The 243,793-nt window shown below is 42.3% G+C and overlaps 2 protein-coding genes across 3 annotated transcripts; one reads left to right on the top strand and one right to left on the bottom strand.

Annotated features, from left to right (window-relative positions):
• Positions 1 to 7,336: 7,336 nt before the first annotated feature.
• On the top strand, positions 7,337 to 73,469 carry LOC124709018 (CD82 antigen-like). Its single transcript, XM_047240665.1, has 4 exons — positions 7,337 to 7,639; positions 17,928 to 18,110; positions 49,899 to 50,111; positions 72,574 to 73,469. The coding sequence occupies exons 1-4, from the start codon at positions 7,337 to 7,339 to the stop codon at positions 72,733 to 72,735; spliced, it is 861 nt and encodes a 286-aa protein (XP_047096621.1). The 3' UTR covers positions 72,736 to 73,469.
• A 9,041-nt stretch (positions 73,470 to 82,510) lies between these two features.
• Positions 82,511 to 184,250, bottom strand: LOC124709139 (heat shock protein Hsp-12.2). Of its 2 annotated transcripts, XM_047240808.1 has the most exons (4): positions 183,925 to 184,250; positions 128,081 to 128,167; positions 118,215 to 118,383; positions 82,511 to 82,954 (listed from the first exon to the last, which is right to left on the bottom strand). In XM_047240808.1, exons 1-4 carry the CDS (start codon positions 184,107 to 184,109, stop codon positions 82,760 to 82,762), a joined length of 636 nt encoding a protein of 211 aa, XP_047096764.1. In that variant the 5' UTR covers positions 184,110 to 184,250; the 3' UTR covers positions 82,511 to 82,759. The 2 variants fall into 2 exon arrangements, with proteins under 2 accessions (XP_047096764.1, XP_047096766.1); XM_047240810.1 differs by lacking the exon at positions 128,081 to 128,167 and having other exon boundaries at positions 183,925 to 184,249.
• Positions 184,251 to 243,793: the final 59,543 nt, after the last annotated feature.

Raw genomic sequence — 243,793 nt, 5'->3', positions numbered from 1 at the left:
GCCGCCCCGCGCCGAAACCGGGGTTATTGTGCGGTTTGGTCCCTAGTGGAGCCCCCCCGGGAACGTCCCATACCAGACGAGTATAGCCCCAAATGTTTGTGTGATAGAATAATAATGATGTACGCGTATGTGGAAATGCTGTTTGTGCAGCAACCGCCGACACAGTATAGCTGAGGCGGAATAAGGGGAACCAGCCCGCATTCACCGAGGTAGATGGAAAACCGCCTTAAAAACAATCCACAGGCTGGTTGGCGCCCTGGACCTTGGCGTTATAATCCGTTCATCGTAAGAATAAACCTGATGTAAACAAACACAAACGCAATGATTGATTAAAAGCCGTAGCACATGTACACTGGTGTAGTTACGCTCTTGGAAGTAGGTCCTACTTATGTATGTTGTTGTCGTTGTTTTGGTCTTCAGTCCTGAGACTGGTTTGATGCAGCTCTCCATGCTACTCTATTCTGTGCGAGCTTCTTCATCTCCCAGTACTTACTGCAACCTACATACTTCTGAATCTGTTTAGTGTACTCATCCCTTGGTCTCCCTCTACGATTTTTACCCTCCACACTGCTCTACAATGCTAAATTTCTGATCCCTTGATGCCTCAGAACATGTCCTACCAACCAGTCCCTTCTTCTTGTCAAGTTGTGCCACAAACTCCTCTTCTCCCCAATTCTATTCAATACCTCCTCATTAGTTATGTGATCTACCCATCTAACATTCAGCATTCTTCTGTAGCCCCACATTTTGAAAGCTTCTATTCTCTTCTTGTCTAAACTATTTATCGTCCATGTTTCACTTCCATACAAATACTTTCAGAAACGACTTCCTAACACTTAATTCTATACTCGATGTTAACAAATTTCTCTTCTTCAGAAACGCTTTCCTTGCCATTGCCAGTCTACATTTTATATCCTCTCTATTTCGACCATCATCAGTTATTTTGCTCCCCAAATAGCAAAATTCCTTTACTACTTTAAGTGTCTCATTTCCTAATATAATTCCCTCAGCATCACCCGACTTAATTCGACTACATTCCATATCCTCATTTTGCTTTTGTTGATGTTCATCTTATATCCTCCTTTCAAAACACTGTCCATTCCGTTCAACTGTTCTTCCAAGTCCCTTGCTGTCCCTGACAGAATTACAACGTCATGGGCGAACCTCAAAGTATTTATTTCTTCTCCATGGATTTTGATACCTACTCCGATTTTTTCTTTTGTTTCCTTTACTACTTGCTCAATATACAGATTGAATAACATCGGGGAGAGGCTACAACCCTGTCTTACTCCCTTCCCAACCACTGCTTCCCTTTCATGCCCCTCGACCCTTATAACTGCCATCTGGTTTCTGTACAAATTGTAAATAGCCTTTCGCTCCCTGTATTTTACCCCTGCCACGTTTAGAATTTGAAAGAGAGTATTCCAGTCAACATTGTCAAAAGCTTTCTCTAAGTCTACAAATGCTAGAAACGTAGGTTTCCCTTTCCTTAATCTTTCTTCTAAGATAAGTCGTAGGGTCAGTATTGCCTCACGTGTTCCAGTATTGCTACGCAATCCAAACTGATCTTCCCTGAGGTCGGCTTCTACCAGTTTTTCCATTCGTCTGTAAAGAATTCGCGTTAGTTGTTAAACTGATAGTTCAATAATTTTCACATCTGTCAACACCTGCTTTCTTTGGGATTGGATTTATTATGTTCTTCTTGAAGTCTGAGGGTATTTCGCCTGTCTCATACATCTTGCTCACCAGATGGTAGAGTTTTGTCACGACTGGCTCTCCGAAGACCGTCAGTAGTTCTAATGGAATGTTGTCTACTCCTGGGGCCTTGTTTCGACTCAGGTCTTTCAGTGCTCTGTCAAACTCTTCACGCAGTATCGTATCTTCCAGTTCATTTTCATCAACATCCTCTTCCATTTCCATAATATTGTCCTCAAGTACATCGCCCTTGTATAGACCCTCTATATACTCCTTCCACCTTTCTGCTTTCCCTTCTTTGCTTAGAACTGGGTTTCCATCTGAGCTCTTGATATTCATGCAAGTGGTTCTCTTTTCTCCAAAGGTCTGTTTAATTTTCCTGTAGGCAGTATCTATCTTACCCCTAGTGATATTCGCCTCTACATCCGTACATTTGTCCTCCAGCCATCCCTGCTTAGCCATTTTGCACTTCCTGTCGATCTCATTTTTGAGACGTTTGTATTCCTTTTTGCCTGCATCATTTACTGCATTTTTATATTTTCTCCTTTCATCAATTAAATTCAATATTTCTTCTGTTACCCAATGATTTCTACTAGCCCTCGTCTTTTCACCTACTTGATCCTCTGCTGCCTTCACTACTTCATCCCTCAGAGCTACCCAATCTTCTTCTACCGTATTTATTTCCCCCATTCCTGTCATTTGTTCCCTTATGCTCTCCCTGAAACTCTGTACAACCTCTGGTTTAGTCAGTTTATCCAGGTCCCATCTCCTCAAATTCCCACCTTTTTGCAGTGTCTTCAGTTTTAATCTACAGTTCATAACCAATATATTGTGGTCAGAGCACATCTGCCCCTGGAAATGGCCTACAATTTAAAACCTGCTTCCTAAATCTCTGTCTTACCATTATATAATTTATCTGATACCTTCTAGTATCTCCAGGATGCTTCCATGTATACAACCTTCTTTTATGATTCTTGAACCAAGTGTTAACTATGATTAAGTTATGCTCTGTGCAAAATTCTACCAGACCGGTTCCTCTTTTATTTCTTACCCCCAATCCATATTCACCAACTATGTTTCCTTCTCTCCCTTTTCCTACTCTCGATTTCCAGTCACCCATGACTATTAAATTTTGCGTCTCCCTTCACTACCTGAATAATTTCTTTTATCTCATCATACATTTCATCAGTTTCTTCATCATCTGCAGAGCCAGTTGGCATATAAACTTGTACTACTGTAGTAATCATGGGCTTTGTGTCTATCTTGGCCACAATAATGCGTTCGCTATGCTGTTTGTAGTAGCTTACCCGCACTCCTATTTTTTTTATTCATTATTAAACGTAGTCCTGCATTACCCCTGTTTCATTTTGCATTTATAACACCTTATTCACCTGACGAAAAGTCTTGTTCCTCCTGCCACCGAACTTCACTAATTCCCACTATATCTAATTTTAACCTATCCATTTCCCTATTTAAATTTTCCAACCTACCTGCCCGATTAAGAGATCTGACATTCCACGCTCCGATCCGTAGAACGCCAGTTTTCTTTCTCCTGATAACGACGTCCTCTTGAGTAGGCCCCACCCGGAGATCCGAATGGAGGACTATTTTACCTCCGGGATATTTTACCCAAGAGGACGCCATCATCATTTAACCATACGGTAAAGATGTATGCCCTCGGGAAATATTACGGCTGTAGTTTCCCCTTGCTTTCAGCCGTTCGCAGTACTAGCACAGCAAGGCAGTTTTGGTTAGTGTTACAAGGCCAGATCAGTCAATCATCCAGACTGTTGCCCCTGCAACTACTGAAAAGGCTGCTGCCCTTCTTCAGGAACCACACGTTTGTCTGGCCTCTCAATAGGTACCCCTCTGTTGTGGTTGCACCTACGGTACGGTCATCTGTATCGCTGAGGCACGCAAGCCTCCCCACTAAAGGCAAGGTCCATTGTTCATGGGGGGAGGGGGGGGGACTTATGTATTAGATATCTTATTGCTAAGTTACATTAAATGAAACTTGAAGATATTCAAATGTATTAACAGCCATCAACGTTTTTCTTAGTCACGCTTTAGCCACGCAGTTTTTATTTCAAAAATCGTGTACAGTGATAGCCTCTGCGGCGTTGCGCTCTGGTTGTCGCGCTGTTAATGCGCAGTATGAAAATAGGTGAGGCTGCTTTCTGTCCCGTAGTAAAACACACGCTGAAGTTTTCCCAGCGCTGTATGTACATGCAGTTGATACTGCAACCCACTTCTAACGTGTAGTACAGACAGTAGCGTAATGGAATGTGAATGATATTCAGGTAAAGGTTCGTTGATTCAAATCACCACAGTCTCATTTTTTTCTCGTACAATTTGAAATACTTACATCTCATAATTATAAAACTCGTCATATTTTTTTATGAATAATGCACATCTTCTTGTTTCTAATCACATATTGGACGCGAAATTCCTGTTTTCATTTCAAATACAAATTCTTAATTATCGATGTTTTATGAAAGACTGTTCATAAAAGTTGCTTAAATTAAGAAAACATAACAATTTAATTTTGTAAGGTAAAAACGAAAACCCAAATCCTCTTTATTTGGACTATGTCCATCGTTTTATACCACAGAGGTAGATAAGTATCACAGGCATATGAAGAACAATCTTTTTCACAGCACCTAGCACATCATACAAATGCTACATTTTTACATTTGCTACTGTAGCATTGTACGAGGTGCATTCAAGTTCTAAGGCCTCTGATTTTTTTTCTCTGGGCTGGAAAGAGATAGAAACATGCGCATTGTTTTAAAATGAGGCCGCGTACATTGTCAATACCTCCCAGAGATGGCAGCACCGTATGGCAGATGGAATTTTACCGCCAGCGGCAAGAATGAGAACTGTTTTAAATACTTAAAATGGCGACGTTTTCCTTACTTGAACAGCGTGCAATCATTCGTTTTCTGAATTTGCGTGGTGTGAAACCAATTGAAATTCATCGACAGTTGAAGGAGACATGTGGTGATGGAGTTATGGATGTGTCAAAAGTGCGTTCGTGGGTGCGACAGTTTAATGAAGGCAGAACATCGTGTGACAACAAACCGAAACAACCTCGGGCTCGCACAAGCCGGTCTGACGACATGATCATGAAAGTGGAGAGAATTGTTTTGGGGGATCGCCGAATGACTGTTGAACAGATCGCCTCCAGAGTTGACATTTCTGTGGGTTCTGTGCACACAATCCTGCATGACGACCTGAAAATGTGAAGTGTGTCATCCAGGTGGGTGCCACAAATGCTGACGGACGAGCACATGGCTGCCCGTGTGGCATGTTGCCAAGCAATGTTGACACGCAACGACAGCATGAATGGGACTTTCTTTTCGTCGGTTGTGACAGTGGATGAGACGTGGATGCCATTTTTGAATCCAGAAACAATACGCCAGTCAGCTCAATGGAAGCACACAGATTCACCGCCACCAAAAAAATTTCGGGTGACCGCCAGTGCTGAAAAAATGATGGTGTCCATGTTCTGGGTAATCCTTACCCATTGCGTTCCAAAGGGCACTACGGTAACAGGTGCATCCTACGAAAATGTTTTGAAGAACAAATTCCTTCCTGCACTGCAACAAAAACGTCCGGGAAGGGCTGCGCGTGTGCTGTTTCACCAAGACAACGCACCCGCACATTGAGCCAACGTTACGCAACAGTTTCTTCGTGATAACAACTTTGAAGTGATTCCTCATGCTCCCTACTCATCTGACATGGCTCCTAGTGACTTTTGGCTTTTTCCAACAATGAAAGACACTCTCCGTGGCCGCACATTCACCAGCCGTGCTGCTATTGCCTCAGCGATTTTCCAGTGGTCAAAACAGACTCCTAAAGAAGCCTTCCCCACTGCCATGGAATCATGGCGTCAGCGTTGTGAAAAATGTGTACCGGGTATGTCTGCAGGGCGATTACGTCGAGAAGTAACGCCAGTTTCATCGATTTCGGGTGAGTAGTTAATTAGAAAAAAAATCGGAGGCCTTAGAACTTGAATGCACCTCGTAATACGAACCCAACAGAACTGATCTGGACCCATGTTGCGGGATTGGACCCGAGCAGTAACAAGACTGTTAAGCTGCCAGACGTACTGGACCTAACTCATGCACCTTCTTCACATGTCACTGACCGACGCCGGCGGGATACAGGATGGCACCTCATGAAAGAAGAAGAGAAAATGCTGCGCCTTCGTGGATTCTGTTGTTGATAGGCTCGTTATCAACGTAGCAGGTGACACTTCCAGAACTGAAATGTATTTCTCGGATTTGGATAAGGGAGCTAAGAGATTACCAGACAACTAACTGTAAGTAATAGGTTCAGTGGCTTCGATATTTAAGCATACGGTGAAATCCTTCAATACTCTCTTATGTTACACAGAGCTTATGCAGACAAACTACCTTGTGGTTAACTCAGGAATTTTCATTCTGGTTTTTAATTACAATAGTACATTACCTAAAAACGATAACGTGTTGCTGGTTTCATCTAGTTGTCTACGGAGCGTATTGTGGGAGATTTTCAGAGTATTATTTCATTTTGCTTAAAAATTAAATGACATTCAAAGCTGTATTGCTGCCGGCCGCGGTGGCCAAGCGGTTCTAGGTGCTACAGTTACAGTTGCGGGTTCGAATCCTGCCTCGGGCATGGATGTGTGTGGTGACCTTAGGTTAGTTAAGTTTAAGTAGTTCTAAGTTCTAGGGTACTGATGACGGTAGAAGTTAAGTCCGATAGTGCTCAGAGCCATTTGAACCGGTTTTTGAAGCTGTATTGCTCCTCTGCTCGTCTCCTTTTACGTGTGAACTGCAGCTGGCAACGTCACTGCAGTCTAACTGTACCAGCTGGCCGGCCAGTGCTGTCCAATTTAAATGCGCTGGTAAATCTGTTGTCCCGTATTATCGGTAAGTATCTGTGCGATTAACGCATAGCACAAAACATACCCTGCGCGACCGCTACAGTCGCAGGTTCGAATCCTGCCTCGGGCATGGATGTGTGTGATGTCCTTAGGTTAGTTAGGTTTAAGTAGTTCTAAGTTCTAGGAGACTGATGACCTCAGAAGTTAAGTCCCATAGTGCTCAGAGCCATTTGAACCAAAACTTACTGTTATTATCATACTTGACAGTACTCGAGACAGCTTGGCTGCAGTCCCACGTGAAACAGAAATCCAGTGAGGTTCCAGCAAATGTGGAAGAATACATAGTGTAATGTTTACATAAGGTTTATTCTTATGATGAGTTGATTATAATCCGCTGGGTGTATTCGTGCCGGGGACCAGCACACCTTCCCGGTCGTGAAGCGGCTCACTAGACGGCGCGGCTAGCCGGGCGCTCTCTGTTCAGTAGGTTCAGATCAGTTCTGAGCTTCTCATGGCTTGGACGTTCCAGCTGCGAGGCGGATCATTGCAGAAGTAGTGCTGATAATGTGGTAGTTGGTAGTCCAACACCATGATTATTTCACCCACGACGCCATTGCTGTTTCAGTCTGCTCTTTCTTGCACTTGGACCGTTCACTGTTTCTATTTTGTTTCTTTTTCATAGTTCAGTACATCTTCCTGTTTTCATGCTTGATCTGATTCAGTTTTTGACGGACTATCCAGTGGGTCATCTTACCATTAAATCTGGGGGGTATGCGATGGGGAGTTTCCCTTGTCAGTGTACAGTGTGCCTCCCAGGCGGCTGGGGCTTACGCGACTGACGAGCGCCGCCTGCTGCAGGTGGTGGGCCTGAGCGTGGTGGCGGCGGGCGGCGTGCTGCTGACCGACTCTGGCCGCGTGCTACTGTCGCGCCTGCTGACGTCACACGACGCGCCGCGCCAGCCGCTCTTCTACTACGTGGGGCTGGCCGCCGTCTGCGCAGGCGTCGTCGTGGCGGCCGGAGGCGTGCTGGGCTGCTGGGCCGCCAGCCTGCACAGCCGCTGCTTCCTCGCCGTGGTGGGTGCGGCATGCGCGTAGCGTTTAGAGGGGAGAGGCGGCGCCTATAGTAGTAGCCAGAGATGGGAAAAACCTCTCTGCTAAAACCGATACCGTTATTTTAGTTGCCGTATTTTACGGACTACAAGACACACTTTTTTCTTCGAAATATTACCCTCCAAAATTAAGATGCATCTTATACTCGAAATTATTACAAAAATGCCCAGTATTTGAATTAAAATTTCCACTAGTCTTAAGAATGGCGTATATTCGATGTCGCGGGCCATGAATATACGTTCTGGGTGCTCACAAATTTTTACATTCAGATAAATTTGAGTGTGTGAAATTAATAGCATCTGCTGTATAACACTTATTCTTATCAACAGGTTTATACAACTACAGTCACAGCCAATAATAAGAATAATAATAATAAAATGCGTAACTTATCTGACAAAGCCGGCCGCGGTGGCCGAGCGGTTCTAGGCGCTTCAGTTCGGAAACGCGCTGCTGCTACAGTCGCAGGTTCGAATCCTACCTCAGGCACGGATATGTGTGATGTCCTTAGGTTAGTAAGGTTTAAGTAGTTCTAAGTTCTAGGGGACATATGACCTCAGATGTTAAGTTCCATAGTGCTCAAAGCAATTTGAACCATTTTTTTATCTGTCGTTGTGGAATTTTGTTTTTTGGGGAGTCAGGGATTTTCCCTGCCTCGAGACGACTGGGTGTTTTGTGTCATCTTCATTATCATCATGATCATTCATCCCCATTACGGTTGGAATAAGGCAATGGCAATGGCAATGGCAAACCACCTCCACTGAGCGAGGTGGCGCAGTCGTTAGCACACTGGACTCGCATTCGGGAGGATGGAAGTTCAATCCCGCAACCGGCCATCCTGATTTAGGTTTTCCATGATTTCCCTAAATCGCTCCAGGCAAATGTCAGGATGGCTCCTTTGAAAGGGCATGGCCAACTTCCTTCCCCGTCCTTCCCTAATCCGATGAGACCGATGACCTCGCTGTTTGGTCTCTTCCCCCAAACAACCCAACCCTCTTCCTCCCCTCCAGTATCGCTCAGCAAACCACCTCCACTAGGACCTTGCCTAGTAGGCGGTGCGGGTCTCCCACATCGTCACCTACGCTCCTCGGAGTATGGGACCTCATCGTCATCCTCACATAATTAAGTAAAGTTTAGGGCAATAACTAAATAACGTGTAAACTTTCGAGCTCTCCACTTCGCATTTTTGTGTAAGAGAGAGTTGTCTGTCTTTTCCATTTTTCGGACAAATGTTCAAGCTCCCTATCAGACGTATTAGTTCACAAATTTAATTCCGGGCTGAAAATCAGATATTCTTACGCTGCACTCGCACACCACTTCTCTGTTAAAAGTTCGTTTGTAGTCACTCTCAGTTGATTTCGTCACTCTCTCAATCAAAGGATCTGTTCTCGGAGGCCCTAGTTCCTTTGCGGCTAACTTTTCCTGGTAACTTACTTTTATGTTCCCAGAATGAGATTTTCACTCTGCAGTGGAGCGCGCGCTGATACGAAGCGCTGGTGGATTAAAGCTATGTGCCGGACCGAGATTCGAACTCAGGGCCTTTTCGCGGGAAAGCACTCTATGGACTGAGCTACCCAACCACGACTCACGATCCCTCCTCGCAGCTTTACTTTTCTGCTAGCTGCCGGCATTTAAAATGTTTACACTGCACACGAAAGCCGATTCCCACACAGTAAACAAACAACTCCAAACACAAAGTGGAAATGCTTAAACCAAATATTAAATATCTACCAACATGGGCATACCCAGCGAGGGACAGGGGGGGGGGGGGGGGGGTAGCTGCCCCACCCCCCAGAAGATATTCGAACTCGTTCGTGCAGATCCGGTAGTAATTTTTTCGTCTTCAGCGCGATACTGTCAACAAATCCTAGAAGATCGTTAATGAATTAAAAATTTGTATTTTTAAACAAGTGCATTCTTATATTTATAATGTTTATTGAAAGCAGTTTTTCACTAGTCTACTGTTTTATTTAATAAGAAATGCTGTATGTTGTCTCGAGTCCTTGTTTCCTGAGACTAGTATGACCTGCCCCCCCCCCCCCCCCCCCCCATAGTTCAGATCCTGGGTACGCCCTTGTCTACCAACATGGGCACTTGACTAGAATACAAATGAGGCGCTGAGATCCACAAGGACCTAAAGCACACCACTGTTGATTCCACTTTTAAGTGAGTATCAGAGAAAACAGCGATACAGCTTTTCGTGAATTTTAATATACGCAATGTGGCCCTACAACACAGATAAATCTCAACAGATTTCAGAAGCATGAATAAATGGTACAATCTGACAATCGATAGTGATGTGCTTTAGGCCCTTGTCATTCTCAGTGCCTCAAATGGATTACTGTATGATAAAATTCATAACTTAATATACTACGACTCATTGAAACCAACAAAACAGGTTTACTCTCAGTACCACTTTAAAGCCATATACTGAAGTCTGATGTAATTTTACTACAGTGTATGTGAGTGAATTAGGATATCTGAGGCGTGTGCTATCATCTAGCAGTGTTTATACCGAGTGAACGGGGATAAAAATGTGCTGTAATGTGCTACTGCATGGGGGCACTGACGTAAATTTCTGGTTGCATAGCAAGGGCTAGCTGTTCATGTCGTGAACCGCGCACGTTGTCTGTGAAATTTGCATGTTTTTGGCCCAGAAGCCAATTACGTCACGCGAATTGCGCATGCGCAAAAGCTCCTTAAACCTTGCACGACTGAAGATGTGCTCGCGCCCCTGATGCCAAGTTTCACGAGTTTAGAGGGGCAGTAGCCGTATATTTCAGAGTACAGTATCTATGTTAAGTTTACAGCATTCAAGGAAAAATAATCAACAAATTCGCAACATATCGAGAGTTAGGGTGTCTGCGTGTTCTTGTGCCCTTACACAACACCCGCCACTGCCATCTGGCAACATTGGATTCAACTGCCAGCAGCAGTGCACCTATACAAAAAACATGAATTGCGGGGATTCACAAGTTTGCTATCATCTCAACTCGCAAACACAAACCCAGAAACACTATCTAGCCTGTGATGCGTCATTGCAGTCTATGGTGCGAGTCAATTTGAATTGAAAGTGAGGTATGTCATCGCTAACAGTACAATATTTTTGTTAGTACCTAGTTTCGTAATGGTAAAAAATAAAAGGTACTGACATGATGCAGGCTATAAATTCAAAGAAACAGCATATGCAGAAGAACACAGAAAGAAAGCAGTTGAACGGAACTTGGTCCCTCCATCGACATAAAAAATCAGTTGTGATTGGCAGGTTAATAAAGGAGGAGTGAAAATATAAGGAAGACTAAATGTGTAAATAAAGGACTGAATGCAAAATGGCCAAACGTAGAAGGTGACATTTTAAAATAGATTCAAGGACACTGTCAAGATGGTATTGGATTTAACACAAAATGATTCACATACACGTTCGTGAGCTAGCACTACTTTGGAAAGGTTGGAGTTGGTTGGCGCCACAGGTTCATGAAGCGTCATTGTCTTAGCATGCGAACCATAACCTAAATATCGGAGAAGATGTCACAAGAGTATGAAAAGAAACTACCATCTTTCCATCGCATCGATGGGGAACTAAGCCAAATAGAGAAAATTTATGAAACTCCTCTGATAATTGACTTGCCGAGCAACAGAACTGCTGCCATGAAAGGTGTTAAAACTATAAAAAGAAATGGACATGAAAAATGCACTACAGTGCTGTTCTTTCATGTTGTGCTGACGGTACTAAACTTAATCCAATTACCATTTTCCAGCGCAAAACAATGCCAGAACCTTTTGAAATACCGCCAGGTGTTATTGTTCACGTACATGACAAGGGTTGAATGGACGAGGCTGGTATGAAATTATGGATTTATAGAGTGTGGGAAAGAAGGGAAGATGCTTTATTGAAGAAGAGTTCCCTTCTTGTGCTAGATCAGTTTAGCAGTCGATTGAAAAACTCTGTGAATGAGAAATTGAGACAGGAAAATATAGAGCTTGCTGTTATTCCGAGAGGACTTAATTCACATTTGTGGCCTCTTGATATCTCGATAAATAAACCACTTAAAGGGTATAAGAGAGAGGAATGGAACAAATGGATGATGGATGAAACCCACCATGAATTCACTCCGAAGGGAGCTTTAAAACGACCTACAAGTGCGTCACTGGATAAAACAGTCGTGATCTAGAGTGAGAGAAGACATTATTGTAAAATCCCTCAAGAAATGTGGCATAAGTAATGCCCTTGATGCCAGTGAAGATCATCTTATATCTGAAAAGGACAAATTACGACGACCAAGGGGAAGAAGAAGCAAGTTCAGATGACGATTTTCAGGTGTTTTAAAGGCCAGTTCGATTTTATAAACTAAGAATTTTTTTGGCTGGCAGAAATGTAATTTTATAGTCCATAAAGTGTGGTATGAATAGCCGGTATTTTCGATATATGTTTACTCTCGGTTATAACTTGTTTTTTTGTGTTTTATCAATAACGGACTAAAAAACGAAATATCGATTGCCCGTAGCAGCAGCTCTAAAATTCTTCGTTTCTAATAACACGTGGCATAAGAATTGGTACAGCATTACAGAGACAACAATGCCCCCGTTGCTGTCGTCGCCAGACATCCTTTGTATTGTAGAATGGCATCGTCCGTAATCTGGAAATACTTTTACAAAGTAATTTAGCAATGAAATACAATCCTTCATTTGTTTTAAAATTGGTTTGCCACTTCTATGGGATAATAAAACAGGAAGGAAATTATGGTAACAGTAGTAAATAAAAAGTTAACGACAATTCATATTATACAATAAAAATAAAAAGTATCTGATCCACTGGCTATGTCTTCGCAATAAACCTTTATCTGTTTGTAGCCACTGAAAACGAACAGAGTAACACGAAAAAGAGTTCTTCAACCTTAGTTTGTACCATTTAGCATTGACTATTCTAATCCCCAAACAGTGGTATGATCCCCAATCAAAATATGATATTTGAGCAGTTAAAGAAATTAGACTCAATAAGAGAAAACTGGTGACTTTTTGTAGTATTCAACCACTTATCACTTCTGGAGAAAAGCAGCGAACGTTGATAGACTCAGTTTCCTATTAGTTGCGTATTTAATTTAATTTCAACATATCTTGAAACTGAGATACTCAAAATTTTTCAATCTTTATTGGACGCCTACTATTATAGGAAATAATAGGAATCGGTTATTTTGAGCGGTTTTAACAGTCAGGTTAAAATGATGAGGGGAGAAAAAAAGACGATATAATGCAAAACTTATTTTTTCAGCTATAACCGCCTTCCCCTTTAGTAGCCCAGTCTAAAAAGGGAAAACAATCGTGGAATCGCGAGTTGTTTGCACAGTGGTAGAAGGGATTGTCATGAACAACATAGGGCTACTAAAATTGCCACCGGTGGGGTGTGAGAGTGGTGTTGAGAGGAGGTGATGGGTATGTTTAAAGGTCACTTTTTTATGTTTTTCTTGAGTAACTCGAAAACTGTGACATCTACCGAAAATGTTTGTTGTTGTGGTCTTCAGTCCAGAGACTCGTTTGATGCAGCTCTCCATGCTACTCTATCCTGTGCAAGCCTCTTCCTACCTGAATAACTACTGCAATCTACATCCTTCTGAATCTGCTTACCGTACTTATCTCTTGGTCTAACTCTACAATCCTAACCTCCACGTTTCCCTCCGGTACTAAATTGGTGATCCCTTGATGCCTCAGAATGTGTCCTACCAACCGATCCCTCCTTCTAGTCAAGTTGTGCCACAAATTTCTCTTCACCCCAATTCTATTCAGTACCTCCTCATTAGTTACGTGATCTACCCATCTAATCTTCAGAATTCTTCTGTAGCTCCACACTTCGAAAGTTTCTCTTCTCTTCTTGTGTAAACTGTTTATCGCCCACGTTTCACTTCCATACATGGCTACACTCCATACAAATACTGTCAGAAACGTCTTCCTGACACTTAAATCTACACTCGATGTTAACAAATTTCTCTTCTTCAGAAGCACTTTCCTTGATATAACCAGTCTACATTTTATATCCTCTCTACTTCGACCATCATCAGTTATTTTACTCCCTAAATAGCAAAACTCATTTACTACTTTAAGTGTCTCATTCCCTAATCTAATACCCAGAGCATGACTTGATTTAATTCGACAAAATTCCATTATCCTCGTTTTGCTTTTGTTGATGTTCATCTTATATCCTCCTTTCAATGCGGTGTCCATTCCGTTCAACTGCTTTCCAGGTCCTTTGCTGTCTCTGACAGAATTACAATGTCGTTGGTAAACCTCTATGTGTTTATTCCTTCTCCATGGATTTTAATTCCTACTCCAATTTATTTCTTTTGTTTCCTTTACTGCTTGCTCAATATACAAATTGAATAACATCGGAGACAGGCTACAACCCTGTCTCACTCCCTTCTCACTTGCTAGCTCAAATCCGACATAAGAACAGAGTGGCAAAAGAGTGGAAGATCACCAGAAATCAGGCCAACAAGGGGGCTGCTCATTCGTCTACAGAGAGAACTGAAGGTAGCGCTCAATGAGCATAGAAACCAGCAATGGCAAAACCGCCTCACAGCTCTCAAAGTAGACGATCATACACTATTGCAAGCAACCAAACAATTCACAGGATGCCGCCACTGCACGGCGACCGGAGACTGGTCTACAGCCATGCTGGGAAGGCCAACGCCCTCGCCGACTCCTTCGAGAAGCAGTTTCAAGCGGCGGAACCCCAGGGTGAAGAGCATGAAGAGGTAGTCAGTCGTCAACTGGCTGTCTTCCTCAATGCTGAGGAGGACCCAGAGGACGAACCCATACTTTTTGCCCCCGAGGACGTGGCAAGAGTAATCAGGTCCCTCCCTACAAAAAAGGCGCCAGGACACGATAGTGTCACAAACCAGTTAGTCAAAAAACTCCCACCCACAGCGATCACACACCTCGCGAACGTCCTCAACGAGATTACTCGTTCCTGCGAGTTCCCAGCTTGCTGGAAACATGCGGAAGTGGTCGCGATACACAAACCAGGGAAAGACCATCTATTGCCGCAGCACTACAGGCCGATTAGCCTCTTGCCAACTCTCAGCAAGATCTATGAGCGCCTCCTGCTAAGACCCATACAAGAACATATTACCAGAGAGCAAATTCTGCCGGATTTCCAATTCGGGTTCCGGCAGAACCACTCTGCCCCACAACAGGTCATGAGAATGGTTGAAGCAGCCACAGAGGGCTTCAACCACAGAGGCTACTGCGGGATAGTGCTACTAGACGTAGCCAAAGACTTTGATTCAGTATGGCATAGGGGGCTACTCTACAAGTTGTACACACAAGGGTTTCCCGAGAACATAGTTCAGCTGATCAAAAGCTATTTCACGAATAGTACTTTCTCCGTCAAAGTAGAAACTGCCACCTCCACCAAAAGGCGTATTCGTGCTGGGGTGCCACAGGGATCGGTCCTGGGGCCCGTTTTGTACAGTTTGTACTCTGCAGACACTCGAACGGCCCCCCTTGTGCACATTGCGCAGTACGCGGACGACACAGCCTTCTACACGAGAAATGTGAACAAGGGCCTGGTCATTCGTAGGCTACAAAGGGTTTTAGACGACACAGAAACCTGGGCCCGTCGCTGGCGCATCACCATCAACTCTGAAAAGACGCAGGCAATGTTGATTACCTGCAGGCTCAGAAGGCGCGAACCTCCTCAACGTCCCCCCCTCCACCTTCACGTAAATGGAGCCCAACTCCCCTGGCGCAGAACCGCCAAGTACCTTGGCATAACCTTGGACTCTCGTCTTACGTGGAAACCCCACATAGGCAAGGTCCACAGGAAGGTCTGCGCCAGAATGTCCATCCTATACCCTATCCTGAACACAACCAGCTCCCTTCCCTACCCAGTAGCAGTAAATGTGTACCAGGCCCTGATCCGGCCAGTAATGGAGTATGCATGCCCTGTCTGGGGATACGCGGCAAAGCAGCACCTGGACAAACTCCAGAGGCTGCAGAACCGCGCCCTCAGGAGGGCACTGCATTTACCTCTTGGATTCCCCACAGACGATCTGCACGCCGCAGCCGAAATCCCACTCCTGAGACAGCGTTTCCAAGATCTGGCAAGGGCCTTCTATGAGGGTTCTTCCAGATCGGGAAACGCCCTTATCCACTCCCTAGGTCGGTATGACATGTCCCGCGACAAGCACAAGCGCCCTATGACGATCTTCGACGATTAAGTCGAAGAGAAAATCCCAATACCAAATCCCAAATCCTGCTCCTTGCCCATGTAACACCACATATCTCGCCAACCCCAGGCAAAGACCAGACACATACAGAACAGCCATCACATATCACAGACACCAAAAATGTACAGAAAAATCATACACAGACGTACACGGGGGAGTAAAAGCCGAAAGGCTACAAACTCCCCCTCACACTTCCCCAAAGAGGGGAAAGGGAAAGATGAGAGTAGCAACCCTGTCTCATTCCCTTCTCAACCGCTACTTCCCTTTCATGCCCATCGACTCTTTATAACTGCTATCTGGTTTCTGTACAAATTGTAAATAGCCTTTCGCTCCCTGTATTTTACCCCTGCCTCCTTTAGAATTTTGACGAGAGTATTGCAGTCAGCATTATCAAAAGCTTTCTCTAAGTCTACAAATGCTAGAAACGTAGATTTGTCTTTCCTTAATTTGTTTTCTAAGGTAAGTCGTAGGGTCTGTATTGCCTCGTGTGTTCCAACATTTCTGTGGAATACAAACTGAACTTCCCCGAGGTCGGCTTCTACCAGTTCAATTCTTCTGTAAAGAAGAATTCGAAAATGTTTACCAGCACAAAATAAAACTACATTAAATTTCGTACAAAAAAGGTCTGATTCAGTTTTTTCTCTAGGACTAAGTTTCCGCATTGCAAGTGAAAGATCAGTCGCAGATTATTAAAAATAGTATTTTGATGGTATAAAATTACGGTTTGCTGTTAAATTAAGTGGATTAAGAGCTAATATTAAATATTTGTACCATGTCTCAGTGCAGTAGAATCGAATAAAGGCTAAATAGCGTTCTGGGAGTGTAAAGGTGTAAGAGGGTAGAGGTGGAGCGGAGGAGAGCAAGGTACAGTGCAGGATTGTACTTATGCGCTCCCTTCCTTCATAGGTCCGCAAACTGGGGAGGGAGCACGTGGTTCCCCACTCTGTCTACCCCACTATGTTACAAGTAACAACTTGCTTTTCAGCTTGCAGACAGAACGTACATCCCCACCATATTCTGTACAGTTCTCTTATGTGAGCAGACAAACTAACTTCGGTCAGCTTGTGTTTTTACAGCGGAGCTCTTTTCAGTTTATTAAATGAGTATTTATTTGGAATTGTTAAGTGAGATTTTATACAAAAAAAAAGTACAACATCTGGAGCTGTCAACTGTCTACTGCACTGAGAAGCCTGTCCCAAGTTAACATGCTGTCAATACGTATTTGTCAGTGTCGGTTTCGTTGTTCCCATTACCACTGGCTGGAATATTTTTCACACCATAAGGAATATGAAATGCATATCCCCAACCTCAGCTCTCCCAACATTTGAAGAATCCACGAGGCTTAAATTGTCTCCCCGAGGACCAGAAGTTGGTCATATAGGTGATCTGGAGCTTCAGATATTTCAGCATAAGTCAAGCAGTTCATTACAGCAGATTACTGCCGATTATTCGTATGAGTTTGAAACGCATCCCAGTTGGTTTTTGAGCATTTTAATACATTCTAATGTGATTTCTGAACGAACTGTAATTTGGTTTTTGAATGCTTGCATAGTGTACGTGATGTCTCTGCCAGAGAAATCCCGCTCGCAATTAGAAATAAAAAACTTGCCCACAGACAAAAATTGACGAGGCCGTAGAGCTGAGCCGAATAAACCCGAACGGGCAAATGCCAGTCGCTGTTTTGGTTGTATGTTTGATTAGGTGTGTGATAATCGTTGTTATAATTATTAGCGAAATTCATAGATTCAGTCTACTAGAGTGGAAATAAACGGCTATCAGGAATAACAGGTAAGTAAGATCACATATTATCTTTTCGGTGTATCCAAGAAAATGCAATTTTGACAGAAAATCTTTTCCAGATTGCTGCCATACCAGTTGTATATTCCCCAGTTAGCAGCCGCTATTCCAAATGGAATATGCTATCTTGCCCACCATATCAATGTTAATTTAGCAATTTTATTTGCAGCAGTATCCTTTTTCTCCAATTAAAAGTCGTTTATTTATTGGTTTTGTCATCTCTTTTTTTGTTTCAGTATCTGTTTGTGCTGGTGCTGTTACTGCTTGCAGAATGTTCTGTGGGAGTGTTGGTAACAGTGTGCCCTCGATACCTGGGGGTTGGACTGTCTGCTGAGGATCTTATGGATAACCTACAACGCTATTATGCCACTCCAGGAGCAGACCAGTTTACAGCAGCCATTGATCTGGCACAGGCGCAGGTATACGTAACTCCAGTTGTTGTGCTCCTGTGTTTTATTCAGTCACTGTAACTATGCAAGGGTCATCCAGCCCTGTCTCTTTACAATTAACATTCTGGCTTTTGGTGTGGAAGAATGAAATTCTTATGTTGCATGCAAAAAAATATAATATAGAAAACAAAATGAAGTTAGTCAAGAAAACTTATAAAAATAGAGTCAAAATTGTTGGCCAGAAGATAATATGTGTAATTCTGTCAATATACGAGGGTAAGTCAATTATTATCCACAAAGTAGCCTCCTCAAAAGCAAAATGTATGCATCTCTCTCAATGACAGTTACCAAGCTGAAAACAAGGTTTTGATGTGAAATTGCTGCAAAGTGTCTGAAACTATTTAAAAGTGCCATGCAGTATCTCAGCTTTAACTTCTTTGAATGCATACATCTGAATAGCCGTCATCTTATGGACTTTTTTTTCCCAAAACTAATGCTTCTGTTGCTCCACTTAATGGCTTGGAATTTAATGTAAATTCATTTTATTTGCTTTTTATATATGAAGATGGTATCTGTTCATTCGGACATGTCTGAAAGAACAGATGGGCACGGGCACTATGAGCACAGTGTGGGACAATAAGTTACGAATGTGGTTCTCACAGAAAGTATGCCAGAGATAAGTCCCTGCAGTCGCACTATCCTCTGTGTCCTCGATGGCTCAGATGAATAGTGTGTCTGCCATGTAAGCAGGAGATCCCGGGTTTTAGTCCCAGTCGGGGCACACATTTTCATCTGTCCCCGTTGACTTATATCAATGCCTGTATGCAGCTAAGGGTATTAATTTCGTTGTGCCACCCTGTATAAAGATTACCGCAGAACTTACACAGTTTGCATAATATGTGGTACTCACTGGTGGTACACTGATGCTTTTCTGATTGGATCCTACTGTGGAGACCTTTACAATATTTGAACACTGGGTATTAAATCTATTCAGCAGAACTGAGGAGGGTGCTTCATGGTATACAGTCACTGTAAAGAAACTTCTAAAGAAACAGAGATTACTGCATAATTATGAGTAAAACAAAGTGTAGGGCTGCAGAAAGAGACATTGAGCATCAAGAGAGCAATGTCTGATGCCTCCATTGACCAACATAGCAAATATTGCCAAATGATATTTCACAAGTCCCAAAGAAATTTTGGTCATATGTGAAGGCTGTTGGTGGCAACAAAGTTAGTGTCCAGTCCCTAGCGAATGAGATAGGAAATGAAATTGAGGGTAGCAAAGCAAAAGCTGAAATGATTAACTCCATCTTCAAATGTTCCTTTACAAAGGAAAACAGAGGAGAATTGCCCCAATTTAATCCTTGTAACACTGAAAAGATGAATGAAATATGTGTTAGTGTTAGTGGTGTTGAGAAACAGCTAAAATCATTAAAACCGAACAAACCTCCAGGGCACAACGGAATGTCTGCCAGATTGTATTCTGAATTTGTGACTGAGTTAACCCCTCTTCTAACTATTGTCTATAATAGATCCCTTGAACAAAAAACCATACCCAGTTGTTGGAAAAAACCACGCGTTGCACCCGCCTACAAGAATGGTAATAGAAGTGATCCACAAAACTACCATCCAATATCCTTTATATCAATTTGTTGCAGACTCTTAGAACATGTTTTGAACTCAAACATAATGAGGAATCTTGAACAGAATAACCTCTTGCAAATCAACCAACATAAGATTCCGAAAACATCAGTCATGTGGAACCCAACTTGTGCTTTTCTCACATGACATACTGAATGCTTTGGATCAATTCAGTCAAGTAGATGCAGTATTCCTTGATTTCTGAAAAGCATTTGATTCATTACCACACCTACACTTATTGTTAAAAGTATGATCATATGGGGTATCAATTGAAATCTGTGACTGGATTGAGGACTTTTCGGTACGGAGAATGCAGCTTGTTATCTCGGGTGGAGAGTCGTTGTCAGATGTAGAATTAACTTCAGGTGTGCCCCAGGGAAATATGTTGGGACACTTGCTGTGTATGTTTTATATCAGTAAATAAATAAATAAATAAATTGTTTATTTGTCCATTATAACTTAACAGTTGTGGACTTTTAGAACTAAAGGTGAATCATACACAATAACATTAAAAATCCTTGATGGAGTATGAACATTTATCAGTTTACAGTTGCTTTAATTTTGCCTTAAGTATGTTTTCTTTTAACAATTTTATATTATTTGGCAATCTGTTATAAAAATTTCTTCCAGCAGAAAATGGACTATGATCTGTTGCTCTTTTATTGCTAAATTTTATGTGGTAATCCTCTCTTTTTCTTGCATTACAGTTATGGATTTCACTATTGATTACAGTATGCTCCATATTTTCTTTTACAGACAATATAGTTCTGAGAACATAGTGCCTTAATTCTAATATTTGTTTTTCTTATTTCCTTGTTTACACACGAGTTGTTGATCAGATCGTACCGATGAGGGACAGTAGCAACAGTTGTGTTTTTCTGCTTATTTTCTTCAAGGAAATTCTTCAGAGCTTCAATGCAGACACCAGTTTCATTGCTTCCCTGGCAGATTAAAACTGTGTGCCGGGAAGTTTCATATCAGTGCACACTCCGCTGCAGAGTGAAAATCTCATTCTGGAAACATCCCCCAGGCTGTGGCTAAGCCATGTCTCTGCAATATCCTTTCTTTCAGGAGTGCTAGTTCTGCAAGGTTCGCAGGAGAGCTTCTGTAAAGTTTGGAAGGTAGAAGACGAGGTACTGGCAGAAGTAAAGCTGTGAGGACGGGGCGTGAGTGGTGCTTGGGTAGCTCAGTTGGTAGAGCATTTGCCCACGAAAGGCAAAGGTCACGAGTTCGAGTTTCGGCCCAGCACACAGTTTTAATCTGCCAGGAAGTTTCGATAGTTTGAGTTGTTTAGGATTCCAGCTAGATTTCTTCTATGGTTATCTGTGAGTAAAATCACATTGCACTTTGGTGTGTGTTTCATTGAAGAATGACAGAGTTCATTGAAGGAGTCAATAACTGCATTGCCATGATTATATTTGCACTGTGAACTGCACCCATTTTCCTTACTAACAGTCTTTTTTTTGTTAGTTTTTGGAAGTTCATTACACTTCATTAGGATTGTTTTCAGGGGTTCACTACACTTTTTTATTGAGAATCTGGTGTTGTATCTTACTTTCATACTTTTCAGTCTGTTTCTTCCAACATCACATGTACGATGTTTGTTATTGGGTTCTGCATATTTACTGCAATCACTATGACCACTTAATGAGAGTACACTATAGCTGTTTTTATCAACAAACTTTTGTTCATTTGCTATGATTGATACCTTTTTTGCTTTCACAGCACTTACTTGTTTCCAGTCTTGCAATTTAGGCCTACGTATTTGAAAATCAGAAACTTGTGCTGTCTGTAGCTTTCACAGCACAGAATTTTCAGTACCGTAGCTAGGCAGTAAATTCATTTAGCTTCACAATTTCCCCATTACAATCACTACAAAATCGCGTATTCACCACCTCACTCTAAATTTTGTTCACTTTATCGACACATACAACTTCAAATGGTGCCATCTTGGCCAAAGACAATATGACCTCACAGACAATATTGATTAATAAATTCTTTTGTAGAGTCTTGCCTTTGTTCTCATTCTGTTATAATCTGTTTCTACGTAACTTGACCGATAAGTTGATAATGCTATCTTTAATGTTTTATGCATACAGGCCTGAAGATGACGCAATGAAGTGTTGAAACTGGTAGTGACAAAATAAAATAAAATCATAAGGATGGCTGTAGGTGTTCTTATTTTTTGTCACAAATATTAACAGTAATCTCAGACATTTTGCAGATGATGCAGTTATCTATAATGAAGTACTGTCTGAAAGAAGCAGCATAAATATTCAGTCAGATCTTGACAAGATTTCAAAATGGTGCAAAGATTGGCAACTTTCTTTAAATGTTCAGAAATATTGGCCAACTCCTACAAATACTTGGGTGTAACACTGTGTAGTGATATGAAATGGAATGATCACATAGGCTCAATTGTGTGTAAAGCAGGTGGCAGATTTCGGTTTATTGGTGGAATACTAGGAAAGTGCAATCAGTCTACAAAGGAGGTTGCTTAAAAATCACTTGTGCGACTCATCCTAGAAAAATCACTTGTGCGACTCATCCTAGAGTGTTGCTCAAGTGTGTGAGACCTGTACCAAATAGGACTAACAGAGAATATTGAATGTATGCAGAGAACAGCAGCACAAATGGTCACAGATTTGTTTGATCCATGGCATCGTGTCACAGAGATACTGAAGAAACTGAACTGGCAGAATCTTGCAGATAGATGTAAACTATCCTGAGAAAGTATATTAACCAAGTTTCAAGAACTGACTTTAATTAATGAGTCTAGGAATATATTATTACTCCCTACGTGTTGCTCACACAGGGATTGTGAGGCCAGGCAAGTTTCTCTTACTTTAACCTAGTCCCCAAAATCAGTCTTGTTTCAGTCCACATAAGTTGTGCTGCTCCATACAAAATTCTTTAATATGACATACGACATTTTTATTGTTTGGAGACAGTCATAATTACTGCATGCACAGAGGCATTCAAACAGTCATTCTTCCCACACTCAAAACGTGAATGGTATGGAAGAAACCCTAATAACTAGTACAATGGGCTGTACCATCTGTCGTGCAGCTCATGGTAGTTTGCATTGTACAGCTGTAGATGTAAACTGTGCTTGTCCTTCTTCCGGGCTTAGCGCACATCTAAAGACTATTTTGGTTACATTTCAAACAGTGACAGTAATGTGTTGTACCATTTCAGTCTTGTAATTTCATCTCTGTGACTTGTAATTCTGTACTTGCTGTGTATTTGCAGTTCTTTCTTGTTTTCAATAAATGTCTGTCTATAACAGAACAACTATTGTGCATTTGTGCCTCATGAGATGAGGGTAATTTTGATGAAAAGCCAATGGTATAGTTACAAAGTGCTTCATGTGGAGTATTGACCCTATACACATGAATGTTTATTGCCTTTTTTATGATAACAAACATCAAACTCTTTTGTGGATGAATAAGACAGTCTTCAGAGAAGAGTGTTAAAGTACAATCAGTCTCCCTAATAATGGAATACATTTGAATAAGTTTATGACTTACTAATGCAGCTGAAAAGAATTTAAGGCCAGGCAAGTTTCTCTTACTTTAACTTAGTCCCCAAAATCAGTCTTGTTTCAGTCCACGTAAGTTGTGCTGCTCCATACAAAATTCTTTAATATGACATACAACATTTTTATTGTTTGGAGACAATCATAATTATTTTGTTTATTAGAATAATTTTTTCCCAAACAAAAACAAATTTAGGCTTTCAGATTACCAGTTTTAATCATCTCAAGCAGTTGTCCATAGTAATGTGACAGGATGGCATATTACTTTTCTTGTTCAACCATCAAACACAGTCCCAGATTGTAAGCCACCCCCTCCTTGGCACTACATATGATGGCAGATAACATTCTCCAGGCATTCACCAAACCCAAACCTTTGCATTGGATTAGCACAGGTGATTCATTACTCACTGCCAGTGATCCACTGTCCTGTGACATCACTCTTTACATCAAATCAAGCATCACTTAGCACTGACTAGAGAATGTGTGGCTTATGAGGAGCCCCTTGACCATTGTTCCCCATTCACTATGGACAGCCTACGGCAAGAAAAAAGGAATAAAAGTGAGATAGTGTTAATACTTTCATCCTTCTTTACCTCTGCATTACTGCAGATGACGTATCACTGAGCACATTTGTACTGTGCATGTAGTACACGTGAGGTGCCTAGTTGTTTCCACTGCCCTGTGTGGAATACATAAGTTCTTGTACACTTCACTAACCTCCTGTCTTCATGATGATGATGTCCCCAGCACAGAAAATGGCACGCAGGTCATGGATTCTTTTTCTTGAGGCTGAAATTAACTTTGCGAGGAACTGCTGTAATGAATAAACTATAACTCATTTGGGATGCCACTCGTGTTTTTATTGATATAGACATCAGAAACTGTTCTTGATCACAACGTATTGAACATATCTTTCCACAGTCATTATATCTGGCTAAAATAACATGAAATACATCCTGCCACAGACAATATGTCTGTCTACTGGAACCGTCAGAACTGGAGAATAAAATTACATGAATCAAATACTACAATTACAGACAACATGTTTGTACCTAGCGACGGTCGGAACTGTAGTAAATAAAATTGCGTGAAACAAATACTGCTATAACAGACAACATGTCTGTCTACTGGAACGGTCAGAACTGGAGAGCCGGACTGCCTGAGACACTTCGCGCGCCAAGCCAGCAAGGCCTAACTCGAACGCCACCAAAGTGCATCGGCAGTAATATCATCAGTCCTTTGTTTTAGTAATACTTTGATTTTAATAATTTTGAAATGACTGATTGATAGCTGGCTGTTGAGAGATGTTTATTTAAAAAAATGAGGTAATTTGGATGACAGGTTTAATTAATAATAGCAACTAAAGTTTAATGTTTTGCCGCCTTACCGCCGAACACAGCAGCCAATCACAGAGCAGCAGCATCATGCAGGCGGTCTTTAAACGGGTATGGTACCGAATCTAACATCTGTCACCAGTACCTCATCCCACATTGCGACATCTCTATGCTTCTTGCATCTCCACTGCCCTGGGAATAGCTTCCTGGAGCCTAATATGATGGCTGAATAAGCCAGAAATATTACAAGCCTCATGCATTTTTGTTTTACGTTCACCCTCTACTATGCTGAGTGGTTCCTGGCTGTCAGTAAATGAGGTGTCTCTGGTTTAGCTGTGGTTGTTTCTTCATGTTTCCATTTCACTGTCACATCAACAACAGTCAACTTGGGCAGCCTTAGAATTGTTATATGCCAGTGAGGGATTTTTTTTTCCTCTGGTGATATCCAATGATTAATCTATTTTTAAAGTCACTGAACTACCCTGACTGACTCATTCTGTTGTTACTGCTTCTTTACTGACAACACAATACTGGTGGCTTTACCTCTCATGACATCTGCTGATCAATTCTGATTTACATAGGGGTGTCCATATGCTTTTGATCAGATAGTGTACTACTGCTGATAGACGCGCAAAAGTAAAAGTTACAACTTCCTACCTTTCAGAACTAATAGTTCCTTCCTCAGGGAGGAGAGAGGGACAGGTTGGTAGAGGCTGTAGAGGAAGGGCAAGTAACTCAGACCCCATGATGAAATACACACATCAAAAAAAGTTTTGCATGGACCCGGTTCCCAGAACTCCTGAAGATAGACATTGACTGTGGATATCGTATCACAGACACAGTCCCTTTGACTGTTCAGAGATGTCACTAAACCCACCCAAAGATGTAAACAACCATGCATGAGCAGTGCCTATTAGACATATGGGGTCCAATAGCCCATCAGTTCCAGTCATTCCACCAGGGAGGAGGTACACGGCTCTTGTTGTTTGTAGTTCAACAATGCCTAGACTTTCAGTACTGTGGTTTGGTCACGTCTGCATTGTTACTTTGTGCCAGGAATGCCTCTCAACAAGGGAGGTGTCCAGGTGTCTCGATGTGAACCAAAGCGATGTTGTTCGGACATGGAGGAGATACAGAGAGACAGGAACTGTCAGTGACATGCCTTGCTCAAGCCGCCCAAGGGCTACTACTGCAGTGGATGACTGCTACCTGTGGATTATGACTCAGAGGAACCCTGACAGCAATGCCACCATGTTGAATAACTCTTTTTGTGCAGCCACAGGATGTCATGTTACAACTCAAACTGCACAAATGCTGCATGATGAGCAACTTCACTCTCTGCCTCCATGGCGAGATCCATCTCTGCAACCATGACACCATGCAGTGCAGTTCAGATGGGCCCAACAACATGCTGAATGGACTGCTCAGGATTGGCATCACGTTCTCTTCACTGATGAGTGTCTCATATGCTTTCGACCAGACAGTCGTTGGATACATGTTTGGAAGCAACCCGGTCAGGCTGAACACCTTAGACACACTGTCCATTGAGTGCAGCAAGGTGGAGGTTCCCTGCTGTTTTGGTGTGGCATTATGTGGGGCCAACGTGTGCCGCTGGTGGTCATGGAAGGCACCTTAACAGCTGTACGATATGTGAATGTCATCCTCCAACTGATAATGCAACCATGTCGGCAGCCAATTGGCGAGGTAGTCTTCATGGATGACAATTTTTGACCCATTGTGCACCTCTTGTGAATGACTTCTTTCAGGACAATGACATTGCCTGACTAGAGTGGCCAGTATGTTCTCCAGACAAGAATCCTGTTGAATATGCCTGGGATGGATTGAAAAGGGCTGTTTACATATAACATGATGCACCAACCACTCTGAGGGATCCACGCCGAATCGCTGTTGAGGAGTGGGACAATCTGGACCAACAGTGCCTTGATGAACTTGTGGATAGTATGCCACGACGAATACACACGTGTACAGTGATCTGGACTACCACCACTGAAGGTCTCACTGTATGGTGGTACAACATGCAATATGTGGTTTTCATGAGTGATAAAAAGGGTGCAAATGATGTTTATGTTGATCTCTATTCCAATTTTCTGTACAGGTTCTAGAACTCTCAGAACTGGGGTTATGCAAAACTTTTTTTGATATGTGTAGATCCACCTGTGTCAAGTACAAGAGAAGACAAAGATGACTTAATTTGGCCCCTCTCTTTGGATATGTATTTCTATAGATTTCATGATAATACTGTTCCAGTGGTCATTGGTTTGGCATAACAAATTTGTATTCTCAATTTTGTATTCTCAGAGTCAAAAGTGTGTGATTCTTCCTGCACTCCATATGTGAATGGAATGGGAAAAAGCCCTGATAATTGATTCAGTGGGACTGAGGCTCTGCTTTGCACTTTACAGTGGTTTGCAGAGTACAGATGTAAATACAGATGTAAAACTGTCAAATAGCTACCACTGATGCTCAGACATTATGGGCCATGATGTGATTCTTCAATTTCTCCAAGCATATTTTATGGCGAAATTAATCTCAGGTGAACAGCCTGGTATGAGTGTGCATAGGACATAATATTTCGGCAATCGACCACGTTTCCATCATCAGGTGTGCGGGAGCATGGACGCTGTACCTGGACCGCGCACAGGGCATGGACCTCACCGTCTCATAGGAAGCGCCTGAGGGAGGAGCGGGAGGGGGATTGTCCTATAGATACATTGTGCCGGCCCACCGCCGGTCAGTACATCAGTGCACCTGATGATGGCAACATGGTCGATTGCTGAAATATTGTGTCCTATGCACACTCATACCAGGCTGTTCACCCGAGATTTATTTCATCATTATGGGCCATGGTTCTATCTTGTTGAAAATAAGGAATATGAAGTCTGGGAAAGTTCTTAAGTTTTTCTGCTACAGAACGCTCAGAGTATCATTCCATTCCCTTTATCGCCCTCAAAGAAGTAAGACCCTAAGACTCCATCATACATCACACTGACATGGCACACTGTAAACTGTAACATTTACACTGAGTAATGTTCATTCTTGCAGTGAGCAACAGTTTTCAGATTATCGGTCTTAGATTCTGTTTGTTTACATAGCTATTGATACGGGAATGGGCCTAATCCTGCATGAAAACACTGACAACAAAATGACATATCATGATGGATTGCAGACCTAAATGAATGTTGGAATTCTTGTTAAGTAACAATCAGAGTGTCAACATTCTTGTAAAATGTCTTCATGTGAACAGCATGTTTGAACCAAATCACTCCTCCATGATCAGTAAATGGCAAGGAGTTCCACTTACAGATGCCACACTCATTTTTCTACGAACTTCTCAGGGCTGCCACTACTCCTCTCAAAATTTCCAGTTTCCCTGTGCCGTCCTGTATTATGACCACAAATAGATGGGCAGCTTGTAAGACTTATCATGAAAATGATTAACTTCACACAGTAATACAGGCATTTGTAGAATAAGTAATTTTTGACCTTGCTATGTCCCTAGAAGATTGTGCTACAGAATTGGGTTGAGTGAAATGAAAATTATGCTAACAATAATGTCTACAGATCAACAAATTACAGATTTCTAAGTGCACAGCATGCAGAACTGAATGTTTTTATTAACTTATTCATATGCTGGTGATGCAAACTTGGTTTATTATCCATCTGATGCCCACTAACTTCTCTCATGGAATGTCATCAGTGTTAGCCCATTGATCTCTACTTACAATAACTGTTAGACATTTTTATTTGTGAATGTAGACTTTCCAATCATATATTATTGACAAAAAGCTCTCTGTTTTCAAGCCAAATGTTAGCATTAAGACACCACAAAGTTTTGATGAGTGCCATACTCATTGTCTTCTGGTGTAGCATCAAGATTTGTTGTTGTCTCAATATTTATATCAGTGATGCACCCCCTGCACCCACCTGGCTATGTGTAGCTGGATTCTATGTGGCTAATGTGTATGGAGGGTAGGGAGGGGGGGGGGGGAGGGAGGGTTGGGTAAGTGCAAGGTGGGGAAGGTAGACAAGTTGGAGGCTGTGATCAAAATCTCTGCATGGGCATTCTGGTTGTATCTTGTGTGCTGGACAGTGCTGAGCAAACACTTATTGTATTGGAGCTAACTTGAGATTCCATGCCAAACTTAGTTGATAACCCTAATCCCTTTGGATCTGATTTTTGTGAATCCATATTTCTATGGATTTCTTAACAGCACTGCACAAATAGCCAGTTGTTGGCATAGCAACTTAGTTCTCAGAGTCAAACGTTTGATGTTTGTTTATGCTATGCTCTACCACTGCTAATTTTTCTGTGTGTCTCAGCTGGAAACACTTGATGTGTTCCTCACAGTGTTTTGAGATACAGTGCTATGTGTGTCCAGTTTGCCACATTCACATGGGATGCTATATACCCCTGGGAGATCAGTTTTGGTGATTCTTTAGCAGAACCAAGAAATTTTTTCATCTTAGGCAGTGCTCAGAATATGGTTTCGATGTTGCGTTTTCCAAGGAACCTTACAATTTTGGCTGAGAGCATAAAGGAGGAAAGACCATCTCTGGTTCCAGACCAGTGCATCTTCCTGGTTTACTACAACTTTTTGAGACGCTTCTTTAATTTGAATTTCACTGGACCCATTTTTGTGGAATATTTTCCTCTGATGTTGTAGCTCAGCTGGGAGGCTTTCTTTGTTGCAGAGGATGTGTGTACTAACCAGGGTGGTTAGCACTGTCTGCCTTTGTTCTGGGTGATGGCAGTTCAGTGCATGCAGGTACAAGTCCTTCCTGCAGACAAAGCTAATTCAATGGTGACAGTATGAGTTCTTCAGAATACTGAATTATGTTAATGTTGCCAGAAAATACAGACACACACCTTACTAATTATGGGAAGTTTATTCCCACAAAAGAAACCTCGAGGTATGATTAATGAATAACTGCTTTTAATACACATACAATGGTAAGTGTTCAGTACTCAGTTACATACACATACAATGAAAATAGTTCAGCACTTGGTGCTTACTCACCATTGTCTTGACATTAACACAATCTTTAATTACTTCTGTAGTATCCCTACATGATACCCTTGACAATATTGAAATAAGCTTTCACCATTGCAAATAACATAGTCCTTGCTCTGATGAATATACTGCCCAGATGCCTCATTCAGTCTTGATTCTGTCTATTTAAAGTTTCTCTTTTTGGCAGCATCTTGCAATTTCACAGTTTCTCATCAGTTACTAAAAAATGATGAATTGAATAATAATACTAAAGACAGAATGTTACTGAGTTAGCCACAATGAGTTTTTGTGACTATGTATTTCATGTACTAAATGATTTGTGAGCTTGTGTATTGCAAATACACAAGGCCATAACTTTTGATATTGTAATTTTGTGTGCAATAAATTTTCTCCAGCTTCTAGTACAGCTGCCATTTATAATCTGTTCAACAAAAGTTTAAATTTCGAATATTTCCCTCAAAATCAGAAACATGGAATGTCCAACAACATCACTGTGTTCAGGAAATTTTGTGTTACTACATTATCAAAACAGAATTTGAAAATATGATGGAGGTATCTTGAAACTGGATCTAAATTTGCACATATAAAAATGTATGTATGTACGTGTGTTCCACATCTCCTCCTAAGCTACTGGACCATTTTCAACCAAACTTGATATACATGTCACTTCCTCTCTGGAAAGAATCACTTTTGTAGTAAGAACAACCTACCTTGTCAAAGTGGTGGGGGTGGGAGTGAGAAAGAAGTATACCCATGATGTGCAAATATCCAGAATTTATTCATCCAATATTTGAGAATGAGAGCACTTAGTATCTTGCAATAAACTATAAACAGAATTTCACACGTCTAAAAATCTTTTGTCCCTTACAACCCACAGAATGATGAAAGGAAGAAAATTTATCACTTACTACATTTTCATTGTCCATGCAATAAAATGGCCACATGGAGCATGGCATTTTAATTATTATTTCTTTACTACTAACTGTATTCATGACACATTTTCAGAAAATACTCATATATACCACTGAATGTACCAGCAAAGAAGTATGAAAAAGTGCCGCATCATGCATGGCAATTTAATATATTACTTCTTCACTAGGGAGGAGGAGATTAAGGAACACCTGGATGCTTGGGAAGAAACTATGAGAAGTAGGGGATGAAACTTAATGTAAACAAATGAGAGAGCCTGATACTAATTAGAAAGAAAAATAGATCAACTAGCAGAATAAGGATTGGAGATGAACATCTGAAGAAGATGGGAAATATCAAGTATTAGGGGAGTGTGACAGAGGAAATTGGAACAAATGAGAAAGAGATCAGTGAACATGGCAGCCAGACAGAAGAATTCCTGTGAAGCATTAGGAGCCTGATTTGTAACAGTGATGTCCCACAAACAGCAACTTACTACAGCCCATTATTGACCTATGCATCTGAAACTTGGGTATTGAAGAAAAAATGTGTAAGCAGATTACAGGTATGTGAAACAAAGTTCCTCAGAAGTATTATATATAGAAGCAACAAGTAGAGATAGGATGCAGAATGAGAAGGTAAGGGAAATAGTGAAATAGGAACTCTTGCAGAACAGGATTGAAACATCAAGGCTAAGATGATACAGGCACTTAAAGAGAATGGAAAACAAGAGGATTCACTAAATGGAGATGCAAAGGAAACAAGCAAGAGGAAGACCAAGAGATAGTTGGGGAAAGGTGTAGAGGAGTGTGCTAGAAAAAGATAAAAAAGAAAGCCTGGGACTAGACTAGAGTGACGCAGAAAGCTGGTGGGAGAACAGGACTAGATGGAGAGGCTTGTGTTCCAAGCAGACTCAGTGTGGGGCTGGAAACTGTTCAAGATAATGATGATGACTTCTTCACTACTAACTCTATTCACAACACATTTTGGATGCACCTGCAAAATTATATCATTGTAAGACACATAGTTCCATATGATGTCATAAACACCTGAGCTGCATGAAAACGAAACTGTGGGATGAAATTTACTAGACATCTAGGTGTACGTGTGAAACATATTAAATATATGTGATGTGTGTGTACGGGTGCAAAGGCAACATGGAAAGAGAATGGAGGATGGAAGAGATGGAGGACAGAGAGGGGCAATGTGGAGGGGAACAGACAGAGAGAGAGAGAGGGTATAGGAGGAGATAGAGGGCTTGAGGAGGAGACAAAGGGGCAGGAGGAAATGGACTTACTTGGGGGAGGAGGAAGTGGCCATAGAGAGTGGAGATAATCAGATGGACCAAGGGAGAGGTAGGAGGAGATGAACAGAGAAAGAGGTTGGAGGATGCAGACAGAAAGTGGCAGAAGGAGGAGGTAGACCAATAGAACTGGAATAAATACATACCAGGGCAAATTCAAGTACTTAGATAATTAATTAATAACTTTTGAATCATTAAGATAGATTAATTACTTTATATGAGTCAGGAACAATGGGTCTACAAAACTGACTAGGTTGTTGGTTCTTAAGTTTCAATTTTGACACATGTATTTGCTACTCACCATAAACAGGATACAACAAAAAGACTGCTACAAATTTTAGCTTTTGCTGAAAGACCTTCTTCTGAAGTAGAAAACACACACAATTACACAATCCTTGTAATGACCTAGTTGCAAGACGTGCCCCACACAGCCTCTCATCACCACCTACTCCAGTCCACTTCCTATCCCATCGAAGGCAGGGCTATGTAAGAAAGCAGTCAGGTGAGCAAATGTCTAAGCTGCAACCAGTGTGCTGCTTTCTACATGGGCATGATGACTAACAAGCTGTCTGTCTGCTTGAATGGCCACTGACAAATTGTGGCCAAGAGACAGCTGGACCATTCAGTTGCTGAACATGCTACCCAATACAATGTGCTTCACTTCAATGACTGCTTCACAGCCTGTGCAGCCTGGGAGCTTTGTACCAACACCAGCTTTTCAGAACTATGCAGGCTGGAACTCTTCCTACAATATATCCTATATTCCCATAAGCCCCCAGGCCTGAACCTTCACAAGTCCCTGTCCTCCATTTACCAATCCCCTTCCCTGCTCCCACTCCAGCACAACATAGCATTTCATTCCACCAACACACCCAGTAGTCCTTTTACACTTTTCTACTTCTTTCCTCCCTCCCCCCCCCCCCCCCAACCTCCAACTGCAGCCCTACCTCATCCCAACCAAGTCCCAGCAGCTCCCAGCCTACCCTGCTGTTTCCAATCCGTCTCCACCTCATGCCTCCTCCATAGCCCCCCCTCCCACTCCACTGGCTTACTGCTCCCATCAGGCTCAGTTACAACTAAGTCCGTACCCAACAGTCAAAAATACTGGTTATGTGTGAGTGAATTGTGCTTGTGTGAATATATGTACGTTTTCTACTTCAGAAGAAGGCATTTCGGCTGAAAGCTAAAATGTATAGCAGTCTTATCATTGTGCCTGTCTGAAACTCGATGTGTCCTCTATATAGTGAGTAGAAACCTGTCCTTTTCATAATATTGTTGGTATTCCATCCTGGAGTTTCCACTGTTTGATTTTTCATTATAATGTTGTTGTTGTGGTCTTCAGTTCTGAGACTGGTTTGATGCAGCTCTCCATGCTACTCTATCCTGTGCAAGCTTTTTCATCTCCCAGTACCTACTGCAACCTACATCCTTCTGAATCTGCTTAGTGTATTCATCTCTTGGTCTCCCTCTACGATTTTTACCCTCCACGCTGCCCTCCAATACTAAATTGGTGATCCCTTGATGCCTCAGAACATGTCCTACCAACCGATCCCTTCTACTGGTCAAGTTGTGCCACAAACTTCTCTTCTCCCCAATCCTATTCAATACTTCCTCATTAGTTATGTGATCTACCCATCTAATCTTCAGCATTCTTCTGTAGCACCACATTTCGAAAGCTTCTATTCTCTTCTTGTCCAAACTATTTATCGTCCATGTTTCACTTCCATACATGGCTACACTCCATACGAATACTTTCAGAAATGACTTCCTGACACTTAAATCAATACTGGATGTTAACAAATTTCTCTTCTTCAGAAACGCTTTCCTTGCCATTGCCAGCCTACATTTTATATCCTCTCTACTTCGACCATCATCAGTTATTTTGCTCCCCAAATAGCAAAACTCCTTTACTACTTTAAGTGCCTCATTTCCTAATCTAATTCCCTCAGCATCACCCGACTTAATTCGACTACATTCCATTATCCTTGTTTTGCTTTTGTTGATGTTCATCTTATATCCTCCTTTCAAGACACTGTCCATTCCATTCAACTGCTCTTCCAAGTCCTTTGCTGTCTCTGACAGAATTACAATGTCATCGGCGAACCTCAAAGTTTTTATTTCTTCTCCATGAATTTTAATACCTACTCCGAATTTTTCTTTTGTTTCCTTTACTGCTTGCTCAATATACAGATTGAACAACATCGGGGAGAGGCTACAACCCTGTCTTACTCCCTTCCCAACCACTGCTTCCCTTTCATGTCCCTCGACTCTTATAACTGCCATCTGGTTTCTGTACAAATTGTAAATAGCCTTTCGCTCCCTGTATTTTACCCCCTGCCACCTTTAGAATTTGAAAGAGAGTATTCCAGTCAACATTGTCAAAAGCTTTCTCTAAGTCTACAAATGCTAGAAACGTAGGTTTGCCTTTCCTTAATCTTTCTTCTAAGATAAGTCGTAAGGTCAGTATTGCCTCACGTGTTCCAGTGTTTCTACGGAATCCAAACTGATCTTCCCCGAGGTTGGCTTCTACTAGTTTTTCCATTCGTCTGTAAAGAATTCGTGTTAGTATTTTGCAGCTGTGACTTATTAAGCTGATAGTTCGGTAATTTTCACATCTGTCAACACCTGCTTTCTTTGGGATTGGAATTATTATATTCTTCTTGAAGTCTGAGGGTATTTCGCCTGTTTCATACATCTTGCTCACCAGATGGTAGAGTTTTGTCAGGACTGGCTCTCCCACGGCCGTCAGTAGTTCCAATGGAATATTGTCTACTCCGGGAGCCTTGTTTCGACTCAGGTCTTTCAGTGCTCTGTCAAACTCTTCACGCAGTATCATATCTCCCATTTCATCTTCATCTACATCCTCTTCCATTTCCATAATATTTTCCTCAAGTACATCGCCCTTGTATAGACCCTCTATATACTCCTTCCACCTTTCTGCTTTCCCTTCTTTGCTTAGAACTGGGTTTCCATCTGAGCTCTTGATATTCATACAAGTCGTTCTCTTATCTCCAAAGGTCTCTTTAATTTTCCTGTAGGCGGTATCTATCTTACCCCTAGTGAGATAGGCCTCTACATCCTTACATTTGTCCTCTAGCCATCCCTGCTTAGCCATTTTGCACTTCCTGTCGATCTCATTTTTGAGACGTTTGTATTCCTTTTTGCCTGTTTCACTTACTGCATTTTTATATTTTCTCCTTTCATCAATTAAATTCAATATTTCTTCTGTTACCCAAGGATTTCTACTAGCCCTCGTCTTTTTACCTACTTGATCCTCTGCTGCCTTCACTACTTCATCCCTCAAAGCTACCCATTCTTCTTCTACTGTATTTATTTCCCCCATTCCTGTCAGTTGCTCCCTTATGCTCTCCCTGAATCTCTGTACAACCTCTGGTTCTTTTAGTTTATCCAGGTCCCATCTCCTTAAATTCTCACCTTTTTGCAGTTTCTTCAGTTTTAATCTACAGGTCATAACCAATAGATTGTGGTCAGAGTCCACATCTGCCCCTGGAAATGTCTTACAATTTAAAACCTGGTTCCTAAATCTCTGTCTTACCATTATATAATCTATCTGATACCTTTTAGTATCGCCAGGGTTCTTCCATGTATACAACCTTCTTTCATGATTCTTAAACCAAGTGTTAGTTATGATTATGTTGTGCTCTGTGCAAAATTCGACCAGGCGGCTTCCTCTTTCATTTCTGTCCCCCAATCCATATTCACCTACTATGTTTCCTTCTCTCCCTTTTCCTACACTCGAATTCCAGTCACCCATGACTATTAAATTTTCGTCCTCCCTTCACAATCTGAATAATTTCTTTTATTTCATCATACATTTCTTCAATTTCTTCGTCATCTGCAGAGCTAGTTGGCATATAAACTTGTACTACTGTAGTAGGCGTGGGCTTCATATCTATCTTGGCCACAATAATGCGTTCACTATGCTGTTTGTAGTAGCTTACCCGCATTCCTATTTTCCTATTCATTATTAAACCTACTCCTGCATTACCCCTATTTGATTTTGTGTTTATAACCCTGTAGTCACCTGACCAGAAGTCTTGTTCCTCCTGCCACCGAACTTCACTAATTCCCACTATGTCTAACTTCAACCTATCCATTTCCCTTTTTAAATTTTCTAACCTACCTGCCCGATTAAGGGATCTGACATTCCACGCTCCGATCCGTAGAACGCCAGTTTTCTTTCTCCTGATAATGAATTTACAATATCATCACATCCTGGTATCATGTTAACTAATTAACCCTAAGTAAAAACCAATTACATTAAAACATTCAGGATTGAATAAATTACAACTGTAATAATAAGAATATGAAATCATTGAAAAGGTTGACAATTATCTAAGCATTTATGGTGCAATTATGCTTCTATATTTATGATAAAGGGATAAAGAGGGATGTCTATAGCATGTTAATGGTTGGATTAAACATGCTGCATTTCAGGTGCTAATTCATACTAATGATTACAAGCACAAAATTATCTCTCTAATACAGGACTTGGTCTACAAGAAGTATCCAATCATTACAGTAATTAGGAAAATCATTTCTATGTTAAGGAGCTCGGGTTCATTATAGGAAGTGAAGAAGCAATTGTATCCCAGACCACCAACAATACCACAAGTGTATGGACTTCTGAAAATCTGCAAGGAAGGGGCACCTCTTCAGCCAATACTTGACACCATTAATGTACATAATCATGGACCAGCCAAATACACTCCTGGAAATTGAAATAAGAACACCGTGAATTCATTGTCCCAGGAAGGGGAAACTTTATTGACACATTCCTGGGGTCAGATACATCACATGATCACACTGACAGAACCACAAGCACATAGACACAGGCAACAGAGCATGCACAATGTCGGCACTAGTACAGTGTATATCCACCTTTCTCAGAAATGCAGGCTGCTATTCTCCCATGGAGACGATCGTAGAGATGCTGGATGTAGTCCTGTGGAACGGCTTGCCATGCCATTTCCACCTGGCGCCTCAGTTGGACCAGCGTTCGTGCTGGACGTGCAGACCGCATGAGACGACGCTTCATCCAGTCCCAAACATGCTCAATGGGGGACAGATCCGGAGATCTTGCTGGCCAGGGTAGTTGACTTACACCTTCTAGAGCACATTGGGTGGCACGGGATACATGCGGACGTGCATTGTCCTGTTGGAACAGCAAGTTCCCTTGCCGGTCTAGGAATGGTAGAACGATGGGTTCGATGACGGTTTGGATGTACCGTGCACTATTCAGTGTCCCCTCGACGATCACCAGAGGTGTACGGCCAGTGTAGGAGATCGCTCCCCACACCATGATTGCCGGGTGTTGGCCCTGTGTGCCTCGGTCGTATGCAGTCCTGATTGTGGCGCTCACCTGCACGGCGCCAAACACGCATACGACCATCATTGGCACCAAGGCAGAAGCGACTCTCATCGCTGAAGACGACACGTCTCCATTCGTCCCCTCCATTCACGCCTGTCGCGACACCACTGGAGCCGGGCTGCACGATGTTGGGGCGTGAGCGGGAAGACCGGCCTAACGGTGTGCGGGACCGTAGCCCAGCTTCATGGAGACGGTTGCGAATGGTCCTCGCCGATACCCCAGGAGCAACAGTGTCCCTAATTTGCTGGGAAGTGGCGGTGCGGTCCCCTACGGCACTGCGTAGGATCCTACGGTCTTGGCGTGCATCCGTGCATCGCTGCGGTCCGGTCCCCAGGTCGACGGGCACGTGCACCTTCCGCCGACCACTGGCGACAACATCGATGTACTGTGGAGACCTCACGCCCCACGTGTTGAGCAATTCGGCGGTACGTCCACCCCGGCCCTCCCGCATGCCCACTATACGCCCTCGCTCAAAGTCCGTCAACTGCACATACGGTTCACGTCCACGCTGTCGCGACATGCTACCAGTGTTAAAGACTGCGATGGAGCTCCGTATGCCACGGCAAACTGGCTGACACTGATGGCGGCGGTGCACAAATGCTGCGCAGCTAGCGCCATTCGACGGCCAACACCGCGGTTCCTGGTGTGTCCGCTGTGCCGTGCGTGTGATCATTGCTTGTACAGCCCCTCTCGCAGTGTCCGGAGCAAGTATGGTGGGTCTGAGACACCGGTGTCAATGTGTTCTTTTTTCCATTTCCAGGAGTATATATAGCTAAATTTCTAAAACCTCTTGTGGGACACAGTACTCATTGTGTAAAGAATTTGGCCAATTTTGTGAAAGTTCTTTAGGGCACACCATTCCAGAGGGTTGGCCTGCTTATGAGATTTGATGTTACATCACTCTTCATGAAAGTACCTCTTCAAGACTCTTGGATCAACATTTTGAGCTTCAAATGGATAAACTTTCAAAGCATCACTGACTGTCTCCTACTTCAAGTGGAATGGGGAGTTTTTGGGACAAATTGATGAGTTTACAAATCTCCACATGGAATGCTTTGAGGAGATGGTACTTCATACTGCCTGTAAATAAACCCGAGCACTTATTCCACTATGTCGATGAACTCTTTAAGCTGTGATAACATGGCAGACAAATATTTAATGAGTTTTGCGACCATCTTAATAGCATCCATCCAAATGTTGCATCCACTGTGGAAGTAGAGGAGAAAGGATGTCTGGCTTTCTTGAATACCCCTAAAAAAGAAGAAGTCAGATGGTGCACTAGCCTTCAGTGTCTAGGAAGAAGACCCACACAGACATGTACCTATAGTGCCAACCATGCTAATACCTAGTGCACACATCATCTGTAAAAAAGAAAACCTCCCAGCAAAGCTACAACACATGATGGAAGTGTTCTGTAAAAATAGGTACAGTGGAGCATAGATTAGAAGGGTGTCCAACAAAAAGATAATGTGCTGCAAACTCAGAAGAGAGGAAGGAAACAAGAGGATCATTCCCTTCTTATTTGGGACTGCTCTCAGCCAAAATTGTGAGGCTGCTTAGAAAATACATCAAAACTGTCCAGCCACTGCCTAAGATTACAGAGTTCCTTGACTCTGCAAGAGACCCACAAAAACTGAGCATACCAAGCATGTATAACATTTCATGTGAATTTGGTCACGAATGCATTGGGCAAATGCAGTGCTGTATCTCAAAATGTACAACTGGGAGACAGAGAGAAATCAGCAGCAGCAGAGCATAATGAAACAAAAATCTCACTTCTGACTTTGAGAACACGAAGTTGCTATGCCAAGGAACCAGCTTCAGGACAGGAATGTTAAGGAATACATAGAAACATGAATGTACAAGAGCCTGGTCAACAGGAATGAAGGTTATCAACTTAGTTCAGCATGGAATCCCATGTTACTGATAATATGATAAATGTTCCCAGCACTGCCCAGAACACAACATACATCTGGAGTGCCCATGCAGAGATTCAAGCATGGCCTTTGACCCATCCTTCACCCATACAACTGCACCTCCACTGCCCCTCCACACTCGCCACCCAAACATGACTAGCCTCACGCAGCCGGGTGGTGGGGCACACTTATAGTATAAATATTGTGGCATCCACAAATCTTGACAACTTTGCAAGAAGATTATGAATATGACTCTTGTTGAAATGTCATGACATCTTAATATTGTCACCCAGCTAGAAACCAAACAGCTTATCACCCCAAAATGTTTAAGAATACAGGAATGAGGAAGACCCATCTATTATTAGAAATTGGTTGCTTATCTCCACTTTCATAAATGGGTTTTTACTAACACATAATTCAGTCTTTCAGGAAAGACATCTTGACTTATCAACTGGTTACAAAGATACCTCATGTAGAATGCTGCCAGGACAGCAAAAGATCTTAGTGTATTGACTGAGATATAAGAATTAATGCTTTCAGTGACCTAATAATTTTTTGAGCTGTCTTAAACAGCTGATTTGCCAAAACTGGTGTCTAGCTGTAAAGTATGCAATATCTGTCTGAGTAAGTCTAATGGCCCTGCTTTTGAATGTCTAATTTTTTGTCCCCATGTTTTCAACTATTGTTAGTTAGAGTAAACTGAATTTAGTGAACAATAATTTGAATTTAACTTCAGTTGTCTCATTGCTGCTGTCATCAGGGAATTGAATATCATTTTCTTTACTTACTTTATTCATTTAATGCTTATTATAGCTTCAGATTGCCTTTACTTTGTTCCGGGAATTTGGGATGTTTTGGGTAAATTGCATGGTTTTGCCATTTTGATGACACAGTCAAGAGATTTGCAATACTACTTGCAATGTAGCTTCATAACTTGATTAGAGCTAGTCCTCTGAATTAAATAAAGTTCTCTCATCCATGCACAAAATACTATGATCCTGTATGTTAGCTGCCATTTCTCTCAGTTTCCATTATAACTGTCATCTACCTGTTGTGAAGGGGAACTACATTCACAGTGTTGTACAAATATTTGTAAGAAAGAATACCGTCCTTCAGTTACTATAGGCCATGGTTAACTTCTTCTCATTGTTCATTCAGTATATTCCCTCTCAACAGTTTAACTACATTTATGATTTGGCTGAAACTGTACTTTTTCTTCCTTAGCAAAACCTGGTTGATAGAGACAATTGATTGCTGCCATTTGACCATCATTGTCAGGTAAACCATTTGTTACATGGCCCACATCTATGTAATGAAATGTAATTAGATTAAGAAATTGCCAACCATTATTGTGCCATATCAAACACTCACAGGGAACATTACTAAGGGGAACAAACCAAAGCTTGACATCAGTAACTGAAATGATTACTGACGTCTCCACAAACAGTGATTTCCCCCTTTATTTCTGTTGGGTCTTATTAATATTCTCTCTGAATGATTAATGAAATTTAAAACATTTCTTGTTAGAGGCTTGTATATTTTCAGAACCACTATCTTGTATGTTTCCATATGCACTAAAGTACAAAGAGCACTTCAGTACCCATTTGTATTGGTGCCCTGGGATTGGGAGTAAACAGTAATAAATGTCAGAAACAAAGCAGAATTTGATAAGTGTAAAAGTTAATCTGACACATAGTCTGACAATCTGTGTGCAGTGGGAACATGAAAAGCAAAGTGATTCCACTCATTATTGAAACCCAGGCAACAGGTTCAGGGTAGGAAAGGATCAAACATCAACATGACCTTTGTCACCTTCTTTAGTGGCTGCCTGAGAAGTTTCTTGGCAATCCGGCTGGGGTACATGCTTTGTCAAACCCAAATTGGCCCAGCTAAACCCCGCTGCCAGGCACTGCTGCTCAGCCCTCCTCCTTCTGTCACATACCATTCACAACACACCCGTTGCTATAGTGAGCCCCCACCTCAACCAGGAAAACCAAAGATAAGTCACAAGGGAGGTGACTATCAATACCGGTGCCAAAGGTAGTTAGGCCAGCAAACCGAGCCGCCATGGCTCAACCTCCACCTCCTAAACCTAAAGACGTCCCCCCCACCCCTTTTTTCTGTTTTCTCTGAGGGAGGTTCTAGGGCAGTACTTAATTCACAAGTTTCACCTGACTCAAATGGACCCTGAAGGTCTTACCAGTAGTCAACTCCATGGCCCTAAGATTGAACAGGTTGAAGAGTTTAACCATGACACACGGGCCCCCAAAATGCGGGAGACTCTCATCCTTCCCCGCCCGGCCTACAAAATTCTTAATGAAATCTTTATTGCCAACCCTGCCCTGGAAAGTCTTCTACCCTGATTACATTGACAGGCTTGCCACTGGTGAGCCAATCCGATGTTCCTCTTGGCATGCTCCCAGTTCTTCCTAAGTACACCAGGAGTAATCAAGGTTGGCAACAGATTGTTCGTATTCCATAAATTAGAAAGGGGCAAGTTAAGGGGGTTGGAGAACATAAAGGTGGCAGGGACTGATCCCGTGGCCTCATGCTTGGCAGAATTAAATGCAAGTTTAAGCCAGGGGAGGGAAGTGTACCACTTATTAGGAGCCCTAGCATGGTAAATGCTCAAGGCTGCCTTGAGATTTCTGTTTACCCTTTCAACGAAGGATGCCTGTGGATAACATGGGGTAGTGGTGACATGCTTGATTGCCTGATTAAAGCAAAAACCTTTAAATTGCTTAGAAGTGAAAGCTGGGGCATTGTCACTCACCAAGGACTCTCAGAGGACTGAGCCAAGATCTAATGTTAACCAATTGCTAGATTGTAATGGATGCAGTAACTCTGCAGGTAGGGAAGAGCCAAATGAACTGGGAAAAGTCATCCACAATGACAAGTGTGTACCTATTGCCTCTCGTAGTCTGAGGCAGAGGGCCTATAAAATCTATGAAAATTTTGTCCAGAGGATGCTGCTCCTGTTCGGATTGCAAAAAACCACGAGGTGAACCAGAATTTGGTTTGCCCCTCCTGCGCATCTCACATTGCTTGACCAAGCATCGTATGTCTCAATACAAGGATGGCCAGATAAAGTTAGCCTGCACCTTGGTGAGGGTTTTATATAGTCCAAGGTGAGAGTCGTGGAAGTAGCAAAATAGTGAGGGAACTAATTCAGCCAGTAGGCATATCTTGAATTCTGGGAGTTCTCCTACTTCCTTGCAAAAATGCCCTCCCTCAGGAAGTACTTGGGCAGAGACTCCCCCACTACCAACTTCCTTCTGATAGGACCCCATATTGGATCGGCATCCTGCTTATCCTTCAAATTGAAGAATAGCTGGGGTGCCTCTGCCAAAATAGTATTTACGACGTTCTGGAGTTCCTGGTGTTGGGCTCCTAATTCACTATCTTCTCAAATAAATGTGTGGCTAAGGGCACCAGCTACCTGGTTGAATCCCCAAATGTATTTTACTTGGAAGCAGATAGCCGATATCTGAACAGCCCAGTGCACAATTCTACCAGTCTTGTGTGGCCTGGCCAAAACCCAGCTAAGGGCTTGATTATCCATTTCCAAAACAAATTGCTTATGTTCCAGGTAAAAGCTGAACTTTTCCAGGGCAAGCAACACCGCTAATGTCTCACATTCATAGACAGAGTAGTTGAGTTCCAGACCTGACAGCTTCCTCGGGGGCATAAGATAATGGACATCTTTCCCTGTTACATTCTTGAAGCAGGACCTTGGCAATCCCGGCATGGGAAGCATCAGTTTGTAGAACAAAGGCTTTTGCAAAATTTGGAACAGCCAAAATGAGAGGGCTGGTAATCGCAGTCTTAACTGCTTCAAATGCCCCTTACTGACTCTCTCCACACGTAAATTCAACCCGCATCTTACGCAAAGCATTAAAGGGAGGGGGGTGGGGTGGGGTGGGGGTGGGGGGGGGGGTGGGGGGGTGGAGGGGTGGCCAGCTGTGCAAAGTTGAGGGAAATACTTCCAGAAATAATTTACTATTTTGACATACCTAGTGATTTCCCTCTTATTCTTGGGTTTTTAATATTTATTTCTCTCCTGATCAATCCTTATTTCCATCAAGAGAAACCAAGTGTCCCAAGATTGATATTTGTGGTGTGCACAAGGCTCCTTTGGAAGACTTACACCATCAAATCTGCCACCCAAAATTTAGATAAAAGGTGGGAGAGGTGTTCAGTAAATGAACAACTATAAAACTACAATGTCATCCAAATAATTATACACAAACACACAAACTTCAAATCTCCCAAAACCACTTCTTGTAAATGAGATAAAACAGCAGTGCCAGTAGCTAACCCAAGGGGGATCTCGGTTATACTCAAAGAGATTCCAGTTGGTGCAAAAGGCTGTCATGGGCTTGGATTGTTCTGCCTAGGGAATCTGATAGTAGCCCTGACTGAGATTCAGAATTGTAAAATACGTTGCACACAAAAACCAAATGAAGCAGTTATGAACATCAGGTAATGGGATTGATTCCATAATACCTTTCTTATTGAGAAGCTGATAGCCAATGATGGTTCAAAAATCCTGCCCCTTATCCTTGGCAAAAAGAGAAATATGGAAGAAGTGTAGGGGAAGTAGACAGCGTGATCACCCCATCCTGTAACATGCCTTCATCCTTTTCCGTCAAGATCCTCATCTTAGGAGGCAACAGTCTGTAAGGAGAGACTGACAGACCAGTACATTGTTGACTAAGTGGATTGTGTACCGTATTTACTCGAATCTAAGCCTCACTTTTTTTCTGGATTTTATAATCCAAAAAAACCACCTGCAGCTTAGAATCGAGTGCAAAGTAAGCGGAAGTTCTGAAAAATGTTGGTAGGTGCTACCACAACTAACTTCTGCCATTGAATATATGTAGCACTACACAGGCATTCTTTGCAGGCACAAAGATAAATTTTGGTGCCAAAACCACTGTGTCAGTAAATAAATTTAAAAAAAAGGTGGAAGACGAGCTTTTTTTCCTCCGTCCCAAGTTTCGACCACTGCATTTTCATACATTATCCATCAAAGTAAATACAAATTCCGTATTGTTCATCTTTGAATGTTGCAGCGTTTCAATGTACTACAAAAATCTGACTGGCAAGACTGTGAGGTATGTTTGTCAATATAGCCAACTCTACGTTCTGAATTTTTTTTTTCCTACCTGTGAGAAGAGATGGTTGCTAATAGGAACTTTTATGAATTGTGAATCACATGCAGTATTCTCTTCACCATAAGAATAATATGAATATAAACATTTTACCACGTATTCTTTCGTGTTTGCTGCTATCTCATTTAAATTCTGTCTGCCTAATAAACTACGAAGCTAGAGTGAGACAACAGCAATCATGTCATGTTTAAATTCGTATTATTCTTATGCTGAATAGTGATACAGTCAGAAATGAAGTACGGCAACTGACTAGGTTTTTAAATCTAAGATGACTCTCATTTCTGTGCAGAATGTAATGTACTAAAGAGGCGTCTGCAAAGATTTTCAAACAGAGAAAAATTTTCGCTAAACTCTCCTTCAGAACATCTTCTATCATACGCAGTCTATTATTTGGTTCTTGTTGATCATTATCAAAGAAAGCAGCAGTGTAAGTAACAACAAATAGCAGTCTCTTGCCATTGTTTCACTAATGAGACGATTCCTCTCTCTCTCTCTCTCTCTTTCTCTCTCTCTTTTTTTTTTTCTTTTGGTAAACGGCGGTAGCACACACAAAAGCAAGCCATGCTGCGAGCGGTGACAGGCCATAAACACTCATTATCAGAATGTGACAAACAATGCATGACACAGTACAGCAATGCATCTTCAGCTTAGAGTGACGTAAACACCTATAACAAAGAGGACGGCACCTATCAGATCAAAGAAAAATAAGCAATCAATTCAAATCAGATGAAGCACGTGAAAAAGGAAGGGTACCCGTATAAATACGGATGGAGCTCCTGACACACAGCAATGGCTACCTGGTAAAGCTTCACTGCTAAGCTTACGTCTCGAACCAAACTACTGTAGCTGTATCGTCATTCATTTGACCGAAATTGTGTCTCATATTACAATGGACCAACTTTGTTTCGATTTGGGGGTGCGGCCTAAAACTTTTCTCTCCCCTTGAATTTTGAGTCTCAAATTTCAGGTGCGGCTCAGGTTTGGGAATTTTTTTTTTTCCTTGATTTCGAGTCTCATTTTTTAGGTGCGGCTTAGATTCGAGTGCAGCTTAGATTCGAGTAAATACGGTATTCGACCATATTGGTAACACCCAATTTATTGGACAACATCTCAGAATATTGTCCCAACAGCTCAACTACCTGCCTTGCCTGATCAAGCGGTAGGTGACTCAACTCAAACCCAGTGCCGTCACTACTGACTAAATTAACCCACGAAGGGTGATGGCAAGAACAAAGGGAAATCTTTTGAGCTGGTGAAAATTTAAAGAAAATAGCACCACTCACACAGTCAGAGACCAGACCAGAGCGCTGTATGAAATCACAACCCAATAGTAAACGTAATTTAAGATTCTTTACCAAAACCAGATCAACCAGCCAAGAAAAATTCCCAACAGACAAGCTGCCAGCTGCCCCGCACCTTACCCACTGGAGGTAACTCCCCCCCCCCCCCCCCCCCCATCGGCTGCATGACATCTCTGAGTGACAGGACACGGGGAAGAGAATTTACACAAATGGTGGAAACCCAAATACTCCCAAGGCCAGGCACCTGGGCACTTGCAACTCCACCTTTTATGGCACCATCTGGTAGATTTAGGATGTCTCTTAACAGGATGCTCACGCACTAAATGATCTGGCGCTCCACAACGATAACACCGTGTGTAATCAGAAACCTGATTTACTGCTTGTGCACTTGGGTTTCATTACTAAAGGGCAACATCCGCATTCCACCCTCCCTCTCACATTGTTCATCTAAAAACGAAACTGCCTCTATAGAGTTAATCAGGTCTCAAAACTGATCAAAAGTACTAGGCCAGTGGGAAAAGTTCAAGCAAGAGTGATCCTGAGGAGCTGACACTGCCATATGCATACATTCAAAGTACTGACTTAACATTTCTGAGTCCCTTGCACCCTCCAATAAAACTCATGCTCCAGCTCAATGTGCTTATATACAGGTAATTTACTATTTAGAATCTGCATCCTTAATTGCTGTAAGGTTCCCTGTTGCTGCAAGACTTCAGAGACTACAATACTCAAAAAACTCCTTATTAACAGATATAACAAGGACAAAATCACAGAGTGAGGCATGCATAATGCATCAGCATGAGCCTGAAAATGTACCAACAACCAAAGGACTTGCTGGACGTGAAGTAAGCTCTTGACTGCCAATTCTGAAATCTCACTAAGAAAACCCAAGATAGTGTTTGGTAGTTTACCAAAACGACCCAAGAAACTACTGATTCCTTGAGCTTCAGTTTCTCTACCAGTGACTGGCTGACCATTCAGTGAAAGTTCCTGCTCAAGACCTGAACTGCCCCCCTCTAAGCTCGAGGACACTACCCAGAATTGTAGCTCACTGAGTCTATCAGCTAACTGCTGCTGGAGCTGTCTATTGGAATCTTTAAGATCTATAAATCCAAGATTGGCTAGATGGTTCCCCAGGTGAGCTAAATGTGCCTGCAGCTGACATATTTGTTTTGAGGTGGGCTGACTCGCCTCAAGAAATGAAATATTACAGCACATTCCCTCCAATGCAGCGGAAATATTGGAGAGAAGGTCACCTAACTCACCAAAGGTGTCTGCGGAGGGTAAAAGGGGGCAACCAACCGCTGCATGCGGCTGGGTCGCTAACTTGGGTATGCTTCCATCTACAGGAAGTCCACAAATTCACAGTTCAGAGAGAAGATGTTCGCGTTTACGGTGGGAAATCCCAGGACATGCTCTGGAGCTCATAGCAGAGGAGAACCCCCTGAAAACAAATAAAAGTTAAGTGCACTGGTACGAGTACCGTATTCTGAACTACGTAAGGTGAAAATGACAATCGAGCCAGGAGTGAAAATACGAAAAATCCCCCCCCCCCCCCCCCCAACCTCCTTTAAGCTAGCAGATCATTCAGTTACCAATTGAAACCCAGGCAACAGGTTCAGGGTAGGAAAGGATCAAACATCAACACGTGGAAGGGAGACCCATCAGATAGTTTGTCGTTTGCATCAAATTAACATTTGTTTAAGAAAAACATACTGATCAGTTAAATTCCAGATTAATAACAAACTGAAAACCATCTGAATTATAGCGACCTGTAAAGTGACAAACTACTGAAATTTACCAATATAAGCAAAATAAAACAATTTTCAATTAACACAAAGCATCTGAATTTATAACAGTAAGAATGAAATTTGAATCTTAATTTACAAAAGTTCATGAGCTAACTCCACCAAACTCCACAGCCTAAAACCCTGGCAGCAGTCACTCAACCTAGGTATAGCTCCAAGGAACAAGGCAACTGCTCACATTTTGCTAGGTATGGCAGACGACGTGGCAAAGCACTCCCACAGCAATAACTTAGACCTCGGGCTTTGGGCAGGATGACACCAAGGTAGTGACCCAGAAGTCATGGCTACAGTCACCCAGGTAGACTTGTGTGTTTTGCAGTCAACTGTGAACATGAATCACATGTGAGGCAGCAAACTGTAACAGAATATACACTCACAAATGATGAGACTCGCTTTAATGAGATAAATACAACTCGTATCCACACACACACACACACACACACACACACACACACACACACACACACATATGCCTTTACAAGGCTTTTAATAAGATCAGGGCAAACTCACTAAGATTGACAAAGATAATTAGAATGGATTTGGTCGTATACAATAAATACATGCGCCTCTGTCTAGGTAAGATGATAAGCGAGTACATATAACTGACAAGGTGCAGGTACAAACAGAGCAGTTGCAGTTAAACCCTTAAGCAAGGCAGAAAATTACACTCAGTAGTATCCCTACATAATTCAATTATGACTAAAACCCATCAACGTAGGTTAGAGTGAATACACTTTACTAAATTCCAATTAGATTTCAAATTCATACGCTGTACCTGATACAGTACCATGATATTGCCACCGGGTACAGTGCCACTCTTTGGTGTTACCACTTCAATTCATAACATCGTACCCCAATTGGGTGCACACAAGCTGTTTACCAATTAACAGAAACAGGTGGCTTCAAAGAAGATGCACTAACAACAATTGGCCACTCTCAAGCCAAGGCACACTGTGGAACAAACAAATACATATTATTCACTGAACACAACACAATAATATTGCACCAATTTTCCTTTAAACAATAATGTCCATAGGCAGTATGTTATGGTGCAGCCTCTACACCATGAATTATCCTTTTAACTCCTCTTCAAATAACAGAAGGAGGCCCCTATTACCAGAGCTCCAAAGCACGACCTTCATCATCTTCTTTAGTGGCTGCCCAACGTTCAACAAGTCGCTCGGCGATCCAGCTGGGCACATGCATTGTCAAATACAAATCGACCCACCCAAAACTTGCCACCAGGCACTGCTTCTCCAGTCTCCTTCCACCATGTGCCTCCACCTCAACCAGGAAAACCATAGATAAGTCACAAGGGAGGTGACGATCGACTATTGATATCAGTGCCAGAGGTAGTCAGGCCAGCAAACCGAGCTGGCATGGCTCAATTACCATTCATGTTAAAGTGTGGAAATTACTTCGATCTTGATTAGACTCTTACAAGCACTCCTGGCTAAATGTTAGTGTGTGAGATTTACAATTACCTTACTGACAGATCTGAAATTCTTTAGGAGAAGGATGTTGATCTGTGCAGGAGTTTATAGTCTGTAATTATTTTTCATCACTGGATCCATAGAAAGCTTTCTATATGAATGACCATTTCCAGAGAATAAGTACATGAAATTGATAGGTCTGTATTGCTGTCATCAGTGGTTTCCCTTGATCTATTGCTGGTAAATGTATTTGTTCCCTGGTCTTTGCATTTGACAGACTAACTTATCCCAGCCAATATGACAGAAAGCAAGAGCTTTCAGTGTAATAAACAACACAGCAATCAGTTAGTCCATTTGCGAAAGAGAAACTTTTTCAGTTTTTGTATCTTTGTTGGGATATTTGCATTGACTTTCCATTTCTTTCAGAGCCTCATATGTAGCATAGTTTCTTGAACTATAATTTTGACAAATTTAAAATGGGAACCTAGTTCAGTGAACTATAGGACATAATTGGTTAACATTCATGTAGCATTGCAATCTAATCCCATCTTCCCCCAATTATCAATGGGATAAATTGTTTCAACATTTCGTTGTTGGTTACTTGTATATGACTAATGTTAGAATTTTACTGTAGCAACACACCAACAGCTTACAAATGCTACAGTCTTCTGTCCTTTTTTCAACTTAGATAAATTGTGTTGTTAATTCAGGATAGCCATTGTTTTTTTTTTTACATGCAGTTATTCAGAGAGCTTCTGTGCCCATATGGCATCTCATCATGGCTGTGTAGCTTACAGACATATGCTAATGATGTAAAATATTAGTAACAATAATAATAGTAATAACAATATGTGATTTAATTCTGTAGTAACTGTGTATCAGGGATAATGCAAAAGTATTCTCCATGCTAATTATTTTGTTTCTGTTTTGTTGAAAATGATTTTTCCTTTGAAACAGCTACATTGTTATTACTATTAAGGACTATTTGCATTTTTTTCCTTACATTCACAATAATTTGCAATTGTTACCTCTTTAGCTCAAATGCTGTGGAATGACACAACCATCAGATTATGAAATGTCATGGTGGAAACTGAGAGATATTGGTCAGAATGAGCTTATAGTTCCCCTGTCTTGTTGTATACTGAAAAACAAAGATGATCCTGGGGCATTTCTTGATCCTATACCACAGAACAACTCGCTCTGCCAGTCAGTAGATGAGACCATCAACAATAAAGCACGACATACTGAGGTAAGACAAATACTATCAATTTTTAAGTGCACTGAAAAGTGTCAATACCACTAAGTTTTAGGAGCATACATATATTTTAATGCAGTTTGTGTCAGTATATTTTCTTCTTACTAAAATAAAGTAGACTATTTTGGCATTGTGTATTCAGCTGGCACAACATAGTAGCTGTACAGGTGTGTGTGTGTGTGTGTGTGTGTGTGTGTGTGTGTGTGTGTGTGTGTGTGTGTTTCTAACCTATTTACACTATGCCAAGATCCAGAACTTTCCACACAATATTTAAAAGATCAAATTGGTGTAAAAATGAATACTGTGATATTGAGTGGAATAATGACAATGTTATGAAAAGGATATATTGCTTCCCACTATAGATGCTGAATTGCAGGCAGGCACAACAAAAAGATATACATTATTTGAACATTTGGCCAAAAGGCCCTCTTCTAAAGTAGAAAACATACACACAATCACACAAATGCAACTCACGCACACATGACCACTGTTTCTGGGTGTTAAGGCCGGGCTTGTACACCAACTGCACTTGATGAGAAAAACAACAGAAGGATGCTGTATGGAATTAGGAAAAATAAGGGAAAGGAAAGCACTTACACAATGCTGGTGAAATGGTGAAGTGGATAAATAATAAAGCATCTAGAGAAGATAGGGAAAAGATGGAAAAGTACTTTGACAAACAACCAAATCTGTGGAAAAAAAACAATGAAAAAGCGAATACTAGTAAATTTGTTAGACTTGGATATGGAAGAAGAGAAACATATTATTATGTTGGGAGTGGAACTAGCAGTTACAAGAATGAAAACAGGAAAGACAGCTAGGATAGACAAAATAAGTGTGGAGATGGTGAGGGCAGCCGGACCTACTGGGTTACAGTGATTATATAGGTGGTTAAGATGCATATGGACTCAGAAACGTATTCCTGAAGAAGGGGCAAAGGGGATAATAATTTCAGTGTCCAAGGAAAAAGACAGAAAAGTAAATAGCTATTGAGGGATCACAATCATATCAAAAGTAGCAAAAATAATGGAGAGGATACTGAACAGAAGATTGAGGGAAAAAGTGGATCAGGTAGTAGAGGAGTAGTATGGCTTTTGGCATGGTAGATCAACAGTGGACCAAATCTTTAGTATGAAACAGGTCATGGAAAAGCATCGGAAGTATAGAAAAGATCTGGGCTTAATTATGACATATAATGGTGTCCCCAGAGAAAAGGTGTGAGAAACCTTGAAGAGAAAGGGAGTTGGGGAACAAACAAGTGAAATTGCTCAAGTAGTGCATGAGAAAAGCTTCAGCTGTGTCCAGACCCAAGTTGGAGTAACTCATTGGTGTAGGAATGTTATGGGGTTGAGGCTAGGAAATGAAATGAGATGTCGTGTGGCTAGGGCTTCTCGTCGGGTAGACCATTCGCCTGGTGCAAGTCTTTCGATTTGACGCCACTTCGGCAACTTGCGCGTCAATGGGGATGAAATGATGATGATTAGGACAACACAACACCCAGTCCCTGAGCAGAGAAAATCCCTGACCCAGCCGGGAATTGAACCCGGGCCCTTAGGACTGACATTCTGTCGCGCTGACCACTCAGCTACCGGGGGCGGACAGGCTAGGAAATATAATGTCAGCACTATTATTTACGGTTCTGAAGGATGAACCTGTGTAAAAGACAAAAGAAGACCATAGAGGAAAGGAGTTAAAGTTATTGCTATTTCCTGAGGATATGTTGTGGAGAACCAACAGTATGGATGTACCAGAACAACTAGACAAACAACTAAACAAAAAAAAAAAAAAAAAAAAACTGAGAAATACAGCATGAAATTCAGTGTGAAGAAAAGCAAGACCATGATGGTAAACAGAAGTGACAGAGAAGGGAAAATACTAATTAATGTCAGTGGACAGCAAATTGAAATGACTAACAACTTTCAATATCTGAGAAGTGAGGTAATCCAAAATGCAAGGATGGAGGTGGAAAAGTGGTAGTGGATACAATAACACACTTTATCATTGTGTAAGGATTTTAGTCTGTGGAAGGGAGATGCCAGTGAAGTGTAAGGAACTGCTGTACAAGATGTATGTTATGCCTATATTGACATATGTATTGGAGGCCTTGACAATGAGAAGAAGAGATGAGAGTAGAAGTCAAGTCAATGAAATGCAATTCCCAAGAAGTATGTTAGGAAAAATGAAGAGACAGAGTGAGAAATGAAGTTTCTGAGAAAGAAATTGGAGTAGAAAAATTCAGTTATGGAATTGAGAGGAGTAGGTTAAAACAGTTTGGACATATAAAGAAAATAGAAGGTAGAAGAATACAAAAACAAATCAGGGAAGGCAAATCTGAGGGCAAGAGGTAGATCCAGAGAAAACGGATTGACTGGACTGGAAAAAACAGGTGCAGAAGAAGAATTGCGGAAAAACAGGAAAACGGAGAAGCAACCCAGCCTGATACTGGATAATGGAGATGTAATTATAGCTAACATAATATAAATATAAAATAAAAATGAATAACTGAAGAAAGTGATTCGAACACTACAGTTAAGGTGCAGCAGTGGCAGTATGATTAGAATGTCATGCATAAGTTGGCTGCTTTCCATTCTTTCTCATATGATTTTGAGGAAAATATTTGGTAAATGAAAAAAAAAAAAAAAAAAATAGAATAAATAAATAAATAAATAAAAAGCTTATGACCTCTTTTGTCTCTTTCATGATGAACTGCCTGTCTTTTTGTAATGTTCTTAGTTATTGTGATTTTCCAAAATTGAGTAACCCACTGCACAAAATTTGAATTGTTTGCAATAATAAATTGGACTCATTATGTTTTATGCTTGGTGCATGTTAGGTCATGCATTTGCTACATATGCAGTTTAGATAAGACACTGAAACAATTCAGCCGGCCAGAGCGGCCGAGCGATTCTAGGTGCTACAGCCTGGAACCGCACGATCACTACGGTCACAGGTTTGAAACCTGCCTCGGGCATGGATGTGTGTGATGTCCTTAGGTTAGCTCTGTTTAAGTAGTTCTAAGTTCTAGGGGCCTGATGACCTCAGAAGTTAAGTCCCATAGTGCTCAGAGCCATTTGAACCATTTTTCTGAAACAATTAATTGCACCTACCTCCAGACTCAAGAATGCAAAACTTCTGTATGAAACCTCAGACAATACAGTGAGAGTGAACTATTCTTAACATCTATTGTATTTTATAAATGGTGAAATATATCAAAACAAGTTTAATAGCCAGCAGAGATGAGAGAATTTTGAAATTTGCTGGACAAGTGAAACCATCTTATCTGCTAAGATATACTAGTAATTGCAGAAATTTTTTAATGTAATAATATAATTTTTAATAGTTATCAATAGCTGGTGAAGTGAGAATTGGTGTGGGTTTCCTACAGTGTATGTGAAGAAATTACTAGTTTATTTTTATACTGACAAGTTATTGACCTGTCTCAATCTCCATTGCTTGCTTGCTGATTCAGGATTCCATGTCTTGCTGAGGGATTCCACCAAAACTGCAACAGAAAGAATAATTTATTCTTGCCTGACATGTTACTCTTTTTTTTCTTCAGAGACCCATTATCAGTGGCAAGTTTTGAGTAACACTTTCACTTCTCTTTCTGTCATTTTAGAAATTAACTTCTTTTACCAAAATGGACATGGAGTTTACAAATTTTTGCCTAACTAGCATGTTAATGCAGTAGCAGTTGTGATAGCACCCTGAAACAATGTTTTGTTAAAGAAGCATATGGAGAAAAAGCATGTCAAAAGCTTATGAAAAAAGCTTTGATTTTTATTTGGTCCTGCAGAATACATGTTGTGCAAGTAGTTTACTGTTAATATAGGGCCAATCAAGTCAAATAGTATGATATTACATGAACATTTTGTACACAAAAGTTTTAAATATCACATAGGTACTATTTTAGCTATTTTCTTCATTGTTACTATAAAAATAAACTTGTGTGTTATTCACTTTTCTTCCTTCAAACCCATTCCAGTTCTCATGTTACATGAAAATCATGGTAGACAGGAGAGTTTTACGTATCAATCATATGGCAAAATACTCTCCTCTTTGTGTGCTGTTGTTTGCTAAAAATCTTTTCCTGTACCTTGAACTGTTTATGAAATGCAATGGATATTATGAGTGGATCACTCTTGCTGTGTAGTTTTATCACAGGCAAAAGTTAGAATGCCAGATATGAGCCATTTTCTCAAAACTGATGATAAATAAAGACCTCCTCCAATGTTAACACAAAACTTTAATCTCTTTATATGCAAAGGATTATGATTTAACATGCAACTCCTATTTTTCACTGAAAATTTTGTGCGGTGAGTTACTTAATCCTTTAATATCTTAATAATTGCAACTAAATAATACATATTGTAGGCTTTTGTACTCAGAAAACTTCACCTTGGCTTGATTAGTTACCCCAAAAACATTATTGTGTATGACATTATGGAACAAAAGTGAATAAAGTGTGCTAGCATTTTTACTCTTATACCACCTATGTTTGATTGCATCTGTAATACAAATAATAATTTATTTGAGTGTTTTGGCAGTTCTGTGCTGTGGTGTGCCACTTCCAGTTGAATTTATTATTGAGTCATAATTCTAAGAATTTTACACTGTCAGTTTTTTCTATGTGCCTGTCATCATATTTTAGACATGTACTCAGGAGGAGGGGGGGGGGGGGTGAGAACCCCTTAAAAATTCTGAATTGCATGTAGTTTTCTTTTCAAAGCTTTGTGGTGATGAATTGACTAGGAACCATTTATTAACATTCATGAACATTTCATTAATAGATCTTTATCATGTACAAACCAAATGGATTGCATTTGGTAATGTTAATGATGAAAAGTGTATGTAAGGAGAAGTAGAGGCCCTAACATGGAATCTTGTGGAACACTCAACACATTAGTTACCACTTGGATGGTGACTGATAGTTTAACACAGTACTATTTTCTTTCAGTGCCCTTTACTTGCAGTCAGAGAAATTAGATTTGAAACATTTTGTGGTGTTTTCTGTTACAGTGTAGTATCCTAATTTATTTGAAAGTGTTTGTGATTCATGGAGTCAAATTCCTTTGAAATAACAGAATATAGCAGTGGTCCGTAATTTATTGCCAAATGAATTAAGTAATTCTAATTGTATGTGTAACAACTTCTCATTATTAGAACCTTTTCAGAAACAATGATAATATATTATTTGCAGTCGGGATGTTGAGAAGCCACTTGTGTATTACCTTTTCTAAAATTTTTGATATTGCTGGCAAAAGTGAAACTGGATGGAACTTTGACAGCATCTCTTTACCTCTTTTCTTATATGGGTGCTTAACTGCAATATGTCTCAGCTAATTGAGGAAATGTTCTAGTGAGAAATGACTGGCTACACAAATAACTTAATATGTTACAAAATTCAGAAGAACACTCTTTCATTAATTTTATTGATATTTTGCCATAAGCACTAGAATTTTTGATTTTCTATATCTACATCTACAAAAACACTCCACAAGCCTCTACACAGTACATAGTGGTGGGTACCTTTTAAAGATTATAAGGTGGAGATTATTTTACTGGCATAGTGAGTTACATTCATATTACTGAAGTTATCTGTAATGGTTAGTCTGTGATATTCCATGGCAGCATCTACAGTAACGGTTATGAAACTGAAGTTATCTCTAATGGTTAGTCTGTGGTATTCCATGGCAGCATCTACAGTAACAGTTATGAAATAGTTGTTACAAAGCTTTGCAACGCTATGCTCATATGTTATCAATGTATCATTTACTCCTAATACTACCTGCTAGTTTTCATCTCTGATTCTACCTGTCTCCTCCTTCACTACATTCCATAATGTCTTTATTTTGTTACCTAATGTGCCTATCTTTTTCTCATGTTGCATTTACTCTGATGCCTGTTTTACTAAATTCAGTATTCTGTTGCAGGTTTTGAAATGAGCTATAGCATTAACATAAGACATGTTTCTAACTGACAGACACAGTTTCCTTTTTTTCTTCTTGATCATCAATCCAGATGGTGGTTTTATCTAGGGTGATCCAATTCATTGACTGAAGAGATTCCAATAATGGTTCATTGATTTACAGCAGATGTCAAAAACCTTCAGGATTTTGTGGATTGTGCAAGTTATTTATTTGGTTGGAACTTCAGTTATACTTGCACTTTCTTTTTTAATGCGCAGAATACTCTTGAGAAAATAGTTAACTAGTCTGAAGGGAGATGAAGGAGAGCACAGTTTAAAAAAATGCTTCTGGTGAGGGGGCACTTGTCAAGGTACAGGAAGGAAAAACATAAATGACTCCGTTAGTGGCTGATAGAGTCATTTTATTAGGACCTAAAAGATTGTTGTAGTCTGCTTCAGTGAACTCACAGAGTGATTTCAGTTTTTCAACATGTGGAGTGTAAGTACTAAAATGTTGGAAAATGTTACCAACTAGGAGCTGTAGATCAGTGAGTAAGCAGTCTATGTCAGTTTGGACACCTTTATGATTTACACATTGTGAGAAGGAGCCCTAGATGTATTATGTTATTTGCACTGTTTGGTCCAACTTATAATAATGTTTTTACACTTCCTGTTCTTCTTTCCAGAATTAGTATTTGTGTTGTCAGCCAAAATTGGCCGCCTTTTTCTTTTTAAGACTGGATATTTCTAAACACCTCTGAGGCATGAAAGCCAAAGAGGCTGCACTTTTATCACTGCATTTCAACTCTGGCACTCACACTATGCTGCCTTTATTTGGTATGTAACCCTAACCACTGAAAGAATCAAATTGAAATCTTTGTGGCTGGAAGAATCATCCTTCAAATAAGCTGTATGTCTTGCAGTTCCATCTATTTTTCTTCCATATCACACTATGCAATCACATTCATGATGATTGATTTGGTTTTGTATTCGTAGTGTCCTGCAGCCTGTACAAAGTTGATGAATTGCATTATTTGTGTGTAAATAGACAAGACTCCTTGTTTTTTATTGTTTATTTGCATTTTGGCTGGATTGACAAAGGGCTACATCCTCATCTTCAGTGCTCATGTAATTTATTATTGTGGCTCCATAGAATTTTAATAGATTTTCATTAGGTTTCAGATGAGGCAGTGTGCTTTACAAACTGAAGTAAAACTTCCAAAAGAATCTACAGATATTTTAAGAGGGTCTAACAATAGATTATACAATGGCTGAAGATGGTCATCTACTAAATTAAATATTTAACCAAAGCCTTAACTAATACACACAAAACTATTGTGGGGTCATTCTTCTAATCAGCCATGTCCTCAACTGTATCATAATGCGAGCATGTTATTATTATGGCCTTGTTGTTTTGTGGTCTTCAGTCCAGACACTGGTTTATGCAGCTCTCAATGCTACTCTACCCTGTGCAAGCTTCTTCATCTCCCGGTACTTACTCCAACCTACATCCTTCTGAATCTGTTTAGTGTATTCATCTCTTGGTCTCCCTCTACAATTTTTGCCCTCCACGCTGACCTCCAATACTGAATTGGTGATCCCTTTATGCCTCAGAACATATCCTGCCAACCGATCCCTTCTTCTAGTCAAGTTGTGCCACAAATTTCTCTTCTCTCCAATTCTATTCAATACCTCCTCATTAGTTACATGATCTACCCATCTAATCTTCAGCATTCTTCTGTAGCACCACATTTCAAAAGCTTCTACTCTCTTTTTCTCCAACCTATTTATTGTCCACATTTCACTTCCAGACATGGTTACAATCCATACAAATACTTTCAGAAACGACTTCCTGACACTTAAATCAATACTCGATGTTAACAAATTTCTCTTCCTCAGAAACCCTTTCCTTGCCATTGCCAGTCTACATTTTATATCCTCACTACTTCGACCATCATTAGTTATTTTGCTCCCCAAATAGCAAAACTCATTTACTACTTTAAGCAATTCATTTCCTAATCTAATTCTGGCAGCATCGCCCAATTTAATTTGACTACATTCCATTATTCTCATTTTGCTTTTGTTTATGTTCATCTACATCCTCCTTTCAAGACAGTGTCCATTCCATTCAGCTGCTCTTCTAGGTCCTTTGCTGTCTCTGACAGAATCAAAATGTCATAGGCAAACCTGAAAGTTTTTATTTCTTCTCCATGGATTATAATTCCTACTCTGAATTTTTCTTTTGTTTCCTTTACAGCTTGCTCAATATACATATTGAATAACATGACGGATAGGCTACAACCCTGTCTCACTCCCTTCCCAACCACTGCTTCCCTTTCATGCCCCTCGACTCTTATAACTGCCATCTGGTTTCTCTACAAATTGTAAATAGCCTTTCGCTCCTTTTATTTTACCGCTGCCACCTTCAGAATCTGAAAGAGAGTATTCCAGTCAACATTTTCAAATGCTTTCTCTAGGTCTACAAATGCTGGAAACGTAGGTTTGCCTTTCCTTAATCTATTTTCTAGATAAGTCGTACAGCCAGTATTGCCTCACGTGTTCCAACATTTCTACAGAATCCAAACTGGTCTTCCCCGAGGTCGGCTTCTACCAGTTTTTCCATTCGTCTCTAAAGAATTCGTGTTGGTTTTTTGCAGCCATGGCTTATTAAACTGGTAGTTCAGTAGTTTTCATGTCTGTCAACACCTGCTTTCTTTGGGATTGGAATTATTATATTCTTCTTGAAGTCTGAGAGTATTTTGCCTGTCTCATACATCTTGCTCACTAGATAGTAGAGTTTTGTTTGGCCTGGCTCTCCCAAGGCTGCCAGTAGTTCTAATGGAATGTTGTCTACTCCGGGGGCCTTGTTTTGACTTCGGTCTTTCAGTGCTCTGTCAAACTCTTCACGCACTATCATATCATCTTCATCTACATCCTCTTCCATTTCCATAATATTGTCCTCAAGAACATCGCCCCTGTATAGACCCTCTATATATCTTCCACTTTTCTGCTTTCCCTTCTTTGCTTAGAACTGGGTTTCCATCTGAGCTCTTGATATTCATACAAGTGGTTCTCTTTTCCCCAAAGGTCTCCTTAATTTTCCTGTAGGCAGTATCTATCTTACCCCTAGTGATATGTGCCTATACATCCTTACATTTGTCCTCTAGCCATCCCTGCTTAGCCATTTTGCACTTCCTATCGATCTCATTTTTGAGATGTTTGTATTCCTTTTAGCCTGCTTCAATTACTGCATTTTTATATTTTCTCCTTTCATCAATTAAATTAAATATTTCTTCTGTTACCCAAGGGTTTCTACTAGTCCTTGTCTTTTTACCTATTTGATCCTCTGCTGCCTTCACTATTTCATCCCTCAAAGCTACCCATTCTTCTTCTAATGTATTTCTTTCCCCCATTCTTGCCAATCGTTCCCTAACGCTCTCCCTGAAGCTCTCTACAACCTCTAGTTCTTTCAGTTTATCCAGATCCCATCTTCTCAAATCCCCACCGTTTTGCAGTTTCTTCAGTTTTAATCTACAGTTCATAACCAATAGATTGTGGTCAGAGTGCCTTTAAACATTCTTTGTTTAAAGGGTGAGTATTTCTTTGTTTAAATTGCTTAAGTATTTTAATATAAAATATTGTTTTGTAGCATCAGTTATCAAGTTTACTGACATTAATTTTGTAACTCCACAATAAATCTTCTTACATAGTAAATTATAATGTGGAAGTGAGACTACGATTTACATACTATATTCAGATCACTTACTGTTGCTCCATGTCACCATGGCTAATATTGCGATTATCAAGAACATGGTTTCACTGTACTGTTATGAGAATTTCATATCTGTTTCCAAGCCATCATTGAATGCCACACTCTTTTAAATATATGCCGACAATGAAGGACACAGGTTAAGTGATTCAAACATGTCATATTCCTGCTCATGCCTTTCTGTTCGCAGCACATTATCTTAATGTAATGCCTACTAACTGCTGAGAAAAGTTATACCTAACAGGTCATAGAAAAATCCAACACATTAACTACAAAACTCTGGCAAATGGGTATTCATATATCCAATAACAGGTCATAGCTAGTGAGGTAGCATGAGACAGTAAGTTTATAAAATTCACTCACAGCGTTATTGCACTTTATGACCAGCATGCTACCTGGAATTCAGTTAGATCCATGCATGACGACAGTTTTATGAGATATTGATTAAATGAGAGACTGCACACAGAAGATTTAAGCAAATTCCAACTATAGAATATTCAAGCAAGTTCCAACACTTGAACTTTATGAGGACTACATGAAAATGTAGAACAGAATTTTAAAAAAATACCATTTCCAAAAATTAGGTATATCTTTTCTCTTATATATTAGCAAGTCAAATCCGGCAGGGCTTGCAGAATAAGCAGTGCAGTCTGTGCCCAGAAAGCCAGAGTCTGACGTTTTTATCAGAAAATCTCCAAACAAACAGCTCTTAAGCTGCAATAAATGGAGTTTTCACAACCACAGGCAACATTTCTGCAATAGGCATGTTTTCTTGAACCTGGAACAGTGGAAACTCCAGGTGAGAATATAAAAAATGTAAGAAAAAGATAGATTGCTACTTACTGTAGAGATGACACATTATGTTCCAGACAGGCACAACTAAAAGACACTTACACATTGGCTTTTGGCCACAACGTTCATCAGAAAAGAAAAGATTCACAAATTCATTCACACAAGCAAGCACTTCATGCATGCATGATCGCCATCTCTGGCAGCTGGGACCAGATTGCTGTGACCAAAAGCTAATGCATAACCATCTTTTAGCTGTGCCTGTCTGCAACTTAATGTGTCACCTTTATGGTAAGAGGGAATCTATATTTTCCTTAGTTTGTTAAAACTTGTTTATAGAAACATATTATGGAAACTCCACATTAGAAGCTCTGCCAAAATCACGTATTATTCCAGTTCTTAAGGATATCGTCAGTCTTTCTCTTGTGTTAGTAAGTAACCGACTGAGTGAAAACAAAGCTAAATTCATTTATAAGAATACCTAAGTATTTTAATGAAATATAATCAGCCAAATAAAAGTGAATCTTCGTATTACCAATAGTATCAAAATTTTTGGAGTACAATGGTCATCATCAGATCCAGAATTACCATAACCTGACAATAGCGTTAATCAAACTGAGCAACAATCTCAGGTAATAGCTACACATGAAGCAAACATTTTAACACTGAAAAATTTCAGTGAAGTATTTATTTTGGTATCTTACTTTTGAAATCAAAATGGTTGTATTTATCAAACATTGTATGTCAGCTGCCTAATAAAGATACAACAATTCATCCTTGAAAAAAATAAAAAATAAAAATAAAAATAAAAAACCCATTAAGTCAGCCTTTGGTCCTCCTTATGCTCAAAGTGTTTGTAACTAGTTAAGTGACGTAATTTTCACGTTCTCTGTCTTCTTCATTGATTTGTTAGCCACTAGAGTTCTCAACACCTTACATAGTATCTTAAGTAGTTATCATCATTCCAAAACTACAGTACATGGTTTGACTCCTGTAGCATCTCGGCATTACATTTTCTGTGTCATCTTCTGCGCCACAGCCACAAACTAAACCACTAACCACTAACCTGTGACTTATCCACAACTGTGCTGTATTGGCAAGTAGATTGACACCTTTTATCATTGGAATAGTTTTTCCTTGCAATATCCTGACTATCTTCCTCCTGTTTCACAGTGAGCAACTATATACAGCTCATTTTTTAACATTTTCTGTTTCGTTCATGTAAAAAATGGAGCTTCTATAGCATTATTTCAGCAACCTGGACGACTGAATGGCAGACCTGACACAACAAGAGCATGTCAATAGCAACCTATGCAACGGCGCAGTGTAACGGACCTTCAACACAATTCTTTCAGCAGGTCAAGTAGTGCCACAATCCAAATCAATACCAAAGAGGAGAACCAATACCAAAGCAAAGTTGTTGATGAGTAGACAGTAGTATGGAAGAGACCGAATGAATGCTATCAGCCAAAGTCCACAACTAACTGACTGGTTGAGATGAGGTGGTATTTATGCCTGCCAGCTGTGAGGGACACTATTAGCCAGTGTATTCACATGGTGCACTGCAGGGACACTGCCCTCTATCAGCCATCAAAATCCATTTGTTCCAGTGGGAATTCAACTTCTGCACAGCCTGATACCAGATCCCTCCCACCCCAAAACTGGTGCATATGGGCGGAAGTGCCTCAGATGGTGCCATGAAAAGTGAAACAAAGGTGTGGGCAAAGGTGCAGTCTCATCAACTGTAGGCTGTGAGGAGGAAATGTGGTTGCCAAATGTGGTTGCCAGTGTCCATTGGGACATTGCTGGAGATGGGCATGCCATGGAGAACCACTGATCCACAGAGAGAGCCTGCGTGAAAAAGAGACATTTGCAGCCACTCGGGGTTCTGGCCATTGTGGCACATTGGTGCCAGAAGGCAGTGGAAGAGGGGCTGGGGATGGGATGCTTGTGTCTGAGGTCAAAGCTGGATGTGGTGATGGTGCTCAAGCCCCTTCTGTCTTTGGACCAACATAACTTGTCACCCATGGATGGACATTACCATTGCTGATGTCCAAGCCTCTGTGCTCCTGCAGGAGCATGCCTACACAACAGTTCCCAGGGTGTAATACCCAGACAGACATGAGCAAGGTTCCAGCATCAATGGTGTCAGCAGATGAAGCAAAGGCCGATGCTGGTGACCATGGTGGTACTCCGCAGGCTATGATTGTTAATTAGTATGGTGTGATAAATCCTCTAAATCAAAGTAAGTGCCACCATAGCAGAGGATGATTCACTAGCCATCTTCATCAGCTGCTTAAAAGTCCAGACCAGACATTCAGCTTCATCATTGGAGGAAGGCTGGAATGGGGGCTACAGATGTGTTTTATGCTATTGTTGGCAAAGAAGTCCTCAAAGGCAGAGACTGTGAATTGTGGGCCATTGTCAGAGACCTATGTGCTAGGCAACCTTCAATGGCCTAAATTTGGCCTAAGACAGTAAGCGTGCCCCGGTTGTGGTGGATACCATGCGTATGACTTAGGGGTACTTTGAATAATCATCTAAAATGAGCAACCACAGAGAATCCAAGAAAAGGCATGTGAAATCGAGATAGACATGGTTCCAAGAGAGGTGAGGATCAGGCCAGGGGGCAAAAGATTGAGGAGGTACTGCCTAGTACTAGGCGTATGCTGCACAACTACAGACCACTTTTCCAATATCGCCATTGTTCCCAGGCCAGTACACATCATGGTGTGCCAGCATCTTCATGCGGGACATGTCCCAATGACTCCAGTGGAGCAAACTCAACACTGAAGATGCAGTTCCACCAGAACAACCACTTGAAATGCATACGTATTAATATCCAAAAGAATGATACCATCAACAACTGAGAGGCGGTGAGAAAGCTGTGTCCAAGGATGGAACACTGTTGTCAATTGATGAGAGAGATAATGGGGCATGCCATGGATTACATAGTGAAGGACCTGTCGCCTGGTGGGGGCCCGGCACATTGCAGCAGCAACACTCTTGGCCGTAAAGAGAAAACTGCCCAACGTGTGTTGACATTTGGCATTGATGTGGAAGAAGGGGACCTCCTCCTTGTCAAAATCTGGGTCCCGGCCAGCCGGTAGACAGAACTGTGCATCGGCATTATAATGCTGTGCTGTCGGCTTGTACTAGACAGTATAATTGTAGGCACTGGGGAACAGCACCCAGTGCGGGAGGCATTACGCTTTTTATTCTGGAAGATTGGAAAACTGCCCAAATAATGCCACCAACAGCTTGTGATCTGTAATTAGAGAGAACTGTGTTCCAAAATATAGACATGAAATTTCTCAATTGCAAACACTATTGCGAAGGCCTCCTTTTCAATTTGTGTATAGTTGCGCTGTGTTGGGGTCAGGGTTTTGGATGCATATGTTATTGGCTGCCCAGAACCATCCCTATATCCCTATTCCTGTGTGCCAAGACTGCGGTAATACTGTAGGCAGACACATCGGCTGCCACAACAAATAGTTGATCGGGGAGAATAGGGCTTGAGACAGGATGTGGATGTCAGCATGGTTTTCAGAATGACAAAAGCCTGATCACAAGCAGGGGTCCTGTTCTACAGGACCCCCATTTTATGCAACTGATTTATGGGTTGCACAGTGTGGTCTATCTGGCGGAGAACTTAGCATAATAGTTGAACTTGCCCTAAAACCATGTAATCTGGATGATGACCGAGTGTTTGACCCATGCACTAGATTTGACAGGTTCGACAACCCCAACAGCCTGGAAATAATTGAATTCCTGCTTCACAGCAGCCACCAGAATTAGTGTGGCATGGTAAAAAGGAGGCGTGGCACCCGGCCAAAGGGTTATGTGTGCCTGAAAGTATGAAGCACACCCCAAACTTGTTGAAAGGAGATGGAAACTCCATTTCCTGGAAAACACCTTCACTTAATCTGAGATAGAAAATCCAAATGCCATGAAGGCATTAATACAAAAAATGTTGTTAGCTGATGGATGGTCGATGGCAAAGAGTGTCAAAAGCTGGGTAATATATTTTTACACTGCTGCAATCAAAAACTGCCCACAAAGAGGAATCACACTGTCTCCATAGGCCAACAAATTGCACGAGGGTGGAGACAAGTCAGGTGAACCCCATCAGACATAAGTCGCCTGATTGATCAAAATGATGATGGCCCCAATGTCTACATGAAACCGGATGTCCAGGCGAGACATATGAAGCATGAAAAACAATTTTTGTGTGAAGAGGTTGCCCTGGGGCACCACTGTCTGCAGCACCTGTACCTTGTCCTGGTGTGGTCACGGTGCTGGGTGGGGCCAGGTCATGTGACTGCAACATACTGAGCAGAAGTGCCACTCCTTGCCACAGTGTGTACAGTAACACCAGCAATCTGGACAGTCTGCTCGGGAGTGAGAGGAAAACCACTGCGAGCACAAAGGGCGCGGCCCCCATAGCTGCCGTTGAGCGGCAACTGGAGGCTCAGAAGTCACAGAGACATTGGACAACCATGACATTGCTCAACCTGATGTCATCCTTTGTTTATGATGCTGAGGTGGGGCATGTGGTAACATGTGAAACGCAGCCACTTGCAGCCTTACCATGAAATATTCATTAGCCACCTGTGCAATTTCAAATGAATGAGTGATGTATAAGATGTCTTCCAATGAGAGGTTATCCAGTTTCAATGCCTCCTTGTGAACCTCTGGGTCAGCTGCATTGAATCATCACATCAAAAATCAATGGTCGTCAGCATAGGAAGCCTTACAGCCTTGATTGGGGCAAATAAAATCACATTTTTGGCTGAGTCCTTGTAAATCTGTGACCTGTGAGTGATATGACTGTTCCAATTGTTTATGGTATTGACGAAATTCTAGTCTGGAGGCAAGCACATGGTACCGCTGGGAATAATAATTAGTCAACAGAGTGCATATCTGCTGGTAGAAGAGGGCAACGGGGTCAGACAGACGCACCAATTCTTGGAGGAGATAAAACTTGTCCGGTGACTCCCAAGACAGAAAGAACAATTACTGCAATGAATCATCCATGACTTGAAATGCCATGAAATGCTGCTTCAGTTGATGCAAATATGTGCCCCAGTCCTCTGTAGTGTCAGTGAAAGGAGGAAGCGACAGAGGACGGAATGTGGTGTCGAGTGCAGGGGGCGCTGGTCCCTGGGGTGCAGTGACCTCCTGCACACAAAGTTTGTCCAACAACAGCTGAAGCAACTTTTGTAACAAGTCCATCTGTATCTGCTGCATCAGCAGCTACTGTTGCTTGAGCAGGCTAACCAATTTAGCTTCCTTGCTACAGAACAACTTCCTTTTTCCTCATTGCCAATCGCTGGGTCCATAAGCGGCTGGATACTGGTGAACACATCAGAAAACATAGAGAAACTGTGGTGATGCAAGGTAGGAAGACAACCTACAGATGGGACTCAAAACTCACACCCAAGTCGAGCAACCGGGCTGACTGAACAGTGGACCCGGCACCACAAGAGCAAGTCAATAGCAACCTATGCAAGAATGAAGAGCAAGAAACCTTCAGCACAGTGCTGCTGACAGGTCAATTAGAGCCACAATCTCAATTGAGACCAAAGAGGAGAACCAATGCCAAAGTGAAGTCGCTGACCAGTGGACAGTAGTACAGTGGAGACTAATGAACCTTACCAGCTGAAGTACATAAATGACCAATGGGCCGAGGTGCAGCAGTATTTATTCCAGCTGCAAGTGACACTATTAGCCAGTCTATTCACATGACGAGGTGGTGGTATGCTCACTAGGCAAGTGCAGCATTGCCATCTATCGTCCATTGAGATCCATTTGTTCTGGTGGGCATTCAACTTCTGTGTGGCCCAATACCAGTGTTTTCGTAGATGATTTGATAAAAAGTTATTCTAAAAAAATGTTTAACAATTAATGCACTTTTAAACTCGGCTTTTTGAAATCCATAGAGCCCCCATCCGACAAACCTTCTGTTGTCCAAAATAATTCAAGAAGTACATTAGTAAAGGAAGTTTTAGTATAACCTGCATGCTACACTTAAATAACATACAGTGTTAATGGCAGGTCCACCAATATAATATCATTCCTTGGATTTGTGGTGACATAACGACTGTTTATCATCTCTGACTGTAAACATTGATACTGCTGTCCTTAGCAACAGGCAGTAGTAATGTCCTGGACTATACGCCCGCATCTCGTGGTTGTGCGGTAGCGTTCTCGCTTCTCACGCCTGGGTTCCCGGGTTCGATTCCCGGCGGGGTCAGGGATTTTCTCTGCCTCGTGATGGCTGGGTGTTGTGTGCTGTCCTTAGGTTAGTTAGGTTTAAGTAGTTCTAAGTTCTAGGGGACTTATGACCACAGCAGTTGAGTCCCATAGTGCTCGGAGCCACTTGAACTTGAACTTGTCCTGGACTCTGATTTCAGTTTGCTCCGTGCCTCTGTCTTGAGTGTCACAGTGTATTGTGTACTTTGCTAATAAAGTATGGAATTGTCTACTAGTTTTGATGCATATTATTTTGTATATGCACCTACTAGTACCACTCTTCCTACATATTTGTTTCACATTTTTCCTGCTTAAAATGCCTGTAATGTGCAGCTGCCCCCCCCCCCCCCCCCCTCCACACACACACACACAAACAGCTACTTTGACTAATATTACTGGTTTTTGTTTTACTAGAAACATTACTCTGTAAAGCACTAACAGTGTCTCCACTATTAAAATTTAGATAATTTATAGAAGTTGCCAGTACTTGACATGTTCTTAAATTCCTGCAGCCTATAGTTTCTTGCCTAATATGTGTGGGTTCCTTTAAAATTTTACATTAGAGTAAAGACTCCCTCAAGACAACTCTATTGGCAAATGTTTTCCCAAGCTTTATTTCCTAAAGGTTTCAGTCTAATGTTAACCAAGCAAACTAGAATCATTTAATGAAGTGTGAGATACAAATGAAAAACTATACATATATTGAAGGGGGATGACTGCTATCAGCTGCAGCAGGACATTAAGTGGAATTAGCAGCGATGAGCGAAAATGTGCACTGGACCAGTATTCAAACCCGGAATCTCCTGTTTACTAGGCAGGTGTGGTAACCACTGCACCATCCAGGACACAGCATTATTGCAACAGCACGGACCATCTCAGTACACCTCATGGCTGATCCACACTCCCACTGAGCGCCACCTCTCCACAGTCCCTGTCACTTAGTGTCCCACTGCAGCTGATAGCAGTCATCTTTGTTCGGTTTACATATAGTGTTTCACAGCTGCAGGATCTGCATGTGTCTATTCTTTTGAAGGGACAGAAACCATGCATTTGAATAACAAATGAAAGACTGTGGTAAGTTGACATTGCTAAAGCCTTCAATGAGGCTTCCTTTAAGCAGCTGGAAATGTGGTTAACATATTGCACCCAGTTACTCAGGACAGTTATCTTTCAAGCTTGTATTTCTATACTGATTACAAATGCTAGTAATTTTACAAGTGGCAAATGAATATCATTAGTCTCCTATCACCTAGCATCAACTGAAGCTATGTCCTCAACATGCTGAATATTCACTGCAGTCCTGAAGCATTTTAGTAAGCTTCTAATGTAAGATAACAAAGAAATAATTGTTGCTGGTTTATAAAAGAGAAGAAAGTAATTTCTGTATGAATGTCTAAAATTTTTAAAATGTGCATGGATTTTTCACATAACTGTCATGTTAACTCATTTTCATGAGGTAGGATCATACTTTTCTCTCTTGAAATATACAGGGTGCATCAAAAACAATCTTACAGTTTAAAACATCGTAACTATTATGTTCTTTGAGATATATGCTTGAACAACATACTGTTGGAAAGAGCAAACTCTTTAGTTTTACATGGCTCGCACTAGATAGCAGCAGTGTGCGCCCAGTTCAGTTCTAGTAAAAATGGTGTTGGGACAACAGAAAGCGTTTTTTGTTCTATGTTTTGCACAGTGCGGGTCAGTAATAACTGTTCAGCATGACTTTTGTACTCCTACTGCGGCACAGAGCATTAGATGATTGTTGTTGTTGTGGTCTTCAGTCCTGAGACTGGTTTGATGCAGCTCTCCATGCTACTCTATCCTGTGCAACCTTCTTCATCTCCCAGTCCCTACTGCAACCTACATCCTTTTGAATCTGCTTAGTGTATTCATCTCTTGGTCTCCCTCTACAATTTTTACCTTCCACGCTGCCTTCCAATACTAAATTGGTGATCCCTTGATGCCTCAGAACATGTCCTACCAACCGATCCCTTCTTCTAGTCAAGTTGTGCCACAAACTTCTCTTCTCCCCAATCCTATTCAATACCTCCTCATTAGTTATGTGATCTACCCACCTAATCTTCAGCATTCTTCTGTAGCACCACATTTCGAAAGCTTCTATTCTCTTCTTGTCCAGACTATTTATCGTCCATGTTTCACTTCCATACATGGCCACACTCCATACAAATACTTTCAGAAATGACTTCCTGACACTTAAATCTATATTCCATGTTAACAAATTTCTCTTCTTCAGAAACGCTTTCCTTGCCATTGCCAGTCTACATTTTATATCCTCTCTACTTCGACCATCATCAGTTATTTTACTCCCCAAATAACAAAACTCCTTTACTACTTTAAGTGTCTCATTTCCTGATCTAATTCCATCAGCATCACCCAACTTAATTCGACTACATTCCATTATCCTCGTTTTGCTTCAGTTGATGTTCATCTTATATCCTCCTTTCAAAACACTGTCCATTCCATTCAACTGCTCTACCAAGTCCTTTGCTGTCTCTGACAGAATTACAATGTCATCGGCGAACCTCAAAGTTTTTGTTACTTCTCCATGGATTTTAACACCTACTCCGAATTTTTCTTTTGTTTCCTTCGCTGCTTGCTCAATATACAGATTGAATAACATCGGGGATAGGCTACAACCCTGTCTGGCTCCCTTTCCAACCACTGCTTCCCTTTCATGTCCCTCGACTCTTGTAACTGCCATCTGGTTTCTGTACAAATTGTAAATAGCCTTTCGCTCCCTGTATTTTACCCCTGCCACCTTCAGAATTTGAAAGAGAGTATTCCAGTCAACATTGTCAAATGCTTTCTCTACGTCTACAAATGCTAGAAATGTAGGTTTGCCTTTCCTTAATCTAGCTTCTAAGATAAGTCGTAGGGTCAGTATTGCCTCACGTGTTCCAATATTTCTACAGAATCCAAACTGATCTTCCCAGAGTTCAGCTTCTACCAGTTTTTCCATTCGTCTGTAAAGAATTCGTGTTAGTATTTTGCAGCTGTGGCTTATTAAACTGATTGTTCAGTAATTTTCACATCTGTCAACTCCTACTCTCTTTGGGATTGGAATTATTATATTCTTCTTGAAGTCTGAGGGTATTTCGCCTGTCTTATACATCTTGCTCACCACATGGTAGAGTTTTGTCAGGACTGGCTCTCCCAAGGCCGTCAGTAGTTCTAATGGAATGTTGTCTACTCCCGGGGACTTGTTTCGACTCAGGTCTTTCAGTGCTCTGTCAAACTCTTCACGCACTATCATATCTCCCATTTCATCTTCATCTACATCCTCTTCCATTTCCGTAATATTGTCCTCAAGTACATCGCCCTTGTATAGACCCTCTATATACTCCTTCCACCTTTTTGCTTTCCCTTCTATGCTTAGAACTGGGTTTCCATCTGAGCTCTTGATATTCATATATGTGGTTCTCTTTTCTCCAAAGGTCTCTTTAATTTTCCTGTAGGCAGTATCTATCTTACCCCTAGTGAGATAAGCCTCTACATCCTTACATTTGTCCTCTAGCCATCCCTGCTTAGCCATTTTGCACTTCCTGTCAATCTCATTTTTGAGACGTTTGTATTCCTCTTTGCCTGCTTCATTTACTGCATTTTTATATTTTCTCCTTTCATCAATTAAATTAAATATTTCTTCTGTTACCCAAGGAGTTCTACTACCCCTTGTCTTTTTACCTACTTTATTCTCTGCTGCCTTCACTACTTCATCCCTCAAAGCTACCCATTCTTCTTCTACTGTATTTCTTTCCCCCATTCCTGCCAACTGTTCCGTTATGCTCTCCCTGAAACTCTGTATAACCTCTGGTTTAGTCAGTTTATCCAGGTCCCATCTCCTTAAATTCCCACCTTTTTGCAGTTTCTTCATTTTTAATCTACAGTTTATAACTAATAGATTGTGGTCAGAGTCCACATCTGCCCCTGGAAATGTCTTACAATTTAAAACCTGGTTCCTAAATCTCTGTCTTACCATTATATAATCTAGCTGAAACCTGTCAGTATCTCCAGGGTTCTTCCATGTATACAACCTTCTTTCATGATTCTTGAACCAAGTGTTAGCTATGATTAAGTTGTGCTCTGTGCAAAATTCTACCAGGCGGCTTCCTCTTTCATTTCTTAGCCCCAATCCATATTCACCCACTATGTTTCCTTCTCTCCCTTTTCCTACTACCGAATTCCAGTCACCCATGACTATTAAATTTTTGTCTCCCTTCACTATCTGAATAATCTTTGACTTCATCATACATTTCTTCAATTTCTTTGTCATCTGCAGAGCTAGTTGGCATATAAACTTGTACTACTGTAGTAGGCATGGGCTTCATGTCTATCTTGGCCACAATAATGCGTTCACTATGGTGTCTAACCTACCTGCCCGATTAAGGGATCTGACATTCCATGCTCCGATCCGTAGAACGCCAGTTTTCTTTCTCCTGATAATGACATCCTCTTGAGTAGTCCCCGCCTGGAGATCCGAATGGGGGACTATTTTACCTCCAGAATATTTTACGCAAGAGGACGCCATCATCATTTAACCATACAGTAAAGCAGCATGCCCTCGGGAAAAATTAGATGATGGCATGAACAATTCCGAGAAACAGGTTGTCTATGTAAAGGCAAATTGCCGGGCTGTCCCCGAGCATCTGATACAGATGTAGAACGCATCAGCCATAGTTTAACAAGGAGTCTGCAGAAATCCATTCACCATGCAGCTCAACAGGTCAACATGCCTCCGATGCCTGTCTGATGTGTGTTGCATTGACGTTTACACATGAAACCATACAAAATCCAACTACTGCAAGCTCTTCGTGAAGATGACAAACAAACACATGTGGAGTTCTGTAATTTTGTTCTTAGCAAGATGGAAGATACAGTTTTATTCCATGCTTAGTATTTAATGATGAGGTATTATTCCATTTAAATGGAACAGAGAACCATCATAATGTGAGAATATGCGATATGGAACAACCACATGAAGTTGTACACCATGAGAGGGACTCTCCAAAATTTAATGTGTTTTGCGCAGTTTCACAGGAAAAGATGTATGGTCCAGTTTTCTTTGCCGAGAACACTATTACAGGAAACACATATCTCAAAATGTTTGAGAACTTTCTTTTCCCGCAGATAGATGACTTCATTTACCAGCAGGGTGGGGCACCACCACACTGGCATCTGGAAGTGTGGGGATTTTTAAATCAAAGGATTACTGAATGATGGATCAGTTGCACTGGACCAAATGATTCAGTCTTACATTACCCAAGGTCACTGGACCTGACTGTATGTGACTATTTCTTGTGGGGGTTTGATAAAAGACCCTGTTTATGTGCCTCCATTACCAACAACAATGAATGAACTGAGACATCACATAATGGCAGCTGTGGAAGCTGTAACTCAAGACATGCTCATTGCAGTGTGGGAGCAATTTGAATATCTCATTGACATATGCCATGCATCTCGATGGGGACATATTGAACACCTATGAAAAGACATGAAAAAAAATGCTTTTAAAGTTTTCCATTCTGCAAAAAACAAAATTCATTGTATATGTTTATTAATTTTTGAAATATAGACATGCCAAATTAGATGATTCTTTTTGATATGCCCTGTATTTTGTTGTGTTATTTGCCTATAAATTTTCAAATTATTTCATCCTTTCAGTAACCCTTTCAATGTCCCTTAGTAACAATACTAAGTTGCATTGTTTGTTGCAGGGGTGTTCAAAGAGGCTAGAGGCTTGGCTAAAGCAGCACAGTGCTATGTTTCTAGCTGGGAGTTTGACACTAGTACTGGTAGAGTTGTCTGTGGTCCTGAGCACTCTGCTTGTATGTGTGAAACTGCCGCGCGATCCATCTCATCTGGATCGACCTGCGTGAAGGCGGCTAGACCTCCCAGGATGTGACTTTACAAATGCGGAAACAGCATATCCTTGGGAGGATCGTCACTGGAGTAGAGGAAGATGTGGGACGTTCTGCTATGCTCCCAGTGCTGAAATAATAGCTCGTGTAACTGCAAAGCAGAACCCTCCCAATGTTGCAGGTACCGACAGAAGAAGGTGGTGCATTTATGAGAGTGACATTTCCTCATATACTGCTAGTCTGAGATTCTTGAATCCACAAAGTAGGCTAAATGTAACTGATGTAACAGAAACTGGCAGTATGATTTGGTAACTCATTTTCAGAATTACCTTATACTGCTAAAATAATATACAGAGGTTGAAAGCTACTTGTGGTACACAGTGAAAGTAGAATAACTAGTTCAACATATGTTTTTAAAATAAATGCCACACCAATGTCGCAGTTCTTGTGTTTAACATGGGCACATGATGAATGAAGACTTTCAAAGCAATATAATGTTATGTAAATATTGTAGATACTGGTATAATTTAATTAAAACACCATTTAATATAGACTGCTGTAGCTGTTAGCCCTGTGTCATCTCTGTGGTTTATGTTCCTCTGATGTAAGAGTCAATGTAATGTTATGTAAATATTAAGGTAGTGGCATATTTTAATTAAAAACAAATCTGATTACCCACTACTGCAGATTTTGGTGCTTTATTTTCATCTGACGTCTTCAAATTTATTATTTGCAATCCTGTGAAATACAAATATCCATAGCCATTGTTTTTGCAATCCTGTGAAATACAAATATCCATAGCCATTGTTTTGGTTTTGGTAACATTTTCTTTTGTTTTATTATAATAAATAAATTTTAATGTAGAATGCGTTTCATGTCGAATATCTATTTATGTAGTAGATGGAAATTATGGCAAAAGTTATCTATTTAATGGATATAACATATTTTTTCAAAATTAACACAGTGTCCATAAAATATTATTTTCAGAATGGTATTGCTGAACCTGGATTATAGTAGTCAATCATTAATGAGATGATAGTTTGAGTTATACATTGAAATGTTTATGTAAAATAGCGACTGTTTCTTATAATTTTTTAGTGGAGTGAGACAAATTTTAATTTCTGAGATGCTATACCATTAACTTGGAAACACACACTAATGTATATATTCAGTATCTTTCAAAGTATGTAATTTTAAACATGAATAATTATAGTGGGAAAGATCTGGTAGAATGTAAATATTGTGGGAATAAAGGAGACCCCTCACTGAAAAGCATTGTATGTCGAGCCAGCAACATGTAGGGGCACAGGTGTGTGTGTGTTTGTGTTTGTAGTCTAGCCTAAGAAAGAGAGAATTCATTCAAAAAGCTTGCAATTTTTTTCTTTCTTTTTTTGTGTAAGCATATTGACAGTTCAATGTTTTTGCATTTTCGTGATTGGTCTCCTTTACTTGTAAGGCATTTTCACATGAATACTTTTATTAAAAAAATATTCATAAATGCATGTAACATGTCATTAACAGTGATTTACATGTATCTGAGTTTCATTTGAACTGAAACTGAAAACAGTTTTTATTGTTGTCATTTTATTTACAAGCAGAAAGATGTTTCATATCAAAAGGAAGACCATGTAATATATAAGAAACTGATAAAATAATCACATCATAAATAGTTTTCATATTTGTGTCTCTGTACCATGAGTTATTTACTTGATTTATTCTGATTCTTATTTAGCTGAACTACCTGAAGTTTGCTATTAATATCAGAAACATTGAGACAGAAGTTCTCACAATCTGTGCAATATAATGTATAGTCCAAAATACAGTATTTTTGACAGTGTAAAAATTTTAATTTTCATATGTACATAAATTATGACTGCCACATACAATAAACAGATATTTGACTTTTTTTTTTTTTTTTTTTTTTTTTAATTGTCCTGCAGGTCCTGTACTGGTCAGCACACTCGACACTTTAATCGTGGCAGTTTTTCTCATTGCCTACTCAGTAATTTACAAGTTGCTGGAATGATTTTAGGTTAAGATGTGGTTGTTCCCTTTGAACTATGCCAAAATGTAAATAAAAAAAATTACAAAGATGAGATCAGCCTGGCAATTAATGTTCAGCATTAGAGTTCAGTACCTGCTTTTGTGAGGTGACTATATTAATATCATGCCCTGAAAGTATGTGGTTCAGTGGGTACATCTACAGCTGCATCTGCATACACTGATCAGCCAGAACATTATGACCACAGACGTATTATCAACATATACCCATTCAGGTCTCCGTTCAGGAACTGGGTGTTGTGCTGTCCTAATCATCATCATTTCATCCACATCGATGCCCAAGTCACCCAAGTGGCATCAGATCAAAAGACTTGCACCCAGCAAACAGTCTACCCGATGGGAGGCCCTAGTCACATGACATTTACATTTATTTTACCCATTCAGGTGACAGTAGCATCACCTAGTGAGGAATAACTGCTAGTCAGATACAAACACAGTGCATGTAGCACCAGTGAGTGTGCTGTCCATGTGTAGAATGGGGAAGGTGTGTGATCTATTTAAGTTTGACCAGAGACAGATTGTGACGGCCCGCAGACTTGGTACCAGAATTTCAGAAATAGCACGACTTGTCAGGTGTTCGAAGAGTACTGTGGTGAGTGTCTTCAATACGTGGTGAAACCAAGGTGAAAGCACATCCAGATATCATAGGGTTGGGTGGCCACCCCTCATTAAAGATGTCAGATGTCATAGGCTGGCAAACTAGTAAAACAGGACAGGTGGCGAATTGTGGCGGAACTAACATCAGACTTTAATGTTAGGCAGAGTACAAGTATGTGTGAACACATAGAGCACTGAACACTCCTAATGATGGGCCTCCGCAGCCTGTGACCCATGCAAGTGTCAATGTTAACACCACAACATTGGAACTATGACTGAAATGGGCACTTGACAGCCAGTATTGGATGTTGGAACAGTGACAGAGTGTTGCTTGATCTGATGAATCCTGATACGTTCTTCACCATGTCGATGGGAGGGCACAAATCTTTCATCTTCCAGGGGAACAGTTCCTTGACACATGTACTGCAGGACAGAGATAAGCTGTTGATAGCTCCATTATGCTCTGGGAATCATTCACTGGGCATCCATGGGTCCAGTGGACCTCGAACAAGGCACTACCATCCCCAATGAGTATTATACACTGGCTGCAGACCACATACATCCCTTCATAACGATCATTTTTCCCAATGGCAGTGGCATTTTTCAACAAGATAATGCACCAGGAGTGTGATGAAGTGGTCTGAGGAACACAGTGGTGAGTTCCAATTGACATGCTGGGCCCTGAAATCACCAGATCTGAACCTGATTGAGCAAGTCCCAAAAATGGACATACCAGCTATTAGGTAGGTTGTCATAGTGTTCTGGCTGATCAGTGTACATTCCAAGCCACCACAGGATGAACAGCAGAGGGTATCTTGTTCCACTGCTAGCCATTGCCTTTCACATCCATCTCACAAATGGAGAGAGGGAAAAACAACTGTCTATATGTTTCCATATGAGCTATAATCTCTCTTTTCTTGTTTTTACAGTTCTTACGGAGATGTACATTGGTGGCACTAGAATAGTTCTGTAATCAGTTGCAAATATCAGTTCTTTAATTTTTCTCAATAATGTTTCATGAAAAGAATGTTGTCTTACCTCCAGCAATTCCCATTTGAGTACATGGAGCATTTCTGTAATAATCACATGTTGGTTGAACCTACCAGTAACAAATCTAACAACATGCCTCTGAACTGCTTTGCTGTCTACCTTTAATCTGGCCTGGTGGGGATTCAAGTCATTCTGTATCTTCCTACAGTCACTCAATGATGACACGACACTTTTCTGTACATACAGTGTACCGCAGACAGTCACAGATTGCTGCTTACCCTATCCATCAAATTGTTTATGTATGTAGAGAACAAGAGTGATCCTCCTAACAATACCCTTGTCTGTGATCAACAGTTATCACTGAGAACAATGTACTGGGTTCCATACTTAAAAAGTCTTTGAGTCACTCACATATCTCAGAACCTACTCTGTGTGTTCAGACCTTTGTTAACACTTTTCAGGGGGCCACTGTGTTAAATGCTTTCTGGAAATATAGGGATATGTAATCTACCTCTTTCCCTTCACCCATGATTTACAGGATTTTGTGCAAGTAAAGGAGAAGCTGAGTTTTGTACAAACAATGCTTTCTAAATCCGTGCTGTATTGTGGACAGAAGTTTTTCTCTTGAAGAAATTTATTATGCTTAAACTTAGAATGTGCCTAAGACAATCTGATTTTAAGTGTATTGGTCTGTAATTTTGTGGATCTGTTATTTTATCCTTATATATGAGAGTCACCTGCGCATTTTTCCAGTCACTTCGGACTTTGGACTGGGTTAGAGATTTTTTGATAAGTGCAAGCTAAGTAAGGGGCCAATGCCTAAGATACTCCCTGTAAAATCAAAATAAAATTCCATCTGGACCTTGTGACTTGTATGATTTCAACTCTTTTGATTGTTTCTCAGTCCTAGAAATGCCTATTTCTATGTCCTCTATAGAAGAATCTGCATGATGGTATAACAGTGATAGGTCTGTATGATCTTCCAACATAAACAATTTTTTTAAAGGTGAGCTTTAAAACTTCAACTTCCCTTTTGGTGTCCTCTGTTATATACTAGATTGGTTGACTGGTGATTGCATAGATTCCTTTGACTCACTTAGTAATTTTATGTAGGAGCAGAATTTTCTTGGGTTCTGTACAGTTTTTGCATCATTCTTTTTGTACACACATTAAGTTCTCCTAACTTTTGACTGGCTACATTTCTGTAATTTTTTTAACAAAGAGTGCAACAATCTCTTGTTTGCACAGTATTTCTTGAATTTTGATATTAAACTGTGGTGGGCATTTTTCACCCTTAATCCACTTACTCAGTACATACTTCTTCAGAGAGAAATTTATGATCAATTTTAACTTTGCATGTAATTCTTGTACATTCATCATACTGGAACTAAATGATGTGCATTCATTGTGAAATAGGATGCCCACAACTTCTCATCTGCTCTTTCCAGGATAAAACCTCTCCTAGCTTCCTTGATGGGATTTATTAATTTTAGTAATCATCATTGCTATGATATCATGATCATTAATCCCTGTCTCTGTATTGACACTATCAATAAGGTCAGACTCATCTGTAGTTACAAGTTCTAAAACATTTCCACTGTGTGTGTAAATTGTCAAACTAGTTGCTGAAGGAGGTTTACGGAGAACATGTTCAGAACTCTTTTTTAGTCCACGGGCGTCCCAGTGTATACTTGGTAGATTTAAGTTACCTCCAACTAACTTTGCATGATAAAGATATTTCCAGACTACTGATAACAGACTTTCTTTGAATGATTCCACTGCTATTACAGCATAATTGGGTGGCCAGTGAAAATATTTGACGATTAACTTGTGATCACCTAGGCAAGTTACTTGCGTCCAGATAACTTTGCATGTAGATGGTATCTACGTCCTCGGTGGCTCAGACGGATAGTGTGTCTGCCATGTAAGCAGAAGATCCTGGATTCAAGTCCCAAGTGGGGCACACATTTTCAACTGGCCCCATTGATATTTACCAATCCCTGTAAGCAGCTAAAGGTCTGGATTTCGCTGTAACTTCAAATTCAATTTTATATAACTTTGCAATCAGTCTTACTTTTGACCTTGATAGACATAAGACTTTTTCTGTTTTGGTTGAAGTAAAGCTGTGAGGGCACATTGTGGTTCATGCTTGGATAGATCAGTCATTAGAGCACTTGCCTGTGAAAGGGAAAGGTCCCAGGTTCAAGTTCTGGTTGAGCAAACAGTCTTCATCTGCCAGGAAGTTTCAAATCGGTGCATGCTTTGGTGCGGAGTGAAAATTCATTCTTTAATATTTTTGCTAATTCAACAAATACTCTTTCTCCTTTACAATAAATGTTCCATGCCTCTTTAAATATTTAAAAATCTTTTATCTCAGTTTTGAGTATAATTTGAGCATGACAGCTTTCCTGGAGCATTTGGGGACCTTGTTACAGATGTTTTGGAAATTTACTGTTAAAATCTTGACATTCAATGTGTCTTTACTGTGTATGCAGTATGACTTCTGATGAGTGTTCCTCAGAGAACCTCACAGTATTGACAAGTGCAAAAAAGTGCCTAAACAATAAATTCAAAGGCCTGGGATTAAAACGTCAGTTAGTCCCAGGGTTTTTCTGACTCTTCTTACTTCTTTTACCTCTGGCAATGGTTTGTTGATATAAAAAATTCCAAATTGCACCATGGACTACACTGAACTTTAGGTCATTATATACTGTCTGAGTAGAAAATGTTGTAGGAAGATGATGTTATATCCTCTCCAATAAGACCACACATATGTACTGTGGTGTTCAAATAAACTTTTATTTTGAGCACAACCTCTTTATTAAATTTTTTGTGTTGCAGGCAAACAGTTTACAGTCTTTGGTTTAAAAAAATGATGCACCATGAAGGAATCTCATTGAGTTGAGTAGAATTTTCTTCAGTGACGGGTCCCACTTTGAACTAAGCCCCAGGGACCAATGAAGACATGCCTGGAGATGCTGCTGACAGTGGTAGGATACCAACCTCACTGTTGCCTGCAGTAAGGCCCAACAACCAGGGCTGGTTGTCTCGAGTGCCATTTCTTTTCACAGCAGGACCCTTTTGGTTGTCATGCATGTCACCCTTACAGCACAGTGGTACATTGATGACATTCTATGCCCTGCTCTGTTGTCTTTCATGGCAAGCCATCCTGGCTTACATTTCAGTAAGACGATGCCCACCTGCATACAACAACATTTTCTAGAGCTGTCTTTGAGCTTACCAAAACCCATCTTGGCCAGCAAGGTTGCTGGATTTCTCCTCAACTGAGAACGTTAAGAACATTGTGGGCAGGGCACCCCAAGACGGCTTGGGATATCAAAGATCTAACATGCCAAGTAGACAGAATATGAATTTGGCACAATATCCCTCAGGAGGACATCTAACAGCTATCAGTCAATGCCAGACCAAATAATTGCTTGCATAAGGGCCAGAGGTGGACCAACACGCAATTGACTTGCTCAGATTGTGAAGCTTTTTCTCTTGAATAAATCATCCAATTTTTCTGAAATTTTAATAATTTGTTTGACTATATATGTACATCACACCTAGTGATATCTGTCCCATTTGGATAATTCCATCATGGTGTATCTTTTTTTGCCTTAGAGTGAATACACTTCTCTCTCTCTCTCTCTCTCATCTCGCTCCCCAACCCTTCTCTCTTTTTAATTCAAACTTAAGTGTGCTAATACAGTCAGCTGAAACTTAATAAAACTCATTAAATGGGTTTGAAGAGAAATCAGTTTCAAAGTATAGCAAAGCTACAGCAGCACGTAATGACTATTTCACAGCAAAGTTTGCACTGTCATGAAACTATCTCAGCAATTAGAATTTTGTGCAGAACCAGTACTTAACACATCGACTGTTGTGGGGCCATCAGTGGACACAGTAGAGGTTCATGTCTGACACCTTGTTCTTGCCATCTGCCACATGCATCACTAAGTTTAGTAAAGTGCTGGAGTATTGTGCATTAGTTTGCTTCTCTGGATTGAGTTGATATTGGTGTACAGAAAATCAGCTACAGGGTTTTGTTCAATGTTTTGCACTTTGTATTTTGCAACTCTGCACTCCATCCAAAGATATATTGTACTGGACAGAGTGGAGCATCTGGCTGCCAGCAGGCACATGGCTTCAGACGTGAACCTCTGCTGTGTCTGCTGGGGGCTTTGTGGCAGTCGACATGATAAACCAAGACCTTTGCCTTTATAGACAATATTCTTACTAACTGAGCTATCTAGACATGACTTGTGACCTACTTTCACAGCTTCAATTTTACTGGTACATCTCTCCCACTTTCTAAATTATGAATTCTTTTGCATACCTTGCTGGATATAGTCTGTAGATTTTCAAACATAGGAGACAGATACTAATAAAACTGAAGCTGTGAAAGATGGTCATCAGTCTAGTCTAGATAGCTCAGAAAGAACACTGCCCTTAAAAGACAAGGTTCTGGATTTATGTTCCCCTCACAAACACAATTTTGATCTATTTGATGCTGTTTATAACCTGAAGAAAATATTTATATTATACATTATAAAAGACAAGGCTGTCTTGGCAGAGCAACCATTTTAGTAGAACAGGTGATACATTAACGTAGTTATGCTCTGACTGAAGAACTAAATCCAGTTGCACCATACATTCAGTAAAACTTCACCTCCATTTTGTACCAATCGCTAACAACCATCAGTGATAGTTCTGTTCTTCTAAGAATAAGCAGAATTAATCTGGTAAGTATAACTGTCAATGTTACAATGTAGATGTAATTGCCTATGGATTGTTTGCTAATGTATTTTGTTACTTGTCCATCATATTTTGAGTTGATGCTAGTTGGGTGTGAAAAAGTGATTAAGGTAAAGAAACCATTTTAAGAAGCTGGCTTCAAATGCTCATCCAGCCTTCCTGGTTTACATTTTATATGGTTTCACTACTCAGCAAATCCAATCTCAGAGCGGGTCATTCAACATGTCATGTCAAATTCCTTCTCCAGCTGATTCACCACCCCATTTTCCAGTGATTATAGTGTCAAAATGGCACTCTCCTATAATATATTTATCTCACTGAGTTCTAAGCTTCAATAAGTAATGATAATTAGATTTTTATTTCAGTATTATTAAAGCCACATACTATTACAATATCCATTAGAAGTCTCTTCGTGATAAAGTGGTAGATAAAATTTGAGCAACATTGTTGTTTTTGTTGTAATTTATTGCATTTTTAACACTTAAAGTGCTAACACTTCATAAAAATATTAGTCAGTGCTACACTTTAAATAAATGTGTACAAAACAAAGATGACTGGTGAGTATTTCAGTACATCTGTATTTCTAAAGTATGTAGCAAATACAAATCTGAAAACTTTTTTTCTTGACTTTTTAGTGTCTTCAGGATAAAAAAAGAAATAATTATGACAGGACCATTTTCATACAGACTCAGATAAGATTCACTTTAAAAACATTTTTTCTTTATTGTTAAAATATTTTATCAAATGCAAAAATATACTTCTTCTGTGTTTAATTTTTAGTGTTTATTTTTATGAAGAATAAATATAAATTTTGTAAATTATATGAAACTTCCATTAAACTAACTAGGTATTTAATTACATTTCAGTGTTGACAATATACTTACAAAACTCCTGAACTAAAAATGGTGATGTTTATAAATAATAACTTCGTCAATGGCCCTAACTCATTGTAAGAGCATGTAACACTTGTGACAGTGTAGTAGCAAATATGATCAAGCATGCACTAGACAGATAAAAAAAAATGGAAAAACAATAACTGGAAAAGGCACAGTCATGTGTTTAACTTCACAATTATAATGAACATGTGAAGGTGAACACTATATCTGAATTATTTCTCATGATCTGAGTTGGTCTAGCTGCTTCATCCTGCCTCCCCTTTCCTCGTACAGATTATACTCAACTGACTGCAGATACTGTGACACGTAAACATGGACAAAAATGGCGAAAAAGAATCAGTGTATTTTAAAAATCTGACATCAAGTCTCAATATTCCTATAGATTTTAAGCATATTAATATAATGCAAATAATCATATATATTTTCAACTTCCACTTATTAATAAATTCGTGAGAGAAAATGACAATCTGTAGGATGCAGTCAACCCACCATTTATGAAGTGTCAGAAATAATTGACTTTTATTTGAACAAAGTACATCAATCAGTAGATAACATCTACATTGTAAAAATGAGACAAGCTGTTTTATTGTATAACCAGTAGCTATGGAAGATATAAAAGACACTTGTAGAATGAACTCAAATTGCAAAGTAATCTTGACACAAGACTTGAAAGTGTCAGATGTGCTGCCCACTTAAATTTGCTGCCACTTAAAAACTGCTGCCCAGTGCCACATAGGACCTTATTGTTGAGCAATAGGGATCAGCTTTTCACCTTCTGCAAGTGCAGGAAGGGGTGCTTCAACAGTAAGCACACCATCCTTGCTGAGTGATGACTTTATGCTCTCTGGGTTTGTGCCTTTTGGAAGCATAAATTCCCTGTTGTATTCCCTGTACACTGACTTGCTTTCAGTCTTCTCCTCATGCTTGGCGTGAACCTGGAATAACAAAAAATAATGTTAATGTATTCCATTATATAATAATAGTAACACAAAGTTTGATTTGAGCTTCATAATTTATAATTAACATAAAAAACTTTCTGTGTGTAAAAGGGGGAAGGAGGAGGAGGGAGAGGTTGAATGCAACCCAAATGTTAAGCTCTTGAGGGGAGGGGTGAGGTGGCTGTGGTTGGTAGGGCATTCCCTTCTCTGTTGAAGTATGACATCAACTGTATGTGTGTGTAGTTTATAGGGCAATGGACAGATAAATACCTCTTACTTTTGAAGCTGTAATGATGTGTAGAACAGAGCACAGGGTTCACATTATGTGGTATGGACTGATGAATGTTTTTTGCAGGTTATAGGCCTCAGCACAGACCAGGTACTATGCTATGGATCCTCTGCCTAAAAAGCCAGTTATCTTTGTGGCACAAAACACTAAAATGCTTGCCCAAATATTTGTGTAGTCTTAAAACAAAGATACTCACATTGTCAAGTGCTACAGAAGGTTGACGAAATGTGAAAATTTGTAAGTATTACTTATTAGATAGTTTTATCATTAACCAACTTTCATTCCACAAAGAACCATTTTGCACAGTGACTGTAGACTATTATAAGGAATTGACCACAGTCTGGCAGCTGGCTTCAGCTGTCAGAGCCTGTGGTTAAGTGTATATGAGTTGCATTTATGTGAGTGTGTGTGTGTATGTTGTCTATTTTCGACAAAGGTCCTTTTGGCCGAAAGCCCACTCTCCGAGAGTCTTTTTGTTGTGCCTCTCTGCAACTCGAGCATCTCTGCTATATGGTGAGTGGCAACTATCCTTTTCAATATTGTTAGTTATGTATATAGAAACTTCATCTATTTCAGGAATTATGAATCTCTAGTATTTTTGCCTGTTTTTGACACTGGTACTGGCAAGATATAGGTCTAAGGATTCCAAGATTTTCAAGAATGTTTTAACTAATTATATAAATGTGACAAAATCATGCAGGAGGCAGGCAACCGTTATTATAATAATCAGTAGTACTCCATTCAGGCTGACTGGGTCACAGTGGTAAAAGTCAATCATCAGACTAGAAATGACTTTATTGCTCATATGATGCATTTCAAAATCCAAAATTTATGCATGATGGATACATTTTGAAATGGATCATATGAGCAATAACGTCATTTCTTGCCTTATGTTTGACTTTTACCATTGCAATCCAGTCATCCTGAATGTAGAACTATTGACTGTTTTAATTTCAAGTTTGACATCACATAACAAATGAAAAAAGAAACTTTTTTCATGTGATACAACTTCATATTAACAATTTTCAGATTTTTTCAGTTACTTGTACCATGAAAGCTTACTTGTTACCAAATTTTATGATTCTTGGTCAACGTGAAGTACCCTATAGGTTTTGATGAGGGATATTGTGAGTATTAAAATATGTGACATAAATGGCCATGTCTTTTGATCGCATTGCCTTAGAAGTTTCATTATTTTACACTGCCAAGGGAGTGTAGACCTCAGTATGTGACAAACTTCAACTTGATACATCTACATCTTCTTGAGAAAAAGGGTTTTTAACAGTCAGACGGATAGACAGAGTGACAACAATCAGTTGCAATCCCATTGATTTTTTTTCCTTTTATGTATGTATTATTCTTGTCTGTACATCAGTAAAGTCGTATGGCATGTACTGGTGTGAGTTTGTTGGACTTTAACTCATTCAAATGCATAAAGATGGCTACTTATAGCTGATATCTGGATAGGCAGATGCAATAAAAGACCAGTGGGTTTGTGACTGATTGCTGAGTTCATAACCTTCCTTGTTATACTTTTATCACTGGATGTACTGCTATGTTCGGTAGGTATGGTGAAAAATGCATTGCAGACAGAGAAACTGACAGGAATGACAATATTTGTGGACTATGGCCACATAATGGACATGGCTGCAGGCTATATCTGTGCTAACTGAGCCAGTACCAAGACAAAAGATATGAGGAGACTTCAGATTTGCCTTCCACTGAAAATTGACAAGCAGTAGAAGGAAATTACAATGACTAATGAAGTACTGTGGTTATCATAAACTTCACCATTGTCGTCATCCATTTGATATCCACTGCTGAATAGAATCCTCATGCAGGCTTCTCCATGCCTTTTAGTCATCACTGACATGCATCCATGCTGCTTCTACATGTTTTTAAATGTCAGCTCAACTACTTTTATTCAGCTTGTGGTCACAGTCTTTTCTTATCCCTTTGACTCCAGCAAAGAACTAACTTGGTCCGTTGACCATCCATGCACATACCCGTAAAATATGTATCCCATCCGCCGCCACTCCAATTTTATTATGGTCACAGTTACATTTTCATCTGTAGTCTCTTTCACAATCTGATTGTTTTCCTGTTTCTGCTAGTAGTTCCAAACATGCCTTGGTCATTTGGTTCCATTATTTTATTAAAAAAGCTTGTAAATAGTCCATTGTGATGCACCCATGTCTATACACTGCTTATTCATATTAAAATCCAACATTTTGTGGCAATACATTTAATGAGTAATGTTATTTTATCCACACTGGATCTAGTGAATCCTGTAGTCATTCAGGATTGACATTTAAAAATGCATCCTGTCACAAATACTTTTAAAAGGATTTATTTTAATCACATTACTGCTTTCAGGGTTTCATACTTACAGCTGACTGGCTTTTCCGATTACATTACTGTATTTCCCACCACGACATCATCTGCTCCTACAATATGTTCCAGTAGATAGCATTTTGTCTCCTATAGATCCTTGGGATTTTTCAGGATGATGCACAAACAATTGCAGTGCAAACAGCACACACATTCTAAACAAATCACACACATGCAAAATCTGTAGAAATTTTTGAGAAATGCTTCAACCTTAAATGATTGTCATTAATACTAGTACTTTCACATAATGTGTTCTTTCTAAAATTCAGTGTTCAGTGTTCAGATAGTCTTAGGATCATTTCTTGTTATTTATTGTTTTTTCCACTTCTACTAATGATTTGTAAATTGGGGAAAATTCCAAACTGTACCATGGTTTGGAGCACACATTAAATTGTAGATCCCTCTGTGACTGGCTACGTAGGCCTGCTCAAGTGTCTGAGGAGGAAATGGCAGACTACTTGCCACAGCATCACCAGTAAAGTTCAGCAACGTTCAAAACAATATTCAATTGAGGACAGCTTTACATTAACTTTGCTATTTGCAAAGTCATAATTGCTTTCGTTGTACCAGGAAAGGCATCCCATTATGCAGTAATGTCTTGCAACTGCAACATCTTACAACACCCCAACGATTTTTATTAATGTTGCCTGTGAATTGTAGTGGGGTAACAAAATAACTCCCTACTACTTACTGTCCTTGATAATACTGCGTGGTTATCTTACACTTAAACAAGAAGCATTAACTTTTTTACATCTTCTTGACATGGTTATCATTTGAGATCGAACACAATTTCGATATGGGCAAGCACTGGGGAAGGAGCAGTGGTCATTTCAAAGGAATGCAGCCAGTGTCAGCTTGATGCGATTTGGGTAAACCACAAGAAAATAACTTGGGAATTTGAACACTTTCCTTCAAAACACAAGTCTGGTGTCGATTAATATGTCGTCCTCCAATGATATTTCTATTAAAAATTTCAGCGGAAAAGACTTTTTGTTCAGGATGTTGCGTAAAACTGATTCCTGACTTAGTTTAATTCTTTGGATTTACCGTGGAATCTGTGCATTCCCTTGCACGATTGCCGCACGGAATAAACTTGTAAGCTGGGAGGAGTTAGAGGAGCGGCAACGGCGCCCTGCTGGGAATAGAACGAGGCAAAAATAGCGGCCAGCAACAAGAATGCCAAAGAGGCAGGCGGCGTGCTACCGCAGGCTGCAGAACCTACTGCCTCCTATACCACCGTTGTAGGCCATACTCGACACCCAACGTCTGCGACATTTGGGCCGGTCGCACTGGCTAGATTGTTCCGTCGACCAAATTATCGAGTCAAAAATCGATGAGCTTCGTGATTTCAGGTCGATTAAACTGTTTCTTTGCAAGGGGGCGTAACAATGCACAGTATTCGTGAAAAACAAGCTGACACGGCGCGGTGGCTGACGGGAGCGGCCGTAAATATTCCGCTTTTACGATCGCTCCCATCAGCGACTGCGCCGAGTGTCAACTTGGTTTGCGCGAGTACTGCAGCAAGTCTGTTGCCTGCTTGCAGCCGAGATTTCCAAACAGGCGTTCATGTGCATCCTGTTATAATACTCACGCAATAGCTACGTTCCGCCAAATGATTAACAGGAAAGCTCTCAGAGGAGCTTTACAAAATATGGAACATAAAACAAAGAAAAGGAATAGGAGATAGTGCGTAGGTCCAGTTTTCAGTTGAGAGATTATAAAATAGAACATTCCACACGTTAGATTTCGATCTGAAAATACGCCGAGAAAAGTTTTGCAAGTTTTATACTCGTAAAATGAGTGAAGAGAATTATGACAAATCATCAATAAATGGTCTACACATTCAGTGTCGTGGCACACCGTGGAAACGCTCTGCATTACCTGTAGAGAGATTGTTCATTCAAGGGAAATGAAACATATTTGCTATAATTTTATTAATATAATTAATTAATGACACTGCAAATCGTGACTAAACAAACACAACACTTTCTGGTGAAGGACTGACATTAGTCTCGTAGATTGTTTTCTACACTTTCAACAAAAATCTACATGTCATTACCGATGATTTGCATCGTTCTGGGAGGATTAACAAAGACTCATATTCCGATTGTTACAACGCGTCTGAACCAGGGTCGCATTTGACGTAGGCTAAGCATAGGGATCCGCACTGCACAAGAGTCACAACCACAAAAATTAAAAAACATATAATCGTAAAAAACGTAGACGTCATTATTGTGTACGGGCTCATTCAACTGAATTTTTCTGTAGACCGTTGATATGAATTCCATCATTCACCTCGCTTCAGGTTCCCAGTGGCGGCCGTTCAAGAGCGTGGCACCTCAGGTGGCAAAAAGAATAAGTAAAGGAATTTTGGCAGTTTGAAGTTAGTTCGATTTGGCAGAAAGCCTTTTTTTTTTACTTCGTGCCACCAGACAGTGATTCTGGAGTTCCTGAAGGTGGGGAAAACCATTTTCAGTTTCTTCGATATGAGATATTTTGGGAAACGTAGAAAATCTCGTAATTATTCCTGACGGCATACTAAGGTCACGCGGCTATGATGAACGCTTCAGCGGAAAATTAGAAAGACAAACAAATGTATTTACAAATACAAATATTTTTTATAAAATATATTTTTGTTGTATTACTAGGTTCATTCAGTAAATAATGACCCACAGTTTTTTTCTCAGAACATATTTACTCTTAAGAGTTAGAGTATTGTGATAATATCAGTCGATATTTCATTTGCGTGTATTTTTTCCTACATAGTGTACATTACGTTCTATGGCCTTACACTGGCGTTGTGTATAAACCTGTAGGTAAAAGCTATTGTCCTCTGCTGTTCACTGCATCCCTGACGGAAAGGCCTCTCCATTGTCTTCAAACTGCTCAAACAGTCCACATGAAAATGGCTTTACTTTGAATAATCTGCCGTCTGTTGTCAGCAGTCATGGAACTCGCCTTGAGGACGCCGTTGAATATCCTATCATCGCACACTGCTGCTTCTCATGATTCAACATGTCGGAAGGAGCACTTGCTGTGATAGGACATCCCGAACGTGGCCGATCAGGCAGCTACATTTCTGTATTTCCTCGCACTTTAACTCTCTTTATCCATGGCACAACAGTACTGCTACCAACTGCATCATTACCATACAGTGCGCACAAACGTTTATGGATGTTCACTCGGTTTCTTTTTCCGCAGCCAAGAATTCGATTACAGACAGGGTTGCCAACTATCCTGTCTTTCCCTGGAATCTCCGTATTTTGGCCGTATTTTTTGTCAGAACTCGTGTCCTGTATTATTTCGAATTGATCCCGTATTTTTTTAAGTTTTGCAATGGTAATTAAAATAATTTATTTCCCTTGACAAACCACGACTTTCTTTACAATCTCTGGTCCATAGATGAACATGTAAAGTTTTCCCTTATTGGTGCAGTTGTTTAAGATTGTCCTAAGTTTTTAGAACGCTCCGGCGTTGGTATCACGGAAACTTTTGATGCAGCCAAGACCCTGATTAATAAAACTGAGCAAAGAATGATTGACAGACATTTTGCTAGCGCCAAAAATAGTTTCTAATAATTTAGTTTGTTCCAGAATCAGAAAACGCATTGAAAACATATTTAGTCAAGAATTTCAAATTTGGGGATCAGTTTCCAATGACAATAGAGGTTTGGATGCCTCTTTGCCTAAGTCCCTAGCTAAAATTTAAGCATCTTCAGAAAAAAATTGACTCGGATCAGATACGTAGATGAACATTGTTTGTATGATGAATTTTGTTATGTAAAGGATATTTTTAAGCAAGGCGTATCCCTGGGAGGCAATGCAAACAGAAGGTTGATTAACGATTTTTGTACCTTGAGAGCCAAATATGTTCAGGTTCCCAATGTTTTAAAAGTAGTTTTAATTTCGAGATACGATCAGAGGTTGCGGAAAAAAAATAGCCATTATACTATCATTACTGCATCAAGTGCCCACATCGCCGATGGGTCGCGTTCAATCTCGCGGTGGGCAATGGATTAATGTTTTGGCTCATTAGTGATCGTTGTCACGGTTGATCAAAACAGTATTTCAGCGACAGAAGGCATTACGAAACGAAAGCTGCTAGAATTGTTAAGACGAATGAAACCAACTATGTGCATTTCTTTGGCAGCATTTTTAAATAAAATGTTTCTCTGTTCCTTGATTACATCCCTAGCATTGCGACCTAAGCGCAATCAGTCTGAACTGTAACATAATTAAACAAAAATATAAGTAGTATGTTTATCGAAAACTTGGAAGGTTACAATGCTGCCTAAGAGTAGCAAATGTAAAGCTTCACAGACACACTATTCAATTACGTTCATTTCAGGAAGAGCACCCATCCGAAGAATTACATGTTACACTCCCTAATTGCAGGAGAGCTATTCTACCGACTAAAAAGAACACGAACGATTCTTCCGCGCTGGGCTCCCATTTCCAAAGAACGTGTTGAGGTCGGATCATTTTGAGGTTACTGTTTAATAAGTAATTTTGTGCGTAAGGTGAACTGTTATAGGATGAGTCATGCCGTCACATGTAAGCGGATCTGTGTGGAAAATGAGCTTCATTCAGCCAAGAACGTCTGGAATTTCTGCTGAACGCCTCGTATTTCACGAATTATGATGCCCTTACAGTGTTAAACGAATTTTTACTGCTCCGCGATAAGTATCTTTCGTCGGGGCAGGATTATTCTGAAATGGTGACGCTTATCCCAATTATTTGGCAGAAATAATTATGTACAAGTCAACATTAAAGGTCTGTATAAAGAATACGCAATGCGTTCATGTTTCTCTAAAACGTTGCTACTCGTCGCTATAGCGCTGCGGTCGGCGATCTGTGTATGTGCTCTGAGAACCTGTATCTACTGGGTCATAACGTTAAGTATTCATTCCTGTTTACGTTTATTACTAATTATTTAAATGTCTCAGTTAATTGAAACACCTGCAGTGATTCGTTTTCTGTGCACAAAAGCCGTGTAAACGCTGGCAGGTTAGAGAATTGTATGAAAAAAAAAAAAAAAAAAAATCAGCTTAGGGGGTCATCGCACGACGACAATGTCTTAAAAACGATTGTTCAGAAAGAGTTGGGCAAATCAGGCAACAGATTTTTATGGAATGGAATAAAGAAAAGTTGATTGTTCGCTGTGACAAGTGCCTCAATATTGGGAGAAATTATGTTGAAAAGAAGATTAAGGTACAGACGACCATGTAGCGATGAAGTCGCTTTCAGCAGTTGTGGTAGTCTAACATACAAGCAGACTCACTTGAATGTACGCCCCGTACATTTTGCAGTATTCGCTAATAATATAAGCATCATACTCTTGATTCGTTCAGCGGTCGAATGATTGCAATAGTAGATCGACCTCCCCCCCCTCTCTCTCTCTCTTTCTCTTTTCCTTTCTTTCTGATAGGAGAAATGCTAGCCGCATGTGCAAGTTTCTTTTCCACGACTCTTATCCGCATCTGCACGTATTTGTGAACTACTTTTACCCATTCAGTACCCTGAAGCTATAATGGTATGCTTCGATTAGCTACAATTCACTTCTACTGAAGTCAGACATCGTTCTTTTTAGTCCATACACTAAAAGTGTAAATGACTATCGTAACCACATTTTAATACAACATAATTCGTCATATTCTTGATACGTTCCTTAAGATACAACTTTTTGTCTTATTTAGTGAAAGGGATTCTGTGATATTTTCTCCAGAATATTTACTCAAGATTGGGAATGCAAACAAAGCAGTGTTATAAGTTGTCGTTACATCTTGTGTATTGTTAGTTGTCTTCTAAGTCGTGTATCGAGTGCACATTACGAGAGATAGTCGAATTTTTAAATATCACCCAGAAAAATTAAGTTACGCAATTAATTTGTTTTGCTTATTTGCAAATATGTCTGGAGTCCTGATAACCAATGAAATGCCCACGCCATACTACCGTACCAGGCGATAGAGACGCCAGAACAAAATGGTGTAGGCCATAGATAATTGTGAGTACCGTGTGGCGATTCGTTTCTGTCAGCAACAAATGTGTTGCAGCTGTCAGACCAATCCATACGGCTAAAGAAATGGTCTGGGTAAGTCTGACACAGCTGCAACAACAAATCTACCTTCTCCAGGACACTGGGCATTCAAGCCAAAATTGTGAGTGTCCGTCCCGAATGGGTAATAATAATGACCTAAACAACAATAAAGATGTGTTAGGTCTTACAACGCTTGGGGTTTGTAAAATACCGCGCGAATGCGGCCAGCCTTAAGTCGAACAAAAATGCGCGCCGGAGCGAAACGCAGGACGGGGCATGAGAGGTTTTATCGCCTAAGCTACCCTGAAAAATCTGCTCTGGCTGAGCATGCTCTTGGAAACGGTCACCGGATCAAATTTTTCGACACCACTGTCGTGGTTCGCATTAACGGCTTCTGTGTCCGTGTAATTACAGAAGCCACTGAGACAAAAATCTCGAAACAGTCATCGGCCTACAGGAGACGTCGACCTATAGATCAGCGCGGCGTGGGATCCAGCGATCGGCGAACTTGAAGCTGCCACACCAAACGCCGAGTCAACGCAGGTCTTTACATGGCGATACCGTGAGCACCACTGACGTCACAGCCAGCAGCTAGAGTACACCGTCCGTCCAAAAAGTTCCGAAACTGATTTTATTCCTTCCGTATAAGCGACATTAGCACAATATCTACGATGACAGTTTGAACTAACAACCATAAACTACAGATGTATATTCGACTAATCAGTATGAGAAGCCTGCCCGGCTAGTCGCGCGATCTAACGCGCTGCTAGAACTTAGAACTACTTAAACCTAACTAACCTAAGGACATCACACACGTCCATGCTCGAGGCAGGATTCGAACCTGCGACCGTAGCAGTCACACGGTTCCGGACTGCGCGCCTAGAACCGCGAGACCACCGCGGCCGGCGCAAACACTGTCTCCACGGGCTGAACCGCGCATTAACCCTGGGTTCGGTGCGGGGCGGCGGTGAGGTGGGTGGACTGCTGTGGCCTGTTGTGGGCTTGTGAACCACCGAGAGCTACAGCGGAACGAAGCCTCTCCGTCGTTTCTAGGTTCCCAGTTCAATACACAAAGCTGTTGTGACACAAACTTGGAGGTATAAATAAAAGGAGTCGTCATGACGTCACAAACTTGAAGCCGACGACCGCCATGTTAGTAGCCCCAAATATTAGCTTCTGGTGGAAGTGTTCTGATAAAACCTGCCAATTTGCATCATTTATAGGTGCAGTATTCGTTCTGACTTCAGTCTAAAGTTAAAGGAATCACATTTAATTCGTAAGTGGAGTCGTTCAAGAGATTTTCTATTACATACATGAATTTTAGTTGCGCTGTTTATTCATGCTGCAATCATTTAATTACTGTAATGTGACTTTAGATTTCCTAAGAGCGCTGTGGTTGAACGATATGAGAAGGAAATATTGAAAACCATCTTAGCATTTTTAGGAAGAGAACATCAGTTTCGTCATTCCGTATTAAGGAAAATGCTGGACTGCGAAAGCAGCCTTTACTTCGCTTCCTGGTTATTCAAAACGCGTAACAAAGAGACAGTTACGTTAACGAGGTCAAAAGCATCTTATTACTAGATCAAATATACCTTTATGACCAGAAAAAGTTCTGAAAATGCTTTCCTAACACTGTTATTCACGAAAGCACTGTAATATTTTCTGTTTAAGACAACAGCTGCTTGGACACGGCAGAAGTTAAGAACAAGAAGCAATTGTAAACAGTAGTCTGCTAATGTTTAGGAGTTACCAACATGGCGGCTCCGGCATCAAAGCAACATACAGGTTAAGTCTAAGCGCAATCTCCTCTCATTATATCTACTTGGCCACAAATCGCAAAGAGCATCTCTTAATCAGGGGTTCAAGACATACTCCTGAATATGTTCAGGAAGGAGAAATTCCGATCTCTGCCGCATTCTGTCAACAAAAGAATTCAGTGGCGACATATTAAAACTTGTACCAAGGCCGGGATTCGAGCCTTGGTCTCCTTCTTCCTGGGCGAGGCGTTATGCGTCTGCCTTATCTTTGCACAGTGGTTGGACACAACTGCACGGACTACCTAAGCACGCCTTCCCCCTCAGTCCAATTTCGTATTTGCCGCCTACTACCAAAGTAGCGTCCCCTAGACTTTTGCTTCTTATTGCTCGTGCATCATGGGAAGTTCCGCGAGGAGGTCGGGCGAAGAGAGCTCTGCACTGAATGATCATCTTAGCCTTCGCGGCGCATATGTATCTATACGAAAGGTGTCTGTTCTTTCGGTCATATCCGAAAGAACAGACACCATTCATGCAGATATATTCTCCTGGATGTTTCGAAGACCGAAAGTGTGGGGCCAGAGTTTGTCCCGCACGTCTTGACCTCCGAACAAAAACAACGACGTGTGGACGCATGCCATGACTTGATTGAAATGCAAAACGACAGTTCTTTCTGGAAAAAGTAATCGCGGGTAACAAGATATTTGTTATCAATATGAGCTTACTACAAAAAAAACGACAAAGTGCCGAAATTCACATGAAGGTTCAAGTCTTTAACTACATAACCGACATTCAACGAAGAAGGACTTCTCCGATAGTTTCACATGGTTGTGTGAACAAGCCGTGCGTTGTACTCAAGTGAGGGGAGACTATATAGAAACCATGAAGCATTAAGACTGTCATCTTAACTTTTCTCTATTTTTTATTAACGGAGTCTCGAAACTTTTTGGTCTGATAGTGGTACATAGGGGCGTACCAGCAGCCCATCTGCAGTCATTCCACTTAATAACTAAGGAGTGCTTGATCGAAAGCTTGAGGCATTTTAAGCACTTGATGTGGCTGTAATACTGAAAACATTTATTCAATAACAATCACTATTATCGATCGCCTCTAACGTACAAATAGAGGAGAATCGTTATAGTGACATCGACTTTAAGTCACAAAGTAATTTTTAGTGTGGACATTCGTAGATTCCTCACATCGAAAGAGGCTTTTATACACAAAGTGTTTGACACTGCGGATGTCCATAGATCTTCCTACGGGTATTGGCAGTCCGCACAGACGCCTAACCCTCCCTTCTACGCTGGAGTTGCTTCTGCCGCAGTTCGTCGTCCTTCAGCGTCCGCGGAAAGTGGGTCAGCGGCAGCAGGCTACCCCGCTGTGAGTAAGCCTTCCCCTGGGAAATTGCCCGGCAGTAGGCGGCCGGTAATCTCCCTTAATGGGTCACTTGTTGCCACAGGGCGGTGACCCGGAGCGGCTGTTCTCGTCTGCAGGGCCGCCGCGTTGCAGGTAAGGCACGCGGCACAACCGGTTCCAACTCGTCCACACGCCCTATTCAGAAGTGCGCTCAACGAGAAGATCGGGTTTCTCAGTCTGTAAGCGGAAGGTGCCGCAGGCGCGTCGTCATTCATATGTAACTGTCTGTTACGGCATCACACGTTGGTTTCCACATAATGTTTCGTCGGGTTTCTGAGAGGTAGGTATCCACACAAGTGACATGACAGTGATATGATGTGACAGTGCTGTGATGTGACAGTGATGTGATCCGTCCCGTCTTGGCCGATCTTGATGTCATTGGGAACGATTCAAACAAAACCATTATGTGACTCGACCACGACCGCCTTCACTGCTGTTGATGTCGGGGCACAAGCCAAAAATAGTGATGGAGGAGTTTTTGGCAATTCAGGGAATGTTTCTGCAAACTCTACGGTATGAAATACAGATACTAATGCCGGCCGGAGTGGCCGAGCGGTTCTAGGCGCTACAGTCCGGAACCGGGTGACCGCTACGGTCGCAGGTTCGAATCCTTCCCTGGGCATGGATGTGTGTGATGTCCTTAGGTTAGTTAGATCTAAGTAATTCTAAGTTCTAGGGGACTGATGACCTCAGAAGTTAAGTCCCATAGTGCTCAGAGCCATCTGAACCATTTGAACAGATACTAATCTTCCATGAGTTGTTGAAGTTTTAGAATGCGTGACGCAAAAAGTGAAGTACACAGAAGACGTGGTCGAATGTCAATGTAAAATCATACACATACACACTCTCGGAGGGTACGTAAATTATTGCAATTTCCTGTGACAAGTAGAACGGCCACCTGAGTCCATGGGTGTTGTTCGTGTTTCATGCTGTTACCAGGCCTGCTAGGGTATGTGAGGCGTCAGTTGCTATCACTGTGAAGGACACGGAGATGCCGCGTACTCGTGTGAGGCAGGGTTATCAGCACGTGGCAGAATTTGAAAGGGGACTTATTGTAGGTCTCCGTTTGGTCGGTTGGTCGAATCGTGCAATATCCAGATCTGTGGGCACACAGATACGAGAATGGCTCGACGCTGGACTACATGGAAGTATGACGGACGGCATGATCGTAGTCAAACCATTCGCATTTGCGCCTGCCGTCCCAAGTCAAGGAAACCCTTCAACACTGTGTCACTCCGCATCGTTGGGCGGAGAATAACATCCGCCTGACTACGCAATTACCATCCTGTGCATATCGTGACGTTAACAACACAACACACGCGGCCTCAGCGGTATTACCCCTGGCGTCATAGACACATAGGAGAGACACTAGCGGCACAACGGTAAGTCACAGACATCCTGCATCCTCAAGTGTTACCTGTCATAGAACAATATCATGGTGTCATTTTCCAACAGCACAATACTAATTCGTACATGGAACTTGACTGTATGAACTGTCTGCGTGATGTTGGGTTACTCCTGTGCCCAGCAAGACACCCACATCTGTCCCCGATAAAAAGAGTGTGGGACCAGCTAGGACGGCAACTCCGTCCCACTGTCTCAGGAAAAAATACAGCGTCTTTACCATACCTTTTCCAACCGAATCAGAGCATGTATTCAGGTCAGAGGGGGTGCAACGTCACTCTGATAAGAGGGCCCGTATTTCCAAGTGCTTTGTAACTTTTACTCGATTTCATAATCACTGGAGTGACACCACATACCCCATCAACCCGTGAAGTTCGGTTTCGTTTCCACCTCCTCCTCTGGGTGCTTCATCTTTTTCGCCATGGAGTGTATTTTCCTGTTAAAGCGTACATTACGAGACTACATGCAGGGGTAATTGAGGTGTAAGAGCCTCCTCACCTATCGTTTTCAGGCTTTCAGAAAACATTCGAATAACATAATTTTAGCTTTTTGCTTACTGCACAAAAATACAATACAAATATGAACAATTACGTTACACAGGAAGTGGACTTTTGGAGTGGGGATTCACAAAATTTACGTCTTCAAGGCAGACCTCCATGACAGATGAATACTTCAGTTGTGATACTGTGTCTCTACCTTGGTAATGAAAATTGGGAAGGAAAAGTAATTTAGAAATGCACTGAATGAAGAGGATGAGGAAACATTAAAAATGTTGATTTTATTGAACATACGATGTTAACAGACGCAGGTTCAATACGTTTTTTGTCAGTCATGTTTGACACGGTACATCGAGCAACAGACAACAAAACGGAAACGCTTCGCGAGTTGGACGGCTGTATAAAAAAATCACGGTAACGGCGATAACATCATCCGCAAGAAATCCACTAATCACGTTAGGGTGACGGCTACAACACAGTTCGCACGTGCTCGGTCACGCCCCGGCTGACTGCAAATACAGCCAGTCAGGTTCTCGGAAGAATATTTCTAAGCTATCCGGAGAAGCACGAACCGGTCACGGCAGTGTACGTCAGTGGTGTGTGTCTGAATCGACCCTAAGCGTTAACAAGTACGTGGGGAGGAATGGTCCATGACCTTACTGAAGAAGCTATCCCGCGAAGTGCCTTAAATGATGTACGGAGTTCACAGAAACGAAACATAGATCTACCTCTACACCACTACTCCGAATATCATCTTACGGTTTGTCGGAAGTTACTTCGGGTATCACTATCAGCCCCGCCCCCTTCCCTTTTGTCATTCCACCTGCGAACGGGACGCGCTAAGAGAAACTAGTAGTAAGCCTTTGTATAAACTCTAATTTGAACCTTGCTTTTTTAGGATACAGCAAATCATTACGTCATCTCGGCCAATAAAAAAAGAAAAAGAAAAAAACTTATCGAGAGCGCAACCAGCAATCTAAAACGATGTTCTTCTCGTAACAGCTTAGATGGTATCTTCTCTCCTGGGTACTGCTTGTTAATCTATGGCTTAAAGGTAAGGCGTAAGACAAGGCGAATGAAAACACCCATCTTACTGAGGGATTGCAGACTTGGTCAATAAAACAACACTTCTCACGATTCAGGAACGGAGATGACATAATCCTCATTAATATTTATGGCGTGCGTCAGTTATTCGCTATGTCCCGCAAACAGGAAGAAACAAAGAGGCAGAAACACAATAGGATCTCCGCCACTTCGCACAATAAGTGAAAATATGTTTTCCTTGTTTTATCACTGTCATCAGTATCAAAACAAAAAGCAATATCGAAACAACTACGCGATCGGTAAAGTGCTGGATTTGGACTTGGAAGGAATGATGCCAGAACAATCCGCATTTCACCTTACCAGAAGATGAACATTTAAGCAAGCGAAAGGCCTAAATAATCTCTCCTCCTTTTTCTTAAAAAAAACGAAAAAACTGTCCCCAATGCATTATATATTTCCACCTTTTGCTGAAAGCGATGCACATGAAAAAGTTTCTGCGATTTCTGTAAGTCACATCGACAGAGTGACGGGATGGCTCATTCAGCAAGGTCTCGGCCGATTTCTTCTGACGTTGCTAAAACTAAATAAGCATATACTCCGCCTTTAATACCCTCGTTATAGACAGAAGATTAATAAAAAAGTAATAAGGTCGGAAATTCGCTCACAGTGATAATGATCGACAGTTAAAGATTCGTTTGCAGAGAGGATTCACGAACTGCTTTACACGGTGTTATGCTTCGCTGTTTGCTAGTTCAATGCTGTGAAAAACTTTGCAGCTCCTTTTATATTTCACAATAGTATTATATTGCCAAAGGTGGCTCATGAATGCAATTCATCGCTGGCTGCGGCCGACGCGATGATGGCGCGAATTACGTAAAACTGATAGAAAATTCAAAGTTTTTCATGAAAAATCATAATTTCCAATAGGTCTCAACCTAAATGGATGAAACTTAGAAAAAGTCGTGCAGTTCTGAAAACAGATGCAGAGGTACCCATTTTTCTCTTAGTTAACATGACAGGAGAATGTACATCTAAACCATACTCCGCAAGTCACCCAACGGTGTATGGCAGAGGCTACTACCACCAACTGATCTCCTTCCCCAACTCCCCCCCCCCCCCCCTTTCCCTCTTCCACTCGCGAATGCCGCGTGGGAATAATGATTGTCGTAAGCCTCTGTATTAGCTCTAATTTCTCGAATTTTCTCGTCATGGTCTTCCTGACTATTCCCGGAAATTGCTTTCTCGAAATTTCAATAGTAAGCCCCTCCGTGATGCGCAACGTATCTCTTGTAACATCTGCGACTGTAATTTGTTGAGCATCCCTGTATGGTTCTCGCGCCGACAAAACGATCCCGTGACGAAACGCGCCACCCTTCCCTGAGTGTCTTCCATCAGTCCTAACCGGTAAGCATCTCAGATTGATGAAAAATACTCAAGAATCCGTCGATAATGCGATTTGTAATGTACTTCCTAGGTGGAAGAATCACATTTCCATAAGATCCTTCCTGCGGACAGTCTGACATCTCCCTACTATTTGTTTCAGATGGTCATTCCTCTTACGGTCACTCTGGATAGATACCCCTAGATATTACCCGCAATTTCTTATCAATAGTGTAGTTGTGCAATAGTGTATTTCTGTTCCTATGAATGCGAAATATGTTACATTTATTTACGTTCAGGGTCAGTTGCCACAGTGTCCATCGGCCATCAATTCTCTGCAGATCATTCTGGACGTCTTCTGTCATTGCTACCTACTCTTCGCGAAAAGTTGCTTTCTACCACAAATTTGTCTATTGTCCCCTTTTAGCTTCCTAATAGCCTTTTTAAGTTTACATTTGGGTAGCGATTTTGAGTCCTGGCAACACCATTTCACACATTTTTATGGTTTTTTCCTATTAATGAATTTTTCAAGTATTGCACAGTTGCGTCGTCCCAGTTACAGTCCTGGCAGAGGTAGTTTCAGAGTATAAAAAAAGTTCATTCGAGATGAATGATATGACGTTTTCTTAATGTTTGAACACGCCGATTGATCCACTCCGCATCGTCATTTCTACCCTTCACGTTCGGGCACGCTATTTTTGAATGACAGCAAACGCATCGCCATGGTTATATCCTCAATCTGCCGCTGTTGCTGTGAGGGAGATAATGTGTGACGAAGAGAGGAAATGTTAACTACGCTTTTATTTTCACTGTTATGCGCCAGGAACCGGCACAATCGCGCAACGGAGAATAGATAGAAGCATATAAGCAATCACATTAATGTCAGTTACCTCGGAAATTAGCACCTCCGAAAACATAGCATATCTCATCCTGTAATTATCATTCTGTCCTTGAAATGTTCACTCTTTTCTAGTATTTTCGTGATGAACTACAATTAACTGCGTATGAATAAATTGATATCGGACGTAAAATCTTGTTTTCAAATAATCGCAATTGTTTGTGCAATGAATTTTCACTGTGCAGGTGAGTATGCACTGATTTAAAATTTCATGGCAGATTAAAAATGTATACCCGACCGACGAGCGAACCTGGAATCTTTGCCTTTCGCCGGTGACTGCCCTATCGGCTGAGCTATCCAAGCACGTTTCACCATCCGTCCTCGAAGGTTTTTTCCGCGAGTACCTCATCTCCTACCTTCCAAAGTTCACAGAAGTGTCCCGAATACCTTGTAGGTATATTACTTCCTGAAGAAAGGAATTCCGTAATTGTACACTAGGTCACAGAACTCGGCGATGTCTGTTATCGATGAAATAACAAAAAAGAAAAAAAAAAAAAGAAGCAATAAATGCGAAACCAAAAACCACATAAGCAGCACATCGTTGCTGATTTTATTGCCAGTTTCTTTTTTTATTTTTGAAATTTAATTTTGTATTTGTGTCTTAAATGGCTCGGAAGCAACGAGAGAGATTTGAGCTGAATAAGAAATTGAGTATAGGAAGAAATGATGAGTGATGAGATGTGTATTAATTGTTTTCTTGCTTTTGTGAAACGCCAGTTAAATTAGTTGTTGACAGGTCTAGAATTTTTCAGTGGCGACCCACACGCTATATGCTGGCCTTCTGTGACAACGCCACCGGTTCGCCACGCTTCAGCAGTTGTGTCCATCCGGCTAGTCAGCTGATTCACTGAGCGCGCTGACCCCAGGGCGACCCTGTCTGCAGGAGAGGTCGTGAGAACCACGGCCTTCCTAAGTGATACCTCACTATACGAACAGCTGAAAGACTTTCCGAACTCACCGCTTCTCAAGTAGAGCCATCACTGAATGGAATCGCTTTAAGTAGTCGTTTTTGTATACTCACATGTTACTGACTTTTTTGTTCGCGCATTGTCATGTTGTGGAAAAAGTAACGAGGTCCCTTTTCTCAGTTCTACAAAACCAACAAACTATCAGCACCCAAAATACACCATAGAGGAGCGAGTGACGGCCTGACGTTGTTGTTGCGTTATGGTTTTAAAACTGAGCATTAGGCACGCGGGCTGCTGCTTCTACGTGCTTAATAACACGTTTACGCTCAACATATCGGACGCAGAAATAATGTGTAGTCGCTTCTTGCCTCGTCAATATGTTGCGTCTCTTCCGTCCACGACTGCCACACAGTAGCCAGCGAACCTTCACCTGAACATTTTTCGAACCACAACACAGGCAGCTACAGTTCTGGCAACTAATTCCATCTCCGTATCCACTGGGGTCTCATACACAAGTGACTAGATATCCACATAGGAAATCATTAACGGGATTCAAGTCAGGTGACCTTGCAGGCCGTGAAATAGGACCTCCCCTTCCAATCCAGCGACCACGGAATACTTCCTAGTTATTAGTCTTGTCCATCTCGTTTTCTTGCAGGAAATAAAGAATGAAAATGAAAATAAACAGCATAGTACGCGTCAACTTGTACGCATGTCAGCTGTAAATAAGCTGGAAACTAGTAATGCTAGACAAAGCGGTAGACAAGTTTACTCCAGTATCTCCCACCCCAGGTTCCGTATCTAATACTGTTCAGTGGAGCATTCTCTATATCCTGTTGCATTTTTGCCGGCCGGAGTGGCCGAGCGGTTCTAGGATCTTCAGTCTGGAACCGCGCGACCGCTACGGTCGCAGGTTCGAATCCTGCCTCGGCATGGATGTGTGTGATGTCCTTAGGTTAGTTAGGTTTAAGTAGTTCTAAGTTCTAGGGGACTGATGACCTCAGAAGTTAAGTCCCATAGTGCTCAGAGCCGTTTGAACCATATTCAGCTTGCGACGTCGGCATGTACACCTGAACTATCGCTGTCGGTTTTGGCTTGCTGATGAATCTGATAAGAACAACTCTACCACTGGAGCGTTCACAGTAACACACTCTCTGCCGTACCTTCCTATTCATAACAAGCCTACTCCCCCTATAAAATTTTCTGCTGCTGTTGATATTACCCTATACTCGTCTGAGCAGAACCGAGCGAGGTGGCGCAGTGGTTAGCACACTGGACTCGCATTCGGGAGGACGACGGTTCAATCCCGTCTCCGGCCATCCTGATTTAGGTTTTCCGTGATTTCCCTAAATCGTTTCAGGCAAATGCCGGGATGGTTCCTTTGAAAGGGCACGGCCGATTTCCTACCCAATCCTTCCCTAACCCGAGCTTGCGCTCCGTCTCTAATGACCTCGTTGTCGACGGGACGTTAAACACTAACCACCACCACCATCGTCTGACCAGAAATCCTTGTCTTTTTTTCCATTTCAGTTATCTGACGCTCAGTATATCTAGAGTGAGCCTAAGATGTTAAGTCCCATAGTGGTCAGAGCCATTTGTTGCATTTTTGCACGCTCTTACGGAAACACGCAGTATGTTAACTATCGGCCGTTAAATACGCTGTATGTTAACTATCGGCCGTTGTGTGATGGCACTAGTTTTTTGTGTGTGTGTGTGTGTGTGTGTGTGTGTGTGTGTGTGTGTGTGTGTGTTACCGTATTGTGGCCGCGCCTACCAAGGGTTTAAATTTCCTTGAACAGCGCTTTCTCGTAGCATTTGTGCCTTAAAAATTACAGAATGTTCTCGTGTGGAAATATCGGTGGTTGTCGGGGATGTCACCCGGTTGCATTCCCGTAAGATGTCTGAAATACACTGAAGCACGAAAAAAACTGGTATAGGCATGCCTTTTAAAATACAGAAAAAATAGTTCAAATGGCTCTGAGCACTATGGGACTCAACTGCTGAAGTCATTAGTCCCCTAGAACTTAGAACTAGTTAAACCTAACTAACCTAAGGACATCACACACATCCATGCCCAATGTAGGATTTGAACCTGCGACCATAGCAGTCACGCGGTTCCGTACTGAAGCGCCTACAACCGCTCGGCCACCGCGGCCGGCTTCCGAAAACTGCTGCAGATGTGAATGTTGGACCATGAACACCGCCAGCGTGCGAAACATTCAATGAAAACTCATCGATATGGGCTTTCGGAGTCGAAGGCCCATTCGTGTACCCTTAATGATTGCACAACACAAAGCTTTACACTTCACATGGGCCCCTCAACACCGACATTGAAGTGCTAATGACCGGAAACATGTTGCTTGGTCGGACGAGTCTCGTTTCAAATTGTATCGAGCGGATGGACGTGTACGGGTATGGGGACAACCTCATAAATCCATGGACCCTGCATGTCAGCAGGGGACTTTTCAAGCTGTTTGAGGCTCTGGTGTGGGGCGAGTGCAGTTGGAGTGATATGGAAATCCCAGTATGTCTAGATACGACTCTGACAGATGACATATACGTAAGCATCCTGTCTGATCATCTGCACCTATCCATGTCTATTGTGCATTCCTATGGACATGGGCAATTCCAGCAGGACAGTGTGACACCCTACACGTTCAGAATTGCTACAGAGTGGCTCGAGGAACACTCTTCTGAGTTTAAAAACTTCCGCTGGGCACCAAACTCCCTAGACACGAAGACATGAACATTGTCGAGCATATCTGGGATACCTTGCAACGTGCTGTTCAGAAGAGATCTCCACCCCCTCGTACTCTTACGGATTTATGGAGAGCCCTGCAGGATTGAAGGAGTGAATTCCCTCCAGCGCTGCTTCAGACATTAGTTCGAATCCATGCCGCGTCGTGTTGCGGCACTTCTGCGTGGTGGCGGGGGCCCTACACGTTATTACGCAGATGTACCAATTTTTTCGCTCTTCAGTGTGTTATACGCTGGAGAGACTCATGCTTGACAGATTAAAACGTTTCGAACCATTTTCCCACGGTATCATTTCTTCCAGGAGCCCCACTTACTTCATGTATCTGAATTGTGTGTTTTCATTTTCAGCAGGAAACCCAGTGCACAGTATTCACTAGAAATTTTTTGAAATTTGTGGTAAGGTCTATGGGACCAAACTGCTGAGATCATGGGTCCCTAGGCTTTCGCACTTTTTTTTTCACTAGCTGCTTATTTTTTATGACCCACCGTCTAATTTCTTATGGTGGGTCGTATGTTGCCACTTAGCCGCTGTGACTGGGTCCGGGGTCCGGTGTGACTGAAAGTAACACCACCCCGGCTCCCGTCCCCACTCACACCGTTGCCCATCTCCCGCCACGTGGAGGCGGGCTCTATTTGTTTACATCCATTTGATATATTTTTTGTGCAGCATTAGAAAAACTTATAATACAAAATCAAGTGAGATATTAATAAACAAAACGAAATTAAGTGTTTAGAAAGAAGGAAGGAAGAGAATTGAATAGAGAAGAGATAAGTATAATATTGCCCGTCACCTGGTTGTGGGCGGCGGCCCGGGTCTTGGAATGACCTTCAAGACGCTGGCCATCGCTCACCGTGCTTTTAACATCTACCATCCTAAAAACTAGCTTAACTAGAAGAGACTGGGGTACATTAAAGCTAGAAACTAAGACTAAGACCTCCATGTCCAGCCTGCTAAACTTTTTACGATATACAATAGCCGGACGGAGTGGCCGTGCGGTTCTAGGCGCTACAGTCTGGAACCGAGCGACCGCTACGGTCGCAGATTCGAATCTTGCCTCGGGCATGGATGTGTGTGACGTCCTTAGGTTTAATTAGTTCTAAGTTCTAGGCGACTGATGACCTCAGGAGTTAAGTCGCATAGTGCTCAGAGCCATTTGAACAATTTTTGATATACAAGAGAGAGGTAACTGATTTTGTGCTTGGCTCAAAGTTGATAATGAAAGGGTACTTGTGGTAAAAGTAATGACGCTAACGGTTTGTGTTGAGCCTACCAGGCTCCTAGTAAGAGTACATCAAGCGCGAGAACCTCACGGCCCCACCGACAACACGACCTGAACGGCGGTTTTCCCCCATCTACCATAGGTATCCGTCGAGTTGGGCTCAAAAGAGAGGAACCACAATTAAGATCCTTCCATCCAGGCCGTGCGCCGCCTCTTACCAGGAGGCGTAGGTCCCTTGAAGAGGTGCCTAATTTTAAGCTTCAGATCAGAAGTTATTAGTGTAGTGGAGGTTGAGGTATAGGCTGTGTAGGTTGGTTGTACAAACAATTCATGCTGACCCAATGAGGCTTATAATGATACGTGGTGTGGCAGTTAGCACCTTCCGGCCCCGCCAGCAACACAGCCCGAACGGTGGTTTTCCCCGATCTACCATAGGTATCCGTCGGGTTGGCCTCAAATGAGAAGGATCACAATTAAGATCCTTCCATCCAGACTGTGCGCTGCCTCTTAACGGATTACATATTTACATAATCTAATGTAAACTAACTTACGCTAAGGGCAACACACAGAGCCATGCCCGAGGGAGGACTCGAACCTCCGACGGGGGGCAGCCACAGTATCCTCTAGTCCAGGGCTTCCCAACCTGTGGTCCGCGGACCCGTTAGGGGTCCGCCGGCTTTTTCTAGGGGGTCTGCGGCCATCTTTCACCAAATCGTGTAAAATAATGAGTAAAATTATTGAATAAAAATGTGAAAATCAAATTCATCACTATTTTTTTTTTCGTGTGAAACACGTGTGTACTTTTACTTCAGGTCGTATCCCCAAGCAGCCTTTGAGGTTCCTAAGTGAGAACGTATACACAGTTTAGTGCCGGAGAATGCGGCTTCTCTGATCGATTGCTTAGCAACAATACGGGGGTCGTTTGTGCGCTGGCTCACGGCGCTAGATGCGCTAAAGCCTTTTACGCATGCGCGGAGCGAGCTTTGTCGACCAATCACAGCTCTCGCTGGCACGTATGCGGCCCCAGGCATCATTAAATGTTAAACTTGCCTTTGTCAGTGCACTACCTATTTCATAAGTCGATTTTTGACCAGTTTATTACTTCTAACATGGATCGGTGGCTAAAGTCAGGATCATTGAAGAATACTGCAGTTTTTCCATCGCCTTCACAATGGGAAGTTTCCAGTTGAAATGAATGAGGAGGAAGGACGACCAAAGGAAGAATTTACATACATTTGAACATTTTTCTTCGGATTTCACGAAAAACCACACACAAACACAGACACACAAACACACACACACACACACACACACACACACACACACACACACACACACACGAGTGTTAGGAAATATGCATGCTCCTTACACAACCGTAGCCAAATAGTGGAAATGAACAGACCATAAGCGACAGCTTGTCAACAGCGAACAGTTTGAACGTGACGTTAATTGTTCTTGGAGGAAGAAAGCTCCATCGTGTGAAATGTCAATTACCAAGTAATTTTAATCAGCCTATAGTCTGACAAACTGCCTATTGGCTTCTGTCTCGGGTTCTTCGGCCGACGTTCATCTAACGATTTTTCTGACGTTCCGCCAGCACGAGTGGCTGGCATTGTCAAAGCTTCACCCTCCGGCAATGGAGAGCGCACGATGTCGAAAACGAGCTGGGCCCGCGTGTAGATCGGTGGGGAGCGCTGACCCCAGCCGGCAGTCGGCGGCCGGTGTCTCGCCTTTTATGGGCAGACAGGCAGGCAGGACCGAGTCTAGCTAGGCGCGCCCACTCCCGCTCCTCACCCCGCAGGGCCCCAGCCGCGCCACGGCACAAGTGCCGAAGGCCGCGCCGTCCACACGCCAGGTGAGGCGACAACGCCTGATGTACGGCCGGAGGTGCAAATAAGGGCCCCGCGGCCGCGTGCTGCATGCGCGCATAACTACACTACTGGCCATTATAATTGCTACACCACGAAGACGACGTGCTACAGACGCGAAATTTAACCGACAGCAAGAAGATGCTGTGATATGCAAATGATTAGCTTTTCAGAGCATTCACAAAAGGTTGGCGACACATACAACGTGCTGGCATGAGGAAAGTCTCCAAACGATTTCTCATACGCAAACAGCAGTTGAACGTCGTTGACTAGTGTGATGCCTCGAGTAAGGAGGAGAAATGCGTACCATCACATATCCGACTTTGATAAAGGTCGGATTGTAGCCTATCGCGATTTCGGTTTATCGTATCGCGACATTGCTGCTGGCGTTGGCCGAGATCCAATGACTGTTAGCAGGATATGGAATCAGTGGGTTCAGTAGGGTAATACGGAACGCCGTGCTGGATCCCAGCGGCCTCGTATCACTAGCAGTCGAGATGACAGGTATCTTATCCGCACGGCTGTAACGGATCGTGCAGCCACGTCTCGATCCCTGAGTCAACAGATGGGGACGTTTGCAAGACAACAACCATCTGCACGAACAGTTCTACGACGTTTGCAGCAGCAAGGACTATCAGCTCGGAGACCGTGGCTGCGGTTACCCTTGACGCTGTATCACAGACAGGAGCGCCTGCGATGGTGTACTCAACGACGAACCTGGGTGCACGAATGGCAAAACGTCATTTTTTTCGGATGAATCCAGGTTCTGTTTACAGCATCATGAAGGTCGCATCCGTGTTTGGCGACGTCGCGGTGAAAGCACATTGGAGCCGTTTATTCGTCATCGCCATACTGGCGTATTACCCGGCGTGATGGTATGGAGTGCCATTGGTTACACGTCTCGGTCACCTCTTGTTCGCACTGACGGCACTTTGAACAGTGGACGTTGCATTTCAGATGTGTTACGACCCGTGGCTCTACCCTTCATTCGATCCCTGCAAAACCCTACATTTCAGCAGGATAATGCACGACCGCATGTTGCGGGTCCTGTACGGGTCTTTCTGGACACAGAAAATGTTCGACTGCTGCCCAGGACAGCACAATCTTCAGATCTCTCACCAACTGAAAACGTCAGGTCAATGGTGGCCGAACAACTGGCTCGTCACAATACGCCAGTCACTACTCTTGATGAACTGTGGTATCGTGTTGAAGCTGCGTGGGCAGCTGTACCTGTAAACGCCATCCAAGCTCTGTTTGCCTCAATGCCCAGGCGTATCAAGGCCGTTATTACAGCCAGAGGTGGTTGTTCTGGGTACTGATTTCTCAGGATCTATGCACCCAAATTGCGTGAACATGTAATCACATGTCAGTTCTAGTATAATATATTTGTCCAATGAATACCCGTTTATCATCTGCATTTCTTCTTGATGTAGCAATTTTAATGGCCAGTAGTGCACTTTTCTCCTCTGGCGAAGAGGCGTGCTGCAGGCTCAGATCTGCAGAGAGGAATTCCACCGAACCGAGAGAATGCCCTCTCCACTAGCAAAATTCACAATCAATCAATTTGTTCCGGGATGGTCGGCTTTCAGTTACTTACCCATCTTGCCTTTCCGATTTAATTCGCGTGAGATTCTCGATTCGTTCACCACGAACACTGAAATACGCTTCTCATCAAAACGTTATGACGAGACAGATAAGATACCATAACATATTAACAGCTCTGTGGAAATGAATGAAAGTAGGCGAGCATGTTGCTACAGGTCTCCTAGTCGTGCAGAGCAAGTCTGACGCCATGGGGGGTGTGATGGAGGCCCACGAGAAAGACAGGCCGCGGCGTGTACGTCGTGAAGGTAGCCGTGAGGTCTCTCGCTGGCTCAGCTCAGCAGACTGCGTTTCTAGACCTGTTAACTCGTAACTAGCTGTTTACGTACAGAGAACTGCACCTTCCACTGGAATCCGCTATTATGGAGTCTTCTTGTTTATTAGACTTCCAACGATCGGAAGTCTACAGGCCTACTAATAATCTGACGGTTGCACTGCGGTATAACAAAATTAAAATTGTGCCTTAATGATTATCGGTTGCATGAGGCATCTTGTATGAAATGAAGACTGTTACATGTTTCGTTACACGTTCATTTACAAGGCGCAAAATCGTTGTGGAGATGCTCAGTCACCTACAATGGCAGACGCTGAAAGGGAGGCATTCTGAATCACGGTGCCGTTCGCTGTTAAACTTCCGAGAGTGTACATTACAGAGGAGTCAAGCAATATAATACAAATATTTGTAAACATATTGGGCATAACAGCGATCATAATGAACAGCATAGATCCCAAATTAAAGCATACTATTAAGTTGTGTATTTTATTGTATTACTGGTAATCAGAAAGATCTGCAAATAGTAGCCGGCCGGTGTGGCCTAGCGGTGCTAGGCGCTACAGTCTGGAACCGCGCGACCGCGACGGTCGCAGGTTCGAATCCTGCCTCGGACATGGATGTGTGTGATGACTTTAAGTTAGTCAGGTTTAAGTAGTGCTAAGTTCTAGGGGACTGATCTCAGAAGTTAAGTCCCATAGTGCTCAGAGCCATTTGAACCATTTTGAAAATAGCAGATTTCAGCAGAAAATGTAGTTCTCGTCAGTACGTAAACACCTAGCCGCGAATTAACAGGTTTAGAAAAGCATTTAGTCTGCTGAGCTATGAAGCGAGTGAGCTCGGGGCTATCCTCGTGACGTACGGGCCTCAGCCTGTCTTTCTCCTGGGCCTCGGCGTGTGATCAGCGGTGCCTATAGCGGCAAATGAGACTGGCCCTGCAACACGAGGCAGTTGCAGGAACGGGTAAAAAACGGTGTTTATCAATCAGCGAGTAGTTACGGTGCACTGTGGTGTCGTTCTTCGATTGCTACATGGCCCGGAGATAACGTCTGGTTGACTTCACACACGGAAGAATCTTAGAAAAACTGGAAGGACGAAGTGTGACGAATGTAGCTCAGGGGTTTGGTATTTCTCACAGTGTTGTTGCACGTGCATGGGGAGCGTTCCGAACCAGTGGCCCTACTAACCGAAAGAGAGGGGGTTGTCGACTGCGGTCACCTAGAGCAGCAGATATCCGCTACATTGTGCAACAGATTGGAAAGGACCCACTTCAAACAGTGGGTGCAATTGCAACCACATTTAACAGGGCTGCAAGGCACGCAATGTCACGTTCCACATTGGCACAGCCGGCCGGTGTGGCCGAGCGGTTCTAGGCGCTTCAGTCTGTCCTCAGGTTAGGTAGGTTTAAGTAGTTCTAAATTCTAGGGGACTGATGACATCAGCTGGTAAGTCCCATAGTGCTCAGAGCCATTTGAACAGTGGCACAACGACTGCGTGGGGGTGGTCTCTCTGTCCGCGTTCTGTTGACGCCCGTCTGCGATAGTCCGAAGAGCATTGGTTGAGGACCAACGAGGAGTGGAGTCGCATGCTCTTCTCGGATGATTCTTGACGTACCATCACATGGCGAGAGGTGGGAACGCGCAATGCTCACCGGAACATTGCCAAACATAAGCGCTCTGGTGATCAAAGTGTTACACTTCTTTAGAGGAGAGCAGTTGTCTTTACGCGGTAAGCAATGTGTAATATGGCTGTGCCTCTCACTTTAGTTTGTTAACGTATGTTTTGCGGCTATCGGACTCGAGTTCGGTGGCGTAATTTCTGTTCGTATCATTGGATATTTCTTTCACTTACCGCCTGTATTGCTTTTACACATACCGGGTGTCTCTCCTAGGATATGTTAGGCGCGTAGTTTTTCTTTCTTTTTGTTTTGTTTCAGCAGATATTTGCAATTTCGTCTGTCCAGTCTAGCTGGAGTCAGCCCACAAACACAGCTCATCTTTCATGCGACACCCAGCATCGGTTTGTTTCCGCTAACAAACAAAATGATTTTTAAATCGGATTTTAGGAGTCCACTCGATAGAGCGGTCGCAAATTATTCTAGTGAGATATTTGTTTTATCGATATGTATTAACAGGGACAGTAAAATGCAAAGAATAAACAGTACTCCAGCAGCCATTCACGTGGCGCCCTGATTTGCAGTGAGCGCTGCCTCTATGCAACAGCGCTACTCGGTCGCTTCTGGAGTGCTGGTTAGTCTTCCTGTTTCACTTTCGCTATTAATGCGCACCAGGTAGGACTGACAGTGGAAACAGAGAAGATCCAAAGAAGAGCGGCACGTTTCGTTACACGTTCACTTAATAGGCGCAAAATCGTTGTGGAGATGCTCAGCCACCTACAGTGGCAGACGCTGAAAGGGAGGCATTCTGAATCATGGTGTCGTTCGCTGTTAAACTTCCGAGAGCGTACATTACAGAGGAGTCAAGCAATATAATACAAATATTTGTAAACGTATTGGGCATAACAGCGATCATAATGAACAGTAAATGTAAATGTCGTGGCTAGGGTCTCCCGTCGGGTAGACGGCTCCGCGAGTGCAAGTCTTTCGATTTGACGCCAGTTCGGCGACTTGCGCGTCGATGGGGATGAAACGATGATGATTATTTCAACACAACACCCAATCCCGGAGCGGAGAAAATCTCCGACCCAGCCAGGAATCGAACCCGGGCCCTTAGGATTGACATTCTGTCGCGCCGACCACTCAGCTACCGGGAGCGGACGTAATGAACAGTAATAAATATTAAATAGAACACACTTGCTCGCAAAAAAACACTTTTATTCATAAGTTGTGACCGATTTCGACCCGATGTGGATCATCTTCGCCCCATACTCTAAAATTAAGCTACTTTCCATATACAATATTTTAGTTCCAATGCAGAAAAATTTTTCAATCAACTATTTGTAATTAAATTAAAAACAGTGATTACACAGTATTCTGGACGTATTATTAAAGGGTCTATATCACTGGCAATGCTGGACAATGGTTGCATATGTTTTCTACTGTGTATAACACGGCATGCAAGGTTAACGCTCGACGCTGAACGCCTACTTGCAACCAACGCAAATATGGACATCATTCGAGGCCGAATCGAATGCAGTACGACAGTGGCATAGCATCTTTGATCACTATCGGCAAATTGTCCGTGTCGTTAGGTAACCAGCGGCGTCCTGCAGCCCATATTTGGTGTACGCAAAGTCCTACAGAGTACAGCCACTAACGTAACTGATGCCACTGGCTGGTCAATTGTACTTCTTTTACGTAAAATTATAACTGTATAACGTATAAATTGTTATCTAGATATAACTTACGATAATAGACAGCATAGTAGTAACGTTAATATTTATGCTATGCGACATATTTCACATACGTTGTATCCTGTTGGCTAAAGATGACGTAAGGCGACAGGCAATGGGCGGGGCACCTGCTATTTAACTCTATGATGCCGTCACATAGTCAGCAGCTGACATCAGAGGATGGTATACACCGTACCTGTTCCGTGCCGTAGTCTCCACACGTCATCACTGGGTACAGCATCGCCTAATTTATTTTTAACGTACTGTTTATCATGTTTAATGTTTCCCTCTGTTTTGCTGTAGTCTGAATTACAGAGTAGTGTCCGAAGATGACCCACATCGGGTCTAAACCGGTCGCCTCTTACGAATAAAAATGCTTTTTTGCGATCAAGACAGCTCTGAATAATATTTTATTACGACATACTACTACCTCCTACGTAAACTTGTCTCGCCAAAGACCATAAAGGTAAAATGGAAGAGATTCGAGCTCACACGGAGGCTCATAGATAACCGTTCTTCTCACGGTCCATTCGCAACTGGAACAGGAAAGAAGGGAAGTAAGAGCGATACACGAAGTACCCTTCGCCATGCATAATAAAGTTACTTGCGGGGTACAGATGTCGACTTAGGTTACAATTATGTGCTGAACCCCAATTCGAAACTGAAGCTTTTCCGTTCTCGGGCAATATTCATACCGCGTGAGCTATTCAGGAACGAGTCAAGATTCGCATTTACAGCTTCAGTTTTGGAAGTATCTCCCACTACGGAACTGGAATGACGTTCGGGACAACAGAGCGTAAAACCCTCGTCCAGCCATCCCAGCTGCGACTCCACGACCACTGACGGAACCAGTTGAAGCCTCCATTTCTTTCTGAATTTTCAGAGCACCAATAGCACTCGTGTCTGGTTGCCCACTAAGGGGCCGATCGTCCAAACAACCCACAGGTGCTATCTTCGTGATTATTTTCTGTTGTGGCGTAGCAAGACAGCCACGCCACGGAAGTAGCCGTAAGGCACGCGTTTGGCAGGCAAGATATAGGTCTGTAACAGGATACGTAATGAATGCTATAAAGAAAAGTACATAGCTTCTAGACTACTTAACTTTAATCCATCCTTTTGGTACATCTGGAGATTGTGGCGATACAAGTGAGATTCTTTAGATACATGCAATGTTACTAATGGCGCCTTGCTAGGTCGTAGCCATTGACTTAGCTGAAGGCTATTCTAACTATTGGCTCGGCTAATGAGCAATGCTTCGTCCGTGTAGTCGCTAGCAAAGTCGTCCGTACAACTGGGGCGAGTGCTAGTCCGTATCTCGAGACCTGCCTTGTGGTGGCGCTCGGTCTGCGATCACACAGTGGCGACACGCGGGTCCGACATGTACTAATGGACCGCGGCCGATTTAAAGCTACCACCTAGCAAGTGTCGTGTCTGGCGGTGACACCACATTTTCTTCACAACGGCGCTTGTCACAGGACCTTAACCCGTTCGGATACCCTTCTGTATCACGACTGGTCGCTGAGCTAAACGGGCTGTATCCTCAGATGGGAAACGAGCACGGTTTGGTGTTTTTCGCCTACACGTTTCTCCATGCTTGGCACGCTCCGGTTGCCCCACATTTCCCATCCACGAGAGCGCACACGCACTCTCTCTCTCTCTCTCTCTCTCTCTCTCTCTCACACACACACACACACACACACACACACACTGACAATGCGCCGATAGAAATCTGCGCACGCGCGTGCTAAGGGGCGCTTCGCCGTGCATATTCATGAGGCGTGAGTGAATGTGCCTTCGCGAACACTCCGCTTCCCTCAGCGCAGCTGCCGCCGACCGGCGGCAAGCAGATACTACATGCGGTAACGGGCTCCTCCTTTTTAACAGCGTGTCGCCTCTACGAAAGACGCGGAACGGCAACTGCAACGTGTTGCACGCCGAAGCTGCAACAGCACTGTTCTTGTTGTGTTCTTCATTCCGGAGACTGGTTTCATGAAGCTCTCCGTGCAAATCTATCCTGTACAGGCCCCTCCACTTCCGAATAACTATTTCAGTCTACACCTACTAATGGAAAAATACTCCTACTGGAACACAAAAAAGCGAATATGCTCCTGTTTACTAAAAGACTGCCTGAAAAGTGGGGTACCAGCTGCCTCATTCACACCTTAAAATTTTTTCCAAATATTTTGGCATGTGAACTTATTCGCGTTTTTTTAACATCCAACTCACCTCTCACTCTCACAAGCTCCCATAACTGTAACTCTCTCACACCCACTAGTCCATCGCTGTAAGTCGTTCTCATCCATCCAGTCCCACTTGCCCATTCTAACTCACTCATTCAGCCCAACTTAATGTCAGTATCACTTTGTGTCTCTTTCTGTCTCCTGTCTCAAAGCCACAGTCTACTTCATTCCGTCATACTACTACAGTCTCCTCTCACTGTAAATGTCTCCCTTTTGCTCTCTCTTACTGCTACTATCTCATCCCTTGCTTCTCATTGCTGCTGTCTCTTCTTACTGTCACTATTGTCTTTTCCTCGTTGTGATTGTCATACACTGTGTCTCATTATCACTGGCTCTCACTCTACAATTGTCTCCTCCTCTCTTTCTATAGCACAACCACTGTCTACTATCTTCCGACATTTCTTACTTTACAGTCTCTTCCCAAATGCCGTGGTCTCTTTCTCTCTCAGTATAAAAAAGTGACGGTATGTCTGCGTGCTAAAATTTTTAAAAGTACTGAGGACGGTAGAATGAGGCATCTGGTAACCCGTACCCCCCCCCCCCCCCCCCCCACTTTTCACCCGGAGTCTTTTAAAACAGGGTCATATTCGTCTTTTTTGTTCTCCGACAGGAGAATTTTTCCGATGTTCTCTTCTTTTCCCTGCTACAGCAGGCCACGTTACTCATATGAAAACAATTTTATAGGTCACTAAAATTTTGATGTTTTACTTATGTGATGATGATGATGATGTTTGGTTTCTGGGGCGCTCAACTGCGCGGTCATTAGCGCCCGTACAAAGTCCTAATTGTCACATAATTCAATTTTTACGCAGTCCAATCTAGCCACTGTGACAAAGGAGGAGGATGATGACAACACAAACAGCCCGTCCCCAAGCAGAGAAAATCCCCAACCGGGCCGGGAATCGAATCTGGGACCCCGTGATCCAAAGGCAGCAACGCTATCCGCTAGACTACGAGCTGCGGACTTTTACTTATGTGAAACTGGAATAACATAAGACTATGATATTTTATACCTCAGACCGGGTTTTACGTGCACAAAAAATTTTGCATGTTCTGAAGAACAGTACTACATACTGTTTGATGATAACGGGACACTTAACAGTATATTCCTCCGTTCAAAATGGCTCTGAGCACTATGGGACTTAACATCTATGGTCATCAGTCCCCTAGAACTTAGAACTACTTAAACCTAACTAGACTAAGGACATCACACAACACCCAGTCATCACGAGGAAGAGAAAATCCTATTCCTCCGTGCTACGTCACTTTATAAACTACGTTTTCGCCCCACACCGGATTTATCATGTACAAATAAGGTAAATTTAAACCACCTTACCTCCGAAACTGGTACAGATATCAAGAAAATTTTCTAGGCTCTTCGAGATCGGGATCTTAGGAATATATCGAGAAAATTACAGTCATTTACTGCGCATGGCCGTCTTGGAATCTGTGGCTTGGTTTTCTCAGGAGCTACCCATCAACTAAAAGGTGCCTCCATAAGTTCGCTAAGATGCACCGTAGACCGCATCTGATGCAAAAAGAGCGGCTCGATTTGCTGCATTTTCCTAAACTGGAGGAATATCGTATTATTCACACTTCGGCCCCATACTGTAGGACAGTTACGTTAAGACGATCTGTACAAATGGTCCCTAGCCAAAGGGATATCCAAAACACTTGGGCTTACCTTTCAACACCAACAGAAGATGAGACATTAGCCCCGGGAATTTACCGTTTTTATGCGCTGCGTTTTGGAATGTATTAGGTAGCACATGCTGGCGCATGCGTACATATATCATCAAAGCTTATATTAGTCGGTAGCATTACAGTCGAAAGGACAATGGGAATGACACATTTGACAGTGGCCAGATCTTGGCTGCCCTGCATGGGACACACTGTCTCCAAGTTCGTACAGGAAACTGGGCTTAATGCATCCAACTGTGTCACGGGTGCACAGTGAGTACGATTTTTGTAAAAGCTACGAGCCAAACCGTGAATCGGACGTTTACAAAAGCTACAACCCTCTTGGAAGATGTCCTGCGCAGATGTGGACGAAATGTTCGGTTTCTCCAAGAAATTCTTTCGACTATGGCATAATAGTGCAGAGTATTTTAATAGAAAGTCCTAACTGTGGATGTCAAACGATTTATGTAACGCACTCCTGAACCTTTGCATTCAACTTACTCGCTAAGATCGGCTCTCTTGTAAGTATATTTAGGTATGCCCAGGGCCGGTTCGAAAACATTTTTCCGCACAAGCGATTTATTATTTGCCACTTGCCTCCCCACTTTCCCCTCGTACACTTTCACCAGTGTTACATTTCGCTACTAATTGTGGTATGCACAGTATACAAATCTTGCACTTGGTCACCACACTCAGCTTGACGCCCAAAGCAGTCGCTACTAATTGTGATACGTCCTGTACAGAAATATTATAGCTGCCACACCTCTGAAGGCGTTCCAAGCGGCGTCTTGTGTCGTTTGAGCATAAGGCCGGTCCTCGCTATGCCCTACCTAGCAATTTCGTATAAAACTGCGATGAACTAGGAGAACGACAACCGAACGACGGCAATGAGAATTTTAATTAAACATGATTCTGCAAAAACTGACATAACCTCCTTGGAGATAAAATCCACGATCTCTAGTTTTAAAACAGATTTGTTGACCGACCTGACTCCATTAATTTTTTAAAATTACCGATTTCGGTCAACATGAATCACCCTCAGATATGATTGTGTTGGTTACAAGAGTATATCACCCAACCATTAGCAAAATTTACATGGTACGTCACACAATAAAATGATTTAATGAATGCAATAAAAGTTTTATTTTATGACATCGCACGTTTATTCTGCTGATAGTTGGATGAGTTACTCTTGTAACCGATACTATCAGACCTGAGGATTGTTCAAGTTGAACCGAAACCGGTCATTTAAAAAAAAAAAAAACCGGTATAATCTGTTTTAAATATGAATTTTTTTCGAAGGTTGTATATAGCCTTGCACGGATCTAAAAATAATCAAAACAGGAAAGTTGCACATAATTCCACACTGACCATTTGGCAGTCACTGATAGTTTATTTCATTTCGAGCACTTACAATGTGTATTCGTAACGAAAGGTATTTATCAAAGGTTCTTTTTTTTCTAATGCTGTAAAGAATATAAACAAAGAGATCCGCTACTAATATTTTGTAAAAAGGTGAAAATTGTAATCTGGCTGAATACTGGCAAACGTGTGTGCTCCCATTTCGTCAGAAAAACACTCGCATCCTCCCACCACTACCTTCCCGATCTTCCTCTACTTGGTCTCCTTAAGACACCTTCTCCTAGTAAGAGTTGGCGGTTTGGTCTTAACAGTGCACCGTGGAAAGCTTCTTCTGATATACAGCTGTACCATCTTCCAATGTCTTTCGGCCACGAGTTTCTCCGTCTTTCAATAGACCATTCACTTTCTATCTTTCCTTTAAGTTATAATAACTGGTATCTCTGAAGCCCTCTTAACATGTCCTACGCATTACATCTTGCTTAGTTTCACAATATTATGTAGCAGTTCTTGTTTCTTTTTCCTCCGATGAAGGTGTTTTACGTTTGACATTTTTAATATCCAAGATATACGCAACAGACGACGATACAAATACATTCAAAGGGCTCAATTCGTTTTCCAGCGGTTGGGCCAAGGTATGTGAAGGAGAACAGATAATGTGTAGCATCGAATCATTCTGGTTCTCAATAGGAAACTGAGGTTTGACCTCATGAAGAATTGTCTTACGTCGAGAATTGTTTTCTGGCGTGTTCAATTATGGATTTTATATCTCGCTTGAAGTCGCATTTTTGTTCGAATATTGGTTTCTCAGATCGTTGAAGAATGTGTGTGTGTGTGTGGATGGATAGGATGGGGATCTTTACTTTAGACGTCACCGTTAGGTACTTACCAGCAGTTTGTTGTCTACCGTCTTGACAACGATCTCCTCCGGCTGGTATTGGCTAACGTCGAAGCGCAGCTTGAGAACTTTGCTCTGGCCTTCATCCTGGATGAGGGGCGAGTTGAAGCCGTCCAGCCACGTGCGCGGGGAAGATGCGACGTCGGTCGAGGAGGTCGTGCTGCAAAATGGAACTACTATGAGCCACATGCACCACATTAAACTGATCTGAAATGTAAATTTTATGCTGCTAACATACTTTACGATTATTGCAATGTATGATATTATTCATCACAGGATTAATCACAGTTTGGAAAAAAAACGACGGCAGTACTTAGTCATGATGATGCTGACAGGTTTGGTGCCCGTTCTGTGTTCAGATTTTCAAAGACTAGCCATTCGCAGATCTCAGGTGTTATACGAAAGCATCTGTTTTTTGTATTTTCAACTAACATTACGATGTCGAGTAACGCTGGATGACATGGAAATATAGGCATATTGGGCAATCTCTGCGCTACAATACGTACGTTTCAGAGCAGGATTCTGTCGGATACTTGCCAATATCTGCAGAGAAAGAGAAAAAAGGAATTGCGTCCCTATTTCATAAATGACTGTCAATAATCATCTTGCGAAAGCCGCAGTTCTTCTCATTTCCGTGGTTGCTGAGAAAAATTGGAGAAGAATTCCGCTTTATGTATGGCAATGTTCAATAATTTTGTTTTCACCCAGACATTCTTCAGCACTTTTTGTACTGTCTTCTGTGGGTTTATCTATTTTTTCCTCACGTGAAGCTATTGGTTGTTTATTCTGATAACTTTAAATGTACTACCCATTCTACAGATTGTTTGTCGTTACACATGCATTTTGTAAGATTTGTTTCCCAAGCACAAAAAGTGTTGTAACATGCCCGCATCTCGTGGTCGTGCGGTAGCGTTCTCGCTTCCCACGCCCGGGTTCCCGGGTTCGATTCCCGGCGGGGTCAGGGATTTTCTCTGCCTCGTGATGGCTGGGTGTTGTGTGATGTCCTTAGGTTAGTTAGGTTTAAGTAGTTCTAAGTTCTAGGGGACTGATGACCATAGATGTTAAGTCCCATAGTGCTCAGAGCCATTTGAACCATTTTTTGTTGTTGTAACATGTTTGGTTAAAAACAAACTACGGTGCCTTGCATAAGGCTATGGGCTGACCAGACTGCAGAGAGAAAAACCCGGGACACTTGTGTTTGTACTTTATGCCTAACTTCATTACTATATTAACTCTTAGCTTCTTGTCAGTTATCGTGATGTTTTCAAATCGATAATAGGCCTATGACGATGTACCAGCTGAAAACCCATAGCAAGAATGTATCTTCATTTTGTGAATTGGAAAGGAAAATGTATGCACATTACACATAAATAAAATTATTTTCTTCAGAAATAAAAAAGGCTGATACATACTTTTTTATTGTAATAGCCTGGATATATTTTCTGCGATGTTCAGTCACTGACCAGACACTGAGGTACAATTTTTTAATCCTAAAAACTGTGTAATATTACTGACCAGTAACAAGATGCAAATTACACATTTCGTACTAAAATTTAAGATTTCAGACTTTAAGGACAAGCATGCATGCATGACAAAAAATTTTCAATAAACGCTACTAACACACGCCGCATCGCTCACGTTCTTCACAAAATGAGCTTGCATATGGGTGCATTACCGTTAGAAGAAATGGTATAAGTTAACTGGTGCTCATTTATACTTCCTTTGGCTTTGGTTTTACATGTCGTGAGGGCCATAAAGTGGAAGGTCAGCAAGTTAGGGGTAGGTAATACCTGCTTTTCTTTTCAACGTATTTCTTACTCTTTCTTTAGACATAAGACGAGTTAAGGCAAATGCGGTGAAAATATATATGTTTCTATAACGTTTTGCTTCTAGGAAACTTGTTCTTAAAAAATATTTGTTTAAATGAAAAGTATTATTGAACGCATTTTGTTTCTCGATTAAAAACCAGGACAATTATGTGTCCCGAATGATTTTCTCAGGACACCAGGATATTTATATGAAAACCCGAACGTCTGGTCAGAATTCCTCCCCAGTAGCTATGAGTATTAACACACGTATCACGTAACTTTGTTCTGTTTAGAAACTTTGTATTTTTTTAACAATCACTGGGTACTACAAGTTAAGGAATTTTACAGAACTAAATAAAAAGCCGACACTAAAAAGTTATTATGATAACGCACTCCAAATCAAAGATTCTCATTCAAAATAATGTCTTTGGATTCTTCGTAACAGTGAAATCTCAAAAAGGAATAAAGTAATGTTCTTTGTTAGATGTGTACCGTAATCAATGAGCATGCAGTGCACAAAGCAAACTGCGTTATTTGTAATATTATCAAGTATTAAAAAACGTAAGTGTAGGAGCCTTCTCACCTGAGTTCTGCAGCGAAGTAATAAACAATTTAGCATGTGAGATCGACTTGTTTCAGCTTTCAGTTTTGTTCTATAACAGTTTCGTACTCTAATATATACAGTTTCTTTATCAGTTTTCTAAATATAGGCCTAATTTTTTTTGTCTTACATTTCTTCCCAACGTTTTCTTTGTAGCAGTTATTTCAAGTCTGATCAGATATTTCCAGTTAACGATTCATGAAAGTTACGTACATTGGGTACACTCATGTGAGGTATATTTATACGAAATGCTACACATTTGACGTTTTGAGCTACAATACTCTTAAGACAGTGAACAGAACAATAGAAGAGCCATAAAGAATCGGAGTATCACAATGGGTGATTCGTGGAGAAAGGGGATCGAAAAAGTCATTGTATTTAGGTGCAAAACCACTAAAACACTCCGACGCATGAAAAATGTATTGCCGCGTGACCTAGTAAACTTCCGTATCGACTCATTGCGTTCAACGACCCGTCCGGTACAGGCGAACTAAACAGGTCGCACAACTCTATGCGTCATTCATCGTTCATGTAACGAAAGCTTGTGCGATGGCTCCCGGCTCTTGTCCGAGTTCATGGCCGGCCGCGGTGGTCTAGCGGTTCTAGGCGCTCAGTCCGGAACCGCGCGACTGCTAAGGTCGCAGGTTCAAATCCTGCCTTGGGCATGGATGTGTGTGATGTCCTTAGGTTAGTTAGGTTTAAGTAGTTCTAAGTTCTAGGGGACTGATGACCACAATTGTTAAGTCCCATAGTGCTCAGAGCAGAGTTCATGAGTTGGAAAACATTTTCTCCACCAAATTTTGGCCAGCATGGGGAGTCAAGGTGGTGGCGTGTTGTTCCCGACCTCCGGAATCACGTCAAAATTATGGATTACATACACAACCGATCCGCAGTGTATCAGACTGCGGCGTTTTTTATTATGATCCGTCTGTCCGATTGGAATGGTGTAGTCGGGGGCTACCTTGTCAGGATTCATTCATAACCATCGTCGGCAACAGCAGAAAACTTACACACACATGCTCGTCACAGTCACAGTTACCTTAAAAAAGAATAAAAAAGAAAAAAAAAGAAAAAAGAAAAAGGGAGACGAATCTGAAATTATCCTACCGTTAAGTTATTTTTATCTGTAAAGCGACAGGAGGGGCGCTTTAGACTACGAGCTTGGAACACACAGCGAAATGCGAAGGTTCGGACAGCAGAAAGATTTTCGGCAACACAGCGGCAGATGGCAGAAAAACAGCGCGCGCAACAGAAGGCAGACGACGCAAGCGAGCCCGCATCTGCTTGGCCATTAATCACACGATTCGCGCGAGGGGGATAAAAGAAAAGGGAGAAAAAAGCAAGCAAGCATGGCAGCTCGAGAAGAAAGCGCGACTACCGCAACCATACAAGGACGAATCTGTGTTTCCAAAATGTCCAAATGAAGAGTAACGCTCGGTGGACGTCGGCGTTGAGTCTAGACAATACTCAAAGCTCAGATAGCTTTCACAAAAAGGGAGTGACCGATCTAACTAACATTAATAGTCTACTAAAAGAACCAATCTCTGTCACGAAATAACAAAGAACTTTAAATTTATGTAACATCTGACACAGATACTTCAGTGTCTAATGCGTCAGACCAATACATTTTCGTTAATATATAGAATTGTGACATCTCTGTTGTTGTGGTCTTCAATCCGAAGACGGATTTGAGGAATCTCTCCACGCTGGTCTATCCTGCGAAAGCCTTTTGTCTCTGCTTAAATACTGTGCGGTACATCAATTTGGATCTGCAAGATTTGGTCTGATAGTACAGTTTTTACCTCTTTACATTCCCCTCAAATACCAGATTGACGACTCCTTGATGGCTCAGGATGTTCCTATAAACGTAACCCTTCTCTTAGTCAAGTTGTGCCATAATTTTTTTTCTCCCCATTTCGAGTCAGTACCTTCTCCCTCAGTCACCCGGTCTACCCACCCGATATTTATCACTGTCTTGTAATAACACATTTCTGAAGCTTCTGTTTTCTTCCGTAGGTTCCAGACAAATGCCCCCAGAAAATGACTTCCTAATACGCCTTTCAGTCACATCAATGTGACCACCGTCTATGTTCGACGTCGATGTCCGATTATCACTCACAGAGGGCAGGTGATAGCACTAGCAGTGGAAAGCATGCAGTGCGTGTTGGGCGACGCGGAAAACAGTGCAATCGCTGTCGTAATGTGGAAACGGAATGATTTATCTACCGTAGAAAAGGGCATGACTATTGGCTTTCGGATCGGCACATTGTGTACCGTGATTCATCACTCCACACAACGTTTTTCCACTGTGCAATCGTCCAATGGTTACGCTCCTTACACCAAGCAAGGCGTCGTTTGGTACTCACTGGCGTGATGTGTGGTTTATGAGCAGCCGCTCGACCATGAAATCCAAGTTTTCTCGCCTCCCGTCTAACTGTCATAGTATTTGCAGTGGATACTGATGCAGTTTGGAATTCCTGTGTGATTGTCTGGACAGATGTCTGCCTATTGTACGTTGCGACCCTCTTCAATTTTCGACGGTCTCTGTCAGTCAACAGACGAAGCCGGCCTGTACGCTTTTTGATGTACGCTTGAATAAGCATATTTGAAACTGCGGGCTCGCGTCAGAAGCATCTCTGCCCTCTTCAGAATGTGGAATTAAGTAAAACGTGTTAAACGAAATACTTAATGATGACCTACGTCAATTTTCTCCGCGCTATGTTACAGTAATATGTTTAATTAATAGCAGACGGCTCCCTTAGAAATTAGCGCATGTCAGTTGTCTCAACCAAAAACTGCGTGAATTTATCTACGCGCCATACATAGTGAAGAATTTCCCCTACGAGTAGCGCAAAATAACTTTTTATTAAGAATAGCTAAATTCAGCATTTATGAATATCTTCGAATGACAGTGCTTGAAACGTGTATATTTATTGTATGTCAGAAGGGAACTACTTTCCTTATTGAAAGTGTGGCGGAAGTAGGGCGGCTCTGCAGATGACCAGCTTCATGCTGCTGGTGTCTTTCCGCCGAGGGAAGTCCTGGAGTGCAGCCATGAAAGTAGTAAAGTGGATTATTTTTTTATACTGTGATTTTCTTTTCCCCCAACTATTTGTATAGGTCTAAGCAAGCACCGAACATTAGATCATCCTGTAGTCGACATGAGTTTGTTCCAGTGAATCTTTTTATTATTATTTACGTGAATACTGCGTAGGCAGCAAGTGTCAAGTGACGTTATAGGGATATGTAGGAGGATTTGAGAGGAAAAAAAAAATGCGTAATTGACTGTAGCGATCAGCGACGAAAATCTGCAACGGGCGGCCCACTTTCAGTTTCTGGGAAGAACGCCCACTCTCCAAGTGGATGCAGACTTCAGGCCTTGACGCACGTTGTCCGCAAGCTGTACGTAATCGTGGTGAGCGCAAGATTGGAAGCGGTGAGCGTATTTGCTTTGCTTGGCTGAAGTCAGCGGGCATCGTGTCACAACATCCCGTTAGGTGTCTGACGTGATCATATGATCCAGAAGGGGAAACAAAGGCCAGCAAACAGTTTAGATAACGTCCAAGACAAACCCTGTGAACTCAGGCGTGAGTCATTCCTGTTCTGCTCACGGAATCACAATATGCCACTCTACAGAAACGAAATTTATCGCTTGTATGCAAGTCTATCGTTAATACTCGTTCTTCTTCCAAAGGACAAGGACAGAAAATCTCCTCTCAACGCTTTGCGCTCTATTGCAATCTCCTGGTTTTATTACAATGCGTTACTCAAGTTCTTTAATGTTAATTGTGTGTACCACGCCAAAATTTGCGTTCGCAAACAAAATTAACGGTCATAATGTAAAGATATATATGTTCAGGATGCGAGTAAAGAAAGCAGAGACTTAAGGAAAAACAATGTTGTTTTAAAAATATGGAAACCAAGGTATTCCCGGGTTCGATTCCCGGCGGGGTCAGGGATTTTCTCTGCCTCGTGATGACTGGGTGTTGTGTGATGTCCTTAGGTTGGTTAGGTTTAAGTAGTTCTAAGTTCTAGGGGACTGATGACCATAGATGTTAAGTCCCATAGTGCTCAGAGCCATTTGAAACCATGGTAGCAGTGATAAACCCCTCTTAATTCTAGTATGTAGATGAAGGAAAAAGAGAGTGTAGAGCGATTCAGAATGGAAACAATAATGCAAAGATACAGATAAAGCCAAAACTAGTAGACAAACTAGCCCTTTTGGCCGAAAGTAAGGATAACTTACAACTTTTGAATGAGATACGGAAGATATTTAGCATAGAATGTAGACAAGGTTAACGAATTAAAGATACTGCAGCAAAAATTTTTGATCATTTATCCGGTGATATAAAATGTCTGACAGACAGCAAAGTGAAGTAAAATTTAGAAACAAACTGAAAAAATTTCTCCTTGACAATCCTTCTGTTCCGTAGTAGAATTTCTATTATTGTAATGAGTAAAAGTTGGTGGGTAGGAATTACTAACTCACATCTACATATTAAAAAAAAGTTATAAATGTGCAGCATGTAGCCATATTCACAAATTAATTTGTGATGGAACGTAAAATGACTCGTTCCACATCATTACGATTTATCGTGCAAAATGATCCATGGAACACGAAAGTAGCTAAGTAACTAAGATGAAAAATAAACAGTAGCAATAGGCAGGAGAATAATGGTTCGCTAAGCATAAAATATGATGAAGAAACATCTACATCTAACAGTGATTTGAACTGTTATCGTTATACCATTTTGATACAGTTTCAGAGCTAGAAACTTTTACCAATTTCATAAAGTTTCCACATCCGTTGTCAAAGAACAAAGCGATTTTCGGAACAACACCTTTTCTGGAGTGTATTCTGATGTTATACTGTCTCTTCTCCCAATTTTTTTGCCCTTTTCCCATGTTGGGTGGCCCTTTTTCCACCGGCTCACAGTTGCCTAATATCAGCTTGTTATAATAATGCTTTCGTATCGGCTGCTTAGAGTGGACATGTGGATACTACTGACTAGCTGGGCACTCGCGGATCAACAGTAGTTACATTTTTTTATTAGAGTTTATCTTGCCAAGAGTAAATCTCACAATCAGTTTTAAACTGTGAATGTATTAACCTTTTTTCGATTTAAAAATCATCACCTTTATATTATTACATAATTAGCAGCTGCTTCAAGTTCAGCCAATCAGAACGCATATATGTTTACACTGTCCTTCTCTCCTGACCTCCGCAATTGTACTTTGAACAGTTACTATTTAACGCATTCAAGCACGTGTATTTGTTTGTAGAAGTTAGATTCTGTAATTTAGTTTCCTCGTATTTTACTATCGACTGTTATCTTTGTTTTTAAACACATGATCTGCTGACAGCTTGCTAAAAAGTTGAAACCTGTAATGATACCGCGTAACCTTTCCTCATCCTACTCTAATCCCAGAGTGTGTTTCGTTCCTAGTTACCTCGCCGACGGTTGGTGAAACCCTATCATTCCGTACATCCTTCGACTACTCTGTAAACAATCAGTATAAAATTTAAGCCAAGGAACTTATGACTGGAAATATGTCATACCGAAAAACACCATATCCCCGAACTCAAAGCGAGAGCATATAGCTCATGGGACGGAGAGCAGGAAACAACTCTATGGCAGAGTGGCCGCCATTGCTATAAGCTGCTATCTCCACCCAAAAGACCGTGCTTCACGGATTATCCTCGTAGCACCTGATGTGATTGGGCTGAGTTTTAGTCACGTTAACTTCCCCAGTCACCTTCACAGGACAATCTACAGGGATTCCCCCACTTTTTTATGCAACTCGACATTATATGGTGGTTTAAATGCCATACACTTCAGTGTGAGTGGTGTGGTGACCATCAGGTAACTTAGTGCAAGAAACTAAGGAAAATGAAACGTCGGTGTCCTAGTAATATCACCACAATCATCCTCGCATCAAAAAATGCAAAAAAATAACAAATTAATTATGAACTTTTTACAAGATTCAAACCATTATATAAAAACACAAACTTTCTTCCGCTCCATACGTATAAAAAAATGAAATGACCGTGTGGCATTGATGGCACGGAGACCCCATCCGGGGAAGTTCGGCCGCCGGGTAGCAAGTCTTATTTCAGGTGAAGCCACATTGGGCGACTTGCGCGTAGGTGATGATGAAATGATGAGGAGGACAACACAACACCCAGTCCACGAGTGGGGAAAATCTCCAGTACGGCCGGTAATTGAACCCGAGCCCGCTGAATGGTAGGCAAGCACGTTACCACTCTCCTAAGATGGAGGACCTCCATATGTATAAGGGGCGGTCAAAAGAAAACGAGACACATGGAAAGAAGTAAGTGAACTGGTTTTAATTTCGAAAAATTGCAGTACGTTTATCCCAGGGTGAAAAAATGTTCAACTGTGTGTGAAATCTTATGGGACTTAACTGCTAAGGTCATCAGTCCGTAAGCTTACACACTACTTAACCTAAATTATCCTAAGGCCAAACACTCACACACCCATGCCCGAGGCAGGACTCGAACCTCCGCCAGGACTAGCCGCACAGTCCATGACTGCAGCGTCTTAGACCGCTCGGCTAATCCCGCGCGGCATACCAGGATATACAAGATATGCCGTGTTAGGGATATTGGCCAGTAATCTGCGGATTTTACGGTTACACTGATGTTAATAACTTCTCGGCTAGATATTTTGTAACGATTTTTAATTTTGAAGAATATGTAGTTGCGTGTTAATTTACTGAAAAAATGTTAAATAAAATGTATGCTACGAATGAATATCGGATACCTTTGGTGGCACTCCTATCGTAAGGTCCCTGTCAGTGACGGCAATTTGGGTAGGGTACTTAAATTAACTTACAGCACATTTGTAACTCGAAAACGAAGGATTTTTATGTTTATATGAACTGTTTTTCTTATTTTGGTGCAAGGAAGGTTCCTTGCGCAAAAGTTTGTAAAAGCATTTTTGAAACAGACTGTACACTGACTGCCTATTTTGAGCTACTGTGCAGAAATGGTGCCGGCCGCGGTGGTCTCGCGGTTCTAGGCGCGCAGTCCGGAACCGTGAGACTGCTACGGTCGCAGGTTCGAATCCTGCTTCGGGCATGGATGTGTGTGATGTCCTTAGGTTAGTTAGGTTTAAGTAGTTCTAAGTTCTAGGGGACTGATAACCACAGCAGTTGAGTCCCATAGTGCTCAGAGCCATTTGAACCATTTTTTTTTTTTTTTGCAGAAATGGTAAACATTTGCACATCCAAGCATGCAGTACACTTCATCACACTGTGTCGTAGGTTGCATTCCGTCTTCAAGGTGTTGCAGTTTTAGTGGCCAGCAGTGTGACCAGAAGTACAGCCGTGTGCACCAATACGCCGAATCACAGTGCGCACTGTGCCACAGTTGGAAAAAGCAGAGGAGAGTTAGGTAAGAGAGGTGAAGCGAGAAGCGGGCGTACCTCTTGAAGTTGGAGGAGGAGAAGAAGTCGGCCGGTGGCTCCCCCCAGGCGGTGCTGCTGCTGGTCGTCTTGGTCTCCGAGTGCTGGCTGCAAGGTTAGTCGGGTTAGTGTGTGAGAGAGAGACTGTGTGCTGTGGAGGCGCCCCAACACCGGGCAGCAGCATGCTACGAGGGCGAAACACACCGATGACCAGGCGTACGGTGACCGGCTGTCGTTACACGAATGGAGAAGCTCCAAGTGAGCTATTGACAGAAAGGTTTACCGAATAAACTGATGTAATATTCTCTTATGCAAGCCAACGATACAAGATCGAAACGTGTCGCGCATAGAGAACCTAAGCCAAACACTACGTTAGGTACAATCCCAGCTGACAATATCGACCACTTGCACACTAGTTCAAATGTAGCCTACCATAATTCTCTTAAATGTCCAGGCATGAAGTTCCTTTTGTGGTTATCCGTGTCCCCTTCCTTTCCGTTTTCAATCACCAATCTCCTCTTCTCAACCAGCCTCCCTCCAAAATAAATATTAAGAAACAGGTGGAGAGGCGTTTTTCTGTACGCACTCGCTAACAAGGCACTCGGCGACTTCGTTTAAGGGAGTCAGAGTGTCGAAAGAAGTGGAGTGACATCGACCAACTACTTTCTGATCGTAGTCAACTGCTAACTAGCGGATCACACTGTGTTTAATGCCTATATCAAAGACATAAGAAGTGACACATGGAATTGGCGATCGCTCAAATGTTGTGTGTTTGATACGGTCTTATTAATGAGCGATTAGAAGCGTTGAAGACATTGTTGTCCGCTAGCTAAGGTTGGCAGGCAATGGTAAGTTCTCAGTAGTGGTCAGTGCCAACGGATTTCTACCCATTCAACTACTGCAATGAGTCATCTGCCAGTGTCTCTACTTAGAGCACGCATATAGTATGTCTTACATTCTTAATCGTCTCTTGTGCGTAGAATAGTGTTGCGTTAGTCTATTTGCACAAAATAATAATTTGAAAAGGTTAGCCTAAGAGGCTTAGCTACTTATTTTATTTTATTTTTGTTACAGTGATTCTTTCGGAATCACTTTTACATTAAGCCACTAAATTATTTGTACGTTTACTTTCAAGACAGGTATGTCCGCGATGCTGAACAACTTCAATCAAGCAAACGTGTTACGAAGCATCTGTATACGTTACTGAGGCAGAACGTGCGAATCTCTTAGATGAAACACAGCAACACTGCGCCCTTTTCTCCTGAAATGGAGCTTACTTTTACGGTCAGATACTATTCAAAATTGCAGCAGATTTTGTACTCATGGCTGCCACACTTTGAAAAGCTAGGTATTCCATTCAGCCCAGTTTCACTTCATGTAAATGAGGGACCATGAGCCGCTTAAATTTTACGTAATGCCATAGATGAGCATATGCGCTCTGGGCTTTGATCACTATTTCGGTATATGGGGACCCCGTTAGCTCACCAGATACTGTTACTCATGGTATCGCTTGAGCGTTGAATGTTATTTTATGTTTGACGTCCACTACTTTGCGAAAAATCCCATTCTCTTTTCTCAATCAGAACATGACTTGATTTTATTGCACCTGATGACGCTATTAAAATGCCGCGAGTGCAGTCGCGCCTGTAAATAAAGGACGGCCTTATCTTATCAAAATGCAACTATTTAAAATCTCAATGTTGCGTGATTAGATATGAAATGCAATTTTTTCCACCTTATATGGTTCAGACACACCTCCATATTTTTCCTGAAATCTAGCGTCTTAGAACATTCTAAAAATAACTCGTCAGAACATGCTTGCGTGACCCAGAAACATATTAAAATTGGAGATCAGTTGAAACAAATACTAGGAAGAAGCTCAGATAACACAAAAGGACTCAGATATGCATCAACAGTAGTAAGAAGCTAGCGGTAAATAGCATTCCGCTTTCAAAGTAAGACAAATAAAAGCCTTCTGATTACAGAGTCGGTGTGTTTCGCCCATAGGATACAAGATGCTGAAAATTTGAAAACACATTAGTTCACAGCAAACCATCGTGCATCAAAGCATTAGAAGTGTAGTAAGATAATATAAGTGCTAACTACAACATCCAGAAATCAGTGGAATTTGTGTTGAGTATTCAATGAGCCATCAGAGACATTCTCTTTTCTGTTACATCACATTCACGTTTGCCACGTCAAACATCTACGCCATAGATCACAAAGATTGATAACAACTTCTTTTTCCTATACCTGTAAACGTTGGTGATTTTACAGACAAATGGGTGAAAAATTGGCACTTAAAATGAAGATTGCATATTTCGAATTTCAACGTGGAAGAAGGAGTTGCTCAGTTTCATTCTCAGGAATACACTTAGTTATCGTAGTAATTTCTAAAGTTACAATCTAATTTTACCCGCACTTGAGGTTTTTACAAATCTCATGACTTAAGCAAATTAATAAAATGATTCATGAGCAAGAACTGAAATCAGTCAGCTACAAAACATGTATTTCTTCTTTGGATGACGTGCATTCTTCGCTGTACCACTGCAGTTGCATGTTTCATGTCCTTTGAACGAAAACTGGGCGCATGGAGGAGACGATTCTTTTCGAGATATTAATGTTAAAATGCAAAGCTGCACCGTTATTTGGAGTCCTTTTGAAACTGTAGGCTTCCCTATAATTACCTGGATAATTCGATTCAAAGACCGGAGGAATGTAATGACGTACTGACTCCAGTACTGGCACGCTTAGCAATACATTGTGTTCAAACCAACCTTTGGGCTGCTGACGGTTTTACTTATTGGCGCACCTTTATATGAAGACAAAGTATCCATTATCAAAATATTTCTACACCCACATCTACACAGATACTCCGCAAGCACTGTACGGCGCGTGGCGGAGGGTTTCCTGTACCACTACTAGCCATTTCCTTTCCAGTTGAACTAGCAGAGAGAGAGAGAGAGAGAGAGAGAGAGAGGGCAAAACGACTGTCCATATGCCCCCGTGTGAGCCCTTATTCCTCGTATCTTATCTTCGTGGCCCCTACGCGAAATGTATGTTGGCGACATTAGGATCGTTCTGCAGTCAGTTTCAAATGCCGATTTCTTTAATCTGACCTGGTACGGATACCAAACACTTGAAACAGTACTCAAGAATAGGTCGCCAAATTATTTATGTACAGCAGCGGTCCTATCACACTTCCCTGGAGCATTCCTGATGATATCCTTTTCCATTGTTGGGGTTGAATCAAATGTATTCGAATATTTTAACTAGGCGCTGCCCCAAACCTCCTAAATATTGGAAGAAAATCATAATTTACCGTCAAGAACTGCTGACAAAATTTCTTTATTTAACAACCAGTTTCGGTCTATAGACTAACATGTTCATAAAAACACTCCCAACACCATATTATGCGGTAAAATCAATAGCATCAAATAATAAAATGCATGAACTGGTCACTGTTAAACAAAAATAAAAATTACATTTTCAGTCATAAAAATATGCCGAAGTGCGCACTCATTCGTATTATATTAACAGTCAGCGTTAACATTACGAAGTGAGGTATTCTAATATTAATCCTGACTGCTAATACAACATGAATGAGAGCAACCTTTGACAAATTTTTATGATTTGCGTTGTAATTTTTTTAGTTTGACGCCATTGGTTTTATCTCCCAGTATGAGAGCTCGCTCTAAGGTTGGGGAAAGGCGAAGATGTAGCATTTCTAAGAGGACTCTGCTCACTATAGTACTGCGTAATATAACTTTCACGTTAACGATACTAGGTATACGGGATGGTTATGTTGTAATCCGCAGCATGCGATGCCAAGCCCTTTCCGAAGCATTGGGGACCTCAGTGTTGACAGCATGAATGGGATTCGGGTGTTCTATCACAGTGGTAGCCAACCTACACGGTGGGCGGTAGGCGGCAAGGGTTTTAAAAGTATTTTCATCTGGCTTTCGTAAAATTTTGACATAAAACTGTGTGGTATGTAATTACTATTATATGCTTCAATTTGCTCTAATTCTGCTTTATGAATTGTATAAAGTTACTTTTTATAAATTACCATTAGTGCGGGACCAGTAGGTAGTTAGAAAATTTTACTACTGACAGAGATACAAAAGTGGTCGGTAGGTCGAAAAGGTTGAGTACTACTGACAGAGATACAAAAGTGGTTGGTAGGTCGAAAAGGTTGAGTATCCCTTTCCTACCAGATAAAACGGAAGCAGTCTGGCGAGAATGGGGTGGCTGAGAACTGTAGGCTCTCCAGGCGAATATGTTTCACTGTACCTCACGACGTTTGAACCTGAGAATCGGTCTTCATAGCTGTGCTCTCAGTAGTTTTCCTATCACGGCGTCTAATGCCACCAAATAATTTATTGGGGGTATTTTAGTGTTAGCGCAAACACAAATAGTGAAGGCGGCTGTGTAATACGCAAGAGCGCCATTGCTTACTACCAGAGATTAGAGGCGGCTCCACGTGTTGCGCTTTCACTGGGCGACTTGTGTGTGGGAGGACGTTTACGTTCGTCTTGCGAAATGAGCGCTAACCGCTGCTACGGATGACGTAATGACGGCTGTAGCCAGCCTGCTAGTGCGTGACTGCCTCCGCTTTACAGCTCGACCTGCGGCCGACAACAGCCTTCCGCCTCGAAAATGCGAGAGCAGTATGTTCTTGCACCACTTGCCTCGTAGCTAAACACGGGACTGCTTCAGGTTTTCATCTCTGCCGTAGTACGTTTTATCGGTTCTCCCTTCTATTCCAGTCTCGTATTGTTCGTGGAAAGAAAGATTGTCAGTATGCCTATGTGTGGGCTCTAATCTCTCTGATTTTATCCTGATGGTCTCTTCGCGAGATATACGTTGGTGGGAGCAATGTACTGCTTGACTCCTTGGTGAAGGTATGTCCTCGAAACTTCAACAAAAGCCCGTACCGAGCTACTGAGCGTCTCTCTTGCACAGTCTTCCACTGGAGTTTATCTATCATCTCCGTAACGCTTTCGCGATTACTAAATGATCCTGTAACGAAACGCGCTGCTCTCCGTTGTATCTTCTCTCTCTCTTCTATCAACCCTATCTAGTACGCATCCCACACCGGTGAGCAGTATTCAAGCAGTGGGCGAACAAGTGTACTGTAACCTACTTCCATTGTTTTTGGATTGCGTTTCATTAGGATTCTTCCAATGAATCTCGACGACGACGTTATTAATGACGGTTTTAGGGATGCAGTGTCCCATTTACAGGAAGCGTGCCCTATTCGACTTAGGGAATCCACGGGAAACCTAAATCAGGTCGCCGGACTGAACCGTTGCCCACACGAATGCGTGTCTAGTATGTTTACCATTACGCCACAACACTCGTTAAAAATGATACCTGAAAATGTGGCACCTTCAGAACAACTACGAGAAAAATATTAGTATGTCCTAATGAACGTGACTGTATGTTGCATCTCAGTTCCATGACTGAAATCGATTGTCTAATATATAAGACGAAGTTAATTGCTTTTTGACCAAAACACAAGCGCTGCTAGTTGTCTTGCGTTCGTTCATTACGCAAATTCTTACAAATTAAGAAACTGTAACCTTTAACTCGGCTGACACAAATCTATGAAGCAGTTCAGTTGCTCTTGGATTTGAATCGATTCCCTTAACATTATGTAGACTAGATTCATTTATGTAATGTACCAATACTACTAAACCGTAATTCCGGTAGAGCACAACTCATAGCAGAGGAGATGCACAAGGAAGAGTTTTGTATGTTTGACAACGCACGGCTGCTGCTTGCTTCTTATTTTTGGCAGTGCCTAATGGCATATTAACTTCCTATAAACTTGATGATGTGATAGTGTGGTTCCGAAACTAGTTGTGTTAAATAACAGATTTTCGACAATTGGCACGTAGATCTTCAGTATTGATCTGTCATACATCTGTACGGTAGCTACACAGCATTCGGATGAGAGTAGCCTTGAATTTAATTATTATTACCGAGCAAGGTGACGCAGTGATGAGAAACTCTGAAGGACGACGGTTCAAATCTCCGTCCGGCCATCCAGATTCACCCCAGAAACCCGAAAACCCAAATAAGAATGTCATTATAATTTAAAGTAAGGAACAGTGTTATCCGGACAAGTACGACAACTTTGACAATAATATAACACCTTAAAGCTTTGATGAACACCAATTTCAATGATTACTGAGTATGTCATGATATAAATGTAGAAAGAAAGAAAGGTTATTTTTAATTAACTATCAAGTAGCTCAGTAATAACTGCAAATCAGTATGACGAAAGTTAAGTAATATGTCGGTCAGAGAGAACATTTATTGTGTAAGAGAGTTGTAAACGCGGCGAAAAGGAAATTCAGTGCGTCTACAATGCTCGATCATGGAAATGTTAGTCGCTTGCTAGCTTGCTTGCTATCACGTCGTGAGAGAGCACCGTTTGTTATAGTACTACAAACGGAACGCTATGAGATTGTTTCTATTAAAAAAAAGTACTATTGCGTGATAGAGATGCGCAGACTTTGTTCTCAGTTATTCTGATTTGAGAACTTGAACTGAAGTGATATTCTAATAGTGTACGACGAGTAAATGAACTTTAATTATTGGAGATATTATTGTTGGACTCAACCTTCATCAAAGTGAACAGTTGCAACGAAGAATGGACATAGTATCGAAGACTGCAATACCTGATTAGCCTTCAGTAGAAAAAGTTAATACGACCACACGAAGATGATACAAATACGCCGATTGTAAAAGTTGTCGTAATTGTCACGATCACCGAACTGAAAAGAATCGTAATTGATCTGATCTATCGCTGTGTGTGTGGTGAAACAATAAAAATTGTTCGTCAGTAATGGAAATTTCACATGTTGGCTCCATCATTAATTGAACTGTGTGATAGTTGATGATCAAAATTAATTAACTGTGAACATTTTAATTGAAAGAGTGACTTGATGAACATTGAGCATTGAAAGGAGTGTTTTGCCGAAATAATATTACGACGCGCGAAAGCAAGATAGCATTATATATTATCTCTGGATTTGTGTCGTGCCGTAGTAAACAATTCTGCCTAGCAACGTAACAACAACTACTGATACTGAACCGCAAATTAATTTTTCCTTGCTTCAGTGGTTTGAAACGACGCCGGTGATGAATGATTCACTCAATACTGCAATAACTAACTAACCGAGCATAGCAAATCATCATAAAACCATAACCGACAATTAAAATCAGCAGTTCGCATCGCTGAGAAGACTGTGCGGGCTCGCAAACGAACTTTCATACATTACGCGAGGAACAATTTTCTTTAGAGAGTTTCAGGTGCTGTTCCACGTTATCCGACGGGGACAACCATCACTACGCGTCGCGTCTCCACCCCACCGACCGAGCTGTAGCAGTAGCGGCTCAACATCAACAGCGACAACAAAAGGGGAGAGGGGACGTCACACAACGAAAATATAAATTTCATCAACTACTACGATGATGGTGATGATTAAAAATAGAGATACCACAGAGGATAGGCTTCGTAAGCAAGAAAGAGTGTGAAGACAAAAATTAATGTAGACCATTGCTTTTTATGATTTTTCTTCGTATATTATCAAAATACAGACAATCAATAAATTGCCCAAGTTTAAAATAGGTATAATGCTAACATTTTAGGCAGCCACTTAATGTCGAAACAGATTAGTCAGAATATGTCAAAAATAAATTTTTCTCAAGGAGAAACTTAAAAAAAAGTATGATCGTCTTATATTCAGGGTCGTCTTATACCCGGTTAAATCTACACTACTGGCCATTAAAATTGCAACACCAAGAAGAAATGCAGATGATAAACGGGTATTCATTGGACAAATATGTCATACTAGAACTGTCATGGGATTACATTTTGACGCAATTTGGGTGCATAGATCCTGAGAAATCAGTACCCAGAACAACCACCTCTGGCCGCAATAACGGCCTTGATACGCCTGGGCATGGAGTCGAACACAGCTTGAATGGCGTGTACAGGTACAGCTGCCCAAGCAGCTTCAACGCGATACCACAGTTCATCAAGAGTAGTGAGTGGCGTATTGTGACGAGCCAGTTGCTCGGCCACCACTGACCAGACGTTTTCAATTGGTGAGAGATCTGGAGAATGTGCTGGCCAGGGCAACAGTCGAACTGTTTCTGTATCCAGAAAGGCCCGTACAGGACCTGCAACATGCGGTCGTGCATTATCCTGCTGAAATGTAGGGTTTCGCAGGGATCGAAGGAAGGTAGAGACACGGGTCGTAACACATCTGAAATGTAACGTCCGCTGTTCAAAGTGCCGTCAATGCGAACAAGAGGTGACCGAGACGTGTAACCAATGGCACCCCGTACCATCACGCTGGGTAATACGCCAGTATGGCGATGACGAATACGCGCTTCAAATGTGAGTTCACCGTGATGTCGCCAAACACGATGCGACCATCATGGTACAGAACCTGGATTCATCCGGAAAAATGACGTTTTGCCATTCGTGCACCCACGTTCGTCGTCGAGTGCACCATCGCAGGCGCTCCTGTCTGTGATGCAGCGTCAAGGGTAACCGCAGCCACGGTCTCCGAGCAGATAGTCCTTGCTGCTGCAAACGTCGTAGAACTGTTCGTACAGATGGTTGTTGTCTTGCAGACGTCCCCATCTGTTGACTCAGGGATCGAGACGTGGCTGCACGATCCGTTACAGACATGCGGATAAGATGCCTGTCATCTCGACTGCTAGTGATACGAGGCCGTTGGGATCCAGCATGGCGTTCCGTATTACCCTTCTGAACCCACCGATTCCATATTCTGCTAACGGTCATTGGATCTCGACCAACGCGAGCAGCAATGTCGCGATACGATAAACCGCAATCGCGATAGGCTACAATCCGACCTTTATCAAAGTCGGAAACGTCATGGTACGCATTTCTCCTCCTTATACGAGGCATCACAACAACGTTTCACCAGGCAACGCCGGTCAACTGCTGTTTGTGTATGAGAAATCGGTTGGAAACTGTCCTCATGTCAGCACGGTGTAGGTGGCGCCACCGGCGCCAACCTTGTGTGAATGCTCTGAAAAGCTAATCATTTGCATATGACAGCATCTTCTTCCCGTCGGTTAAATTTCGCGTCTGTAGGACGTCATCTTCGTGGTGTAGCAATTTTAATGGCCAGTATTGTATATTCGTTCCTGCGGCCCTTGTAATTAATTACTGTCTGAACTCACACTACCAAATACAGCATCCCGCGTGCTGTGGTCGTGAGTCAGCAGCCTATTGTAAGCCATTGCTGCAGTCGGACGGCAGAGCCACGGATCCCTCGCTAGTTTCGGCCTCTACTTTGCGAGGCGCCGCCGCTGAGTGTCACAGTCGAGGCGCCAGACGGGCGCCGCCTTTTATCTCCTTTTGGGGTGTCGGCCGCTTTCATGAGCTGGAGATGGCTGGCAAGGGAGTCTCTTTTTAAGGACAAGGCGCGAGGCGACGTAACGGGCGCGCCTGCGCAGCTCGTTAATACTCGGAAGAACGCTACCGCCGGACGTTCTTTTTTTTCGCACCTTGTTGCTACAACATCCTCGCCGATAGCCGAAAATGGCCTGCATTAATTTCCATTACTGAAACCAGAAGAACGCACTGGGCCGTTTCGAAATGTCTCCTATAAATTAACGCCTCGTGTCGAAGTTGTTGCTTAACCAAGAAACATGGCGAGGTGGTTCAGCGGTTAAGAAAGTGGACGCGCCTTCTCGAGGAACGGGATTCCCATTTCCCTAAGGTGATCTGAATTTAGATCTTTTGGATTTACAACTGTACAACTAGCCCAGTTTCATTTAGTTAACGCTTTGACTACCAATTTTTTAGGTGAAAAACATTAATGTTTGATTACTTTAATTGAAGTCGAAGTCACAATTAACAATATGAAAAAATATTTGAAGAAATACTTCGGAGCCAAGATCGCATTTAAATATTTATTTTGAATTGATGGCCGGTTTCAACTGTCGTCTGCGGATGTACAGTACAACATAGACACACACTACATTTGTAAACATATTTTCTATGCCATTAGTAATAAAATAGATAAGTATAATTTTTTAGATACAGACAAATACCCCTTTTTCAAAATTATGTCACATATTTCAACAATGGCCAAAGTTTGAACAGTTTGGAAATACAGACTCTATCAGCAGGTAGTTCACAACGAATGTCATTAACAAAAATACTATTTACAATCATGTTCCCAAGCGACTTTCGCCGATTACATGCGACCGCACACATGCTCGACTGGAGGGCTTACAAAATATGTTTACAAACGTGTGTCTATGTCGTATTACAGATCCTAAGATGACAGCAAGATACTGTTGAAACCTGTCATCAACTAAAAATAAGTATTTAATTCGGCTCTGAAGTATTCTTTCAGATATTACTATCTGCAGGTAGTCTGTAATAAATGATATGGAAAAAAATTTCCCGCTTTTACGTAGATAGGCTTACCATATTTTTTTGGGTCCGACCAGGACACATTACCATTTTTTGGGTTGAGCCGAGGACATATTTCTATAGTGAGTTAAAGTAGTTTACTAAAACATTAATTTTATTTATTCGATTGTATTTTTCAATAGACATGACCTTTTTTCAGAAATGGTGTTCGTGTCTGGCGTTGTGGTAAGAAAAAGTAGCATCTTACAGGAGCCAACTGTAGATCACTGCCGGCCGGAGTGGCTTAGCGGTTCTAGGCGCTACAGTCTGGAACCGCGCGACCACTACGGTCGCAGGTTCGAATCCTGCCTCGGGCATGGATGTGTGTGATGTCCTTAGGTTAGTTAGGTTTAGTAGTTCTAAGTTCTAGGGGACTGATGACCACAGCATTTAAGTCCCATAGTGCTCAGAGCCATTTGAACCATTTTTGTAGATCACTGTTATCCCACCCTTGGTTTAAAAAAAATTTTCTTGCATTTGGTGACGTCATCCGTAATGCAACTCTTTCCATTATGTGCGTCAGATAATTCTCCCGTATATAGTGTGCAATAAAAACGTTTATTCTTCCTGTCATTCCAATACACAATTTCAACAATTTGTATCCCTTATACACCTTAACATTAAACACAAACGCCCGCATCTCGTGGATGTGCGGTAGCGTTCTCGCTTCTCACGCCCGGGTTCCCGGGTTCGATTCCCGGCGGGGTCAGGGATTTTCTCTGCCTCGTGATGGCTGGGTGTTGTGTGATGTCCTTAGGTTAGTTAGGTTTAAGTAGTTCTAAGTTCTAGGGGACTGATGACCACAGATGTTAAGTCCCATAGTGCTCAGAGCCATTTGAACCATTTGTGTGTGTGTGTGTGTGTGTGTGTGTGTGTGTGTGTGTGTGAGAGAGAGAGAGAGAGAGAGAGACGCAGCTCACATCAAGTTCGCACTGATTGGCGTAATAGTAATGAGATTTCATGACGACTGGCCTCGAATACTCTCACTACTAGTCAGTATCGTTCATGTTCTTGATTTCTTCAAGCTGATACTGAATGTCTACGTCTGTGTGTCTGGTACTGTAGTATGCGAGTGTGGATTACTAAGACTTTTCTAGAGTGGGGGACGGGTGTGAAGGCACCCTCCCTGGCCTGCTCCTAGTTGGGTACGTCCTTGACCCTTCGAGATTGCTGTGATCAGCTTTGTTGCTGTACCGTTGCTTTAGTCACATTTATATCGTATCCATAGCCTCCCAGTAAACGCCAGACTCATTTTGAAGTTGGGAACTATTTTCGTACCGGGTGTAAAGTTCTACTCAAAATGAATCCATTGTGAATAAACTTCGTATCGCAACTGACAGCGGAAGGGACAAGCAGAAGCTCCATAAAAGCGACCTTGTGAAATGGAGCGTCGCGCTTTCGAATGTGAACAGCGCAAGCGAGAAATACTGACAAAGAGAGCGGTGTTTGCCTGCGGCATGTGTCAGGAATCGCTGTTAAGAGCTCTCAAGTGCAGCTTTCATATCGGTTGTTTTTTTCCTTGTTTATTAGAATAGACGAAACTTTCTTTTGATAATAATAACGGGGGAAAGAATCGACCAACCACGAAAACACAATAATGATAAACGAAAGAAAATTTAAATATGAGGGGCGATCAAAGTTTCCATTGGAGGGCGTAGCTGTAGCGTATATACGAAGTTGCGCGACTCCTATGCGAATATATAAGCACCGACACATAGGAAGGGATAAATCTGGCATTCGTGTCTTTCCAAAGTGCGTGCGATATATGCGGAAAAGTCCAACTATGACGACTTATCACCAAATGCGTCCAAACATTTTTTCCTTGGCTGCCGAACAAAAACCACCGGTACACATCCAACGGATAATGAAGAATGTGTATGGGGCAGCACGTCTGTCGAAAACCACCGTTGTGCGACAAGGGATGCTGTTGCTTCAGGATAACACTAATCACTATATCACAAGTGGCGACACCGAAATTACCTTAACGCAAGAGGAAGAAACACTAGAACGCTCTCTATGGTCCTGATATCTTCCCATGCGTTTATCACGCCTTCGGTCCATTAAAAAAGGCGACGTTTTGTGTCGGACGAGGATGTGGAGCAGGCATTTACGGACTTCTTCAAGCAACGGGTAATGGTGTATTAACAAATTGGTAGCTTCAGCCTGGTGCGTCGGTGGCTTGATTGCCTCAATGCGATTTAGCCTGATTAGCGTACAGATTCTGAACGGCCTTCTAATGAAAACTTTTTGACCGCCCGTTCTGTTAGAAGAGTTTATGTCAGCCTCACACACACACTACATCTTAAAAAGAGTTCAGGCACAGTTTGTAAAGTATTTTTTAGAATTTGTTGTTGCATCATACAGTGTACGGATGTCGGTCAGCAGGTTGGGAAAAGAGCAGTACTGGCCTTTAGCAGAGCCCGCGGATTTCCGGTATGACTATAAAAAGCGAGAGTGGGAAATGCAACCATTCTAAACATGGCCACGCCGCCACTTCCAATTGAACTGGGATGCGGAAATGAGGCGGAACGCTCACCAGGCAATACTGACGGTGTCGTAAACACATTTTTTGTCTACTTATACTGCTGAACGCTCTGGCAAGTCGATTATACTTTATCACTACACTTGCAAAATAACACCTTGATACCCTTCGGAACACCAAATCTTACAACCATGGGGGATGTATGTAACCTGGTTTACCTAGCCGAACAGTCCAGACATTATACTGACAAATGGAGGACGTTATGTAGTCTGAGGTCTACACAAACCATGGTTACGACACGTAAGCCGACCCTGGTAGTTTTTCGGCTGGTATAAGGGACAGTCATGAAGGTTTCCTTATCACTTAGAGAAAATAAAGTTAGGAAATTCGATTTTGCTTATCTACGGGTACGAGTCAGCAGTCCTTGCACACGCTGAAACCCCACAAATCAATTTTGTTCGTGTGACTAGCCTCGTAGATCCAAGGGAAGGCTACTGCGACCGTCGGTTTTATCCATTTGGTGACAGTTATGTTACGATATGATACGCCCCACGTCCAAAACACTTTTATATTACAAAATTCTGACGAGGACTGGATCCACAGCCTTATGTAACTATTGAATGTAGTCATGCTTCATGTGCCTGTTAAAAATACAAATATTAAGAATGACAGCTTTCAGGATAAATGCCTCCGGCTGCAGACGTCCATGCACCTAAAGTATCGGTGAGGTTACGATGGCTTACTCGTCTGACAGAACGGATGTGCATTGTCCGTGCAAGAATGACTCGTACTGAATAGCTCACAGGGCAGGGATTTTGTGAAAGGGGCTGTGTGGTGTGAAAGAAGGGAGCGGGGGGATAGAGGAGGAGGAGGGTCACATTATGGAGTGGCCTTTTTTTCAAACTGCAGGTTTGCTGGATGCTTCCGAATGTCCAAGTCGCACCGAGCCTCTACAAAATACGCTGACTGCGTTATCGTTCTCCGTTAACAATAGGCAAACATTTTCCATACACTATTTGCCCAAAATGTTAGAAGTGTGATATCGTGGATATGTCAGAAGAGTGAGCGATTAATAGTATTACAGTGTCATCATCAAATTGAAGCTAATTCTCACCGTTTGCAAAGAAATTACTTATATCCATACATTTTCAGGACTATGTATTACCTTCACGGTCTGGTTTTTATTATTCTGCCTGAAAAGTTTAAGGTGTGCTAAATTTAACTAAATACACTATTGGCCATTAAAATTGCTACACCAAGAAGAAATGCAGATGATAAACGGGTATTCATTGGACAAATATATTATACTAGAACTGACATGTCATTACATCTTCACGCAATGTGTGTGCATAGATCCTGAGAAATCAGTACCCAGAACAACCACCTCTGGCCGTAATAACGGCCTTGATACGCCTAGGCATTGACTGAAACAGAGCTACGATGGCGTGTACCGGTACAGCTGCCCATGCAGCTTCAACACGATACCACAGTTCATCAAGAGTACTGACTGGCGTATTGTGACGAGCCAGTTGCTCGGCCACCATTGACCAGACGTTTTCAATTGGAGAGAGATCTGGAGAATGTGCTGGCCAGGGCAGCAGTCGAACATTTTCTATATCCAGAAAGGCCCGTACAGGAACTGCAACATGCGGTCGTGCATTATCCTGCTGAAATGTAGGGTTTCGCAAGGATCGAATGAAGGGTAGAGCCACGGGTCGTAACACATCTGAAATGCAACGTCCACTGTTCTAAGTGCCGTCAATGCGAACAAGAGGTGACCGAGACGTGTAACCAATTGCACCCCGTACCATCACGCCGGGTGATACGCAAGTATGGCGGTGACGAATACACGCTTCGAATGTGCGTTCACCGCGATGTCGCCAAACACGGATGCGACCATCATGATGCTGTAAACAGAACCTGGATTCATCCGAAAAATGACGTTTTGCCATTCGTGCACCGAGGTTCGCCGTTGAATACACCATCGCAGGCGCTCCTGTCTGTGATGCAGCGTCAAGGGTAACCGCAGCCATGGTCTCCGAGCTGATAATCCATGCTGCTGCAGACGTCGTCGAACTGTTCGTGCAGATGGTTGTTGTCTTGCAAACGTCCCCATCTGTTGACTCAGGGATCGAGACGTGGCTGCACGATCCGTTACAGACATGCGGACAAGATACCTGTCATCTCGACTGCTAGTGATACGAGGACGTTGGGATATAGCACGGCGTTCCGTATTACCCTCCTGAACCCACCGACTCCATATTCTGCTAACGGTCACTGGATCTCGACCAACGCGAGCAGCAATGTCGCGATACGATGAACCACAATCGCGATAGGCTACAATCCGACCTTTATCAAAGTCGGAAAAGTGATGGTACGCATTTCTCCTCCTTACACGAGGCATCACAACAACGTTTCACCAGGCAACGCCGATCAACTGCTGTTTGTGTATGAGAAATCGGTTGGAAACTTTCCTCATGTGAGCACGTTGTAAGTGTCGCCACCGGCGCCAACCTTGTGTGAATGCTCTGAAAACCTAATCATTTGCATATGACAGCATCTTCCTCCTGTCGGTTAAATTTCGCGTCTGTCATCTTCGTGGTGTAGCAATTTTAATGGCCAGTAGTGTACAAAACGGGTATCTACAAGTAGACGCGTCAGTGGGATGACTGCCTCACTGCTCACGCCGATGTTGCCTGATTGGTGTACCGATTCTGGACCGTACGGACCTGTCCCTTATAGAAGTTAGTCGGTTGCTGAATAAGCACGAAAATTTCACAAAAAAGGCTAGAATCCAAAATGACTATTCACTCCGCAGCGCACCAAGTCTCGTACCTTGGAACTTTTTCCTGGTCCTAGACTTAAATCTTCCAGCAACTTTCAGAAGCAACGACATTCAAAAGACGATTGTTGTCCTTTGAATTCCGAACGAAATCGAGTCGGGGAATTGGAAAAGAGGGCAGCAATGGCTTGACCGGCTGACTAAACTGCGAAAGTGAGTCAGAGGAAGTGGTCGTGACTGGGCGCCATGTAGCGGCAGCAGCAGCAGCGGCGGCGGCCCACCGAGGCGCCCGCTGGACGCCCGTATAAGGCGTCCCGGGCGTCGCCGCGCAGCGCCGTGGCGCGCCGCCAGAGCACCTACTGTGCGGGCGCGTGGGACGCCGAGGCCTCCGCGCCGCCCACCGTAACCTAGCTGCCGCTGCAGCCTTCATCTCGACACACTTCCACGCGTCACGCGTTCTCTTCACTAGAGCCGCCAACGCCTCTCAAAGCTGCGGGGCCGGAAAAGTACCACGCGCTTACGTCGGCGCCCATCTGCAGGATGGAACACATCTGTGGCCCGCATATACAGGGTGTCCGCAGAGAACCTCCCTGACTTCCAAATGCAACTACACTACTGGCCATTAAAATTGCTACACCACGATGATGACGTGCTACAGACGCGAAATTTAACCGACAGGAAGAAGATGCTGTCATATGCAAATGATTAGCTTTTCAGAGCATTCACACAAGGTTGGCGCCGGTGGCGACACCTACAACGTGCTGACGTGAGGAAAGTTTCCAACCGATTTCTCATACACAAACAGCAGTTGACCGCCGTTGCCTGGTGAAACGTTGTTGTGATGCCTCGTGTAAGGAGGAGAAATGCGTACCATCACGTTTCCGACTTTCATAAAGGTCGGACTGTAGCCTATCGTGATTGCGGATTATCGTATAGCGACACTGCTGCTCGCGTTGGTCGATATCCAATGACTCTTAGCAGAATATGGAATCGGTGGGTTCAGGAGAGTAATACGGAACGCCGTGCTGGATCCCAACGGCCTCGTATCACTACCTGTCGAGATGACAGGCATCTTATCCGCATGGCTGTAACGGATCGTGCAGCCATGAGTCAACAGATTGGGACGTTTGCAAGCCAACAACCATCTGCACCAACAGTTCGACGACGTTTGCAGCAACATGGACTATCAGCTCGGAGACCATGGCTGCGGTTACCCTTGATGCTGCATCACAGACAGGAGCACCTGCGATGGTGTACTCAACGACGAACCTGGATGCACGAATGCCAAAACGTCATTTTTTCGGATGAATCCATGTTCTGTTTACAGCATCATGATGGTGGCATCCGTGTTTGGCGACAACGCGGTGAACGCACATTCGAAGCGTGTATTCGTCATCGTCATACTGGCGTATCACCTGGCGTGATGGTACGGAGTGCCATTGGTTACACGTCTCGATCACCTCTTGTTCGCATTGACGGCATTTTGAACAGTGGACGTTACATTTAAGATGTGTTACGACCCGTGGCCCTACCCTTCATTCGATCCTTGCGAAACCCTTCATTTCACCAGTATAATGCACGACCGCATGTTGCAGGTCCTGTACGGGCCTTTCTGGATACAGAAAATGTTCGATTGTTGCCCTGGCCAGCACATTCTCCAGATCTCTCACCAATTGAAAACGTCTGGTCAATGCTGGCCGAGCTATTGGTTCGTGACAATACGCCAGTCAGTACTCTTGATGAACTGTGGCATCGTGTTGAAGCTTCATGGGCATCCGTACCTGTACAAGCCATTCAAGGTCTGTTTGACTCAATGCCCAGGCGTATCAAGGCCGTTACTACAGCCAGAGGTGGTTGTTCTGCGTACTGATTTCTCAGGATCTATGCACACACATTGTGTCAAGATGTAATGACATGTCAGTTCTAGTATAATATATTTGTCCAATGAATACCCGTTTATCATCTGCTTTTCTTATTGGTGTAGCAATTTTAATGGCCATTAGTGTAATAAAAAAACAATGAAACACTGACACACTCTAAGACAGAACCACGAAGGAATTATCAGAGCCAGCTGCGGTGGCCGAGCGGTTCTAGGTGCTTAAGTCCGGAACCGCGCGACTGCTACGGTCGCAGGTTCGAATCCTGCCTCGGGCAAGGATGTCTGTGATGTCCTTGGATTAGTTAGGCTCAAGTTGTTTTAAGTTCTAGGGGACTGCTGACCTCAGATGTTAAGTCACATAGTGCTCAGAGCCACCTGAACCACTTTTTTTTTTAATTATCCGAAGGGGACGGAAATCGATACATGTAAATTTAAAGACAAACAAATGATTACAGTTTCAGAAGAATTGGATGATTTAGTCAAGAGGAAGAGCTTCTCAAGTTGAGCAAGCCATTAACGTAGTGGTCCACCTCTGGCCCTTATGTAAGCAGTAATTCGGCTGAGCTCTGAGTCACTGAGTTGTTGGATGTCCTCCTGGGACATATTGAGCCAGATTACATCCAATTGGCGTTTTAGATTGTCAACATCCCGAGATGGTTGGAGCGACCTGCCCATAATGGTCCAAATGTTCTCAATGTAGGAGGGATCCGGCAACCTTCATAGCCTAGGTAGGGTTTGGCAAACACGATTACAAGCAGCAGTAATTCTCGCCGTATGTGGGGGACATTATCTTGTTGAAACGTAACCACAGGATGGCTTGCCATGAAGGGCAAGAAAATGCGCCGTGGACTATCGGCGACGTATCGCTGTGATGTACGGGTGCCGCGAGTAACAACCAAAGTGGTCCTGATATGAAAAGAAATGGTGCCCCAGGCCGTAACTTCTGTTTGTCAGGCCGTATGGAACGCGTCAGACAGGTTGGTATTCCGCCACTGTTGGGGCATCTGCAGAGACGTCATCGCTCGTCATCGGGGCTCAGTTCGAAGCATGACTTGTCTGTGAAGACAATTTACTACAGGCATGAGTTTCCAGGTCGAAGACGTGTCTGGAAACGCCCTGGACAGCGACGGGATACCAGTCTGACTGTCGGCCGTCATGCGGCCAGACAGCTACGAGCGATGGTGTGGAGTCCATTCCTTTTCACAGCAAGACCCCTTTGGATGTCATTTCGACCACTCTTACTCCACGTCGACGATATTCTACGTCCCGTTTTGTTGCCCTTCGTGGTAAGCCATCCTGAGCTTACATTTCAGCAAGATAATGCCCGTCCGCACATGACGAGAGTTTCTACTGCTTGTCTTCGTACTTTCCAAACGCTACCTTGGACAGCAGAGTCGCCGGATCTCTCCCCAATTGAGACCGTTTGGAAAATTATGGGCAGCGACCTCTACCATCACAAGATTTTGACAATCTAACGCGCCAATTGGACAGAATTTGGCACCGTGTCTCTCAGGAGGATATCAAAAAACTCTGTTAATCAATGCCAAGCCGATTAATTGCTTGCATAACTACCAGAGGTGGATCACTGCGTCATTCACTTACTCAATTTGTGAAGCTCTTTCTCTGGAATAAACCATCCAATTTTTCTGAAACTGTAATCATTTGCTTGTCTGTACCTGTACATAATGTCTAGCGATTTCCGTCTTATTCGCAGAATTCCTCCGCAGTGCAGTTTTTTTTTCTTTTGTCCTTGGAGTGAATCTACAGTTCATAGATTCTGGAAATCAGGAATGTTTCATGTGGACAGACTGCATATTTTCTCATCAGGCTTCTAACTGGGCTATTGCGGCCTCATGTGACTTCCTCTCCACGTCACAAGTGCAGCTTACACCCACCGTGCCAACGATTTTGCTAAAATATTTAACAATTATAATTCATACCGAAGTCAAAAAATGTTGTTTAAGTACGATGCTGCTCTACTCGTTCCCGAAAAAATTTTACCAACCTCTTGAATGCCATACGAGAACAGACGTCGAGCAGTCGCGATCGCGCAACTGGCTAAAGTGTCCAAGTAGAAGTATGACCAGACTTTGTTCTAATTTCGATACTTTCTTTTTTCCTCATCTTTCGTAAAACATGTGTATTGCTATCATCTTTCTTCAGAAAGAAGCAATAATATTAGTGATAATCACTATGCTATGCGCGTGGAGATGCTTAATAGGGATTCATCATGGAAGGTACATTTAATTACTGACACAATGATGAGCGTGTCGCAGTGAAGTCACACCTCTCATAACGTGCACTGTATCGATAGGCGCACAAATGCAAAGATGAATAAATGTCAATTTCATCACTGTACCTCGAAACGAATGTAACTCTGTTGTTATTATTATTATTGATTCGTTGTAGCACAAGGAAAGCAGGTTAGCAAAAAGTGACGTATGGGTAGAACTCTATGTAGTCGGCGCATTAACCAGTGACGCCGATGTCGCTGCTCGATGGCAGGGGATCTCGTATGGTAATCATGGCCAATTTCTCGGAAACGCATGAAAGGACTATTGTATTAGCGCAGCGTCTATTATATCGAAATATTCACTCTATTATCGCGCGAAAAGTGAGCAGATCACTGACCCTTTCTGTGTATCCTCCTCTGGTCGGTCCAGCACTTACTCCCAATGTCCTCAGTGATTTGTGGAATTCATTCCAGTCTGTTTTCCCATGCAGTTCCTGCGCTCTACTGCTCCCAGTAGTACATTGAAACTTATTTCCTAGTGTCTTAACATATATCGCCGATCCTGTCCCTTCTTGTAGTTACTATTTTCCTCATATTCCTTTCCTCGCCGGATCTGTGGAGGACATCTCCACTTCTTATCAGCAGCCTTCTGTAATACAATAACTCAAACGTTTCGATCCTCTGCTTTTTCGGTTTTCCTAAAGTCAATCGTGATTCAGTTCCATACAATGCTGTGCTCTAGACGAATAGACGGGGCGGGGTGGGAGGAGGGGGGGGGCGGTTTTTTGTGCTCGGTTCCGATTTGAGCTGGGAACGTGGACTGGAAAGTTTTTGGTTTAGCCCGGACCATCTTTCTTACTGTAGCTAAGTTGCTGTATATTACGCGAGGTTGGAACGACGGACCGGGGATGGCGCCCAGGCAAATTGTGCGAATCGATTGATTCTGTTTGCAACACATTTTAACTGGGCTGAAATTAATGCTCAGCTAATGGCACTATTTCTGTGTGAACCGTTCGGATTTTATGTGCAAAAATAGTCACCCCTAAATAATTCCGGACTGGTGCGCCACTGATGGTTCAAATTTGGTCTCTCGGTGTATCGGACCACGGTCCAAGATAAGTTTTAACCGTTTGAAAAAATATTGCTTCATTTGGATCTTACCTGTAAAAACGTTTTTCTGTGAGAGTTTTGAAGCGCGCCGCTTCTATACTTTACACCTGTACGTCTCCGTCCAAACTTTGCGCGAAGGTAGATAAATGGATAAAGTGAAAACGATTTTTTTTTTTACCCAGTAATCTTCACCCGTTGCCGAGATAGGGTGGTTTGAAGTCGAGCAAAATGTAGCAAGTAAAATTCATTCTTACCTGAGTTCAATGCGCAGAAGCGGTTTAAAGTAAATCAAATATAAAAAAGTGCATTTTTACGATAAAATTGAAAACTCGCTTTCAAAAATGTACTTTGACTCCGATTGTACGTGCAGATAACATGTTTTTATGGGCATCATTTCTGTGTTTCAGACTTGAGCGAATCGGTTGAAATTTTGTAAAAAGATGGATAAATACATGTAATTAATGGTCGTCCTAATATTTTGTGAAAGCTTTATCCGTTGGCACGATACAAGAAGCATGGTTTGAAAGACAATAAAAGACCTTGGTCATCCGAGGCAACAAAGCATTACATCGGCTGCCAAGCTATGGCGGTCTAATGTCAAAATTATGTTAGAGGAAAAGCTGGGAACGAAAAATAAAAAATGCTCCTATCATAGCACAAAAAACCGAATATGTCCTGGACAGTGGTAGGAATGTTAAAGAAGGGAAGTAGCTCTTCGACTTATCTGGCAGCCTTTAAAAGACATTTAAATCAAAAGGTATTGGCGTATTCGCCCTTTTTTACAAGTGAGCTTTCTTAGCACACCTGAATCTTGCATTTCATAGGCCAAAGTCCCTGATACTGTACCCAAAATGTAGAAGATTCGTCAGCCATAGTCAACAATATACAGGGTGAAGAAAATTCGCGTACTCTGACTTCGCAGCACGCTTTCTCGCATACTAGCAATACAAAAATGTCAGTCACAAAATTTCGCCCTGCCCATATTTCCCGCAGCAAATGGCCGTTAAAGGTTGACAATCTGGCAGCACTGTAAGAACATGTACGGTAACTACCTCTGTCAGCATACAGCAATAGCGCTGTGCAGTTAGTGCAGCGGACAGCGTTTTGGGTTAGCACGCAGAAGACCGAGTATTCGACTCTGGGTGAAGGCATATTTGCTTTTATTTGCTAAATGTAGTCGTGTGATACGGTATCTGACGTCTTAATCTTGATTCAGCGATTACAGTGGGTTTTCTACAAAACATTTACATTTACATACTACGAACACAGATATGGAAGTACAATCGTTTTCATTGGTCAGCTTTCAAAGAAGGCTTTTGCACTTTGTCGACGCTAATTGTTTCGCACCACTGCATCTAATAGATTCCAAACCTGTTTTCTGTGTGCGCTTCCCCAATGGTAACATCGATTAGTACCAAAATATTATTCTTGCTACGTTCAGGTTCATTACATTTCATTTGAGACAAATATCACGTGCTTTGCAAATAGTTTCCAAACTCGGTTACCATTTGTATGCATTATCATAATAGAACCACTAGTTATACCTTTCAACATTGAGTCTGAAAAGCGCATGCTGTTTACTACGTATCTCCATGCGTTACCATTGAGGGAGGGTACATAGTGTTGTGACTTGGCAAGACAGCCAAGCCACTATGAGAGGAAGCCGAAAGGCACGCGTTTAAGCTCACGCAGGCTGGCGTGAGGTCTGGAACAGTTAAAGGAGTTGAGTCTAGTAAAAAAAGTACGTAGCTTCTGGAATACTTAACTTTAATCCATAATTGGTGAACATCGGTCTGACGGTACATTCATCACAAGATAAATAGCAAATGATAATGGCGCCTTGCTAGGTCGTAGCAAATGACGTAGCTGAGGGCTATGCTAACTATCGTCTCGGCAAATGAGAACGTAATTTGTCAGTGAACCATCGCTAGCAAAGTCGGCTGTACAACTGGGGCGAGTGCTAGGACGTCTCTCTAGACCTGCCGTGTGGCGGGGCTCGGTCTGCAATCACTGACAGTGGCGACACGCGGGTCCGACGTATACTACCGGACCGCGGCCGATTTAAAGGCTACCACCTAGCAAGTGTGGTGTCTGGCGGTGACACCACACATAGGAAACAGGTTTTTGAATCTAGTAGAGGCAGTGGTGTGAAACAAATCGCGTCGACGACGTGCAAAAGGCTTTTCTAAAACTCAATCAATGGAAACGATTGTATTTCCGTTTCAGTGTTTGTAGTTTTTAAGCGCAAATGTTTTGTAGGAGACCTGCTGTAGTTGATGTATGACGAGTAAGACGCAGATGCCGAACCACACAGTCTATATTTAAGGAAGTTCAAAAATGGCTCTGAGCACTATGGGACTTAACTTCTGAGGTCATCGGTCCCCTAGAACTTAGAACTACTTTAACCTAACTAACCTAAGGACATCACACACATCCATGCCCGAGGCAGGATTCGAACCTGCGAACGTAGCGGTCGCGCGATTCCAGACTGTAGCGCCTGGAACCGCTCGGCCATTCCGGCCGGCTTTAAGGAAGTAAAAACAAACTCTCACCCTCGTGCATGCTAAGGCAATACGCTATCCACTGCACCAACTGCACAGCATTTCTCCTACCTGCTGATCGAGGAGTTACCGTACATGTGATAACAGTGTTGCCAGACTTCCAATCTTTAACGTCCATTTGCAGCCGAAAATGTGCGTATGATTAAGTTTTGTGAGAGGCATTTTTGTACGCCGGGTGTGTGAAGAAGAATCGTGCCGAGAAGTCCTGTATAATATCGTATGGCTGAGGATCATATGAGTAACGGCTAAAAAAGTTTTCTGGGGGAATAAAATTTCTGGGTATGGATTAAAAGGGCGAGTACGCCAAGAGGTTTTGTTTTAAATGTCTTAGAAGCTGCCAGGTGAGTCGAAACGCTAATTCCCTTGTTATACCTCCATAACTCTGCACTGCCAAGGGCATATTTGCCTTTTCGTGTTATGATTTGCTATTTGTCTTTGAAAGTAGTGATTGCTACAGGTCTTATTAGTGGATGGGAGTAGTGACTATTTTATCTTGTCTCGCGTGTGGAAGCGGATCTGGCGAACGTCATTTACGCGTTTTTAAAAATGTGGCAGCCGGCCGGTGTGGCCGAGCGGTTCTAGGCGCTTCAGTCCGGAACCAGGCTGCTGCTACGGTCGCAGGTTCGAATCGTGCCTCGGGCATGGATGTGTGTGATGTCCTTAGGTTCGTTAGGTTTAAGTAGTCCTAAGTCTAGGGGACTGATGACCTCAGATGTTAAGTTCCATAGTGGTTAGAGCCAAAAATGTAGCAGAGCTGAGACTGAATTCCTGTATGCCAATAAACATGTCGAGCAATTTATTAGCAATAGGTCGTGTAGTTTATCTCGCGCGCCATACTTCGCCAAAAATGCGTGGAATACGGTCACAGCAGCGATTGGGGCTTCGCGCAAAGACGAGGGAAGCGCCGAGGACGAGGCAGGTGGAACAGCATATCTGCCCGAAAAAATGTCGCACTTTAGTGATACTGCAGGTGTTTCGTTGCACTTGCCCGACGGTGCCTCGGCTGATATCTCCGGGCGTTGCAGCTCTCTCGAACGAGTGCCGATACTGTCCGCTGGAGAGGATGCGGATAAGGAGGCCGTTATCTCCCGGGACGGCCTCTGACCGCGGCTTCTCGCAACGCGTTTAATTCCAGCTATGACACCGCGCGCTCGCGAGCACTGTGCAGACACTGCGGGCCGCGTGGCGCGGGGCCAGAGGTAACCGGAGACCTGCGCGCCGCTTCCAATTCCGCAGCCAAGGCCGTGACATCATGGGCCGCGTTACGACACGGCAGCTGCAGAGGTGGCGCCTCGCCTCGACACGTCACGTCCCAACATGCTGCTCGCCGCTCGACGTCAGCGGCGCCGAATTTGCCAACATTTGCCCAATATAAAAGGACGAAATCTATTCATACGATTTGCTAATAACACATGAAAATTTGTGGCGGAGCGGGATTCGATCTCGTATTTCCCGCTTTACACGAGCAGTCGCCTTAATAGCTTCAGATATCCGTGCACGATTCACGGCCAGACCCAAACTTCCAAATATCCTATTGTCACCAGAATGAGATTTTCACTCTGCACCGGAGTGTGCGCTGATATGAAACTTCCTGGCAGATTAAAACTGTGTGCCGGACCGAAACTCGAACTCGGGACCTTTGCCTTTCGCGGGCAAGTGCTCTACCATCTGAGCTACCCAAGCACGTGCCTGTGAAAGGCAAAGGTCCCGAGTTAGAGTCTCGGTCCGGCACGCAGTTTTAATCTGCCAGGAAGTTTCATATCAGCGCACACTCAGCTGCAGAGTGAAAATCTCATTCTGGAAACGTCCCCCAGGCTGTGACTCCGCAATTATCCTTTCTTTCAGGAGTGCTAGTTCTGCAAGGTTCGCAGGAGAGCTTCTGTAAAGTTTGGAAGGTAGGAGACGAGGTACTGGCAGAAGTAAAGCTGTGAGGACGGGGCGTGAGTCGTGCTTGGGTAGCTCAGATGGTAGTGCACCTGCCCGCGAAAGGCAAAGTTCCCGAGTTCGAGTCTCGGTCCGGCACACAGTTTTAATATGCCAGGAAGTATCCTAGTGTCAATCATCATCAGTGTCTGCTTCTTTGGACTTCCTTACATTTCCAAAGGAACATCGAATACTGTTGTACGGACATTGTAAAATACATACACTGCCCTACAGTATTTCATGCCAAAAGCAAGGCAGTCTGACGAACAAAAACAATGACTTTCCCTGTGCAAGAATCATACTATTTATATGCGAGCAGTGTAGGACATAAGGCACTTGGACATGTGGAAATTTGGGTCCTATGGTGTGTCGTGCACGTATAGCCAAAGTCTTTAAGGCAACCACTCGCATATAGCGGGGAATACGGGTTGATGTCCCGCTCCGGCATAAATTTTCATATTTTGCTAGAAAGTTGCATAGCCGGTGTAAAATCATGTACACAATTTGCGATTACTGTTTCTTAGGACACGCATGCATGTTTGAAGGAATATTGCATCCTACGATACAGACACGCTAAATTACAGATACTGCCCTACTGTAAAATAAATCTTGTCAGTACACAAGGGTGTAAGTTACAAACTGCGTATCACCTACGTGGACAGCCCCAGACGTGCCGAGCTAACATACAGATAACAGTTGTTTCAAACAAATAACTATAGTAGAAAGTACCAACATTACGAAGCTGAAGTTCGACGATGGTAACTTGTTTCGTGCTTATTTGGCAGGTATTGGGAACGAGTTTTCAGCCAATGTGTCAGCAATGTCTGTCGCCCTGTTGCACATCGCACTCCACACAGTCATTTTCGACCAAGAAATGTTTGCTCATGAACGCCCCAAGGAATAGGTGGTTCCACTGACGCCATGTCTGCCATCTGCTGAGGTCTATTTGCGTTTATTATGAGCGATGGTGTGTCTGAAATGTTTTACTGGGAAACATAAAAAAAAGCCTCGTGATTTCAACACTGGGCGTAGCGGTTCTGACCTCCATTACTGAGACGTCAAAAGAAGAGGCGAAATGTGGGTAACGGAAGGGAGGAGGGAGGGGCGGGGGCGGCAGGGGTGCCTTACCATTTTCCCATCGGATGAAACGTCCACGGAAGCGTTGGGTAGAAATGTGGTGAAATTTGGTGCCAATGTGACATCGTTAATCCACCTCATATGAGCGTCTGAGCTCTGGATTTGTTTCCAGCATGTTTCCACACCTTGCTCGCTGAAAGAGTCGCCGTGCCCAAGGATGACGTCGCAAGGCACCATGACTCTGCACCATTACAGAGGAAGGCTGTAGGCGCCTTCGAGGTAAATTGGGAACTTCTGCGTCGCAATGGGAGAAAATGACGAGGTTACAAAAAAGTGACCTTTTAATTGTGTTGCGCAGTGTACATTCAAATCTGGGGGTCTCCTTTTTCGTTTACAACGGTGAAATACTGAGTGGCAGAACTTAACCGAGACCGTACGCGATACTAAGGCGAACATCGCAATGGTCGACCAAAGGAAGTGACCACGCCAGAAATTGTGAAAAAATCCAGGATATGGTATTGTGTGACTGTCGACTGAATGTGTGCGAGCTAGCAGCCATTTCAAATAAAGCCGTAGCTCGCATACTGCTTGCAAATTTGGCTGGACACGAGAAAGCTGTGCACAAGATGGGTGCTGCAGTTACTCACACTGGAACAAAAATAGCGTTGTGAGGATGTTTCAGTCGACTGTTTCGTGATTTTGCGCTGCAATAAAAAATCCGGTTTTCCGGTGATTCATAACTACGGGTGGCTCATGGGTCCATAACTTCACACCTGAGCTGAAGTAACAGTCAAAACAGTGGACTGAAAGGGGAGAATTGGCTCCGAAGTAGGTGAAGACAGCTCCACCTACTGACAGTGTCATGGCGTCAGTATTTTTGGTGCGTATCTGATAATTTTCACTGATTATTTTCAAAAAGGAAAAGAAATCAATCCTGAGTATTATGTGAACTTATTGCTGCATTTGAATGATTTAAATCAAGCAAAAATGGCACATTTATCAAAAAAGAAAGTTTTGTTTCATCACGACAATGCGCCAGTTCACACCTCCATTACAAGACTTAAATCAATAAGTCAAAGTTCGAATTCCTTCCTCACGCACCTTGTTCGCCAGATTTGGCCCTCTCTGATTATTTTCTGTTTCCAAACTTGAGAAATAGCTTGGTGTTAAAAGATTTGCCAGAAATAAAGAGGTGTGGTCTGCAGTTGATGGCTGTTTTGCGGAGCAGAACGGTTCTCAACGTAAACAGGATATCGAAGCTACTGAACATCGCTGGGAAAAGTGTAGGTCAGGATCCTGTCTCACTCCATTGTCTGCTACCTCCGCTCTCTCAAATCCTTCGGTCCACAACTGCAGTCTGGTTTCTGTACAAGTCGTTTTACTTATTTTTTAAAGTCACGAACATATTTAAATGAACGGAACAAACGTTTTCATTAAGGATGAAAATATCTTACACAGTTATGAAAGGGTGACATCAACTGTCGAAACAAGATGAACGAATAGTACGAGAACCTGTCTGGGAACCTCACCAAAGATCTGCTAAATTACAGAACTACACCATCCTGAGACTGCGAAAAACCAGCAGTGATCTTTTAGCTGTTTTATTGATGGCATTTCACTCACATGATCTATATCGAAAACATAGAATTTCATCGTCAGCTGCGCTTGTGGAGGAGAAATACTGAAGTACATAAAGTGATAAGTTACCAGGTCGAAAATCAGTGCTACTATTATTGTCCAGTTTTTTCTGAAAACGTTTCTCGTGGAAAATATCAGTTTAAGGCTTCCCAATTAAACCAAATACCATCATCATGAAAATAAGAAAACCGCTTCAGCTGTATGAAATCCTTTTCACTGGCCTCACGACCTATTTCGTGGCATTTACAACCATATCTTCGGGTGAAAATATATGTCAAGTCGTAAGATGAGCGACACTGGACATATATGGAATACCCAACATTCGTCCTCTATTCAGAGTGATAACTAGACCGCTAAGGATTAATTGGTGATTGTGATACGGTCGCTAGGTTGAAGCTTTTATATTTGCGTTAGCGGTTTAGTTTTCATTCTACGTTGACGACGAATGTTGGATCTTCCATACATCCCCAGTGTTGCTCATCTTATGACCTGACTTATATGTTCACCTGAAGATGTGGTTGTAACGCCACGAACTGGTCGTGAGTATAATAAAAAGGATTTTCATACAGCTGAAGCGATTTTCTAATTTCTAAGATGCATTTTTCCTGAATAAATAATCTTTTGCATAAATACCATCATTAAATCCGATGAATGGAACATCCAGAAACAATATACTAATAAAGTACGGCAGAGGATCCCTAAGGTCAAAAGTTTCTCTAAGTCTACAAATACTATAAACGTAGGTTTACGTTTCCTTAAACTATCTTCTAAGACACGTTATGAACTGATATTTCTCCGGAATCCAAACTAATCTTTTCCAAGGTTGACTGAAAGAGTCTCTTTCAAATTATGAAGGTAGCAGGGGTAAAATACAGGGAGCGGAAGGTTATTCACAAATTGTACAGAATCTAGATGGCGGTTGTAAGAATTGAGGGGCGTGAAATGGAAGCGGTGGTTGAGAAGAGAGTGAGACAGGATTGCAATTTATCCCCGATTCAATATGCGCATTTAACAAGCAGTAAAGGAAACTAAAGAAAATTTTTTTTTCGGAATTAAAGTTTAGGGAGAAGAAATAAGACCTTTGAGATTTACTGACGTCATTTTAATTCTGTCACAGACAGCAAAGGAATTGGAGGAACAACTGAACGGAATAGACAGTGCCTTGAAAGGGCTATATAAGCTGAACGTCAACAAAAGCAAAACGAGAATAATGAAATGTAATTAATTAAATCAGGGGATGCTTAGGCAATTAGGAAACGAGACACTTAAAGTAGTAGATGAATATTTGGGCAATAAAATAACTGATGATGGCCGAGGTAGAGAGGATATGAAATGTAAAATGGCAATGGAGAGAAAAACTTTACTGAAGAAGTGAAATTTGTTAACATCGAATATAGATTTAAGTGTTAGGAAGTCTTTTCTGAAGGTATCTGTCTTGAGGTTAGCCATGCATGTAAGTGAAACACGGACCATAAACAGTTTAGACAAGAAGAGAGTGAACGCTTTTGAAATGTGGCTTTACAGAAGAAGATTATATGGGTAGATCACACAAGCCCGCCGCAGTGACCGAGCGGTTCTAGGCGCTTCAGTCTAGAACCGCGCGACCGCTACGGTCGCAGGTTCGAATCCTGCCTCTGGCATGGATGTGTGTGATGTCCTTAGGTTAGTTAGGTTTAAGTAATTCTAAGTTCTAGGGGACTGATGACCTCAGATGTTAAGTCCCATAGTGCTCAGACCATTTGAACCATTTTTGAGGATCACAAAAGGAGGTACTGAACTGGGGAGAACATAAATTTGTGGCACACCTTGACTAAAAGAAGGGATCCGTTGATAGGACACGTTCTAAGACATAAGGGATCACCAATTTAGTTGTGGAGGAAAGTGGGGGGGATCGTAGAGGGAGACCAAGAAATGAATGCAGTAAGGAGATTCACAAGGATATTATAAGTTGCAGTAGCTATTCGGAGATAGAGCAACATGAAGAGCTGCACGAAACCAGTCTTCCGTCTGATGTCCACAACATCATCATCATCATCATCAACAACAACAACCTCTAAGGTGCCATTCGTGAGGATGAATTGAACAGAAGTCAAGTTAATACACTGCTTGCCGTGCAACGGAACCGCCCTTCCTCTTTGGCGAGGCCCTGTAACTCGTCAACGTAAGCGCACTATCAGTGTGACGCTGGGAGTGTACATTCGTCGTTGCTCTCCTGCTTACGTGCCACCGCGGATGACTCACCAGCCTTCGTTCCACTTCTGCGGCTTGCACTCCCAACCGCAAGGTCGTCGGCCGTGTCGGTTTTCGCGCGATTCCTTTCTTACTCTCGACTATCTTTCTGTCAGTTATTAGAGCCACGTTCTGCCGAGACCAAACAGCTATCACTTTCCACCGGCCAATATCTCAACCTGTTCTCCTAAGTGGCACACAATGTTTCACTCAACTAAGGTAGCAAAGATATCCATGGCAGATAAGTTCGAGGGTTATCGTGCCATCAGATTGACAGCTCAAGCATCGAAGTTGCCGACAATTATAGTATGTTAGAGGGCTGGAAAAGAAAAATGAGTTGTTAGATGACGACAAGTTGGATGGCAAGAGAGATAAAGGCATCAAAAAGGCATTCCTTACATTGTGCTCGATATCAAAGGCAGTGCTTAAAATCAAGACACTTTCATATGATTTTTCGACTTAAAAAGAACGTTCGACAACGTGTAATTGTGTAAGATGTTCGAAATTCTCGGAAGACATTGGTATAAGCTGCAGAGAAAGTCGGGTAATTTACAAAAAGTACCAGAACCGAGAGGGAGTAATACGAATGGAAAACAAGACTTGGATTGAAAAGGCTGTGTGGCAAACATGAGTATCGAAGAAGCAATGAAGGAAATAAAGGACAGGTTTAGAAGTGGGGTTAAATTCAGGGTGAAAGGATATAAACGACATTCCTATTGTCTATGAAAGTAGAAAAGCATTACAGTACCTGTTGAACAGAATGAACAGTAATGAGTTCAGAATACGGATTTAAAGTAAAGAAAGGCGGAAGTAATTCTGAGTAGCATAAATGAGATTGGCAGTAAACCACCACAGCTGTATCTTGAGAATGTCTTTTTCTATCACAGGACTAGTTTCGGCGGCATATTGCAGCCATCCTCAGGCCCCACCACTACCAAAAGAGTATTTGATTTCCTTCGTCCATTTACTGTATGAACCGTGTTACAAGCTGACATGGGCTAGCTTTAATCTGGAGTCTATACTCGACACCGTGTTGTCTACAATGCAATGTTGGAGACAACACGGCGTCGAGTGTAGACTCCTGATGAAAGCTAGCCCAGCAACAAGGAGCCCACAGAAAATGCACGAAGGAAATCCAGTGGCAGGGCCTGAGGATGGCGGTAATGTGACGCCGAATCTAGTCGTATGATAGAATAAGGACATTCTCAAGGTACAGCTGTGGTGGTACTTTTTCTCATATAGATGAGAAATATGTTGAACAGAAAGGTCAGTCTGTTGAAAATAGCCGGCCGAAGTGGCCGTGCGGTTAAAGGCGCTGCAGTCTGGAACCGCAAGACCTCTACGGTCGCAGGTTCAAATCCTGCCTCGGGCATGGATGTTTGTGATGTCCTTAGGTTGGTTAGGTTTAACTAGTTCTAAGGTCTAGGGGACTGATGACCTCAGATGTTAAGTCCCATAGTGTTCAAAGCCAATAAATGGAAAACGAGAGTAATTGGAGGGGGGGAGGGGGGGGGGTTGAATTAAGACTGATAATAGGAGGGAACTCAGACTAGGATACGAGTCACTAACCGAGCGAGGTGGCGCAGTGGTTAGCACACTGGACTCACATTCGGGTGGACGACGGTTCAATCCCGTCTCCGGCCATCCTGATTTAGGTTTTCCGTGATTTCCCTAAATCGTTTCAGGCAAATGCCGAGATGGTTCCTTTGAAAGGGCACGTCCGATTTCCTTCCCAATCCTTCCCTAACCCGACCTTACGCTCCGTCTCTAATGACCTCGTTGTCGACGGGACGTTAAACGCTAACCACCACCACGAGTCACTAAAGGTTGTAGGAGAGGTAATGGGTGATGGCAAAAGTAAAGAGAATATAGAGTGGAAATAGAAAAGCGTTCCAAAAAACAAAAAAAATTTTACACCCGATGTAAATTTAAATGTTAGGAAATTTTTCTGAAAGTATTTGTCTGAGGTGAGCCTTATAGGGAGAGAGGGGGTGGAAAGAGTAATTAATGAACAGGTACTGAATCGAATTGGGGTAGGCCTTTATGACACATATTGACTACAGAAAGGGATCGGTTGGTAGGGCAAATCCTGAGACGTTAAGGAATCGCTAATTTGATAGTAGAGGGCAATATTTGGAGTAAGAACTGTGGATGGAGGAGACCATGGCTTGAACGTAGTGAGCGTAAAATTGATTTAAGTTGCAGTAGTTATGCAGACGTGAAAATACTTGCTCAAGACGGAGACAGCTGCATCAAACAAATTTTCGCTTTGAAGACGACAACAACACAGCATCACCATAAACATAATATACCATCTTTATTGGGACTGCCAAATTATGGGTGTTCCTTGAACTTAATGGAGTCAGAAGAGGAAATCCTGTGATATCTTTCCTGTCGAAAACGGTATTCCTTGAACTTCATGGAGTCAGAAGAGGAAATCCTGCGATATTTTTCCTGTCGAAAATGGAGCGCGTAAATCTCTTGGAAGATTTCCGAAAATGCCTGACAGCCGTTCCCGGTAGGAGTCGCCTTACCTCCCAGCGATTGTGCAGAGACACGGAGGAGCCGCAGGATCGCGAGCCATGAAAGACGGAAGGCGGCGCCGGCGAATCCTGCAGGCGCGTCGCGCCGGGTCGATAGTTGTGGCCAAAGGAGGCCGCCGGGGCTTATTGATCCCATCCTCACACGGCACAGTCCATCAGCGGCGCGCCAGGCATCACGCGGCTACCGGAAGCCTTCTGACGCGACTGTCTGGCGCCCGCTGACACCAACTCAATCGGCTATCTGCGCGGCGCGTGAAGGAGCAACCAAAACTATGGGAGGGGCGATGCGAAGTGTAACTGGGAAGCTCCGCACGGTAGGGCCCGGGGTGAGAACTTAGTACTGGTTGTTGTATGGCAGTGGTTTCCAACCTGGCGGTATTACTCCCTGAGGGTTCAAAAATGGTTCAAATGGCTCTCAGCATTTGGGGACTTAACATCTGAGGTCATCAGTCCCCTAGCTTAAAACTACTTAAACCTAACTAACCTAAGGACATCACACACATCCACGCCCGAGGCAGGATTCGAACCTGCGACCGTAGCAGCCGCGTGGTTCCGGACTGAAGCGCCTAGAACCGCTCGACCGGAGGCGAGTGATGATATCGATACAAGTCAGTCTGCTAATATAAGCCTACAAGCTTTTGCGACCGTTGTCATCGAGGATACTATCTTTTGAGTCGTTACGCTGCCTCATATTGCTCTTCAGTGCTCAACGTTTCGATCCCTCTGCTGGGATCATCCTCAGGTTCCACCAGTGTTCCTGGATGGCCACAACACTTCGATGGCATATGTTGCGTTTCAGGAACAGACATGTGATTTACACGGTCCAGGCACATCAATGTGACCAGCTGTCAAAGCCTGAGTAACCAGCTTCTGCTGCGTGTACAGCTGTGAGACGCGCAGCAAGAGAGACGATGTGGTTCTGGGAGGTATGGATGTGGCGTCATGCCGACTCCAGCTGCACTAGATTTCGTGACTCAGGATCGTTGGCGCGAACAGTCCGATCGAGGTTATCTGGTGCTTTCCGAACCACGCCCGAACACTGCGTACAGTGTGGCACGTTGCAATGTCCTGCTGATAGATGCGGGAGGTAGGGGGAAAAAAAAAACTGCACGTACGCGTTGACATGATCCCCAAGGGTAGATGCGTACTTGAGTATATCCACTGTGCCTTCCAGAATAACGAGATCACCCAAGGAATGCCACGAAAACATTCGACAGACCACAACGCTCCCTCCTCCGGCCTGAATCCTTTTGACGATTGTTGCAGGGTGTTTGCTTTCAGACGTTTCGCGCCATAGAGCATAGATTCATCTGAAAAGGCCACCTGTCACCATGCAGTAAACGCTCTGCTGCGGCACTGGCGTGCAAATTCCAGCCTTCGTCACCTACGAAGGGCAGTCAGCATGGGTGCATTAATCAGGCGTCTGCTGCGGAGGCCCATACGTAACAACGTTTTCTGAAAGGTCATTGAGGAGACCTGAACCGTCAGTTGGTCAAGAGTTCCACGTATATTGTGTGGGACTTAACTGCTAAGGTCATCAGTCCCTAAGCCTACACACTACTTAACCTAAATTATCCTAAGGACAAACACACTCACCCATGCCCGAGGGAGGACTCGAACCTCCGCCGGGACCAGCCGCACAGTCCATCCACGTCTATTCTCCTGTGCCGGCCGTAGTGGTCGAGCGGTTCTAGGCGCTTCAGTCTGGAACCGTGCGACCGCTACGGTCGCAGGTTCGAATCCTGCCTTGGGCAGGGAAGTGTGTGATGTCCTAATGTTAGTTAGGTTTAAATAGTTCAAAGTCTAGGAGACTGATGACCTCAGCTGTTAAGTCCCATAGTGCTCAGAGCCATTTGAACCATTTCTATTTACCTGTACATATCTCCGTAGTTGTTCACATCTCATCTAGGGCCGTGATGCATCACAGTTCCCTCTGCACCGGTTTTGGAGAGTGCCATTTTGTCGCGAACATTTTACAAACTTAGCTGTTTCGGAAATGATTGCATCCATGTCCCGAAAGTCAATGATCCTATCATTTTCGACACCAGAGAACTAAGTCCATTTCTACATTTCGACAAAGACTGCACTGTTTTCAGCGTTCACCCGAAACGCTTTATGTATCCTCCACTTCTAGTGCTGCCGCTTGTGGTCTGCGAGTGGTTACTGCACGTTGATTTCGAACATAGGCGGTGGTAACATTAATGTGATTGGACCCAGTATTGACTCTTCTCCGTCCACTTGTCGCGTTACTCTCCATGAAAATAGGAGCGTCGGGCGAAGACCAGAAATGGAATGCTTCGGCGACAAGGGGAATTATTGACTTTGGCCGGGATGAATGAAATTTTCAGTATTCGCATGTAATCATAGCTGTTTCAGAACGTCACAGTACGATTTTGAAGCCAAATAAAATTTCGTAGCTGCATAGTGATGTCTTTTCCCTTATGCAGTGATGATGATAGTGGTGATTACGTGTGTCTACAAATGGTGTAACAGTTCTTTCACCACAGCCAACGCGAAATGACTGCTTTTTTTTCCCGTTGTAGCGTTCCGTCTTTGAAGAGAGTGTAGACTACTGGACTTGGCCTGAAAACCTTACTGCCACGGGACATGGCACAACACACGGTCAGCTCGGCCAGAGCACAAATTTTATAGCTCGCCGGCTGCCAGCGAATGCCTCTTGCGTCAGCTGTGGTGGATGCAACATCAGAGCGGCGCCGGGACCGCTGGCCGTGCACCTGCCTGCTCCGCATGGGCGCCAGAACGTTCTGGAGCAGACGGTCTATTCTCAGCGCGTCGCCGGACGCCGGTCGCCACAGACGCCCGACACCTTGAGTCAGCGCCCAGAGCGTTCTCCCCTGCCCCTTCCCCCTCCTTCCCCCCCCCCCCCCCCCCCTACCGTCTAATGGCGGCCGGCGTCGCTGGCGTCGCGATGCTGCCAGCTATCTCTCCCGCTGCGTCTGCGTTGCCAAGCGACCAGCCGAAGACCCCATCCACAGTCAGGTGTCTCCACGGCTACATCGCGCCGACGTCACCGGCATGTCGAGCCTACCTTGACCTCCACGAGGTATTACACCTATGCTCCGGAAGCCATTCTTAAGCCGTTTGCACTGGGAGCGTGCATTCGAACGCTGAGTTTGCCGATTTTCTGACGTCATCGCTTGGAATAGCACGTTGGGGAGACTTTCCGAACGCGCATAGTAATTTATCTTTACAATCATTTCCTAACAGTTTCGTGCAGCTACATACCAAAGCTTCCCCGACTTTTAGTTTCCGGTTACCAGCTCTTCCATAGAGTATTAAGGGAATGTCAACGCTTATTTTCACTGCCGAAAGAGTCCTTTAATCTTTTCTTCACCCGCGCTTCGATATCTCTGAGAGCTTAATGGAAGAAGAATTTACACTTGTGGACGGTACATTCGTAGTTGAAGCCGTTATCCCAACCGAAATGTTACGGAGAAGAGTGCCTACGCATAAGGCAGTTTATCTTTAACAGATTGCAGGTTGATGTCAGGGAGTGGTTCCACTTCGTAAAAGCCCAACAGCCACGAAACTGAAAACGATCGTTAATGTATAACCAGGCGGAGAAAAGTAGTGGCGGAGTGAACTGAAAATAAAGTGCTAGAACCCTGATAAAATGTCATTTATATCCCAGGAGACCTAACTACGAGCACAGAATTGTGGAGCTGCGATGGTCTGCGAGCCCTGATCCAAACTAACAACCGAAGATGATCGAAAGTGTAAAAAAGAAGGAGACCACGAGTCCCGACTGATCTACCTACTCATGCAGCACTATTTCAGAAATTCTGAACGTTGGATGAGGGAGAAGTTCTTTTTTTTTTTAATTCTTATGGGGCTTAACTGCTAAGGTCATCAGTCCCTAAGCTTACACACTACTTAACCTAAATTATCCTAAGGACAAACACACACACCAATGCCCGAGGAAGGACTCGAACCTCCGCCGGGACCAGCAGCACAGTACAGGACTGCAGCGCCTTAGAGAGGGAGAAGTGCTGTGGCATTGATTCACCCGTGGAAAGCAACCCTTTAAATTTTATTTACGTCTTATAGGAGCAACAGCATACGCTGCGGCTGCTACAATTAGCTGGTTTAAGTAAAAAACCAATTGTAATGGAGAATAACTACTCGTTTCGTGTCTCTACACCAGTGGTCCCCAACCTTCCTGACCCCATTACCCGCCCCCCACCCCCTCCCGCTCCGCTATTATCAGTTGTCTACATTAGCGTCTAACTACACTTTAGAATGAAAAAATATTTTCTTTGAATGCTGCATTTTATAAATGATGAAAGATAAATGATATATAGTTTTTCCGCTTGTTTTATTAAACCATTAAATAATGAGTCAATGAGACAGTTGATTCTGCTCATTTCCAACAACATTTTTTTTATAGACTGATGAAGCAATTCCCAGTGCATTGCTAGTGCTACACACAAATCCTCCTCAGAAAAGAATGCTAACTGTTCACACTGTGGGTAGACACTTGTTACAAAACATGCTTTCTCTGGAGCACTCCTATCCTTAGCGATACTTGCTTCACCCACACCCTACACCCCTATTCAAAATCAACTAAATTAAAATGAGTGATTCATACTTAACCATACTCTTTGTAAATCACTTGATTGCCAAACTCCTGACTTCCGAACTGGTAGAACTTGGAGAAGACTTCAGACTGCCAATGCATTGTGTCCGATCACCACTACTATTACTACTACCACCACTGCTGCTAATAATAATAATGAATCAATTTATTGTCTTTTCTGGAACTACATGGAACTCTTTAAAGGCATTTTCATGAGGTATTTAAGCGTATGTAAAGTGTAACCTCAATTTTACTGTCTTAGATGCTTCGAACAAAGCATGGAGTATGTGACAAAGATGATGTTCAGACATTCGTAACCTCCACCACACTGAACCATGCGTTAATGCTAGAATCTCAGTGACATGTAATTAATGGTAACTTACGTAATCAGTATTACAGCGGCACGTTGTAGTGATAATAGTAATACTCTTTTTAAAATAATTTAGTTTCGTAACCATAACACAATTGTTTTTACCCTTCAGAAAATTACAGTTACCTCTCAGGTGGTTATTACCCCCAGATTGGCAACCACTGCTCTACAACTAGTTTCTTCATGGACTTAATTGGTTTCACCGACGCTCCTTCAAGAAATAAATTATTCTATTTTTGAAGCTGAAGCCTGCAGAAAGACGATAATTTATGGAAGATTATAATGGTGCTGTATTATTTATAGAATATGAAGAAATGAAATAGACTACTTGCCATTAAAACTGAAATGCCAGGAAGGGTAGCAAATAACGAAATTTTACTTCTTTCACGTATGCCGTATTTTGTAGGTTGAATAAACAATTTTAATTTTAGATTAATTGGGAGTGTACAGGGTACGAAATCTAGTGCACACAGCTGTGACTCCTATCTCTATCCTAACTAGGCATCGAGGCTAACTGTACTTGGGTGGCAGATACGGGGATGTTATTCCGTGTTGCTTCAACTCCATGCTAGATTTCTGCAGCCATGGTGGCTGGCGAGTAATAGCGTGCCAGTCTCTCAGCAACACACTGCCAGATGTTTTCATTAGATGCCGGCCGAAGTGGCCGTGCGGTTCTAGGCGCTGCAGTCTGGAACCGCGAGACCGCTACGGTCGCAGGTTCGAATCCTGCCTCGGGCATGGATGTGTGTGATGTCCTTAGGTTAGTTAGGTTTAATTAGTTCTAAGTTCTAGGGGACTAATGACCTCAGCAGTTGAGTCCCATAGTGCTCAGAGCCATTTGAACCACTTTTTCATTAGATGGGAGATCCACAGAACGTGCTCGCAACAGCAACGGACACACACTGTATACTGGTAGGTCAGGACGGCACGGATAACTTGCAGTCTGGCGATATCCTGTTGAAAGATGACGTCACGGAAACATCGAAGGGAGGGCACAGCGACCGGTCACCGACTGCTGTCGAAATGGCCCGCTTTGCGAACCAGAGATGCTCAAGTTGATATCCAGTGGCATCCTATACCATCACGCAAGGTCCTGGCCGCATGTGCCAGGCACGCGTGCTACAGGGCAAACATTAGTTGTGTTATGCTGTCGGAACACGGACCGTGCTGTCGAACGTCAACGTTGAGCGTGCCGAGTTCAACGTGCAGCTGAACGCTCAGAAACGATGCGACCTGTGCACACGGTCCGTGTTCTCAACGTAGTATACGGGATCGCAGCGCGCTCCAGCGGTAGTTGTCGGCTGTATCTGGCTCGCACATCACTGTTTACGAAAGAGACGGACGTAAAATTTCTATGTTATCTGTATTAAAACGCACATTTGCACCGTTGCCCATATGATAGTTATGTTGTTCTGTCTGTAGCATACATAGATAAAAACTTCAATCACCATGGACATGTTATACGGCAAAAAGAAAAGAACCATGTCCAGTCAATAAGGAAATACGTCGGCTTATAAAAGTTCCATTACAAATAGTGCGATAAAAATTCGTACTTGATCACTGATCCTATTCAGCAGCAAAACCTTTACAACATGTTAAATAAAACATTTAAAACAAGAAAGTGCAGAATATCTGACTACTTAGTGCAAGCTGTTTTATAGATTAAGCCAATCGAACAAACTCACTCCTCAGAAATACCGCACTTGTATTTACATAACATGGAATGTTATATAATGTACCTTCATTAAACTAAAAAGAAAATATCAGGAGCTATTAGAAAACGCGGAGGCTAGTAAAGAAAACATTTGGACTTCGTAGGCCGCGAAATATCACCTAATAGCTGACCAGTCTGCGACGATACTTACTGCGCTATACCGACCACTCCTGCCTAGTCACCATGCGTTGCATCTTGCCGTGTGCAGAAAGCTTTACTCGTGACTAAGTTATTAACACACATTTAATTGTAACAAACCGCATCAATAACATTGCATTTCTTATGGATCCTCAGTGTGATGTTGCCTTGAAACGGCGTACTTTCACAATACCCAAGTTACAATAATTCTTTAACCATCAATTTGACGATTCCCGTCATTTTATTGTAATAAATCATACAATTAACGACGGGTTTTCGGCAGATTCTCAATTTTGTGATGCTTAGAAACGGCATGTGTACATATGGCCTTCAACTGAAAGCTGAAAGCCATTATGGCGTCTCGTGAGTCTGTAAAGAAAAGAGGTGAGGTGCAAGTGACGTACGTGGCGTTCTTCCATCTCATTGGTCAACGTCCAAACGCACGTTCAGAGTATCTGTCGTGCTAGATATTCCTCTGAACGTTGGCAAAGTCTCCCCAACGTGCTTTTTCCATGCTGTGACGCCAGAAACTCGGTACGCTCAACGTTCAAATACATGGCCCTTGCACCGACGGCTTTAGGAGTTTCCCCGCATGGGTACGTCCACCGCATGCTGTACACCGAATCGGAACTCGTTTGAAACGGTAAAGTGGTGCAGCACATGTGTCCAGTATTGCCCCTGGAGGGGTCACTGTCTGCTGCCGTGTAAGGGGAGCTCGACAATTATTGCTTTGCTGACGGGCCATAATACTGCAGACGTCGACTATCTGTCTGTGTGGATAACCGCTTTGTTGAAAAGAAGCCCATTTACTGCTAGATGTACGTGATGTAGCTGGAAATACTGCACGACCAGCAAATAAAGCGTGTCCTTTCGAGCATTAGTCGTTTGTGGCCGCTGAAGAAGAAAAACGGAAGATTAGGGTTTAACGTCCTGTCCACAACGAGATCATTAGAGGCAGAGCACAAGCTCGGCTTGATTTAAGGATGGTGAAGAATATCGGCCGTGCCCTTTCAAATGAACCATCCCTGCATTTGCCTGGAGCGATTTAGGGAAATCACGGAAAACGTAAATCAGGATGGTCAGACGCGGATTTGAACCTCGTCCTTCCGAGTGAGTCTCGTGTGCTAAAAATTGTTTATCTCGCTCGGTTGTGGTCGCTGATGTCCTGTATGGTGTATAGCTAGGGCCTCCTGAATCCATCGATTCCACATTCGCATGATAGTCGTAGGATATCCAACGTCGCGCACAGCAAGATAGTAGAAAGGTGTATCACATTCCACTGCCCACCATCCTATCGCTGCGTGACTCGGACACATGCTGGTAAATATTTCTGCTTCTTACACGAGGGACGACACGATCTTCTATACCCGCTGTATAATCTTTCCTTATACAGGGTGAAAAGTATTTAAACTCTGGGAGGTTGTAGGGGACCTCAAATCAAATATTTCTTCCTAATGTCATTTTTTCCTATGAGGATTATTTAAACCGGTGGAGGCCGTATTACGCTCTTCAGTTGTAGGCAACTACTGTCCACCAGTGTATTAGTGCATTGTTTCTGTTTACTAATGGAGCGATATACCTGGAGTGAGTACACAGATATGGTTGGTTCGTACTATGTAGCGCACCACAACGGACGAGCTGCACAGCGGGTTTATCAACAACAATATCCTAATCGCCGTACCCCGCATCATAAGACCTTTGCTGCTGTGTACCGATGTCTGCGTGAGACCGGGTCATTTAGCAGTTTACCTGGACAGGGATGCCGTCGCACGGTAAGAGCGCTGCAATTTGAGGAAGCTGTCTTGCAGCATGTGGAGCGGGATCCTTCAATCAGCACTCGTGCAATTGCACGTAACATGGGGACGAATCAGACGAATGTAAGAACAGTCCTTCGAGAGCAAATTTACGTCCATTTCACAACCTGGAACCAGTTGATTATCGACCCAGAGCACAGTTTTCGCAGTGGTACCTGGAACAGTGTGAAATGCAGCCTACATTTCCATCCTCTGTGTTGTTTACCGATGAAACAACGTTCGGGCGTGATGGAGTCTTCAACATGCACAATTCGCATGTTTGGAGTGAGGACAACCCCCATGCCACAGTTACTAGAGCTCATCAAGTGCGGTTCTTCGTTAATGCGTGGGTCGGTGTTGTTGGGGACTGTTTAAATGGGCCGTATCTGCTCCCTAGGCCATTAAATGGCAGGCACTATTACAGTTTTCTCGCCAGAGCATTGCCAGAATTGCTGGAAGACGTCCCACTCCCTTCAAGACAATGCATGTGGTTCCAACATGACGGGGCGCCGGCAAATTTCAGTCGTCGTGTGCCTCGGTTCCTGGAACAACGGTTCACAGATACGTGGATTAGCAGAGGTGGACCTATCCCATGGCCTGCTCGATCCCCAGATATGTCCCTCTGGACTTTTTTGTGTGGGGACAGATGCGCAACCTTGTTTACGCAACTCCTGTTGCATTAGAAGAGGATCTGGTTGCTCGGATAGTAGCAGCAGCAGGAACTATTCGGGATACTCCTGGAGTTTTTGCCCGTGTCAGACAGAACATGATCCGACTGTGTAACCTTTGTTTAAGTGTCAATGGAGGCATTTTTAAAAATCTACTGTAATTGAAATTCGGTTGTGTTAATGTGTTGTCTCTTGATCATAAAAAAATGGAAAAGTGTTGGTTCAATTAATTTGCCGCCAGAGGAATCTTCCTACGCCGGTTTAAATACTCATCATAGGAAAAAATGACTTTAGGGAAAAATATTTGTTTTGATGTCCCCTACAACCTCCCAGGGTTTGTCGGTTTAAATACATTTCACTCTGTATAGAGAATGTAGACGGCGTCATTGCCACCTATAGGTTGAGCCGAAATGTCAGTCATTTGCATATCGAAGCATGTACTTCACTTCATGGCTATTTCACGTTTTTCGCATGCCGCCTTCACGGTATTGCAAGTTTTTTGGTTACGAGGCTACAGAAATACCAAAATGGATGAATACGGAAAGCGGTACGACTGGCCTGGTGCCTTCACACGTGTTGATAAATTGACCTCCAGGAAAAAAGGATGAAGATGTCGATTTTAAACATTCACCGCCTGTTATTGGAGCTGAAGTGTTATGTCTGCACCTTGAGTTGCAATTTTCGGGCGCTTGAGTGGCGTTCTGACAGCGCTGAATAAATGACGCATAGGTGGGCTGCCAAGTGCAGCGAGTATATAGAACGCACGACAGCTGGCGCGGCCTCGTACCGCCTCCTACGCAACTCGTGAAATATCACCGTCTCAGGCCTCTGACTAATGTCCTCGGATGGTGTGCGCGCCCGTTTCTAGATCTCCCTGTCCCGTCCCCACTCAGACGCCGCTAACATGACACCTTTCCCTGCTCGTAAACTAGAAGCGATTACAAGCGAAGTAGGACGGCATTAAATCTCCCATCTGAATATCTCTTCACGTAGCTACTCTCCGACAGCGACCTACTAGCGACCAGACGGTCGCAATAAGAACATACGCTCATGACCAGTTGTGCAATAAGTGCGGGACAAGCCAATGGACAGCTTCAGTGGGGGTGTTACGATAGAGGACACAGCAGTGAACATTTCATCTCTTGCAGAACGCAACACATGGCCTTTGCTAAAGAGCATAAAACTAACAAAAGTGACTACAAATCCACGCTGAAGTGCCCATTGCTTAAAACTGCGTAAATTCGCAACCTATCCTAAGCGAATAAAAAGCACTAGTTGCAAAACACGCCGTAAATTAAGATGTCTGACTGCTTCCATTAACAAAACTATAACGTCACTAAACAGTTCTCTATTGTCGCAATATTTTTTTCTTTTCGTGTTTTAACCTTTCGAAGAATTTAGTTTGCCGGCCGGAGTGGCCGAGAGGTTCCAGGCGCTACAGTCTGGAACTGCGTGACCGCTACGGTCGCAGGTTCGAATCCTGCCTCGGGCATGGATGTGTGTGATGCCCTTAGGTTAGTTAGGTTTAATTAGTTCTGAGTTCTAAGGGACTGAAGACCTCAGAAGTTAAGTCCCATGGTACTCAGAGCCATTTGAACCATTTTGAAGAATTTAGTTTCGTATACTGTACTGGAAAACAAGTGGGACTATACACAACGAAGAGTGCAACAGGTCCACTTATTCTTTTCTTTTTGCATTAATTACGCTAATGATTTAACACCTTTTCTTGCTCGTCTTCGCGTTGCGACTTGTCCCTTACGATGGGAAAGAATACAACTCACTCCTCTTTGTAGAAAGGTTAAAGGAACGGAAAACGGAATCAAAGATCAAAATCTTTATCGTTCATCTGATGCAGGTTCCAAGAAGATATCTAAGCTCGAAAATTATGACGTCCGTCGAGGAAAAGATGATTCTGTCTTTAAAAATCAGCATAGGTTCAGGAATTACTACTCGTGTGAAAAACTGCTCGATTTGTTTAACAAAAAAGAACTTAAAAATGACATTTGTAGGTAGATGTGGTCTTCTTCGATTTTCGAAAAGCGTTGAGGACTGTTCCATATCGTTGATGGCGAAGATATGGAGATATGGAAGATCTTGGAACTGGGGTATGGCTCAAAGAAGTTTTGACCGTTAGAACTGAGTGTGTTATAGTGTGCGACGAATGTTCAACAGAAGACCAGTCGTTTTCTTCACGTTAGGCTCCACAACCGCTGAAAAATCGAAGATCGGAACCGTGTTTTCCCACAAAATGAGAAATGGCGTATTTCGCGTTTTAAATCATTGTCCAGTGGTCCTAGCCTTTAGATTCACGTCACCAACATTTCTGAGCTGACCGCGATTGCGTTTTTACATACAGATAGATCAACGGACACTTTAACACGGACATATGTCCACTAACGTGACGAATATTAAGTAATTTCGAATGACGTATATGTAGACCAAAATGAATGTGTCATCAGCGCAGTAAGGGTGTAGAGATGCATCTGTATGTGGCTTAAAACACTTAATAGTCGCTAGGCGGACTGTAGTAATTTTTGACAAAAAGTTTGTTGCTACGGTGGAACCAGCCTTTTCACTTTCAACACGTTTGCCAACAGACAAGTATGCAGACCTGCGTTGGAGGTGTTCTCATATGAGGGGTGTTCACGGGGAATGAAATGGGTCACACAGTTGAATGACTTACCGTCTGATTATACGAGGGTGAGCCAATGAAAACCTTAAATCTGTAATAACAAATCGAAATTTAGCGCCGTTATCCTGTAAGTTGGTAAGCGTGCAGAATGGCCTGTAGGTGGTAGCATATTCCAGATGCACACATACCGTCGCAGTATCAGTATAAAGATGGTCGCCCCACTTGCGACTTGCACCGGGGAGGAACAGGGTTGTGTTATTCGGTTTTTGCGTAGTGAAGGTGTGAAACCTATTGAAATTCATCGACGAATGAAGGTTCAGTACGGTGATACATGTTTGTCACAGCAGCAAGTCTACCAATGGAGTAGGAAGTTGGCAAATGGTGTGACTGCAGTGGAAGATGCTCCTCGTCCAGGTCAGGCACAACGAGTTGTGACTCCACAGAACACTGCAGCAGTTGAAGCCATAGTGAAGGTGTATGGCAGAAGAGCCAACACTGTGTTGCTAGAGGAGGCCGAAATGCACGCGTTTAATTACACGCCTACTGGCGTGAGGTCTGGAACAGTTAAGGGAATTAATAGTAGCAAATAAAGTACGTAGTTGATATAATACTTAACTTTAATCCACAGTTGGTGTACATCGCTCTTGACGGTGCATGTTATAATCTCAATATCAAATGCTATGGCGCCTTGCTAGGTCGTAGCAAATGACGTAGCAGAAGGCTATGCTAACTATCGTCTCGGCAAATGAGAGCGTAGTTGTCAGTGATCCATCTCTGGCTAAGTCGGCTGTACAACTGGGGTGAGTGCTAGTAAGTCTCTCTAGACCTGCCGTGTGATGGCGCTCGGTCTGCAATCACTGACAGTGGCGACACGCGGGTCCGGCGTATACTAATGGACCGCGGCCGATTTAAAGGCTACCACCTAGCAAGTGTGGTGTCTGGCGGTGCCACCACAGAAGGAAAACCGCCGAGTGACACTGAATGACATTGCAGCATGTTTACAGATTAGTCATGGGTAGGCACACCACATTGTGCATGAAGTGCTCCAGTTTCACAAAGTGTCTGCAAGATGGGTGCCACGGCAGCTGACTCCTGAAATGAGAGAACGACGTGTTGATGCTTGTGAAGAACTTCTACGGCATTTAGAACAAGAAGGTGATGACTTCCTTGCAAGAATCGTTACTGGGGACGAAACCTGGGTTCACTTCCACCAACCGGAAACGAAGAGAGCGAACAAAGAATGGCGCCATTCCTCATCACCAAAACCAAAGAAGTTTCGAACAGAACCATCAGCAGGGAACCGCGCGGCTGCTACGGTCGCAGGTTCGAATCCTGCCTCGGGCATGGATGTGTGTGATGTCTTTAGGTTAGTTAGGTTTAAGTAGTTTTAAGTTCTAGGGGACTGATGACCTCAGATGTTAAGCTCCATAGTTCTCAGAGCCATTTGAACCATCAGCAGGGAAGGTTATGCTGACTCTCTTTTGGGACGAAAAAGGCGTCATTTTGGAGTATTCCATGCGTAGAGGGGCCAGTGTCACCAGTGGATCATACACAGATCTCCTAAAGAATCATCTGCGGCCTGCAATCAAATCAAAGCGACGTGGATTGCTGTCAGCAGGTGTCCTTTTGCAACATGACAATGCAAGGCCCCACACTGCCCGTACAACAGTTGCAACAATCATAGACCTACATTTTGAGTGTCTTCCTGATCCACCATACTCACCAGGCCTTGCCCCAAGTGATTTCCACGTGTCTGGACCACTCAAAGACGCAATGGGTGGAAAGAAGTTCCGTTCTGATGAAGAGGCACGCCACGCGGTGCATGAGTGGTTGCGCAGACTGCCAAAAGAATTTTTTTGTAAAGGAATTTATGCACTTTGTAAGCGCTGGAGGACTTGCATTGAGGGTGGGGGAGATTATGTTGAAAAGTGATACAACTTTGTACCACTTCTGCACAATAAATAATATTTAAAAAAATATTTAAAGATTTAATTTGACTCACCCTCGTATAATTCCTCGCTTATCGAACCCCAAAGGCAAACGTGCCTTTAAACAAGATCCCTCGCTTCCGGTTTGCGTCAGAAGAAGGGCATGAGGAACACTCAATAGCACATAAACGTGCTAGTATGGTGTCCCAATTCAGCTTACCGCAGTCCTATCGATAACGGACGTCACCTACCCACAGGGGCACACATGGACACAGCTACAGCCACACTCCTTCATGAGTAGGCTTGGCGGTCGACTGGTCACGAGCCAGGAAGGATCATGGAAGCTATGCCACTACACGTCACAGTTATCATGGCGAGACAGGGATGCTACAGACTGCTGGATCGTGCCTCTGATTATGTTGCTTAAGAGTGGAAAACAAATTCCACACCGATGCGTGTGGGGTTTCATTCAGAGAAATGAACAGCGTTGGGAGTGGAGGTGAACGGACAGCGGCGTCCCACGCCAGCGGGGACAGGGCCGGCTTGCAGAATACGGCACGTTGCCCTGCCTTGCCACGGCCGCAAAGCGCCTCACTTCCGCCATGACGTCACCGCCCAGTAAGGCACTGACTGCTTCTTGCGGACCGCAGGCCGGAGCTGGCGTTGCAGTCCGGACAGTGCGCAACGCCGCCCGTCCAATTCAGATAGCTATCGCACTTCTTAAGGAACGTGGAAAATGGTTTCCACACATCTCTAGTTTCCAGAAACTATTCTGTATCATCAATCTAGATCGCATTCACACGGAGAACTGGGTCGGGCTGGTGACATTCACAATGCCTACTATTTCCGGCAGTAACGGGTGGAGCTACACATGAATTACAGTAGATACATCAAACATCTACCGTCTCTTTTTGTCAAAAGTAGTACTGCATATATTAATCAACCTTTCCTGCTGTGTCAAGAGCTCTCAAAATGAAATAAAAAGTATTTCGTACTTGCTTTTTTAATTTTTTTTTTTAATGAGGAGCTGGTGCAGTATTTCGATGCGATAAAGGGTACAGGTGTTAACCAAGAAACCGATAACGAAATATTAGTGGACTCAACGTGGCATGAGTCATGACGCCTACTGTTTATACATTGATCATCTCTGAGCGCGCGCGCTTGTGTGTGTCTGTGTTTCGGTAAGCATCCTCGCCAGATGGAAATACAGTAAAAGCCACGTAACAGCTACCGGGTAACAGCCATTATTTGTTTGCAATTTCCAGTTTATGGAATGTAGTAGCAGTGGAATGTGGTTCGGATAGGAACCGCAAGTTATAGTATTTTATTTACAGTGAACAGGTGTCCACAAATAGTATGGGAAATTACTCATTTATTTAAATTTTGAAGCTATTCTTGAGAGATTATCGACAATTTTTGTGTTGAATTTCTAATAAAATATTCGACAAAAGAATTTCCCTCTTTCAGTGTGATGTGGAATTCCTTCTGAATGTGTTTCTTCGTGTCTGCATTGTTACAAAACGGGTCTGCTTCAACACCGCATTCTTTCCTGTCTATGACAACATTATGTGTAGCCAAAAGCATCTACCTATATGACCTGCTACGATGATTGATGTTTCCGTTTCCTTAATCACTAGTCTCCATTCATTGATTATTGCGTATGCGCATTCAACAAATCTTCTTGTTCTCGAATGCATATGATTTATAAACTTTTCCTATAGTTCAAACACTTTTAATGAAAACGGCTTCTCAAAGTCTCTAACAGCGGGTATGCTATATCTACCGAAACTACTTACGGCAGTTAATGATGCATTCCCTGAACTTTTTTAGCTGGAAGTATTAAAAGCTTCGCATTCCTCAGTTTTCCACACAGTTTGTCTGAACAAGCTTTACTGTAAAATTTCTGGTTGGCGTCACCAGCTGCTTGGAGTACAATAAAATAATGGTGCTCATTTTAGATCATGCTGCCAGAATTCCATCTCTACATCCTAAGCAGTTATGAAGCATTTGGCTGCCTGTTCGTTTAAATTGAGAAACAGTTGGCGTTCGTGAATTAACTGGAGCAAGATAAACTAATTTCTTTCACCACTAACAATACTGTCGACACTCCTACTTGGATTTATGATTGTACTATATGATGGAACATTTCAGAAGATACCCTGGAAACATATCATTAGATTTACAATTATGATACGGTCGAAAGATTTTGTTAGACTAATGCAAAACGATTTAGTCCGTCTGCCATCATGGGTTTGTTATTTATTTGTTCAAAAAAGTGTGTGAAATCTTATGGGACTTTACTGCTAAGGTCATCAGTCCCTAAGCTTACACACTACTTAACCTAAATTATCCTAAGGACAATCACACGCACCCATGCCCGAGGGAGGACTCGAACCTCCGCCGGGACCAGCCGCACAGTCCATGACTGCAGCGCCTTAGACCGCTCGACTAATGCCACGCGGCTGTTATCTATTTGTTTATTGTTTATTTAGCGTATGGGTACATCACTAAAAATTACTATTTACATTTATCTCACATTACCAACTAATATCCAATCCACGATTATGGTCTATTGATCACTCCGCATTCACCAGGAGCTCTACTAGGTCACCAGCAAAAGCTCTCGGATGACGTTCTTGAGTTACGTGGTGAGTATGCTTTTCAATAGCACACTCACAACCACTTTGAACAGAAAATTGGCACACTTGCCATTACTGGTTCTTATTCGATTAAGAACACACGAGATCTTGCGTGACAATTCAAAGACGTTTGGCTTGGTCGACATGCACGGCGTCTTAAATTGTTCCGGAGTACTATTTATCTACTGCTATTACTAGTATTAAAGCCGTTGCCAACAAACATTCCTCCAAAGCGAAGCCTTTCTTTACTGATGATTGGAATGTCTGGCTGATTTTTTTTTTTTTTTTTTTTTTTTTTTTTTACTCCTGTAAAAGTGCACTTTCCCGACGCAGAGTTAGAGATGGTATGTGGCTGAGTATGGGTAGCTATAAAATAGGCGTGGTCCGATTGTACCTCTTATGATATGCATGGGACGGTTGAGGTGTGCGCCAAGAAGTCTAATTTCCCCGCACGTGGTGCTAAACGAGCAGTATATGCCGGTAATCAGACAATCCTCGAGATCTCCTGGTAAATATTACGTCAGAACATTGGTCTCTATCAATAGGCAACTGAAGATCCATATTTTTTATATCGACTTATTTTTACTTTAATAAATACAGCAACCAAGCACTTTTGTATAGCTTTGTTTTTTCCACGACGCGTTTTGGACTTTCACCCTTCTTCAATACATTTACACATGTCTTCATCAATACAACGGTTTTGTTGACTTCATTTTGAACGCTGCAGCTGCATTTTAGCCTGTAAATTGCAACTCCTTTTTTTGATTTATATTCATAGCACATACACTTTTAGCTTCACTGATGCAGCGCAGCATATGCCCAGTCGCCAATTAATGACCGAGCGAGGTGGCGCAGTGGTTAGCACACTGGACTCGCATTCGGGAGGACGACGGTTCAATCCCGCGTCTGTCCATCCTGATTTAGGTTTTCCGTGATTTCCCTAAATCGCTCCAGGCAAATGCCGAGATGGTTCCTTTGAAAGGGCACGGCCGGCTTCCTTCCCCGTCCTTCCCTAAACCGATGAGACCGATGACCTCGCAGTTTGGTCTCTTCCCTCAAAACAGCCCAGCCCAGCCAGTTAATGCTTAAGTTAAAACGCCCAGTTAGATCAGACGCGTGGCCTCAACGGGAAGAGGTTATCGTGTGTCGCCAAAAATTTTGCGCTGTTATATTTTAAATATGACTTACAAATTACGTTCGCGAATTCGGTAGGCTGTTTGCAGCGTAATTAACTGCATTGCAACTGCCGTTTCTCAGATACAGGCTCGGAGTTCTCATTGGTGCAAGTATCAGAAGTCGTTTTTGGAGTGTGATTAATACTGTTAAGACTAATGGCGGTGTGATACTTCAGTGAATAACCGTTATCGGCTTGTTCGATACTTCCTGTTAGGCTAGCGAAATTAGTGAGAAGAAGACCTATGAAGTATGAGAAATGAAGGTTTTATAATTCTTCATTGTACTTTCTAAGAAAGATTCACTATGACGCAAGTACCCAGTGCATGATTTGACGGTCCTCCTGACGTGCGCCACCAGGCAAAAAGAACTCCAATTGCTTCGCGTCCGTCGAGATTGCACGGTGACTAAGAAACAGGACCCGTGTGGGGGACAACCAGGACTCATATCCTTGTCATCGTATTGATACCGGTTCTCTGTAGATTCCCGAAATGCTGAGATGGTTCATTACGCAAGACTAATGCTGTATCCCTTTCCATACTTGCCCAACTAGAACAGGGCACCAGTGACCTAGCCGTCGGCGTAAGGTTTGGCCATAACCTGGCTTAATTTTACAGTTGATCCACAGCTGTCATCTTAGATGTGAACTGGCCTGTAGAAACTGTGTCAAGACCTCTCTTCGCTTCGCTTTTAATATCACTGGAACATTACTCAGCTCCCCTGCCCTTTTGACGTCACTTAAGCCAGTCATTCGGCTGTTACAATCGCACGCCCGCAGAAATGGTGGCTCCTTCAAACTAGCTTCTCCACGAACAGTTTGTCGCCAAGAGAAAACAAGCAGTGCAACCTAACTCAAAAAAATTTTCGCATCTGCTAGTTTCCCAGTCGGACGAAAGATTGCACTACTTAAGAATTTACGAAAGAATTCTTGTAAACGATTTAGCCATCATTTAATGTCCCACAGACGTTCTTGATTAGTACGAAGATTTCACACTTTTCGTTTTCAGCACACAGATTTTCGTTTCTCACAGATTCGAAAGAGTTAAAATAGTAGAAAATATGATCACAATAAATTTAGCTCTTCCATCAGTTTTGATAATTTCATCTACCAGGGAAGCTACCGGAAACAGCGTTAGTGGCTATTGAAAGGGATGAGTGATCTTTTGATACAGTTCCTGTGAAAGTTTGTTTTTATTTATAATCGCATGAATTGTTAATAGTTGTTTTGAGAAACAATGAGTTTATTTAACTGAGAGTGGCTTACATTGAACACTAACCTGAAAATCAGCCATGCATCTCAGGAGCAACTCAAAGCAGGCATAACTGCTGATTTACTGGTACAAAAATAATCATAAAATGTGGTCACGTAGAACGTTTATCGATATTTCTGTAGCGGCTACGCTTTCATACCGGTGTGTATGCATTTGTTACAACGTGAACACCAGCTTCAAATTTTGAAGACATATGTTCCTTGAAAGATTTCAGGGGCTCAAGTAACGATTTTTCAGAAAGCTATAAAACTCTGTCCCTACCTGGTAACGAAAAGGATTTTCTTTCTAATTTTATACCACAGCGGTATTCAAAAACTACATCTCTGATATTACAATGATTACCGAAGAAATCATAGGTAATGACTCATGCGTCGAATGTAATTAAAAATGATTCAAAAAGTCAACTGTGTAAGATATGTTCTGAGAAATTAATTGGTCCTCCTGAATTTACATGCAGAGATAAATTAATTAGATCGCGTTGGTTGGCATTTTAAATTACTTTTTTTTATCACGGAGTTCTTGTCGTTAAAGTGCTTTCAATGTCAATTACAATTTTCTCGGAATACTTCCAACAGCGAAGAACCCTCATTCGATAGCTTTATCGAGGATGAGAAGTCATCAAACGCGCATTTATTCTTTGGTATCCTCCCGTTGAAGGGCTACATACTAGCACTTACAAAAAAAGTTCAAATGTGTGTGAAATCTTATGGGACTTAACTGCTAAGGTCATCAGTCCCTAAGCTTACACACTACTTAACTTAAATTATCCTAAGGACAAACACACACACACCCATGCCCGAGGGAGGACTTGAACCTCCACCGGGACCAGCCGTACTAGCACTTATAGTCATCCACTTTCGTCGCTAATTATTGATGCAAAACAGGTAAGAAGAAAGATTATTCTAAATGAGCAAGCATGGCGGGAAGGTTTTCGGAAACAGTGTTACGACTTATGCAAATCAGTAATGAGACTCCCATTTTATCGAAATTCTTAAGTCGTTAAAATTGATTTACCCTAGTATTTGTGTTTGTCAGTAGATAACTGATACGGTCTTGCTTTCCTCTTATTTTTAATTCATATTTGCATGCGATCTAGCAAAAGCTACCTCGAAGGAATAATTTTCCCTCGATAGCGTAATTAAAAATCCGTTTGAACACAGCATCTAACAGCTATTTTCTTTACCTCTATCTCCCGAAGTGACACGTTATACTTTCATGTCAGTCTGCGAGGTTTTCTTGGAAACCTCTTCTTAAATGGAGATATCCGGATTCGTGCAAGGTGTCTGTGAAGACTTTGTAATCACCGTGAATGCTTAAGTCACTTTTTTCCAAACTTGCTCCCAGTATCTTCTATCTCCGTTTTATGAGTAGTACGATGTTCCCGCGACGAAAAGCGGGGAATTAGTTGCATAGGTTTAAACGTAGTTTGCCCTTGTAAGTTCAAAAAATGGTGACATCACGGGTAGTTCAAAGTCACATGCCGGGTTCACTGGGAAAAATTCAGGAGAACCATTACCATGTTACCCTCCAACAACTTCTGCTAGAAGGCGTCTACAGAGACACTGAATGTGGCTTGATATCCAACTTTCCGCAATGATCGAAGCCTGCGTTTCTCTTCCCTTATAAGGTCCGCATTCAGCGTGCGGTAGCTGTGAGTTTGGCCTGTATTTTATTGTACATTTTTTATGCCCTCCCCACCCATTGAAGACAGCTTCCGCTGCGGCAGGGGCCAGACTGTGGAACGCCCCTGCGGGCGACGAGCAAAAAGTGAGCCGCCGCCGTCGCCGCCCCCGCACTTCCGGTCTGCTCTGCCCCTCTACTTCAAACAGCGGCCGCCTCTGTCGGCAACAGGAAATTGAATTTTCACCGCACACCGCAAGAATAACCCCACGTAAGTCCTGTGGGCAAACCATGGACCGTAATCACAGCAGTCACGAGTACACCCTGGGGATAAACATTAGCTCTCTTTCTACATCTGTATCCCGTAAGCTAGCTCAGGGTGTGCCGTGGAAAGTATTTCGTGTGTCGTCGTCATTTCCCTCGTTTCCTGTTCCAGTCGTGAATGATGCGCATGGAAATAAAAGTATTATGTTAAGCCTCTGTGTGATCTCGTAAGTCTGTAATTTTGTCTTCTCGACCTTTTAGTGAAATACACGCAGGAGGAAGGAATATATTGGTTGACTCTTCTAGGCTCGTACACTCGCGGAATTTCAACAGTTAACACCGTGATGCATGACCTCTCTCTTCGGCGTCTGATTAAGTCGGGTGAACGTCTCCAAGACGCTTTCGACCTTACTAATCTGTCCTCGACAGAAGCGTGATACTCAATCATCTGTAACATTCTTCGTGGGGCGACTACACTTCTGACGACTCTCCCATTGAAGCTCTTCCTGCCATCTGCATTTCTTACCAGTGGTTTTGTGTAGTCTTTTCACTTTAAATCGCTCCGTGCTTATACTCCCAGATATGCAAGGGATACGACTGCTTCCATTATCTAATCACCAACCGTGTAAACAAACACTAACTGTTATTTCTGGCTATTTATGCACAACACACTACATTTGCCTATGCTGGTCAACCGTCAACCCTCGCACCAAACGTTGTTCGTCTGCACTTCCTCCTGAACTTCAGCTGTCTGCCGTATCTACAGACATACTCCGCAAGACACTGTGAGGTGCATGGTGGTGGACGAGTGTGTTAATGCTAGTCACTTGTCTTTCCTATTCTTGTAACAAACGGAGCGACCGAGTGACAGTCTGTATGCTTCAGTACGAGCCCTGGTTCTCCTCTTCTTGTCTTCGCGGTCCTTAACACCAGATGAACGTCGGTGGCAGCAGGATAGTTCTGAAGTCAGCTGCGCATGCCAGTTTTCCAAACTTCCTCAACAGTGTTTCGGGACTTTTCTAAATACATTAGTACCTTTCGCGAGCAATCTCATGCGAGCTTCCGATATTCTCCACTAGGTCATTCATATTATTTTGTGTTGAAAATTAATAGGGTACTCTTATGAGCAACGATAATTATGCCGGATCTAACAGTCTGTGGAGGTGGCATTCACAGTTACTCAGTCTTTGTTATTTACCCAGACTGATATAGAGCGGAAGGTGTAGAAGTTAGTGTCCGTCCCACGTCTAGTGTTATATGGACAAATGTTCTGTTCGAAGAATAATAGTGCAAAGAATCACCCGTGGTCAAAGAATCATGGGTGATGCACGTACCACGTGAAACCCTGGAAGCAGGATACTTGAACAAGGAGTTGAACACGTCTTCTCCTGTATACAAATCCAGTAACTTAAGCAGTGTGCCACCTCGCTTTTTCGGAAGAAACCCAACAAAGATCTGACAACAATACTTCATTTCCAGAAAATCATTTGTTAGTCATGCACACTTTAAAACAATATACATCTAGAGGGCACCCGCATTAAAATCATTGACAGCACTACATAAGCCTACTTTCAGAAGTAAGTTGTTTAGAGCGCTTACTTTCTGTGATAGAAGTTTGTAAATGCCGAAGAAACCACTTGAACTGTTCAAACAACTATAATTTCTACAATTTGAACACGTACAACACAAAACAATTAATTGCATATTAAAACATTCCTTACTCTGTATCACCGGACCTTATCGTTAACCGCAATACAATCCCAGAACATAACTAAAGATTTTCTTTTTTAATTCAATAGTAAAAATAAACTGATGCACCTTGCAGTAGCTCTTCTGGAACAATAAACACGAAACAAATTACATGAAAGTTTTGAGGCTGCCTGCCATTCACAGAATTTGTGTGTTACTGTAACTTTACCTCTTATAATTCGTGACTGTAAAATCTCAAGCGAGCATCGAAATTATCTGTTAGTCTGTTACTAAAGCACCGGTGCGCTTCGTTAAGAATAATACGAGAGGTAACTAGAAATACCGAATAAAATAGAAAGGAAAATCTCTCCGGTGGCTCACTGAATAGTTAACAGAGTTTAGTACTTGACTTAATTACAATGCGAACCGTGCACTGACCTGGTTGTGCTCTTCGTGAAGAAGTTGGACTCCCGGTTCATCAGTTCGGACCTGAAGCGCGCCATCTCTTCCTCCATTTTGCGCATCTCGGCGTCAAATCTTTCGCGGATGCTGCTGAATTCTGTGTCAATGACGCTGAAGTCTCCCAGCTTGATGGGGATATTCCTCTTCACGCCGTCCGCCATTGTTCTTGTCGTAGGAGGTGAGTCACACGCGGCAGATGAGACTAGCAAAAAAATTAAGCGTGAAGTGCGAGTAGCCGGTTGCTAGCGTTCACACTCAACCACACTGTATGCTGCCTTCCAGCGATATACCGCGCCCGCCCCGAGGAACTTAGTTAAATACCTTAGCTGCGACTGCTGCGCCTCTAGCGGCAGCCGCCGGAACCGGCGCGCAGTGACGTAGCAATCGATAGTCGCAGGTCGACGGAGCCTCATATGGAAAGTGTCGAACGCAAGGAGAAACAGGTTTTAGAGGGGCGTGGAGGCACATGCGTTACGTTACCAATGCCGTAGGTCGCTGCCACGTGGCAAGCAGAAATGCAACGCTTTTTGGTGCGATCTCTGGCACGTTCTCGTCCAGGTGTCGACGCGAGGGTGGCACCGCTGACGTAGCGGCTGCTGCTGGCGTGGGTTGGCGCCAACACATCGCCAGCGTCATGACTAATATGTTTCTTTTTGGCTGCTAGCAGTGTATCCGTGTTCCAGCTACACGATGGTCAACGGCTCGTGGAGACCCACTAATTACGTAGGTTATCAGCTGATAACGTCGATTACTGGTTACGTAAATACACCTCCAATATTACCAGATTTGTCAATGCGGACTAGAATGTATGAAGAGTGGTATTTATTTTTTCTACACCACAAGCAATAAACTTCGGAGAAACAAAACGATGATAGAAAGGTTTTATAGCCCGAGAAGTTAAAAAAACAAATTCCGCAGCCTACTTACATTTGAACCTGCTTACAGAAGTCGTCTTGCTCTCCTTACATGATTTTAACTCCCTTACACCTACCTCCACTACCAAACTGATGGTTTCTTGGTGCTCAGTATGTCTCCCATCAACCGATTCCTTTATTTAGTCAACTTGTAAGAAAAATTTCTTTTCTCCCCCAGATTGATTCAGTACCTCCTGATCACATGTCCGATTCCTACATCTAATTTAGCGTCCTTCTGTAGCACCACATCTCAAAAACTTCTACTGTCTTCTTGATTTACCGTTTATCGTCCGGTTTTTACTCCCGCAAAATGTTATATTCCACATTACTTAAGAAAAGACTTCCTACCATTAAAATATACCCTTTATGTTAACCACATTCTCTTTTCCAGAAATGCTTTTCTTGCTATTGAAAGTTTGTATTTTATATCGTCTCTTCGTACTGTATCGGTGTCTCATTAATGAATTTTAGCACCTGTGGGAGTGACGAAGATCAGTTGTTGCTTGTATATCTCATTATCTTTCTTATTCCTGGCAAGACGAGGTCATGGAAAAGAGCATTTCTGTTACGATAATGTCATACATTTTGTTTTTGAAAACTGTAAGAAAAATAAAACGAAAGAAAAGATGAGAAAATGACTAAGCGTAAGAAACTCATAAGAAAGGATGTCATCTTTTAAATTGTGTTGCTATCTTCATTGGTAGCTATGATCCTTGCGTTTGTTCATTATGCTCTCGTGTTCCTTTGTTTTCCTTGGTTCAAGATTCTAAAAAACTGACACAGATAATTCTTGTAAAAGATGAACTTTTAACGTCTTCATCTCGCTGAGAAGGAAGAAAATAATAGAAAATGATGGACTGACAGGGTACAAAATGAACAGTGTTAAAATTAAACACTAATATATGTTACGTGGTTTATATTGGTTGTAAAGGGTGTCGCAAAAGGTACACTATAATTTTGATATACAATAGCATCCAAACTAATTGAGATATTCACACCATGTTTGGCTGATGTGACGGACAAACTCAAAGTTTTGTTTGTGTGTTTGTGTATGTTAGAAGTCGTGAGTGAAGGATGATGACAACGGTTCAAGAAAAACCTCTGTGTGTGGAATGGTTTATTCAGACCAAATCGGATGCACTGGATCAAATGAACTTCCAAACGCGGTAGAGGAAGCAACCACCCAGGTGGACGTCGATACGTAGGCGGTACAAGCATTTTATCCAGACAACAACTGTTGATGTTAAGCATCATACTGGACGACTTGGATGCGGCTGGCTTTTCGACGTTCAGCAAGGAAGTCTGTCTGAACTTGTGTCGAAGGAGCAGTAAACCCCTAGGGCGTGAGTACACCGGGTCCTTCGGAAACGTTTAAAGATGCATCCATACCGATTACAACTGTTGCACGTATCGAAAGCATACTACAAGGCATTACGGGTCCAAATCTCTGTGGACGTCCTTCACTGTTTAGACGAGGGTGGAGTTTTCTATCCAACCTAGAATTTTGTGGCGAGGCAACATTCCACGTGTGTCGTAAGGTAAGCAAATACAATATTCGCATCTGGGGCACAGCCAATCCGCATACTGTGATGAAAGAAGCACGTGACAGCCCGAAAGTGAGTAGGTGGCGTTGTTTGATGGTTGATCGCATTACGGGACCATTTTTTCTCAGAAAAAACAATTAATTCTAAGAAAAGTTCGCCAACAAGATGGTGTACCGGCACAATGAGATGATCTACACCAGACGTTTGCAAATTGTTGGATTAGCAGGGCTGGTTCAATTCACTGGCCTCCTAGGTTGCCTAACATTACACCGATGGGCTTCTTTCTATGAGGACACGTCCAGGACAGAGTCTACCAAACGCCTGTCAACCACATTAATGATTTAAAGAGCTGAGTCGTTGTTGCCATACCCACAGTTGTTGTAGATACGTTGCGCCGAGTGTGGACAGAGTTCAAATACAGACTGGATGTTGTGCGTGGCACCAAAATTGAATTACATAAGAACTTTGTGAGACAGAGTGTTACGCGAGTCAGAAGTGGTGTGATATCTTAAGTAGTTTGGATGCCATAACACATTAAAGTTGTACCATACCATTTGACACGCCCTGTACCTCTCATGTCTTCAGGCACGTCGCGACTGTAAACTACGAATAAAATTGCATTTAGTTTTTAATACACTTGCGTTAATAAGAAAAAGCATAAAATTCGTGTCTATATACTAAGGAAAAGTAACGTTAACAGCAGACGACTGAACGATACTGCAAAGCCGTTCTGGTTATATGTGAGGCTGTTGGGCCCGACTGACCGCCGTGTCATCCATCAGCCAATGGCGTCATGTGAGATGCTATATGAGGGGAGAGGGGGGAGGGGGGGGAGTCAGCACACCGCACGCGCACTCCCAACCGTTAACAGACCTGGTGCCACTACTACTCGGTCAAAGAGCTCTTCAGGTGGCATCACGAGGCGGTGCGCACCCCATTCCAATCCTCCCATTAAGGAAAAATCCCTGGCAGTACCAAGAATCGCACCCATGTCTTACGCATGGTGGTCAACCATGCCGAGCTCTCAGCTAAGGAGGTGGACTCTGGTGTGTAGGTTCTCAGCTTGGAGGTAATAGTGTAAGTAGGCTGTTTAGGTTTTTATGTTGGTAACGCCAGGTAGCGCTCTGTATGAAAATCACTGACTGTGCTGTGTGCAGTCTTTGGGTGCTTTGCATTGTTGGAAATTTTGCTATGGTAGTGTTGGGCAGTTGGATGTGAACAGCGTGTGGCGTTGCGCAGTTGGAGGTGAGCCGCCAGCAGTGGTGGATGTGGGGAGAGAGATGGCAGAATTTTGAGAGCAGACAATCTGAACGTGTGTCCATCAGAAAGAGTAAATTTGTAATATTGGATATCATGAACAGATATATATATATATGATGACTTTGGAACATTATTAAGGTAAATACATTGTTTGTTCTCTATCAAAATCTTTCATTTGCTAACCGTGCTTATCAGTAGTTAGTGTCTTCAGTAGTTTGAATCTTTTATTTAGCTGGCAGTAGTGGCGCTCGCTCTATTGCAGTAGTTCGAGTAACGAAGATTTTTGTGAGGTAAGTGATTCATGAAAGGTATAGGTTATTGTTAGTCAGGGCCATTCTTTTGTAGGGATTTTTGAAAGTCAGATTGCGTTGCGCTAAAAATGTTGTGCGTCAGTTTAGTGTTGATCAGAATAGGCAAAGAGCGAAATGTCTGAGTACGTTCAGTTCTGCTCAGCTGTTTGAAAATCAAATAATGTAAGAGGTTTATCAGCACAGTCATTAATAAATTTTTCTAAGGGGACGTTTCAATAGTTATGAGTCCTTACGATGAACGAAACTTTCCAGGTTGGGCAGGAGGTGGAAGCGTCACTTTCAGTCTTGGATCCAAGGGACTGTCATGGGGGTCTTGACCCCTCCGAAGAAAAACTGCTTAAACCAATTATATGCCTTCACATACAGTTGAGCCAACATATGGTGAATAACATAACATTTCAACTAAGGGTCTAGAAAATGGCAAAAAATTCCTGTTTTTAATAGCTTGCTTGAGAGAGGGGCTGGTGGACAGACTGGCTATAGAAAACATCCCAGCCAGTTAAAGTCTGAGTCTGGCAGTACCTTCTGCAATCAACGAGTTCTTCATGTCCATCAGACAAAGAAGTTGAGTAAGACGAGACAGAGAGAGAAAGACCTTCCACTATGGATAATAAAGTAACACAAAGATTGAACTTTCTCCAGCATTCCTTCCCCCTCCTCCCCCCCCCCCCCCTCCCAGCCCCTGTTTACACCCATGCATAGCCGTATTTTGCGAAGTTGTAGTCATGTTGTGGGGAAGCTAGCACTTATCGACATGTCTAGTAACGATTGAGTTATTGAGTTTTCTCTGTCGCTCAGACAAGGCCAAGACGGCAGCGCCTGACGCATACCTTGAACAGAGTCAACAAACAGATTACGTAATAATCTTATGTAAAATTAAATGTTTAGATATTATTACAAAACTTGCCCAGGTTATGTAAAACTAAGCTAATGTCAAACGTTTCGAGACTCAGTATGATCCGATAATTATTTTTTTTCGAAAATCCAGTTTTACACAATTTTAAAAAACGCGTAATGCTAAACTTAAAAAGTTGAAATTTGGTTCAACTGGATATAAAGCAGTTTGTAGAGGTTTTCATGAAGCTACTTCTTGTACTTTTTTTAATTATTACACTATTTTCGAAATCTTAAAAGCACGTAATACTGAGTTGAGAGACCCTTTACTAATTTCTATAATTCTGGAAGGCATGATGTCAGCCGATATTCTGTTGTTGTTGTTGTTTGTTGTTGTGGTCTTCAGTCCTGAGACTGGTTTGATGCAGCTCTCCATGCTACTCTATCCTGTGCAAGCTTCTCCATCTCCCAGTACCTACTGCAACCTACATCCTTCTGAATCTGCTTAGTGTATTCATCTCTTGGTCTCCGCCTATGATTTTTACCCTCCACGCTGCCCTCCAATACTAAATTGGTGATCCCTTGATGCCTCAGAACATGTCCTACCAACCGATCCCTTCTTCTGGTCAAGTTGTGCCACAAACTCCTCTTCTCCCCAATTCTATTCAGTACTTCATCATTAGTTATGTGATTTACCCATCTAATCTTCAGCATTCTTCTGTAGCACCACATTTCAAAAGCTTCTATTCTCTTCTTGTCCAAACTATTTACCGTCCATGTTTCACTTCCATACATGGCTACACTCCATACAAATACTTTCAGAAATAACTTCCTGACACTTAAATCAATACTGGATGTTAACAAATTTCTCTTCTTCAGAAACGCTTTCCTTGCCATTGCCAGTCTACATTTTATATCCTGTCTACTTCGTCCATCATCAGTTATTTTGCTCCCCAAATAGCAAAACTCCTTTACTACTTTAAGTGTCTCATTTCCTAATCTAATACCCTCAGCATCACCTGACTTAACTCGACTACATTCCATTATCCTCGTTTTGCTTTTGTTGATGTTCATCTTATATCCTCCCTTCAAGACACCATCCATTCCGTTCAACTGCTCTTCCAAGTCCTTTGCTGTCTCTGACAGAATTACAATGTCATCGACGAACCTCAAAGTTTTTATTTCTTCTCCATGGATTTTAATACCTACTCCAAATTTTTCTTTTGTTTCCTTTACTGCTTGTTCAATATACAGATTGAACAACATCGGGGAGAGGCTACAACCCTGTCTTACGCCCTTCCCAACCACTGCTTCCCTTTCATGCCCCTCGACTCTTAAGCTGCCATCTGGTTTCTGTACAAGTTGTAAATAGCCTTTCGCTCCCTGTATTTTACCCCTACCACCTTTAGAATTTGAAAGACAGTATTCCAGTCAACATTGTCAAAAGCTTTCTCTAAGTCTACAAATGCTAGAAAAGTAGGTTTGCCTTTCCTTAATCTTTCTTCTAAGATAAGTCGTAAGGTCAGTATTGCCTCACGTGTTCCAGTATTTCTACGGAATCCAAACTGATCTTCCCCGAGGTCGGCTTCTACTAGTTTTTCCATTCGTCTGTAAAGAATTCGTGTTAGTACTTTGCAGCTGTGGCTTATTAAACTGATGGTTCGGTAATTTTCACATCTGTCAACACCTGCTTTCTTTGGGATTGGAATTATTATATTCTTCTTGAAGTCTGAGGGTATTTCGCCTGTTTCGTACATCTTGCTCACCAGATGGTAGAGTTTTGTCAGGACTGGCTCTCCCAAGGCCGTCAGTAGTTCCAATGGAATTTTGTCTACTCCGGGGGCCTTGTTTCGACTCAGGTCCTTCAGTGCTCTGTCAAACTCTTCACGCAGTATCGTATCTCCCATTTCATCTTCATCTACATCCTCTTCCATTTCCATAATATTGTCCTCAAGTGCATTGCCCTTGTATAGACCCTCTATATACTCCTTCCACCTTTCTGCTTTCCCTTCTTTGCTTAGAACTGGGTTTCCATCTGCGCTCTTGATGTTCAGACATGTGGCTAACCAAATTATGCTATAAATTGTAGAGAACTGTCAAAGTTGTAATGTTAATTTCCTTTCTTACTTGATGACGAGTTTCGAGCCTAAGCTCATTATCAAAACATGCAATAAGCTAGGCATTAACTTGAATGAAGTTCAGTCCAGCGCTGCTTTATACAAAAGATGTGTTTAGCTACAATGAAAATTCATACGGCTGTCGTTATGTACACTCATGCTCATAAATTAAGGATAATTGCAGAATGTGGTGCCACACAATGTGGCACTACACAAAACTGGCGCTAATAGCATAGGCACATAGGGAACACATACGACATAGATCTGTAAGTCCACGGTATTGATGATAAGTTGAGAAAACCGTCCCGAAAAAAATGTGCTACAAAACGCCACTGTTTCCTGCGCATGTACCCCGACATCATTGTGGGATATGATCACCATGCACCCGTACACAGGCCGCGCAACGGGTTGGCATACTCTAGATCAGGTGGTCGAGCAGCTGCTGGGGTATGGCCTCCCATTCTTGCACCTGTGCCTGTCGGAGCTCCTGAAATTTCGTAGGAGTTTGAAGACGTGCAGCGATACGTCGACCGAGAGTATCCCAGACGTGCTCGATGGGGTTTAGGTCTGGAGAACAGGCGGGCCACTCCATTCACCTGATATCTTCTGTTTCAAGATACTCCTCCACGATGACAGCTCGTCGGGGCCGTCCGTTATCATCCATCAGGAGGAAGGTGGGACCCACTGCACCCCTGAAAAGGCGGACATACTGGTGCAAAAGGACGTCCCGATACACCTGACCTGTTACAGTTCCTCTGTCAAGGACATTCAGGGGTGTACGTGCACCAATCACAATCCCACCCCACACCATAAAAACCACGATCTCCATACAGGTCCCTTTCAGGGACATTAAGGGGGTGGTATCTGGTTCCTGGCTCACACCAGATGAAAACCCGGCGAGAATCACTGTTCAGACTATACCTGGACTCGTCCGTGAACATAACCTGGGACCACTGCTCCAGTGACCATGTACTGTATTCTTGACACCAGGCTTTACGGGCTCTCCTGTGACCAGGGTTCAGTGGAGTGCACCTTGCAGGTCTCTGGGCGAATAAACGATGTCTATTCAGTCGTATGTAGACTGTGTGTCTGGAGACAACTGTTCCAGTGGCTGCGGTAAGGTCCTGAGCAACGCTACCTGCAGTACTCCGTGGCCGATTGCGGGCACTGATGGTGGGATATCGGTCTTCTTGTGGACGTCCCGTACGGTAGCGCCTGGACGCGTTTTCTGTCTGCTGGAATCATTGCCTTAATCTTGGGGTCACACTTTGTGGCACACGGAGGGCCCGTGCTACGACCTGCTGTGTCTGACCAGCCTCCAGTCGCCCTGGTATTCTCCCCCTAATAACGTCATCAATATGTGTTCTTTGAGCCATTTTCAACACACAGTCACCATTAGCACATCTGAAAACGTCTGCACACTTACTCTCTGCACCATACTCTGACTTGCACCAACACATCTCTGCTATGTGGACGTGCGCCACCGTGCCACGACCGCAGGTCAAATGCACCGGATGGTCATACCCCGCGGAGATTTAAACCCGCAAACCGCCCACCAGAGCATTGTATCAGCATTATCCTTAATTTATGAGCATGAGTGTATGTTAATACCTAGGTTACTGGATGATTTGAAAATGAGCTTAGGCTTGAAACTAGTTATCAAATAATAAAGGAAATTAATGTTGCATCTTTGACGATTCTCTGTTATTTATTGGATCATTTGATCAGAGAGTTCAAACTTTGGAATTAGATTAAATTTAACATAAAAACATATGGTATAAGTCTTCGTGAAACTGCCGCCCTTACTTTTTGAATTATTAAGTAACAACCAATTTTCGTCTCAAAAACTGTAAAAGCGAGTTAGATTAAATTATCTTAGTATGTAAGATACAAAGCTAGAAAGACAGGACTGCGGCTTTTGTAAGTAATAATGAAACTGTACCAACTTTCGACATAAAAGTTTTCTGGGTGTGGTACCGCGTCATAATGTATAAAACTACTGCTGCTGGAGGAAAACCAACGTTTCGGCCACGGTTGCAGCGGCCTTCTTCTGGGTCTAATGGTACCATACCCAGAAAACTTTTATGTCGACTGACTCTGGCTGCGGAAGCCAACGCAATTATAAGTACCAGCTTTAATAATGATTTTACAATTTAATAAAGGTACAGAAAATTAGAAAGAGGCACTTCAGAGGCCATGATCTACCTTCGGTTCTGTTTTAAAAATTCTGGAGGTTAAGGCTCAATAGTTGTAGGGCTGAGGATTTGGTATAATATAAACAGGGCATTGGTTTACTTAGAAAAAATTGCGGCAGTTGTAGATCATGAACCAACAACGATATAAATAACTGTGTAATCAAAAAGGATGCTGGGTGAGCACTGTTGCCGACACTGGAAGAAATTGTGGAGTGTTTCTTTCGCCATCCGTGCCGAGAATGTATAAAGACGGACGTGTCTGCACTGGGGGGTTACTTGATCGTCGACAGCCACATGGAACGTGTCAGGTGCTGCTGCAGAATGTGCCGTTATTCTGTCTGCGTCCGTGTCAGCTAGCCTCGGATGGTGTGAATGACGAATGTCATAATTGTTTTTCGACTTATGAAATATTGCGTATATCTTGTGAAACTGTGTAATAGTGAAATTCCTTGGATTAATAAATTAACTGGATATCCTGCGTTTAGTTTTCGAAGTCCTGTTTCGTGTGCCGCCCGCTATACTTTAGAAAGTGTCTGGATTATTCTCCACTTTTAAGACGAGTAATTAACTTTATGTAATTAGGAACAAAAAGCAAAGATTGTTTCTGAACTATGTCAAGTGCTGAATACGATAGAACACGTTTAATGATTTACCAGAATAATTCTTTTGCGTGTGAACTTTTGTCAGATATAGCTCAACCGAGCGACAGTAGACTTTTATTTATCACTGTGGTTCCTTATACATTATTTTTAGAGAGTTAGAACATATGATTTAGTTTCGACGAGGTGAATGGTGGACCTTGGACTGAAGACTATGAACAGTATTTTCTCCATCGCATTCTGGCTGTTCACACAAATATTTTTCAGGTCCTTGTAAAAGGCTATGGTATCAAAAAATAGCACAAGACTACCAACATATCAACGGTAAAAAACTGAATGAACAAACCAAGTATTTTTACCCGCTGCCCCACAATGTTCATAATGGTAAGGTAAGTACTGGTAATGCTGGATGCACACTTCAATTTTGTGTTGTCCAAACTGTGTCGAACTGATCGGAAAAGTAAATGGAGTCGGATTTTTAGTAAACAGAACCATAGTAGACAATATAGAAATATCAGAAGGAACTTCAAGCAGAATCACATGTTTGGTCCTAAAAATGTTGGAAACATATAAAACCCATATAGCTGAAGTATCTGCTTCTACTTCTGGTCACGCGGATCAAGAGAGAGAATACTTCTATGAAGGCCTGAAAGAAACCTGTGAAAAAGGAAGATATTGTTTCCATAAATTCGTAATTAATGACTTTAATGTCAAAGTTGGACCACACAAGGAAGGTAATTCAGTTAATGACAAATATAGAATAGGTGAAAGAAATGAGAGGTCAGAGATTGATTGAATTTGGAGAATGCACGAAACCACCCATAATGAATACGGTTTTCAGAAGAATTCTAGTCACAAATGGAGTTGAAGGGGTTATAAATTTAAGGTGACAAATAAGATATACTTCTTTCTTACTCCTCCCCCCTCCACCCCGGAGAGCTTTATCATGAGATTGTGTATAACGCACAAGGGGCGCCGAACTATTGCGGCTGCCTCTTCCTTCCCGGACTGCATTTCCTTCTCCGTGCCCCTCCCTCCCTGTCCTTACTCCTTCTTTCTGTTCCCTCCTACTCCTCTATCGATATCATTGCTTACGTCTGCCTGGCTGTCCTCATGCTTTCTGCTGTCCCTTAGAGTTTTATCTCTCTTGGTTCTTTTTCACCTTTCCTTCCCGCGTTTTTGGTGCCACTTTGGGGTTTGACCTCTTCTTCTAAATTTTGTCTCTCTAGTATGAACCAACTGGAGAAGAATACCTTACGTAGCGTCTTCAGTGTGTGGCCTTACTGCCTCTTCCATCTTTTCCTCGTTAGTACTGTATAGCCAGCATGGTAGCCAGTATGTGTGATGAGGTCATTTGGCACCCTTTTGGTTGAACCCCCTCACAACACAAGGATCACACCTCTGATATCTGAGATGGTGCCTCCCGATATATGTCTACAAGTGGTTGCTTGTCATTCTAGAGTATTAGAATTTCTGGCAACTGCAACCAAGATAGATGGCCATTGCTGTGGTTGGGTTGTGTCCACAGGGAGAGCCCCTGATGTGAGTAGGTGGCATCAGCGAGGACAATTTGTGTATTAAACGTATTAAGGTCCAAAAAAACTGTTCATTCTTCTATGGTTACTCTTCAGTTGGGAATGTTTTCTTTAATGCTGCTTCTTATGACCCTGCAGCCTTCGCTTTTCTGACTACCTCCTGGGAGGAGGGCCAGGCTCGCCAGCTTGGGATGAAACCCTTTCCCTTGGTCTGCACCAGGTCTGACGGGAACACTTTCACCGCCACCAAGCCATTATTTTTCGTCTAAACTATCGAAGACAAGGTTGACGAAGTGGACTCTCTAAGTAAGATGCGGTCAGGGTCTCTGTTAATCAAAACTTCGTCTGCCGCTTAATCTGTGGCCGTTCATGCCTGTGACCATTCTGCCGACATCCCTATGTACATTAATCCTCGCCATTCTTTGAATATGTTTCACAGTGTCATATCTAATAAGGACCTCATCCTTCGAACTAATAGGGAACTCTGGGCCAATCTGGAATGGCAGGGTGTTCATTTTGTTTCGCACATTCAGAAAGGCCATAAGGACTGTTGCATCTTTAACAGCGCCTTTATTCTAGCATTTGAGGGGGATATTCTCCCAGAGACGGTCAAGGTTGTAATTTATTGGTATGATGTGAACCCATATGTCCCACCACCCATCAGGGGATTTTGGTGTTTGCGTTTTGAACACATGTCTCCCCATTGTACAGCAGACCCTCTATGCAATGAATGTGGATGCCCACTCCTTGAGGGGAGCTCCTGTGTTCCGTTGCCTGTGTGTGTTAATTGCCATGACTGTCACTTCCACAATCGCCAAATTTTTTGAGAAGGAAAAGTAGATACAGGAGAATGAGCCCCGTGAACGTTTATCCTACACTGAAGCTTATCAGAAAATCACTATCTTCACCCTGTGCCCATGACATCTAAGTTTGTTTCTGTCACGTATTTTCCCCCTCCTTACCCCTCCTTATCCACCTGTCGAACTCTCCCTCTCTCTCTTAGTTCCAAATCTCGCTGAAGCCCACTCTCTCCATGGGCCCTCCTCCCTTGACCTGAGAAAGAGAAGAAGAAACATAAGTCCTGGGACAAGGCCCCTCTGGTGCCCCCAGAGGTGTCAACGCTCCCCTGACAACCTGAGTCTGACCTCTTGTTTATGAACGTCACCCTGTCCTAGTTGGTGATGGATGGAAACCTGGCGCTATGACACATTCGCATCCCATCTGAATCCCCATTCTGTACTTATTCAATGGAATTGTAATGGATGCTACCGTCACCTCTGGAGCTGCAGTACCTTATTTCCTTTTTCTCTGCAGATTGTATCATTCTATAGGAATCTCATTTTATTCATGCTCACTCACTGACCATCATGCGTTCTGTGCTTTCTATTAGAACCAGGTCAGCCCATTGAGGGCTTCCAGTGCCGTTTGCAAGTTGGCCCACGTGGGTGTTTCTGTACATGGACCCCCTTACCACATTGGAAGTGGTTGCTCTCTAGGTCCACTTGAGCTCCGTAATCATGGTTTGAGATCTCTGTCTCTTTCATGAGAGGCCGCCTATGCCAACTGCCCTCCTTCAGGGGGTCTCCTCATATATCTGTTTCTCATTGACCAGGATCTGCGGCTTCTTAGTGATAGTTCTCCTACCCATTTTAGTGCCACTTGTGACATTTTCTCTTCCATTGGTCTTTCGCTCACTTCCCCTCCCCCTCCTTCCTTTGTTACGCTGGTTGCTGCACGATGACCTCTTCAATAGCGACCAATCCCTGTTCATTTCCTCATTTCGCCGGCTGGGTGGCCGAGCGGTTCTAGGCGCTACAGTCTGGAACTGCGTGACCGCTACGGTCGCAGGTTCGAATCCTGCCTTGGGCATGGGTGTGTGTGATGTCCTTAGGTTAGTTAGGTTTAAGTAGTTCTAAGTTCTAGGGAACTGATGACCCTAGTCCCATAGTGCTCAGAGCCATTTCAACCATTTCCTCGTTTCCTTCCCAATTCCTGAGGACCAGATTATCCGGCTAGGCTTCCTGTCTCGCGGATTGGACTCTATATATCTCTCGGGTCGTGTTTACTCACTCTCTGTCAGGTTGTATTGATGAAGTCGTCCAAGCTGTGTCTGATACGATTAATTGCGACGACAGCATTGCCATCCCCTGTGCAACATGTCCTTTTCACTGCTGGTCAATCCACTGGTGGAGCACGGTCATTGCCATCCACATCCATCATCACCATCGAGCCTTGCAATGCCTTAAGTGGTCCCTGTCCTCTGCCAGTCTTATTACCTTTCAATCCCTTGATGCCAAATTGTGTTACTTAATCAAAGAGAGTAAGTGAGTGTGTTGGGAATGCTTTGGCTCCTCCTTTGTTCTTCTGTCCCATTGTTACATATGTGGGCTACACTTCACACCCTCCAAGTTTGCCAATGACTATTTTTCATCCCAGACCTTGCCCTCCCAGGTGACCGTTCTATAGATTCATCCGTTGGTGTGGAACACCTTGTGACCCATTTTGCAACAGTATCAGCGTAGGCCTCCTATCCAGCTGTTCTCCTCCTCTTCTGGAAACAGCAGGCTGAATTTTCCCAGTTATGTTTTGTACCTTGTCAGATGGATTTCTTCAATGAACTTTTTACTGAACAGGAACTACTTCTGGTCCTCTCCACTTTTAGTGATGTAGCCATGGCTCTGATTCCATCCATAACCAATTGCTTCATCACCTCAGTCCTCCAAAATGCCAATATGTTCTCTGTTTTTAACTATATTTGGCTCCAAGATGTTTTCCTCTTCTCAATAGAGGACCAGTATTGTGGTTTTGTCCTTAGGCCCAGTAAGGATCTGTTGTCCCTCGATAGGTACCAGCTGGTCAGTCTGACCAATGTCCCCTGCAAGTTATTTGAATAGATGGTAGCTTGTTTGCTCTGTTGGTTCTCGAATTTTGGGACCTCTTGTTTGCTTACTAATGTGGCTTTCTGGAGTGACAGTCTCTGATTGATCATGGATTTTGGTTAGAAATCGCAGTTCAGTAGGCCCTTTCTCGGTGTCGCCATCTTGTCTCAGTTATCTTTGATCGTTGTAAGACTTACAACAAGGCTTCATGCCTTCAAATCTTACTTACACTCCATGAGTGGGATGTTTGGAGGCCCCACCACGTTTTTGTTCGAAAGTTCCCGTCCCACTGTTCTTTCTGAGTTCGAATTGGCACCATTCTCAGGTCTCCACAGACCCGACAGAATGGTGTTCCATGTGGTTCCATATTATGTGTCCTTTTATCCCCTCATCACTGTTAATAGACTCATGGCCTCTGTTGGACTGTTGGTGTCTCCTGCTTTGTATGTGAATTATTTCCGTATCTGGGCTAATTCCCACTCAGTGCCCTCTGCAGAGTGACCACTCCAGGATGCCATCCAGTACTCTTCCACGTGGACTCTCTCATATGTTTTTCAATTCTTTCCATTTAAATCGTGGGTAGTGTATTTCTGTCATTGTGCTATGGTCCATTACAATCCGGAGCTCTACTTTGATGTTCAATGCCTGACTGCGATTCCTCAGTCCCACTTCTTGTCTCTTCTTTTTTATAAAAGCTTACTTGGTTGCCCCGTATCTGCTTTCTGATAATTCTCTGCTTCTCTAATGTCCTTCACTTCCTTGCCCACACCGTTTGGAGTGTGGATCGATGGACTCTTCTCCGCCTTTATTGTGTCTTAGTTTGTCCTGTCTTGACTGCAATTTCAAGTTTATAGCTCGGCTGCCTCTTCCACACCGCTCGTCTCGGACCCAGTCCACCATTGCTGTATTTGTTTGGCCACTCGTGCCTTTTGCACTAGCTCTGTTCATAGTCTTATGGATGACGTTGAAATAACGCCCCCTTCTGGTTCAGTGATCCCAGCTCCTGGTTTCCCAGGCCATCATTACCCACTCTTTCCCTGCTCACCTCTCCTATTTTATTCTTTTCACAGCTTTGGGACGTAGCCCACCCGATGTCCACCCTTGAGTGGATTTACCGATTGGGCTCTGTCTCACTTCTCTCCACCGCGATTTCCGTCATCCCCCTTTGTCCTGTCCCCTTGTTCTCTCCAGAGCTCCCCCCCCCCCCCCCCCTAGCCTTGTTTAGTTCCTGAACCCTGGATTCAGATGGATTTCCACCAGAATCTGAAAGCAGCCGTCACACCGATTGTGTTTTGTTGTTTGCTCTGCTCACTCTTACAGAAGTTTTGTGATGCTATTGGATCTAAATCCGCCAATTATGTGGGATATGCCTTCACCACGTTTTGTACTGGCACAGAACGCCATCTCCTGCCTGTCAGGTGTAGGGTGTTTACTGCTAACCATTTACTGGCCTTCTGCTTTATTAAACGCTCCTCCATCACCTGAGTTTTATTATGCACAGACTTGATGAGTGGCTTTCAGGCTATTGCCTAGTGTATTTCCCAACAGCCCTTGGTCTCTGCCATTCAAAACCTTCTGGTTCACAAACACGTGGGTGTTCTGGGTTAATGAACTTGCTAATCGTGCAGCTGGGTAAGGAGGGGGGGGGGGGGGGGGACGGGGCAGCCTACTGCCTTCATTTTCTGTTACCCCGTCCAGTGGCGGATTTGCAGCTTCTTGTGAAATTCCTCTTTACTCTGTTGTAGGCCAGCTCTTTGGGTACCACTTCCCTGAGCGATGAACTTCATGCGATTAAGGGGACTCAGGTCACGTAGTGTTCTTTCTAACACCTCTCCCAGTGGAAATCTTCCATCCTCTGCCGTCTTCGTGTCGGAAATACCAAGTTGACCTTTGGTTTCTTACTCCATAATGAGCCACCCCTCTTCGTAGTTGTGGGGGCCCTCCTCATGATGGTTCGTACTTTGCTGGCTGCCCCCGTCTTTTAGCCCTTCACACTAAATATGCCCTTCAACTCTCCTCATTACTGATATCAAACGACCCTTGCATGATTACATCTATCCTCGTTTTTCTTCGCAAAAGTGGTTTATCCTCCTAGATTTACGAACCTGAATTTCCTTTCAGAATTGGTTTGGGAGGCCTTCGGTCTTGTCTCCATGCTGGCCACAATTTCCTCACTCTGTCCTACGTTTTGTCTGGATTTTGTGCCATTTTGTTTCCCCATCTTGTGTCTTCTTCCCTTGGTGTTGTCGCCATTGTGTCGCGATCATCGTATGGTGTGAGCATCAGGATCGGTTGGCAGCATTGCCAATGACATATCACTATCATGGGCAGCACCTCTGTCCCCCTCTCCCCGCTGTCGTCCCTCACCACCCACCCCCCTCCTCTTCTTTATTCTTCCTGCCACCCCCACGTTCCTTCTGCATTTTTATTTGCCTGTTTTTCTTTCCAATTGGGTGGATTGTGCTGTTGTTGTTATTCCCTTAATTTCTGCCACCTTGAATCGTAGGACCGATGACCTCGCTATTTGGTCCCCTCTTGTCCCCCCCCCCCATCAACTAACCAATCATACTTACCAAACTTCGAAACGCTAAAGATGTCTCTGTACTGAACAGATTCTATACAAAAAGTAAACATCGATTAACAAGAGCAAGTATGCTTGAATTTATTTACAGTGTTTCTGCCTCTTATTGAACAAGAGGAAGATAGGAAATGTATGCAAAAGATGAAATAAGGAAACTAATTGAAGGAAAAATATAAATTTTAAATTTCAAAAATCCTGAAGAAAAAAAATTTAAAGAAAGAATTAGGAGAAAATTAAAAGAATGTGATGCAGAAGTAGCAACAAAGGCATGAATCGCAACAGATGAAGTGGGTGACTTGCGTAAATCTCAAAACCAACGAAAGAAGCTGACAAAACAATACGTTTCATGGACAAGAGAAGAGAAATGGAAGTATGGACAAGAGAAGAGAAATGGAAGTAGAAACAGACAAGGATAAAACACAATATACAGAACTGTGGAAGTAGGAGACTGGTCCACCACTTTTCCAAGCATGGGCTGTACCCTGCATAACTGAATAGAACTGATAAGAGGGCACCGACCGGCAGTGACAGGTCGAAATCGGCTCTCCAGATCATGTCCTTTGGCAGTGCTTTCTAGTTGAAGATATAGCTAGGACTGTTACGCAGGCTTTAAAAGGTAAAACAACGTACGACATAATTAGAGTAAAGAAACACTTTGATGCGGTAAATCTTGTATCTGATGCCGTCTAAGAAAAAGCATGGTGTAAAGGCAGCCAACAGATATCACAACAGAGGCCAATAAGGCCTGTACACGACCCTAGAGAACTAGGATGAAGCTCGATATCTCTTCGATCGCTTGGTCCAGTAACGGAGCAGTCTAGGGTAGTGGGCACATGAGTGCCTATGAAGAACGAGATGGATCAGTGAAATACAAGTGATGCGCTCTAATCCGTTGCCATGCTGTCTCGAGGCAGCAAAATATTGCTGGACCCAACAGGAGGTCGATCTGGTACGGAATGTTGAGGAAACAAGATAAATTCCGATATCAGTAAATTGTGTGTGTGTGTCTGTCCATTTCAGACTGCAGTAAAGAGAAATCGGTGACACTGACATTACCGTATGTAATCGTGGTAGAAGTATTAGCACTGGGCTAGTAACATAATCTGCAGTAGTAGTGGTACGAGGGGCGTTCAGTAAATAATGAAACACATTTTTTTCTCAGCCTATGTCGGTTGAAACAAAATGCAGAATTTGCTGTGAGACACCGTGGAATATTGCTCCTTCAGCGCCTATAGTTCGTGAAGTTCCGATAGGTGATGGCGCTAGATGTAGCCTTCAAAATGGGTTTTGTCACGGAAGTCCGTTCCAAGCAGAGAGCTGTCACTGAGTTTCTTTCGGCGGAAAAACAGAGCGTTGTAGATATTCATAGACACCTGCAGAATGTCTACGGAGACGTGTCAGTGAACTAAAGCACGGTGAATCGTTGGGCGAGGTGTCTGTCATCATTGTTGCAAGGTCGCGTAAACCTGTCCGATCATCCACTTGCTGGCGAGCTGCACACAGCTGTGACCCCTGCAATGTTGAAACGTGAGGGGACTCTCGTTTGAGGTGATCGAGTATCGCAATAGAACACCTTGCTGCTTAACTGGACTCTTTGCCGGTGGTGTTGACACTGACCCCAACATTGAGCAGTGGAGTCGTACCACGCAGGCATGTAGGCCCTCCCGGTTAGGTGGCATAAGGCCGTCACATTGAACGGAGAATATGTTACAAAATACGGTATGTGGCCAAAAGTATGAGAAACAATATTGTGGTTGGGAATCCAGAATAAAACCAACCTGCTTTCAGAAAAATAAACTATGTTGCATTACTTATTGTAAGCAGGTCGTAGTAGCAGTAAATGGTTCAAATGGCTCTGAGTACTATGGGACTTAACATCTGAGGTCATCAGTCCCCAAGACTTAGAACTACTTAAACCTAACTAACCTAAGGACATCACACACAACCATGCCCGAGGCAGGATTCGAACCTGGGACCGTACAGCAGCGCGGTTCCGGACTGAAGCGCCCAGAACCGCTCGGCCACAGCGGCCGGCGTAGTAGTAGCAGTTGAAGGAAAGTCAAGGTGGTGGTGGTAGTAGTAATACGGACTTTCTACACTTTTAACAATTATATTGTTTGCCTCACCGCAATGATAACACCAGTGCCCCTCAGATCACTGAAGTTAAGCGTGTCGGGCTGGGCTAGCACTTACTGTCTATGGGTGACAGTCTGGTCCACCATGAGCTGTTGGCAAGCAGGGTGCACTTAGCCCTTGTGAGGCCAATTGGGGAGCTACTTGATGTGGAAGTAGCGGCTCCGGTCACATACTGACAGCAGCGGGAGACTGGTGTGCATCCAGTGATGCCCATAGGCTGAGGATGACATGGCGGTCGGTCAGTGCTGTCGGGTCTTCAAGGCTTGTTCGGAAGGAGTTTAGTTTACTTGTATTGTTTATAGTCGTAGCAGGAGTGAGTGCTGTTGTGACAAGACGAATAGCAGATACTACAAAGATAACTGTAAAATTAGTCAAGGTAATTTGAAACAACGAAAACCCATTTTTTTGTCACGACTGAGAGTGGAAAAAAATACCATCATAAATGTACTAGTAGCCATATAAGTATTACAGCAGTAGTAGTAAACAGAAATAAAGATAAGGAAAAATAGTGCGGTGGATAGTGTAAACTTAGTTCAATATTCCGAATAGGAAATAGAACGAAAAAATTAGTAGATTATTGTGAAGATTCACATAAATGTAATTCTAAATACAATGGTCTTTTATTGCCATCAAGAATAAGTACTACGATTAACAAATAAAAAATAAATATTTTGTTTATAATTTTTACAAAGATAGATCGCGAGAACATGTCACCATCTGGAAATAATATCCACTTCTTCAGTTGCTGTATACACTGTGAAAGACTGGATTGCTTCACCTGCAAATTGTCTGGTCGGTACAACACCAGAGCCCAGACTATATTTCAAAAGTACACGGACCCTACCTGAATTACGCGTCTCATTATACTGGTTTTTACAGTATGGCAAGCGTTTGTGGGACTTCTTATTGTGGCGGGACACTTGTTTGCGGCCGTGTTATATTGTTATTAATTGATCAGTCGTTCAAGTCCTGTTTGATGGCTTCTTCGAATACAACTGAAAAAACTACACTCTAAAAAAATCGATGCATCACGAATGAATTATCCAAATGGGACGGAAATAGGTAGATGTGATGTACATATACAAAGAAACATGATTATAATTTCAGAAAAATTGGGGGGGGGGGGGTTGGGTTGATTTGGGGGGAAGAGACAAAACAGCGAGGTTATCGGTCGCATCGGATTAGGGAAGGATGGGGAAAGAAGTCGGCCGTGCCCTGTCAATGGAACCATCCCAGCATTTGTCTGAAGCGATTTAGAGAAATCACAGAAAACCTAAATCAGGATGGCCGGACGCGGGATTGAGCCGTCGTCCTCCCGAATGCGAGCCCATTGACCTAACCACTGCGCCACCTCGCTAGGTCAGAAAAATTGGATGATCTATTCAATAGAAAGAGCTTTACCAATTGAGGAAGTCAATGACGCGTTGGTGCACCTCTGGCCCTTGAGAAAGCTGTTATTCGGCTCGACATTGATCGAAAGAGTTGTTCGGTGTCCTGAGGGAGATCGTGGCAAATTCTGTCCAATTGGTGCATTAGATCATCAGAATCCCGAGCTGATTGGAAGGCCCTGCCTATAAAGCTCCAAATATTCTCATTTGGGCAGAGGTCCGGCTACCTTTCTGGCCAAGGTACGGTTTGGCAAGCACAAAGACAAGCAGTAGAAACTCTCGCCGTGTGCGAGCGAGCATTACCTTGCTGAAATATAAGCCCACGCTGGCATTTCATGAAGGGCAACAAAACAGGGCTTAGTACATCTTCGACGTACGCCTACCGCTGTGCTGTATGGGTGCCGCGGATGCAACCAAAGGGGTCCTGCTATGAAAGAGATGGTACCCCAGACCATCAGTCCTGGTTGTCAGGCCATTTGGTGGGTGGCAATCAGGTTAGGATCCCACTGCTATCCAGGCCGTCTCAACACATGTCTTTGCTGGTCATCGGGGTCAATTCGAAGCGCGACTCGTCACTGAAGAAAATTCTACTACAGTCATTGCTATTCCATGCCGAAGGTGTGTCTGGAGACGCCCCAGACAGCGGTGGGATACCAACATGTCGCCGGCCATACAGCCCGGCAACCAGTAGTGTTGGTCTGGAGTGCCATTTCTTTTTCATAGCAGGATCCCTTTGGTTGTCGCGAGCGGCGCACTTCCAGCACGGCATTGCAGCGATGATATTCCACATCCAGTTTTTTTGCCTTTCATGGCATGCCATCCTGGGCTTACATTTCAACAAGACAATGCCCACCTGCACACCGAGAGAGTTTCAGTTGATCTCTCACCAATTGAAAACATTTGGAGCATCTTTGAATTCTAATGATGGCAGTGCGCCAATTGGATTGAATTTGTCACGATATCCGTCAGGAGGACATCCAATGAGTCTATCATCGAATACCAAGCGGAATAACTGCTTGCATAAGTGTCAGAGGTAGATCAATGCGTTATTGGCTTGCTCAGTTTGTAAGGCTCTTCCTCTTGAATTTTTCTGAAGTCGTAATCATTTTTTTGTGTGCACATATGCATCACATCTACCGGTTACCGTACCATTAGGATAATTCCTTCGTGTTGCGTCGTTTTTTTGTGTCAGAGTGCATTTAGTTCCATCAAAAAAACAAAAGCGATAGCAAAATCGGCGGCTATACACATGATCACTGTCAGAATGAGATTTTCACTCTGCAGCGGAGTGTGCGCTGATATGAAACTTCCTGGCAGATTAAAACTGTGTGCCGGACCGAGACTCGAACTCGGGACCTTTGCCTTTCGCGGGCAAGTGCTCTACCAACTGAGCTACCCAAGCACGATTCACACCCCGTCATCACAGCTTTACTTCTGCCAGTACCTCATCTCCTACCTTCCAAAGAGAGCACTTGCCCACGAAAGGCAAAGGTCCCGAGTTCGAGTCTCGGTCCGGCGCAAGGTTTTAATCTGCCATGAAGTTTCATGATGACTTTCAATGTGTGTCAAATTTTCTGGATGATTAGGCTGTGCCACATAGAATGTGATATGGTCTAGTCCCTCAGATTATTTTACTGTGAATGTGTGTTATTCTTTATTGTTTTTCCATAACCAAGACGCATTGTTAATTTATCATCACACTGATAATTCTGTCTCGCGAACATCGACTAAATCCACACCTGAAGCTTCAAAATAATTATTTATTTTATATCCAAGGAGCATGAAACTGGTTTTTAATTAGGGTCGAGGGTGGCTGTTCAAGGTGTTAAATACATTCCTTGCCTAGGACGCCAGAACTGCTAGAGCTGGCACTGACCTTGAAGTATAATTTTGTTCAGTCTGTAAGTAACGGATAGCAGTGAGCGAATTCGGATCGTCTGCCTTAACGACAGGTTTGGGATTGCAGCACATAGGCTTTAAAATAAATCATTCAGCAGCCGAGGTTTGGTTTGGAAGTCACAGTATGTAAACAGGAATGGACTGATGGCCATTTTAGAAGTTTTTTTATGCCTTTTCGTCTGCTCCTTGGGCATGTGTCTTTGCTATCTGGTTTATTTGTCCAAACGATATTCCATTGCTACACTTCGGACGACTCCGTTTCGTCGCAGTACACTTTCTTGAATATTGTTGATTAGCTTCCCTTCCCTCTGCTTTCACTAAAGTTAATTTCACAGCCAATACGTTTGCAGTGAACATGAAAGATCCCTTTTTACTCGGACTTACATTTCTACCGACTGTATTTTGTTTCTAGTAGATAGCACTATTTATCTTTGCCATACTTTAAGCAAGTCACCTGCCAGTGACCACTAATCGATATAAGCACTTTAGCAGTCTCTTTGCTTAGTCACTGATGACATTCTACAGCTTTGGCTAGAAAGTTTAGGATTAGAGCAATTGGGAATTGTTCATGGTTAGCAGGCATATGGTTCTGCTCGTCTGAAAAAGGAATCCGCCGTACCATTCCGCGCTAGTTCAAGTGAAGGTCCTTGCTGTCGTGCAAATTCTGCAATGAATAAGGAATCGGGTGACACAAATTATTTGCCGTAGTGAAGCGTAGTTACTGCGCCGACGTGAGATATGCCTTGCTAGGTCGTGATCACTCCGTGCTATCGGCCATTGTGCTTACGCTAGCAAAATGGGAGTTTATATGTAGTCAATACTTAATTGAATGGATGATAGTTATAGCGTCGCAATGTAAATTCAAAGAGGTTACTCTCTCTTGAATTGTAAAATAGTTTTCCGTTATTCAAGAACTTAGAGTTGAGAAACCAACTCTCTTTTCCTTGTCGTAAATCAATCTTGTACTTATTGGTTTGAGTATCTCTGTGGGACTGAAAAGTTATCTTCGTGTATTAAATGATCATGTGATGGCTTATCTCTAGTTTTTTTTCGAGATTTACACTATCATTCTTTGTATTAACTCATTAGACCGTGTCACGCTATATGGGTGCTATCTTGCGAAACCTGTGGCATTGCTTTACGGTGTACAACCACTCAAGATATATCGGAAATCAACCTTCCCAACTCCGATCGAGGGTTGTGTGTTTGCAGCCTACTAATTTTTAGGTGCTGATGAACGTAGATTACGGGTGCCGCTTTACTGATCGCTATTTGTAAACGTTGCACTACGTCATCTCGCTCACTATTATGATGTTATGTGAGCGTGAGAGTCTGGATCTAGATGCTCGGTCATATAATTTTTTTGTATTCCATGAGGAGACATCCTGTTGGACGCTTTAAGCAGAAGGCTAACACATGTTCAGTTTAGTGCCTTGCCTTTACGACACAGTACACTCTGTGCAACATATATGTATGTGATATGCAGCCCCTATACGTTTCTGTTACGCTGATTTTATGGAAGTGCGTGTGTGTGACTATTTCTACTCAACTTCTCAAGTTAGATAGCATTTCCAAATTCGTTTTCTGGTGAATCACAATTATACGTTCTACATATTTTGAAGGTATCAGTACATAATTATCGCTACCTCCGGGAATAGGCTTTGCTCCTCTAAACACATACACAGCTTAGAGACTGACAGATTGTGAACCAAGTGAAAGACAATGCAATTTTGTCATATGATGGCATGATGGAGACCATGGCTGTTGTTTGAAGACAAATGTTGATGGTGTTAGGACAGCAACCAGCCACAAATTTACTTTGAGTGCCTTTATTCAAAAGAAACCGTTACCGGTTTCGAATCGTTGTGATTCATCATAAGACGGTTTACACGCTTTCATTATGACATTTGGTGTGTTTTTATAGATTAATTGTCATGAAACGTCGGTTTCGAGTGTTTGTTTTCATAACATTCGTCCAACCGATGTAAATGCATTCCCACTGCATCCTCGTTGTTGCACACGTAAATAGTTCTCACTGTACACTTTAGATTTGTCGCTGAGATCATTTCAACCACGCACCACATGTTTTGATTAGTCACTTTACGGTCCAATGTTGGTGCTAAAAAATTTTAGCAGGGTGAAGCAAGTTAACTTTTTCTACAAGTTAATTATTTTTCTTGGCTTCATAATCTTAGTTACTTTTCTTAAATCATGTAGTACGTCTGCTACAAGTAATGTTATTTTTCGTCTGATACATCCTATAACTAGAGGTCTGTATGGATAGGAGAAGTACTATCCTGCAACTGCATCCGATTTGCAATTCTCTTATCCACACTCGTATTCGCAGATGTTAAAACACTAGAGCCTATTCGGTATGCTCGAGCTCTACCGCTTGGATTTGAATTAGTCAAAATTTCCGTGGACTGATTCTACATTACAGACTAACTGCATAGAAGAGGTCGACGACCAGGTTTTAATACACTGTAGCCTGCTATAATCTTGATGCGTCCGTGACAATTTTAAGCGCTCGGATAGCCGTGCGTATTAAGGTGTGTACACATTGCGCCAATGAAGGCCAATGAACGACAGCCAACCGCTTCGTTGGACGAGATTTGCTTAATGTGTATAGGCGGCAAACCGGAGCCAACGAAGCGGTGGCCTTTGTAACACCCCACCCGCCACTTAGCTGGTTTTGTCGTGTGTTCACCCCAGCTAATTGACTAACAGATCAACAGAGAGTGCAGAACTGCCGCAATATCGGATAACGCAATGAAAGTAATAAGACCCTGTGACTCCTGACTGAACTGCAGTGGCAGTGTTGACATTAATTGATTCAGAATTGATCCATTTTAATTAAAAAAGGGGTGTACATTGATGTTATATTCAGCTGTTGAACACCAGATGCAAAGGTTGAACATAAAATTAATTAAGAAAGTGACTTGGGATTTCACCTACTTGATTGAAAACAATGCAGTCGATTAGAACAAATTTATTTTAACTCTCGGCCTTCAATCATCACTTTACACGACTCTCCTATCAGGCAGTGGTACTAAATTGCGTTTACGTGAAGTAAAGCGCGATAAATCAAAATTAATTCCTATCGACTGACCCAGGTATAATGCGAAGTGCGAGAAGAATTCCCCAATACACGGTCCATGAAACCCTCGTGGAAACTTTGCCGATGTGATCCAACAAATTAATCAGTGGCCTAATTCAAGCCGGAGCGGGTGCAATATCACCAAATTCAGTGTGGCGGGGCGTCGTTGTTGTGAGAACGTCGGCCGGCCTCGTGGTGCTGCAAGGCTGCGCTCGTCTATTCACTTCTAGCTATCTTGCTCAGAACATAGCTGAACCAAAACTTTCTATCTCCAAGCTCAATCGTTCCATTTGTTAAGTCCTAAACTGCAGAGATGCTCACTGTTTCTCAGGCAAGCTGAGTAAAGAACGCCACGTCCACACTCTAGGCAAGCTGGGAATGGAAGACCTCTATGGAGACTACTGCCAGTCCGCTCTTCGCCTCGGTTTCCCATCCAGCAAAATCACTTACGCCAATTGCAGCGCAAGTCGCGTTAATTATGTGTCACTTCCCAGCGCCGACCAATGCCTGCTCTGGGAAGTGAACAAATTCCCACAAAATTTCTCTTCCTCTCAACTTCTGATATTTAGCTCCTCCTAGGCCACCCATCAAGGTTAGCGTCTGCACAAAACACCAATTTTTCTGGAATTCTGACTCCCAGGAGAGTACTTCAAATTCCTTGGTCCTATGTTCCCATTGGTGGCCAGCGTATTTCATTCTGTCGCTCTTCATCTGATTTACTCCAGACTCTGTGGACCGTGAATTCAGCGTGAAGTTGCTATAGTCATGAACACACATATTTTGGCCTCTGTTGAGCACTCCATCGTAGCTTTGCGTGGCTTTCTCGCATGTTTCACTGAAAATGGGATGACGGACATTTATCAACAGGCGTACAAGTTCTCTGTCTGCTTCCCGGTACACCAGCATGGGGTCAACCACCCACTCAATGTCACTCATCTTAAGGCAGCTGGAGGCCGCCCCCTGTTACTGCTTTCTCAGAGCTTGAGCCGCCTTAAGCTGCCTATTGTCGCTTCTCTTCGCCACTCCCCAGCCAGCCACGTTCAACTCTGAATACTGCCCTGGGATAAACTAGCCTCCAGTAAATCGACGCGTTTCCACAAAGTTTTCATGTCGTGTGAATTACTTTAAAACCATCACCCAAAATTAATTATTCCGATAAGTCCATACTATACCCTCTACAAGATGCATTGTGCCTTGTCAGTCATTTTTCTTCAGCCTTACTGTTCGCTCAATGTGAGTTAGGTGATCTTTAATGACTTCATGTAAGGGGCATAGTTCTTGCCATCTTACACCTTGGTTGTGGTTCGATTCACTGGCAGTAGCTCCAAAGTGTTGACCATTGATTGGCCTTGTAACCCCATCTCGTAGTGTAGACGCCAGGTCGAATGTTCGGTGGTGCAGCAGCGATTTGCTGTGTCACCGCAAGTCGCACTTAGTATATTTTATTGAATGGTTTTCTCCTAATATAGCAAGATTGTCATTAGAAACTCTGGAATTTACAGTTTAAAGTAAATTAGTTGGTCGTTAATTAAAGAGCTAAACCGGTCAACAAAACATTCTGAGTGCGACTTGTGGCTGTCCTGAAAAACTTAAGTAGTCACTGTTTCCCTTGGAGGCAATGCCCACTCTCGTTAAAGGTGTGTGTTTATTATGTTTAAAAATACTGAAATATGGAGTGGAATGTGGAGACAGCATTACAGCTGATAGTTTTATCGTCAATGGGAATGTTTATGGGTCCCCACAATTATGAAAACAGTCATTAGACGCTTGGAGGGTAATAAATGACCCGCTATCGACATCTTTTCGTCTTGAACAACAAAGAGAAACAAACGGTTGGGGGGTTCAGGTAGGAGACAAAAGTTCGATCTGACGACGAGGGAGGGAATTATGACAAGAGACTTGGGAAACTGACGGTACGGGACGCAGAACATTTCAATTTTTACGAAGTATGTGGGAACAACTTAAACTTACGTGTTTTCAACCAATCAGAGGTCTGTCGCACTTTCCCACAGGACATGGGCCCCGTCCGGCATACCTATGTCGGTTTGGGAAGCGGGCGGTGTCCTTGCGGGACTGTGGAGCCTTAGTGGGTACACCAAACCAAGTGGTCTATGAGTGCCCGATACACGACGATGTGGCAGACGACTTGCGGCGACAACTACCGAATAATGACACTTACCACTCATTATGACAGCAGAACACCTTTGATATTCTCAACAGCTTGGCGAACGAGGTTCCCACCAAGATATTAAGGGACTATCTCAGGGATAATCCGAAAAAGTAGAGGAATGCGTCTCAGACCAATGAAGGACATTGCACTAGGTTATTAAGGTAGTTAATCATAGATGTAGCTTAGTAGAAATAAATTTTTTGAAACTGACGTTTTAGGTTCTTGCAGCGATGGCACAGATTCTAGGGCCAGTCCAGTGCTTGGGGCATGCCCAATGGGGTTACCTCGGAGGGCACGGCCACAAAAGTAGATTTATAATCGTGCTGGCACATTTGCAACGGTGCAGTAGTGTAATGCAGTAGAACAGTAAGAATAACTTCTAGTTCCCGATAGAGCAAATAATATTGTTAGCTTGCCCATTAGAATTAACGGTGCACTTTGTATATTAAGATGCATGTAACATTGTAGTAAACTATAGGACCCACTAATTGGTTATGTGGTGGGTTATTGATGTATGATGAACTTTGTTATAAAAAGAATTTTTAAAGAAAAAAAACGGAAATGGGAGTGACCAGTAATCTTTGTGCTGCAGGTACAGCTCTCCTAAAAGCGATGTCATCTTTGGAAATTTTGGGGCCAACACAATCCAATAACAGTTCGAAATCTACAGTTTTCATTCGGAAAAAAATGAAATAGCGCATACTCCAATTCAGGTTTAAGGTAGAAATTTAATTTTATCCTGCCACACAGCTCCCTACTTTTAAAAGAGAGGCTGTCCACTGGCATCGTTTCTTCTTCTTTTTCTGATGGTCAGCTTCTTGCAACGAAATAAACGCGACGACTGCTAAATCCTCTTGTTTCCTTATAATATCGACCGACGAATTTTTAATTAAAATACTACTGTACAACAATAACACCACGGGAATGAAGTCGGCAAGTAATGAGTCACAAGCCGTTCATTTGGGGAGGATAAGAGGCCGAACGCCAATGCATTGCAGACCAACGATCGGCGAAATCGATGGCCTATCGTTCGTTGGCCTTCATTGGCCTAACGTCTACGCACCTATCAAGCGCTGCTTCTGGGGCGCGGAGCTGCGGCGGCCCCGGATAGAATGGGTCCAGCGGATTAACGACAAGGGTTAGTGTGCCGGCCAGCCTGGATGTGGTGTTTAGGCGGCTTCCCATCTCCCGCCTCAGATTCTGATTCGCAGACATTTAGAAAACTTTCGGCCATTTTCACATGAATAACACAACACGCAGACATTTGGGGGTACACATATTCCGTCCCATGGGGCTATGGGGTAGCTATAGGAAGGGCATACGGCCACCCCTGACGCTAGTCAGGCCAAATCCGTTAATAACCATACTGAGCATGCGGTGATGCGGCACAAGGACACAAGAAAAAAGAAAAGGAAAGTCCATAAGTGACAACTTTCTAAAAAATTATGTAGGTAACTGGATACGGCTGTGAGATATTTATACAAAAGCGTTTTTACTTGCCAGTCAGCTGTATAAATTGTATTTATTCGACCGGTTTCGGTTGTTTCAACCATCACGAACTGGAAGAAAAAATTATAATATCTGTTGGCTTACAAATGTATATTTCTTGTAGAAGATACTTTCATATACCAAATACAGCAATGGGAAAACGTAATAAGCAACGTAACCAGATTTTAACAAACTCTTAAGAAGCTTAGATAATTTATACATGCACCATTGACAGATAACGAGCGACGATGTTTCAGACCTACGTACCTTCAGATATCATCTTAGAAGCTTAGATAAATTATACGTCTACCCTTGACAGATAACAGGCGACTGACATCTCAAACCTACCTACCTGCAGATGTCGTCTTTGGACACCTAAAGGTACGAGGGATACAAAAAAAAAAAAAAAAACAGAATTACTTTTTGAAAGCGCTATATTTTCAAATTGCATAAAAAGTAATCTTATCCCCTTCAAATCACTCCCCATTACAACTAATACATTTGTCTCAGCGCTGCTTGAACTGTTCGAAACATTTTTGTAGTCATCTTTAGAAATGGCTGACAGCTCCTCCCTCGTTTTTTTGACTTCTTTAATGTTGTCAAATCGGTGTCCTTTCATGCCCCTTTTCATGCATGGAAATAAGAAAAACTCGCACGGAGCCAGGTCGGGCGTGGGACAGCCGAACCATTCCTTTTTTAGCCAAAAACTGTCTAACAGAGACGGCTGTGTGCAGGTGCTTTGCCAGCAACCCTTTTCGTTCCCAAATCGTCCCTTAAAATTCGCTGAACCGAGCTACAAGATAACCCACAAATCTCTGCCAATTGATCAGTTATCTGTCGACGGTCTGTGAGCACAAGCTCTGGAAGTTTTCCAGTATTTTCGACGATTTGATCTTGATGGCTGTCCAGAAAGAGGTTTGTCATCAATCAACAAGTCACCATTCTAAATCGAGCAAACCACTCGTATACTTGAGTTTTTCTCGTAGCGTCGTCTGTTGTTGTTTTCAACATTAAAACAGTTTCAACAGCATTTTCACCGAGTAGGAAACAAAATTTAGAAGCTGGACGTTGTCCACTTAAACTTATCATCATAAAAAACGAAACAAGAACAAAAGAGGGATAGCAAAAACAATCACTGCAGAGGAATAGAAAAAGCCAGGGCGACAACACAGGCGGCAGTCAACTGGCAATGAAACGCACTACACACCCCCAGCGGCAGAAATGCGTACTACGGAAGCTACACACACGGCATTGTTTTTTTTCCTTGTATTCCCTCGTAAATTGGCCTGAGATGTCAGTTGCCTGTTGAGTGTCAAGAGCGCATATCAAGAGCGCATGTACAAAGGGCGTTCAAAAAGTTTTGCACAGTCATCTCCAATTTTTTTATTTTTTGCAGGAGGTGAATGAAATTTTTTGTGTACATACTTGGAACATTTAGCTATAAGTTGGTATATAAAAGTATTTTCTTTTATTTACAGGTGAGCCATCATGGACCGTGAAGTAGATGTCAGGTTGCGACAACGGTCGGTGATGGAGTTCCTCTTATAGGCTGGCAATGACACTGTGACATCGATTCATAGGAAGTTGCTCCCTGTTTATAGGGAGGACACAAGTGGTTCGCAGCATTATCCAGCGGTGGTTGCAGAGGGTAAAAGAAGGTGATTTCTCTCTACTGGACAATCCACAATGTGGTAGATCATCGACAGCAGTTCGTGATGTGAATAAGGAGACCATTGATCAAATCATCCAAAATGGCAGATGTGCGACGAGACGGCAGCTTGCTGAAATGACTCGTTTGTCATTGGGTAGTGTGGTATCACTGGTACAGTGACTAGGGTACAGAAAAATCCGTGCACTTTGGGTGGCTAGATTATTGACAAGAGAAATGAAAACGATGAGGAAGAATGTGTGTGAGGGTCTCATGAAGACCTTTACTGAAGAGTGGAAAGAGTGTTTTGACGGCGTCATTACCCAGGATGAAACATGGTTGATTTGTCCGAACCTTAGAGCAAAACCCATTGCATGGAGTGGCGTCATCTGGGTTCCCCTCGGAAGAAGAAACCAAGACATTCACGAACAGCAGGCCGAAAGGTGACGGCCTCCTTCTTCTGGTATCAGTGTGGTGTCATTTTCATTGGCTTTTTGCAATCTGGCTCCACAATTAACTGGGACCGTAACTGGTTGTCACGGGACAAGCTGCGACATGCCATCAAGACCCACAGACCGCAGCTTCAGGGTCAGCTCATCAGCCTACACCATGACAATGCCAAACCCAATACAGCCATTATGATGGAGGAGAAAGTCAGGTAAATGAGTTGGAAAATTGTTTCTCATCCTCCCTACAGTCCGGTCTTGGTTCCATCTGATTTTTGTCTCTCTGGTCGTCTGAATGCCCACCTGCACGGTAAAACATTTGATAGTGACCTTATTTCCTGTGTCAAGTGATGGTGTAAAAGCCAATCCCCTGAATTTTACCAAAGTGCGTTTACACCATGAAAAGAACGTTGGGCCAGACGCGTCACAGCTGATAGAGGCTGCATTGAGTAGGTTCAATGTATAGCCTTTTCCACCCTGAACACCTTTTTTTTTTTCTTTTTTTTTTTGAAAATGGTGAATAAAGTTGAATTCTCTGTATACTTGGGCATAGTAGACACTGGGAAAAATAATAAAAAACTCTTCCATAAAAAATGTAGCGGGAAAACAACTAGCAGGAACTTCTTTGGCTCTTAAATCATCATCAGACGAGTCGTCTGCCTGCTGAATATTTGAAGGTGAAGGAACAAACTCGTCGTCTTGATCTGACGAAATGCCACTCAAATCCGAATCCCCTATTAGAGAACGGATTTGATTGTCTGATAAACCTGCATACAATAACGGGAATGTGCATAAAGACTTTCCCATTCAAAACTGTATGAAAAGCAGTAATATAGGGAGGCCAATGACACAACCAACAACACCCACTCGAGGATGAAGTTACACAGTCAACACCTAAACTGCACAATCGTGTTAGTACAAATTTAACGCACAATTACCGTTGCAAAGATATGAAGTTACTAATAATTATCAATATCATCGCCGAAACAACTCAATTTAACTTAATTAAGAGCTACTAGCCAGGCGCCGGCATAATGCTCACTTCTCGATCAACTTAAACAACATGTGCTGCGATCTGTTGGCGCCGAATGGTAACATAAACATGAGAAACGCGTAGCGCACAACCTTCGACAGGTCGGTTGGAAGCAAGGCAAGAGATTCAGTTTGTCGGAAAAAAATAAAAACCGAACCCGCACGATCGTGTGGGTTCGGGTGGAAACGGATAGCTAAATGTTCCAAGTATTTTCAAAAAAAAAATTTCATTCTCCTCCAGCAAAAAATAAAAAGATTAGAGACGACTGTGCAAAACTTTTTGAACGCCCCTTGTATAGCTTACCCAAACTTCTAAAGAGTTTATCAAATTCTAGTTACGTTGCATTTTACGTTTGCCCATTGCTCCATTGGGTATATGAAACTCTTCTGTAAGAAGAAACCACACACACAAAAATGGTTCAAATGGCTCTGAGCACTATGGGACTTAACATCTATGGTCATCAGTCCCCTAGAACTTAGAACTACTTAAACCTAACTAACCTAAGGACATCACACAACACCCAGCCATCACGAGGCATAGAAAATCCCTCACCCCGCCGGGAATCGAACCCGGGAACCCGGGCGTGGGAAGCGAGAACGCTACCGCACGACCACGAGATGCACACACACACACACACACACACACACACACACACACACATATTATATATATAAGGCGAGGACAGCCAGTGATCTCTTCGGTGCAGAGGCACACCAGGTTCGAACTCTTATGGGAATCGGCGAAATGGTGACAGTATGGAGGATAATTGGAAAGGGGCACTACATTTGTAGTGTGTAGATAGGTTGAGAATTTGGTTCCAAAGGGAGGCGTGCGACTGTAGTCCGTGGAGTTGCGATGACCACTGTCCGGATGGAGCAGTGGTCAACGCATCTCCCTAGTAAGCAGCAGATCCGGGTTCGAATCCTGGTTCCGCGCAAATTTTCAACCTTCCCCGTTGATTTGAATCAATGCCCACTCGTGGTTAGTCTCTGTAATTCCTTCGTGTCTTATATGCAATTTATACAGCTGATTGACAAATAGAAATGCTTTTCTAGTGACAACGTTGTCGTAATACTGAAGCGGACTTTTTAAAATTTTCTGCGTAACATGTCCGCAACATTGAGGAAGTCAAAATAATTCGTGTTCCAATTTGTCACATCTTGCATGCTATTACATGGTAGTCGTGTAGTCGTAGTTCGCTTATAAAATATACATTACTTCACCAGAATGGTAATAATGTTAATGTGCTACGCTTCTTAATGTAATAAGCGTTGCATTTTGAACGACTAAATACTTCTGAAAGCAACGCTGATAGTTTAGCAAATGTTTTACTGAACTTTATTGAAGTCATATGTGATTTCTTTTCTTTCGTGTGGTGGCTTGCCGTCGGGTGGAAGTCTTTTTAGTTGACGCTATAAAGGCGATTTGTGTCTCGGTGATGATGAAACGATGATAACAACACAGCACCCAGTCCCGAGCAGAGGAAATCTCCTACCCGACCGGGAATCGAATACGGGCCGCTTCGGTTGGCATAAACCTACCGAGAAGCATGTCGTATGTGATACCATTGGGTAGAATATACTAGAACATCTTTCATATTACTTTTTGAACGCTTTCGGTGTTTGTGTAAGACTTATTGATCTTCCTTAGAAGAATGACTGAGACTTAAGCTAGCTGACAGTACGGCCAGAACAGGAAACACGTAAAGAAAAATAAAAAAAAAGAAAAGTGCCGAAAAAGTTGGCCTACAAATCTCTTTCCTGAAGTCTGAATCCTTCAGCTCACAATTAAACACACAAAAATTAGACACGAAATGCGGCAAGATAAACAGAGTTACACATTTCAAAATGGTTCAAATGGCTCTGAGCACTATGGGACTTAACATCTATGGTCATCAGTCCGCTAGAACTTAGAACTACTTAAACCTGACTAACCTAAGGACATCACACAACACCCAATCATCACGAGGGAGAGAAAATCCCTGACCCCGCCGGGAATCGAACCCGCGAACCCGGGGGTGGGAAGCGAGAACGCTACCGCACGACCACGAGCTGCGGGCACGCATTACAAATATCCAGGCGAAAATCTTCGAACCTGGAGTAGGAGAAAAGATTTCACAGAAGACTCGATTACAAAAAACGAAGAGCTTACGACAGAACACAAGACATGTCCATTCAAACAAAGATCAGACGCTTCAACATTGACAAAGTTCGTAGTGTTGACACTGTCCAATAACTTTTAACTACAATGCAGTACCTTCGAATATCCGCAAAATTATTATTATTAGGGATATCCACAGGTGTCTGCATTCACGGGCACCTGTATGTAACAGTATCAGTAAGCACACAGCTCGTTGTGCATATTTACTTAGCGCTCCTACGTGGTAACAAGACAGGACGCTCGTTCGCTGTCCATGTATTCTGGTCCGGAGGCCACAGCTGACAATTCGGCTGGCAGCATCGTTAGTCAAGACTGGCGGTGTGTACATCGGCAGCAGTAAAGCATTTTACGGTCGCCCGGCCGGAACCTTTTATGGGGGCACAGGTGTGCTTTATGGATCCGGCAGAAGCAGGAGCCCGCTTCCGCCAGGCGGGTCTCACGTGGACTAAGCAGCAAGCTGCAAACTGAAGTGATGTAGCCGTGGCGGTTTTATCGAAGTAGGACGGGAAGATGCACGATGCTTTCTTTGAGACAAAGTCGGGGGCGAAGGCAGTATTTACGTAGTTATCATTTTTTAGTACAACAGCATGGTTTAACAGTCTCACAATGTTTACGAGGGGCGTTCAATAATCTTTTAACTGAAAGCAGGTAAGTTTTATTCAAGATTTTTTTCTGTGTCATCAATCTTCTGATTGTTTTTATGCAGCCCGCCACGAATTGCTCTCCTATGCAGTCTTTACATTTCCGAGTAGTACTTACAGCCTACGTCCTCAATTACTTATTGGATGTATTCCAATGCTTACAGTTTTTACAATTTACAGCTCCTTCTAGTACCAAGGAATCTATTTCTTCATGTCTTAGCAGATGTCCTGTCAGCTTGTCCTTTCTTCTTGTCAGAGTTTTCCATAGGTTTATTTCCTCGCGGATTCTGCGGAGAACCTCCTGATTTCTTACCTAATCAGTCCACCTAATTTTTAAAATTCTTTTGCACCACATCTCAAGTGCTTCGATCCTCTTCTGGTCACGATTTTCCACGGTCATGTCTTACTGCCGTACAAAGCAGTGCCCCAAACGTAAATTTTCAGAAATTTCTTCCTCAAATTAAGGTCTATGTTTGATACTAGTAGACTTTCCTTGGCCAGGAATGTCCTTTTTTTCTAGTGCTTGTTTGCTTTTTACGTCCTGCTTGCTCCGTCTGTCATGGGTTATTTAGCTGCCTAGGTAGAAGAATTCGTTAACTTCATCCACTTTGTGATCACCAATTACGATAAGTTTTTCGCTTTTCTCATTTCTACTACTTCTCGTTACTTTCGTCTTCTTCGGCTGACTCTCAGTCCATATTCTGTACTCATTAGACAGTTCATTCCATTCAGCAGATCCTGTAACTCTTCACTTTCACTGAGGATACCAATGTCATCAGCGAATCTTAAAACTGATATCCCCTCACCTTGAATTTTAACACCACTCTTGAACCTTCCTATTTTTGTCGTTGCTTATTCGATGTATAGATTGAACAGCAGGGGCGAAAAGCTGGTCATCCCTGTCTTACAACCTTTTTAATCCGAGGGCTTCGTTCTTGGTCTTCTACTCTTATTGTTCTTTCTTGGTTATAGTACACTTTGTATATTACCCGTTTTTCGCTACAGCTTACCCCTATTTCTATTAGGATTCCGAACATCTTGGACAATTTTAAGTTTTCGAACGCTTTTTCGTGGTCTACGGATGCTAAAACATATATTGATTTTTCTTCAGTCTTACTGCTGTTATTAATCGCAACGTCAGAATTTCATCTGTGGTGCCTTTACCTTCCCTAAAGCCAAACTGATCGACATCTAACGCATCCTCAATTCTCTTTTCCATTCTTCTATGTATTATTCTTGTGAGCAACTTGGATGCAGGAGTTGTTAAGTTGATAGTACCATAATTCTCGTGCGAGTCGGATCTTGCAGTCTCGGAAAATGTGAATGATGTTCTTACGAAAGTTTGATGGTATATCACCAGTCTCACATGTTCTACAGAACAATGATTTTAGAAACGTCGTTGAAATGTTATCTGTCACTTCCGCCTTATTTGATTTTACGGCTTCTAAAGCTCTTCTGAATTCCCATTCTCATACTGAACCCCATATCTCTTCCTTGCCTATGCCTGTTTCTTCTTCTATCACGCCATCGGACAAGTATTCGCCCTGATAGAGGCCCTCAGTGTACTACTTCCGCCTATCCTTCTCTCCTCTGCATTTAACACTCTTAATGTTACCGCCCTTGATTTTAACTTCACCGAAGGTTGTTTCAACTTTTCTATATGCTGAGACTGTCCTTCTGACAATCACTTCTTTTTAAATTTCTTCACGTTTCTCATATAGCCATTTCGTCTTAGCTTCCCTGTACGTTTTATTATTTTATTCCTAAGTGACTTGCTCCTGAATTTCCCTGAACATTTTTGTACTTCCTTTTTTCGTCAGTCAGCTGACGTATTTGTTTTGTTACTCATTCTTTCTTTACCGTTACCTTCCCTGCACCTACGTTTTTCCCTCCTACTTCTGTGATTACCAATTTTAGAGACGTCAATTCTTCTTCATCTGAACTGCTTACTGAGCTATTCATTATCGCATTGCCTACAGCCTCCAGAGAACTTCACTACTTAGTATTTAATTCCTTAGTACTTCTGTATCTGCTTCTTTGCGCATAAATTCTTTCTGACTAGTCTACTGTTCAGTGATGTGTTTCTATATCTGCCCCTGGGTACGCCTAACAATCCAGTAACTGATTTTGAAACCTCTGCCTGACCATGATGTAATCTACTGAAGTCCTTCTGTATCTCCTTTTCCAAGTATAACAGCTCTTCTTCTTGAAAAGATTATTCGATATTACTGGCTGCATTTAATTGCAGAACTCAATTAGTCTTTTTCTCTCTCATTCCTACACCACGCCGATATTCTCCGGTAATCCTTTCTTCTACTCCTTCCCCTACAACCACATTCCAGTTCCCCATGACTATTACATTTTGATTTCCCTTTATGTAATGTATTACCCTTTCAATATCTTCATATACTTTCTCTATCTATTCATCTTCAGCTTGCGACGTCGGCAAGTACACCTGATCTATCGCTCTCGGTGTTGGCTTGCTGATGAATCTGATAAGAGCAACACTACCACTGAACTGTTCACTGTAACACGCTCTCTGCCCTGCCTTCCGATCCATAAAAAGCCCTACTCCCTCTATACAAGTATCTGCTACTGTTGATATTACCCTATACTCGTCTGACCAGAAATGCTTGTCTTTTTTCCGTTTTGAAACTTCCCCTTAGAAAAATTATACAAGACTGTGCTTAAACTGACACAATATTTTCAGCGCAACGCAATCTGACCTTCAATAATCCCTACAAATAATGGCCCTGACTAACATTAACCTATACCTTTCACAAATCACTTCCCTCACAAAAATCTTCGTTACTCGAACTACTGCAATACAGCGAGCGCCACTACTGCCAGCCAAATAAAAGATTCTAACTACTGAAGTCACTAACTACTGATAGGCATAGTTAGCAAATGAAAGATTTTGATAGAGAACAAACAATGTATTTACCTTAATAGTGTTCAAAAGTCATAATATATATAGCAGTTCATGACATCCAGTCTTACAAATGTACTGTCTCTGATGGACACACGTCCAGATCATCCGCTCTCAAAACTCTGCCATTTCTCTCCCCACATCCACCACTGCTGACGGCTCACCTCCAACTGCGCAACGCTATGCGCTGTTAACAGCCAACTGCCCAACGCTACAATGGCGTGTATTAAAACAATGCCAACCAGCCACAGACTGCACACAGCACAGCCAGTGATTTTCATACAGAGCGCTACGTGGCGTTACCAATATAAAAACCCAAACAGCCTACTTACATAGCCCCCATGCTTCCCACAAATAAGTTTACAAATTGTTTTGGGCACTGGCCAATACATATTTGTTAAAATTGTTCATAATTACAATAACAAAGAAATCAAATGCACACACTTATTGGTACAATGTTTGTCAAAAGCAAAAATTTTCTCACAGTCCATAAAGACAGCCATGATCATTCATCACATTAAAACTGCAGTGTTTTTTTTTCAAAGTCTGAGCAGTAAAAGAAAATGCACACAGTAGTAGCGGATTTCCATGCAGTCTTGAACAAGTAGTGTTGTCCTTCCAAAGGAAAGACAGTGCTGACTCTTGACATGCAGACAGGTAATGGGCCACAACAGAACAAACCCACAGCAGAGTCAGTCGAAGTTTTGAAGAATATTGGTAGGTAAGTCACCACAGAGCAGACCCACTGTATTCCTGGTAGAGATTATGGTATTGGTGGGCCACCAGAGGTGCAGACCCACTGCAGTCCTTGTAGAAATAATGGTACTGGTGAATCATCAAAGATGTAGACCCACCGTAGTCCTTGTAGAGATGACTAGCAGCCATCCATTCCGACTGTGCAGGTGCACAATCACCATCGAAGAGTCTTGCAGAGAATATAGAAAGTCCATAAACCACCACTTGCATACTCACAAAGTTTTTTTTAATTGTCCTTAGAACCAGTAATGCTGTTAACCAGTCCCTTGCTGAATTATTAATGCACGTGCAAACACTATCAGTCCCTACTTCTCACATACTGTCCATATAATATGACCAACAGAAATGTGTGCAGTGAAATGTAACTTACAAGTTACTTAATTTGATGAACTGGTGTCAATTACAATTTTATAACATAAGAATACAGTAACAAAGGTACAAAATACATAATTAAAGAACATAACAATACAGATAACATTTGTAGTACAGGCTTTACAAAAGAATCGAAATAACATATACATCAGTGTTACAGGAATTATGACATAAGTTCATACATAAAAGATCAGAATAACTTTTGAAACATCAACTTCACACATGACCATTAAAACAAAACAGAATAAATAATGTCTAAACATCTTTACAAAGTAAATAACATATTATCAGAAAAATTCTACAACGTAAATCTTATTAGCTAAACACATAAAGACAGGAAAAACACAAATTCACATAGCGTAATAACACAAAAGTACAGGACAGGGTTTGTTTTCAGTGTGAAATTTGGTACTGCAGTCCAACCCAAAAGTTCATTCTGTAGATCTTTCCTCTTATTTCAACACTTGTTTCCGCAAAAAAAAAACAAAAAAAATCCTATCCAAGCATACTTTCTGTATTCTGTTCACATCCTCTTTCAAAAATAGTTTTTCTCCACTGTACACTACTTTTTTGGCCAAACCATTTTCTTATAGCTTCTCAATGGATTTCTTCCAATTCATAACAACTCGTTCTCTTATATAGCCTACCCCATCTTAAGCTAACTTAAATCTACTGAGCTCAGATATATATACTAAGGGATGAGGCAATGCAGCAATACAAAACAATTAACACAAACAGCAATGACAAAAAATGCAGATTTGTAAAGCAAGCAGCAGTATATCTAAATTAGCAAAGCAAATGCAATATTACAACTAATATAAGGCAATGCACAGCAAACAAGAAAAATAAATCAGTAGTAAAACTGGCTTAACGCAAGGTAAAATTCAGTAGAACTATGCCTAGCAAACAGCAGCAAAAAAATGCAATTACTTATAACTAAACATGATAAAGCTCAAGCAGAAAAAATATTACAGTAAAGATATGAAATGTCTAATACCTATGTCAGATCTTAACACTAGAGTGATACATCACTGTAACTTACTCTAGCGGACAAGTTACCAAGTCACTGACAAAAATTATGTATGCAATTCCTGTGAAATGGAAATTACTTTTTGTGATTCCTCATTTTTTTTAGAAGTAGATCATAAAATTATTATTTACTGGATCTGTAGGCATAAAATATCTATATTAGTACATCTATTAAATTTTATTTTAACCAATGCTGCAGTGCAGCTAGAAACTAGATATTAAACGAAATCAGCAAATATATACAAAGCAATATGTGAAACGTCATTCACTAGGCAAATGGCGTTTCCAAAGGCAGTAAAAAATCTCTCAACTAGAAAGACAATAGATGTAAAGTTTTTTCTCATCATTTCATCAGGCAATTTAATAAATATCATAAATTAAGAGCTCCACAGTGTAATCATATGTTTTCCAGTTTGAGCGTGTCATATTTGCGATGTTTTCTACAAAGAAATGTCAATAGCGAGGATAATGGCCTCTTTTTTTTCTCCACTTGTGCCTCTGAAAGGCACACACTAAAAGCTTTTTTCCAGGCAACTGTTGCACAGCTGGGTGCTTAGAGTGCATTATGTCAAGGTGACTTACCTCCCTACCGAAATATTTATGATGTCAGTTTCCGCTACAGTGACAGTTTGATACAAATAAAATTTCACAGGTCGAAATATTTGCGTTACAAATCTGTAGAAGCAAAATCTTATAAATATAACAGTGTCAAAAAAATTTTCGCCAGCATTGTGATACATTCACGCATTTACACACATTTCATAACTCTTAAAGTATGATTCTTGGTTTCCAACAACCTTTTTCACAAACCAGAGTCCCTAACCACTACTCATTATTCCTTACCTTATTCGTTGACACTTCTTCAATATTTCATCATAACAGATACGTAGCATCCTTTTCCACAAATCAGAGTTCTTAACCACTACTCATTAGTCATATACATATAAACATGTAATCACATTCCTCATATAGCATCAGCTTATTGATCATATACATACCTTAACAGCATAATACACATTGTCATCATAATAATAAGATCATAAAAACTCAGCCAAATCTCAAAAACGTCGTAGCTTTCTGCAATAATTTCAAAACCTAAGAAAACTCTCTGTTCATTTCAATAGTGTACTTTAAAAATCGTGATCCCATACCAAATATATCATTCAAAGCTCTCATAGTATCACAATGGTTCGAAAAAAATATGAACAGTTCACAAAGTACAGACAAAATACAATTTCATAAGTGTGAAGTTATCCAACAGTGTAATTGCATAAACGTGTGTCACTGATGTAGTAAAATAAATGTTTGTTTCTCTGTAAATAATCAGATAGCTGTGTAATTCTTTGTTAGAGAAATATGGTACCGATGTGTAAAGTTGTATAAGCAAATACCATATTAGCTAGGGCTCCTTGTTCTAGCCAAACACATGGTACACAAAGTAAGCGTGTACCCCCCTGAGGATTAATGTAATTATACCCTCAGGTGTAACAGATTACAGCAATGGAATGAAATGTATCACAGAAAACTTTCTTTGTAATTAAAAAAATCTTTAAAAATAAATGTTTTAAGTACAAAATTAATCACTCAAATACGTGTACTGACGCACTAAATTGTGTGTCTTGTTGTAACATAATCTCTGTCATTACTTAAGAGTAAAAAATGTGCCAAGTGTCGTAATTATCGTCGTCCGTAAGCAAAGTTCTGTGGAAGTCAATGTACTTACTTCGTAATAAACAAAAGCGAAATGCTATGTGTATAGATATCGTAGTTATTACGCACAGTTCCGTGATCAAGAAAGTACTACACTGTAACGTATTGTTGTGTTACAAAAAAGGCTGTCTCATTGTAGCTATACCACAAACGTTACTACTAAAACATGTTTTACTTTCCAGTAGAATTCAGAAAAACTGTGCAGATATAAAACAGATACACCGCAAAAGCAACAATATAAATTGTGTCACACATTAGTAGCGTTGTGATATAATCATGTAGCTGTCAAATACACTAACCACTGTGTCATCTGGTATCTCTCAGAAAGTACTTTAAATCCAGAATGTATTTTCAAGTGAATAAAAATGTTTCATTAAAATCTCATTGGCAGTACCAGTATATGTTCGAAGTATGTAAGCCTTATAGTCGTTACGTAACCGTGCAACTAACAAGCAAGAATGTACACACACAATAACACTGTGTCGTCTGTTCACTATAACAATGCATTCGTAATTACTGTCTAAATATGTTCCCTAGGTTCTAGACTGGATAGTTTATTTGAAAACATAGTTTCATGTTAACAGTTTCTAAGTGTGACAAAGAGTACTAGTAATGTGAAGTGAAAAATTTTATAGCAAAGACTAAGTTAAAAAAACAGATTATCTCTCAATAAACGGTTTTACATGTGAAATGTGGTGCAATCCTTTACTCTTCCCAGTACGCAGCGTTTCAGCTTCAACACAGTTATCATGTTATATACATCGGTAAGACATGCTAAAATTTTTTTCAAGGTTAGCGTCTATGTTATTTTTCTCTGAGCCAGCTGGCGCATGTGGCTGCCTGCGGTGCGAGTCATTGTCTGTCTTTTTGTTGGCGCACATCGTTATTGGGATTAGGAGGCCTAACTTCTACAAATTCACCTTGCCGAGAGGGTCCTGCCCTGTTTGAATCCCACCAGTTCTGATGTACTTCAGGTCTGTCGTTGTGTCGGTAGTTTACATAGTTTCTTTCTTGTCGGTCACGTGGTGGAGAATTTATCCCTGAATCGTAACTGCACGCTGGACCATTGCGTCTGACGTTATTCTGTCTCCCTTGATAATAATTATTTTGGTTTCCATATTGTCTGTTTCTCTGATTGTCTCTGTGATAGTCATTACCACGGAGAGGTGATCTTTCCCTGTAATTATTACTACTTTGCCAACGGTTGTCATACGAGTGGTGTCTGTTTTGGTCACGATTTACATTGTAAGAAACCCTAGTCGTGTCCATTTATTATTTCTGTCATCGCGGAATTGTGACGGATGTGACCTGTAATTGTTGTGCTACTGTTTTCGCGTTCGCGATTGTCAGTGTCACTTTCCAATTCTTGTAACAGTCCCTGAAAAGCTTCAGTGTCGTCTTCGCAACGTTCTGCCAAAATAGTATGTCGTAAATGTTCAGGCAATTTGATTACGCAAATTCGGAAGAGTTCTGAGGGGCTGTAAGGGTTTGAAAGATACTGATTCTTTTGTAACATGTCTTCGAAATATTTGACAAGACTGGAAAATTCAGATTGTTCGAAATGTTCCATCATTATGATACTATGTTTTACTCGGTCGTGAGTAGCTTGAGACTAATATGCTGAGAGGAAGGCATGATAAAATTCTCCTTCACTGTGGCAATCGTGAATGACCGATCGCATTTTTACAGCTGGTTCATTCTCTAAGTAGCCACACATAAATTCTAATTTGTGCTCTAATGACCAGTTGGGAGGAAAACAATGAGAGAATTGATGGAGCCACGTTTGTGGATGAATTTCGTTGCCAGAATTCTTAAATGTTTTGAATTTACGTGTAGTAATGAACAGCTTATAGTCCAAATCATCGTGTCGGCGAGTCGCATATCGGTCATTGTTACGTCGTGTCGGCGGTTCCATCTCAAAATTCGGTACACTTTGCCAATTTCTTTCATAATTTCCGAAATGCCCTGTGTTATTATTTTGCGGCTTTTCCGTATTTCTAAGTCCCTATTCCCGTGTTGGAGTGCGAGTGTCCTCTGAAATATGTAATTTTTGTATTACTTGTACCAACTGATCTTGTACTCCCCAGATTTCTCTTTGGTGTTGTGTATTAATTTGATTCTGATTTTGTTTGAATTTCTTAATTTGTTCATACTCTTCTGTGTCAGTGATGGCTACAGGTCTTGTGTCATTCAGATCATCATCTACCTTTGTAGAACTGATCTAAAAGTTCGGCTACTTTCTCCGATAGTGTACTTATTTCCTCAATGTGTTTTTCTGAACCAAGTTTCAGAGTGTCCATTTGTGTTGAAATCGTATCTACTGCGTCCTTTAAGTTTTCCTGAGTTTTTGCAAGTTGCGTAACCGAATCGGTAGATGCAACTGAGTCAATTTTAGCTTGCAAGGTGTCGTGATTTTCATGAACAATAGTTTGCAGTTCCTTTATGGCTGCTTCGTGATTCTGTAATGCATTATCATGACGCGAAAAAATAGGTTGAAAATGCTCACAAATTTGTGTTTTTACGTCATTACAGACTTTTTGACATTTCGATTCGATTTTAAGTAACTCACCAGTTAAATCTTCACGTGTTTGTTCAAGCTTGGTGCCTAACTTCTGAAGATTTTGTTACATTGTGACTAACTTTCGAAGATTTTGTTCCATTGTGTCTAACTTTTGAAGATTTTGTTCCATTGTGTCTAACTTTTGAAGATTTTGTCCCATTTGTTTCTGATTTTGTTCAAGCATTGTGTCTAACTTTTCTGGCCTTTGTCCCATTTGTTGCATTAACTGTAATAACAATGCACTGGTGTCTGAAACATGTTCCTCAGTGCTATTCGGCAGTGCATTTGAACCGGCAATATTCGCATTTTCAAAAGCAGAAAATGTGTCTTGACTTATTTGAGAAAACAGTGAGGACGCAAAACCTGAATGTACAGTATTTGCAAGATTGTGTCCTGTCATTTCGGAATCCTGAGGCGAGCTGTTGCCAACCGATCGATCGATAATGCTTCCCTGTTCACTAATTGTTTCACTGTCTACACAATAATTTGCCGCTCACTCCATTTCCCTATGCACAATTACCAAATTACTACTTTGAATGTCTGTTAATTCACTACACAGTGGTGCTGATAAGCTATGCTCGTCATCACTATATTTCTCAGTTTACTTTGGAGCTTAGTGTTACATTTTTCACACGCCATAATTATCACGTATTTCACATGATAACAAGAAAAGCACAATTTGAAGAGCAAAATAAGAAAACACATTAACATAGCTCTGAAAATAATATCTCGTTAATTGAAAGCACAGCTGCGAAATACTTGGTGCAAATCTACATGCATGCCACAACTGTTTTACTGGACAACAATTAAAAACTACAACTACAAAGGAAATTCTCTCTACAATTACACTCTAGCAATAAACAATAGCTACACTAATTACACAAACTACAAGAAAAATCAGAAGAGTCCAGTGAGGTATCCTGGCAGGGTCGCCATATGCAACTTCCCCTTAGAAAAATTATACAAGACTGTGCTTAAACTGACACACAATATTTTTAGTGGAACACAATCTGACCTTCAATAATCCCTACAAATAATGGCCCTGACTAACATTAACCTATACCTTTCACAAATCGCTTACCTCACAAAAATCTTCGTTACTCGAACTACTGCAATACAGCGAGCGCCACTACTGCCAGCCAAATAAAAGATTCTAACTACTGAAGTCACTAACTACTGATAGGCATAGTTAGCAAATGAAAGATTTTGATAGAGAACAAACAATGTATTTACCTTAATAGTGTTCAAAAGTCATAATATATATAGCAGTTCATGACATCCAGTCTTACAAATGTACTGTCTCTGATGGACACACGTCCAGATCATCCGCTCTCAAAACTCTGCCATTTCTCTCCCCACATCCACCACTGCTGACGGCTCACCTCCAACTGCGCAACGCTATGCGCTGTTAACAGCCAACTGCCCAACGCTACAATGGCGTGTATTAAAACAATGCCAATCAGCCACAGACTGCACACAGCACAGCCAGTGATTTTCATACAGAGCGCTACGTGTTGTTACCAATATAGAAACCTAAACAGCCTACTTACAATTTCAGTTCTCTGACACTCGCCGCCCGGGGTGGCCAAGCGGTTCTAGGCGCTACAGTCTGGAACCGCCCGACCGCTACAGTCTTTTTCTCATCCCACCACTCTGCTTCCCCAGCCAGAATGGAGAAGTGTCATAAAGCCGAACAAAAGCTTCCACACACCGAGGACTACCCTCCGATACCAATTTCACTCTGACAGCGCATGGCTTCCTAACTGCGAAATGGCCCAGTGCCGTTTCAATGAACATCTGAGTTCCTGGTACACACCCAGCCCCACAAATCTGCTGGGCCCTGCAGCCCGTGTCCAACGTGTGTGCAATACCTGAACTCTCTGAGAAAAACAAAGAACAATCCACACCAAGTTAAATGTGAAGATGCTAGTCATTGTGTGATGCTAATAGGTTATGCTCGTAAGGAGTAAATGATCTTCAGGTGCACACAGGTGCCAAGACGAATCTCCCACACTGCTGGATTGGAATAAAATTTTTTTGTGCAATGTATAAAACTGTCTCTTGGGCACTTGGCTTCAGTCTTACCACTTACGTTTTATGGTAAGAAGTGCCGGAGCCCTGTCATGCTCTCTCCCAAAGTCTTTGATACTGGTGGTCACATAATTCTCGAAAGAAATTTTACAAATGAAATGATTTCTTTTGATGTACATCCTGTACTATTCCAACAGGTGAGCCTGACAACACATGTGCCACAGTCTTAGTTTTTCCTGGAACATATTTGATAGTAAGCCAAATTCCTGGAATCATAGTATCTATCCCAGTAATCTCTTTTACATCAATTTTGCTGTTAGTCCTGAAGTGGGCGTGTCATTTTTCATAACATGAGTGGGCGTGCAGTGCACTTTGTAGCCGGCCGGGATGGCCGAGCGGTTCTAGGCGCTACAGCCTGGAACCGCGCGACCGCTACGGTCGCAGGTTCGAATCCTGCCTCGGGCATGGATGTGTCTGATGTTCTTAGGTTAGTTAGGTTTAAGTAGTTCTAAGTTCTAGGGGACTGATGACCTCAGAAATTAATTCCCACAGTGCTCAGAGCCATTTGAACCATTTGCACTTCGTACACATGTAACGATTAGCTGCCTTTATGTTACCAAGGTAAATACGTATTAGGAAAATCACGATTTACTGTTTAATTAAACAAACAATGATAAAACAAAATTACGTTATAGGAGGTAAATCACTATTTAATTAAACAATAATAAAATAAACTTTTCATTATATCACTCTGTTGCTGCATAAAAGTGTTACCCCACTATAATGACCCACTCGAAGCATTAAACAGCACAGTGGCACCAGATAGCTGCCAACCGCTTACTTCATTACTAATTATCTTGTAGATAAGGGCCACGCTGTTGGTTAGTGCTACTAGCCCAGAATCTGGGTCATTTTCTTGCCCCGATCGCAAATTTTTTCTCATCTACCTCGCTGTTTGTTTTATATTACTGACGAGCACTTGGGTTTATGACAACACAACGTATTACTGTGTTAGCTGAAGCCATAAAGAATGAATATGTACAGGCTCGCCACTGAGGATTAATAGGAATTCCAGTGCTTTATGGTCTATGAAAATTCTCATCTTTCTACCAAAGGAAAAAACCTAAACTTCTGAAGCCCCAAGACGATAGCCAGAACCTCCATCTCTGTAACTGGATGGTTAAAGTTTCCCTTCGTTAAAACTTGGCTACCAAATGCAATCGTTTCGTGTACCACGCTCCAATTTTCTTTGTATTGTTGAAAGATCATGATGATAAATTCAGCGCAGGCACTGTCAGTGGCCATACAGAAGTCCAGCAATAATCCGGAGTCTCACTATATTGGCGTTCTTATTATTGCTGACTTCAGACATTGGAGCTCATGTTCTGCCACAGCTTCGAAAGCCCATGGAGTCACCTTACCTGTGAGTTGATAGGTGTTGCCAGTGTGTATACATTTACAAATCTTCTATAAAATGATGATTAAAAGGAATCCTCTTGATTGTTTCTTTGTGCCCGGTATTGCAAATAATGCAATGGCCTCCATGTTATCTAGGGTCGGAGAGTTCCCATCTGCCATGATAATGTGCCCTAGAAATTGTGCTTTAGAAGTCATGAAGCATGATTTCTCGAAGTTAACTATGACATCGTGTTGTTTGAAAGTTGATATACTTCACTCAGAACTTGATTGTGATCTTCCCAAGATTTTCCGCTATTAGCAGGACATCCACGTAGCTAGTTACATATCGTTTGAGAGAATCACTCAATATACTGTCTAAATCGCGCATAAAGGCAGATGACGATATATTCAAGCCACGAGGTAGGCACTTAAATTGGTAACACCTACCAAATGCTACATACTTTCTGCAATTCTGTCTGTCAGAAACTTAATTGTAGGTTGACTGATGAGAAGACAGTGATTATTTGAAAACTTTTCGAAAGTCCGTCAAGTTTTTTGCGTCTATCTGCTTCTGGATCTGTTATTGTGTTTATCCGCTGTGAGTCTAAGAGAAGACAAATGGAACTGTCGTTCTTCTCAGTCACCTTGAGAAGGCTGTTATTTGTCGATCTGGCAGGTTCGATTACACTATCATCCTTGTACCTGTAGGCGAATGGAATGGCGTATGGTGGTAAGAAGAATTTCTTGTGATCTCGCACTCGGAATTGGTATTGAAGTTCTTTGGCAAAAATACTTCCATAGGTTTCAACAAAATGTTCTGTAATTTCTCTCTCACTCTCTATGTAGGATCCTTAGGATCTGTATCTTCTCTTGAATCACGTGATTTATTTCTTTCCTTAGTTCCTTTTCTTTTTGATCGCATTTTTCTTGGTCATACTGTCTGGACCTGCTTTCGCCCTCATCTTCACCATTAATATGATTCAGCTTTAAACAGTGGGGTGGAATCTACACTTGACCTTCAAAATGTATACAAATGGCAGACCCCCTCTGCAATACGACTTTTTCTCTTCCAAGGTCCAGTATTGCTTGGTGTCCGTTCAGAAAATTCATGCCAGTGATCAGATCAATTGATAAATTCAGCGCAACCAGAAAGTTTGCTTCTAACGTGTGTCCAAGACACACGAATTCTAAACGAGTCTGTAGGTTTACCTCTGTGTATTCGCCTGTTAATGGTCATTTGATTCTTGTCTCCTACGGCAAGAAAGGAAGAATGAATTGATTGTTGGTGTTAATAACGATCATCCTCCTTTACCTCCTCTGCATTACTGCAGATGACGTGTCACTGAGCACATTTGTTTTGTGCATGCAGTACACTTGAGGCGCCTAGTTGTTTCCACTGCACTGTGTGGAATACGAAGGTTCTGTTCACTAACCTGCTGTCTTCAAGTTGATGTCCCCAGCGCAGGAAACAGCACGCGGGTCGTACGTTCTGTATCTTGAGGCTGAAACTGACTTTTAGCGAGGTTCTGTTCTGAAATAATGTATCACTTCTTTGGGATGCCACTCGCGTATTTTAATATAGCCAAACGAGAAGACTACATGATGTTAATACAACTCCTTCTGATACAGCAAAGTACATGATCAATCACAATGTTTACGAAAATGTATCTTTACACCATTTGTGGCATGTGTCTGTGCCTCATGACTACCGGAGTGAAACTTTTAATACTGAATACTGGCAAACACATCCTGCCACAGACAACATGGCTGTACGTCTCGACTGCCTAATCCAGAGTGACGAATAGGAACTTAAATAAAAATTGGGAACACATCATACGACAGACAACATGTCTGTTCTTCTCGACTGCCTAATCCAGAATGACGAACAGCCTGAAACACTTCACGCGCCATACCAAAAAAGGCGTGACCCGAACGCTTCCGAAGTTCTTCGTCTGCAGTTTCTTCAGTCTTTTGTTTTTGATTTAAATTGTTTTTAATAATTCTAAAATGACTGATTGATAGTCAGCTGTTGAGAAATATTTATATTAAAAAGTTAAGTCATTTCAATGAGTAGTTTAACTAATAATAATAACTATACTTTAACGTTTTGGCGCCCTTGCTCCGAACACAGCAGCCAATCACAGAGCAGTAGCATAATGCAGGCGGTCTTTCTCACGGGAATGGTACCGAATCTAACATCTGTTACAGGTACCTCACACCACATTTCATCATCTATATACTTCTTGCATCTACACTGCTCTGGGAACAGCTTCTTGGAGCCTAATATGATGGCTGACTAAGCCAGAAATATTACACTTCTTAAGCGACAGGGTCGACCAACAACGATTTTCTGTGCATCTTTGGTATGCCGTCTCCGATATGGCGGTGATATGGCTGCCGCTGTTCCGAAATGCCCTTCCAATGAACTTCTCCTACCATGACTTGTGTAATGAGATGTAGGTCCTGTCGTGCAGCTTCATCTTTATCTTCTCGTGAAAACTGTGCTACATCTTCATAGTCCAGCATGTTAATTCCACTCATTTCAGTTACTGTTACAGGTGTATTATGAGCCTTTACCGCATCTAAATTCGGTCAATTACAAGAAGAACTACCATTATGGTACCCTCTTTGGTGGCCGAATCTTTACGATTTCTGCCACGTTGTTGCTCCTATCAGGTTCTTATCAATTGTGACTGTTGTTTGCCCTGTGAAAATTGTTCCCGTTGCTTCTCCTCTCTGGTTGCAGTCAGACATGGCTGTGTCCTCTCGGGGACCCATTCCTATAATTTCTTCTGTCATTATTTGTGTGTGATGGCTCATAATAGTTTCCTTCAGGACCTCTTCTCCTGTCCCTCCCATTACGTGCTTCGTATGTGAACTGTAACTCATGGAAAACGCTCTTAAAAGCTTTTACGTTATCTCTCTACTTACCTGAAAGTACCTGTTGGTCGTTTACCCTTTAACTGCTGTTGACAAGTTTACTCGTCATGCTCAGCCACTACCTAGGTGCCCTGGTCTTTGCTGAAGCGCTATTGACGTGTTTACGTGTCCCGTGCCACTGGCCTCTCATTTCTGGAGATGAGTTTCTTCTGTAGCTCGGTGAATAAAAAAGCTTTAAGTACCTTTTTGCGTGCTGTTATTTGTAAAAAAACCCTCATTTCGATATCTTGAATTGTTTATCAAATATAATGACTGTTATGACTACTACGATGGGCAGGGATGGAATTGGCCAGGTCGCACAGGATCATCAGTAGGATATAAAAATAAATAACCCAAGAACACAATGAGATCTTTCTTACTTTTGAATTCAATGTGGGAGTATACAGTGATCAATATTACTACAAATATTTACTATCAAAAACAGTCTTGATCATAAATTGTTTATTCCGGTGACCGGTTTCGACCATCGCATCTGCGTTTTCTGTCAATCTGTTTTCCAAATCGTTAGCTTCTTTTTGCCTCCTCTCTTGTGGAGCCTTAGCTCCTTTCTACCTCCTGTCTTCTACCTGCTTTAAGAATTCTAGAAGTCCATCTCAGTATTTTTCCCCACAGTAGGTTCTGGTGTCAAAGCACGTGAATGCTCTGTGGAATGGCAGACTATCGTAATCCCCTATTGGAACGTTTCGTATTTTTACCACGTCATCAGCTTCTCGAAAATCGATTATATCTTTTTCTTTACTTACAACGATCACTTCATCTAGTTCCCTGAAATATGGTGCTGTTCTCTCCATAGTGTCTACGTTTGTGCCTGATTGTTCCGTAGGAGCGTTAGCCACCTCCTGTCCAGACTGGTCTTATCTCTATACTGACTATGCTCCATGTCATTAAAACATTTGCTCTTATCCTCCCCTGGTACTAACCTCTCTTTGTTTCTAGTTCTCATTCACATGACTATCTAACATATCAGACATAAATGAAATCAATTGCCGAACTATGCCTGATATGTGCACACTATTCTGAAACAGCATGTACATAGATAATCAGCCCTTCCAAAAATTATATAATGCTGTTATGTAGAGTGGACATGGAATCCACAGAACCAGAGAAAGAATGCTGAGATAAATGCACGTGTTGGTTGTGAGGTGCCAGCAATCATACTACAACTACGACAAATATAAAAAGAAACTATTAATGTTTTTAAAAATGAATTCTTAAACCGATGGAAAATGTGACAAAAGTTTTATCTCGCTGCAAATCAGAATGTTCTGATTTGTGAACAATCCTGGCACAGATTCAGCCAATTTATACAAGATGCACAATGGAATGGTAATGTGGGAATTACGTGCGATTAATTTATGCCCCAGAATGACCCTCCACACAGAACCACCTATAATAAATATTACTGTAACCTTTGCACAACAGACTGTATAAACGCGAATTAATAAAGTACTGAATACTACTGAATCTTACGTTTGCAACAATATCTAAGATGCAACAGTAAAAGACCAAAATTTGATAGGTAAGCAAGGAACATTAATTTATGAAAAATGAAAGGTTATTCGTCGTGACATATACATACTGAATAAATCATGTATGTAATGTCAATTAAAAGCAAAAACAAGAAAAGCACGTATGGAGTTGAAATACCTATATCAAAAAACGCATATGTACTAATGAGGTTGATCATGTTGGGATGAAGTGACGAAAGTATCTGTATGATGCCGTCCCCTTTTTTAGTATCAAAATTAACGCTATCTTTGTTTCTATATTAAGTGACACCGATTGTGAACCAGTAAACTGTAAGGGTATGGTACAAGCATTAACTAAACTGCTGATGCTGCAGGTCGAAAGAGCATGTTGCAGAGGGTGGTAGAACACCTGGAAAATTACTAATGTGGCGGGTTGCAAAGATACTCTCCATACACAACTGCCTCTCACGAGTAGCCCCCTGCTCGCCACTGCAAATCTGCAAGTGTGCGACTAGAGTGCCCCAGGACCAACGCGAACGATGGACTCTGGCGTTATGATTGCACCGTGTGCTAACACTGCTATTTTGACCCTCTCTCCACACCATCCTCGAACCCGTCCCCTGATCAGCATCCCCAGATAAACTCTCCCCAAAATTCTCCCCCAAAATATGCTTGACATAGAACACAGTGGAAAATACACAATACTAAGGGACATATGACAGACTTTATGATAGTCCCATAAACATATTCTGATGCACATCTCTCATTCCACCATAAGGTGAGAAGAATCACCCCCCCCCCCCCCCCCCCAAACAGAGTGGCTTGCCATCCATAAATTACAGATGCCCACGGTTTGCCTTCGGACATCATCGTCTGATTTTCAATCACAACGCTTATTTTGGCATGGGAAACAAAAGAGCACTAAAAATACGGAAAAGCCGATCAGATATGATCGTCTCTCAAAGAAAGGTGATCTGAAAACCGGCCTACAAACACCTGCAAATTCCGACGAGTTCTTTCTGCTTTCTGAGATCAGTTTCCTGGGTGCCTGCCTGTCGCATGTCAAGGTCTGAAATGCTATAAAAAAACAAATGGGAACAGTGCACTATAGCGCATTAGTGGCAAGACGGTCTTCAGCAGCCCTGTGATGCGAAAACAGTGACCGGTTCTCACAGTGCCCCTGCCACTGTGTGTGCATCCCTGCACTTCTGCCTTATCAGAACTGTGGTCCGTTAGGGCGTTCCTGCTGTGGTTCTCCAAGCTGTGTGTTTCTCCCTACATAGCACAAACAGTTCTCAAGACTACTCGATAGAATAAAGACCCAGAAGCTCTAATTACCCAGAGCAAAAATGGTTCAAATGGCTCTGAGCACTATGGGACTTAACATCTGAGGTCATCAGTCCCCTAGAACTTAGAACTACTTAAACCTAACTAACCTAAGGACATCACACACATCCATGCCCGAGGCAAGATTCGAACCTGCGACCGTAGCGGTCACGCGGTTCCAGACTGTAGCGCCTAGAACCGCTCGGCCACCCCGGCCGGCTACCCAGAGCAACTAAATGTCGAGGCACGCCGTATGCAGTTACTGTTGACCCACTTTATTAAATCTCATACTGTCCTACAGTCTTCCTAGTTAGTTATGTATTAGATGCATACATACTCATGAGAGAATTAATTAAAAAATGGAAGGGGGCAAGACTTCATTAGCTCCCATCTTTCAGACTGTTGGCAAATAAAGATTTATTTTGTCAGTAGCTACATAAACATGATATTCCTTAAGCATACAGATACTGTTTCCGTGAGTGTTTCTTTAACATTAATAAAAAACATGGCCAGTCTCTAGATCTAAAGTTACGGGGAGTCGGCCAGCCCCCGAGATAATTTCTGCCACTGATGCACTATGGTGCATTGTTTCAAAGGCATGTGGCAGTGTCGATGTTCAGCTCAGTTGCGTTGCTCCTGGAAAACCAACAAAGTAGAAAACATTTCTGGTCCTCGGAGTCTTTCGCGATGGCATACTTGAATAAAACATTCTCGGTTTTCCAGCCGCGTCAATTCGAATAAAATCCTCGAGCTTTCGATGGCCTTCTCTGCCATCGTCGTCAGGAGTTCACTGACTGCCGGGGCTGTAATTTTTTTTTTTCACTTTTCATTCCCTCCTCTGAAGGAGGAAGGCGAGCTGTTTGAGGGCATGCTGGTGTCCCTTTTCAGCCGTAGGCTGCCGGGGCTGCTACGGTTTCTCGCTTATATAGGCATGATGAGGACATCATCAGCAGCCAATCACATCGATCCAATGTGGCGCGTGCGCGTAAGTCGATCCGGACATTTAGCGGAGCTATTGCCCGTGGCAGCAACGGTGACATCATGTGGCGCCAGGGGCAGGCGCCATGTTTGAAACTGCCGCTCCCATGTCGCGCAGCTGTCTCTGCTTTCTTTCGATGTCCAACGCCCGTCCCCATGCCCTGCTCAGTGCGTATCCGCAGTCTCTGTTGAAATTGTTGTTGTTTAAACGAATCTCGGCTGGTTCCTTTATAACGAAGTCCCAATATGTAAACGCATGAGCCAACACTTTTGTATTTTCGAACTTTATTTTATGTCCGTTTTCTAGGCAGTGCTCTACTATGGCCGACTTCTCAAGCTCCCTTTGTTTTATATGGCGCTTGTGCTCAGTACAATGCTCCGCAACCGTGCGCCATATAAGACAAAGAACCGAAAACGTTTTATTGAACAATTCAGGTATTTCGATATCGTTGGTTTCCCAGGAGCAATACAACTGTGCTGAAGACCGTGACTGTTAAATGACGATCTAGCAAGCCATTGAAATGGGCAGTAAATAAAAAAAATGCTTTAAATCTAGAGCTTGTTTATGTTTTTATATTTATTTAGTGGAAGAATAGTCATGTTCTGGAAGATTGACAGAGCTCAGTAGTCTTACCTATATTTTAAAAAAAGCTGGAAATATTTTGTGAAATGATTTGTCTAAAAGAAAGGAACAAAACAGATTAGTGAAACATTTGAGGCGCCTTTAAATGATACTCGAAATCATGTACAGCAAATGAGGTATGTTGCATATATCTCTGATCTCATTTATTTCTTATTTTAGATAAGTCGTTTCACAAAATATTTGGCTGTTTTTTTTTCAATTTTTTTCATGCAGTGTTCAGAAATCACGAAATACATTTAAATATCGATCGGTATTCTACGACAGTTAAGAGCACAGAGATGAAGAGGAGGCAGAGAAGACTGAATTTATGCTTTTATTTGATACTCATTTTAGTTTTTCAACACCAACAAAGAATTCCACAATTTCTACATCAATATAGCTTGTTATGCGTAAAATAGTTAAACCTTGAAGCGGTGAACTTTTTGACACCTCATTTGTGTGGCTAGCAGTAGCTGGTCGTGAAATAATTCAATTTTCCCTCAAATAACATTAAAAAGTTCTTAATTACCCTGATTACTTTCAAGCAATTTTTTGCCATACTAGAGATCATGTTGATCAGTCTGGTACCCCTCTTGTCCATTTACCTCTCTTCGTTTACTATGAATATTTGGACAAAATTTTCCCTCGAATAACTGATTTTGTAAGGCGCCAGAGGAAGATGAGAATACGAGCGGGATGCTTAAAACTGGAAGCGTGACTCTTGAAGAAGCACTCCTATGTCTATCATATAAATCCCAGAAGGAAGGGAAAATTGCAGAGTCATGGGGAAAATGGTGAAGTAATTCTCCTTTCCAAAAATCCGGACAAGCACTAGTAGGACCCGCGCTCTGAGAGTTCCATACAAGCTCGATTCTGTGTATAAATCACAGTAATAATAATAATAATAATAATAAGGCCCGGGAAAAGAATAGGCCTCCGGTATGTTCTGCCAGTCGTAAAAGGCGACGAAAAGAACAAACCACTAATAGGGCTAACCCCCCATTAGTGTGATTAGTTGGTTCAGGACAGAACTAATGAAGCCTCGAACAAGCGCCGTGATGGTCGGGGACGACGCTTGAACCCTATGCCCGCCCACAATGGTAACGACACTGCTGGCCAACTGGAAAATGATTCAAATCCAAATAGAGGTGTTTTGCAGGATATGCTTCCTGCAACCACTCTAGAAGGAAAACAAAGACAGAGGATGAGATGGTCAGATGAAGTTAACCGACACCTCATGTTCTGTTATTACCAAGCAACAAACCTAGGAACCAACACAACTGGATACAGATCACAAGTATACACAACATTTATTACCAGATACCCAGAATTAAAATTTTTAATGGAACAATGACTAGCTGATCAGATCCGTGTAATAATAAAAAATAACAGGATACCCCGATCAGAATTAGAAAACATCAAACAACAAGTACAATAAATACTGGAACAAAATAATGTGCAATCAGAAGAAGAAGAAAATACAGTAATGGACTCAAACATCCCAGAGCAAACAAACAAAGAACAACACGCATCAATTAAACAGTCAGAGGAAAACGAAATCTTAAGACAGCCACCAGAACAAGCACAAATAGAACACAAAGTGACACACATGTTAGATATAGAAGAAAAATTTCAGCTGACATATATAGAATACAAAGACACAAATACAGACATTAGACCATTCTTGCATAGACCGCCAAATAACCCACAAGTCGAAACAACAATAACAACTATCAACACAATCATACACAACAAAATAAATGAAAACACAACTATGGAAGAGTTACAACTACTGGTTTATATAGGAGCACTCACTACACTAAATATACACACTAGGCAGAGGTCAGAACCAACCAACACACAGAAGAAACCCACAAAACCAGCATGGCAACACAGGCTACAGATCAGAATAGAAAAACTGAGAAAAGACATCGGACAGCTAACACAATTTATAAGAAATGAAATGTCAGAAAAAAAAAACGAAAAAGGTTAGGTAAAATCTCACAACAAGAAGTGATAGAGCAATTAGATGAAAAGAAGCAGAAATTACAAGCATTGGCCAAACGACTTAGAAGATACAAAAAAAGTGAAAATAGAAGGAAACAAAACCAAACATTCAACACAAACCAAAAGAAATTTTACCAGACAATAGATAACACACACATTAAAATAGACAATCCACCAAACATAACAGACATGGAACACTTCTGGAGCAACATAATGTCAAACCCGGTACAACATAACAGGCATGCATGGTGGATACAAGCAGAAACAGATACATACAAGATGATACCACAAATGCCTGAAGTGATAATTTTGCAACATGAAGTCACTCAAGCAATTAATTCTACTCACAATTGGAAAGCCCCTGGAAAAGATAAAATAGCAAATTTCTGGCTAAAGAAATTCACCTCAACACATTCACATCTAACTAAATTATTTAACAGTTACATTGCAGACCCATACACATTCACTTATACACTTACACATGGAATAACTTATCTGAAACCTAAAGATCAAGCAGACACAGCAAACCCAGCTAAATATCGCCCCATAACATGCCTACCAACAATATACAAATTATTAACTTCAGTCATTACACAGAAATTAATGACACATACAACACAGAACAAAATTATAAATGAAGAACAAAAAGGCTGTTGCAAAGGAGCACGAGGATGTAAAGAGCAACTGATAATAGATGCAAAGGTGACATATCAAGCTAAAACTAAACAAAGGTCGCTACACTATGCATACATTGATTACCAAAAAGCTTTTGATACTGTACCCCACTCATGGTTACTACAAATATTGGAAATATACAAAGTAGATCCCAAATTGATACAGTTCCTAAACATAGTAATGAAAAATTGGAAAACCGCACTTAATATCCAAACAAATTCAAATAATATCACATCACAGCCAATACAGATTAAGCGTGGAATGTACCAAGGAGACTCATTAAGTCCTTTCTGGTTCTGCCTTGCTCTGAACCCACTATCCAACATGCCAAATAATACAAATTATGGATACAATATTACTGGAACATACCCACACAAAATCACACATCTGCTATACATGGATGATCTAAAACTACTGGCAGCAACAAATCAACAACTCAACCAATTACTAAAGATAACAGAAGTATTCAGCAATGATATAAATATGGCTTTTGGAACAGACAAATGTAAGAAAAATAGCATAGTCAAGGGAAAACACACTAAACAAGAAGATTACATATTGGATAACCACAGCGACTGCATAGAAGCGATGGAAAAAACAGATGTCTATAAATATGTAGGATACAGACAAAAAATTGGAATAGATAATACAAATATTAAAGAAGAACTAAAAGAAAAATATAGACAAAGACTAACAAAAATACTGAAAGAATTGACAGCAAGAAACAAGACAAAAGCTATAAATACTTATGCTATACCAATATTGACCTACTCATTTGGAGTAGTGAAATGGAGTAACACAGACCTAGAAGCACTCAATACACTTACACGATCACAATGCCAAAAATATAGAATACATCACATACATTCAGCAACTGAAAGATTCACGTTAAGCAGAAAGGAAGGAGGAAGGGGATTTATCGACATAAAAAACCTACATTATGGACAGGTAGACAATTTAAGAAAATTCTTTATAGAACGAGCAGAAACTAGCAAAATACACAAACAAATCACTCATATAAATACATCGGCTACACCACTGCAATTTCATAACCACTTCTACAACCCTTTAGATCACATAACATCAACAGATACGAAGAAAGTAAATTGGAAAAAGAAAACACTACTTGGCAAGCACCCGTATCATCTAACAAAGCCACACATCGATCAAGACGCATCCAACACATGGCTAAGAAAAGGCAATATATACAGTGAGACGGAAGGATTCATGATTGCAATACAGGATCAAACAATAAACACCAGATATTACAGCAAGCATATTATAAAAGATCCCAATACCACAACAGATAAATGCAGACTTTGCAAACAACAAATAGAAACAGTAGATCACATCACAAGCGGATGTACAGTACTAGCAAATACAGAATACCCCAGAAGACATGACAACGTAGCAAAAATAATACATCAACAGCTTGCCTTACAACATAAACTTATAAAACAACATGTTCCCACATACAAGTATGCACCACAAAATGTACTGGAGAACGATGAATACAAATTATACTCGAACAGAACCATTATAACAAATAAAACAATACCACATAACAAACCTGACATCATACTCACCAATAAAAAGAAGAAATTAACACAACTAATCGAAATATCCATACCCAATACAACAAATATACAAAAGAAAACAGGAGAAAAAACTGAAAAATACATCCAACTGGCTGAGGAAGTCAAGGACATGTGGCATCAGGATAAAGTTGACATTATACCAATTATACTATCAACTACAGGAGTCATACCACACAATATCCACCAGTATATCAAAGCAATACAGCTACATCCAAACGTACATATACAACTACAGAAATCTGTAATTATTGATACATGTTCAATTACCCGAAAGTTCCTAAATGCAATGTAACATATACCGTACAGTTAAAAGGAAGTCACGCTTGATCAAGGCCCGCGTCACCTTCCATTTTTAACAGACATAACGTCTGAGGTAGGAAAGACAATAATAATAATAATAATAATAACAACTTCGTGTGGGTCAGTGGCCACGTGCAAGTCTTTCTATCTGATGCCGATTCGGCGGTCTGCGTGTCCCTAACCTACCGCAGGTATTCAGCTGGGGAAAGGGGACATATAGTTTAAGGTGGAATCGTAAGATTCTATCCCAAAACCTCTGTGTTGCTAGTG

The sequence above is a fragment of the Schistocerca piceifrons genome, chromosome 7 (genome assembly GCF_021461385.2).
Source record: "Schistocerca piceifrons isolate TAMUIC-IGC-003096 chromosome 7, iqSchPice1.1, whole genome shotgun sequence".
NCBI lineage: Eukaryota > Metazoa > Arthropoda > Insecta > Orthoptera > Acrididae > Schistocerca > Schistocerca piceifrons.
This window is presented reverse-complemented; position numbering and strand designations above follow the sequence as displayed.

Excerpts from the sequence above, each read along its gene's own strand:
- LOC124709139 (XM_047240808.1), bottom strand. The coding sequence starts at position 184,109 with ATGGCGGACGGCGTGAAGAGGAATATCCCCATCAAGCTGGGAGACTTC. Across the intron at positions 118,384-128,080 it reads TCCTCCTCCAACTTCAAGAG|CACGACCTCCTCGACCGACG; the intron begins GTACGCCCGCTT and ends TCCATTTTGCAG. Across the intron at positions 82,955-118,214 it reads CGGTAGACAACAAACTGCTG|GTTCACGCCAAGCATGAGGA; the intron begins GTAAGTACCTAA and ends TTGTTATTCCAG.
- LOC124709018 (XM_047240665.1), top strand. The coding sequence starts at position 7,337 with ATGCGATGGGGAGTTTCCCTTGTCAGTGTACAGTGTGCCTCCCAGGCG. Across the intron at positions 18,111-49,898 it reads TTGATCTGGCACAGGCGCAG|CTCAAATGCTGTGGAATGAC; the intron begins GTATACGTAACT and ends TTACCTCTTTAG. Across the intron at positions 50,112-72,573 it reads ATAAAGCACGACATACTGAG|GGGTGTTCAAAGAGGCTAGA; the intron begins GTAAGACAAATA and ends TGTTTGTTGCAG.